The sequence below is a fragment of the Myodes glareolus genome, chromosome 4 (assembly GCF_982192425.1).
Source record: "Myodes glareolus chromosome 4, mMyoGla1.1, whole genome shotgun sequence".
In the NCBI taxonomy this organism is placed as follows: Eukaryota; Metazoa; Chordata; class Mammalia; order Rodentia; family Cricetidae; genus Myodes; species Myodes glareolus.
Genome location: NC_142029.1, coordinates 2,827,078 through 3,112,384, shown reverse-complemented (window position 1 = coordinate 3,112,384; position 285,307 = coordinate 2,827,078). Strand labels below are relative to the sequence as shown.

Here is a 285,307-nt window from a genome sequence, read left to right as displayed (position 1 = left end):
GTTAAGATAAGTCATAAGAACTAATAAGTAGCCTGACCTAATGGGCCAATCAGTTTATAACCTTATGGAGTCTTGTGTGTGATTTTCTTTGTTGCTTGCCGGCTGTTGGGGTACCGGGCGGGACGGAAACCCCAACAAGCCAGCCCTCATGCTACAGAAGAATGCAAATATATCCATATCTACTACCCTTCACAAAACTCAAGACCAAGTGGATCAAAGACTTCAATATAAATCCAATTACACTGAACCTGATAGAAGAGAAAGTAGAAAACATCTTTGAAGGCTTTGACACAGGAGATCACTTCCTGAATATAACCCCAGTAGCACAGTCACTAAGATCAACAGTTAATAAATGGGACCTCCTGAAACTAAAAAGCTTCTGTAAGGTAAAGGACAATGTCAATAGCACAAAATGGCAGCCTACAAAACAGGATAAGATATTCACCAACCCCACATATGACAGAGGGCTGATTTCTAAAACATAAAAAGAACTCAAGAAACTAGACATCAAAAAACCAAATAATACAATAAAAAATGGGGTACAGATCTAAACAGAGAATTCTCAACAGAAGAATCTGAAATGGCTGAGAAACACTGAAAGAAATGTTCAACATCCTTCATCATCAGGGAAATACAAATCAAAATAGCTCTGAGATTCTATCTTATGCTTGTCTGAATGGCTAAGATCAAAAACACAAGTAACAGCTCATGCTGAAGAGGATGCAGAGCTAGTTCCCAGCTAATATCCCTAGCAACAGTGGGTTTGCAGCCTGAACCGGCCATCCCCTGTGACCAGGCAAGACTTCCACGGGAGGGATTGGCACACCAACCCAGCTATATAACCTTCAAATCACAGTGTTTCCTGCCAGTGGGATGTGCTGGGAGAAGGGTGGCACAGAAACTGTGGGTGTCTGGTCCAGCCTGAGACCCAGGAGAGGGAGCCCACCCCTGACATTGCCTAGAGTGCCAGGACCCAGAGGCTGGGTGATCCAGAGACCAAACGGCTGCGGAGGAAAGAAACATCAATGTAGGATGCCTCACAACATTGTGCCGCACTCACAGACTGGTGCCCAGCCCCGTAGTCAAGAGAGAGGCTCCATCCAGGAACCGACGGAAACAGATGCAGAGACCCACAGCCAAACATTAGGCTGAGCTCGGGGAATCTTGCAGAAGAGGGGGAGGAGGGATTATAGGAGTCAGAGAGTCAAGGACATCACAAGAAAACCCACACAATCGACTAACCTGGCCCACAGAGGCTGAACCGACAACCAAGGAGCCTGCAAGGGACTGACCTAGGCATTCTGCACGTATGTTACAGTTACGTAGCTTGGTCCTCTCATGAGACACATAACAGTGGGAACAGGGGCTGTCTCTGACTCTTTTATTGGCTTTTGGGATCCTATTCATCATAAAATTTTAAAAATGTATGAACTCACAATCTGCATGCTTTTCTATTAATAATATTGGTGATAAACTTAGTAAACTTTTAGTAACCATAGGGATTTTTGAACAAGACTCTTTTTACCCCATCCCCCACCAAAACCCACGGAAAGGGATACCTATAAGGTGGCCTATGTGATGAGGGAGAATTATCTGTATTCTGTCAATCATATTTTAATAAAACGCTGATTGGCCAGGCAGGCAGTATAGGCGGGAAAGCCAGACAGGAAGTAGGGGTGGAGCAAAGAGACTGGGAGTATTCTGGAAGCAGAAGCTCTCTCTCAGCCACTCCTGTACAGACCACCGAAGAGGCAACATGTAAGCTGTCACAATGAGAAAGGTACGGAGCCATTATGGCTAACATAGATCAGAATAATGGGTTAAGATAAGTTATAAGAACTAATAAGTAGCCTGACCTAATGGGCCAATCAGTTTATAACCTTATGGAGTCCTGTGTGTAATTTTTCTTTGTTGCTTGCCGGCTGTTGGGGTACTGGGAGGGACGGAAACCCCAACAAGCCGGCCCTCATGTTACATATGGCGCCCAGACGTGGATAAATGAATCCACAGAAAGCCTGAGAAAGCTTGGGAAAGAATAGAGTAAAGTATGTTTTCTTGTAGCAGCAATTTTTCTAGGTCTGCTCTGCTTGCTAGAGGCAAGCAAATGCTCTCATCAAAAAGAGGTTTCCTGACTCAGCTTTAGCTGCAAAACTTTGTAGCTCATTAAGAGGTCCTGCCACGAAACACTTAAACGGTGTTGGTGAAAAACTGAATGCATGCTTTTCGGTTTTCAGCCATAGCAGGAAAAAAGCTGCGCTGTTTTAAAATGCCAGCTTTCTGGGCTGTCCTGCCAGGGCAATCTCTGACTCTTTCAGGCAGGCAGTCCGACTGAGTGTGGTCTGTGAGCAGAATGCTCCAGCTTACTTGCTATCAAGGACCTTGAAATGCCATAGAGTTGTGGCAACAAAAATGGCTACAGCCAGTACCTCCGCAGAGGCTGGAAAGCTAAGTATTTAGCTGTCAAAGCCACGGCTTTCCATATTGCTTTGTAAATTAAAGGCTCATGTGGTCAGAAAAAGAGAGATAAACAGTAAAGAGAGATTCAAAAATGAAGAAAACCTCTAACTGGTTTACAGTGTGTTAAAAATATATGCAGGCTAAAGGTTAACGTCATTACAAATAAAAAAGAAAGAAAGGGAGAAATAGGGTGTGGTGGTACACACCTTTAATCCCAATGCCTGGGAGGCAGAGGCATATTGACCTCTGTGACTTCAAGGGGCAGAGGTGGATTGACCTCTGTGACCTCAAGGTGTGGTAGTACACGCCTTTAATCCCAATGCCTGGGAGACAGAGACAGACAGATCTCTGAGTTCAAGGTGTGGTAGCAAACACCTTTAATCCCAGCACTGGGGAGGCAGAGACAGGAGGATCTCTGTGAGTTCAAGGACAGCCTGGTCTACAGAGTTATTCCAGGACAAAGATATATACAGAGAACCTGTCTCAAAAAAGCCAAAAGTTAAAAGTAAAAATAAAAGAAATAGAGGTTGAAATAAAGCCACATAAAGATGGAAAATACACAGAGAATCTTGATACTGTATGCTATTATGCTCTCTTTCAATTGTTTGAATGCTGAGGAAGGAGCAACAGCTGCTAAAAGACTTTTGTTTATAAATGCTGCTGAACTAACCCAAGATAGGAATTTTGAAAATACCTTGGCTTCAAAACTGAAGTCAAAAGGTATGCTACTTTGGAGAAGATATTTTGCTTTTGTTTCCACAGAAAACGAGAGGCTCTGGATTTATTCAGAGTTAAGAAAAATCACCTTTGACCAAGGGAGGCCACCTGAAAAATCTCCGACAGGAATAGATGGCCCAGATGTCTGAGTTTTTCATCCAGAACTGGTTCAAGGCGCTGCCTGAGATGATCAAGACTCACAGGATACTCCAGTCAGGACTTGATGATAACTCTAAATTTTCTTTAGGTCCCCATAAGATTATCAGCGCCCCCAACCAGCAGGAAGTAGCATGAAATACTACGCCCACATTCCCAACAAATGGATTATGGGTATTTTCCTTTGTTTAAAAAAAAAAAAGAGGGAAATGATGAGGGAGAATTATCTGTATTCTGTCAATCATATTTTAATAAAACGCTGATTGGCCAGGCAGGCAGTATAGGCGGGAAAGCCAGACAGGAAGTAGGGGTGGAGCAAAGAGACTGGGAGTATTCTGGAAGCAGAAGCTCTCTCTCAGCCACTCCTGTACAGACCACCGAAGAGGCAACATGTAAGCTGTCACAATGAGAAAGGTACGGAGCCATTATGGCTAACATAGATCAGAATAATGGGTTAAGATAAGTTATAAGAACTAATAAGTAGCCTGACCTAATGGGCCAATCAGTTTATAACCTTATGGAGTCCTGTGTGTAATTTTTCTTTGTTGCTTGCCGGCTGTTGGGGTACTGGGAGGGACAGAAACCCCAACAAGCCGGCCCTCATGTTACACCTATGCCACCTTTTATCTCAAGAGGGGAGAACATCACGGTCCCTACCAATGATCTTAGCTTCAGCTGAACACAGATCTTTTGTCTTTTCTACCAATTAGGCCAGGACCCAGGGCTGGTGAGGCCACTGAACACCCAAGGCGTAGATGCCACACAGTTATGAAGAGTGTCCAGAGACAAGGGGCTACACTGCACGAGGCTGTGCCTTCCTGCATGGATTACTATTTCTTCCAGCCCAGTGAAACTTACCCAGCCAGGGGCTGTTTTCCCTAAACAGTCAGAGGTGACTTGGTGACAGAGGGCAGCTGGGTGCTTGAATCCATTCCCAGCCAGAGGTGCGGAGAGTTACATTACCATCTTCCTTGTTCAGATGTAGATGGCAGAGAGAGAAGCAGAATTAGAGACAGAGGGGGAGACAGAGAGAAAAGAGCAGTTAAATGAATACACAGAAGACAGGTAGGCAGGCGGACCGGCAGGCAGACAGACAGGCAGACAGACAGACAGGCAGGCAGACGGACAGGCAGGCAGACAGGCAGGCAGGCAGACGGACAGGCAGGCAGACGGACAGGCAGGCAGACGGACAGGCAGACAGGCAGGCAGGCAGGCAGGCAGGCAGACAGGCAGGCAGACAGACAGACAGACAGACGGACAGGCAGACGGACAGGCAGATGGACAGGCAGATGGACAAGCAGGTACATTTGCTTATATTCCTTAAGGAAGACAAAAGCAGGTTATGTAACAGAAAACGTTATGCTTGAGGACGGAAACAAGCATCGTAGTTGTGGTTTCTATTGCTGTGCAAAAAAAAACCACAACCAAAGCAATTTGGGAAGCTTACTGTCTATCACAGAGGGGAGCCAAGGCAGGAACTCAAGGCTGGAATCTGCCATGGAGGGGCACTGCTTACTGGCTTGCTCCCCAAGGCTCACTCAGCCCGCTTTCTACAGAACCCAGGACCATCTTACAGGCTGGTCTGATGGAAGCATTTTCTCAGGTAAGATTCCCTCTTCTCTGATACGTCCAGATTTGCACCAAGTTGGCAGAAACCAAGCAATGTACGTGTGTGTGTGTGTGTGTGGTGTGTGTACATGTGTGTGCATGTGTGTGCATGTGTGTGTTGCCACAGCACACATGTGTACAAGTCAGACAGTAACTGTTGGAAGCTGGTTCTCTTCTTCTGTGTGGATTCTAGAAACCGAACTCAGGTTGTTAAGTTTGGCAAAAAAGTGTCTTTAATCGCTGAGCCGTCTAACAGGCTCCAGGTGGCTCTTTCTTGAACTGACTCACTAATCAAGCTGAGGAGGTGGGATGGGTGTGCCGAAATGTGCACATGGAGGTGAGAGGAAGACTTCAGGTGCCGGCTTTATCTCTGCCTTTGAGACGATGTCTCCCAACTGAGTCTGTAGCCAGTAGCCAGTGAGTCTGACAGCCACCTCGCCCCTCACATCAAAGGAGGACACACACCCAGCTTCTTGAGGGCAGGACCCAGGTCCTCACACGTACCATCAGGTGCTCTCACCCACTGAGCCATTCCTCCAACTGCCACATTGAAGTCGGCCAGCTGGACTGGGACTGAACGAGCATGTGATCAAACCGGAGTCTCTAAATGTGACTGACATGGGGGCTGACTGAGAAGCCATTGTCAATGGCACTGGGTCTTGTTTTGTCTGCATGTACTAGCTTTCTGGGATCCTAGTCTGTTTGGATGCTCACCTTCCTAGACCTGGAGGGAGAGGGGAGGAACTTGAACTTCCCACAGGGCAGGAAACCCTGACTGCTCTCAGGACTGGAAAGGAAGGAGGGGAGGGAGTTGGGGGGGAGGAGGAGAGGGAGTGGGGGAAATGGGAGGGTATGGGGAGGAGGGGAGGAAGTGGAAATTTTTATAAACAAATAAATAAATTAATAAAAAAAAACATAAAAACAATGAAGTCAATGCCTAAGTCTCTATGGAATTAGCAGCATCACAGAGCAGAGCATGAGAGAATGTGAAGCGTATTGAGTAGCTTGGTTGTGCATCCCTACATGAGACTGTCCCAGGTACAAATACACACACAAAGAATTACATTTGAAATTATATTAGTGTTACCATCCTAACCTAACATTCTAAAACAGTAAAATTACACCACATTAGAAACCAAGATGTTTAGCTTAAATTAAAAAAAAAAACTGACATAAATATGTAGTTAGAAATGCCACCACAAGCAGGTGACATATTTTTAAATAGGTGTTCACTGGCTTCGTCAATCAAAAAGACTGGAAACTATAGCCAACCAAAGCCCAAGGACAGCCCCTGCCAGACTCCTTGGAGAGACAGACTGCTCAGATCTAGAGACAAGACATTCAAGCCAAAACGACTGTCACATCACACAACAAGACGCAAGGACCACAGGAGTCAAGACGCAACACCCAGGAGGCAACTCACAGCCTTTAGAAGCAGAAGCTGTTCTGTGGTACTGACATGCCAAATCATAAAATCTGTGCAAGCATGAGAACACTCAAAGACGCAGCCTTTGGAGACCGCTAAGCAACCAACTCATTATTCTGCAAAACAGTAAACATAGGAACAAAGTGTTTACCCTGCCTTTGCTCCAGGAAAATGCACCAGATTGCTTCTCCAACAGAGGAACACTAGGAATAAAGACAAACGACAGGGCTTGGAGCCCAGCGGAGCCAGCGGAGCCCAGCGGAGCCCAGTGGAGCCCAGCTGAGTCCAGCGGAGCCCGAGCCCAGCAGAGCCAGCGTAGGCAGACAGCACTGAAGGCAGCTGAAGCCTCCATAGCTGGTGCAGATGGTGCTGGAAGCGCCCGGAGCCAGTGCTGCTCCACACATCAGAAAAGAGGCAGGTAAGTGACGACTGTCTCCTTTCCTGGGAGCAGTCCACTCCCTGGTGGAGCTTATCCTCCCCAGGAATCCAAACCTGTAAACACACAGCACAGGACACACACCATGTCAAAGAAGGCCCTGTCTTTATAGCGTTTGCTAGGTTCAACCAGCAAAATCCAGGTGGGCTAAAGTCCACAAAACTCTGAATCTTTTATACAAAAAAATCCATTATGGAGATGGAAAAAGATGTAAGGGGATCCTTAGGGCCAAGAGGAGTAAGTAGACCTATGAACCTGAGGCCAGAGGCTTGGTTAGATCCTAATTCAAAAACCTATCGAAGAGTCACATGTAAGACAATGAAGCAGCCGTGAGCCTGACGGGCCGGCGCTGATGATTTGACCCCCAGGAACCATGGTGGAAGTAGAGACTGGACTCCTGCAACTGTATTATGACCTCTACTTTCATGCTGAGTGTAGTAGCGCTTCATTTGTATTTTAATAAATAAAGCTTGCCTGAAGATTGGAGAGTAAAAGTCCTGCTGGTCAGCCTTACAGACCAGGCAGTGGTGACACACACCTTTAATCCCAGTAGCCACACTAGTTTGCCACAGAAACCAGGCGGTAGTGGTGCACGCCTTTAATCTCAGAACTAGAGAGAATTATAAACCTGGAGAAGACAGCTCACACACAGTCTCCTTCTGATATTCCTGGAGACAGGATCACCATTTCAGACTGAGGTTGAGGTAAGAGCCAGTGACTGGCTGCTTTGCTTTTCAGACCTTCATGTTGAACCCCAATTTCTCTCTCTAGTTTTTATTAATTGTGCTTCAGCTGAGGTGTGGAACTTCATCTATAGATATGATTATAGGCATATACACACACAAGTACATGCAAAAAAGACCTAAGTCAATACTGTTCTGAGACATGGTGAATCAGGAAGTAACTGAACAATGACGTGGAGTCAGGGTATTTTGCAGAGGGAAAGGAATGAACTTGAATCAATTATAATAGTTCTGTGTGTTCGACTGTTTCTGACAGGTATATATGGGGCCTAAATCATTCTGCCAAATTCATATTTGAAGCTTTTCATCAGACACATGTGCCTGAGTCTCTATCACTGTGGCTACTCCTAGTGCTGATTTCCAGTTCATCATCCCACTTGGAGACGCAATGATTTACTAGGGTTACTTGAGCAGCACGAGTATGTATGAAGAATTACAGACAGGAACAAGGGTAGCTCAAAAGCAATGGCATCACCAAAAAGCCCAGCCTAGCTGTGGACTTCGAAAAGCTGCCATCTTTGCATGGTGCAGGCTGTTCAACAGACTGGAGGGTCCCTCCCTTCAGCCATCCTTACTGCTTCTGTAACCTCGGGGATGGAGGAGCCTTGTGAGTCTGGTCAGTTTCAGGGACTCCTGAGACTTGTGAGTTGTTTACTTTCTGAATGTTAACCAGCCTGTCTCAAATCCCTGGAAATTGCTACAAAATATCCCCACCTTGCATGCACAAACAAGCACACCACATACAAATGTGCATACCATGCAGGCACACATATGCGAGAAAGTAACCAAGCATGTCCATGCAAAGCCCAAGGAACAAGGGTTACCCTGCAACACAGAGAACTACTAAACAGCTGCTATTCTGTTTCAGCCAAAGCATAGTTGGTTCCATTAGTAAAGGGACTGGGGTCCTAGACCTCATCTGATCATGACAGGGCACCCCAACACTATCCCCTGACAAAGCAGTGCCAACGAAGGCCTATGGAAAGCTGGGGCTTTTACCACAACTCTGCAACAACCAGGAACCCTTATCCAGCTGGGGCCCCCTACCCCAGCTGGGTCTCCTTTCCCCAGCTGGGTCCCCCTTATCCAGCTGGGTTCCCCTTCTCTAGCTGGGTTCCCCTTCTCTAGCTGGGTATTCCCTTCTCCAGCTCAGTCCCCTTTCTCCAGCTCAGTCCCCCTTCTCCAGCTCAGTCCCCTTTCCCCAGCTGGGTCTCCCTTATCCAGCTGGGTCCCCTTTCCCCAGCAGGGTCCCCCTTCTTCTGCTAGGTCCCTCTTTCCCAGCATGGTCCCCCTTCTTCTGTTAGGTCCCCCTTCTCTAGCTGGGTCCCCGTACCCAGCATTGCTGTCAGAGAACACTGGACAGGGATCCGAAGCCTGCTCACGTGCAGCAGTAGCAAACTTCCTCCCTTTCCATGTGACTGTCACCAAGAGGGGCAGAGTAGGAAGCCCACATCTGCATCCCCTTCTGTCAGTGATGCAAGTCCCATCCCCAGACACCAGCATTAGTGCAGGTCGTCTCCAGGAACCAGTTCCCTGCCAGTCAGGCAGGTGACACCAGAATTAGGCAGGTCATCACCAGGAACCAGTTCCCTACCAGCCAGGCGGGTACCCATCATAGAAGACAAAGTGCAAGCCTTTGCCTGTGCCATATGGGGTTCACTTGTCCCCCAAGTCAGGTATCAGTGACCTCAAATGCTCAACCCAGTAGTGAGGAGACAATGCCTCCTTCCTCCATGCTAGTGTGGTTTCAGATGGCCTACAAAAGTAGGACTTTAACTGTCATCAGAGTTTTATGAGATGCCACCCAAGACATTGTCTACATATTGATTTCCAATGCTCAAGATGAAAGCCCTGCTGTAAGTCAGCACAATATGGGAAAGTGTGGCTCCACCCAGCTGTGTACTTAGGGCTGCATTTCTGCCATGATGAGACGCCTCTTACAAAATGTCAATGCTGTCCCAGGAGATGGTTCAGTGGGTAGGCACTTGCCAGGAACTCAAGACCCACATCAGTCACTAGAACATACATGAAGGGGAGGACCAGATTCACACAGCTGCCTCTGACTTCCACACACACGCCATGGCACATGTGCACACACAATCACTTACACACAGTAATAAAGTTTAAAGAAAAGAAGAACGGGCCCTGCCTTTGCCATGATGCTTTGAGCTCACCTGATCTCAGAAGGCAGGCAATGGGGTACATGGTTGGTACTTGTGGGAGAGAAAGGACCAATACTAATTAGAAGTCAGCAATCACCCTTCTGCTACCCATTCGTTCATGTCTTTAGGAGACATGGAAACACAGTTACATAGCCTGGAACAATTAATGCATCTCATTGTCCTGACTTTGCAAAATATTACACAATAGTATACTGAGAGTTTAAAAATAAAAATTCTGCTAAAACCTTCAGCCTCTCTGACCACAGTCACACAGTAAAGTTACCAAGGGTGACTCTTTCTGTACAATGATGGGAGCATTTCATAACCTGGAAAACCGAATAGCAAACTTAGACACAGACTGACAAACTGCACTTGCTTGCAGCCATAGCCTCTGAGCAACACTGAACTGGAATCAAGGCAACGTGTGCTTGGCTCTGTGTTTAGACTTGCTGGTGTCAAGTGTCACCTCGACAGAGTCTAGAATTGCCTGGGAAACAGGGCTCCAGAAACAGGAAGGATTGAAAGAGCCCACCCACTGTGGGTGGCGCCAACCCTGGTCTGGATCCAGGTCTGTACAGATGGAGAAGGAACAGAGCAGCCTGGAGTCATCGCTCTCTGCTTCCTGGCTGTGGACGCTGTGAGCAGCGGCTTGGGGCCCCTAAGTCTGGCTTTCCCACCATGACTTACCGTACCCTTGACCATGAGCAAAAATGAACCCCTGTCCTTAACTGTGACTGCCAGAGAATTTTACCACAGCAACAGAAACTAAGGTCCCATGCAAGTATATTATTAATGAAACAATTCTAACTTCAGACATTGAAAATAAAACTAGACAGCATTTAATACAGTAGGACCATAGCCAACAGTGGGTTCCAATGGCCCCGTTCCACGATCCTCCATTGAGATCTCAAAGCTCTGTCTTGAGAGTGAGGGTGCCGCCCGGGGCAGAGGGCATTGCCTAGTATGTACGAGCACCTGGTTCCATGCCCAGCATAGAGTAGGTAAGTGGATGGATGATGGGTGGGTGGGTGGGTGGATGGATGAATGGGTGGATAGATGATGTGGGATTTCCCTCTGGATGCTGTGATTACCATTAATGAATAAAGAAACTGCTTTGGACCTATAGGAGGGCAGGACTTAGCTAGGCAGGAAAAACTAAGCTGAATGCTGGGAGGAAAAAGGGTGGAGGATGAGAACCTGTGGAATCCTTCCAGACTAATGTGGTTTAATGGACCAAGACCCCCTGAAAGGTCACCTTGAACACCCCTCAAAAAATTGCTTCACCCAAAAAACAACAGGAAGCAGTTTGGAGAAAAACTATGCCCATATTCTCAAATATTGTTTATAAATGTTTGTTTACATTTAAAGGGGGATATGCTATAGAGATTTGCACGGGTATGGATCTTGGTTTATTGATACAAACCTAAGGTCAATTTTGTTATACTGTATATATATATATATATATATATATATATATATATATATATATACTCAGCTCTTGATTTAGGTATTGTATTTGTTCAGCTCATTTAAAAATGTAATGTCATAGATAATCATCTATAATAGTCAAACTTGTAGTCGTGTTAGTTGGGTTTTCTAGATGTAAAAAGATGTATTTCAGATGAATAGGCATTCTTCAAACCTTTCAAAGACTATAAAATATGACATTTAAATGTTCTAAAAACTTAGGACATTTCATGACACTGAGACACATCTGCTCCTGGCAGTACTAATTACATCAAGAGGAAGATGGGCATCAAGGAGGCTCCTTATGGAGTTGGCTGACTATTTGGCAAGAAACTGCTCTTGCCTGGACTGTTGGATAAACTAGACATGCAAGATCCACAGAGAAATGACTGCTGAACTTGTCTAAAGGTGGGATGATCCTTCAGGGTTCCTGCTTCATGAAAGAGTCTGCCAGACATTCTGCAGGACACAGAAGAAAGTGACTGACAAACTGCCAATATAGGTGGAACTGTCTTTGAAATTTCCTGCTTCATGGAAAAGTCTTCTGGATACTATGGGCCAGTAGGCTGAAGATGGATGCCCCAATGGTACAGAAAAACTTTGGGTAACTGTCCAGGAAGTGAGATGTCTCTGTCAATTCTAGAGTTTTAGAAGTTGCTTATAATGTACTTCCTGTTTACTTAGGTAATATTATATCCTTCTGGAGTCTTTGATGGAGTTGAAGAATTTATAGTTATAATTATAGTTCTCCTTAGTTATGATAAAAGATAAAGTAGATATAAATATTGTAACTATAATTCTTGCATGATACCTGTTTTGTTTTTTGTAATTTTACAATGTTTAAGTTAAAACCTTCCTTTTTATTTAAACAGAAAAGGGGAGGTGATGTGGGATTTCCCTCTGTATGCTGTGATTACCATTAATGAATAAAGAAACTGCTGTGGACCTATAGGAGGGCAGAAGTTAGCTAGGCGGGAAAAACTAAGCTGAATGCTGAGAGGAAGAAGGGAGGAGTCAGAGAGAAGTCATGGAGCCACTGAAGATAGACGCTGATTGGAATCTTGCTGGTAAGCCACAGCCACGTGGCGATACACAGATTAATAGAAATGGGTTAAGTTAATATGTAAGAGTTAGCCAATAATAAGCTAGAGTTAATGGGTCAAACAGTGATTTAATTAAAACAGTTTTCTGTGTGATTATTTTGGTTCTGGACAGCAGGGATGAACAAGCGGCCTGCTGCTACAAAATGGATGGATGGATGGATGCATGGATGGATGGATGGATGGATGGATGGATGGATGGATGGATGGGTGGATGGATGGATGGATGGATGGGTGGGTGGATGGGTGGGTGGATGGCTGGGTGGATGGGTGGATGGATGGACAGATGGATGGACAGATGGATGATATGGGATTACCCTCTGTATGCTGTGAAAATGTTTTATTACCATTGGTTAACAAAAAAGCACAGAATAGAACAAGGTGGAAATTCCAAGCAGAGACAGAGGAGAAAAGAAGGTGGAGTCAGGGAGATGCCATGTAGCTGCCAAAGGAGATAGATGCCCACCCACCAGAACCTTACTGGGAAACCATGAGCCTCGTGGTAAAATACAAAGAATAATAGGAATGGGTTAATATAAGATATAAAAGTTATTTAATAAGAATCCCTAGCTAACAGGCCAAGCAGTGCTTTAATTAATAGTTTCTGTGTGATTATTTTGAGTCTGGGCTGCTGGCAAACAAAAGAGTAGCCTCTGCCTACAGATGGATGAATAATGGGTAGATGGGGAGGTGAGTGGATGGATGGATGACTCAGATTTTAAAGTGTGTTTCCCCATCCCTGGACCAGGCCTATAGATTGCTACTGGGAGCATTCTTTTTAAGAAGTTTGGAAACACTACACAACCAAGAACATGTATGCCTTGACTCACTGCTTTACAAATGTGTGCACAGGCATGGTCTTTTTTAACAACTGGCACCTCGCCGTACACATGCTTACACAGGCTTCTGAAATGTCAGGTTCAAATCACTCAGCAGACACAGAATCCACCTGCAGACACTGAGGCAGCAGGACTAAGTGCCTGCGTTCCCAACATGCCAGTCATAGAGGTGATGGTAGCACACACCACTCTTCAGAAGGGCAAGGACTGACATGTGGAGACAGGCTGGTATGGAGACACAGGCAGAACCACCGTGCAAACCGGAAACTGTTTTAAAGGTCATCAAGAGGCCCAACAGAGATGAAGTCAAAAACAGGGTCAGAAGACTTTAAGTGGGGACATGGGTTAGAGAGGAATGAACATGTCCAGAGGGGACAGAGACCGGGGGGGGGGTCCCCTTAAGGAGAACACAGCACACGGGAATGAGCCAGGCTGCACAGACACAGTGTGAACAGTGAACACAGCACACGGGAATGAGCCAGGCTGCACAGACGCAGTGTGAACAATGAACAGAGCACACGGGAATGAGCCGGGCTACACAGACGCAGTGTGAACAATGAACAGAGCACACGGGAAAGAGCCAGGCTGCACAGACGCAGTGTGAACAATGAACAGAGCACACGGGAATGAGCCAGGCTGCACAGACGCAGCGTGAACAATGAACACAGCACACAGGAATGAGCCGGGCTGCACAGACACAGTGTGAACAGTGAACACAGCACACGGGAATGAGCCAGGCTGCACAGACGCAGTGTGAACAATGAACAGAGCACACGGGAATGAGCCAGGCTGCACAGACGCAGCGTGAACAATGAACACAGCACACAGGAATGAGCCGGGCTGCACAGACACAGTGTGAACAGTGAACACAGCACACGGGAATGAGCCAGGCTGCACAGACGCAGTGTGAACAATGAACACAGCACACGGGAATGAGCTAGGCTGCACAGACGCAGCGTGAACAGAGCACACGGGTATGAGCCAGGCTGCACAGACGCAGCGTGAACAGAGCACACGGGAATGAGCCGGGCTGCACAGACGCAGTGTGAACAATGAACACAGCACACGGGAATGAGCCAGGCTGCACAGATGCAGCGTGAACAGAGCACACGGGAATGAGCCAGGCTGCACAGACGCAGTGTGAACAGAGCACACGGGAATGAGCCAGGCTGCACAGACACAGTGTGAACAGTGAACACAGCACACGGGAATGAGCCAGGCTGCACAGACGCAGTGTGAACAATGAACAGAGCACACGGGAATGAGCCGGGCTGCACAGACGCAGTGTGAACAATGAACAGAGCACACGGGAAAGAGCCAGGCTGCACAGACGCAGTGTGAACAATGAACAGAGCACACGGGAATGAGCTGGGCTGCACAGACGCAGCGTGAACAATGAACACAGCACACAGGAATGAGCCGGGCTGCACAGACACAGTGTGAACAGTGAACACAGCACACGGGAATGAGCCAGGCTGCACAGACACAGTGTGAACAATGAACACAGCACACGGGAATGAGCTAGGCTGCACAGACGCAGCGTGAACAGAGCACACGGGTATGAGCCAGGCTGCACAGACGCAGCGTGAACAGAGCACACGGGAATGAGCCGGGCTGCACAGACGCAGTGTGAACAATGAACACAGCACACGGGAATGAGCCAGGCTGCACAGACGCAGCGTGAACAGAGCACACGGGAATGAGAAGGCTGCACAGACGCAGTGTGAACAGAGCACACGGGAATGAGCCAGGCTGCACAGACGCAGCGTGAACAGAGCACACGGGAATGAGCCGGGCTGCACAGACGCAGTGTGAACAATGAACACAGCACACGGGAATGAGCCAGGCTGCACAGACGCAGCGTGAACAGAGCACACGGGAATGAGCCAGGCTGCACAGACGCAGTGTGAACAGAGCACACGGGAATGAGCCAGGCTGCACAGACGCAGCGTGAACAGAGCACACGGGAATGAGCCGGGCTGCACAGACGCAGTGTGAACAATGAACACAGCACACGGGAATGAGCCAGGCTGCACAGACGCAGCGTGAACAGAGCACACGGGAATGAGCCGGGCTGCACAGACGCAGCATGAACAGAGCACACGGGAATGAGCTAGGCTGCACAGACGCAGTGTGAACAGAGCACACGGGAATGAGCCGGGCTGCACAGACGCAGTGTGAACAATAAACACAGCACACGGGAATGAGCCAGGCTGCACAGACGCAGCATGAACAGAGCACACGGGAATGAGCCGGGCTGCACAGACGCAGTGTGAACAATGAACAGAGCACACGGGAATGAGCCAGGCTGCACAGACGCAGTGTGAACAGAGCACACGGGAATGAGCTAGGCTGCACAGACGCAGTGTGAACAATGAACAGAGCACACAGGAATGAGCCAGGCTGCACAGACGCAGCATGAACAATGAACAGAGCACACGGGAATGAGCCAGACTGCACAGACGCAGCGTGAACAGAGCACACAGGAATGAGCCGGGCTGCGCAGACGCAGTGTGAACAATGAACAGAGCACACGGGAATGAGCCGGGCTGCACAGACGCAGTGTGAACAATGAACAGAGCACACGGGAATGAGCCGGGCTACACAGACGCAGCGTGAACAATGAACAGAGCACACGGGAATGAGCCAGGCTGCACAGACGCAGCGTGAACAGAGCACAGAGCAGCACAGAGGACGCCCCAGGAGCTCTGCTATTTCTCCTCACTGAAACAAGATGGTAGAAGCCAATGCAGGTGTCTATTTAATCACCAAAAGCGGCCGCTTGCATCTTTGACTGAACGTTCTGAGGGACATGCAGGGTCTGCAAAGATCAGAAGGCCTTCTTGGTGTGACACCTGAGCCTAGAGGTTTGACATTTCACACTGAATGGACAGCCGTGGGGAGACTGCTGTTTCCAGCGGAGCTGAGCAGAGACACACCTTTTCTTGGATCAGCCGCTGCAGGTGAATCCCACAGGACAGCATGGCCGCGAACAGCGTCAGCATGTACTGCTGCACTTTGCAGATGGCAGAGGCCAGGGAGCCGATGACGGCATTGAGTCCCACCTTCTCGATGACGTTCTGGAAGGCTGTGGGAGACTGGCGTGTGATTCTGCACAGGGCCTGCAGGAAGACAAGCACAGATTCGTCACAGACTCTGCGGGTACCGGGCACCCTCACCCTACAGACGCCACATGACCCTGCTCAACAGAGCGGGCACAAACCCTGCCACTTTGTCACTGCGTTAGAGCCGTGAAGTCAAAAATGTGAGTGCGCGTGATCGGGACCCATGGCTGTCAGGGGTGTCCACGCTCAGGTCCAGAGAGTTTAACCAGGAATGAATGTCACGCCCACAAAGCCCCAAACTCTTCCAGGCCTGTTTTAAGAACTCGCCTCGTGAGCTGCTCCTCAGCATTTCTGCCGTTCCCATTAAATCCACCTCACTCAGGCACATCTCTTCAAACATGGCATCCCTGAACAACCTCCAAGGATGCTCTACGTTACCGATATCGCCGTTATCCTCAGGGAGTCCACGGTGGAGTGTCGGAACAAGTGCCACAGGACAGGCCCAACTTCCCCGGTGATGAAGCCCTGCGCCTGGGTAGAAAATGTTGTACAAACATTCTCGATAATCTTGGCAGCCATGTGATTGACAACACGCTCTTCCTGAAGAATGAACAAAGAGCAGAGAGAGTCAAAAAATGCCACTCCCCCAAGGAAAGGGTCTTCTTCACTGTGAGAAAATTGCATTTGTGGTTTCCTCAGAAGAACTCAGGATAACGTTCTGATCATTAGGAAGCTGCTTTAAAGAGCCACAGGTTCACCAGCAAACCTGGAGAACACGACCTCCGTGAACTTGGTGGGAAGCAGAGCACAGTTCTTCACCTGGTTTAAATAGAATCAAACAGGAAAATAATCCAGAAGTTAAGAAACACAATGCAGGGTGAAAAGCAGACAACTGGTCTACTGTAAAGAGCTATCAGAACAGCCCTCTGAGCACAGCCCCAGCTTGCAAGGGTCTGGGACAATCGGCCCGAGCACAGCACCACTCAAACACAGGATGGGACAGTCCTAGCAAAGATATGCCCACAAGGGTAACAAAATCACACCCAGATTAAAATGAACATCAGCCCACCAAACTGTTTTCAGGAAGCACAGACCTGCTTAAAGGGGCCAGGGGACCAGCTCAGCAGGTAAAGGTGTTCGCCACCAATCCTGAGTTGGATTCCTGGAACCCACATAGTGGAACATGAGACCAGTTCCCCCAAGTTGTCCTCTGACTGCTGAATGCACATCATAGCACATGGGTGTCCACGAGTGTGCACATATACCCAGTGAATGAATGAACCAATGAAAAGCATGAGTGCTTAAATGAATGCAAAGCTTCAACACTCAATGACAGGTCACTCACTGACTCTGACCGCTCCTTACATATTCCCAAGCAGAGAGCAGAATGCAGCCCTGCATGAAGAAACTCGAGGCTGGGGAGAGGGGCCAGGTGTCTTGAGAGTAAGAGGCCCTGATTGTCAGAACACGTGTAAAGAGCCAGGAGTGGCAGTGGGACTAGAATTCCACTGCTGGGGAGGTGGAGACAGGTGGGTCCCTGAGAGCAACTCTACAGCCAGGCCAGTGTACGGGGCAAGTTTCAGGTTCAAAATAAATAAATAAAAATGTGTGATGCTGGAGGAAGGATAGTTAAAGCTGTCCTCTGGCCACACACACACACACACACACACACACAATTCAATTATTAAAAACTAATAGATTTAGTGGAAAGATCTTCAGTGATTGTTACAATACAGCCTATATATTCAACTTGGAAGAAGAAAGACTAAGAAAAGAGTAGAAGATATAAAAATGACTCCAGCAAAAAAATCCAAAGATAATGTGATATTTCATATACTCTGGACAGGGCCGAAGAGATGTCTTAGTGGCTAAGAGAGGGTACTGATCTTTCAGAGAAACCAAGTTCTGTTCCCAACATCCATTCTGAGCAACTCACAACTTCCAGTAATTCCAGATCCAGGGAATACAATGCTCTCTGCTCTCTTCTTCTCTTCTGTCCTTCTTGGGCACTGCTCTCTCTCTCTCTCTCTCTCTCTCTCTCTCTCTCTCTCTCTCTCTCTCTCTCTCTCACACACACACACACACACACAAATAATTTTTAAAAATTTAAAAACAATATTGCAACAAAGGGTATGAGACTATGTTATTCTTGTTATTCTAGTCATCCTTGATGGACCTCACAAATCAGTACTCGTAAAAATGTAAATAATGCAACAGCTGGGAAAGGTCTTTGTAGGTGAGACACTCCTAAAAGCGCAGACAAGTACTATGCTACAGGAAAGCCCTGGAGGTTCAAGCCTGTGGAGGATCTTTCACTGACTGCTTCCATTCCATTGAACATTAAAAAAAAAACGATGCAGCGAGGAAATCCTGTGAAAGTGATGGAAGTAGAGACATTGTAGCAAGTATGCCGGCCTACTTAAAAAAAGAGCAGACTCACAGTGGAATAAACCACTCCGATGTAACAAACTCAGAAAGCTCTCCAGCGGAATTCATCACGCAGATCATTCATACAAGAGGACATGGGAGGTGTCTCAACCAGAGCTCCCCCCTTACATGACTTCAGAGAACTCATACTGGAAATAAATTTTGAAAGTGCAAAATCTTAAAGACGTTGCAGCTGGAAGGCCCATGTTAGGGACCACACAGGAAAGTCTGCTGGAGAAGGACAACAGATATGAAAGTTTCTAGGGTATCGACCCTAAGCAAATATGATTGTTAATTCCTCACTGTCAACTAACTGGGTTTAGAATCAACGAGGAAATACTTCCAGGAACAAGTCTGTGATGTCATGTCCAAAGACAATAACTATAGAAAGAAGTAATATTGCTCAAGTTGGCGATACCAACTATGATCTGAGACCTTAGGCTGAGTAAAAAAAAAAAAAAAAAGTTAAAAAAGGAAAAAATGGAAAGAAAAGAAAGTCAGAATTCTTCGTTCTCTGCTTCCTGCTGCACTGAGAAGTAAAGAATTGAGGAGTCCGAGCCACAAGTTCCCATCATTGTGGAACTGCCTGCCACCGTGCCTTCCCTGCTTTGTGGACTATATGCCCTCAAACCGCAAGGCAAAACCAACCCTTTCTCCCTCAGGCTTCACTGGCCAGGGGTCTATCATAGCCACAGAGGAGAGTAACGCAGCAAAGCACAAAAGAACTTAGTCTAAAATAAAACCAGTGTGCTAAATGTGGGAAACCCTTCAGCAGGCTCTCCCCCTTGTTGCGTTTATGAGAACTCACACAGGAGAGATCCTTCAAAAGCTAGCATGTGACAGACTACTCAGAGAATACTCGGGCCTCACGAAGCATGAAACTCTCCTAGAATCAGTACTGATTAGTGTAATAAATATGAAATGCTCAATAAGCAGATGGCTCAGTTTTCAGGAAACAAATATTTTCTAGAAAATTGTGAATTTAATAAATGTGGGAAATCCTTCAGTTAGAGCTGTCACCTTGTTGCTACAGTGGTAAGAACTTTACAGATGTGGCCCACTGTAGGAAGGAGAACTCACACGGAGGGACACATCCATGCAGGTGGCATGAATGTGGAGCAGCATATGCAGTGAGCACGGCTGTACCCTGTAGGCATGTGGTCTCGTCTTCAACATGGGAAAATCATGAGGAAAAACCATAACTGGGTTTGTTTAGAGATTTTTGTTTTACTGAACATTTGACAATACAGAAAAGAAAGCTATAAAGATATCAGTAAAAGTTTTCCTTGTTATTTAAAATAAATCTTCCTTTAGAAGAAATCTTTGGATAAAGAGGGGACATTTCCAGAAACCAGGTAGCCCTCACTCAACAGGAGAAGAGAGAAAGCTCTGAAGCCCTGTGACCCAGCATGGCTCCTCCGCTGAGGAGTGTGCTGTGGGGAGTGGAGCGCTTTCCCCAGGAGCTGGGTTAGATGCCTGTGCTGCAGTACAGGAGAAGCTTCTGCCCAGCATTCATTCTAACGAGAAATGCACTTGTTTTATCTAGATGGAGGATTGAATAGATGTCAGGACACATTCCAAGAATGAAGCTGTGTAGAGAAATCTGAGTGCTTGTGAGAAAACCCAAGAAAACAAGACAAGAGTTGAGTCTTATGACCTTAACTTCTTCAAACACAGAATTATTCTTGGAATATTGATGTGGGATGTCTTTCTGTGTCTGTGTTGCTTTTAGTGGTTGATAAATAAAGCTGTTTGGGCCTATGGCAGGGCAGAATAAAGCCAGGCAGGAAATCCGAACAGAGAAATCTCTCAGAGAGAGAGAGAGAGAGAGAGAGAGAGTAGGCGGAGTCAGGGAGATGCCATGTAGCTGACAAAGAAAAAAGACGCCAACTGCCAACCAGAACCTTACTGGTAGGCCAAAGCCTTGTGGTAATTCATGGATTATTAGAAATGGGATAATTTAAGATGTAAGGGTTAGCTAGAAATATGCATAAGCTATTGGCCAAACAGTGTTGTATTAATATAGTTTCTGTGTTGTTATTCGGGTCTGGGTGACCGAGAAATAAGCAGTCTCCTTCTACAAAATGGCGCAACAATGGGGGGCAACTACATCCACATAAAACCGGGGAGAGCTGGGAAGGAATTCTAGACACAAAACAGCAGAGTTTAGCACAGCTTCTTGGTTGCCGCATTTGGGAGGGGGGATGGGCTCTGCTTGCTAGCAGTGAGCAGGGACACCACAGCTCCTTTAAGAGAAGACTTCCTGGTTCATGCTAGTTGCACGAACAGCTCTGGCTCTTTTAGAAGGCCAAGCACTTGACTGGGGTTTGTGGGCAGCCTGCTGCAAGTTACTTGGTGGTAGCATGGACCAACTGCTTCTTAGAGTTGAGGTGATGAGGGCAGCTCCCACCTGGCAGTCCCAGAGCTGGCAGTAAAGGCACTTCCACCATATTGAAAGGCTGAGAAAGGCAGAGCCAGCATCCAGGGCCACTGTAACCAAGCTGCTTACCATTTTAAAAGTGTTCCTGGTCAGATAAGCAAAAATAAGACTCAGACAAAAATAAACCTCTGAACAGGTCACAGTATGTTTCAAAAATATATGTAGGCTTGGGAGAAAGAGAGTCCTAGATTAAAGGAGTAAAGATAACAAAATAAATATTAAAAAGTAATAGAGAAAAAATAAGCCATGTAAAGATGGAAAATACACAGAGAGTTTAGATTATGTATATTATTGTGTTTTCTTTGGATTTTTTTGACTGCAGAGAGACATTTGATTCTGGGGGCTGCTAAGCTAAACCAGCATAATGGTATCTTGACTTCAAAATTTGAGTCTAAGGATATGTTACTTTGGAAAAGAGGTTCTGCTTTTGTTTCCACAGAAGATGAGAACCTGTGGCTCCTTCCAGGCTAACATAGTTTGATGGAACAAGATCCTCTGAAAGTTCTTTGTGAACCCTAAAAATACTGTGCCCAACAAAAGCAGAAAGCAGTTTGAAGAAAATTATGCATATTTAACAAGGGGTGCTGGCATAACTGGATAGTAACGTGTAGAAGAATGAAAATAGATCCATATCTATCACCATGTACAAAACTCAAGTCCAAATGAATCAAAGACCTCAACCTAAAGCCAGCCACACTGAACCTCATAGAAGAGAAAGTGGGAAGTACACTTGAATGCATTGGCACAGGAGACCACCTCCTAAATATAATCCCAGTAGCACAGACACTGAGAGAAACAATTAATAAATGGGACCTCCTGAAACTGAAAAGCTTCTGTAAAGTAAAGGACATGGTCAACAAGACAAAACGACAGCCTACAGAATGGGAAAAGATCTTCACTAACCCCACATCAGACAGAGGACTGATCTCCAAAATATACAAAGAACTCAAGAAATTGGTCATCAAAATAACAAATGATCCAATAAAAAAAAATGGTGTACAGACCTAAACAGAGAACTCTCAACAGAGGAATCTAAAATGGCTGAAACATACTTAAGGAAATGCTCAACATTCTTAGCCATCAGAGAAATGCAAATAAAAACAACTCTGAGATTCCATCTTACACCTGTAAGAATGGCCAAGATCAAAAACACTGATGACAACTTATGCTGGAAAGGTTGTGGGGTAAAGGGAACACTTCTGCATTGCTGGTGGGAATGCAAGCTGGTACAACCCCTTTAGATATCAGTATGATGATTTCTCAGAAAATTAGGAAACAACCTTCCTCAAGACCCACCCAGCAATACCACTTTTGGGTATATGTCCAAAGGATGCTCAATCGTGCCACAAGGACATGTGCTCAACTATGTTCATAGCAGCTTTGTTTGTCGTAGTCAGAACCTGGAAACAACCTAAATGCCCCTCAATCAAAGAATGGGTAAGAAAAATGTGATACATTTACACAATGGAGTACTACACAGAAGAAAAAAATGACATCTTGAAATTTGCAGGCAAAAGGATCGATCTAGAAAACAGCAAATTTGAGTGAGGTAACCCAGATCCAGGAAGACAAATATCATACATACTCACTCATAAGTGGCTTTTAGACATAAAGCAAAGAAAACCAGCCTACAAATCACAATCCCAAGAACCTAGACAACAATGAGGATTCTAAGAGAGACAAACATGGATCTAATCTACATGGGAAGTAGAAAAAGACAAGATCTCCTGAGTAAATTGGGAGCATGGGGACCACAGGAGAGGGTTGAAGGGGAGGGGAGAGGCAGGGATGGGAGCAGATAAAAATGTATAGTTCAATAAAATCAAGAAAAATAAGCAAGTGTGTTACTAAAACACAAAACTTCATCCATATTTTGAAATTGTTAGTAATAATTTAGTGGTCAAATAGTATTCTTGTGGGGCTGGAGAGATGGCTTAGCGGTTAAGAGCATTGCCTGCTCTTCCAAAGGACCTGAGTTCAATTCTCAGCAACTACATGGTGGCTCACAACCATCTGTAATGAGATCTGATGCACTCCTCTGGCCTGTAGGTGTACATGCAGGCAGAAAACATAATATATTTTAAAAATCTTCAAAAAAAAAACTACAGGGCTATCAAATAGTATTCTCCATGTTGGTTTATCTGCAAAACTTGCACACAGAGATCAAAAGGCAAAAATAAGAAACAGAGGGCCCACTCTCTCACAGTCATGGAGTCATGGAGCTCACCTGTGATGCCCACGCCCACTCTCTCGTGGTCACGGAGTTCTCCCTTGTTACCTGCAATGCCCACGCCCATTCTCTCATGGTCACTGAGCTCTCCCTAGTGCCCTGTGATGCCCACATCCACTCTCTCATGGCCACGGAGTTCACCCCAGTGACCTGTGATGCCCACGCCCACTCTCTCGCGGCCATGGAGCCCACCCTAGTGACCTGCGATGCCCACACAAAGCCTGACTCCTAACACCTCTGGGAGTCCCCACCCCAAATGGCCAGTCTCAATGAGACCAGTGGCCACATATAATCTGCCCCTAATGACAGTGAATGCCACCCCTTATCTGTCCAAACAGAACTCCACACACACAGGACACATTTTTGTAGTAATTAATGTCTTTAGCCTTTTCTTTGGGTGGAACCATGTCAAACGGCATCGATAGAGGCCACCAACCTGCTAGGCCAGTTTCTAAGCACTCTGCTCGGTGACATGGGAGCTAGAGGACAATGGGTCACAGGGCGGCCATCTGTGCGGAGTTCGGGACAACAGCAACAAGCTCATCATGGGGCAGCTGGGCTCACAGAGGACTCTGCGCACATCTGCCTGCCGGGCTGCCCTGGAAAAACCTTGGACAGAGGCAGGGTAATTAACAGTGTCTTATAGAGCAGGGGTTCTCAACCTTCCTAATGCTGTGACCTCAATCCAGCTCCTCATGTTGTGGTGACCCCAACCATAAAATTATTCCGTTGCTACTTCATGACTTTTGCTACTGTTATAAATCATAATGTAAGTATATGATATGCAGGACTCCTGATATGCCACCCACAGGTTAACAACCACTGCTGTAGAAGATGGTCAGGCCACGCCATCCATATTTCCCATCATGTTCCCCAGCCCCCAGACAGGGTTTCTCTGTGTAGCCCTGGCTGTCCTGGAACTCACAGAGATTCACCTTCCTCTGCTTCCCGAGTGCTAGGTTTAAAGGCGTGCGTCACCATACCTGGCTTTCCCATCATCTTTTAAACAGGGTACTTAAACAAACAAGGATGCCAGCTTGCCCGGGTTATTTAAATTCAGGAGCAACACTGGGCTGACAAGCAAGCCCGGCTGCTGCAGGCTCCGCTCCTCGCCTGGAGGGCGGCTGCGGCTGCCAGGTCTGTGGAGAACAACAAAGGCTCCTTACCCCTTCCCGCAGGCACCTCATCAGCACAGTGTGCGCAGCCAAGGGCACAGCCCAGCAGTCCCTGGGGTGCTGGTTCTTCTCTTCCTGAAAAATGAAGGTCAGGGAAGACAGTGAAGATAGCGCCAAACATCTTCACCAACACACATCTGAAGCTGTCCAGGTCCTGGAGAAATCACCACTGGCTCCTGCCCCGGGGTCGCTTGCTGCCATGCACACACAGCACGTCTGCTTCTTATCTGGCATGGCGTGCTGAGCAGCCCATGTGCAGCCAGCTGTGTCCCCAGCCCACCGAGCAGCACCCATTATCTGGAGCACACGCAGCTGCTACCAGAGTGATCACGGTAAAAACCCAGGCTCCAGCAGCCCCAAGAGACAAGGCCGGGCCACTCACCTTGCACAGCCCTTAGACAAGGAGCAGGGAGAAGCAGAGGGAGGAAAGAAGGTTCTGGGAGGGTGACCGAGGTGACCCAGTCCATCTGCTCCCTGCCCTTGCTTCTTCTTCCACAGACCCCATCCCCAGTCACTGGGATCACTTGACCTACAATTCTCCACTCCTGTCAAAAGCCTGAAATGCCTTCCTTTCTGGCCATACTTTTGCCCTTACTGGGAAGTCCAAGGCTACAGGCAGCCGGTTATTGCTTTCTCCAGTAGTGGGGTTCCTGGAGGAGACACCATAGGTCAGAGTGCATGAGCAAAGCATCATCAGCACCCTACAGCACCTGGATCCCTCTCTCTGGCTTTTCCGCATCTCTGACCATCTCTATTTCTGTGTCTAACCTGTGACCCTCCTGCCACTTGGTGCGGCCTCCCCTCCTCAGGGAGATCTGTGAGAAAGAAATAACCTTGTCCACTCTGCACATGCCACACACACTGGGAAGCACGGCTCTACACAATGCCCAGTGTCCTGAGGAACAGCCCCCCACTCCCCACACACGCTGGGAATCTTCCCAGTGTGCTGAGGGACAGCTCCCTACTCCCCCACACACTGAGAATCTTCCCAGTGTGCTGAGGGACAGCCCCCTACTACCCCACACATGCTGGAATCTTCCCAATGTCCTGAGGGACAGCCCCCACTAACACCTTCATCTACTTTGGCTCAGGGCTTCATTCCCAGTCTGCCTTCTCCAAGCCCACGGGTCTCAGACAGCGGGTCCTCTATCACTCCTGGACACAGTATGTACCCCCTCCACTGAACCCTGTCTCCACCTCAGTAGGCTGACTGACTGCCTCTCCAGACACCCTCAGTTACACAGTGTGCTCTAGGCCCCTGGGCTCCAGGAGACGCCACCTTCTCCATCACCTCAGATCACCACCGTCTGCTGGCTTCTCAGTCTCCTCAGCCCACTCCACCTGACTCTGCACCCCACTCCAGGTAAGAATACATAGACAGACGGTGTGGTCACCAACCATGCTGTGGTGTGTGTCGTGTGTGGTGTGGGTCTATGTTCACAAACAGACAGGTGTGACAGCCAGAGGTTGACGTCGGCCATCTTTCCGAGTCTGCACTTCTACATTAAAGCAGCACCTCTCACTTGAATCCAGAGTCTACCGATCCAGCTAGCCTTGTGAGCCAGCTTGCCCTGGGAACCCCATCTCCCACCGATCCAGCTAGCCTTGTGAGCCAGCTTGCCCTGGGAACCCCGACTCACACCACACCCAGCTGGCCATTTCTCCATCTCCCCAGACCCAAGTTCCCAGTCTTTCATGTCACCATCCAGCGGGTTCTCCTTAGTCCCCTACTCCTAGACCTTCGAAACCTTAGCCCCAGCGAGGCTCCCTCTACTCAGAGACTCACTACTGCTCCTCCCTGGCTCATTCTCATGGAACCTGGAAACGCTTCTCTATCTGTTCCCTTCACTTAAACCAGAACGGAGCTAAGAGGCCATCATAACACCTTATGAGTTCTCTGTGCTCTTGGGGTGAGGCATCTATCTGGGCCACAGCGGTCTTCCATCACCCCATTCTGCAGCCTCCTCAGCCCTCCCTGCCCACCCTAGGGCCTGCACACACACACACACACACACACACACACACACACACATACACACATACACACATATATATATATATATTTCTTTACTCGTTTGTGTACTGGGGATTGATCCCAGGGTCCCACACGTGCTGGGCTCTATCCCCACCTGTCAACAAGACACCTAACTAACATGTACCAGAGCTGAGACTTCTGAATGGACATGCATCCACAACGAGGCAGAGCTGAAGAAAGAACAGAGACAGAAACAAATACGTGAGGGTAGAGACGGGGGTTACAAGGAAAGTCCAGGAGGGGAAGAGGCTGGAGAGGGTGCTGGCCACTCGGAAGCCAGGGAAGGCTGAATAGATCGTCTTGAGAGAGAAATACAGATGTCATGGGAAAAAATGCGTTCACAGGTACACAGGCATGGCAGGGCAAGGCGGGCACAGCAGGGCAAGGCGGGCACGGCAGGGCAAGGCAGGCTAGAGACAGGAAAGTTGGGGAAACAAAACTTAAAAAATACAGCGAGAAACCAGTCCAAACATACAAAGCTCAGAAGTGTGAGATGTGTCGGCTCACAACTATCTAAAGCCCACACGTGTGTCATGTGACCACTGACTTCAGTTGCATTTCCCCATCCTGCCATGGAAAGTTCCCATAGTCATGTACACCTCTGTATGGAGCAGTCTCATTTAAACGGGGGTTTTCTCACCATGGGAAAGCAACAACCTTAGTCCCCTCATTCTAAAATACCCTGAGACTTTCCTAAGCTAAAGAGGGGGTGGAGAAGGGAGGAGGGACAGGAGAGGACACCAGGATCCCAGGAGATCCATTCCCCAGAAGTAGACGGTATCTAAGGAGAGAGGGGAGGGGTGTCTGTGGGAGTCCACTGACCAGCCTCACCTGGGTGGCAACGAGGTAGATGAGCTGCCCGAGTGTGGGCAGGAGGCACTGCTTCAGCTTGCTGCTCCTGAAGTTCTCCCGGATTAGTTCTGTTAAAAGTGTGATCGCCTGTAATGGGAAAGGGTGTCACTTCAGGATGATGTCCTCTGCATTGTGGGAGCACGGGCTAACACGGCGCCTTTAAACAGCTGCACCAAAGTACAACTGAGAAGCAATAAACTGTGAATTCTTATTTTCTTTTGAGACACCCGCCACAGCACATGAGGAAGAGAGATGTGCTCAGGAGCTGGTTCTCTCCCTCCACTGCAGGTTCTGGGATCTAGCTCAGGTTGGGCCATCTTCCCAGCCCCTGTGAAGCCTGCAGTGAGACACATCCGGACAGTGTCTGTGACTGAGACACCCTCAGTTCCCAGCGTTTCTCCTGTTCCGTGGGTAATCCCAGACAACAGTCTTCTCTCAGCCACCCGTCTGTAGTCCTCAGTCTCTGAAGTTTACGTCCATGCAGCCGCATTCTGTGTATCTACTCCTTGTCTCTGGGATCCTGCATTTGAGATTTGACCATGTTGTTGTACATATCTATAGCTCATTTTTTCTCCTCTCACATAATACTCCATTACACGGATATGCTTCAATGCGTGTTTTATATCCGAAGTGCTTGTAGAAAGGAATCACGTGGTTGTGGTGTTTGCCCCAGTGTGAAGTCATTCCTCGGCCTTCTTTCTCGTCTTCACTGGTGGCCACTAAGTCCCCAACCCTCTGAAACTCTCAGTGCCCAGAAGTTTGTTATCTACAAAACTAGCCAACTGGTCACTAACAAACTAGCCTGAAGGATGGTGAAGGTACATGATTCTAAAGAAAAAGCTAACGATGGAAAAAGGAAGCTTGAAGTGTAGGGAGGAAAGCAAGAGAAAGCAGGCAAATGCAGACACAAAGTGGACAGGCTTCCCTTCTATTATATCTTTTCAATTATGTTTGATGGCTAAGGAAAAAATATAAAATTATATTTAGACAATAATATAAAAATGTAAACATTTAAAAGGGAGACATTTTCTAGACCATCCTTGAACTAATAAAATGATGATGCTAATGGACTCTGATAAGTTGGTATAAAAACTTAGGAGCAACTACTAAACAAAATCTGCACAAGAGAAGAATTCAGAAACACCACAGGAAGAAAGGTCAAAACGGAATCGCATGTTCTGCAAACGCCAAGGTAGTAAAAAGGAAACAAAGGAATTTAAGGCAAATGGGAAACAAAAATCAATTGTCATATACATGAGCAATATTTTAATAATTACATTAAATGTAAATGACATAAACACAACAATTAAAAGACAGAGTAGAATGAAAACAAAGCATGACCCAACTATAAGCTGAGTACAAGAAACGCACATAAAAGTTTGGTAAAACTGGTAGATGGGGGGCTGGAGAGATGGCTCAGCGGTTGAGAGCATTGCCTGCTCTTCCAAAGGTCCTGAGTTCAATTCCCAGTAACCACATGGTGGCTCACAACCATCTGAAATAAGGTCTGCTGCCCTCTTCTGGCCTGTAGGCATACACACAGAGAGAATATTGTATACATAGTAAATAAATAAATTTAAAAAAAAATGGTAGATGGACTGTAAAAGACGAGGAAAGCTGTAACAGTAGCAGCAGATGGAAATCAACAACAGCTGTACTGACAGCAGAGACGTCTGAGCAAACTAAAACCCTTCAGAGGCCAATGAAACCTTGCATGACAGTAAAGAAGCCAATTCAGCAAAAATATATGTACACACATATACATATATACATACATCATATACAAAGACTGCTTACATACATAAGGATACATGCACATACACATAAATATATCCTATACATCCATAGACTACATGCACACATACATATAAGCTATACATATATACACACATATGTTCATATATACATTGTAAACAGAGGTGTGCATGCACATATTGTATGTACATTCACATATGTACATACACATGTGCATATATACATACACACATCATGCACTAGACATGTACACACATAAATTTTCACATATATGCATATATATACATGCATATATTATGTACCAATGTATACATATGTTCAAATATATACATATACTCATATATCATATTCACAAACACACATATGCATATTCACACACATACATAGATGTGCATCATGAATACAGACATGAATGCACATATATGTTTAAATATATACATATGTGCATGTACATACCTACATGCATACATTATATACAGGCATGCATACACATGTTCATATATATTTACATATATGCACATGTATACGTAACATGCACACACGCGTGCACACACAGCAATCCTAAATGTGAATCCCCAGCTATAGAGCTTCAAACAATGTAAAGCAAACACAAGAAAACCCACACCCACAGTACTTCAAGGTCCACTCCTCTGGGTTCTCACAGAAGAACAAATGTGAGACTCCCGAATACACATGGGCTAGGGTGAGGGTGCAGAGAGGCTGGGGCTGTGTGTGACTACACAACAGTGTTTCAAGAACACAAGGAGGTCTCACCACAGACAGAGCTGATGACCATGGCTGGACAGAGATCTCACCACAGAGAGCGCTGATGGTCGAGGCTGGACAGAAAGGTAGCCACAAACAGCACCCAAGAGTGGGTCCTACCAACGTGACAAACCCACAGGGTGACTCAGAGTCGGTCAGCCTGGGAAACTGGACAGCCACAAGAAAAGCACAAGGGACCTCAGCCTCAGCCAACACCATGCACAGCTAACTTGATGGACCACCAGCTTAGACACAAACTGTCTAGAGAATGACCATGAGGTGAATTTCTCTGTCTAAGGCTAGTAAAGGCTGATCTAACATCGAAGGCATGGAGACACTGTGCCAAAAAGGATGAACAGCCAGCAAATTCAATACCACAGAAATCAGGGAAATGCAAACTAACCCACAAATGAGGCACTGCCGCACACCTATCAGAACAGCTAAAACACAACATCACAGAGGGAGAATCAGAACCAACGGGGGTGGTGAGAAGACACATCACTCACACCTTGACAGTGGGTGTGAATCAGGGAAAGAAGTCATGATGACAGAAGTTACAAAATAATCCCACACTAGTTCAGAATTATGTATAATAAGGGGTTGTTTATTTAGGGGAGACTCACAGATCACAGTCCTCTGCAGGAACAGGAAACAGGAACAGTCTCGCAGCAGGAAGCAAGAGCCAGAAACAAGAGAGTGAGCACATGTTCTACAGCTGCATTTATGGTATAAGAGACCACACCCAAGTGTGCTGGTGTCTTAAAGGCTATTGGCCAAAGGAGCTCCCATAGCAAACCACATCACCCACACCTAGACAATGGGATGTAAATTGGAGAGAAACCACATCACCCACACCTAGACAATGGGGTGTGAATTGGAGAGAAGCCACATCACCCACACCTTGACAGTGGGGTGTGAATTGGGGAGAAGCCACATCACCCACACCTTGACAGTGGGGTGTGAATTGGGGAGAAGCCACATCACCCACACCTTGACAGTGGGGTGTGAGTTGGGGAGAAGCCACATCACCCACACCTTGACAGTGGGGTGTGAATAGGACAGCCATGCTGCAAACCAGCTCAGTGTCTTTTAAAGTCAGGAGTGTGCACTGCAGCACACACGCACAGGCAGAAACAGGGCCAGTCTGTGCCGTATGTAAAACTCCACATCAAAAGCCAAAGTCTGAGGGTGCAGGACAGCAGCATGCCCTCTGCCTGGTCTGCAAAGTTGGCAGGTGCACACAGCGGCAGGTCCTCTGCCTGGCCTGCAAAAGTGGCGGGTGCAATCCCTAGCACTGAAAAGAAAAATTAAACTTGGCAATTGTTTCCCCTGAACAGTTACTCTAGAGACAGCATTTGTAAAGAAACCTGTTTCCAGCAACTCTGTCTGTAATTCTCAAGACTGGAGAGGACCCAGGTGTCTGTCACAGGGCTAACGGTGACACACAGTGTGGCGCGAGAGTGCAATGGAAGCTGCTTCAAAAAACAAAACAGGGAGCCAACTACTGATGCACAAGCATGCAGATAGGGCACAGCAATACTACACTGCAGGGGGAAAGCCAAAGACCACACACTGTTTGCTCTCTGAGCAGCACTCCCAAAGGGGCCAAACAGAGACACGGGGAAGAGGCTGGCGGAGGTAAAACGGGAGTGCACAAGCCACAGGGAAGACGGACAAAGTCGTAAGGATCTGGAGGGCCCTCAAAACACTGAGGCTGCTTTCCTGAGCACATCCCAAGGTACTACCACTGGGGGATGCCACTGGGAGTGCACCCAGCATCTGTGGAATTGCTGCATAAAAACCAGCAATAACCTTGAACTAACAGGCTGACTATAAAAAAATCAGACATCTTACAAGCAGATTTCAGGCTGGGTTTTCTGTTCCTGGTGCTAGCTGTTGGGGTTCGCAGTATCTCTCGGTTCTATAGAACCCACTGATGTCTGCAGAGGGGAGCGTCCTGGACATTAAGACCATTTTAATGCTGCGCACCCTTAAAGTCGTAAGCCCGAGGGACTTTAGCCCTGTAAACAGACACATAGAGGGGAGTTACACCAGCGACCCCATATCCCACCTAGAGTTAACATGAGTGGTGTTTAACAGATCTCTGCAATACCATAATATTGGTTTCCCATTTATCTTTACATTTTAAATAAATATTAATGTTAAAAAGAAAGGAAGGGGGTTGGAGAGGCGACTCCGTGGTTAAAAGCACTGGTAGCTCTTCCAGAGGACAGGGATTTGAATCCACAGGGTGGCTCACAACTGTCTTAATCCATCTCCCGGGGAATCTGTCTCCCTCTTGTGGCCTCCTCAGGCACTGTACACACATGGTGCACATGTACATTTAGAAATAAATGCCCATTCACATAAAATGCGATGAGCAGGTACCAGCATCTCTCGCCAAGGGAAGTGAGTTTACCTAGAGTGACTATTGGTGGCCCCACATCTTGACTCCATCCTTCTTCTCTGCCTTCTTCCTGGAAATCAGAGAGTCTAAACCTCTCCCCAGAGATGAGAAGAGACACTTGTTCTGTTGTGTGGGTCCTAAATCCTCTCTTCAGAGTCACTGCCATACTGTGTCTTTACTGCTGGGGCGTGATCTCTCCTCAGACCTCCCACACTATGTGCTGGCTGGCTATGGCACTGATAACCTTCATATTCCCCAGCAACCCATTTCAGCGCCTCTCCTGAACCCACAAGGAAGATGTTTCAATGCATATGCACGATAAAATAAACACAAAAGCACTTTGTCAACCGTGGAGTGCTGAACCTCACCACGCAGATGAAGAGATGGGTGATAACAAGATCCCTTTGCCCACTTCTGAGAGATGGCAAGAAAATATTCTAAATGTCTCCTACTGGGATTAGTGTATATTAGATAAGCGTGATATACTCACAACTGAGCTGGGGGAAAAAGAAAAAGAAAGGAAAGAAGGAAGGAAGGAAGGAAGGAAGGAAGGAAGGAAGGAAGGAAGGAAGGAAGGAAAGAAGGAAGGAAGATCAAAGACCAAAAAGAGACAGGAGAAAAAGGTGAGAGGAAATAAGAAACTTGGCCAACACACAGGCAGCCTTAACTCGGGAGAGCGGGTGGTGACTCTTGGTGACTTTGAAATGACTTTTGAAAAGGAACAAGAGACAAACCCCAGGCTTTGTCCTTAGTGTGCTATCACACAGACCATGAACATCAAGATGGGACCCCAAGGCTGTATGAATAAGAAATGGGTCAGTCTGCAAGAGAGAGGCAGAAACAGGACTCTGATGCTAAAGGAAGCAGTAAGAGAAATGTTTCCCCAGAGACGCCAACCGAGCAGGCGTCACCGAGCAGGCAGCACCGAGCAGGCATCAACGCAGCCGCATCCCACACTTAGAACCTCCCTCCCCCCAGGGACTGAGCCACAAGGGGTCGGCTAGGCTGTCCACCTCAAACACGACTTTGGGCTCCAGGGGTCAGAGTGATTGGACCCTCAGAGGCTCCCACAGCCTAGAGTGCACACTGCAGTCAACTGTGTCCAATGACATTAGGCAAGGGGGGTCAGGGTACTGAGCCGGGGCTCATTCTGCCCACACAGTGGGATTATGAACTTTCAGGTCAGCAGGTACCTGCGTCTAAAACCAGGTGAGCCCTGAGTTGTCTGGGAACTCCCTTAACAGAATTGTGCTGGGTGCCCAGAACTCTACCATGCTTCCAGGGTGAAGGAACATTGACCTGAAAGCTGAGACAGCCTGGAATTCTGAGATGTTCCAGAGTATGGTCTTCTCTTTCACCCTCTGAGCCACCCATGCCATGGTGTAGGGAACACCAGCCTCTGAGGGGCCGGGGCCCAGCCTTTTCCAGGCCAGAGAGGAAGTGGGGGACGCTGACAATGACCTTCATGGGTGCCTCTGTGTCAGGTACCCTGCTGTGCCCATCCAGAAGAACCCTGATCATCAACCACCAATCCATTTCACCATGTTGACGACACTCTGCTAACTGGACCTGGTGGGCAGGACCCTGGGTCACATGACAGACAGTAAGAGGCAGACCTTGAAAAAGTTCACGGTGTGTGGCACTCAAGAGACCCACATGGAACACAAGGTTGGAGAGGTGGCTCAGTGGTCACAAACCCTGCTGTGGTGTGGGAGAATTGTCTGTATTCTGTCAATCATATTTTAATAAAATGCTGATTGGCCAGGCAGGCAGTATAGGTGGGAAAGCCAGACAGGAAGTAGGGGTGGAGCAAAGAGACTGGGAGTATTCTGGAAGTAGAAACTCTCTCAGCATTCCTGCGCAGACCACCAAAGAGGCAACATGTAAGCTGTCACACTGAGAAAGGTACTGAGCCCATGTGGCTAACATAGATAAGGATAATGGGGTAATATATGTTATAAGAGTTAACAAGAAGCCTGACCTAATGGACCAATCAGTTTATAACCTTATGGAGTCCTGTGTGTAATTTCTCTTTGGGATTTGCCGGCTGTTGGGGTACCGGGCGGGACGGAAATCCCAACAAGCCGGCCCCTCATGTTACATATGGCGCCAACGTGGATAACTGAATCCACAGAAAGCTTGAGAAAGTTTGGGAAAGAATAGAGTAAAGCATGTTTTCTTGGTGGCAGCAATTTCTCGGGTCTGCTCTGCTTGCTAGAGGTAAGCAATGCTCTCATTTAAGAGAGGCTTCCTGACTCAGCTTTAGCTGCAAAACTTTGTAGCTCATTAAGAGGTCCTGCCGCGAAACACTTAAATGGTATTGATGAGAAGCTGAACGCATGCTTTTTGGTTTTCAGTCGTAGCAGGAAAAACGCTGCGCTGTTTTAAAATGCCAGTTTTCTGGGCCGTCCTGCCAGGGCAAACTCTGACTCTTTCAGGCAGGCAGTCCGACTGAGTGTGGTCTGTGAGCAGAATGCTGCAGCTTGCTTGCTGGCAAGGACCTTGAAACGCCATAGAGTTGTGGCAGTGAACACAGCTCTGTCTGGTACCTCAGCCTTGAGGCTGAAAAGCTAAGGAATGAGCTGGATCTAGCCATCAAAGCCACAGCTCTCCATATTGCTTAGTAAATTAAAGACTCATATGGTCAGAAAAAGAAAAATATACAGTAAAGAGAGATTCAAAGAGAAAGAAAACCTCTAAATGGTTTACAGTGTGTATATGCAGGCTAAAAGTTAAAGTTCTTAAAGTTAAAAGGAAAGAAAGAGAGTAGTTAAGTGTGGTGGTACACACCTTTAATCCCAATGCCTGGGAGGCAGAGGCATATTGACCTCTGTGACTTCAAGGGACAGAGGTAGAGATTGACCTCTGTGACTTCAAGGTGTGGTAGCACACGCCTTTAATCCCAATGCCTGGGAGACAGAGACAGACAGATCTCTGTGACTTCAAGGTGTGGTAGCATACACCTTTACCCAGCACTGGGGAGGCAGAGACAGAGGAATCTCTGTGAGTTCAAGGACAGCCTGGTCTACAGAGTTATTCCAGGACAAAGATATATACAGAGAACCTGTCTCAAAAAGCCAAAAGTTAAAAATAAAAATAAAAGAAATAGAGGTTAAAATAAAGCCACATAAAGATGGAAAATGCACAGAGAATCTTCATACTGTATGCTATTATGCTCTCTTTAAATTGTTTGATTGCTGAGGAAGGAGCAACAACTGCTAAAAGACTTTTGTTTATAAATGCTGCTGAACTAACCCAAGATAGGAATTTTGAAAATACCTTGGCTTCAAAACTGAAGTCAAAAGGTATGTTACTTTGGAGAAGAGATTTTGCTTTTGTTTCCACAGAAAACGAGAGACTCTGGATTTATTCAGAGTTAAGAATAATCACCTTTGACCAAGGAAGGCCACCTGAAAAATCTCCGATAGGAACAGATGGCCCAGATGACAGAGGTCTACATCCAGAACTGATTCAAGACTGCTGCCTGAGATGATCGAGACTCACAGGATACTCCAGTCATGACTTGATTATAACTTTAAATTTTCTTTAAGTCCCCATAAGATTATCAGCGCCCCCAACCAGCAGGAAGTAGCCTGAAATACTACGCCCACATTCCCAACAAAGGGACTATGGGTATTTTCCTATATTTAAAAAAAAAAAGAGGGAAATGGTGTGGGAGAATTGTCTGTATTCTGTCAATCATATTTTAATAAAATGCTGATTGGCCAGGCAGGCAGTATAGGCGGGAAAGCCAGACAGGAAGTAGGGGTGGAGCAAAGAGACTGGGAGTATTCTGGAAGTAGAAACTCTCTCAGCATTCCTGCGCAGACCACCAAAGAGGCAACATGTAAGCTGTCACACTGAGAAAGGTACTGAGCCCATGTGGCTAACATAGATAAGGATAATGGGGTAATATATGTTATAAGAGTTAACAAGAAGCCTGACCTAATGGACCAATCAGTTTATAACCTTATGGAGTCCTGTGTGTAATTTCTCTTTGGGATTTGCCGGCTGTTGGGGTACCGGGCGGGACGGAAATCCCAACAAGCCGGCCCCTCATGTTACACTGCTGCTCTTACCGAGGACCTAGACTTGGTCCTCAGCACCCACACCACATGGCTCGCAGCTGCCTGTAACTCCGGTCCCATGGGATCCGATGCCCTCGTTGGCCTGGGCAGGCAACCACATGCAGGTGGTGCACATGCAAACAGGGAGGTATACGCATACATGAAAACAAATAACACAAAATATATTAAAGGCACACACCTTTAATCCTAGTACCCACTGAGGCAAAGACAGGTGAATCTCTACGAGTTCAAGAACAATCTGGTTGCAAAGTGAGTTCCAGTACAGCCAGGGTTACACAGAGAAACCCTGTCTTGAAAAAGCAAATAATAGACAGACAGACAGACATTAGTTATTAGACTGCAGGCTGCCCTCCACAATAAAGGTGGTCCATCACTGGGTGAGGCCCTCTGGGTTTCTGGAGCCCCACCCTCTTGCTGATCATTGGTGAGCCTGCCATTTTGAGGGAACATGGCAGCAGCCCGTCATGTGCCACGCTACGGGAAATGACTTCTAACAACAGAGATGCTGTACGTGACCTGAGCAAAGTTCTAGCTGCCCGAGCCAGCCTGGCCTTGTCACTCTTCCTGCCACAGCCCTACTCCATCTGGAAGTCAGCAGCCAGCCGCACAACTCCAGAACAAACTGGAACACAACCACCTGCCATGCCCTGGCTGGTACTGTAACAAGGGGCAGGGTGCAGTACAGCGACCTTTGTACAACTGGATTGGTTGGAGGGTCCAGGACACAGCTTGCAAGCCATGGGCACGGGAACTGGGTTGATCCACGAACCAACTACAAACACTGCTTTTTAAGAACAATGTATTTACAAGACCGAGCCGACTGGAGTTCCTCGCTCCTGTCCACGCTGGGGCTCTCACGGTATCGCTGTCACTTCGTGCTCAGCTGCCTCCCCCACCGAAGGAACAGGACTGCTCACAGGGGCATCTGCACAATACAGCAGCATCCACGTAGTTCAGAAGGCTGCATTGCTGCAACCCCCCCCCAAAAAAAAATGGGAGCCCAGAAAAACAGTGGGGAAAGGAACCCCTGAGAACCACAACCTTGGGATTAGCACACCTATATTAGATGGAAGAGGACTGCGGGAAGAGCCGGGCCAGCTCTGGCTCGTGCCCAGTGGGTCAGAAGCTTGGAGCAAACCTGCGTTTTTATATCCTTAAACGGACGAACAATAAACAGAAACAGTATGGAGGCAGTTTTTCCCTGAGAGCACGGTTTAGAAACTTCGGTGCTCCACATGAGTGACCAACAGAGGGCGGACACAGTCAGCCGGGAGAGCTGGCCTTCATCAGGATCAGGGTTAGAAAACAAGGCCTGAGCTCACTCCAGCTGACCTGGCTACCGCCTCTGTTGAGAGCCTGACTAATGGAGAACGGGCCAGCCTGCGCCCCTGAGGGTCCATGAGGCCACCAGGAAGCAGGCTAGTGACATCAGGGTCCTCCGATGCTGGAGGGGACAGAATGGGTCAGACATCCCTGCTGACAGAACTTGGGCTAGGTCTACCTATCATCCTCCACCATGCACCTCACCCTGGGTTCCAACCCCACCCCCAGCGGCCCTCAGAGTCACTGCCCTGACAGATGTGTCCTGTGTATTCACCGCAGCTGACCAGTCTCACCTGACAATGCGTGGGAGGCTCTGGCTCACACTGCACAACATCCCCAAAGAATTAATGAAATATGTTATCGTTTGTTTCATGCTCTTTTGCTTTCAATAACTTTGTGTCCTATCCCAACCAGCTCACTGAAGTATCATTAACTAATTGAACACATTTTCAACAGAAAATAAACAAAAGCTTGTTTACCAGAAAAGTCCAAGGGCGAGCTCACTGAAATTAGCCGCACCGGGGCTGTAGGTGATGACACCCGAGCTCTCCAGCCGAGTCACCTCCAGGCCACATTCTACCCTGTCTTTCAATGTCTCCTCCTTGTTTGCTGGGGAGGGGGTTGTTAGAAGGTTTATATAACTACACTGCCATAAATAGAAAAACACACTTTTATAATTAGAATATTTACAATAATAAATGCTGCAAAGAAAAACCATAGAGGAAACCAGGTTCTAGTGTCAATAGGAAATGCAGGTGTCCCCAAAAGTGTGGCGCACGCCACTCCAGCCCCAGCCCCAGAAGCTGCATAAAGTGACGGCTAGGGACCCAAGCGCGGCCTGGGAGAACGGCTCAGAACTGAAGCTCACCCGCAGCTCCTGCAGAGCCTCGAGTGTGTTCCCAGCACCCAGCAATCCCAGCTTCAGAAGATCCAGGACCCTCGTCTAGCCTCCAGGACATCTGTCTGTACTCACACAGAGACACACAAATATGCATAAACAAAAATCCAGTCATATGAATCGTAACTACGAGTAAACTGAAATTATTTTCTTTAAAAATGACTCAGAAAGAAAGCGAGTGAGAAGAAGAAAGGAAAAAGGAGAGGAGAAAGAAACGGGGAGACGGAGGACGACCAAGTGCTCAAAGGCACGGAGAGCTGCCTCAGTTTACTGCACACTTTACTTTTATGTTTTGAAATTTTCCGGAGTAAGAAAACGTCCATGAAAGGGTTAACCTGCGCCACCGGTTCTCGGGCTTACAGGCCTATGTTCAGCATCCTAAAGCATCTACTGCCTTCCAGAGACCAAACACACGGACCACACACGAGGGCTCATCCTGAGAGCTCTTAACAGGAACAGTAATGGGCTCCAGACTGGTCAGCACGCTAAACAGCTCTACTCTTCAGAGAGAATTCGGTGACAGAGCCAAAGAAGAAGGCTTAGCCTTGGCCAGCGCCCTTCTGTAGAGTGATGAGGCCGGAGGAAGCCGAGCGAGCGGGTCAGAGTGAGTTTCACACAGACCAGACCTCAGGAGTTCTGACCCGAGGCCCACCGATGGCACCTCTGGAAGTCACACACCGGCAGCCAAGTCTGCTCGGGATTACGCCAATCTTGGTAACCCTCAAACGGAAAGCAATCAACACAACTGCCAGATTCTGAGCGGAAATGTCTAAACACTGTAAAATGTAACCAGTACCTGTGCCTGCTAATCCCCCAGAGCAGACTCCAGATTAAAGACAAACAGGCACGCACTACATTTTCCCCAGTGCTTGGCTGCCCCCTGGCGGCTTCTGGAATTAATACAGCCGACTACTTACAAAAAAGTATTTTAAAGTGCAAAAAAGGAAAAATTATATAAATTATAAATATAGAATACAGTCGGGTGTAATTTGCACGCCTTTAATCCCAGCACTCGGGAGGCAGAGACAGGTGGATCTCTGTGAGTTTGAGGCCAGCCTAGTCTACAAGAGCTAGTTCTAGGACTGCCAGGGCCGTTATACAAAGAAACCCTATCTGGGAAAACACACACGCACACTACCAGAAATGTGTACCTAGAGCTGTTTCAACACACTGTGTAAATTCCCCATTATTCAACAAAACTTAGTTCACTATGTGTGTGTTTACTTCAAAACTGTCCACCCAACAGCTAAACATACACTCTTTCTTCCTGTGGAATCCAGGGCCGTAGCCAAAAAGCCAAGCCTGTCTCTCCCCACGGATGGCTGATTAGCAAAACACAGATTTTCATCTTGCGGTGCCACAGCGGGTCAGGGCCCCTGAGCTTGGTAACCAGCTGGCGGCCGGCACCTGATGTTTCCAGGCTGTGGCGTTGTCTCAGTGTGTCCCAGTGACCAGACACAGAAAGAGTGCTTCCTTACCCGATAACACATTTGGAACTGAAGACAGTATTTTCAATTTCTGCCAAATAGAATATCCTATTGAAGTTGTGAAACATGGGAGCTGGGGAGGAGGCTCAGTTAGGGTGTGGACCTGAGCTCTGACCCACAGTACTGACATAAAGTCAAACATGGTCGTGCACATCTGTGACCCGAGTACTGAGGGTATGAAAGCAGGTGTGGGTGGGGACAAATCCCCAAGCTCCTGGCCAGCCGGTCCAGACCGTCAGTGAGACCCTGTCTGCAAGGACAGGTGGAGGAGTGATGGTGTGCACGGATACACACACACACACACACACACACACACACACTACACACAATAATAAAACAAATCATGGGTGAGGCTGAGAAGCAGGAAGTGAGAAAGAAACAAGAGGGTGTTTTCCACGTCCCTGCAACTCAGCCAATAAAACACAAGCACAAGCTGGGAAGGGAGACTGCAAAGGACAGAGACAGAACCTCACGGAAGTGGCCTGAGACAGCCTGGCGACAGAGTGACCCAGGAAGTGATGGGCACGGGCTCTCCATTGGCAACAGCAAGAGCAAGCACAGGTGTGGAGGAAAGAGAGAGGCGAGCCCGTCGCTAAGGTGACTGGCAGGTCCCAGGTGACTCCATAGGATTCCTTCAGTGAGGACCATCTGTCAGCCAATGGCACAGGGAGTCCTTGGCACGAGACTCCATGGGAATGGAGGAAGCTTCTCAGCTTCAGGGCTGACCTCTGCCCAGCTTCCCCAGTCATGCCATGAGGCCGCCCTCGTCGGGAACGGGGATGTGAAGAGGTGATGCCCCGTCCTCCCTCATGACTCTGTGTGTCCTCCTGAAGCCATGTGCTCCTCGAGGAGGACTGGGATTTGGGCGAGCATGTGAACAGCTGAGTCCCTGATGGAACCCTAAAACAAGATCTCCAGGGGAGCTGGCCCTGAGGACAAGAGCAGCCACAGCCCTGGGCACCTCTCAATACCTCCTCATGGTCACTTCATGGCATGTCCCGCTCACGTCCACGACGAGCGCCAACCACGAGTTTCACTCCAGCCCAGAGCTGCAGTTCATTATTGTTAGTGCTGCTGGTGCCTTATGGAGAGAGCAAGCCACGCTCCGTCTACTCTATTAGATGTGGGGTTGGTACAGGTAGCACACAGATACACATCCCTCCACACGTCACGCAGCACTGAGTCACAAGATAACAAACAGGGCTCTGGGAGACACAGCGGGTTTTCCGGAACCACCATGCTCATTCACATTCCCACCCACAGCCTGGGAAAGTCACTGTTCCCCGTGCCTTCCAACATTTATGTGGAGTTTGGAGTTTTGACAGGGGGACTACGTGACATGTCATTCTGGCTTCCGTTTGCAGGTCTATGATGATTCAGCATTGTGAACATTAAACACAGAATTCATACTGCTAGCTTCTGCTGCTTTCAGATGCTATCACAGTAATTTGGAAATCTGTCAAGGGCATCAAAGAGTAACGAGAAACAAGCCTGCATGCGTGTGTCTGGGTGAGTGACGGCTAGTCTGGTCAACTTAACTGGAGCTGCAGGCAGTTGGGACAAGCCCTGGGCAGGCCTGGAAGGGCTGTCTCGGTCAGGTCACCCATAGGAAGGCACACAGCACCTTCCCAGAAAGCCCAGACCTGAGGAGGTCCTCAGAAAAGCACTGTGCTTTGCCTGCCTGCTCCACATCTGGCCGGTTCATCTACCCTGTCACTGCTGTCGCCATCCTGAGCTGGCATCAGACTCCAGTTTCTTCGGCCTTCTAAAGAGGGCTGAAGACGGGTGTCTCTGCAGGAATCCTCCAGGCCCTCAGCACCAGACCAGGACTGATGGGACCTCCAGCCTGCGCGGAAGAAGCTGCCGGGCTCTCAGCTTCTCCAGAGTGTGGCCAGCCACTCCGAGGCAGCCCAGTCGGATACGTACAAGCCAGTTCAGCACTGCCCTCTCGACTCTTACTCAGTCCGCCCATCCTGGACACCCAGTTTCCCCAGTGATAATATGATGCAGTTCACCAACGTCCCCACCCTCTCACTGAACCTTCTCCAGCATTTTAGCAGATGGATCTCATTAGTCAGAAGCCACACCCATGATTTCATGGTTCATGAGCCCCCTAGGATCTCCTCTCTCATTTGGAATCAAATCCTGAGTCCCAGACAAACTCCACAACAAGTCTCTGCAGTGTAGCCCTGGACAGCTCACTGGCTGTGCCGTCCACCAGTCCCCACAGCCGGTTTTACCTACGCTCACATCCTGGCTCTTGAGCTTCTCCACTGCTGGCTCCTCACAGGAGTTGTTCATCCCGTGGGGCCCACTCATTCCTTCACAGCCCTCAGCCTCTCATTGGGTGACCCATCACTACAGGAAGTCCTCCTGACTGAATGATCCCCCTTGCAGCTTCAACACCACATCCCGGTTTCTGCCCTACAAATGTTCCACCAACCCCAAGTTCCAGTCTTTAGCCTTGAAGACCATGGTGATGTTCAGCTACTTGACTCTTGAGGACAAAGATCACTGCCAATCCGCAGAAGAGACAGAAGGGAGCCATCGACTCTGCCGAACTGGTGTAGAAACAATGGCAACTGTTTCCACACAGATCCAGAGTCACATACGTTTTTGGTTTGTTTTTTTTTCCTCTTTCAATTGTTTGAGACAGGGTCTTGGCTGAGTTGGAACGCCTATGTAGACCAGGTCTGCCTCTACTAGGATTAACATGTGCACCACCACACCTGCCAAAACCCTGTCTAATATCAGCGCTCAGTTTGGGCCCTAGGGGAGATCCCCAGCACAACCCTGGTTCCAAATGTCCTCAGTACATAAGGGACCCTCAAACCCTGGGCTCACCTGTCAGAGAGCCGCTGTCCTGGGACAAGGGGTAATACCAAATTCAGGGTGAAAACCCAGAAGAAACTGACTTAAATGTGAGCTGTGCTCTCAACCATCCCGCGGCCTCTGCGTCCAACCAGAGGCCGAATTCTCCATGAGGCTGAACTGTGGGTTAGAGCCCAGGGCTGGGAGGACCCCAAGGTCGGTGCCTTACAACAACCGCAGTTCCTCAAATTAAAATGAAATGAAAGTCAATGAAAGCTGCGTGCTATAAACCGCAAAACCAAAAGCGATCTTCTCTGCCACACATAACGTCATAAAGAAAGACATCACCTCGACAACCGGCGTGTTTTCCTGAAGTTCTGTGGTGTGTAAGGCCAGCAAGCCGATCACGCGAGCAACCTTGGACCGTCTGGAGAGAGAGAGAAAACACAGGCTCTGAAGTGTGGTCGGACACCAGTCACTACTGCTAGCCACCGTATGACGGGCAAGTGGGGCCGACAAGAGGGCTCAGTGGGTACTGGAGCTTGCCACCAAGTCTGATGGCCTGAGTTCAATCCTGGAACCCACATGGTAGGAGGAGAGAACCAGCCCTGAAGGGGGTCCTCTGACCTCCATGTGTGCACTGGAGCAAACACATAACCACTCCTTATCACACACACAGGGAATGTGAGTGGCAGTGTCAACGTTTAGACAGTTTGTAGCTTACAAAGCATAGAGATGGAAAACCTTACAATTAGAAGGTCATGAGCACTTTTCTGTTTTGCTTAATTTTCCCCTTTATTTTTATTTTATATGTAATCGTGTTTTGCTGTAAGTAGCACGTATGTGTACCATGTGCATGCAGTGCCCATGGAGGCCAGAAGGGGGCCTCTGGTCCCCTGGGACCGGTCTTCTGTGAAAGCTGCTGGCTCCTAACCGCAGCACCGCCCCGGCCTCTTTTCTTCTTTTGTCATAAACACTGGTTTCAAGGAGGTGGCTTCTGGTGTCCCACAGGAAAGGACATTGATAAAGTACTAAGCAGGGAGATTTGAAAACAGTAATGTAGAAAAGTCATGTTGATTAGAAAAAAAAATCACTGGGGGGAGAGGGCTGGAGAGATGGCTCAGAGGTTAAGAGCACTGGCTGCTCTTCCAGAGGTCCTGAGTTCAATTCCCAGCAACCACGTGGTGGCTCACAGCCATCTGTATGAGAACTGGTGCCCTCTTCTGGCCTGCAGGCACACATGGAAGGAATGTTGTATACATAATAAATAAATCTTTTAAAAAAAAGTAAATAAATAAATGAGGTAGGCTGAACAGATAAGTAAGTAAACAAATGAACAAAAAATTAAAAATACTTAAGAAGTGATCTGTCGATCATGGACATGGAGGGAAGGGGTGCCCTGGAAAGCAGGGATACGAGAAAGGATAAGGGCCGAGATGTCATCAAAGGGCACCGCATATGCATGAAATTGTGAAAGAATAATAAATTTTAAACCTTTCTCTCCTTGAAAACTGACATGGTGAAGAGTTAAGATCCACACTCCTTGTGTTTTGGTTTCTTAGGCAAGGCTTTGCAGGACTCAGACATGCAGCCAGGGCAGTCTGTGTCCACCTCCCACAGCAGAGCCGGCCCTGACAGGCCTCAACTCTTGCTGATTCTCCGAGCTGAGATCTCATCACATGGCCCCCAGGATGTCCTTGAACCCCCGATTCTCCCCCTCAGCTTCCTGAGGACTGCAGACTGTAGATCACTGCCGTGCCGGCTACTTCTGAGTGTCTTATACATCAAATGCCAAAAGCTGTAAACCACAATCAAGTAAGTCCCATAGATGAAAACGTACAAGAAACCCCCTCTCCTTGATGAGAGCTGACTAGGCACAGACCCCTCAGGAGCCTGCTGGGATGAAAGACAGGCTCACTTACCTGTGACAACCGTAAACTGAAAGGTTGGAAGTGGAGGAGAAACCCTTCTGACCCACAGATGACAACGCCAGATGCGGTGGTGTGCACACCTGTACCCCAGAACTATGGGGGCAGAGGCAGGACGACAGGAAATGGTCTCAGGTTGTCAAGAACATTAAAAACATGTGTGTTGTGGGGAGGACAGACACATAAAGTCACACCATGCCTGGCTAAGTCTGTGTTCCTCTATGTAGGACAAACTTGGAAAACTGAAAGCGGCACATGAGAGAGAACAAGAAGGCCCAGCGGAGGGCTGCCCACTGTCCAGCCTCAGCTTCATCCAATCAAAACTCCCGTGGCTGGGCAAAGTGGCACACACCTCTAACCCCAGCACTCAGGAAGACATAACGCTAGGAGTTCAAGGTCAGCCTGGGATACATAGTAAGACCCTGTCTCAAAAAATAAAAAAATAAAAAACAAACAATTAAAACACACTTTTTTTAGTAAATGAAATTCAATTTAAATAGTAAAAAAAAAAAAAGGTTTTTAAACAGTGCTTGGAAAGACCTGAACCATTTTCTGTTCAGCAGGGGGCGCTCCAGACTAAAAAAAAAAACTGATATCTGCCTAAGGGCAGCCTTTCCATGGCTGCAGAACGCTCAGCTATTACCCAGCATCCCAGTTCCAAGGAGAACAGCGGCGGCTGGGATACAAGAAAAATTTTCCTTCAAAGCCTTTTGCAAACTCTCATGGTTGCCCACATATTTCACCAGCATGGAGGAGTAACCAACCACCCTCGCACCTCTGCCGGCCACAGCAGCCACGCATTCCTTTCTGAGAGTCTCCAAGGTGCCAGCGACCAGATAATCACAACACCCCCAATGTGGACCAGACTCAGAAGCAGCAGCTCCGTCTTCTGGCCTCACGCATGTGGCCAAGGATGTACTGAGTGGGTAACACAACCCCCACAGCGAGGCTCAGCAGGAACTGTGATCTGCGCAGGGGCAGATCTGGGGTCCCCACCACACACTTCTGTACCCTACATAAACTCCTCAGAACAGCCCATCGTGTGACCATGTCCCACCAGCAAGGAGAGCCAGAGCCTGCACCATCCACAGAGAGAGAGCACTCTGTAGAACAGTCCCCTGGTTTCCATGACACCGTGGGGAAGCTCCTGCCCAGGAAGGAAAGGGAGAGACAGAAGCAGCACAGTCAAAAGGCGGGGCCAGAAAAGTGATGGCCGATAACACAGGGTGTCCGGCTCCGGACTGAGAAAACAAAGCAGCAGCCACTTCCACACCTCTCCTCGCTCATCTGTGAGCGACTCAGGATTGCCTCAGGTTCTCTTAGGATGACCAGACTGTGCTCATGGGAGCAACTATAAAACTCCCAAGAATAGGTTTTAAAATACGAATATTACTTACATATCCCAGTTTGGAGCTATTCGCAAATGCTGGATTAGCAACTGGAACTAGAATTAGAAAAAGAGAAACATCGAAATGTAAGTTTTATTCATCAGGGCATCCAAAGCAGTATCTGAATTAACAGGGAAATCTATACAGCTAGATGGGAACCACCCCAGGGAGGCAACTACAGATAGACGACAGACACACAAACGCAGCCACAGTGCCAGCAAGAAACATAAACCAACACTAAGACCAGGGCACTGGAGACAGGGCTCAGCAGTTGAAAAGCATGTTCTCCTTCAAAGAACCCATGTTCAATTCCCAGTATCCACACAGTGGCTCCAGGAGACCTGACACGCTCTTCTGGTCCCAAGAGCACCTGGTGTACACACACACACACACACACACACACACACACACACACACACACAAACATAACAAAAAAGTCTTTAAAAAATAAGAACAAGATGTTTGATTTGTCCTATTACTTAATACCCCTAACAATTGGCTTCCTGCCCCCAACAGACACCCACAACCCTCATACTGACTTAGGAGCAAAATAAACTGAAACTCTTCAGGCCAACCTTAGGGGCCCAAAAGAAAGCGCAACTGTGCAAACCCCAGGGTTACCCCCAGGAGAGCAGAAAGCGAGGCCTCTGAGGCCTGACATCCTTCTATACATCGGAAGCCCTGGTGTCTCTCCAGGGGACCCAGAGCAGGAGCCCAGGTCACTGGCATTCACAGTAGCATGAAGGGCCGCCTCCTGGACACAGACAGGTACAATGGCTCCCAATCAACACTAACAAAAATGGCAAGCTGAACACTACAAAGGCCACAGTCTGACAATATCTACACAGCTGCTTCAAGGAAGTGATTGAGGGTAATCTTCACAAACCTTCGATATCAATAAATCACCTTTTTTTCTTTGTAATTAAATCAAATTGTAATTGTAACCAACTGAACCTGATGACACAGGCCTACAATCCCAGCTACTTGGGAAGTTGAGGCAGAAGGAACATACGTGCAAGACCCGACTGGCTACAGAATGAATTCAAGTCAAGATAAGCACAGGACACTTGGACAGTAGCTCAGAATAAAAACTAGGACCAGGTGTGGTTCAGTGGTGGAGCCCTCGCCTCGCCTGTCTAAGGCCCTGGGTTTGATCCTCAGTACACCACAGAAACCAATGAACTGCTTCAGCCCGTGGTTTATTGTTCCTATTGACCCATGCTGTGCTCAGGCTAAGGAACCACACCACTACTGGACCCCAGGCCCCAAGCTCTCGCACTAGCGCCCCTGAAACACACAGGCCAACCGCAGGAGGCAGGTGGTCCCTGGGAGGCACCACCCCGCAGTACCTACCAGTGGGGACCGGAGCAGCCTGGTGGCCACATCCTTGTGAGCAGCCACCACGCACAGGTAGCACAGGAGGTTCAGCTTGGCTCGCGCCGCCCCTGCGCTCTTGTCGCTGGAGTCCATCTGGGAGCACACCTGCTGCAGGAAGGCATTCCAGTCCTGGTCCTTCAGGACCAGCAACTTATCCACTGCAGAACGACGGAAGCAGAGGCAGAGTGTGGGACGTGGAAAGGGCTGGGCAGACATCGTGTGAGACGCAGAAGAACCCAGAACTCAGAGCACACGAGGACAGAACACTACACGACAGTGTCGACCGCAAAGGCACCCAACCCCACCCTGAGGAGACACTCCACTTGATTGCCCTTCTCCACCCAGAGAGACTTCTTAACTATGTCAGTGAACAGCCAAACTAACAATTGGGAGGCAGAGGCAGGCAGATCTCTGTGAGTTCGAGACTAGCCTAATCTACAAAGCAAGTTCCAGGACAGGCTCCCAAAGTTTCAAAGAAACCCTGTCTTGAAAAATAAAAGCAAAAACAAAATAATAATAGTAACAACAACAATCTCTTTAGATGTGAGAGAGCTGGGGAGACGGCTGCCTTGTAAGCATGAGGCCACGAATATGATGCCAGAATCCGCATAAAAAAGTAGCGCTTGTAATCCTGTCACTCAGCAAGTGAAGACAGGAGGCTCCCTGGGGTCCACTGGCCGGCAGTCTCGCCTAATGGTGAGCTCCAGACCAATGAGGGACCTTGCCTCAAAAGAGGTGGCCAGCATGTGTAAGGATGACACTGGAGGCCATCCGTGGGCAGTCACACCCGTACCTGTGCATATGTAACCACACACACAGGATGTCCACACACATCTACACACATTTTTAGAAGCCTAATAGAATTACTGTTAAACACACCCAGGTCAGTAGGGTGGCAGGCACAACCTGGGACTCCAGTCTCTAGCTTCCCAAACAAACCAAAGACAAACACAGGATTCACATCTAAACACACCAATTTTGGCTGAGCTCTATCTATATAGACAGATTCATTTATAAAAGTTACAAATGTAGGGGAGATGGCTCAGAGGTTAAGAGCACTGGCTTCTTCTCCAGAGGTCCTGAGTTCAATTCCCAGTAGTGGTGACTTATTACCATCTAAAGTGAAACCTGGTGCTCTCTTCTGGCCTGCAGACAGAACACTGTATACATAATAAATAAATCTTTTTAAAAATTACAAACATTCTCTGGCTCTCAGAAGGACTGAGTGCCTCCCCGGGTTGTGCTAGCCACGCTATAATTCTGCTCCACGTTGGTCCTTCAAAACAGCCCTCCTTGGGGCTCGCTCTTGGTTGGCATCCATGGACCAGCCTGACCTGTACAAACTTTTAAGTTGGTTTCTTTAAGTCTGCGTCTATTTTGTTCACTGTGAACCTAGCCCCAATCACAGAGGGCACAGGGCACAGCAGAGAACTGGTGCAATAAAAAGATTAACCTGGGTACATCTAAATTTCTGAGGTTCCCTCCAGGTAAGACATTCATGGGCTGAAGGGAAGCAAACATCAGCTTTTATCAGGCTCTACTCAGACACCATCCCCACTGGGTGTGGTGAGTCGTGCCTCCCATAGGGGCAGCCACGCCCCAACAGGGTTCAGCCATGCCCCCATAGGAGCAGCTAAGCTGCCCACAAGTGTCCCCCACCCAGTCCTGCTCTCTACTGTCCTGATCCCTCAAACACAGTCCCCAGTTTGACTGTTGGCACTCACACAGCACCATGCATGACACACATCTCACTGGCAGAAGCCTCTCCGTCCACTCCGCAGGAAAATGGGCTCAGCGCCCAGGAGCCTCCCCACCACAAGAGGGCGCTGGCCCAGAGGAAAGTCAACAGCTGACAAAGGCATTTGTGGCTGACTTCTGCTGTGCAGGATGTGCCCAAAGCCTTGACAAGATTGATAAGACGGCAGCCAATTAGATCTTCTACACACACACACACACACACACACACACACACACACACACACACACGCACTCCATTTGCCAGTAAGTAATGTTCCCTTGTGTCTGCTTACAAATGTCAACGTTTTGAGAGCCTGAGGGCCTTACCAGAATAAGCCGGTAGGTGCAAGATTTTTGGATCAAACTTGATGGCAGGTTGTTTCATTATCTATGAAAATAACAGGAAAAACACTGTTGAGAAGCCTTTTAACTCAATAGTTGTCTCTGCAGCTACAGATCAACAAGGTCAAAAAGAAACGATAGGAAACTTAACTGGCCTCAAAAGGATCCAGGCCAGGTGTGGGGCACACCCAGTGTCCCCAGCCCAGGGAGTAGATTAGCCTGGGCTGCTGAGTGAGACCCTATCTTAAGCACCAGCAACAAAAAAGAATTCAACAGTGCCACGTAAGACTAAAAAGATGTAAATACATATGGCTTCTTTCCATTTCAACTAACATCTTCAGTAACACAGTCTCACAGAGCTCAACTGGCTAAGCTGCTCTCCCTAGAAATCAAGGCATCTGAAGTGTGTCTGCCGGATCCTGCCCTGAGGAGGTGCAAACTCATTAAACACGTGACCCTGCTGTCAGCTGAAATTCTAAATGGGAAAACAAGGCAAATATCTGTTAAACAATAAAATTCTTAATATTTAAGAATTCAAAACAGACAGGACAAAAGTTGTAGACAGATAGTTCATAGAAAGAAATTTCTTAAAAACAATAAAGAAACAAGTAGTTAGGCTGATGTAACATGAATAGGGTTAGTGGGAGGGGTGGAAATCGGACTAAAGTCTTGATGTGGTGTGGACAGGAGCAGTGGGAGCAGTGGAAGGTGGGCTGAGATCATGACATGGTGTGGACAGGAACAGTGGGAGCTGTAAGGTGGGCTGAGGTCTGGATGTGGCGTGGACAGGAGCAGTGGCAGCTGTGGAAGGTGGGCTGAGGTCTAGATGTGGCGTGGCCAGGGTCGGGGGAACAGTGGAAGGTGGGCTGAGGTCATGACGTGGCATGGACAGGGTCGGGGGAGGGGTGGAAATCGGACTGGGGTGTGAACGACCGTCAGGACTTGGCTGTATTTGAGGAGGAAGAGCCATTCCAGAAGACCTTAACACATAATAGTTTATCACAGGCTTCATTTGAGAAATGGCGTGGTGAAGAAATCCACGGCTGACTGTGGAAGTCTGGATCAGTGGGCTCTGAATTGCCCAAGTCTAACGTCTGCAGAACTCCATGCTGCCATCTTAAACCCTTACAGACAGACAACACTCTTGACAAATGATAAACGGACAGTCCTTCTCCTGTCGGCTGCTGTAATTCATGTTATTCCAGCCACAAGAAATCCTCAGATACATTTTAACTAAAACCACTCCACAGAACACCTGACCATCACTCAGCAAAGTGTTACAATCATGAAAACCTAATTACTCAGCAAAGTGTTACAATCATGAAAAGCTAAATGTCACCAGCCATGACAGACAGGGACAAACTGTAGGAGACAAGGAGGCTCAAGTGTGACAAAGGACATCAGAGACAGTAGATTAGTGGGAGCCTGTCAACCTGAGGGCCTCAGGTGACTCAGGCCGGGCAAAGTAACAGCAAGCAAGGCCTCCTTGAACCCTGAATCTTCTCCCTGATTCTAAATCTTGTTTTTAAAATATAGCTTAAAATGTTTTAGATAAAAATAGTTTAAGGTTGAACAGTGGTGGCACACGCCTTTAATCCCAACACTCTGGAGGCAGAGGCAGGCCAGCCTGCTCTACAGAGCAAGTTCCAGGATAGCCAGGGCTACACAGAGAAACCCTGTCTGTTTGTGTGTGTGGGGGGGGGTGTTAAAAAACTAATTCCTGCTTGCTGATGTTTCCCAGAAACCTTAAGTAAGGAAGTAAAGAAACGCACACCGTGGGATCCCAGGTTGCTCTAGAACCGTCATTACCCAGAATGCCTAGCAGAATCTGGGCTCTCTGGCAGACTCTGAGTCATGGAAAGAGTCCATTCTGGGAGCTGGTCATCTAAGACAAAGGCCACTGTCAGCACGCTTCATGTAAGAGCAGGGGAACTCACCACAAATGTGGGAAGACATTTTCAAAAAAAACAAAACTGGAAGAACAAACCAGAGCGGGAGGTAGAGGACGAGCGTGCGGGGCTGGAACCCTGTCACCCTCAGTAGCACACTGTGGACACAGGAGCAGGGTGCATGCCAGGAGCCGGGACCAGGGCCACAGTCTCCTCCAGCAGTCCCGACACCATGCAAGAGACTGGACCTGTGTGGCCTGCCTGCCCTTCCCAGTCAGTGAGCCCTGCTCAGCAGCCAGCGAGCCCTGCTCAGCCACACCCTCACAACCTGAGCATCGAGTGGGGCTCACTTTGTAAACACAGCTGGACTGAGAGCTGGGGTCCGGGGGTCAGTGGCTCTCCTCGGCATGTGACAGGCGTGACCAGCAGAGCAGGAGCAAGTGAAGGCAGTGCAGAGAGCCACCGTGTGCACGGGCACACAGGACAAGCAGACAAGGGACATGCAAGTGAAGAGACAGCAGAGGGCTGCCGACTGTCGCCATGGTGAGGCGGAGGACACACTGACCTCCCCTCCCCCGCCCTGCTCCCAAGTTTGCGCCCTCTCTGAACCTTGGGGTTGTCGATAATTGGAGTGGTCACAAGATCCGAGTCCGTGTAAATCAGCTCCCTCATCTGGAACTCCAGGGCCCCCTGGCTCAGATGCTCACGGGTTACCTAGAACATGGGCAAAAGTCACACTCTGCATTAATAACGGAGGTTGACAGGCCTGACACAGAGCAGGACGCCTGTGTCAAAGGACTTCAAGTGACACAGAGACAGCATCAGCCTGGCTATTTGTCACACAATCCTGAACTCTGTGTGTTGTTCCCATTTCACACAAGAAAACGTCGGAAATCAACTAGTCAGTCACACCAGCAGTTCTCACCACTGACTGTCAGTCACACCAGCAGTTCTCACCACTGACTGTCAGTCACACCAGCAGTTCTCACCACTGACTGTCAGTCACACCAGCAGTTCTCACCACTGACTGTCAGTCACACCAGCAGTTCTCACCACTGACTGTCAGTCACACCAGCAGTTCTCACCACTGACTGTCAGTCACACCAGCAGTTCTCACCACTGACTGTCAGTCACACCAGCAGTTCTCACCACTGACTGGTGAGTCACACCAATGGTTCTCACCACTGACTGGTCAGAACTGCACTGCAAACCTCCTGAACTGTGAAGTAAAGGCAACTTCACACTGTCTGGGGTTTGACTTAGTTTGTTTTTATGATAGGTTTTGCCCATCCTTTATCCACAAAACACACAGCTACTTCTGTCCTACTGAATATTCATGAAATTAAATTATAGTGACTTAAAAGTTCTGGCTGAAACATGTATATATCTTGGATTGTGTCTGTGGGGGCATGTACAGGCACGCACATGCACACACCACACTCACATACATGTGCGTGCACACATACAAACAATAATAAAGCAATTAATGACTATATGCTCTGTAATTCCATTTACATGACGTGTCCAGAACGGGCTGACTCAGGACAACCCATGGAGCAGGCGTGGGGTGAAGTGGAGGAGACAGAGGTCAACAGCAAACAGCTGCAGGGCTCCTTTGTAGGACAATAGTAAAGTTCTCAAATGGAGTGTGGTAAGGTTCAAGCAACCTGTGACTCCAGGAAAAGTCTATCAAACACCCACTCTAAACGGGTAAACTGCATTTCATGTCAATTATACCTCAAAATAAACACTGCTGAAAAAGAACCTCGAAGCAACTACCAGGGACTTGGCCACGGTCAATGTCATCATCACGGCAGGGTTCACATCAACGTATAATTATTTTTATGAGCTTCTGTAATGTACCATAAATCACAGGGCTGCTCACCTTGGACAAAGGAGAGGTCTGTGGCGAGCTGGCATCCTCACCTTCTCCAGGACTCAGCTCCACCATGGCGCTAGTCCTTGGAGTGGGCCGCGAGCTGGAAAACGGGACAGCTTTCCATCAGCGGCTGCAGACGTGATCCCTCCTCTCCCGCTCTCCTAGCGGGGCAATGGCATGAAGGTGGCAGGATTCCATACCTCTCACACAGGCACTCAGCACATAAAAAGCTGGAGGCCTAATTTGTGTTTAATGACTCTATAATTTTTGTAGCTGCTTCTTTTGACAAGCGTTATTATGTGTGGGGCCAGGTGCCACTCACTCGTGTGGAGCTCCCAGGGCGATTCTGCACGGCTGGTTCTCCCCAGCTCTGGCCTCTCCTCCCTGACTCAGGTCACACAGCCTGCTGAGCATCCCACCAGCCCTCTAACTGCCCTGCAGGTAACTTTCTGGGTAGCGAGCTACTTGTTTCTAGATTGCATGCAATATAGTCTTTTCTCTTTGCAATATTTGCCGCATGTTTAATGTTTCACCAGCATTTAATCATATTTAATAATGACTCTTAGGAGGACATTTTTGTGCATATGCACACACGTGTTTCCCCTCGTTGACTCCCAGACTCCCCTTCATGGTCAGGGTCCACTTACATAACCTCCTCAAACCCCAAGGATCACATTTCCTCCACCTACTATTTACTAAGTCACTAAGTGAGTTTCTAACAGAAAATATGCCAGAGGTTGCACATGGCTCTAAAAGAGACGATTTAAAGTATCTAAAATATAAATAAATTTAACGTATTTTACACTCAAATATACACAAAACAGATAAATAAATTTCAATATATTATTATAGCTTAAATAACATAAAACTCCTCCTGTATAAGGCTTTCTTTCCCTTTATGACACTGAGGATTGAACCTCAGACTTTGTGCATCCTAAGCAAGTGCTCTACCAGCAAGACAGAGACCTGTACACCAAAAAATCTTAAATCTCTTGAATGTTAGTGTTTTTCATATGCTGGCCCCTAATCATGTAAAGGTAAACTAAGCTATTGCTGTTGTTAATTTTTTGATGGTTATAAATACTGCTTGTGCCTCACATAAAATATATTTCAAGAAAGCCACACACCCAGGCTGTGGTGTCACTTGCTCAGCACGTGTGGTACCCAGCACGGATGGAAGGAAGGCAATGGGAAGACAGGATAGGAGGAAAGGAAGGAGGACAGAGGGGACTCGAAGGAGGAATAAATACAACCTGTCCTTCTTATAAAACCTTATCCAAATAAAAGGGCTGAACTTCTGAAATGTTAAATTCATTTTTATCAGAAAACAAAATTCTGAGAGAAAAGATTTTAATATTTACAAATACAAAAAGATAAGCAGCTTTTTAAAATTATGTGTATATGTGTGTCTATGCACATGAGTGCAGTGCCCAAGGAGGCCAGAAAAGGGCATCTGATCCCCTAGAGCTGGAGTTACAGATGGCTGTGAGTCCTGGGAACTGAACTTGAACCCCCTAGAAGAGCACTCTTAACCAGTGGTTCAGCTCTCCAGCCCTCAAATAAGCAATCTTTAAAATACATACAAAACCTAGATCCCACCGAGCAGTAGCTCACTGTGGAGGGAAAGTGGCAGTGGTACAAACAGGCCTCTGTCTCTAACAATCTGCCCGTAGGATGGCATGTGTCTTCTCGCAGCTGGTTTACATACCTGAGGAGGAATATGGATTCATTCAGCTGGCCCCCTGTGGTACTCTTGGGCCTCAGCTCAGTCGCGTTGTCTGTGACAGAGAGTAGAGTGTTATCCAGAAGGGACAGGCGTCACCATGAGCAGAGCATAACACAGAGCCATGAAAGGAAACAGATGAAGAGGCTGGGGCTCCAGACGGCCACAGCCGCTAGCCGCTCGAACCAAGCCTTACCTAGCCGGAAAGACTGGCTGAGCCGATGAGCTCCCTCCTGCCCTTTTGCCTGTCCGTTCTGAGGGCTCTGCGAAAGCTCGCTGGAATCATGCAGCCCAGAACATTCCATGACGTTTCTACTGTTTGACAAGGAGAAATCAACACAAACTCACTATTTACTCCCCAGGGTTTTGCAAATAGCACAGAACGGTCAGAGCATAACTGCACCGTGTGTGTGTGTGTGTGTGTGTCTTATCCTACGAAGTCACAGAACTGGGCAAGCACGACTTCCTAGTGGGCACCCACAGTGAGCCCTTTCGAGGCATCTAGACCTAGAGCCCTAAAAACCCTTTCTGGCACCACTCTTCAGCAGCAGCAGCAGACACCAGAGCCTGGAGCGCCACAGAACCAGCACTGGGTTTCCCTTCCTCCTCTTGATCTGGGGTCACAGTCAACAAGCCATGCCTAACTGTGAGAGAAGCTGGTCTGTGGATGTCCCGAGGAACGAAGTGGGGGGTTGCTGAGGCCGAGGAGGGCAGAGAAAGCCCCTCGTTTGCTCAAGTTTCCTTTGTCCCTATTCATCCTGCTGCCAGGTGACCCGGGAACTACCACTCGGGACAGCCCCCGCCTGATGGTCTGAAAGAGGAAGCCTTTGGCAGAGAACAGGACTCTGGGAACAGTAGGCACTCCCCCACACGCCATTTCTCCCTGCCCTTCTACCATTCCAAAGGCATCCAGCAAGACACACAAACTGTCCCACATCCCAAGGGCCAGAATATCAGGGTGGCTCCAAGTTTAAAGACCAGCTCTCCTGGTCAGTTGTCCTGACCAGCAACTGCAGGACAGGAGAGTATGACCACCTCATCCCACCTGGCATTCTTCCAGACTCAAAGATGGTGGCTCCACAAGCCCCAGCCAGAGTCGTCAAACCAAACAAACAAAGACTGAGTGCTCAGCCCAGAACCCGAGGAAGGAGGCCGGCTTCCATCATTGCCAACACGTGTGTGCCGCTGGAAGCCCTCACAAGGGCAGTACATCAGAAAAATAAACAAAAACGACACACAGGCTGAAGAGGGAGCGCAGTAGCGAGTGGGCACACTTCAGTTTCTTCCTTATTTAGAACATAGGGGAGGCTACCAACAGAGGAGTCTTAAGTCAGTCACAATCAACAGCCTTTGACAGCATTTTGAGGGTTTGTGTGTGTGTGTGTGTGTGTGTGTGTGTGTGTGTGTGTGTTGTCCAGTATTTATACCCTAGAGCTGCTGCGGAGGGACAGCACAGCAGGGGTGTTCTCGCTCCCTCTCCCCCTTCCCGCCCCATCCCACCACCTCTCCCCCCATCCCCCCCTCCTCTCTCACACACACATACACACACACACACACACACACACACACACACACACACTTTGGAGATGAAGAAGTAAAGGTCAGAAGTGTCCTGACTTTTTGACACCACCAGGCAAGGCCTGGAGCCCAGCTTGCTGACAGCACCTATGTTTCTCTAAGTCATGCCGACCCAGAAGGTGGAGCTCCAGCCCAGAGTAGAGGCCGGTGGGGAGCATGCGGTGGCAGCACACTGGGTCAGGCTCCAGCTTCTCCAGTGTGCAAATGGGCAAGGGAGGGGGATTGGCCACCATCAGGGAGCAAAGGGAGGTGTGGGGTGGGGTCAGTCCTGAGAGGTTTTATGATAACAATGACATGCCTGGGCGGGCACACTGGATGGCTATGGCCACACATGAACCACATCCTCACAGCTTTCAATCTCTTCACTTCAGGGTCACTTAGTGCACAGCCATGAGGGCTGGCAGAGAAGCCAAGTTCATCCCAGAGCCTCTACCCTCAGGCTGATATCTCCATTCTGTCACTTCCTGTCCCCATCACAGGACCATTAGGGGACGAAACGCTAGCGAGTCACACACTGGCTCTGAGTTTCCACACAGCAGTAGCCACGCCACCTCTACCCACACTTCATGACCACCTCACGGGATGGCACACTGTCTTGTGCTCAGAAGGCAGGCACTGGGTGCACCAAGCAAACCAGACTGTGACTGCCACATTAGACCCCTGATTAAAGAAAAAAACAGCAGAGAAAATACACAAAATGGGAGCTAGACCATTATGACTGAGCCCGTCCTGATGAGCCCTTAAACAAACAAATGTCAGTGCCATCGACCAGAGGGCAGAGTGGCGTCGAAGCAGGGCACACTACCTGAAGCTGCAGTCCTCAGAGGCCAGGTCGGCGTCCTCTCTCTGGAGGGCATCCTTCCAGAAGGCGTGCTGCAGGACTCCCTCCCATGACAGCCTTTAGGGAACAGGGCACGGCTCGTTAGGGGATCCAGCCCTGACCCAGTGTGACATCCTATCCGCCCCTCAATGTCACCTCTGGAGCTGCTTTATGTCACTCTTTAAAGAGGAAATAAATCCACCTTAATGGTTATAAAACAAAACTGAGAATTTGGAGTTTCCAGTTCAGAACTCTTAGAATCCACTGAGCCTAATACAAAAGGTTTTCCAACCAGTGTAGGAAGAGACTCCACCAGCAATTTGAAATTTTAAAGTAAATCACTAATTGTCAAATTACAGTTCTGTCCCCCATTGTTTTACTACATGAGCAAGCTTGTTTTAGCTGGTTGCTCAGGGATGCCGGGGAGCCTTCGGGAGGAGGGGCCCGACTGGCAGAAAGAAGGCCAAGGGGGTTGGCGGACAGGCCTAGGCATTTCATACCCTGGTCCCATTCCTCGTCTGCTCTCTGCTTCCTGACTGCGGACACAATGTGACCAGCTGCCTCACGCTCTGGCTGCTCTCCCCGTGCCACCATGAAAGCCTCTATCCCTTCCTCAACTGTGAGCCCAAATCAAGCTTTCTCCTTTACTTGATTTTCCAGGTGTCTATCGCTGTGGCAGACAGCATCTCGATGGAGCTGAGCCCATGACTGTCCCCGTGTGCACTGCACAGAGCTCAGTGGAAGGACACTCCCTCCAACATCCAAAGAACATAGCAAAGAGAGAGGGGAGCCTGGAGAGGAAGCAGAGGAACAGGAGGTGGAGGGGGGAGAGAGAGAGAGAGAGAGAGAGAGAGAGAGAGAGGTGCAGGTTGTATTCATTTGTGATCACTGCACAGGAGGCTCGGGAGAGACCGACCTGACAACCTGAGCCAGACATGGAAACCCTCATCTAAAAAAAAAAAAAAAAAAAAGAGGAAGAAAGAGGGGGGAGCAGGGAAGGACTAGGGGAAGCTCTGTTGGTGCCCACATAAAGGAGAGTGGGCCTCCACTTCTCACCCACACAGAGTGTCCGCACCTTTTCTGAGGATCCTTCTGCAGGAGTCCACTCAGCAGATTAACAAAATCTGAAGACGCTTTGGGGAAGGACGAGTCTGTGAACAGATAATTTTCCCAAAATGAAAAGGCAGTGAGAGGGGCCCGTGGACACCCACCTTACGTTGCTGTCCATCAGCAGCATCTAAAGCCTTCACACTGTTTAACAGATGGCACCGAACCCATAAACCACGGGACCGCCCGCAAGTCACAGAGGACCAGTGTGCAGAGCAGACACAGATCTTTGACCCGGATCAGGGCTGGTTGGCTGAACCTGACTCTCAGAAACACTCCTAACTCGGGCAGCTTTGCCCTGTGTCCCTTCTCTGGAAATTTTCAGCAGGGAAATAGCGATAATGGGCACCGTAACACGACACAGCTACCCCCGTTCTGAGGACCTCACGGGGGGCACGCACTGGGGCTGGGCACCCTTTCGTCGGGCATCAAGAACACACAGAATATGGCACTAAAGCCACAGTCTGAGGACAAGCTCTGTGCCATGAGCTGCCAGCTGCTTGGAAGAATTTGTATTCACCAATAGGAGAACCGAGAAATGCCCCATTTTTTTTTTCCTACTGAGAAGCAACCCTAAAATAATCACACAGGACAGGAACATGTACAAGTATACACGTGCGTGTACACACACACTCATGCATGCACAGACACCTTTAAATCTTTACACAAACTTCTTGTGTTAATTCGTGTTTTTAAATGAGGGAAGCTGTTAATATGGCTTGGTTTTCCTTTCAGTATCGAAAACAGAGAAGAAAAACTGTGCTGATTGAAGCAGCTGTCACATATAGCTTTGATGGCTGTGATTGGTGGACACAGCCTGGGTGAAGGTGGGCTTCCGGTCAGGTGAAAGTGGGCTTCCGGTCAGGGAAGGTGGTTAGCCGTGCTCACCTACCCTTTGGGACCGGCGGCAATGGGTCTTCATACAGAATCTTCTCAACTAATTCTGACATGGTTTCTGAGAAGAACGGGGGTTTGCCTGAAATCAAATAAACTTGCAGAATCAGTTTACCATTCACACCAATCCTGACCTTAACTGCAGGAACCCGACGGGAATTTACACCATCGTAAATCCAAGATTTACGTGATTTGTGGGGAAAGGCAATGCCTGGCTAGTACAACAGGTTATGTACTTCCATCCTTCTCAAATGCAAAATTAATTTCCCAAGTCCATGATCAAGTTCCCATAGGGTTAGCACCGTGATGGAGGGTCCTGCCAACCCCCAACACAGCAGAATCACCGGCTGGCAAGCCACAGTCAGACTTTCTGCTGCACTTCTCCCACGACCAGGCACACTTCCACAGTCAGACTTTCTGCTGCATTTCTCCCACGGCCAGGCACACTTGCACAGTCAGACTTTCTGCTGCACTTCTCCCACGGCCAGGCACACTTCCACAGTCAGACTTTCTGCTGCATTTCTCCCACGACCAGGCACACTTCCACAGTCAGACTTTCTGCTGCACTTCTCCCACGACCAGGCACACTTCCACAGTCAGACTTTCTGCTGCATTTCTCCCACGGCCAGGCACACTTGCACAGTCAGACTTTCTGCTGCATTTCTCCCACGGCCAGGCACACTTGCACAGTCAGACTTTCTGCTGCACTTCTCCCACGACCAGGCACACTTCTACAGTCAGACTTTCTGCTGCATTCCTCCCACGACCAGGCACACTTGCACGCTGCAGACAACTGTGAAGAATCGCTCCAGGTCGGGCTGCTCAAGAGTCTCCCTGAGTCAAGCAATTAAGTTGAAATTGTTTACACAAACATTGTCTAAAGCCAGTTTTGTGATACCTGCTAGGTCAGGCCCTTACGAACGACACACTAAACTCATAGTTTCTTCTTGGTTTTAGCATAGTTTTGATTTTATAATGAACCAAACACAAACCTGAGAACATTTCATAAAGCAGACAGCCCAAAGACCAGAGGTCACTGGTGACCGAAAAGTCGGTTCCCTTTATGATTTCTGGTGCCGCATATATTGGAGAGCCTGAAAACCAAAGACGAGAAAGAAGGGCTCAGCCAGCGATCCGAATTATTTCCAGCACGAAGAGCCCCTGAGATGGAAAGACAAGGAAATGTAGCACGCACCGTAAGGATAGAACCGCTGAGAGCTGGGGAGATGACCTGAGTTCAATCCCCCAGACCCACACAACAGAAGAGAACAGACTCCTTCAGGTGCCCTCTGACCTCCATTCACTGTGACACAGACATGTCCACATATCCACCTGTGTGTATGTGTGTGTGTGGTGTGTGTGCCTGTGTCTTCTGTCTGTGTGTGTCTGTGTATAGTGTTTGTGGTGTGTGTGTCTGTGTCTGTGTGTATATGTGTGTGTGGTATGTATGATGTCTGTGTGTGTCTGTATGCGTGTGTGCCTGTTTGTGTGTCTGTTTGAGTGTGTGGTGTGTGTGTGTGGTGTGCATGTGTCTTTTCTGTGAGTATCTGTGTGTGTGTTTGTGTTTATATGTGGTGCATGTGTATATGTGGTATGTGTGCATTTGAGTGTGGTGTATGATGTATATGTGTGTATGATATGTGTGTCTATGTGTGTGTGGTATGTGTGTATGTGTGTGTTTATATGTGGTGTGTGTGTGTGTATGTGGTACATGTGTGTGGTGTATATGTAGGTTCATATGTATTAAACACAAGCAGAAGCGAGATGCTGACTTGGCATTTGGTGACCTCCTTGGTCACTCTTCTCATTTTTGGGGGAGGGTCCCTCACTGAGCCTGGAAGTTACTGGTTTGATCAGACTGTCTGCTCAACCAGTCCCAGGGATCCTCCTGTCTCCGCTCCCCTGGACTGGGATTACAGATGTGTGCAGCCACACCAGGCTCTCTTCACATGGTTTTTCAGGGCTAAACTCAGGTCCTCCTGATTAGCCAGCAAGCACTCTACCCCTGAGCTACCCCAGCCACAAGCATAGTAACCCTGATGTCGCTGGCACGATCTCACCATAAAACCCTCCTGCTAAGAACACGCCCCAGAAGACCTGTCTGGAATGCAAAGATCAGCCCTCGACAGGGCTGAGGCCACTGAAGAAGTCACAGGGGTGTGCCAGGCACGTTCTGAGAGCTGACTGAGCTCTGCTCTGGTGGGTGTGACAAGAGGCCCCTCACTAGTGACACCGGCAGAGCCGCAGAGACACTTCAAGCCGAGGATGAAGCTACTTTGTCTCTGTCCAGAATTCCCTGCTGTGTTTCTCAACACACGTGTGAGTGGCAAAGCAGAAAGCCCACGCTGTCTCCTGAGCACAGGACTGCGATTATGACACCTGTGTGCCCGGCCCCTCACCTCTGACTCGGTTTCTCGTGCTTTTCCTCGGTGTGTTGTCCATGCTGTCACCACCTCCTTCTTCTGCCGCCACCACGGCAAAGAACTCCTCCAGACTCTCTCCTTCCACCTTTGCCAGGCAGAAATTGCTGAACTTCAGTGTTCCAGGCCCTTCCAAGAGTATCTAGAAAGGGGGGGACAACATCAGGGTCTTCAGAGACAGGTTGTGAGGGACCACTCCTGACAGCGCCCGGGGCACTGAAGCCTTCTTGCCTTGTCGTGGCTCAGAAAAATGCTGACATGCTATGCTTTTAAAAAGAAGTCAATTAACTACAGAAATAATCCTGAGAGTTGTGGCTTAAACAAAACTGAGGCACTGGCCCCCAAGAAAAGCCAGCCAACATGGCATTCTAGTAACAGCAGAATCAGAGCTGATACTGTCCACTCGCAGACACCCTTGGGCTGTGGGAAAGTTAAGAAGGTGGCTTTATGCAGATAAACGGTAAGATGGCCAGCACTCTGTGCCCTCCAGTTCTAAGTCCACAAAGTCAGACAGCTGTGAATCAGAATAACTGGGAGGGATTGTCTACTGCGCACAGGTGAGGTAAGGAGCCACTCCATCTGCTGTGCACAGGTGAGGTGAGGAGCCACTCCATCTGCTGTGCACAGGTGAGGTAAGGGGCCACTCCATCTGCTGTGCACAGGTGAGGTGAGGCAACCACACCACTTGATGTGCAGGCCTGGTGCATTGTGGGATGTGGGTATTGGACAGGGCTCAAGGCCAATCCCCAAGAACACACAAAGTGAGTGAGGGTCTGGAGATCCACCTGCCCCTGGAACTCTGCTTCTCATGCATACAGCAGAGAAGGCAGCGCTCTGCTTTTTCAGCTCTGGGGATTCATGGAAGTCTGGCAGATAAAGAGCTGGAACTGACTCGAGTTGGTCAACGCCCTGTGTGATCAGAAGTTGGCTAAGGATTGTTGAACCAGCCCAGGAAGCTGCATCATTTCCAGCCACATCATTGAAAATGCTGCTGGACGACAGTAATGGGGCTGGTGATCCTCTATTGAGAGCAGTTCAGAGTTGGCCCTAAGTCCCAGACACTAAAACTCCTAAAGGTGTCAGGTGGCCCACCACAGTGGCCTCAAACCTCACCATCAGCGTCCCCTGGAGAGCTGTTCAGACACAGACTGCCATCCAGCATGTCCTAACTCCACAGCTCCAAAGTTGTTTGAAACAGCAGTCACTGGTAACACACAGGCTAAGGGTGGGCCAGTGTTTCAATAAAACTTTATTGGCATAAACAGGAACCCTGCCTAACTCTCCCCAAACCTTGGTTTTCTATAGCAGTTCACACAACAGACCCTCCTGAAAAGGTCTGCAATAAACACCATGGAGCTCTAAATAAACCACAGCCTCAGTCCGTAGCCCACACCCCCGCACCTGCTTGCACACAGCGGTGAACGAAGAGGTTTTTTAAAGTAAGTAAAAACTGTGTCAGTTTTTTGTGGGTGGTGGGGTTGTTTGAGGTTGTTTTGTTTGTTTGTTTGTTTTGAGACAGGGTCTCAATCTATTGCCCAGGCAGTTCTGGAACTCATTACATACATCAGGTTAGCCTGAACTTATGACAATTCTCCTGCCCCGACCCTCAAGTGCTAGGCCAGCAGGCCGCTCCGAGTAACCACTTTGCTGCTGTTGTTTCACTTTGTTTTGTTTGTTTTTTGAGACAAGGTTTCTCTGTGTAGTCCTGGCTGTCATGGAACTTGCTCTGTAGACCAGGCTGGCCTCGAACTCACAGAGATCTGCCTGCCTCTGCCTCCCAAGTGCTGGGATTAAAGGTGTGCGCCACCACCACAAGAAGAGAAGCGGTATTTCTTAATATGTGGAAATTCTATAAAATTCAAATTTTGAAGTCTACAAACGACACCCACACATTAGCATACTGCCCTGGCTGTTTTCCGCACTGCAGTGACAGCTGAGTGGCTGCAGACCTGGGCTAAGTTTGTGAATATTTTCTTTCAGCCTCTGCTGCTTTGGTTCCCACCCTTCCTTTTTAGTTTCTTCTTCATACACAAATGTCTGGCACAGCAAAGCCACAAACTGAACACTCAGCTTTCACTTTGCTACACAAAGGACAAGAAACACTCAGGCCAGTGATGTGTGCAGCCCCTAAGCGTACGGCTTACACAACAGTGCTGGGTGCCCTGTCTTAACACGCTGCAAACATCACAGACAGAAAGGAAAGCCACAGAGTGAGGAGGACACTTGGGCAAGATCGCACATGGCTTCCAGAGTCAGCTGAGCAGGCTCACTGATCTTGAGGACAAACACCAAGGCTTCTGCTCATGGAAAACAAAGCCCTATCCATGCGGTCAGCAATAGTGCACAGTCAAGTGGCCACTGTCAAACCAATGGTGTGGCCAGAACTGGCATAAGCAGGATTTAAGGGCTAGGAGAGCATCATACAGGGCCCATTACTCACAAAGCGAGAAGTGAAAAATCAGAGACCTCTGCAGCAAAGGAGGAATCTGTCCCAAAAACTACGTAAATAGGCAATATACCTAGATACTACAGGTTTCCTTTATTTTATTGAGAAGGCCCTTGGAACTGAGGCATGAGGCATTAGGAAGTCAGAACTCAGAAGTTACCTTCCCAGGAGTAAGGTCACAAAAGAGGATGCCAAGCCTGTGGAGATGGTGCAGCCCCATGACCAGGTCCACCCCAAACTCTCTCACAACATCTTCTGGGAGGTTCTCGTCCTGAGCAATCACAGTTTCTAAAGAACCACCTATGAGAAATGAGCCCGGATCAGTCACATCGGCCATCCGTCATAGCCGCCCTCTGTCATGGCTGCCCCCACCCCTCAGCCCCGCCCCACCCCGCCATGGCTGCCCTCCGTCATGGCTGCCCTCCGTCATGGCCGCCCTCCAGCCAGCATTCTCACACGCCCACCTGTGCACAGCTCCACCACCATCCAGAGATGATTGCTGGTCTCGTACCATTCATGGAAGGTCACGATGTTCTTGTGTCTGATTTCGTGGGTGAGACGGACCTATAAAAACACACAGCGTTCACTCGGCATCTAAGTGGAAAAGCAGACCAAGTGTGGGGTTTATCTGCAGCCATCAGAGGTGCTGTCTCTCAAGGACAGCCACAGGGATAGGCTAATGACCTGCCACCTTAGGAATCATCACAAGTGTGCCAGTGCTAACTGCAAAGAACCTATTTACAGCAAATGAGTAAAAGTAACATCAAAATAGCCACCACTGCGGGAGGGGCCAGAGTTCTGTGATACTGTGATAACGTTAAGTCCCAATACATCCGGTGGAGTTTGGAAACATCATCATCTGAAGACAAACTTAGCGTGTTTATATCACCCACAAACCGGGCTCAGCCTCACCAGCCCTAAGCACACTCAGGCACAACGTCTACTTTGCAGTAAACTGCGTCATAGCTCACGTATGCACGCGGGTGTTCTGTAGACGTGATGGAATGAGAAAAGAAACAAAGTCTAGAATGTGCCCTGAACAGCCCCCTCCTCCCCACGACTGCACGGCCAATGAGAGCTGTGGACGTCACCTCTGCCTGGCCACGCAGGACAGACGACCCCAGACCTGCCTCGGCCGCCTGTGCTCCCCACCTGTCCACACAGCCTATCCCTTTAGTGCTGCCAAAGGTTCCCGGTGGCCAGCCTGACATCCGCTTCACCTGTGTTCACGGTAGGAGAAGCCATGGGTGGCCCAAGCCAACCCCGTGCCTAGCCGGGAAACGTTGCCTCGCCTCCAGTAGACAGCAGCAATAAATTACTAAAGATTACTGGCCCAGTCGGGCTGTGGTGGCTCTCACCTTTATTCCCAGCACTCAGGAGGGAGAAGCAGCCTGGACTACAGAGCGAGTTCTAGGACAGCCAGGGCTGTTCATCACTGCTGAGATTTCTTAGGAAACTTCCATAGGATTTTATTCAAGATGCCAATCCCAAGTAGACCTCCTCCCCCACCCCCAGCAAACTGCCAGGGCAGGCGACGCTGAAAGACCATGATATTTCAAGTTTCCACCCTAGCCTCAGATGCTCACCCAGACGCCATCCCTCCCTCTGCTCCTTCCTTACACAGCAGGCAATACGAGCAAGAGCTACCTTCTCCTCCCATCTTGAACACCCCAGCTCCAAAGTTGGTCTCCAATGAAGCCTTGCCTTGAAGGCCGTTCCCCATCAGCTGCACAGCTGAGTTCTCTCTTCGCCCTGCATCTCTTTCCCTGACACCCCAGGCCCAGGCTGCCATAGTCATCAGTCCTAGAGTTTTCTCCACCTCCACTAGGCATGCACTGCACTGCCTCAGCTGTGTCAATGTGCAGAATGAATCTTCTCCCAGCAAATCAGTTAACAGAAGCAGGGCAGAGCCTAGAATACCAGCTCCAAAGAATCCAGGGGCTGTAGTCAGTGGCCTCAGAAAGAGGGGAGAAGCCACTCAGAGTGTGGTTAGCCCACTGCCTCTCCACGTTCCGCATGCTGGGTGCTGTCTTCTGCTCTCCCCTGCTGGGTCTCCATCCATCCCTTTATATGCCCTTCGTGTTGTCATGAGAAACCCAGATCCCTTCCACCTTCCCTCACTCTGACCTAACATCAATAAGTACAGTGATGCTCAGCATTAAATCTCTGTTCCAAATGTGCTTCTAGACTAAACTAAAACCCCCAATCTTCCTTACAACCCACTGTGTAGACAATGGGCTCCCGGAAATCAGTGTCAGCCCTGCCCTTCTCTCGGGCTTTGTTCCCCTCTCAGTAACCGGCTTCTGGCCAAATGCCCAACAAAACCATTGCTTCTCCTCCAATTCTTATGTCCTAATAATATCCAAAACATTAGCTCTGCTTCACAAAGGGACCCAGGCTCTCTGCTTACACAACACTAAACCCACAAGATAATCTGGACTGTGAGGAGGGGGTGTCTGCAGACAGGGAGGGGAGCGCCCGGGAGGCTGTGCACAGGCCTTTGTTACCTGAATGGACACCATCGAGCAAAACCAACCTACATGGACAAAACCAAGAGCAGTGGGCTGTGAATGGCCTGTTTTGTCACCATGGGCAGAGAACCAGGAGTTAAAAGTGTACTCTGTGCCCTGTTAAACAGCCAGCAATCTGGGAAGCCGGAGCAGGTATTACCAAGCCCTTTCTTGTCCTTCAGATCAGGTGGTCTTACCTTCTGGCATCTTCCCCCCACACCCTGTGTGTGCAGTAGAAGACAACAGCACAGCCTGCATTCCTTCTCAGTCTCCATTTGGATGGTGTCCAGGTTTACAGTTAACTCAGAGCAACCTGCGGGCAGTGTGAGCAGATTCCTTCCCACAGAATGAAGTCTAACTGTGTTCCTATAATGTGGAATACACACTGGGCCAGCAAAAGGCCTCAGTGGACAAAGGTGCTTGCCACCAAACCTAATGACAGGAGTTCAATCCCTGGACCCACAACCCAAAAGTTGGTCTCTGACCTTGGCAGGAATGCTGTCATGAAAGGGGGTTGCATGCTGGAGTGTGTGTATGGAGGTCAGAGGAGTTGGTCATTTCCTTCCACCGTGTAGGTCCCAGGGACGGAGCTCAGGTTCATCAAGCTTGGTGGCAGGTGCTTCTCCACCTACCCATCTCACCAACGCTCAGATACCAACCCTTAAAGTAAATAGATCCCTTTGCACCAGAACCAAAAGAGCTGGCAACAACCTACACACACTCTTTGCTCAAGACTGATGGCACCATACAGAGATGGAGCCCTCATTCCAGGATGAAACACACTGAATGTGGATACAGCATGCCCAGTTGCTTCTGCCATCTATCCATCCACCCATTTATCCATCCATCCATCCATCCATCCATCCATCCATCTATCCACCTACCTACCTATGTACCTACCTATCCATCTATCCATCCATCCATCCATCCACCCATCTATCCATCTATCTATCCATTCATCTATCTATCCATTTATCCATCTACCTACCTACCTACCTGAGTGCTAGGGATGAAATCCAGGGCCTCACACATGGTAGGCAAGCATCCTACACCATTCCTTATTATTTGAGACTACACAGCCCAGGCTGGCCTTGAACTCTCAATCCTCCTCTCTGTCTCCAGACTATTGGGAATGCACACTCACATCACCTGGCATTCTGATGCCCCCAGGCAGGTGGAGACACCCAGGACCTACCCAGTTGGTTATTTCAGGCCGTTTGCACTTTTCAGTACAAAGAATGGCCACGAAATTGATTGTCCCCTTCCGACGTCCCTTATACACAATGGTCTTGCTTCCTCTGCCAATCTCCTCATACAGGATGAAGTTTTCCATGTCTGGGTAGGTTTCTCAGCTCTGGTAACGCAGCATCTATAGCTCCTGGAAGGTTAACAAATGATGGTAACAAACACAAGCACCAGAGTCGGCCAAGGAACACGGAAACGTTGCCGCCGATTCAGACGCCACTACCAGTGCCGGAGGAGAGTCGCTGTGATTTGGGTTGTCTGTTTTGTTCCTAAAAAAATGAAAAGAAAAGAAAAAACCCAAAATGTATTTATTTTTATTTTATGTGTAGGGTGTTTTGCCTGCGTTTATGTCTATACATCACATGCGTACTTGGTGTCCTATGAGGTTCAAGGGGGGCATCAGATCCCCTGTAACTGAAGTTACAGATGATTGTGAACCACTATGCGAGTTCTTGGAATCAAACCCAGGTCCTCTGGAAGAGCAGTCAGTGTTCTTAACCACTGAGCCAGTTCTCTAGTTTCTCCCAGACTCCTTTTTATTTTTCAGACAGGGTCTCCTATGCAGCCCTGGGTCTTAGGGTTGCTATTGCTATGGGGAAACACCATTGCTGCAGACTATCTGTTTAACTGTGCAAACCCTGTATCTCAGGGTTGCTATTGCTATGGGGAAACACCACTGCTGCAGAATATCTGTATAACTGTGCAAAGACGTGTTGCTGTTTACTTTGCCTGCCTAAGGCACCTGATTGATCTAATAAAAAGCTGAATGGCCAGTAGCAAGGGAGGAAGTGCAGATGGAACTTCCAGGAAGGGGAACTAAGCAGGAGGAGGAAATTAGGCTGGGGGAAGAAAGAAAAAGAGATGCCAGGAGTCAGTCAGACAGACACGGAGAAAGCAGAAAAGTAGGACATACAGAATGAAAGAAAGGTAAAAAAGCCCCAAGGAAAAACATAGATGACGAGAAACAGATTAAATTACTATGTTAAAAGAGCTAGTGGTATAAGTCTAAGCTAAGGTCGAGCATTCATGATTTATAATAAGTCTCTGTGTCTTTATTTGAGAGCTGGTTGGTGGCCTAAAGAAAAAATTCTGACTACACATCATGAGCAAAAGCAAACTGGGGAGGAAAGGGTTTATTTGGCTTACACTTCAGTATCACTGCTCATCACTGAAGGGAGTAAGGACAGGAACTCCTACAGGGCAGGAAACTGGAGGCAGGAGCTGATGCAGAGGCGATGGGGGCTGCTGTTTATCGGCTTCTCCTCATGGCTTGCTCAGCCTGCTTTCTTACAGAACCCAGGATCAGCAGCCCAGGGACACCTACAATTGCCTTCCCAGGGACACCTACAATTGCCTGTCTACACCCCGATCTTATGGACACATTTTCTCAATAAAGGTTCCTTCCTCTCCCGCGACTCTAGTCAGTGTTAAGTTGACATAGAACTAGCTAGCACACGTATGGATCCTTATTTTTCACCTTGTACAAGGTCAACCCTAAAACAGATCAAATACATTACTATATGAGCTGAAGCAGCAGCTGCTGGCAAAGTGCAGGGAGAGACTTTTACGGTACGAGCAGAGGGAAGGACATCTGGAAAGAACTCATGCTCGGGTAGAACCATGTGAACTAACAAATGACAGCAGTTGAAAACCTTCCTCGTGAAAAGAACCCCGTCAGAGTGAAGGCAGCTTACCAGGACGGTCTTTGCTATCAACACATCTCACATGAGATTAACAGACAGTTCACAAAAGAAGAAAGACAGATGGCTGATAAATAGACGAAAAGTGTTCAGCATCGTCAGTCTTCAGGGAAATGCAAATTCAAAGAACATTGAGATTCATCCCAGTCTGAAGAGCTGTCACCAGGGAACGCGGTGAGGGAGGAGATTGCAAAGAGGGAGTCTTGAGCAGAGAATGTCAGGCAAGAAAAAACGTTCTGGTTGGGTGGTGGTGGCGCACACCTTTAACCCCAGCACTCAAGAGGCAGAGGTAGGTGGATCTCTGCATTCCAGGCCAGCCTGGTCTACAAGTTCCAGGACAGCCAGTGGTACACAGAGAAATCCTGTCTCAAAAAACAAAATAGAAGGAGAAGGGGAGGAAGGGGAAGAGGGAGAAGAAGAAGAAAGAAAGGAGAAATGAAAGAGGAGGAGGAGAGGAAGAAGAGAAACAGAGAAGGAAGTAAGTTAGTTAGTTAGTTAGTTAGTTAGCTAGTTAGTTCTGGTCTATGAAGTGCACTTAGAGCTGGGCAAAGAGTCACTGATAGGCAGACAAGGGTCAAGCTCTTGTTTTTCACAGTAAGCCAGTGTGGTCATAGGACATCATTATGGAAGATTCTCAAGAAACAGACAGACCCACCTATGGTACAGCCATTTTACTCCTATGTGAACATATACACATGCACACGCAAGCACACATACATGCACGCACACTTGCACACACTAAAGAGGCTCAGGAAGCACACACAGGGTACTCTACATCTCTGTTTACCACAGCCCTGCTCTCAATAACCAAAATGTAGAATCAACCTAGACACCCATGGATGGATGAATGGACGAAGGAAATGTGTTCTACTTAGCAGTAAGGAAGAATGAAATGACATCATCCTCAGGAAGATGAACTGGATTCGCAGAGCCAGGGTGACCAACACCTGAATGCTTCCTCTCTTGGGTGGAATCTAGCTGTGAACATATACAGCATAGTATATAACCTATATTTAAACAAATACTCTATATAGCACACGGGAGTGGATGGGCACAATAGGGAAGAAAAGGTAGCCTAAGGCAAGGTGAGGTGAGGGCAAAGGGTAGCGAGAGGCAGGAAAGACACGATAACTCATGCTTTCTCTTACATGCAGAAAGTAGATTTAAACATAAATGCTGTGAAGGCACAAGAGGCCCCGTGAGGAGGAGGAGGAAGAGGATAAGCAGGAGAGGGTAGTGAGGGCAAATGTAGGCAAAACACAATGATATATGGACAGGAAATGTCATGATGAAGCCCATCACACTGTACTATAGCTTAAAATAGAATTAAAAAATAACATGGGGGGCTAAGAAGATAGCTCAACTGGTAAGTGCTTATTATACAAGTTTGGGGGCTTAAGTTCAAATCCTCACACACACACATAGAAACCCAGAGTGAATGCCGGAGCGAGTAATCTCAGTGTTGTTGGGGCAGAGACAGAAGGACCTGAGAGCTTACTGGCAGGCTAATCCAGTCTCAACAGCCAGTTTCTGGTTAGGGAGAGACCTATCTCAAGGCAAAAGGGCAGATAGTGACGGAAGAAGACACCTGCACACACGGGCACATGCACCAATACGCTCACATGCATGCACCACACGTGTGAGCATGTATGCATGCACACAAAAGTAGCCATGTCAAAATCGTATCAATGGACTGGAGAGAGGGCTCATCTGCTAAGAGTACATACTGCTCCTGCAGATGACCTGAGTTCTGTGCTCAGTTTCCACACTGTGTGGCTCACAACCACCTGAAACTCCAGTTCCAGGGGATCCATACTATTTTCTGGCTTCCACGGACACTCAGCAAACACGTGTGTGCATGCATACATACATGATAGATAGATGGACCTGACGAGCCTCTGAGTTTGGAGCTCTAACTTTATTCTGCTGACCCAACCGACCCTTCCTGAGACTAAAAGCTGCAGGCAGGGCCAGCAAAGCTCAGCAGGTACCCCTCCTTACATCATTTGAGACTGATCCTGAAGGATGGAATCCCCTTTCTCCCATCACCTGCCCCACAGGTCACAGGAAGCCTGAAGCATAGAGTGGGGCATTTTCCAACGCAACCACGGACATCAGGCTGGGAGCTCAGGATCACCACCACCAGAGTACACCATGGACATCAACCAAGCTGGAGGCTCACGACCATCACGACCAGCTTGGATTCCGGGCCATAAAGACCCACTGGGCTGAAGGAGGTGGCGACCGAACGTCCCATCTCAGGAGCAGAGAAGCACGAGAGGCCCTGCTCCCGCTGTCCCTGACCTGGAGGAAGTTGTCAAGCCTCTGCCGAGGATGAGGAGGATCAAGGGTGTAACGAGAGCTGGAGCCTCTGCTACCCACCCACCTGTAAGATGGTGGGGACCCGCGTCCCACGCCCTCTGCCTCTCCACAGTGCGGCCGCAGCCTGGACAGGGGGAACAGAGGCACCCAGCGACCAGACCAGCTTCCCAGGACGCGTGGATGCGGCCTCTGCGTCACCATAGCAACCTGCGAGACGCGGGAAAAGGAGCGGGGCCTTGATTGGCTGATCACTACCTACGCAGGACACGGAAGTGAGAAACTTTGCGCGCCCATCCCGCTACAGTAAGGACCTCACGTCCCCTATGGAATCCTCTCGCTAGCCTGAGGGGAGATTGGCAGCTGTGAAGAGACGAGACTAGTGAGCAGTTCTCAGATCTGAGCGCCGAGCATCCCTCGGTGTTTGTACACCGCCATCCCATCTCCATGACAACACGCAGACGACCGGAAGAGCTTCCGGTCCTATGGGCTGGGACCGGAAGTGAGCATTCTCGGACACACCTTCCCCCAACCCTAAAGCCAGAGTATCCTATCTAGAAAGATCTCAGGGCTAAGCAAGGAGGAAATGTGAGACTCACACTGCACCACGGCGGGAACCGTTGCAGTTTGCAGGCCCTCCCGTCTCCATGGCATCACGCAGGACGCCGGGAGGGACGCGCTGATTGGCTGAGCTTTCTCACGGCCGGAATTAACCGGAGATTGGCATACCTGCAGCTGGTGCCCTCCCCGCAGGCCTGGTGCTATCTCCAGGGGTGGGGTGGAGCCCACCGGTCGCTGGAGATAGCGTACCGAGGGCACGACCGATCGGCCTTCCAAGTCAGGGCGCGCAGTGGAGACTCCGATCCCGCCCGAGAAGGCAGCCTAGTCGTGTTGTTCCTGCCAACAAGCTGAACGCCCCGCAGATCTCGGTGGGACTTAGTCTTTCAATTCTGCCTGATCCCAGTGCATCACATCCTTATTTTGCTGCGTTTCCTCCTTAAACAGGGTTTCACCGTGTAGCCCAGGCTGGCCTCCAACTGGAGTCCTCAACACCCGCAATGCTGATAATAACCCGTAAGCGCCACCACACCTCAAACTTCCGTTCCAATGTGGGAGCAAGTTGGCCGTATCTGGCAACAAAGCTCAGTCCCGCTGATCCAGAATTCTACTTAGAGAATCCGGGGTGAGGTGGTGCCCAAGTTCCTTTCCTGAATTGGGAGAGTGTGCAAGATGGGATCAATGTCTACACCTTCCTCCCAAATTTCTAAGGATAAACCAAAGTATAATTGCAGCTCAACTCACTCTAGAGAACGAGTGAGTTTGTTAGGCTTACTTAAAGAGCCCATGGGCAAAGCAACCCCACTGGAAAGTCTAGTGGCGCTCCTCTTCCCCAGTCTTTGCCCCCCACCTCTGCCGTATATCTAGGCCCTCCCCAATATACCTGCTTCACTTGAAGGAGTGACCTGAAGTTCAGGTAAAGGTCCAGAGACCCGCATGTCCCCTCCTGTTGAGGATGCGATGGTCGCTGGCAAGCAGACAGCTCGGCTTATGGAGTTCAAGACAGTTCAAGACAGTTGTGTGTGTAAGAGTGTGTGCTGAGGCCAGATGTCAGCCTTAGGTGTATTCCTCGGAAGCTGTCCATCTTGGTTTTATGTTTGAGACAGGGTCTCTCACCAGCCCCTAGGGCTGGCAGGCCCTCAAGCCCTAGGGATCCACCTGAAAAGATATGGGTACCTTTTGGACCCTGCCAAGGCACGCCACTAAGCAGACACAGCACTTAGCTGAGTGCAAGAGGTTTGCTGCGGGGTGGGAAGAGGGAAAAAGCAATAGGTCACGGCAGAGTGGGGACACGAGAGGGGCAGGCAGACAGGAGATCAGAAAGACGAGAAACATGGTGACCCGTGATGACATAACTGCCTCTATAGAGGCAGGCTGCTGCAGCGACAGGAGCTAACACAACCTTCCCACTTTCACAGCCCTAGGATTACAAGCATGCGCCATAGTGTAGCTGTTTATGTGTTTGCTAGGGATTGAACTCAGGTCCTCACGCATGTGTGGCAAGCGCTTTACCAACTGAGTCATCGAACCAAACCCAAAAGGAACATTCTTACACGTCAGACTTGGCAAGCATCACTGTTTCTGTTTTTGCATCTGAGGATAAATTCCTTTGTGATGGGTGACATCAAAGGTTTGCCATGTCTCTGCGTTTAAGGAGTAGAATACAAAGGGTCCCACAGGCTCATGTTGAGGACTTTCTGTCCATCTGGTGTCACTTTTTATAGAAGTAGTGAAAACATTAAGAAAGTGGGGCCTGGTTGGAGGACGCAGGTCTTTGAGGCATCCCATCCTATGTGCCTTCTCATCTCCCTCTCTGAGCTTTCTGGCCACCACGAGGTAAACAGCCTGCACCACCAACCACTCCGGCCGATTTTCAACCTGGCTGGGAGCCAGAAGCAAACTGTGTATTGTGATGAGCTTCTTTCAAATTATGTCTCACAAGAGTCTGTCACAGTGGCGATTAAAACTAACGCCTTGTTTTTAAAATTCTTTTCAAGCTCAGGAATTTCCCCTTAAAGAATGGATGTATAAAGAGTGGATATATAAAGAGTGGATGTATAAAGAGTGGATATATAAAGAGTGGATGTATAAAGTGTGGATGTATAGCTTTCTGCTTTTTATTGTTTTCACTTCTGCGTTAGATTACTTAGTCCACCCGGAATTTAGAATATAACTGTATTACTCATAAGAATAATTAGGCAATTATGCTAGCAGTAAGATTGTCCCTCTCTTTAGGAATTTTTGATTATCTCCTTCATTATAGCTCCAAATTTTAATGTATGCATTGAAGTCTATTTCCAGGCTATTACATTTTCTCCACTGAGTTATTTTTGTACTTGTAGGAGAAAGTTCTTAATTTCAGCTTTAAATATTTATAATTAAAAAAGGAAGAAAAATTATCTACAGTGGTACCCTTAAATTTGGAGAGCTAAGTAAGAAGTATCGATTGAGCCCAAGAGTTAAGAAGTCAGCCAAAACAACATAGTAAGACCTTGTCTCAAATTATTTAAATTATCTGCAGAGGAGAGGCCTGGAATGACCATTAAGACATGAAGGGAAGGCAATGGCTGGGAAACCACGCTGAACCACTGCAGTGCTGAGCGGTGCTAACAGCCAGGCTGTGGGTGGAGAAGAACCTGTTGTGAAACGGTAATAGCAAACATCCTTTGCCTCTGAGAACGTAACGTTTCCAGGGAAAACAAAGTCTGACATGGAGACTACTGGGGTCATCCACGTTCAAACCATGTAAGCACTTGGACTTTTATGTTTACACTTCACTCTTTTGAGGACCCACTATCCAGCTCCAAATAAATACCCCAAGGCTTATTCTTTCTAATAAATACCTGGCCTTAGCTTGGCTTGTTTCTAGTTAGCTTTTCTTTTTCTTTTTTTTTCCAAGAAAAAATTACTTCCTTATGTACAGGATAACAGATACTTTAAAAAAGTTCAAAACACTTGAGTTTTATTGAAAATAATAAAATACAGAAAAAAAACCAGATGCCCATTTTTAAAACAAAATTGACACCATCTTCCAGAATGTTCTTAGTATGGTACCATTCTTGTCACTATTAAAGTTAGGGTCTATATCCAGAGGTAGCTAGCTTTTCTTTATTAACTCATCTACCTTCTGTCTCTGGGCTTTTATCTTTTTCTATTCTATATACCTCTCTTTATTTCCTACTCTGTGGCTCACTGCGTAGCAGGGTGGCTGACCCCTAATGTTCTCTCCTCCTTTTTTCATTTCTCCCCTCTTCTAACTCTTCTCCTCCTATTTATTCTCTCTGCCCACCAGCCCCACCTACCCTTGCTCCTGCCTAGCTATTGGCGGTTCATCTCTTTATTAAACCCTCAGGTGTTTTAGACAGACAAGGAATCACAGCTTCACAGAATTTAACAAATGTAACATAAAAGAATGCAGCACATTTTTGCATTATTAAACAAATGTTCCACAGAGTAAACAATGTAACACATCTTCAACTAATATTCCACAACACAGCCTGCCTGCAATTCCAGTCTTGGGATGTAGATGGGAATCCCAGAGCAAGTTAGCTACCAAGACTACCTGTATCCAAAGATTACAGATGGAAGAGCAATAGAAGACGGTTCCTGACATCCACCTCGAGATTTCACATACATGTGCACACACGTGCATGGTTGCCTGCACACACCTGTGTGCCCACAAACAAAGCAAATGTGCACAAATACCCTACCTGAAAATGGAAAGAAAACCCACCTATCTCAAAAAAAGAAAAAGAAAGAAATATTAAAATCTTCGCTTCTTTAGCCTTTCTGAAGTGGGACCATGTTGAGGGTATCAACAGCCCCGTCTTTGTGCAATAGATTATCAGTTCTCACCTCTCCACCAATGACAGCTCCTGCTCGTGAGCCCCTACAGATCCCTGCCCTTCCCTCAGACCTCCAACCTCTGTCCGTGTAGTCTCCTGCCGACCTCCATGAGATAAACTCCTTCAGGTTCTACACACAGGTAAGATCATGCAGTCCTGGAGTACAAGGATATTGACCAACTTGTCATCACCGGACCTGGGGCCACCGAAGGGCTGCCATGAAGGTGGTCCTACGGTTTTATGCATCTGCTCTTCCCACGACTCCCTTTGAGGAGCAGTTCTTGTCAGAAGGCTGTGGTAGACACCACGAGCTACAAGGTGCCCTTGAGAGTCGAGCTGCCAATCTACCAAGTGTACCGTATCATGCCTGTTCATGGTGCGCCATGCCATCCCTTCCACGGCCTTGAAGGCTCTAATAAATGGCCTGAGCAGGCTGTTCACCTGTGGTGTGCCTTCTCTCTGCACATGTCCATCCTTTTCTGCCTGCAGCTTCTCTCCATGGGAGCTCATTCTCTGTCACCAGGTGGCTGGAGAACAGCCCTGGGGAGATTACTGTGTGCCTTGCATGGTGATTTGTTAGAGCCAAGCAGGAGGGCTGGATTCTGAGAACAGAAGAAACAGGAGAGATGGTGGGGGGGTGTTGAAGACAAAAGAAAACCACTTCAGAGGAGGCATTAAGGAAGGAAGAGGGAGGGAGGGAAGGAAGAAGAAAGGAGAGAGGAGAAAGGAGGAAAGGAAGGAGGGAGGAAAGAAGAGAGGGGGAGAGAGGAGGAACGAAAGAGAGGGAGGAAGGAAGGAAAAAAGGAAGGAAGGAAGAAAGAAAGGAAGGAAGGAAGGAAATCTATTAGGACCATTACATTTTCTCCTCTTGTCTCTTTCTCCAGAGCCCTTGGTTTGTTTCTCTGGCACTTGTCAGATGAGTTGGGGAATGGAGAGAGATGGCTCTAGAGAGGCAGTGGGGGTAGTGAGGCATTTGTCTGTCAGGTTAGGGTTTTCTGAAGAGAGTGATCAATAGCACAGACAGCATGGAGGAGGTCTGGAGAGGGAAAAGCCTTCAGTTCCAACAGACAAAGCAGCGAGTGGGGACGGTCCCATGCATATAATTAATCAGTTACAAACAATAGGTGCTTAAGGTCAGGTGACCAATATTCACCGGTGACAAGGGGCAGAGGGAGAGATTTCCTCTTTGTGCTGCTGGACCACAGCAGGAGCTGCCCATCTGCAGACTCAAGGGTAGAGAAGCCACAGTGGGTGTGGTCAAGTCCGTGAGACAGAGGTCCCTGTTCTAAACTATGGTCTTGCTGTGTCTGTTGAAATGGATCACTGTGTATTAGATTAATGTGCATTCCAGGCTGGGCTGGAACTTGCTGTGCAGCACAGATGGACTAAACTCACAGAAGTCCTCTGGTTTGATCCTCCCAGGTGCTGCTATTACAGCTAACACTGCAACCTCTTGCATTTCTAGTATTTGGTCGATCAGCTGGTTGATTGGTTGGTTGGGGGGTTTTGCTTATGTGTCCATTAGTTTTGTTTTACAACAAGGTCTAGTATATCCCAGGCTGGCCTCAAACTTGCTATGTACGAAGTCCAGGCTGGTACTGAACGCCCCCCATCCCCCTCTGAAGTGCTGGACTGTAAGTATGAACTATCATGCAAGTTTTATATGGTGCTGCCATCAAACCCAGAACTCTTCATGGTGGACAAAACACTCTATCAGCTAAGCTGTATCTCCAACTCTTTGCTTGTTTTTTTTGTTTGTTTGTTTGGTTGTTGTTGTTATTGTTGTTGAGACAGAGCCTTACCCTGTAACTCAGGCAGGCCTGGAACTTACTGTATGACCTAGGCTCACCTCAAAATTGTGTCAATCCTCCTGCCTCCCATCTAAGGAGGCTGTGATTATGTTCTGAGCCACTGAGCCCTGGTAACTTGCTATACTGGATGTTTTTCCTGCTGAACGCAATTTCCTAAAAATAAATGAGAAAATCTGATAAAGATGACGTATTCTTAGCCAAATGCAAACTACCACATGGCCTCAAAACACAGATTGGGACATCAGAAGAAGGAAAAAACAAGCAGAGAAGAAAGGGGACCTTTGTGACCACTTGCCAGGTCCCCTGAGCTGCATCTGGATGACCATGGATATAGCAGGTCCTTAAAGGACTTGCTACAGTATGGAGACACCACAGTGCTTATGAAATAAACTGATGTCTGGGGTTGGAATTTGCTGCTGCACAGGGTTGGGAGAGAACTATCCAGACAGAGAGACCAAAGCAAACAGACATGCTAAGCCTCTGATGTGTACTTGAGTGTAATACAGGAGTCTTGATATTTTCTTATGCTTGAAATTCGTCATAATGAAATCATTTTTGCAGAGCAGTGGTGTGGCCCACCTTTAATTCCAGCACTCGAGAGGCAGGGGGATCTCTGTGAGATCAAGGCCAGCCTGGTCTACAGAACGAGTTCCAGGACAGCCATAGCTACACAGAGAAACCCTGTCTCGAAAAACCAACCAACCAAACAAACAAATAAAAAACCAATTTTTAAGCTATTAAAGATATAAGGGTGTAACTCAATAATAGAGTGTTTGTCTAGTATGCATTAGGCTAGAGGTGTGAACTACAGCACCGAAAACACGAACAAACACACACACAAACAAAAGCAACAACAACAACAATAACAAAATCTGCTGGATGTGGTGATGTTTATCTCAGGACACCGAAGGCTGAGCCACCTTCCCTAGACAGACAGCACTACGTTTGTCTGTCTAGCTGGGCACGTGTCGGGGTCGGGGGGTGATGGAGAGAAAGAATTCCTTTGGAAACGTATTTCCCCTGAGTCGAATCCTATCCCTCCTGTCCCCGTGGACACCCTGAGATCCATGAAATTTCTTGCACTAAAACAGTTTCTATTTGATTTTCCCGCAAACCCTAGCCGCTAACAGGGAGGTGACCAGCCTCCTGCTGGCCACGCATCCACATTCTCACCTTTGTTTCTCAGCCCTCCAGTTCTGCAATGTTGAGAGACTATCCATTTCTAGGAAAGAAACGGCCCTTGATTTATGTGACTATATGTTATAGTTTGCTTTCTAGTCAAGACTGATTTTTTTTAGATATCTTGACTATTATTTCACTAATTAGTCCTGCATAATTTATATCTCTCTAATCTTTTCACCGTGTTTTTATTATTAACTTTAAAATTTTAAATTATATTTAAGTTTCTATCTATGGATATTTTTCTTATATATATTTGTCTGTGTACCATTTGCATGCCCGGTGTCCACAGAGGCAGAAAAGGGAACTGGATCCCCTGGATCCCCAGCTGGCTGGGGTACAGACAGCTGTGTACTGCTCTGTGGAGGTTGTGAATTGAACACGGGTTCTCTGCAAGAGCAGTCAGTGTTCTCAACTGCTGAGCCAACTCTCGAGCTCTATTATTTCTTTAAGTGATTCTGTGAAGTCATGACCTTCATTTTGGCATTTTTACACATATTTGTCTTGAATGTTTTTATGTTTTTATTCCAAATGTCCTAGGCATCTGAGTGGAACTGCCTAAGACCTACTACAGGGGAATAAGAAGCACCAAATCCTTCCACCTGCCTGACCTGGCTAGCAACCCACTGCTATCCTGCATCTTAATCAACTCTAATTCGTCACAACTGTCTCCTATCAGTCAAGCTGTGCAGACAGTCAGAGGGCCCCAGAGCTGCAGAGAAGACCTGTGTCTTCTAGAGGCCCAGAGAAGGAGGCAGCAAGAACAGTGGGAAGGATTTCTGGAAGATGTTGGTGTTTCCAGAGATTCTTAGTTTTACTGGGGAAAGGGAAGAACAGAACACGTGCAGAGGGAAGACAAGTCCAGAGTAATGAGGTCACTGCTGCTGTAGCAATGCTGTCACTTTGTGTGTGTGTATATGTGTGTGTACATGTGTGCATGCAGGTGAGTGTGTGTGCATATGTGTGCTTGTGTATGTGTGCATGCACATGTGTGCATGTGTGTGGGACTTTGCTCATACTCTTTTTTAGTTTTTAGTTGGTTATTTTATTTTATTTATTTTTGAGACAGCATTTCTCTGGCAGTCCTGGAAATTGCTTTGTAGAACAGGCTGGCCTTGAACTCACAGAAATCCGCCTGCCTCTGCCTCCTGAGTGCTGGGATTAAAGGTGTATGTCACCACTGCCCAGCAGTTAATTTATTTTATTATTTTATGTGTATGGGTATTTTTGCCTACATGTATGTCTGTACACAACATGTGTTCCTGGTGCCCAAAGATGCAGGGGGTGGGTGTTAGATCCCCTGTTGGAGTCCTTGGCAGTCCTTGGCTCCAGGTTCTGCCATCAACAGTGTCCTCTTCCGTGAGGCAGATGTGCCTTGCTGCCTTACCACCTTCTGAAAGGCATGCACAGTCATCTCCACAGCTGGCAGGTCCCTTCCTTTCTACCGTGGTCATCATGCTCTGGTTCGGGGTCATTCAGGCTAAAGTAAACTGCATTCCCTAGTCGCATTGTCCCAATGCAGTCGCCTTCATCACTGTCCAGGGCTGTGCTGTGCAGGCTGATTCTTCTTGGCTTTTTTATTTCTGATGCTCTGGAGGCTGCTTCTCATTGACTGTTATATTCCTGAGTGCCAGCAAGAGAAATGGAAGGCTATTCATCTTGGGCCACCGCTTTCTTTGCTGAGAGTGATAAACTTAGAAACCCCAGGAGGAAGACTTTCTCCTTGCTGGTGCTGAACCCATGGAGGCTGGGGATCTGTTTGCTTCCACATTTCTCACAGCTCAGAGACAGTTGTCCCTGCCTCTCCTCACCTCCCTCCGGTGACGTGATCACAATGCCTCCCAGACCGCCTCACAGTTTCTGTTCCGACAGTCTCAAGCGTGAACTAGCAGAAGACCAAGCACTGGCCAGTTGCTGCCTCAGAACACGGGCTTTCTTCCATAATATCCCCGGAGTTGTTCAGAGGAAAAGTTTTTGGGGTGGAGACAAGGTCTCAGGTAGCCCTGTTGGCATCAAACTTGCCACAGAGTCAAGCATGTATTAATGTTTGCCCTGCAGAAAGGAATGGGCACCACACACAGGCAGTACTTGCAGAGGCTAGAAGAGGGCATTGGATGCCTGGTACTGGAGTTACGGACAGTTGTGAACCTGTGTGGGTCCAGGAAATCAAACCTGAGTCTTCTGAAAGAACAGCAAGTGCTCTTAACCACTCAGCCATCTCTCCAGTGAAAATGGCCCCCAAGGGAGTGGCACTTTTAGGAGTGTGGCCTTGTTGAAGTGGGTGTGGCCTTGTTGGAGGAAGTGTGTCACTGCGGGGGTGGGCCTTGAATTCTATGTTCAGACTGCTTCCAGTGTCACAAACCACTTCACATTGCCTTCTGATCCTGATCAAGATGTAGCCAGTACCGTGCATTTCTGCCTGCATGTCATCATGTTCCCCACTGTGATGATATTGAACGGAACCCCTGAACTGTACGCCAGCACCTCAGATAAATAGAGAGTTGCCATGGTCATGGTGTCTCTTCACAGCAACAGAAACCCTAAGATGCCAGCCCATTTTTAATTTTTGAAAACATTGTTTGTTGTGTCTGTGTATATGTGTATGTCTGTATGTGTGCACGTGTATGTCTGTATGTGTACATATGTGTGTGCATGTGCATGCATGTTTGTGTGCCTGTATGTATATATTTTGTTAAGAGTCCTTGTGTGTATGTGTATGTGTGTTTATTGTTCGTGTGTGCATGTATGGAGGTCAGAGGACAACTTCCTGGAACCGACTCTCTCTCTCTCCACTGTATGAGTTCCTGAGACTGGAATTCTCCACACTGTCGGACTTGGCAGCAAGTGCCCGCGTTAGCTGAGCCGTCTTGTCTCCCTCACTCTGTGAGCTCTCCAAGGCTTGTAAGCATCATTAGCTTCCTAGTCCTTTGAGCTTCCTTCCTTGCTCCACAAGGGGAGTTTCCAGTTATTAGGACACAGCTGCATACTAACCTTATCCAGTATGCACCATATGCAGACACACATGTGCCATGCAGAGGATTTCGTTATGGAATCTCATCACAATGTCCAGGCTGGTCCCTAACTACTAATGTCAAGTAACCCAAGTCCCAGTCTCTCCGGAGCTGAAGTCACAGCCCTGAGTTCTAAGCCCAGCTGCGTCCACTTCATCTCTTCAGCTGTCAGTCTGAGCAGTCTGAGCTGCTCTTCTGCCATGGCTATGAGTCAGGCACTGTTTCCGGTGCTGGGAATGAACCATGAAGAAACAAACAGGAATCCTAGTGGGTTTTTTGTTTTCCTCTGTCCTGCGGGGGGCCATCCTGTCCCGCAGGAATGAACGCCACCAAAAACGAGAATTTCTTCTCTGGTCACATCTTTATTTGGAGCATTCCCTTGAGGAAAATTGGGGGAAGGGACGATAGAGCAGGGACGAGAGAAAGCTTAGAGAGAGGAAGTAGGGTCCCGAGGCATCTGCTTTTAAACGGTGGAGCAGCTTGAACGCTGTCCTGATTGGTTAATGCCATTCTGCTGGTCTGAGCATGTGCAGGCAAGGGTGCAGGCAGGGTTGCTCAGCCCCACGTGGCTACCTCCAAACTGCAGGACCACCTGTGCCTCCAGGTGGCTCCCAACATCTCCCCCTAATTATTGTCTTTAAGAGCGATAAGGCAAAACTATTTTCCAATCTGGTCCCCACCTAGACGCAGCATGCCAAGGATATCTCTGCTCCCACCCATCTCCAAGGAGGGAGAAAGGCAGAATAGAGTCAGTCAGAAAATTGTTAAGAGATAAGAGGTTGCACAGGGTGTTGCTCAAGTCGATGGTGTGAAACAGCTGCTCTTGGCACCGCCCAGAAGGTCATCTCTGCTGTCTCCGCACGAATCTTCCACAGCAGGACACTCAGCATCCACTGGGTCGTCTTCTTTATCTCTCTGGTCGGTCTCGCTGGCATCCAGATGTATGTCAGCATTCCTAGAAAAACATAAACAAAACTCTCCTCCCAAATTAACATTTAAGAGTACTAAAAACTCTCAGTGTAAAAATTCAGCACAATCAGTACTGGAAGTAGGCTGGTTTTGAACTTAGAGATCTGCAGGTCTCTGCTTCAAAAAGCAAATCTTGTTTGCCTGTACCAGCAAAATTTTGAATTAAAAATTAAGTGTAAAGAATGCAAGAGAAATCCTTTCTCTGGGGGAAGCTGTCACTGGTAGTGTATTCCCCCTCTTATGTCTAAAAACCAAAGCAGTTGTCACTGGGAATTGAACTCAGGACCTTTGGAAGAGCAATCAGTGCTCTTAACCTCTGAGCCATCTCTCCAGCTCCCCTATTTAGATGGAAAAAACCTCTAGGTAACATTGTTTATCTCACCAGGTGCCTCAGGCAAAAGGTCCGCCTTTCTTTGTTACCTAGGATACGGTAACCAGGTAAACATGCCTTTATTATGATAATCACGACCAGTTTTTTAAGGGAGAATGGACGTTGCTCATCAATCTGGCTACTTCCTGCTGACAAAGGGACGTTGTTTAGGGGATAAATGTTTTTATCTGACTGAATTTTTGGCGACAAATGTTTTTATCTGACTAAATTCTTGGCGACCTTGACTGAGGGCGGCGGCAGCAGCGGACAGCAGCGGCTGCCACAGCTCCGCCTCTGAAGCCCATAATGGCGCGCTCCGCATGGCCCAAAGGCATGGCTCCGCCCCGGGCCGTGTGCGGGCTCGCCGTTTCACCTCAGGCAATGAACTCGCACCACCGGCTGTGAGCCTTTTCCAAGCTCCGGCGAGGGGGGGCATCCGCCCACCCGTGGAGGGGCTTCTCCTGCCCGGTCCGCCCGCGCGCAGAGCCCCGTTCTCTGGGAACTCACCTCCCCGCTCGCCCATGTTGCTATGGAAACACAGTTTTTCCGCAGAGCCGATTCAGCTCCTCTCTGCCTTCTATGGCGCCGCTGCTCACCACACAGCTTTCGCCTCAGTTAGGCGAGTCCGCTCAGGTGCTGAAAAAGTCCTCCAAAAACCATAGCCCCGCCAGAAGGCCGGGACATATAGCCTCTGATGTCACACGGACTTTAGCCTGCCCGCGACCTGGCTATTCGCAGGCCTCTGAGGACTCCAGCAAATTTCCCGCCAGCAACTGGTTAGCATGGCCATGCCTCCCGAACGAGCTAGCACTGGAGAGTGCAATTTTGCGTCTCCCTCCTGAGTAGCTGGGATTACAGGTGTGCACCACCGTGCCTGGCCCATTTCCGTGTTTTTAATCAGGCATTACCGCTCAAAGGCGGGCCGGCTGCCGCCAGCACTCTCAGCACGATCAAGCAGCTTGTCTTTCTCAGTCAAAAATTAAAGTTTTTTGTACGTGAGAGCCAGAGACTGAGCTCTCTTATCAAAATTAGGCGAAAATCACCTCCAAAAGCTCTGTGGCTCTTTAAGAACAGGGAAGGCAGTGATCAAGTTCGCCTCCCTACGAGACTGTTGCCTCCAAGTCTCTTATCAGCGAGTACGCAGGTGGACGGAGAGGGAGCGGAAGCCGCGGTCTCCCGTACCCCATCGTCCTCAAAGTCCCGCCTTAGTTACCTCGCCTTTTTTGCTGTTGTTTACATTCCTCCTGCACTGAACTTAAGGGATTTTTCTTCCCCGTTGCTTTCTGTACCTTCTTTTAGATACCTTAACTTTGATTTTTTTTTTTTGTATTTTTTTTTCTATTTAGGCCTATCCTTTGAAATTCCTTTTTACATTTCTTTTCCTCCCCTTTCTGGGGATTTTAACCGACGTCACTCACCGCTCCATGTTCTCAGAGTTCTGAAATTCAAGGCTCTCTGTGCTGGTGTCTGATCTTGGCTTTTTTTCCCGGGCTTTCTCAGGGTCCCCCGGCGTAGTTGTCAGGGTCCCTCAGCGTCCCGGGTTTCGGCACCAGTTGCGGGGGGCCATCCTGTCCCGCAGGAATGAACGCCACCAAAAACGAGAATTTCTTCTCTGGTCACATCTTTATTTGGAGCATTCCCTTGAGGAAAATTGGGGGAAGGGACGATAGAGCAGGGACGAGAGAAAGCTTAGAGAGAGGAAGTAGGGTCCCGAGGCATCTGCTTTTAAACGGTGGAGCAGCTTGAACGCTGTCCTGATTGGTTAATGCCATTCTGCTGGTCTGAGCATGTGCAGGCAAGGGTGCAGGCAGGGTTGCTCAGCCCCACGTGGCTACCTCCAAACTGCAGGACCACCTGTGCCTCCAGGTGGCTCCCAACACTGTCCTGTATTTCATCTTCCTTATTTCTCTCAGCATCCCCTTGAGTCCTGGGAAATGGGAGCTGAGGGATTAAAGACTCCGTGTTCCATATTGCATCTTGCCCTGAAGGTGTTCAGTAGAACAGAGTCCCAGGCGCTCAGAAGGATTTGGTACCCTAGGGTGGCTTCCACATCCCTGTCTCATTCTTTCCTAGTTTTTAATTTTCCAGCTCCTCTCCCTCCCCTCCTATGGGTTCACTCTCCTGAAGAAGCCACCTGTGTGTTAGCCACCTGGGAGCAAGTCCTTCTCCAGGGTTGCTTTGGGGCCCAGGCTAACACCGTGAGGACATCATTGAGTCATTGTCTGCATTTTGACCTCGGGGCCCAGGCTGTAATGCAGGTTTCTAACCAACATAGAGAAAATACTCTTTGTATTTCCCCGTAGTTACCGCCTCAGAACCTGGAAGATATCTATAAATGTGTTGGCTTCTTTTAAAACCAGGTCTTACTACGTAGCCCTGGCTGGCCCGGAACGATGTAGAACTAGAGCAGGGTGGGCTCCAACTCACGAAGATCTCCTGCCACTGCCGCCTGAGTGCCATAACGAACCCAAATGGGTTGGCTTTTATTTGATTCAACAGAAAGGAAGAGTCCAGTGGCTCCCTGGGCCCAATGGAAGCCAGAGACCTCTGCCTGATGTCCTGTAAAGATGAGATCTTTCAAAGCATTTACCATTTCTCCTACAGCAGGACAGGGGCTTGGGCACTTGCTGAGGGGCTCTGCCTGCCATCTGCTTCCTCCATGCTGGGAAAAGAAAGCCAGTTCCTTCTCATCAGGGACAGGACCCATGTGTCTGCACTCTGGTGCTGAGACTCAGACGTCAGGGCCCTGCTGATAGAACAAGGCCACAGACGAGGACTGGATGGAGTGACCGACCTCACAGTTCTGCCCAGATTGGCATCTCATGACTGTAGAAGTTGAATCCTTACAGCTAGTCAGGGTGCCAGCAGCACAGAGCAGCCGCAGTTAAGGGCTGACCACTAATTTGGTACATCTGCGGCTCTGTGCTGCTTTTCTGCCCGCGGTCGCCTGCAAATGAGAGGTGTCCAGACTTGTGACATGATGGCATCGTCTAAACCGCTTGTGCTCTGCCCAGTCAACTTACAAAAAATTAAATTGAAGAAAAAAAACCCCACAAAGATGCCTTGTGTTTTAAGAAAGGTCGGCTTTGTGTAGGCAACATCCAAGGTTGTCCTTGGTCACACATGACCTTAGGCAGGAAGCATGTATATAGCAGGTACCCTTGGTCACACATGACTGTTGGCAGGAGGCAGATGTACAGCAGGTACCCATTGTCACACGTGATTGTTGGCAGGAAACATGTATGTGGCAGGTACCCTTGGTCACATGTGACAGTTGGCAGGAGGAATATATGCAGCAGATACAAAGGGTTCAAAGATCACTGCTCCCCATCCAGTCCTAGTGTTGGACCCTAAAGTTCAATCACTGAGGAGGAGTCTTCCCAAGAGACCACTCTCACACGGCAGTTGGTGTAAAAGCAAGAGGATTTAATTCTGTCGCGACAGGGTCTTTCAGCATTCGAGAAGCTAAAAGACCCTGAATGACTGCCACGAGATACTTTTAAAGTAAAAAGCCATAGAAACGGGGGGCGGGGGACTTGGAGGTTGTTCTTTAACTATTAGGATTGGCTTATTCAAAGGGCTATTAACAATAATTGGTCTGAGCCAGGGCTAGAGGGCAGTTGCCAGATCAGGTGAGGTAAGAGGAAACATTTGAGGGTTACTTTGATTCCTTCCTAGGGACTGAGTCAAAATGTCTGTGGACATCTGTGGGTTATGTTGTCCCAATTCCAGGAGCGGAGCTCCATTTGGAGAACACTCACAAGGACTCAGGGAGATGGAAAGTCCCCAACATTCCAGTACATGCAGGTGCAGTTGTTAGGTTCGGGGGGGGGGAGCACTAAGGCTGAGAGGCCTCAGAGTTCTACACTAGGGGTTTTCTATTTTAATTTTTTAAATATATTTTGGTTATACTCCCCCTCAGCTCATCCAAGACCCCCCTCCCCAACCACCCCATTTCACATTTTTTCTCTGTCTTAAACGGAAGTAAGTGTGGAGAGTGAGGGCGGCACACCTTTAATCCCAGCACGTGGGAGGCAGAGGCAGGAGGACCTCTGTGAGTTCAAGGTCAGCCAGGTCTACAGAATGAGTTCTAGGACAGCCAAGAAGCCAAGGCGACACAGAGAAACCCTGAAGGTTCAGCTTTGTCGTGGCTAATTACTCCTGAATGAGGAACCACCATCCGAGAGCGGTTGATACCCCTGGTGACACTCCATTGGGAAAACCCATCTCCCCTTTGCCAGCAGGTACCAGTTACAGATAGCTTCTTGGTAGGAGGTGGGAGCCTGTGCTCACCTCTCTCACTCAGTGCTGGTCCTGTGCTTTCTGCCAGGCTCTGGGTTCACAAATGCAGCAGTCCCACTGTGCCTGGAAGACCGTTTCCTCCGTTTCCTCCAAGTCTTCCATCACCTCTGACTCTTACAATCTCTCCTCCCAGCACTGGGATTAAAGGCACTAGCCGCCTCTGCCGGGCTCCACCTTCTCTGTCACCTAAATCCTTGCGCCTTGAGGGGAAGGGTGTGACCCTGAAGTTCCATTCAGGACTGAGAGAGAGCTCCAAAAGCTCGAAAGCGGTCTCTGCTGCGTCTCACTCACTCTGCACACCGTCCAGTTGTCTTTGTTAGTTCCTGTCTACGGTAAGAAGCAGCCTCTCTCACAGGTGCTGAGCCAGACACTGTTCTAGATCCCAGTCAAGTGTAGTCGCTATGGGGTTTCTGGGGATCCTGGGATGACTGGGGAGTCAGGAATGGTTGAGGAGGGCAGTGAGGGAAACCTAGGAGAATCCTGGGTCTGCACCTCAAATGGCGGCCAAGTCCCAAGGGAACAGGGATGGGCTGGGGCAGATCTCAGTTCTTAAATTCCAGAACTGGAAGGCATTGGATCCGTCAGTTTTTCTTCAGATAATCTGACTGTACCCCTTTAAGATCCTCGCTGCTGGATGCGGCACCTTTCCTACTGAAAACTGGGTTTCGAAGCAGTTCAGTTTCAGAGTGATTGCTCCTAGACCCTGCAGGCCTGTCACATCCCTTGTCTGATAATTTTGTGTTTGTGTGATTGAAATTTTTATTGAGATAACTATACATTTACATTCTATCATAAAAAATAATGCTTTGCCACCTACGGTAGTGGCATATGTCTGTCACTGCAACCCTTGAGGTAGAGGCAGGAAGATCAGTTCAAGGTTAACTTCAACTCCACTGTGAGTTCGAGGCCAGTCTGGGATATAGGAGACGGTCTCAAAAACAAAACAAAACAAAACAAAACCAATGGACCACCCTCAAACCCAAAACTGGGCTGGGGAGATGACTCTCAGTGGCCAAGTATTGACTGTGTAAATGTAAGAACCTGAGCTCAGACTCCCAGCACTCAGATGAAAAGCCAGCCACGGCAGCACGTGATTGTCACTGCCAGGGGCCAGGGAGGACAGAGACAAGTTGATCCTTAAGGCTTGCTGGCCCGTCTAGCCTCATCAGTGGACCCCAGGTTCAGTGAGAGACCATGTCTCACAGACTAAGGTCCCACGGCTCAGGGAACACCACAGAAGAGGGAGCAGAAAGAACAGAAGACAGGGGACAGGAGGTTTGTGGAGTTCTATCTTCAGGATGACACGGCATGGCTGTCACACGCGTGAATTCACAGCAGCGCATGATCAAGCTGGACAGAAGTGGGCAGAGATGGGGTTCTCTCCAGGCCCCACCCCTTAATGAGGAGCCATTGGCAGCTGACAGCTGCTGGGGAAAGGCGATCAGTTCTTTTTTGAGGATGTAGCCGTATCCTTTGAGTCTCATGCTCCCGTGGGAGCTCCATACCCTTGTCCATATCAGCAGCACCAACTAGATTTACTGGGTTATTGAGAGAGAGAAAAAACAAAACAAAGACATGAAATAGCAAGGGGAATGTGTAGAGGTGGCCATGGAGGGAGCTGGAAGAGGGACACGGGGACATATCTGACCATATTTCATTGTTTACATGTATAAGATTCTCAAGAAGACAAAAAAGAATAAGGCAGAGAACAATGAAAGACACCTAATGTCAACCTCCGGCGTCCTCATGGGTGCATGAGCACACCCCACACATGTACACACATGTGCACACATATACATGTCCACACACATATCCACACACTGCTCACCTGTCTCAGCTCTTTTTTTTTCTCTGAGATGACGTTTCTCTGGGTAGCCCTGTCTATTCTGGAACTCACTCTGTAGACCAGGCTGGCCTTGAACTCAGGGATCCACCTGCCTCTGCCTCCCTAGTGCTGTGATTAAACGTATGAACCACCACGGTCTGCCATGGCTTTAGCTCTTAATTTATGTTTCTGAAAAGCCTGTTTATTTAAAAAGAACTTCAAAGCTATAAAAAAAAATACTCTAGGGCCCCTGAGACCCAGACTCACTGCTAATTTTTGGCCGTTCAGTTGATATTTCCCCATCCGGATGTCTTTTTCTTCCTGAATCCCTTGAAGGTGGGCAACCTTGATGACCTTCACTGCTTAACTACTAAGAATAAAGACAGTCTTGTCTGTGCACGCAGTAAATTTAACGTCGACCCAGTAGTTTAAGATCTACAGCCCAGATTCCAGTCAGCTGGAATGTTGTGAGCATCACCCAGCGCTCACTAGGGATCATTTAACCACAGTCAGTCAGCCCACCTGTTCCAGACAGGTCTCAAATCTTTCGCTTTGTTTTTTACGGCAGTGTGATTTTGGAACACAGCTCATCCCCCTTCCACAGATGTAGCTCATAAGGGGTATGCAGAAGCTTCTTTCTCCTGGAAATGCTGCAGAGACAGGGTCCTGAGGACCATGCCCACCTGTCTCACAGGTGGTCAAGGTGTCACCCAACTTTATTGTATAGTCATTATCTACCCCTGCACGCATGCACACACACACACACACACACACACACACACACACAATGTTGCAACTGAGAGTCTGGAGAAGTGGACTAGCTCAAGTGACAAATCTCTAGGGACAAATTGCACACACACACACACACACACACACACACACATACACACACACTCCCAGCATCCAAGATTTCGCCTGGACAATTTTCCTGTTTAGTTCCTATCTAGCCCTGAAACTTGGAGGGTCTGGAGGGGTCTGTTTCCTCCGCATCTTCGGTTCAGGTTGGAGTCGGCTCCAAGTCCCTTCAGTGTCCCCTGCGACCGGTTGGAAGAGACCACTGGCAACGAACTCGCGTGGGACTGGGTCGCGTTAAAACGTCTGCGTGTTATTTGCAATGAAAGCTTCTCGGAGGATTTCACTGTCCCCTGTCACCCACACCGGCTCCTTCACCCTTTGCTGGTGTCGCTCACACGGCCAAGGCCCCCTCCTGGGTTCCTAACTCCGTGCTTGACTCCGGAGTCGGTTCCCCAGGACCGCAGCGCTGGCAGTGGGGTCCCCAGCGGCCCTCGCGCGCGGGTCTGGACGCACGCTCCGGGATGCCGAGTGGGCCAGCGCTTTGGGGGTCCCGGGGCCTCTTCTGGCGGGGAGCGGGGAGCATCAGTTGCGCAGGTGGCGGCGGGGCGGGAGGGGCGGGGCCGGGCGGGGAGGGCCCGGCGCGCGTCGGGCGGTGACGGCAGCGCGAGGGGAGGCGCGAGGCCCGGCCGCGCGGAGCCATGGCGAAAGGCCGCGCTGCGGCGCCCGCTACACGGTCCCCGGCCCCGGCCCAGTCCCCGGCCGCGCCCCCGCCCGCCGCTCCGGGGCCCACTCGGCCCCCGCCCCCGCGCGCCCCCGGCCCGTGACACGCGCCGAAGGAGCCCCGGAGCGTCCCCGATCGCCGTGTACCCGCCCACGCCGAACCCCGCAGCCCCGGGAACGCGAGCCACGGGCGGCCGGGGCCGGGCCGAGCACAACGCGGAGCAGCGACACCGGCCCCGGGACCGCGCCCGCCGCGCCCGCCGCCCCAGCGCCTCCTGCGGGTAAGTCGCTCGTGCTCCATGCTCCGGGCCTGAGGCTGGGGAGGGGCCATGGCCCGACTGCTCCCCTGTGGCACCTGCAGGGCTGGGGATACCCGGGAAGGTGCCCTAAGGCCACCGCGTCCCGTTGTGCCGCGTGTACTCGGATTCCGGGCCCCGGCAGCCTAGGTGACAGTCGGGCGACCTTCAGAGAGCTTTGGGCTGGAGCGCGCGCAGCGCCCACATTTCCACTGGTCGCCTGAACTTCGTGTAAACGACATCGTGCGCCTAGGGACCCCCCCCTCCCTTCCATCCTGAGAGAAGGAGTTCACTTTGGGTCACTTTTTTGACTTTTATTTTACTATTCTCTGTCGTCTCCAAGGTCAGCTCCTTGCGGGTAAAAAGCCAAAGTCCTGAAATGTCTCATTGTTATTTAAGGGGCGATTTTAAAAAGTTCCCAGGCTGGGTGCTGGGTCCTAGGTGCCTCCCCCAACCCCTCGAGCCTCAGTTTTGGAACCAGTTGCCGCGCTTGCTCGGACAAGAGACTTACTGCCCGCTTTGAGCAGGAAGAATGAGTGCCGAGACCTCTGGGGGATTTTTGTTTCCTGAGTTGTTTCACCAAACTTTGAAACGGTGTGTAAGCGTTGACAGTATTGTCTGCAGCGTGTAGCCAGAACCTATGCTCTTTACAGCCTGGTCATTCTGGGCTAGGGGAGGTGGGAGGAAACCCTAAGGAAACAGGCTAGTTACAAGGTGTTTTCCATTTTCTGACCTACCAGAACGGTCTGGAGGATGGGGGCATCTTGAGCTCTGACCAGCCTCCAGCGACCCTGAGGGCGTGTGTGTGTGTGTGTGTGTGTGTGTGTGTGTGTGCACAAGTGCGCAGGTGCAGTGGGGCAGTCTCCTCGTTGGGGTGGAGATGACAGGTGGAGGTGGACCTGGGTGACGGACAGCTGCCTTCCCCTTTGGTCACACTCTAAAGACTGTAGCGACTGTGATCTCTGACCCGCAAGCGGAGAAGTAGTTGGTGATCAGAGCTGGGCCGGGGGAGTTTGCTGAACTGAATTAGAAAGCCCACTGGAGGCAGTAGGTTTGCCAAGGACTGGGTTGCTGTCGGCCACTTGGCAAGGCACCAGGCCCATTTCCGGTTTGATGCCCCAGGGACAGTTGGGGTCCGGTTTCCTGCGCAGAGCCGAGCTCTCCCCTTGGACTGTGTCTCCGCCCTGGTGAGGTAAGGACGTAGGTCTCAGAGAAGGGAAGCCGACATTCATAGCCTTGATTCTCCTTCTGCAGGCCGTGTGACCTTGGCCTGACAACCCTTTTACCTGGCTGTCCCCCAAACTCAACTGGACCCATGGGAGGAATAGAGTTGGTGTTACTTTACGGATGCTTGACTGTACTTGTAACTTGGTTGTACGAGCCTGTGCCAACAGAATCACACTTGGTAACTTTTTAGAAGAAGTCCTAATGTGAATATTTAAGAGATATTATAACAATTATAACTTTTATAGGTTTATGGTGTGTGGGGGTCAAGTCAGATACTGTAAAATGGGCTTTGAGAACGATACGGCCCATGATTCACACTGAAAGGGATTTCAGACTTTCAGTTTCTAAATGGCAGGACTTCGCCAATACCAGGCTGCCCCTAGTCTTGGTCACCTGCAGTCCTCTATCTTACTAGACGCTTCTGGCGTGAGCCGCTTGGGCTCCCTTTCCTGGTCCTCCTGTTCCTCAGACACAGAGCAGGTTATTGGCTTCTCTGCTCCTTGACTCTGGGTGTTTTAAAGAGGTCTGATTGTTCGGTTTCTCCAAGCATCTGATAAGAGAGTGGGGGTGGGCAAGGGGGTGGCCCCCTTTCCTACCAGGGTAGGTCCTTTTCTCTCCTTTAGGGCTCTAGGGGGCAAGGCTTGAAGGGTGAGACACTCAGTTAAATCACTGCAGACTGCAGACACACAGTCAGGCCTCTGGCTCATTATCTCATTTATTATTGTGTGTACGGCACTGTATGGAGGTCAGAGGTCAACCCCTTCCACCTTGCTGAGGGATCCCCAGATGGAGCCTGGTAAACTGAGACTCCATTACAGCGACTGGTCTCTCCACACTGAGTCTGTGCCCCACGTTGAGAGTGGACCCCATCTGTTGAGGCCTCTGTGGCGTGGGAGAGGAGCAAAGGATGCCCCTTTTCAGAGATGCTGGAGACTGGTCTCCACGGAAGGGGCCGCATGGGCCTGACTTGGCTTTGCAGTCTAGGGTTAGTGTCTGCTGGGTGGGAGGTTCTCTGATGAATGAGTGTCCTGGCTCCGCCCTTTTTCCTTTCTTTTGGAACAATGTTCCTTGATCCAGCTTGACCTCTTTGTAGGGGTACAAGTGAGGGTCGCTCTAAGTATGTGATGTACGTGAGAGCCGGCCCGTCTGTGGAGGCGGACAAGACTTGTGGTGCTGAGCTGCCTCCGGACGACGGGCTTTGTGATTTCTGAGTGGCTGTGTGGCACGGCTCTCGCGGAAGCTTGCTTCATTACGGAGCCACTACCAGTGCACCTGAGGTGGGACAGGGCGAGAGGGTGGATGGGTGGTGTCTGGGCTTCAGGCCAGCCAGAGCTCCCAGGCCACCTGTTCAGGAGGCCCCACCTTTCTGAGAAGCACGGTGCAGCCCTCTGGCTGACATGTTGCAGTGGCTTCTCAGGTGGCCGCTTACAGCTGGTAGCCTCAACATGTCAGACTGTAAAGTGGGTGATCTTGATGCTTGTAATTTAGACCTGTGGCCATCAGGGCTCTGGAAGCCGGCAGAGGGGCTGGGGGCTCAACCCCATCCTCTGATGCCCTCCTGAGTTAACGATTACTGTGATGGAGACCAGGATATAGGATTTATCTTTTGGGGGTATGAGTGGTACGAAGGTCTCCCCCATACAGGCCGGGCCGACAGCAAACTTGCTACGGAGCCAAAACTAATTTTGAACTGTTAATCACTCTGCCTCCACCTCCCCTGGGTGAGATAAGGCATATACCACCATACCATGTGGATTCCTCCTGTTTTGATTTTTGAGATTGCCCCTGTGTTGCTCTAAGCTAGACTTCAACTCCGAGGCTGTAGGGGGCCCGGCCTCAGGCTCCCCACTGCCAGGTCCGCAGGCCAGAGTTGCTGCACCCGGCTAGGACTGGTGTCTCATCCTGCTTCTCCTGATGTCCTGAAAGCTGTCTGATTTAGTAAGTTTCCCGTGTGCTCTGAGTGAGAGAGAGATGGCCCCTAAAGGCTCAGCTGGGACACTGAGTTCCCAGCTGGTGGGGCGGTTTGGGGAAGTTGGGAAGGTGCAGCCTCGCTGGAGGAAGTGTGTCACTGCAGGCAGGGGTTGGCTTTGTGTTCTACTTCCGGATCTTTCTGTGGGGTGCTTGTGGCTGAAAATGTGATGTCTCAGTTGGGTTCCCCCATCTCCCACGGTGCCTGCTGCCTGCCAGCACGCCTCCCTGCCGTGATGGGTTCTTAAGCCCAAATATACTCTTTGTTCCTTAAGTTGCCTTGACTGGTGTTTTCTCACAGCGGCAGAGGGTAAAGCGTGAACGTGCCCGGCTTGAGAGACTGGCTTATTTCTAGGCTCTCCTCTAGCTCAGACTGCATTCAAGAGCAGACGAGAATTCACCAGAGGGAGTGTGGTGCCACATTGAAAGCAGACACTGTGAATCTCTAGGGGCCATAGGTGTGTAAAAGTAGCCACCAAGATGCTAATGGCCTGGATTGCAAAGTTAGGCCATGCTGTGTGTATCCACCTCTCTCCAGCTTGGGCTCTCTCTGTTTCCTCTGTTCTCTCTCTCCCTTCTCTCTCTCTCTCTCTCTCTCTCTCTCTCTCTCATATCTCTTATCTCTCAACTCATCTCTCTTAAGAATGAGGAATTGAGCTGGGCGGTGGTGGCACACATCTTTAATCTCAGCATTCAGAAGCAGAGGCAGGTGCATCTCTGAGAACTCAAGGCCAGCCTGGTCTACAGAGTGAGTTCCAGGACAGCCAGGACTGTTGTACAGAGAAACCTTGTCCCAAAAAACCAGGGCAGGGGGTGGAAAGAATTAGGGACAGGAGTTCCCTACAGAACCCAGGCAGAAATGCCGTGTGTCTCCTGAGCCCATAAATTGTAGCACTGAGGAATCAGAGACAAATAGATCCCGGGGGCTCTCTGGTCAATCGGTCCAGCTTAATACTGAGCTCCAGGCTACTGAGAGACCCTGTGTCAAAACATGGGGCAGATGGTTCCACACACGGTTAGTTGGAGATAGCCCTGAATGTGTGGCTTTCATGATTTGACATTTGCTGAAAACCGCCCTTAGCGCACCTTCCGGCACCTCACTCCTGCCGCACTCTGCCTTTACACCAGGACTTTGGTACCTGATAGTTTGATCTCGATGCTGATTGACATAGCCACCGTCTACTGACGGGTTCACAGAAACAAGCTGATGGGGAATTCCACATTGCACTGTGGTGCTCCAAACTGACTTATGTCCACTAATATCACTACTAATTAGACTGGAAACACGAGATTCTAGTCTTTCTTTCACTTCCTCTGGATTTGGAGATCCCACCTACACAGCAGGAGCCGTGGTGGTCTCTGTAGGTTCCCTGTTGGCTGACAGAGTGAGTCCTTTAATTATGGAAATTAAGGCAGTTCCTTCTTATCCACAAAATATGCTGTGGGACTCAGTGGTTTTCATTGGTGAACATTCTGGGAGTTGTCAGGGTTTTATTTAATTTAAAAAATGATGTGTATTTGTGTGTCTCTCTGTGAACTTGCACTTGAGTGCAGGTGCCTGTGGCGGCCAGAAGAGGGCATCAGATTCCCTACAGCTGGAGTGACAGGAAGCTGTGGCCCCTTGATGTGGATTCTGGGATGAGTCCCGGGTCCTCCGTAAGAGCAACACTTTTTCTTAACTGCCGAGCCATCTCTCCAGTCCCGAGCATTGAAGTTTAGAAAACAGTACAACCCATCTGGCCTGGTACAGGCTTGTCTCCTTTTCTTGTGGATCCATAAGAAAATATTTCTAGTTTGGGATACGACCAAAGACAGGAAGTCTAGACAGTGCTGGAAGTGGATTGGCCTCACCCGAGTAAGGAGGCACTGCAGGTGCAGAGGCCCTCGTGGGCTCGCTTGTCTGAGGATCTCGGAGTAGGGAGCACAGGTTCCTCTAACCTGCAGGGTTGTCAGCTGTCCTCAGTGGGAGGAAAACACACACAGGCGTGACCGCAGAGGGCTGCTGTGTGTGCCACGGAGATCCAGAGCGCAGCCTGCATTGGAAGGGCAAGGAGCAGAAGGGGCAGCGTTGGTGAGAGGGATTTTCTCTGCTGTTTCTCTGTGAAGTTTGGTCCCTGTTGTCATGGCACAGGCCGAGGGCATCGAAGCCATCGTCATCACCATCATCACCATCGCTACCACCACATCATCATCATCACCAATATCACCATCACTACCACCACTATCATCATCACCAATATCACCATCACTACCACCACTATCATCATCATCACCAATATCACCATCACTACCACCACTATCATCATCATCACCAATATCACCATCACTACCACCACTATCATCATCATCACCAATATCACCATCACTACCACCACTATCATCATCATCACCAATATCACCATCACTACCACCACTATCATCATCATCACCAATATCACCATCACTACCACCACTATCATCATCATCACCAATGTCACCATCACTACCACCACTATCATCATCATCACCAATATCACCATCACTACCACCACTATCATCATCATCACCAATATCACCATCACTACCACCACTATCATCAATATCACCATCACTACCACCTCTATCATCATCTTCACCAATATCACCATAACTACCACCACTATCATCATCATCAATATCACCATCACTACCACCACATCATCATCATCACCAATATCACCATCACTACCACCACATCATCATCATCACCAATATCACCATCACTACCACCACATCATCATCATCACCAATATCACCATCACTACCACCACTATCATCATCATCACCAATATCACCATCACTACCACCACATCATCATCATCATCAATATCACCATCGCTACCACCACCACTGTCATCACTATCACTATCACCATTATTACCATCACTATTGATCACCACTGTCATTATCTTTATTGTTACCATTATCACTGTCACTATTATCACCACTGACTGTCATCATGGCCACCGTTATCAACCTCATCACTATTACCAACACCATTACCACCACCATCACCACCACCAAGTCAATCTGAAGCTTCTCTGATCTGCGGTATATCAGTGCTGCTGAATCTGCACCTGCATTTTAAACACCTTTCCTGTGCTGTGGACTGTGAAGTGGGAGGAGCCAAGAGAGAAGGGACCGACTGCCATTAGCAGCAGCCAGGAGAGCCCCAGAACAATGAGCCGGAAACACTCCCACCTACCTCAGCGGGGATCTGTGACATCAGCAAGATACATGCATGTACATACACACATGCTGCACATACACACGCATATACTTATATAAACATGCCTATACATATATGCACGTATACGTGTTCATATACACATGTGTGTATACATACAGACACATGCGTAGATATACACACAAAGATAGACTGTTGTTCTGTGATAGGGTCTCGTGTAGCCCAGACTGACTTCAAACTTATTGTGGAGCTGAGGATGACTGAACTTCTGATCCTCCTGCCTCCTCCTCCCAAGTGCTGAGATCATAGGTGACCAGCACCATGTCAGGCTTTATGCGGTACTGGGGATCAGATCCAGGGCTATGTGCATGCTGGGGGCACGTTCTGCCAGCTGAGCCCCAGCCCTGTGCCCTGTGCCCAGGCTGCTTGGGTTCTTGCGGACTCAACCGTCTGCCGAGTTGCGAGCTGGGTCACTGGCACATCCACTTGCCCACCTGTTTTGCTGTTAAGTGGATCTAAAGTTCCAGGTCACTTACACTGTGAGCAGAGGTGACAAGGGCGCAGTGGCAGGATGGCAGTTGTACGGGAAGCTAAGAAGATCCAGTGCCAGTGTGTGTCACCTCCTCTTGCCCGCTGCCATCCTTCTTGCCTTCCAAGCCGGCACAGAACCCCTCAGGCCCCAGGTTCCCCGTTGTGTCTGCCCAAAACCCTCAGTGTGAGATAACTGAAGATCTAAAGGTCTTTTTGTTTGTTTGGTTGTTTGGTTGGTTTTTCGAGACAGGGTCTCTGTAGCTTTGGAGCCTATCCTGGAACTCGTTCTGTAGACCAGGCTGGCCTCGAACTCTGCCTGTCTCTTCTTCCAAGTTCTGGGATCAAAGGTGTGCACCACCACTGCCTGGCTAGGTCTAAAGTTTTAGATTATCTACCTTTTATTTTATTTAAAAATACTGATGAAGTATATATTACATAAATATATCATTTTTACCACTTTCAGTGTGTAGTATTAAGTACATCTGTGTTGTGTGGAGACCATCACCTGCATTTCCAGAACCTTCTTCCTCGTCCCCATCTGAAATACCGCCATCTCTCCTTCTTCCCTTGATGACCACCCTTCCCCACCCTATCTCTCTGAACTTGACCACACTAGAACCTCCGTACAACAAGAATCGTCCTCGGCTTGTTTTGCCTGGCATAAGGATCTCGTTTGTTTGTTTTGTTCTGTTTTTATGTTGAAGCATGTGTTAAATTTCCTTTGTAAGGCTGAAAAGTATTTCATTCAGTGACAGACACCTGGGCTGTCCTGTTATTTGGCCTCTGGTGAACAAATAACCCACTCCCTGCATTCATTTCTGTGAGTATGTACCCAGAATTCCAGTTGGTGGATCGAGGAGAGAAACGGAGGCAGTTCTGTAAAAGAGTTTGTTAGGATGTGTGCCTTTTCCCTTTGCAGTGCTGGGGATGGAGCCCACCACCTCTCACAGGTCGAACCTGAACCACTCCGCAGTGACCTGTTCTGATTCTGAATACAGGGTTCTCGTGGCCAATAGGGCTCACCTATTAGATTGTGACTTTGAGTTGGGGCCTGGGGGGGATTGTGATCTTGTGATCTTGCTATCAAAGGTCATTCTCGATGGGTCCCCATACAGAGGCCTTTCTCTACCACCAAAACCCGGGGAGAAAATTGAGGCTGTGCTTTAAGTACAGGGGTGGGCAGATGTGTGTCGCTATGTGGATGGAATTGGTGAACTTTGTGCCAGAGGATTAAAAAGGCAAGCAAACTGAAAAGGAGGCGCATGGCCTATGATTCAGGGTACCCCTTAGTGGTTTTAGAGCAAAGGTGGGAAGGAGGAACAGGAGGGGATTGTTGCTGTGACTCACGGGGCTGTGTCTGTGAGCATGGTAGGTGGGGACGGATGTCCCAAGACAAGCAGAGAGAAAAGGAGTTTGCCAGGACAGCGGGCATTTTCATTCTGGCCTGGGATATGTTTTATCTTAATAGTTTTTAAGATTTATTTCTTCATTTTTGATTGTGTGTGTGTGGGGGGTATGGGTATGTGTATGCGAGTGCCGGTGTCTTTGGAGGGCAGAAGAGGATGCTGGATTTCCCTGGAGCTGAAGTTAGTGGAACTCGAGTCTTCTGCAAGAGCAGTAAATGCTGTCAATCACTGAGCCAGCTCTCCAGACCCGGGCTTGTTCTAAATGAGGTCCTGAATACTGTGGGCATCAGGCGGGCCTGCTTTGTGGGTACAGTGGGTGTTTTCATTCATTAGTTAATTTTTTTTCTTTTATAAAATCATTCATTCAAGCATGATCTTATGGAGCCCAGGCTGGCTTTGAATTCAGAGATCCGCCTGCCTCTGCCTCCTAAGTGCTGGGATTAAAGGTGTGCACCATCACGCCCACCTAAAATTTTGTTTTTAAATCTGGCTACGTAGTCCAGGCTGGCCTTGAACTCATGATCCAACCACCCATCTCCCAGCTTCCCGAATGCTGGCATCACAGGTGTGTGCCACCGTGACTATTTTAAAGCTTTCAGTCTACTGGTCTGAATAATGTATAGTGTGTTGGTGAGCCTTCCTTTCCTCTGTGGGGATTGGTACTTAGAGGGATTGAACCCAGCAACAAAACCCTCTCTTCTTTTTTCTGTTTGCTATGCTGGGGTCAAACCCAGAGTTTCATTCATGTTGTGCTAGTGTTTGGCCATTGTACCACACCTACAACCCCCACCACCCTTCCCACCTCCCGTCTCTCACCCCCTCCACACACACCCTGTTTCTGGTGTTGTACAACAGTTTCCTCAGTGTTTAAAACATTCCATCCTGTGGGAAGGCCCTTAATTAGGAAGGTAAACAACTCAAAATAGCTTCAGGAAGTCCCAGAAACGGACCAGACTCACTAGGCCCCTCCCTCCAAAAGTAAACAATGAAAATTGAGTGCCCCCTCAGGCTGGACAAAGCTGAGCTGCAAAGAAGACCCAGAGGCCTGACTTGCTGCTTGGAAACCTGCTGAGCTGCCTGGGAGAGGTTTACTAATTTGAGGCAGCTGGAGGGGATGCTCTCCAATCTGCCTAGCGGCCTGGGCAGCCTGAGGCCTGTGCAGGGTGCTCCAGGTCCCTAGCTTTGTGAACTGTCACCCAGGCTGGGGTGGGCTTTGGAGATGGACTGTCTGAATCACTTCTGTTCTTGTAAGTGACTCTTCGCCTGTATTGCTCTAAGTAACCCCAATAAATAAACTCGTGATTCCCAGACTGGACTTTGGTGGTACCCACACTGTAGTCTGTTGTGAGCTCCCTGTTTGGAAGGAGTACATGCGTGTTGCATCTTCCCAGGAAAGGTTTTTATCACACCCTGAAACTTTTTGACAGTTCCTGAATCTTTGCCTAGTGTGCTAACCTGAGAGAGCGATCAGGGATGGCATGAGTCAGTACCCACACCTGACTCCCAGGGGTGCTGTCCTCTGCCACACCCTGTCCAGAGTGCTGTCTGCCCTGGACGGCACCAATGCAAAAAGGCCTTGGCACCATCAGCCGTTGGTGTGGAGTGTCATTTTTGTTTACTTGACAACTTCCCTGTTTGAGCTTTGAGGAGAAAGGGTTAACTTTGCCATGGTCCCAAGACATTAGAAAAGTCCCTCTGGGCATGATGCTTGGATATGAACGATGACATTCCAAACATCTCCTGTGGGAAGCTTACTGCTTGTTGTTATGTATTTAAGGAAACAGCTTGCTGTTTGAGAAAACAAGCATGATGTTGTTATTATTGCGACGGCAGATGAAGGTCCCAAAGACATCACTGGGAAAACAGAACAACATACAAATTGTTAACCTTTGTCGTAAATGTGTTTGTGCCGTGTATGAGAGATAGGGGAGTCGTTTGTATTATAACGATCATTAAGCCGGGCATAATGGCCAAGCTGGCTTTGTCAGCTTGAGGCACACTGGAGCTCCTGGGAGAAGGAACCTCAGCTGAGGAATCCCTAACGTCAGATTGGCCTGTAAGAAGTCTGTGGGGCGGTTCCCTGACCAGCGATTGATGTGGGAGAGCCCAGCCGCCCATTACCAGCTGTTCGGTCCTGGGTGTTTTAAGAAAGCTTACTGAACAAGCCATGGAGAGCAAGCCCTACTTCTCCTGCCTCCAGGTTCCTGCCCCAGCTTCCCTCGGACTGTGGCCTGGAAGTGTGAGATGTGTGAACCTCCCCACACTGATTGTGTTCATGGTGTCTTTCATAGTGGCAGAGAAGCAGGAGGATTCACTCAAGTTTGACGCTAGCCTGGACTACACAGCAAGACCTTGTCTTAAAAAAAACAAAAACAAATATGAAGAAATATATAAATCAACCGAATGAGATAAAAAAGAACAGCAAAAGCATCAGCCACTAGGAAACCCATCAGTGTTTTCTAAGCTGATAACAGTGGGGCACTGGTCCTTATGCATCTCCTCAGCAGGAGCAGGTGCTTGCACCTACGCCATGGCAGCTTCACTCATGAGCACTGAAAACCCCAGAGAGCCTTCACAGGGGGCCTACAGGGCAAGTGTGTGGTGTGGCTACACAGTGGAGTATTACTCAACCATGCAAAGGAATGAGGCATGGATACATTCAGCAAACACCTGAATGCTGCACACAAAATGTTGAGCAAAAGAGGCCAGAGGTACAAGTCTGCTGGAGGATTTCAGAAGAGGAGACATAGTTTCATACTGACAGAGGCCAGAAACGTGGGTGTGTTACACAAAGCATCCAAAGCTGTACGGTAGTTCCAGTTGGTCTGTCAGCTCTCATGCGGGAACCCAGCAGGTTGTGAGATGGCCCAGTGCTAAGGTGCTTGCTGTGGAGCTTGAGGACCTGAGTTCTATCCCTGGCAATCACAGCGTGTCGGGAGAGCGCCAGCTCCTGAAATTGTCCTCTGACCCCATACATGTGCTGTGGCTGACAGGCTAGCACACATACGTGCACACACACACAGTCACACACACTCACATACACAGTCACACGCACATGCACAGTCTCACACAGTCTCAGATACACACACACACACACACGCACACACACACACACACTTTGATGGCTGGCCCCTAAGGCAGCTGCAATCCAATCTTCGGAGTGGGTCACGAAGCTCAAGTGTTTATTCTTCCTTCCCTGTTTTCCCAGGGCATTTTGCTCTTGTGACTCAGGGCACTTGCCTGGGGTCCAGATTCTAAATCAGAATGACAAAAGTCTCCGGAATTAAGATCAGGCTTTTTTTTTTTCCCTTTCATTTTTTTGAGTCAGGAATTGAACTTGGAGCTTCAAGCTAAACACACATCTGCCACTGAGCTATATCTTCAGCCCGGATAAGTGCTGCTTTTCATACAGTACTTTAAAGACCAAAACAAACAAACAAACAAAACAAACAACAACAACAACAAAAACCCCAAACAAACAAACAAAAAACCTCAGGAGAAGAAAAATTAAAAAAGCTTAATTCAGGACAGGATTGGCATTGTTGGTTTTCATTTGGCTCAGTTTCCAGTGTAGCCCAGTAGGAACTGAAGATGGAGCCAGGAGGAGTCTGTCAGACTCGAGAAAGGGCAGCTTGTCCTGGAAATGTGGCCTGAAAAGAGCAAAAAGGACAAGATTGGAAGGACAAGACCAAAGTAGCGGTGTTCGATGATCAGGCTGGTGGTGTCCTGCAAAGGACTCACCTGTGTTGGCTCTCGCGGCACGTTCTGTTCAGCGTGTTAAATATTCCACGGAAGGAGACTCAAGTGTGCAGAGTCTTTATGTTATTCCTTAAAGTGGTGTAAACAGATGTTTGTGGTGTAAAGACCCAGGCTCACCAGCCCCAGGCCAGAGCTCCTCTGCCCAGCTGTGTCCCCGGCCCTGCAATTATTGTCTTGACAGTGCGTTTTTTTCCTTTTAGTTTATTTGTTTGTTTCTTTCTCGTAAACTTGTGAGCTGCCGTGATGTTTAAATCAAAATATGAGCTTGTCGGTCCTTGAGCAACTCACGTACGGCTTAAACGGAGAGGGCGATGCTCCCGGCTTTTAGTGTGACGCGCTGTTTGGCGGCTAATCATTGCCCACCTTTTAGGCAGCTGTGTGATTGCTGTGGGTATAATTACCTGGTAAAGAGAGTGGAATCTGGCAATTTGCTAACCTTAAGACTGCATGTGTGCTATTGTGTGTCACGGAGTTTGGTATCGCAGAGGGCTCTTATTTGTCTTTCTCCAGTGCGTAAGCCCTGTGTGTGCAGGATGCCCATCTGGCAGTCAGGATGTGTTGCCCTAGAGTCAGCGCCTCTCTTCTGGTTGCCATGGAGACAACCTCAGCACCACTAGGCATCCCCTCCTGTGGCTTCCAGCCAGGGTTCCCCGGCCTGTGTCTAGGTGCAGTTTCTGAAAATGCGGGAAGGTCTTTCAAAGTGTAGTTTGTTTCCAGAGCAGACACCAGACAGGGTCAAACCTTCCAGCCTGTCCCCACGCTGCTGTTTGCCTCCCTGCCCCCTTCCATGGTCTGGAGTGCTTGTCCCCTAGCAATGCTCCCTGGTCTGTGGGAAATGAGCCCCGGGCTGCCCAGACCCAGTGGCAGGGGCTCCTGGAGGGACCAATTCACTGCCAGCAGCCCCGGGGACTTCCTGGCCTTTCTTAGTTAGTTAGGAATCCCCTCCCCCCTTCTTCCTCCCTCTGTTCTTTCTTTGTCTTTTCGTTTCTTTCAGTTGTATGTGCATGCCTTTGCTTGTGTGTGTTGGGAGGCGGGGCGGTCCCCGGCTGATGTCTGGTGTAGTGTTGATGTAGTCTAGGCAGACTTTTCCTTCCTTTCAGTCTTTAACTGGTAGAGAAAACAAACCTGAGCAAGACCCCTAGACTACTGTCTCTGTGTCTTCCTCGGTCTCTCTATTTTATAAATGACAATTTTTGCATTTATTTATTTTTTCGCGGGGGGGGGGGGTGGCGCTCTTGAGAGGTCTTGTGGGCTCCAGGGATCCAGCTCAGGTGATTAGCTTGGTGAATGCCTTTATCCGCTGAACCAGCTCAAGAACATGCTGTTTTGTTTTGTTTTTCGAGATAGGATTTCTCTGCCTGTCCTGGGCCTTGATTTGTAGCCCAGGCTGACCTTGAACTCTAGAGAACCGCCTGCCTCTGCCTCTCAAGTGGTGGGATTAAAGGCGTGCACCACCACCGCCCTGCCTTAATTTTTGAGACAGTCTCTCACTAAACCTGGGATACCCCTGTCTCTGTGGGTGCTGGGACTCAGACTCAGGGTCCTGATGCTTGTGGAGTGTGCACAGCACCCCCTCTCCCTCGTCACAGAACTTCCATTTCTTTACTAGTAGACGTGTATATAGTCATTTGTGTCCATTTGGAGCTTGTGACTATTACTTTGAGGAGTTGGCTATTTCAAGGGATTGGTCCCTTCTCCGGCCTAGCAGCACCCTCTTGACAGCAGTCAGCCCTGAAGCGCGGGCCCCATCTTTCCCGTACTGGCCTTCTGTCTAAGGCTGCTTCTGAGACTTGTTAGGTCTGAGCAGCGCTGCTCAGGAAGGCGGTGGGAGTGGCTTCTGGAAGGGAATAAAAGACTTAGTGGGGGAGAGCTAGGCTTTCCCCTCTCCGGAGGATCTGCAGGGGAAGGAGGCAGATACAGTCACGTGAGGTGAGCTCATTAGTCCTGGGACACCAGCTGTGCTATTCTTAGGGCCTTTAGAGTCCGGACAGATGTTCCTAGGCGAGGTTCCCGCCCTGCTCACTTCCCGCACAGGGCATAATACACTATGGAAAAGAGGGGTTCACACAAGGAGATAGATTTCCCGGGAAACAGTGATAATTTTTTACCGGACCTTTTCCTTTCCAGTGGTCTGTTTGTCTTTCTCCCACCTCTCCCCTCTCTGTTTTCTGTCTTTCCCTCTGTCCTTCTCCCTCTCCCCTCCTGGTTCTTTTTTGCCGGCCCCTCCCCCACTCCCCTTCTCCCCCTCCCCTTCTTCAGCCTCTCTTCCCCTTCGAGGCTCTTTTTATTTAACCCTATGTGGAACGTGGACGCTGTGAGACACCAAGTCTGCCCGTGCTGGATCAACTGTGAACCTCAGCCTTGCGTAGAAAGTGTCAGGTGTGCCTGGGAGGTCTGGGGTCATCCTGGGCTGGAGGTGTTGTTAACAGCAGCCTGATTTGAATTGCAGGCTGTCTTCCTGTCCTCATACTTGTGACAGTGGCAGACTGAGAAGTTAGCCTGGGGCCTGTGTGACATTAGCCAGCTGGTTACCTTTCCGGCTACTGTTGTCCTGGGTCCTACTGGTCACCTTCCTTGGAAGCTTCTAGGTGGACCCTCCCTCTCCCCTCACAGTGTCCCAACACAGGACAGTCACTGTCACACTGTCTGGGGACCATGATGTGACATAACCTGTGTACAATCTCTTCTAAGCACAGAATGGCACCAGCTTCTCCATAGGTGCCAGTTTCTCCATAGGCACCAGCTTCTCCGTAGACGCCAGCTTCTCCCTAGACACCAGCTTCTCTTAGGCACCAGTTTCTCCGTAGACATTCCCTAACGTTTATTTTAAAGTTCAGGAATTTTGCTCAGTTTAAATTTGTGACTGGCGGCACTTCCCGATCATACCCAGCGTTAGGAAGTGGTCTGTGCACAAACGGGTAGTGTTTCTGACTGACTGTGGTCACAGCTGAACGAGGGACGCTGCAAGGAGAATTTCAAAGAAAAGTCAGTATATCTGGTTTAGAAAAATACTTATGGATTTAAAAATATTGTTGAATTATTAAAAGAGATCAAAGACTGGGGGGATAAAAGTCCCAAACTTAACTGTGTGGTGAGATGAACAAATTCTGGACCCAGCAGCTGAACCCAGTAGTTCATTTCTTTTTAATTGGGGAGCGCATGTTTTCTTTGCTGACGTCGCCTGGGTCTGCATCACAGATTGTGAGGCCTCTGCGCACAGTTGCTGCCCCTCTTCTTACAACTCCGGGAGCCGTCAAGGGAGCCGGTCAGGAGCAGTGCCTGCTCTCCCCGCACCCATCGTACTGGCTTACCACTACCTGCAACCTCAGTTTCTGGGGATCTGACACCTCTTCTGGCTTACACACACACACACACACACACACACACACACACGCGGTACCTGTGCTGGCGTGCTGTCCCCCCAGAGTGTGGTGCTGGTAAATTGGGCCTTCGTTCATTTGCCTCTTGGTTTGTGTTTGTGCCAGAAGTGTGTGTTTTCCTTATTTCTTCTCTCCTCAGTGGGTATGAATCACCCATGGTTGGAGTCAGGGGATTCCTGGCAGAGTGGGGAGAGGGTGCTGGATGGTTTGAAGTGTGTGTGAGTGTTGAGGGTGGAGCCAGACAGCAGCTAGGAGAGCAGACAGAGCGCAGGCAGGCACAGGTGTTTCTAGGGAAGTCAGGGGCCAGCGGAGACTGAATAATAGGAGTGAACCTTGGGAAATGTGCAGGTTCCCAGGTTCCCAGGCCCAGCAAACAGCAAGTGCAGGACTGGGCAGGGTCACTGGCTGAGGCCTGGGGTTCCTGGAGAGGTGAAGTAGAGGTGGACGGACCTGGTGGTGGTCAGAGCAAATAGACACCTCACATCTCATCTGTGACCTGCCTGGTTAGGAGATGAGAAATTTAGACTATCCTCAGAATATGATAGGAAACTGCTCAGGGGAGCAGCATGGTCCCCATTGCTATGGAGAGCCAGGAGAGAGAGGTAAAACAGGCCGTAGGAGGAGGAGGAGCGAGGGTGGTGCTGGGGCTGTGGGGACTTGGCACCTGGCTGTGGACATGGAGAGTCTAGCATGAGGGTCATGTGCCTTCCTAGTGGAGTGTGTGGCATCAGAGCGTGTTTCCCTTTGGTGCCAGTGGTTTGACAGAGGGTGTTCTGTGCAATCGCCGATCAGGTATTTAGCAAAGACAGCTTGGTGACAGATGCATCTAAGAAGCACATGGTAGACTTGGAGCACAAGGAGAGCTGGGAACCCACCGTCCTTTTGTAGCTGAGCAGTTGGGTGTGGTAGTCACACTGTTAGATCCCAGCAGCACACTGGAGGTGAGCCAGGAGGATGGCAAAGGCCATCTGGGTCATAAAGAGAGTTCTAGGTTAGCTCAGGTCACACAACAGCCACATTATCCTGGTTGGCTCTCATTGTCAGCTAGTCCAGCCTAGCTGACATCTGGGAGGAAGGCCTCGGTGGTGGTCCACCTGGATCAGACTGGCCCGTGTTGGTTACTGATTGATGCCCGAGACCCAGCCCACTCTGGGTGGCACCGTTCCCAGGGCAGTGGCGTGACCAGAGGTGAGCCTGCTAATGTCCCTCCATGGCTCTCCTCATGATGGGCTGTGGCGTGCATAAACCACACAAGCTCTTTTCCCGCGTTGATTTTGGTCGGGGTGTTTTATCACAGCAACTGACTGAACCTAGAGCACAATCATACAAAAAAAAGTTTCTTGAAGGAAGCAGAAAAAAAAGCGTAGACTTCCTCCTTCCTTGCCGATCATGAGGTGACCGTTGACCAAAGCAGGATGAGGACAGAGAGCTACCCAGGGCATTAGCAGCGACAGCTGGTGTCAGCCGATCTAAGCTGAGAGCTTTCCAGAGATTCTTCGTGGCTCCGTGATGGTTTTTCATGTGTGCTGTGACTTTGCCAAGTTTGGGTACAGTGTCACATCTGAGCCTCTCCCTGGGGGCTGGGCCTGTTTAGCTTGCAGGCAGCCCTGAGTTTGATGCCCCAGCAACCACACATGCGGGGTGTGGTGGTGCAAGCACGTGACCCTGGCACTCAGGAAGTGGAGGCCTGAGAATTCCCAGTTCAAGGTCATTCTTGAGTAGTTGAGTTTGAGGCCCGACAAGATACAGGGGAGCCTGCCATGAAACAAAAAACAAAAACAAACAAAAAACCAGCCAGCAAACAAAACAACAACAACAAAACAACAAACAAAAAAGTTACTATATTAAAAATGATTCTGTAAAGTAGAACCCGGTTGCCTGAGGCAAGCTTCCACCTTCCTCATGGCTGCCTGAGGCAAGCCTCCGCCTTCCTCAGGGTACAGTGCCATTTTCCAGTAAGATCCAGTGGCCAGGGAGACTAGACAACTCAGCTCCGCTCGCTGGAAGCCTCTCATCCCCAGCGGGATGGAGATTCAGTTCTACCCTGCAAGGCTCCTTCTTGAGAGGCCTGGGAAGGAATGGGGGATAGGTAGGGTGGGGTGTGGGGGCCTTAGTGGTCGGGGAGCTCCATCTGCAGGCTCAAGGGATCGGAAAGGAATGACTGGCAGGTGCCCACTGGTGCTTCAGGAGGGAACTGGTTCTGCCTGTAGCTGAGTCGGGGGAGAGAAAAGCACACCACACACCATGCTTCCCTGTGGGACTGGTGGGGTTTTCACAGAGATGAGCTCATTGGGAAACCTAATGAGTTGTTACGCCTGGTTATTCCAGATTGTTCTGACTGTTCTGTTGTTTCCTAGACCGGGCCAGGGGTAGAGGAAGGGGATCCTGTTTTCTCTGTGCTGAAGTATTACCCTTTACCCTGTGATGTTTGTGCGGATTGTCATTTTTTTTAAATATGTGTGTTTTTGTTTGTTTGTTTATTGAGATAAGGTCTCGGTATATCTCTGAGACACTGAGACGTGGCCTAGAACTCACTATGTAGGGCAGACTGGACTCAGGATTAAAATTAAGGTGAAGTGACAGAGATCTGCCTGCCTCTGCCTCCTGAGTTCTGAAATTAAAAGCATGTGTCACCATGCCTGCCCACTTCTTCACCCTCCTTCCCTCCTGTCACCCTTTTTTTTTTTATTTATTTATTTTTTTTATTTTTTATTTTTTTAAAATATTTATTTTATTTATTATGTATACAATATTCTGTCTGTGTGTATGCCTGGTGGCCAGAAGAGGGCACCAGACTCCATTACAGATGGTTGTGAGCCACCATGTGGTTGCTGGGAATTGAACTCAGGACCTTTGGAAGAACAGGCAATGCTCTTAACCTCTGAGCCATCTCTCCAGCCCTCCTGTCACCCTTTGAATCCACATGTGGAACAGTCGGATAAGAGCTCTGCCATAACTGCCTTGCTGGGACCTCGCTTCTTCCTGTGGGTGTTCCGGTTTGCTTTTCTTGTCAGCCTGGCACAAACTAGAGCCACCTGGAAAGAGGGATTCTCCATTGTCTGATTGGCCTGCGGGCTTGTCTGTGAGAGGAGAGGGCACTGCCCACCGCGGCCATTCCTAGGCAGGTGGGCCTGGGCTGTGCACGAGCCTGAGAGGGAGCCAGCAAGCAGCATCCCTTCCTGCCCTGACTTTCTCCAATGCTGGACACATAAACTGAAATAAGTGCTTTTTCCATTCAGTTAGGCCAGACAGAAAGCACAAGGAACAGTTGGGAGCATCCAGAATCCTCTCAGCTAGTTCTTTCTAAACATCCAGTTCGTTGTTTGACAGAGTTACCCGCTGAGCAGGAGCAAGAAGAATTTTTCCACCTTCCCTCCCTGTCCCTTAGCCTTCCTCTCTCCACCCTTCTGCTCCTGCCCAGGCCTCACTAAGATTTTGCTCAAATAAACTTACGAGTATGACACGCTGAAAAGCATTCTTCCCAAACTCTAAAGAACTCTAGATCCCCTGTTTTCCTGATAACTGAATACACCCCAAATTACCGAGAAGAGTGCTGGACCTTTGCCTTGTGTGCTCAGTGTTAGGTGTGGTCTGTTTCAGTTCATATTTCTTCCTGGGGTGCCGCAGATACAGCTTCCTGGGCTGAGTGCCGGTCTAGAACCCCAGAGGCCTTGGTTTGATCCCCAGCACTGTGAAAGGGGATGGTGGGGCCACAAGATCCTTGGGGCTGTCTTCAGTGAGCTGGGACACCCCCCCCCCCATATACACACACACATCAGCCCGTCTCAGAGTGACAGAAGAAAACCAGCCCTCTCCTCTTTCTTCCTCCTGGGTTTTATTGTTCCCGAGACCATTCATCTGACATTTTATCTTGAACTGAAGGTGACAGCCTCTGCCTTTCTCAGGACGGAGAGCAGCCAGCAGTGAGTCTGGGCCCTGCTAGAGCCCCGGCTTTCCCAGCATTTTCCTTAGACACCGACAGCGGGATGTGTTTGCTCTGGAAATATTAGCTTACCCAGCTCCGGGGAAACAGGCTCGAGGTAATTAATGCAGCCTCATCGGTCCATCTCAGGCAGCTACAGGAAGGCTTTCCACAGGGCAGTGGGGCTCATTACCCAGACACCAGGCCCCGACCCTCTTCCTTGAGAGTGGTGTGAGCTGCAATTAGGGGCTTTGGGACAGGGCTAAGTGATCGCTGGACCATAAATAATGCAATCTACCCCATCTCCCACCAACTGTGGCAGACTGTGACTGCCGCCAACAGTGGCTTTGGAGTCGGGAAGCTGGGACCTCCAGTCTTAGGGGCAGAGAGGGTAGGCTGTGTGATCCCACGGAGTTCTTAGCCAGTGAGCCTCAGTATCTCCATCTACAGAACGAGGCTGTGTTCAGAGCAGTTAGATGGGGAGAAGTCAGAGTTTGTGCTCATTGGCAGCTCATAGTCCCTCCTGATCGCCCGGGTTTGCTGCCAGGCCCCGTTTGTGTCATGCGTGCCAGGGATGGAACGCAGGGCCTGTCAGAATAAACAGAGTTCTCCCAGTATATTTCATGCTTAGTGTATAAGTGTGAGTGTGGTCACCTGCATGGCACTTCACAAGCGTGGAAGTCAGAGGATGACATTTGGGTTTTTTTTTCTCCGTCTACTGTGTGTTCTGGGTTTGAACTCAGTTCATAAAATTTGTGTAGCAAGTCCCTTTACCTGATTAACCATGGGGCTGGTTCTGGCAACCTAGCCGACTCCTGCTCACCTCTGAGGACTGACCTGGAGTTGGATGAGGAAGCCCTCGCTGACCCCAGGTGACCTGTCGGTATCAGCATTTTGACAGAGGCTCAGCTGCTATTTTCGTCTGTGGCCACTTGAAGGCAAAGACCATGGTAAAAGGTGACACGGGGCAGCAGGGGACACCCAGGGGGCTGACCCAGCATCTAGCACTTCACTGGAAGGCCCATTCCTGCTCTTCTCACATGGAAGAGAGTTCATTACTCAAAAGCTTCTATGTTCTGTGAGGGTTGCTGTGACCGGCTCCTTTGCTCCAGGTTCTTAGCAGCAGCCGTGGTTCATGGTGGAGTCTGCGCTATGGTGGGGGGGGGCAGGGAAGGGGAGCAGAGTGGGCGGGAGGGGGCATTTAGTCAACACTTTCCCGTGACTTTTGTTTTCACAAGGCTCAATGTGTCTTCTCTTAGGTTTGAGTTATTCTTATTCTGCCCATTCCTCCATGGTGAATGGGAAAGCACATGTTAGGGAGTGGAAGCTGGCCCACCAGAACAGGCTTTCTCTGTGACTTTGCCATGAGTGGCCCCACATGTTCGTGAAGATTCGTTTGTTTATTGTGTGTGCACCTGTGTGCATGTGTGTGTTCACCTTTGTGTAAGTGTGTGTGCACCTGTGGTATGTGTTCACCTTTGTGTAAGTGTGTGTGCACCTGTGGTATGGTTCACCTGTGTGTAAGTGTGTGTACAGGCCGAAGGTCTCAACATTGGGTGTCTTCTCAACAACTTTAGTTCTCAACACTTTAGTGTTTAATATTTTTTTTATTTTTTATTTTTTACTTTTGTTTCTTTATGTATCTGTGGGGGTGTGTGCCACCATGCATGTTTTGGGAGTCAGTTCTCTCCTTCCACCATGTGGGTGTTGAGGACTGAATTCGGGTTGTCAGTTTGTTGGCAGGCATCTTGGATGTGGAGGTACCCTGCCACCATCACGCCACCCTACTTTTTGAGGCAGGGTCTCTCACTGAACCTGGAGCTCCCTGATTCAGCTAGACTGGCTCAGGTGACTCTCCTGTCCCCTCCTCTTCAGCAGCGTAATTACAGTTGTACACCCAGGCTTTTTATATGCGTTCTGGTGATCGAATTCAGGTCCTCATGTGTGTGTGTGTGTGTGTGTGTGTGTGTGTGCGTGTGCGCGTGCGTGTGTGTGGCACACATGTTCCTGATTGAGCTATCTCCCCAGACAACATCTGTGAAATTTTAGAAATGACTCTTGAGAGCCAGAGACCTGCCAGAGTAGACTGTGCACGGCAGTGCCTTTTAGCCTTCTAGGGAGTTCATGCCACACTCAAAGTGGCATCAGCTCCCAGCCATCGCGGGAGATATGGCTGTGGAATTCCAGACACGCACTGTTAGTACTTTGTGATACAAAACAAGCTGCTTTGAGAGTTTCAGGACTTGAGTGATGGATGGACTAGGATCTGGGTGACTGCCGCGGTCTCTGATGGCTGCATTTAGTCTCAGTGGACTTGATCTTCCCTTCTTTCTGGAAGCTGCAGGAGGTCAGGGCTGTCTGTCCTGAGCTCTCAGTGGTGTCTGGCGCCCATTATGTGTTGGGGTGGGATGGGGGTGCGTCTGGGCCCATGAGCAGATGCAGCTCTGACTCTGTTGTGCTTACTGTCCGGTTATGTAGGCTCAACGTTAAACACTTGTGCGGGTTCATCTGTGGCGGCACCACCACTGAGGTCTGTGCTCTTGGTTACCACGGGGTCCCACATAGCCCAGGCCGGCACCAAACTCACTGTGTAGTCCAGGATGATCTGAACTTCTGCTCCTCCAGCTCCTAAGTGTTGGGCTTTGCAGCGAACACACATGCCTGGTTTTACACACTTCTGGTTGTCCTAGCACCTTTTACTGAAAAGTCTTTTCCTTCATGTAAACCGTCTTAAAATAAGGGATGATTTTTAGTGGTCAGTGCAGCCCCATCGATCCGCACAGCGCTGGGGTAGCACACTCACTACCTGAAGGACGCTTCAGCTGTGTGGTAGGCACAGAGTCGGGCAGTGTGTGCATGCTAGCTTTGTTGTTCTTCATCAAGATTGATTTGCCTATTCTAATGCCTTACATTTCCAATTGAGTGTGTGTGCGTATATGTGTGCACACTTGAGTGTACAGGTGTTCATGTACTTGTGTTTTGAGGTCAGTCACCTTCAGGTGTTTTCCTGTTCAGATGCCACGGAGAATCTCTGACTGCCACGGAGGGTCTCTCACTGGCTTAGAGTCAGCTCGGTTAGGTGCCCAATGAGCTGCAGGGTCCTCCTGCCTCACCTCCATAGCTGTGGGATTACCAGCACACTCCACCGCTTTCCTGCTGTTCCTCTGAAAGGGTTGGCACGGCTTTTCCTGTCTCTTCTCTTTTCTCTCTCTCTTCCACTCTTTCATTCTCTCCTCTCTTCCCATTCCCTTTGTCTCAAATAAACCCCACACTCCACTACCCTAGCTTTCTTAAAAACGTGGTTTCAGGGATTGGATGAGCTCAGGCCCTTGTGTTTGCCAGGCATGGGCTTTGCTGACTAAGCCGCCCCGCAGCCCCCATTCCCACATGAACTCTGCAGACCCACTTTACAAGCCCCTGCGTGGCTGTCATCTTTCCGTCCCTTCCTCGGCTTAGCTGTGCTTTGATTTCTGTTGACAGTGGTCCTCGGACACGGAGACTCACACTTTCGCTGTGTTGGCTCTGTTCCTATTGAGGAATGGTATAAAGGGAATGGTTTCCTGAGTTTTGTTTTTGAAATGCCAAAATCTGGCCTTAAAAGCACAGCTGATTTGTTTCCTGCCACTGTGGTGAACTCTGCGTTTGCTCTAATAACTTTTTTGTGAGTTGCACAAGATTTCTCTTCCTCTTTTTTTTTTCTTTTTCTGCCCTATATGTGGAGAGAACACAGAGCCTTCCCCTTGTGAGTGTTGTATACTAAGCCACACCCAGCCCTTGGACTTATTTATTTTTATTTTATTTTTTAAAGATTTACTTATTTTTATGTGTATTGGTGTTTTGCCTGCTTGCATGTTGTGCACCATGTGCTTGCAGTACCTGTGCAGGCCAGAAGAGGGCATCAGAGCCCCTGACCTCCAGGTCATTCGGAAGAGCCCTCAGTGTTCTTAACTACCTGTCATCTCTTTAGATCCCTCACTTTTTGAGACAGAATCTCACTGTGTACCTCTGGCTGGCCTGGAACTCGCAGAGATCCACCTGCCTCTGCCTCCTGACCACTGGAAGCCTTGCCCAGCAGAGCCCTGAAAATTTGAGACAGGTTTCGTAAGTAGCCCTACTGGTCTGGAGGTTGCTCTGTAGCCAGGCTGGCCTACGCTTGCAGTCTTCCTGTCCTCCGCCTTCTGGCTGCGAGTGTGGTCGGCATGCACCATGGGCTTGTCTGCATAGTTGTGCCACCTACTTTTCTGGTCTGAGTGATGTTTGTTGTGGTTGTTGTTGTTTTGTGTAGTTGCTAGATTATGGCCAGAACCATGGTTGGATGCTGAGCTGATTAGGCAAGAGTGCAGACTTGTCTCATCTCTGATCTCAGGAGTAAAGAGCTGTTGACTGTGATGTCACAGATGCCCCGCTAAGGATGTGAAAGTGTGGCCTCCTACTCCAAATTCCTTATCTACTGACACAGTCTTGTACTTTTCGTTGCTGTAATTTTATTAGTGAGTTGTTTTTAAAGATTCATTCATTTATTTTATGTACATGCGTGCTCTGTCTTCATGCACCCAGAAGAGGAAATCAGACTCATTACAGATGGCTGTGAGCCACTGTGTGGGTGCTGGGAATTGAACTCAGGACCTCTGGAAGAACAGCCAGTGCTCTTAACCACTGAGCCATCTCTCCAGCCCTCATTGCTTGTTTTTGAAATATTATTTCTCAGGGCTTCCTTGACAGGAACATAGTTTTCCATTAAACCTACTCTTCATTTTCTTTTGGACCCTGAACCTTTAAAAATGAAGACAGACAGACGGACACACACACACACACACACACACCCCACACACTACCTTATTTTTGCTGGGGATCACACCAGGATACATTTCCAACTGGCTGGTCAGGGCTTGTCCCACGGTCTGAGGCTTGGTTCCATGTTAGGAACCACTGCAGCCAGACTTTAAATCCATTAGGAAGCCCCCTCTGTGTTGTCAGCCTGACTAAGAGCTCTCTCTAACCTCCCTTCCCCTTCAGGGAAGCACTAAACTGAGACCTGGAGAAAGTTTAGTTGTTGTGGGCAGCAGGCTGCCGCTTAGCAACCCTGGCAGGCATGCGGCCAGTCGACCGACCAGCTGCCTCAGGCAGTCTGCCCTGCTTGTCACTCTCCCCTCCCCCATCCCCTACTTCTTCCCCTGCCCTGGTCTCCCCCCACTTCTGTTCCTCTGGGCCTTCCCTCTTGCCTTCCTCAACCTCTGCATCCATTTCTCCTTTTCTCCCCTAGGCTCCTCTCCTTCCTCATCTTGGGAGCCTTTGTCTTTGTTATGACCCCTGTCCTGCGCGCGCGCGCGCGCGCACACACACACACACACACACACACACACACACACACACACAGCATGCTTAGCCCTGTGATTGTTTGGCTCCCTGCCTGTGCTTCTCTCTGAAGCCAGACTCCTGTTTGGGTTTTTGTCTTCTGGTGGAAGTACAAGGGATCCTTGTTTTCATGCTGGAAAGGTGGCCTGCAGGATTTGGCCTGTTAGGGTGACAGAGCCCCCTGTGGTTTGAAAGAGGACAGCAGTTTGGCCCGCTGAGAATGGTTGGTGTGTTCACAAAGAGCCGTCCCCCTGCCTTTCCACTTTTGGTTGGTGGGAGCACAACTTTTACTTTAAAAAATTATGATTGTTACTTTATTTTTGACAGTCACTCTAAGTAGCTGTGGCAGGCCTACTTACCTTAGCACAGGCTGGCCTACTTACCTTAGCAGCCTCAAGCTATGCTGCAGAAGATGACCTTGACCTTAGCCGTGTGCCTCCACCACCCAAATGCTGAGATTAAGCATCAGCAGGCCCAACCAGAGATACTCTTGAATGGGTCACAAATAAAGTATGGTAAGTGCCGCAGTTCAAGCTTTGAGATTTGGTCCTTGGTGCTGCTTCCCCGTGGGCTGGTCTGGGATAAGCAGGGGGGTCCACGGACCAGCTGCTTGTCTTCTCTTGCTGCAGGATGTCCTTAGCCAGGAAAGAAACCCTGGCCCTGGGCTGGTTTAAAGCTTTATCCTTAAAACAGAGAGTTTGGTGGTGCACACCCCCTAGTTCCAGCATACTAGAGAAAGACATCTTGTCCTTCATTGGCCCATGACAGGGCCTCTTACTGATCTAGAAGCTTGCTGTTTAGCTAGGTGACTGGAACCACCTTTTCCTGTCTCCCAATGCTGGGGCTGTAGACACAGGTAGTCATGGCCAATCTTTTTTTCTTTTTTTTCTTTCCCCGAGATAGGGTTTCTCTGTAGCCTTGGGGCCTGTCCTGGAACTCGCTTTGTAGACCAGGCTGACCTCGAACTCTCAGAGATCTACTTGCCTCTGCCTCCCGAGCGCTGGGATTAAAGGCAGACACCACCACCACCTAGCATGGCCAGCCTTTTTATGTAAGTGCTGGGCATCTGTACTCAGGGTCTCATGCTTGCAGGGCCAACTCTCCTACCGAGTGAACCATCTCCCCAGCCCTGCAGACTGTCAGTTTCTGAAAGCTCTTGCACATCCTCCCTAACTCCTTCCAGTCACCTCTTTGGGAGCAGTGTTTGCCCGCTCCTTGCTGGTTGCAGTCTCCTCCCCCTGAAGACATAAGGATAGTAACGTTTTGAAGTTGTCTTCTGTTATCTGTAATGTCTCTGGTTCTTGAGTTCCATCTTTCTGCTGTCTTGGGTGTCTATAAGCTCAAGGTTTCCCTAAATGTCTGATTGGCTTCCTGGGGATGTGCTGGGAGACACAACAGCAGAACTGGGCTGGTGGCTGGAGGCTGTGCCTTGACTAGATCGCTGGGGATTCTGGGAGTGGCTGGTAGTTATTTTATCTGAGACTGGTGAGTTCCCCTGAGGGAATGCCTCCTGTATCCTGTCTGCCTCTTTTGTGTTTGATTTGCAAAAGGGAGGGGGTGTGCAGGGAGTGGCGGCCCGGCCTCACGTGTCAAATATATAGATTTACATGTACCCTGTTAACAGTGTATTGTTAGGCCTGCCTTTTTATTTACTTTACTCGTTTATTTTTGTAGTGCGAGGGATCCAGCCCAGGACCGGGTGCTTGCTAAGCAAAAGCTCTTCAGAGTTGTGCCTCAGCCCCGCCCCCTCATCAACTCTGCCCGCCCCCTTCTGAGCTCGGCCCCCTGCCCCGCCCCTCCTCAGTCAAGCCCCGCCCCCTCTTCAACCCGGCACCCTGCCCCGCCCCTCCTCGACCAAGCCCCGCCTTTTAGGCTCTGTCCCGCCCCCTCCTCAGCCCGGCCCCCTGCCCCGCCCCTCCTCGGCCCTGCCCACGGTCCTGCCCCCAACCCTATTTCCTCTCTACCCCTTGCTGCTTTTGTGTCTTTTATGGCAGAACCCACAGACTCTGTTTCAGCTTCGTAACTCCAGTTTCTGCTGTACGGTTACTCGGAGGTTCGTGGAGGACAGGAGAACCCTCAGAAGCTGGGATGGTGGCGCTCTGTTATGTGGGCCTCAGGCCAGCCCTTCAGAGAGCCCGAGTTCTCCTCAGCACCTCCAAAGCGTGGGCTCCTTGTCCTGAAGGTCCTCCTCCTCCCAGGCGGCTTAGGCTTTGTCTCTTTTAGCTTTGTGTGGTTCAAAAGTGTGTCGAAGGTTTTCGTCTTCTCTCACAGGCTTTACTCCGTGGTTTGGTTTGGATTTTAGGTTTTGAAGACAGTTTCTCTGTGTAGCCCTGGCTGTCCTGGAACTGGCTCTGTACACCAGGCTGGCCTCCAACTCCGAGATCCCTCTGCCTCTGCAGGCACGCACCACCACTGCCCAGCTTACTCCTTGTTTTTAAATGCTTTTCTTACAGTCTCCTGAGAGTTACGTGAAGCTGAAGGGCCACCTGGCGGGCTTGTCTGTCTGTCTGTTTCTGTGCGTGCATGTGTGTGTGTGTATGGGACAGCCAGCCAGAGATCAGTGCGTGGTATCCCTCTATTGTTCTCCACCGGAACCTGGGGGCTCAGTAGTTTGACAAGGCCCTGGGATCGGTCCACCTCCACCCTCATAGAGCCAGGGTTACCAGCTTGTGCTTCTGCGTCCAGCCTTCTTCCCATGGGTGCTGTGGTTCTGGATCAGGGTCCCCACACCTGTGCGGCAAGCCGTTTACCCACTCAGTTTCTTTCTATATACAGAAGAGCTAACAAGGTTCGTTTAGCTAGGGTTATGGGAGCTGCCACCTTGTGCTTTTCTGGGTTGGCCACATGAGCCACAGGCCTTGGGCCCCACACACCCCTCCCCACCCATCCTAGCTCCTCATTGTGGGAGGACCCAATGACCTTGCTAAGTTAGCCTCTGTTAAAGCCAGGCTGTGTAGGTCTTTCTTTATTGTTTCTTTCAACAGTTCAGCAGGGAGATTCCTTTCTGTGCCCCAGGCAGGCAGGACGGCAGCCAGCTCAGGGGATCCCTTCTGTCTCACTTTTCACCAAGGCAGCCTTGGTATTACGCCTGTGCCAAAGTCGGGGGTTTGTCTGCAGCCTCGGCCCCACTTCTGCTGTTCCTTGATGGCGTTAGCCTACTTCTGCTATTGCACCGGTTTGAGTGGTCAATGTCTGTCCTGCACCTTCCTGGGCAGAACCGGCCAGCAAAGGCTCCTGCAGGCGCTCACTCAGTTGCCACTGCAGTTACGAGAAAGGACGGAAGATGTCGGCTGACCGGACAGACGGAGCAGAAGACCAGTGGAGGTCTGCTGTGCTCGGCTCCGCTCTCTGAACCTCCTGGCTGTCCCAGCATGTGTCACTGAGCTTGCTCTCTAGTAAAAGTCTCCCCTTCCTGACCCCATTCTCTTGGGATTATGGCTGCCCCATGCCTTTGCAACCTGATACGCAGAGCACGCCAGCTTCGGGTGGTGATTGTCACAACCCTGGAAGATGCAAGGTCCATCAGTGTAGTCCAGGTGTTGTAGGAGGCCGCTTGTCTGTTCCCGGCTGCTCAGCTCTGAAATAACCACACAGAAACTGTATTATTTGCAATACTGTTTGGCCAATAGCGTAAGTGTATTTCTGGCTAACTCTTAAATTAACCCATCTCCATTAATCTGTATCGCCATGAGACTGTGTGGCTTACTGGGTAAAGTTCTGGAGTCTGTCTCCAGCGGGTTTCCATGGCTTCTTTCTGGCTCCTCCTTCTTTATCCCAGCATTCAGCCTAGCTTTCCCCGCCTAGTTCTGTTCTGCCCTGCCACAGGCTCAGAGCAGTTCTTTATTAGTCAGTGGTAATCCACAGCATACAGAGGGTAATCCCACATCATCCAGGCACATGAGGTGTCAAGATGAGTAAAAATATCAGAACTGTCCCTCTGGGAAATGGGATGCAGTGAGGGGATGGTGTGTGGTGTGTGACTGCCGCTGAGCCACCATCCTCGGCACTGAGCACCTCAGCATCACCTCAGAGACCGCCAGGCTCTTAGGCTGGAGTGTGACTCAGTTGGTAGATTGCTTGCCTAGCATGTGTGAGGTCTTGGGTCCCGTCAGCATCTCCATATAAACCAGTTGTGGCGTCCGTGCCTGTAGTCCCGGCACTTGAGAAGTAGAGGTAGGAGGATCAGAAGTTGAAGGTTACCCTCAGCTACTTAGGAAGTTTGAGGCCAGCCTGATCTACATGAAAGACTGTGTCTCAAAAATAAACTAACACAAACCAAGTGTTTTGTCTTTACTCAGAGTTCTTGACCTGGGTCAAACTCAGCATCTTTGTTTCACAAGACTCCTGGTGCGTGTGTGTGCGTGTGTGTGTGTGTGTGTGTGTGTGTGTGTGTGTGTGTGTGTGTCCGGTGTCTACTTCTTGGGTCTTGGGTTTCAAGGTTTTGCAAGTGGGTGTAGTGTGGAGCTTCCAGGGTGAGGGGTTCCTCTGCCCAGGTCTGGAAGGAAAGGTGTGCCCCCCCCCCCAGGCCTCTCCAGGGCTATCCCTTCCCAACACTGGACAATCCCTCATGCCTTTGCTGGGAGCGGCCTCCCTCTGGTGTAGGACAGCAGTCCACTGGACTCACAACGTGGTTCCGTCCTTTTCTCCCTCCTTCCTTCCCTCCCTTCTTTCTTCCTCTCCCTCCTTTCCCTCCTTTTTTCCTATCCCCAGACTGACCTTGAAATCACTACAGAGCCCAGAATAAAGTTGAACTTCCCATTCTCATTATTCTGCTTCCGGAGCACTTGGAGGATTGACCTGTACCCTGCCTGGCACGTGAGCCAGTTTTGTGCATTGACTGGAGAAGGAATAGGGTCCCTGTGGAGGTGCCCCGGATGGCCGAGATCGTCTCCTGAGGTCCAGTCCAGGGATGAGCGCAGTGGAGCACTCTCACAGGAGAGGAGCACTCTCACAGGAGAGGACACTCCAGTTCTCAGTGCTGAGGGCAAGGGACCTGGGCCCAGAGGGAGGTGGGGCCACTCTCCTGACCGGTCATCATCCCGTGGTGTTTGGTGCTTCTGGCGACCCTGTGGGGAGAGGAGCCTCGGAGGCCACTCCACTGCCTGGATTCCCTGGCCCCACAAAGCTCAGGGCTGCTCTTTCACTGTTGGCACCGAGCCAGCAGATTCTTTCCTCTGAACAATGCCCGCCTCTCAGCATTCTTGTTCCCCCAGGCTATGCTCAGACAATGAGGGCCTTTCTTCTCTGGTACTGTCCGGCCGTGGGCCTTATGGGTGCTGTCTGCTTGATTTTATCTCGTGTTGACTGTTAGCATACTGTGATAGCCCGGCTGGGCTTTTCATTGTGGGGATAAAGGAAAACAATCAGTCTACCATCCCTAGGATGCACCCTGAGAGAATGCATGCCAGAGCCAGAGTGTGGGGTGGGATCGGTGGCGAGGTGTGTGTGTGTGTGTGTGTGTGTGTGTGTGTGTGTGTGTGTGTGTCCGGGAGCACATGCTGAGTGGTGTGCTCCTGTAGCAGTGGTGACAGCCAGCATTTATGGTCTGCTTGCTATGTGTGCGTCAGGTGCTGTGCCGAGAATGTTGGCATAATCAGCTGGCACTCGTGGAGCGGATTAGTTCTTAGCATGCCGCCCTTTGGCTGGCGAGTTGGGTCTGGCCCAACTGGCTCCCCTGCCTTGTCTGGTGTCCCAGCCTGGTAAACTGAGGCAAGAAAGGGCAGGTGCAAGCTGAATACCAAGAAACTTCCACTTAATTCTAGAATCACGGATAGACACAGGTGGGTGAGGAATAATCTGGACAGCGCTGTGGTTTGGATGTGGTTTGAGTGTGTCCCCAGGTCATGGTTCCCAGTGTGGTGATGTGAGGATCAATGGGGTGTTTAAGGGGCGTGGCCTGTGGAACGTGTGAAGGGACCCAGGAGCGGCCTGTGGGCCCCTTGAGCTCCCCTGAGAGGCACAACCAGGGGTTGCCCAACCTTGAACATGGAGCCTTGAGGACTGTAACCCTCAGACACCTCTTTACAAGCTGCCCAGCCATGTGTGTTTCATCATGGTGACCAAATGTGGACCCCTCGGGCCACCTGCCGCCTGAGCCTGGGGCTTCACACACCAGCTGCTACCATGCTTTTCATGTGAGTCCAGGGTATCAAACTGGACAGCCTCTCTCCAGCCTCCTTACTGTCTTTAAAGAAATAATTAAATGACTTTCTGCTCTTTATCCCTGCAGTGCTTCTTGGTAGGGCTGAAATGTTGGGGATGTTTTCTATATGGCAGGAATTCTATGCATCATGGAAAGTGGAAATGATGGGGTCATTTTATTCTCTTGCACAGACACAATCAGGTCAGCCAGAGGCCAATCAGCCTCAGGCTTGAGATTAATTATCGTCAGGAATATCTCTGGACATTTGTTAATAATACATCAGTGGGATGTGCCCAGAACCGGAGACACTTGGAAGTTTCTTCTTTAAATGATTATTCAGAAGGACACACTTATCCTCCTCTTCTTCCTCCTCTTCCCTCCTTTTCCTCCTTCCCTCCTCCTCCTTCTTCTCCTTCTCCTTCCCTCCTTCTCCTCTTCCTCCTCCTCCTCCTCCTTCTTCTTCTTCTTCTTTTTTTTTTTTTTGTGTGTGTCTGGTTCTGTGACTTTGCAGGCAAATAGTCTTGTGACTTCCCCAAGCACACAGAACATACCCCAGGGAAACTGTCCAGTGTCCCAGAGATGCTTCCTAGAGATGGAATCACAATATAAGACCCTGTAAGCTGATTTCTTTCTTAGCATGATTTTTCTCAAGGTTTGTCTATGTTGTAGTGTGTGTTGAGCCCTTTGGACCTTTTTATTACAGATGAATAATCCATTGTGTGTATAACATTAAATCTATTAACTGTTTCTCTTTGTCACTGTTGCTATGAACATTCAGAGATAAGCTATATGTGACGCATCTTCCTTCCTCTTGGAATGAGACCATCTGTGGGGTGACTTCATTCTGATTAGTGTCATGTTTTAGGATTTGATTTTGATTTTCCTGATGGGTAAAGAGGCTGGATGTCTATCCACCTACTTCTCTTTCTCCCCCACATCTCCCTTTCCCACTCTCCTTGACTTTGCTTCTTTCCCATTGTAGCCCAGGCTAGCCTGAGTGCTCCTGAGGCAGCCTCTTCAGGCCTGGGATTACAGGAGAGCACCCATCATCTGGGCTTTGAGCCTCTTTTCTTGTGCTTATTGACTCTGGAATTTGGATAAGTAGCTTTCAACATATTCTTCCTTTTAAATTCTTGAATGTGAACAAATTGCAATCTTTCTCCCTCTCATTGTCTTTAAGTTCTATTGAATAAGAATTAGTTGATACCAGATTATTTCACGTGGGTGAATATTAGAAATTACAAAGTTTGTTTATTTTATTTATTGACTTATTTATTTATTTATTTTTTTTGAAACAAGGTTTCTCTGTGTAACAGCCCTAGCTGTCCTGGAACTCATTCTGTAGACCAGGCTGGCTTCAAACTCACAGAGATCCACCTACCTCTGCCTCCTGAGTGCTGGGATTAAAGACAGATGCTACCACTGCCCGGCAGTGGTAGTTTAAAACATTGCTTTTGTTCTCATCATTCAGAAATCTAAGAAAAGAGTAAAAATTCCCATGTTTTTTGTTTTTTTGTTTTTATTTTGTTTTTTGTTTTTTTTTTTTTGTTGTTGTTTTTAAAGACAGAGTTTCTTGGTGTAGCTTTGTAGTCTGTCTTGGAAAAAATTCCCATGATTTAACATTGTCCTAAATACAACATTAATGTGCAGTCTTAAAAAACTGTGTGTTCTTGTGTGGGGGTACATGTGTGCGTGAGTTAGCGTGTGAAGTGTGAGGTTAGAGGACAACCTTGGAGGCCATTCCTTAAACACCCTCTGACCCAACTAACACACACACACATGCACGCACGCACACAAGCACACAAGCACTCCCCCACGCCCACAAAGGCAGGGTTTCTCACTGGCCTAGAACTCACCAAATGGGCCAGGCTGACTGACTACTGAGCTCAGGAATCCTCCTGTCTCCACTTCTGTCCCAGGATTGCTAGGTATGTACCACCACCACACCCTATTTTTTTTTTTTTAACATGGGTGTTCTCCATCTCCAGAGTATGGTGTTTTAAGTGTGTGCTGTGCTAAGATGCTGTATTGAAAAGTTGGAATTCACATTTGTAGCTTTTTTTTTTTCTAAGGTACCGGGGATGGAGCCCAGGGCCTCTCACTCGTTAGGCAGGCACCCAGTCTCCAAGTCACATCTCCAGCCCTTAAATTCATACACAGCCCTCGCCTGGCAGCGATGGTACACTGCTTTAGTCCCAGCAGAGGTGGTCAGATTTCTGTGTGTTGGATCCATGAGGCCAGCCTGGTCTACAGAGCTAGTTCTAGACAGTCAGGCTACACAAAGAAGCCCCGTCTCAAACAAACAAGCAACAACAACAAAAACCCCAAATCACAGCCCTTGCTCCACACCCCCACACTTCTGGATGGAGCCCTATCTTTTAATCCTTTTAACCACAGCCTTTCCATTTATAAACCAGCATTTTAAAAATAAACGCCGTGTGTGACACAGAGTAAGTGCTGGAACTGCCTCTCTGGTAGGAGCCAGTTTCGTGTGGATTTGAACCGATCTGTAACCTGAGTCCCATACAGCTGCTATTAATGGAGCACTGGGCCTGCTGAAGGGCACCTTCTGTCCACTGTGCCTGGCCAGGCTCTCAGCACCCTGGCAAGCCGCGCCCCCCAGATGGAAATAGGACAGTGAGGTGTCTAATTGACGGTGAGAACACCTGGGACCCCCACTGCTGCCTGGAGTCTCGAGAGAAATGGGATTTTCTTTTGTAAATATTGGTGGACATACTCGTCACACAGGTGACAGCAGGCACTGGTGCCTCCTGAGCGACTGACTGACTGCATGGCAGTGTCTCAGACACTGGCATCTCTCTTCTGCACACGCTTTCTTTCACTTATGCAAGGCAGTTTTTGTTCTACCCCTTGGCATCCTTTGCTGCCTGTTGGAGTGCAGGTTGAAGCGCATGCTTAGCCCAGGCCAGCCACACCTGTGCCATAGTTTTGGCTTGGAGTGTGGTGATGAGGCCAGGTGTCCTGAGGAAGGTCTCCCCTCCCCCTAGGTGGGAAGGCGATGGATGGAGATCCTCTCGCAGGACAGTGGGTGATGTCGTATCCACGAGAGGAACCTGCTGCAAGGGAAGGGAACGCAAGGGAGAGGTGAAGCTGGACTCTGGGACTGACTCCATGGCAGACCCTGTGTCTTCAGTCCATAAAGTAGCCTGTAACCGTGATGACCTGTAACTGACACTTCCCTGGGTGACGAGCCACCTCGCCCACTGTCGGGTGGTTTCTGTACTTTAAGTATGCAAATAAACCAGAAGATAACCAAAGGGAAAGCTCGTTTTACACGCCGTGAAGCGGAACACGATGTTCTGTGGGCTTTCTTTTAAGGCTGAGGTCCAGCTTCACCCTCTTCCCCGCCTCCCCAGAGCCGCCCTTTGCTCCTGATGGTTATGAGGCCACCTTTGCTCTCTCTGGCTTGGCTTCTGCCTCTGCCACAGGGGGCATTTGGTTGGAGAACTGGGCCAGTGTCCAGCTTTTGGACCTCTGTCCTCATCTTGAAAGTGTAGACCTTGTGCTTGTCCCCAGCTCTGTGAGAGGGAGTAGGGGTGTAGCTCTTTATGCCACGCTTGTCTTTTGTAGATATCCATGTGTGTGTGTGTGTGTGTGTGTGTGTGTGTGTATGTGTGTGCCTTATGAGTGCACAGCGTGTGCATGCAGTGCCCACAGAGCTCAGAAGAGAGCATCCATGACTGGATGTTCCAGGCAGTTGTAAGCAGCCATGTGGGTCTGAGAACCATTTAGGTCCTCTGCAGAGCATGAAGTTCTCTGAGCCCTGGAGCCATCTCCCCAGTCCCCATGTTTGTCTTTTTCATGGTGCCTGAGAACTGGGCAAAGTCAGAAACCACTTTGCCCTCAGCATGCAGCAGCTGAGGCATGAGACTCTTGGTTATGGCCTTGCTTATTTAAAAATTTTTTACATGTATTTATGTGTTTGTATGTATATGAATATATGCAATTGCATGTGTGCTAAGGTACGAGTGTGGAGGTCAGAGGGTAACTCTCCTTCCACCATGAGGGCTCCAGGAGACTGAGCCCCTGTAGTCTTGGTGGCAATTGTCCTGATTTGCATCTCGTTGGCCCCTTGCCTGTTGAGTCTGTTGTATTGTTCATGCCTTCTGCGTGTCTGGGGAAGAGGCTGCCTTTCTGTGCCTCCGATGGTTCCCACCCCTCTTCCCACCTGCATAAGGATTGAGTTAGCTGTTTCAAAAGATACAACTTGTCTTTACCCGTAGGATTTCTGGTGCTTCATAGATCCTAGGACAATCACGAGCAGTAGCCTGTTCCTGCCTGTTGACGTCTGTAGACCTCAGGTTTCCAGAAAACCGTCCGGGTGGGGCGTCGGGGTATGTGACGACTCGCGGGTAGTCACCCAACTCCGAAGGCTTGGTGTTCTCCAGAAAGGGGTGTGAGTGTTTCACAGAGTTTCTCTCTACACATGGTGGGAACAGTGACAGATTCTTACGCTGGTGTCACCCCGGGCTGCTACCTCCCTCCTCTGTGGAACTGGAGTCGGGATGATGCCCCCCCCCCATGCCATGGATTTGGGAACACACACACACACACACACACACACTTTTATAAGGAATATCTTTCTTTGAAATATGGCGTGGCTTGCACACTGTCAGCCCAGGAACTCAGGAGGTGGAGGCAGGAGCTCAGGAGCTCAGGCCGTCCTTGGCGACAGGGTGAGTTGACAGCCAGCCTGGGTTACATGAGACCCTGTCCCCAGATGAACAGACAGAATTCTGTTCTTAACCATCCCAAGAAACCAAGTTAAAAGACAGATGCCGGCAGAGGCTTTTGAAGAAATCCCGTTGACCGAGAACAAACAGGCATGCCCTACCTATGCAAGGCATTGTGTAAGTCTCAGTAAACTGCCGTGTTGGGGTGGGGGGGATAACTTCTGAGAAGAAAGGCAAAGACAGTAAGTGAATCGGCTGGAAGGCTGTGCCGGTTTAAACAGGTTAGTCCAGGTCCAAGATGTGCCTGTGGGATCTGAGAAGTGGAGAAGCGTTACCCCAGGGAGGAGGTGAGAATGGTAGGAAGGAAACCGGAGTCTTTCAAGCTTTAGTGTTTATTTTTACGTGTGTCTGTGCACACTGTGTACACTTGAGTGCAGTGCCCACGGACACCAGAAGAGGGCGTCAGATCCACCGGAGCTGCCGAGTGTGGGTGCTGGGACCTCAACTCAGGTCCTTGCCAAGGGTAGAGAACTCTCGTAACCTCAGAGCCACCGAAACACATCACAGTGTGAAGACGGTCACACCAGTGTCACATCTGCCTGTCGGTCCTTTGAGGGCCAGCCCATCATCTCCATTTCAGGGCTAAATACGCCGATCGCAGTGGATTTCCAGCCTTAGTGGATGGACCCTGTGAAAACTGGAATGGTCGCTTCAGGCTTGACAGCCGACCTGGAGTTTATTGGGTTTGTTAAACTCTTTATAGTGGTGTCATTCCAGTTTAATAGAAAATTCACAAGGAGAGAGTACAGAAAGTTCCCAAGGACCCTTGACCGAGCCTCCCCTAATGTTAACTTCTAGTGTAACCACTGACCTCATCTGTGAGAGCCATCAGCGTTCTTGCGCATGCGTACTAGAATGAGGCGGCCTCAGAGTGAGCAGCATTCCTGCGCACGCGTACTAGAGTGAGCCTGGCTCTTCAGCCCTTTCGAGGGCATCGGGTCCACCTGGGCCCACCTCTGTGCCCGGGAGAAATCGGGCAGTAAGCTGCTTGGGAGCCAGCGGTCTTAGCAGGAGATTCAAGGACAGTCTGCTGTCCGGAGAGCTCGGGGTCATGTGAACCCAGCGCCACTTGGACTTTATTTAGTGGGCGGTTGGCCTGAGATGCTTAATATAGACCTCGGCTATCGCGTGAGCATTCCGCTCTGCCCCAGCCGGGGACGAGAAGTTAGGAATGTGTGCCTCTGCTGGTGTTCTGCTATCATCTCGCTTGTTTGCCGTCTTCTTCGTGAACCAGACAACAAAAATGCCAGTTTGTCCATTTGACCGAGGAGCAGGCGATCCCTCTGTCTGCCGTCCTCACCCATTCACTCACCCCATTTCTCCATCCACTTATCCACGGTGCCAGATGCTTTTGTGTCTGCTTGACACAAGCTCGAGTCATCTGAGAGGAGGGAACCCCAGTAGAGAAAATGCCTCCATAAGACTGGCTCCAGGCAAGGAGACTGTAGGGCATTTCCCTGACTAGTGACCGAAGGGGAGGGCCCAGCCCACTGGGGGCTGGTGGTCCTGGGTTCTTTAAGAAAACAGGCTGAGCAAGCCATGGGAAATAAGCTGGTAAGTTCCTCTATGCCATATAGTCTGTGGCCTCTGCATCAGCTCCTGCCTCCAGGTTCCTGCCCTGCCCGGGTTTCTGTCCTGATTTCCTTCAGTGATGAGACAGCATAAGCCTGATAAACTCTTTCCAGTTGCTTTGGTCTTGGTGTTTCATCACAGCAACAACGAAACTAAGACACCCAGCCATCCAACACCTTAGTCTACCCACCTTCCCACCTTTAGCTCCCAGCCTCTACTCCTTTCTTTTGGAAAGAGCTTATTTTGCATTCAAGTGATGACCACCCTTGGCTCTCTGGAGAGAACTCCCACCCTTCCAGGACTTCTGTCTCGGTCCATCCAGAATGCAGCTCTCTGTGTGAAAGTGTGAGACAGCTGCTCCCTGCTGTGCCTGCTTGTCAGAGAGAAGCAAAGCTGCAGACATCAGAGCAGAGAAGGTTCCTGCTCATGGGTGTGGCTGTCTCTCAGCAGGACACAGCTGCTAGGATGTCCACTTGCCAGTGGTAGAAATAGATCTTCTGGAGTGAGGAGTAGATGCTGTGGTCCGTTCTCACTTAAGTTTCCCATTCTCTCGGTGACAGCTGGCGTGACAGAGAGACACCAGCACTATGCCCAAGGCTTTGGGCTCCATTTGGCTGAAAATAGGCTGAAATTAATATTATGAGGTGCGGTGGCTCAGTCTGTAACGTGCTTGCTGCTCAGATATGAGCACTGGAGTCCTTTCCCAACCCCACATAAACGGCTGAGCACAATGGCGCACGCTCATAATCCAGCACCAAGGAGCTGGAGACCGGCAGATGCCTGGGTTGCTGACCAGCTGGTCTGGCCTAGTCAGTGAGCCCAGATCCCTGCGAGGGAGACCTTGTCTCAGTACCCAGGGCGGAAAGCACGGGAAAAGACTTCTGATGTCGACCTCTGGTCTCCACACGTACACCCACACCACTCATCCACAAGAACACACACCCATGTGCACACACATATACATGCACACACACAGACAAAACATTTTTTTCTATCAGAGCCAACTTGAAGGAAAATAAAGTTTGCTCAGCAGTTTGAACAACAACAACAACAACAACAGAAATGTAACTGTGCATTTGGCATGGCTTGTTGTTCACGCGTGTTGTGCGACACGGCTGTGCCCCTGAGGACACTTGACCTTTGAGGAATGGCCCTCGGAGGTTTGTTTATGACGGTGCCACCTAGTTAGTTGTGAAACATGATTGTGTCCATGTTGTCTTTGTGGCTTTAAACAAGGTATCTTGCTGTTGAGAAAGTGCAGTCCAAAAGGTCTCCAACAAAAACTGCCCAGTCTGCTGCAAAATATAATTTTCCATAATGAAGGGTTTCATTTACGGGAAGGCGGTATCTGAAAGTCCCTTGTCCCTCGCCCCTTGCCCTGGACATGTGTTCTTCAAACTCTGTGGCTGGAGATAGGGGTGTGCACAGGGGGTGTACAATACACTTTCACCTCTGGACTCTCGACACTTATAACTACCTTGGGAGATGGCTGGCGTTGTTCCTTGATTGATAGAGTGAGTGTGGAGACAGGATCTCACGGTGTCAATCCTCCTGCCCCAGTGCCCCGGGTGCTGCCAGCTTCCCTGGTTTTTAGATCTGGAGGATGCATTTTATGATTAAGAAACTCGTCAAATCTACCAAGGCCACACTGGTGGTGGGAAGCTAAGTCATAACTGAGGTAGGGTTCTCCAGTGACCAGGGCTCGGCAAACTTACCCTTGAGCCAGATCTGTGCCACCCTCTGTTGTACATAAAGCTTACAGCAACACACCCACACCCTCTGCTGTTCTTGTCAGTGGCTGAGCAGACTGGCTGCCCACTCGAGTGTCTAAAGGGTTTTGAGAAGCAGCAAACCACTGTTTTTAGCAGCCAGGTTTTGGGGTCCCAGGGCCTAAGGAAGGCCCAGTGTGCCTTCTGGAGGGGCAGGGGGTGTTAGCAGCAATACCGTGGATCTTCTCACAGACAGGCCCATGAAACAGATGTATGGACTTGCTGGGTTGCCCAGATGAGGACTCTAGAATGTTCCTGACTGGAGTCTGAAGGGCTGAGCTGGGATTCCAGACCCATAGGCAGAGAGGAGCGTTGCTTGCCGATGAGGTCATCGTCCCGGGAAACAGGGCCTGGCAAAGGCGAACGGTTCCGCAGCTTGGGCAACACTTCCTAAAAAAGCAAAGCTTGAAGGTTTTGCGCTAGATTTTCTGGAAATGATCTAAGATGCATTAGGATAACACTGAGGGTGTGTTTCAAGGGTTAAACGCCTGGTGTTTCTGTATTTGAGTCTGGTTGGAGATGTGGAGGAGACAGGAGGTCTGAAAGACTGTGTCTTCTTCCCACAGCCCTGTTTGCTTTGAACATTCCTGACCCCATGGGCCTGAGGCTTTCCAGTAATTCACCGAGCATCTCCCTGTGGATTTTGTCTCCAACCGTTTCCAGTGTTTCCATGGTATTATTTGCCTACTTGGTAAAGGCCAGGGTCTCTGTAACAGTGGATGGGCAGCCCAGCCACCTTGGGGTGGATTATACAGTGTACATCGTGCCTTCAAGGGGATCAACCTGCTGCCCCTTTCTGGTGTCAGAAACTGTATTTTCTGCCTGCATTCTTTTTTTTTTTTTTTTGAGACAGGGTTTTTCTCTTTAATAGCCCAGGCTATCCTGGAGCTCTGTAGACCAGACTGGCCTTGAACTCACAGAAACCCTCCAGCCTCTGCCTCCTGAGTACTGGGATTAAAGGCATGCACCACCGTGTCCAGCTTCGGAATTCATTTCTTAAGGATTTGCTTACTCCTGCCCAAAACACCTCCCCTGCTTCTGCCTTCAACTAAGGCCCCGCTGCTGAAAAAAATAGAAAAAGAACAATCTGACTTTGTAAACAACACATTGACATTGTACATGCACACACAGTTTGTGAACGTATGAATCATGTGTACATTTAGGTCTTGTGCATATGTGTGTGCTGCCTGATCAGAACATGTATTCAGAGTGTGCCCACGAGTGCAGCACTGGCTCCTTGTCTCCACCAAACTCTAGTCTTCGAAGCTTATTTCCTGTAAAAATTTAGTGAGGACACGCAGCATGTCAGGTGTGTGAGAGTGTGGCTGGCGCTCCTTCCCAGAAGTCACCACTTTGGCGACTAAGTTGTTCTCTTGCTGTTTACGGTTTCAGGGTGGCATTTTGATTTTGAGATGATATGAAATGTTAATACGGTCCAAAGTCCAGAGTGTAGCGGAAGGTCTCAGAGGTGGCTCCGTACCCTCTCAGTTCTTCCTCCTGCCTCTGCCGCGGGTTGTTTTCCTGGCAGAGAGGACGACTTGCAGGAGCCAGTTCTCTGCTTCCACCCTGCGCTCCCAGGCTCGGCACCAGTGCATTTACACGCCGAACCCTCTCTCTGGCCCCAGAAGCCATCTTTTTTTATTTTAAGATTCACTTATTTATTTATTATGTATACATGTTGGCATAGATCTCATTATAGACGGTTGTGAGCCACCATGTGGTTGCTGGGAATTGAACTCAGATCCTTTGGAAGAGCAGCCAGTGCTCTTAACCTCTGAGCCCCAGCAGCCTTCTTTTTATGCTTACATTATTAACTTAGCAAAGATCCCAGAGACTTAAAATGTTCAGAGGGAAAAATATGACACAGTATTCACCAAATGTTTTTTTAGGTTTATTTATTTTATGTGCAGGAATGTTTTGGCTGCTCTGTGTATACCACGGTGTGCAGTGCCCACAGAAGCCAGAAGAGGGCACAAATCTGAAATCCAGTTTCAGACAATTCCACATTAATTGCCATGTGAGTGCTGGGAATCGAACCTGGGCCTTCTGCTAGAGCAGCAAGAGCTCTTGGCCTCTGAGCTGTCTCTTCAGCCCTCCTTAGACGGGTTCTTCTAGAGGGATCGTCAGTGGCTTTCGGTATTATGGTCTTCTAATGCATGGCATAGCGAATAGCGTGGTCTGTTGTTAAGAATGTTTTCCATCTGGGCTGGAGAGATGGCTCAGAGGTTAAAAGCACTGCCTGCTCTTCCAAAGGTCCTGCGTTCAATTTCCAGCAACCACATGGTGGCTCACAACCATCTGTAATGAGGTCTGGTGCCCTCTTCTGGCCTTAAGGCATTCATGCAGACAGAATATTGTATACTTAATAAATAAATAAATATTTAAAAAAAATAAAAAAAAGAACGTTTTCCATCAGACCTTCCCCAAAGCAGTGTGCCTTTCCCTCTCTGTGGAGTGGATGGGAGTGGGTTAAGTGGAGGGAGTGGAAGGAGGGGAGGGAGTGGGAACTTGGATTGGTATGTGTAATGGAAAAAGATAGTTTGTTTTCTTTTTTAAAAAAATAAAAAAGGAAGAAAAGAAAACATTTTCTACCTTATTTATTACTTATCTCGTTCTGCTTCTGGGTGTCTTACTTAGGCAGTAATGTGTAAGATCGTCTTTTCTTTCCTCTCTTCTACTGGTTACTGTTTATGAATGCAGGGATATGGATTTGGAGGCTTGCAGTGATGAGGTTTTTGTTTGTTTTTGCAGTGGTGTCTGCAGTTCTCGGACTGTGCTTCGGGGTCTCTGGACGGTTACTTCTGCTACTCCTTCTTTGCTTCTTATTTATTTATTAGTTGTTTAGTTTTTCTTTTTCAAGACATGGTCTCATATAGTCCAGGCTGACCCAGACTCACTCTTTAGCTGAGGATGACCTTGAACTCCTGATCTTCCTGCCTCCACCTCCCTAGTGTTGGTGTGAGCCACTGAGTCCCAGTACTGGGCGCGGACCTAGGGCCTCATTCCTGCCTGGCTACTGTGCTCCCATTAGGCCAACATCCCCAGCCCTAAGTTTTTCATTTTCAAAAGTTAGCAATTCATGAAGGGGGAGGAAGGGAGGGGGACAGAAGGGAGAGAGGGAGAGGGGAGAGGGAGAGAGGGAGAAGGAGAGTGAAGGGGAGAGGAAAAGAGTGAGGGAGGGGGGAGGGAGAGAGGGAAGCAGGGAAGCAGGGGTGGAGCATTCAAGTTTATAAAAACTGTGAGCAGCTGAGTATGGCTGTTATCCCCTTGAGCAGGGGCCAGAGTGGGGCTCCCTGCTGGTGCCAGGATCTTTCTCTTGCTTGGGGATGACTTAGTCCTCCTTGCTCGCCGCCCCTCTGCTCCTGCCATTATTTCTCCTGCCTTTCCTTGCGCACAGTTGTCTGTGCTGTGCCGGCCCAGACTGCACACCCTAAGGCAATCCTGCTGTCCTGGAAGTGTGGCTGAGGCCAGGCGGTTACTGTTTACTGTTCCCACCTCTTCCCTGACGCTGCTTACTGCAGTGGAAAAGGCCAGTCTTGCTGTCGGTGCCTTCTTCCTAGGGAATACAGGCTGCGCCCCAGCTCCCTGTTCCCTTGACTCCCAGAAGCTCTGTTTCCTGGGCATCTGTGCCAAGGAGGCTCAGGGCTTCCACTATGCATTCTCCAGAATCCCCCACTTCTGAGACTTCCCAGGGTCTGCTTTAGATCGCTTGCTGAAAGTGGCTGAAAAACCCTAAGTTGTTGGCTCCCATTCTTCCCAGATTCCTTTGATGGGAGCCCTGTAGACCCTTCCTCCTTTGCCATGGGACTGGATTAATTCCAGAATCTTCCTGCAGCCTGTGGAAGACCCTCTGGCTTCCCTGGGGTTCATTTAGAGCTGATAGATCAGGAGGATAAGCTCTCTCTCTCTCTCTCTCTCTCTCTCTCTCTCACACACACACACACACACACACACACACACACACACACACACACAGAGTACCCAGCAGGGAGCACTCACAGGGAACTTTGTGCAGTGGTTTGCCTATAAAACCACTGAGGTAAGGAGTCTGCTAAATGGTGAGGCTTATCTTACTGAAGTACCTCTCTGAGGGTCGGTGCGAGCCACACTGGGTTGCTCCTTCTCACTGTATCCAACACTGAAGTCATAACGGAGGGCAACTTGTGTTTCCATAGCTGCGGAATCTGTTTTGGAAAACAGCAGGCTGGGATTTTGCTGTAGTTCAGTCACATTGAGGGCCAATATGCGAATGGAATAGGAGTTTTAAAACAAACCCTCGGTCCCTTTGGGTACCTGTGTGGGAAACGCTCCCCTTCCCCCTCTGTTTTCAAGCCCTGTGTTGTACGGATTCATGTCAGGAGTTGACTGTGGAGGGCTTTTGCCTGATGTCATTCAAGCCTGTCACTCAGGAAGCCCCTCAGACATTTCCTGCTGTGACCGATGACACAGTGCTGGTGTGTGCACCATTGATGGCTGGGGTTGTGGTTGGCCTGTCATGCGGTGGGAAGGACAGGGAGGCTGGGGTGGCAGGGGCATAAAGAGTGAATCACTGGATGTCACATCACATGGAGTTTTCTGTGTTCCAGGCACTGAGGGCCTAATGGTGACCTAAACAGGCAGAGGCGAGCCTTTTAAACCCGTTCTTGGGCATCTAGTGCAGGCCTCTGAAGTCTGTATAGTCCCTGGTTGTAGGAAAATGCTTATTGAAATATCGCGGTCTCTCTTCCCCTCAGGCTGTCCTCTCCTTGTGGGGTTTGTCTCAGGGTAGCCACAGAGCTGTCATTTATGGAACACTTACTTTACTTACCTCACTCACTCCCCCTGCTGTCTGCTGTCATCATTGCCCTCGGTTGACTGGGAGGACCTAGGGTTGGGGGTTCGTTGGCTTTCCTGGGCAGCGCAGTATCAGTGCTCAATGGTGGGGGTTCGCGCCTGGGGAAATGCCTGTGTGGTCTTGTGCCCTTGGAGAGGAGCCCTGCTCACACCCAGGCTGCTGGAAAGGTGTGGGTGCGGTGGCCGTGGAAGGTGACTCAGCCGGGAGAGGAGAGAGCCGGATTGTGGTGTTGGAAGCTGGCCAAGAACCTAATAAGGAGGGGTCACGGAGGGCCGCGGGGTGGGGCTCTGTGGGTGGGGATGGTGGTGATGCAATTCTGCTGGGCAGATACAGGAACTGCTGAGCTGCGCTGTTCTAGTCTTACTTATTAAAAGTTAGCTCTTTGAGAGTTTCATGCAAACTGTTTGATCTGATTCACCCTCCCCCACCTCTTCCCAGATCGATCACCTCTTCCCAGCCCACCCAACTTGGTGTTCTTTAAAACAAAACGAACAATCCTTCAAGATCACTTTGTGCTGTCCAGCTGAGGTGTGTGGTCTTCCATTGTCACGCAGTCAACTTACCTGGGGCTGCACAGTTAGAGAAAACTGTCTCTCCCCTTCCCAGCAGCTAAGAGTTGCCAGTAGCTCCGTGGCTAGGGGTTGGGTGCTGTGCCCAGCACCCTCATTCATGCTGGGACGCTGACTGGCATGGATTTGCACGGGTTGCAACCCCCGTGAGTTCACGTGCACGTCTGCCTGCAGTAACCAGGCATCTACTTGTTGTCATCACTGCCTTTGGCCATCGCGTTCTTCTGGTCTCCTCTTCTGCAGTGATCCCTGAGCTGGGGTTTGGGGGGGGGCAGTATATATGTTCTCTTTGGGCTGAGCATGCCAGGATCTCCTATTCTCTGGGTAGCTGTGTCTCGCCGGATTAAACACTGTCTGTGCAAATGGAAGCTTCTCAGATGAGGTTGAGAGCCACAGTGACTTGAAAGGCCATCTAACTCAGACACAGCATGCCCTGCGCTGGGGAGCCCTGTGCTGGGGAGCCCTGTGCTGGGGAGCCCTTTGCTGGGGTGGCCTGTGCTGGGGAGCCCTGTGCTTGGGTGCCCTGTGCTGGGGAGCCCTGTGCTGAGGTGCCCTGTGCTGGGGTGGCCTGTGCTGGGGAGCCCTGTGCTGGGGAGGGAGCCCTGTGCCGGGGAGGGAGCCCTGCGCTGGGGTGCCCTGTGCTGGGGTGGCCTGTGCTGGGGTGCCCTGTGCTGGGGAGGGAGCCCTGCGCTGGGGAGGGAGCCCTGCGCTGGGGAGGAAGCCCTGTGCTGGGGAGGGAGCCCTGTGTTTTCACACCCAGCCATGCTCTGTATCTTCACTTAGTGACCGAGTTTCTCTGTTGCCCTTGGAAGGGACACGTGGGTGCGAGGGGCAATTGTGTTGAATGGACTGTGCCTTGTTTACTTGAAATCTGTAGTAGGTACTGTGTTTGCCTGACTTAAATAAATGTACGTGCATGCTAAGAGGAAAGTTGGGCTTGACATGTGATTCTGCTTTTTCTTAGAAAACAAGAAGATGTAGAATTACTGTTTAAAGTCTGTGAGATTTATTTACTTTACATAGATGAGTGTTTTCTTTGCTTGTTTGTCTGTGTGTCATGTGTGTCTGGTAACCTTGGAGACCAGAGTGGGGCATCAGATCACCTGGGGCTGGAGTTACAAACAGCTGTGGGCCACCATGTGGGTGCTGGGAATCGAACCTGGATCCTCTGGAAAAGCAGCCATGCTCTTTTTTTTAAAATTATTTATTTATTACGTGTACAATATTCTGTCTGTGTGTATGTCTGCAGGCCAGAAGAGGGCACCAGACCCCATTACAGATGGTTGTGAGCCACCATGTGGTTGCTGGGAAATGAACTCAGGACCTTTAGAAGAGCAGGCGATGCTCTTAACCTCTGAGCCATCTCTCCAGCCCATGCTCTTTCTTAATTGATGAGCCTTCAGACTTGGCCACCTGCATCTTGCCAGCCTGTGTATTCTTCTGCTAACTTCTTATCACTGAATTTGCTTTAACAAAGTTTTATATTGTGTACTTTTAGCTTTTTTGGTGTAAGGAGATCATAATTTCTCTGAATGCCCTTGACTTGAAATTGCCATCACCTGGCCTGGTTATGCACTTGAGAAAGCTGTTGTCCGTGTTTGGTTGTTCTTTATGTCGTCCCAGTGCATTCTGAAGAAATTCAAATCTATATACATAGTAAGGAGGATAGAATGGGGAACTTGTCAGTGTGTCCTCGATACGCCACACGTTGTGGTGTTAACAGTGATTTAAAAAAATTATTTACTGTGTATGTGTGCGTGCACGAGCGTGTGTATGTCTGTGTGTGTGTGCACATGCCCATAGCACTCCTGTGGAATACTCAGGACAACTTGGAAGAATCAGTTCTAGCCTTCCACCTTGTGGGTTCAAGAGATTAAGCTCAGGCCTTCAGCTTGTCAGCAAGCACCCACTGAGCCCCTTTGCCAGTCCTGGGTTGTAGAACCTCACTTAGGGCTGTGGCCAAATGCCTTCTGATCTCACTTTCCCCAGCAGCCACTAAAAAGAGCATGGGCATGTCGTCCTTCAGCTGCTGTGAGTTTAGGGTTGGCAGTGCCCCCACCTGGCAGAGCCCAGCCATGACATGATGCAAGCGTCCAGTACGCCCTTTCTGTTGGTGAGGCCCTGTGAGGTTTCTTTGAGAGTTGTGAGTACATTAAGGTCTGCATCATGGGCAGAGCCTCTCTGGTCCACTCCCAGCCTCATCATGTGTCCCTTTGGAGCTCCCGTAATCCTTTTGTCCCGGGATTTGAGGCTCAGCAGCCACTGTCCCTGGTTGAGCGAGGTTGATGACTAACTCAGGCCCATCTTGGGAGGACAGGTATGAGCCCTCCCCTCATGCCAACCTCTCTTAGATCTTGGCCTGCATTCTCTCCAGGGAACTCTGTCCAGTCCAAGCAATGGCACCTACAAGGTGGCTACAGTGCTCGCCAGCCAACGTCACTGGTCCCTTCTCAGGCAGAACTTTTCAGGGCAAGACCTTCCAGCCTGGTGTCTCGGGTGTTCCATGGGTACTTTTGGGGGTCTGGGGAGCAGGTTATCCCTCCTGCCATCCTCTTTCTCAAGATTACTTCTCCGATCCTGGTACGTGAAGGGTAAAGGTTGTGGCTTTCTGTGTACGGCCTGCAGTAGGGTCTGACGTATTATCACAGTGCTGGGCCTTTTACAGCCTCCCTCCTACTGCCTGCCAGGCTGGCCTTGTGCCCCTTGATTTGGCAGTATTAAATGTCCAAGGGCCACTGTTGACCCTGCGAGCCACCCCGTTGGCTAGGTGTGCAGGAGAAGCCCCTCCATTGGGTCCCTCAGCGTAGTCCCTGCTGCCTGTGCCAGCCCAGGAGTGCTGGCTTTTGAAGGTCAACAGCCAGGGTTTACCTCTCCTGCCCAGCTTGTAGGAGTCTGTCAGTGACACACGTCTGTCCCGGAGCCAGGTGAGTTTGCCTTACTCGGTGCTGGAAGGCGTGTGAAGGTTCCATTGCAGAGGAAAGAGGAGAGGCCAGCCGCCCCGGGCTCTGGCTGGATGGCCTCCTGCTGGAGAGGGAGTTATTTATAGTGGTTTGAAGAATCTGCTGCTGCAGCTGAAAGAGAGGTGGGACTTGTTACATAAGGCTGAGCGGTTCTGGGTCTGCTCTCATTTCCTCCCTTATTCTAGGAGACAGAGACGAAGGTCTTCTGGCTTCTCAGCGGCAACAGAATTATTTTTGGACATGGTGATTTAGTTATGTGACAGCGGCTCTCATTCATGAAACCTTGATGGATCAATGAAGTTGTCCATCCTGACTTAGCAGGCCTGTGCGTGTGCTGTGGGGAAATCGCTTCTGTGCTACACGAGGGTAGAGAGAAGAGCCAGGGTTGGGGTTAAACTAGGCCACAGTCATGTCCCTCATTGTGTTTGAGTTGTGGGAATTTTCTTCAAATGATGCTGATGGCTTTATTATTGGGGGGGGGGTAGACTCTTCAGAGGTAGAGAAGGGTATGGCTTTTGAATGGCTCTAAGGGCTGGGAGGGACTCGGCTTGTAAGATACAAGCCCTGCAAACCCAAGGACCTGAATCTGATCACCGAAACCATATAAAAGTGCTGGTTATGGTGGCGTGGAATTTACTCCCAACCGTGATAGGCTGGTGGATGAGCTCCGGGGCAGTGAGAGAGACTGTATGGCAGGGAGGTCCTGGTGTTTCCCTGGGATGTGTCTCAAATGGACACACAACCTCCACATGTGCGCTCACACGTGTACCCACACCCATACACTCACGTGTTCATGCACACACACTTGCATAATTTAAAAATAATTGCAGCCAAGCGGTGGTGGCCCACCCCTTTCACCCCAGCATTCTGGGGCAGAGGCAGGTGGATCACTGTGAATTTGAGGCCAGCCTGGCCTACAGAGCAAGTTCCAAGACAGAGCTACAGCGTGAAACCCTGTCTCAATAAAATAATAAACAAAATACATAGAAATAACTGCGCTGAGGTACTGGGGAGGCCAGAAGGTCAAGTTTCCACTGGCCACCATGAGGCCCTGAGTTCAGATCCCCAGGACCCGTGTGAGAGGCAGCCCAGTGGGCAGACAGGTGGATTCCTAGAGGCCAGCAGTCTAGCTGCATTAGTGAGCTCTAGGTACAGCGCGAGACCTACGGAGTAAGTGGCGTTAAGCCTGGTGGGGTGGTGCAGGCCTGTCATCTCAACACTTGGGAGGCTGAGGCAGGGGGAATTATGAATTCCAGGTCAACCTGAGCTATGGAGCAAGACACTGTCTCAAAGAACCGAAAGGAGACATTGATTTCATGTGTGCACATCTTCGGGGTGTTAGGGAGGGCAGGCACTCACTCGGGAGGACTGTTACAGATGACCGACTGTCCAAGTGCAAGGCCGTCCGAAGTTCTTCTGGCAGAACTTGTAACAGGGCACACTTGACCTCAGTTGTCTTACTCTGACCTTTGAGGGTCCAGGGACTCCCACAGCAGCCATAGGAAGCCGCAGGGACTGTCATTGAAATTTCATCTCTGTTTCTGTGACCACAGTGATACTTTGTCCCTTCCCTCACACTTCTGTGTGGGTATGTGTCAGGGGACCAGGAGGGCAACGGCAGGCAAGGCCTCCGCCTACCAGTCTAGGTCACCAGCTCCTCCCTTCTGTAGGCAGAATTTTGGTTGGTGTGTGTCACAGACTGGGCTCCAACTCATCCTCCTGCCTCAACTTCTCAAGGCTGGGATCTCAACCATGGCACCTGCCAACCGCTTTCAGAGGGAGCTGTCTGCTGTGGATCCTCCTCACATGCATGCCCTGCCAAGGTGTTGCTAGCCTAGGTGACAGAGCACAGGTCGGCTTTCACTGAAGAGAAATGCTCCCTAGCCCTGCACCTGCTGTGGCACGAGGTGAGCTGTGAACAAGGCCCTGACTCCAAGCCTTTCCGCGCCCTCCCACAGGAGGATGCTTCCACTGAAAGAGCTAACTTAAAACCTTGTCACCCTGCACGTAGCTTGGTTGCAGCCTGGTAGTGGGTCCTGGGTAGTGTGAGAGTCCAGGCAGTTGGTGACTTCTTGGTGGTTGTACTCTTTACCTCACCTGGCTGCCAGCCTGTGACTCACCTGTAGCTCCTGTTTCATTCCATGTTGAAGTCCCAGCTCCCCAGCCGCTTGTCCAGACCCCCAGTCACTTGTCCAGCCTCTCAGCCACTTGCCCAGCTATTTAAAGAGTCAGACTGAACTCATGGGAGTGCCAGGAAGGTCACAGAAGGTAAGAGAGTGACAACATGGACAACTGTGGGAGGTCCCAGGCCCCAAACGACTGCCCACCAACTGCCCACCAATGGTGTGGCTCCTGGAGCTGCACCTCCAGGCTGACTGGCAGGTGTGGACGCTGGGTCTTCATGGAGCTCCTTTGATCCTGCTGTGCAGGAATGTGGTTTTATAGATCCAGCGCAGAGGGGGCAGAGTGGTTGGTTGTGTAACCCGACTCTCCTTTAAGTACAGCACCGCTCAGTCGGAGCAGCAGCATATCTGAATCCATTCAAAGCGAGGCTCAACTTCTTGGCCTGTCCTTTGGGCTTCCTGAGCCCAGATTCTCCTGTAGAAAGCAGATGCTAATGTCACTTGTTGGCTGTGAGTGTTAAGCAAGGCCACACATCCTAGGCAGCTACTCATCTTCCGATTCCAGGCGTGCCAGGGCCGCCTGCACTTTAAAATAGCTAGCCTTGATACCTTCTCAACATGCGACCGTAGCCGTGCTGTACGGTGGCCTGTGCAGATTGCCCTGGGTGGAGGAGGAGGCAGCCCCAGGCCGCCCTCGGCAAGTCCCCTAGTTGGGTGCAGCAGGGAGAAACAACAGCATTGCCATGGTGGCTTGAAGAGTTTCCCTTCCCCCAGCAGCCTCTGCTGAGGTAAAGCCAGGTCCCTGACTGCTTAGCAGAAAGGAAATTTAGGATTTATTTTAGGAGTGAGGCAAAGAGTGAGCAGAGCTTTGTTTTTTTAAGTTTATTAAGTAGAGATAAGAGAGAGTGTGTGTTTCAAGGGGAAACTGAGACAGGATAGATGAGATGAGAGAGAAGAAAGGAGGGAGGGAGGAAGGAAGGGAGACCAGGGAGGCATGCTTAGGATAAAGATTTTATACACACACACACACACACACACACACACACACACGGCAGAATATCCTGCCGGCCGGCCTGGTGCCAGAGGGATAGCAAGTAAGTAACCTCCACTAGCCATGAACCCCTGCTGGGCCACACCTGGCCTAACTCTGGAGTCAGCACCCAGCCCCTAATCCATCCTTTGTGCTACAGACACCTTTTGTTGTCTTATGGGCATCTTGACTGAGAGTTTCCCATGGATACAAGGCTAATGCAAAACTTGGTTAGAGGAAACCCAGAACCGGGGTACCTCATGAATCAGGTATTTGCACTTGGCATTGTATTTTTGGAGCTTCATTCAGTTCCGTTTGAGATGGAAATCAACTAGCTAAAGTGTAAACATAGGGAAAAATAAAATTGCTGAAGGGCTAAGGGAAACCACTTCAGTCCACAGTGACCAAGCCCCCGCTCCCCACAGCTGCAAAGGCCAAATATGTTCATCCTCAAGGTGTCTCTGAGTCTTCATTTCACGGATCCGCGTGAACCCATGAACCTGCCCTGCGATACCCACGACATATATAAATGAATATATGAATATATAAATATATATGTAAATGACATAGGTGTGGGCTTCCCAAGAAAGCTGTATCTAGGTATCTTTACAGTGGTTATGTGTGTGTAGTGTATGTGTGTATGTGTGTGTTGTGTGTCTGTGTGTGTTAGTATATGTGTATATGTGTGTATGTTTATGTGTATATATCTCTGGGCATGTTCGTGTGTGTGTTAGTATGAGTATATGTGTGTATGTGTATATATCACTGGGAGTGTTCATGTGTGTGTATTTATATTGTTCAAGGGATCCAATTTGCAGCGAGATTTAAGATGAAGCCACGTTTGAGAGTGAAGTAAAACCCCACACGCTGCTTGCTTATTCCTCTTAAAGAATCTCCAGCTGTAAATGAGACCGGACGGTGGCTTTCTGGAGCGTGTTGTTTAGATTTAAGGGTGAGGGGAGTGCAAGCTCAGTTAAGCTCCAGGTCACAAATATGCGTGGCCCAAGTCAGCACAGCTTGTCCATGTAGTGTCCCTCCCTGTCTGAGGTGTCTTTGGGGAGACGCACATTATCTCTGGCAGTTTTGGCCTGTGCTGAAGTTTCCTGATCCAGGCAGCAGGAAGGGCAACCTAGATCCCAGGTGAGGGGCTTTCCCCTCCTGTGTCCCCTTCATACCCCGTTTCAATCCTGCTTCACAGGTGAGCTGGCCCTGGTGGGAAGCAAGTCCTCGCGTGTCCGCCCTCCACACGTACCTGCAGACTGACCGATCTTCCTGGGAGCTTGTTCCTCATGTAGAAAAGGTGTTGAAAACAGGCTTGGTGTGAGCTGACCTGCTGAGCTGCTTCCGTTTGCCCCCCGAGGGTCTGAGCCATCCCACACCTCAGGCCTATCATTCTCCAGGACCACCTCCAGTCATGCCTGCTGCTTGACAAGGGCAGATGGTGCCCCCAACATTGTAGAAGAGACCCCTCATGGCCCAGGGCAGTCGGAATGTGGCAGCAGATGGAGACTTGACATCTGTGAAGGTTAAGAGGGAAAGGCACCTAAAATCACAGGAAGTAGATGTGGGCCAGTGTCCTAGTTAGGGTTTCTATTGCAGTGAGGAGACACCAAGACCATGCGACTCTTCTAAAGGGAAACATTTAATGGAGGCTGCATTACAGTTCAGAGATTTGGCCCATTATTGTCATGGTGGGTGGCATGAAGACAGACAGGTGCTGGAGAAGGAGCTGAGAGTTCTGCATCTTGGTCTGCAGGCAACAGGAAGTGAACTGTATCCCACACTGGGCGCAGCTTGAGCACATGAGACCTCAGAGTCTGCCCCACAGTGACACACTTCCTCCAGCAAGGCCACCCCTACTCCAAGGCTACACCTCCTGATAGTGTCATTCCCTTTGGATCAAGCATTCAAACTCCTGAGTCTTTGGGGGCCATCCCTATTCAGACCACCATAGCTAGTAAACCAGAAGGGGTTTCCTGGAGAACAAACTTCATAGAACATTCTGGAAAAGTCAGGGACATTTATTCTCTTGCAGCCTCAGTCCCCTGATGTACACTCCTCCACACTCAGCACCCCTATACTCCCCTGGGGTGCATTCCTCCTCCTGGGGTGCCCTCCTCCCCCTGGTGTACCCTCCTCCCCCTGGCCACACCGAGTAGTGATGGTGGGCAGTCAAAGCCTCCACAGTGGCCAGCACCCCTATGTTTCCTATGAGCTCCCTAAGGACTGGTTGTGGCACAGGGTATGTCTGTGTGCTGGCAGAGAGCTGTTTGAGATGTAATTCTAGGGACAGACAAGAGTCTGAGTAGTAGTGAAGACGGTGGCCGATGTAGAGCTTGCTGCACGCTGGTCACAGCTCTGTCACCATCTGCTTCACGTATGAACTTGCTGTATGCCGGTCACAGCTCTGTCACCATCTGCTTCATGTCTCAGCTGTGGGCAAAGGCACTGGGCTCAGCCACCTGTGGAGACTCAGCCTGCGTCTCAGCCCGGAAGCTTAGCTCCCTCCTCTTCTGGTCTCCACGGTGCCAGAGGCTTTGCGTGTGTGCATGTGTGAACACGCTCCACATGTGTACGTGTGGAGGCCAGAGGTTGATGTCAGGTGCCAACCGGTTTCTTTCCACTTTATTTTTGGAGACAGTGTTTCTCACTGAACCTGGAGCTTGCCAGTTCTAAATGAGGTTGTCTGGCCGGTGATCCTCAAAGATTTACGCTTTTCTGATCCCCAAAGATTTACGCTTCTCGGCCTCCCCAGCACTAGGGTTATAGGTGCCATTGGGCTCCCATTTCACATGAGCACTGGGGAGAACTCTGGTCCTCTGAACCCACCGAGCTGTTTGCTCAGCCTCTGACTCCTTTTGGAATCCTGTTCGCTTACTTTTGCTTTTTGAGTTCTTAGCGATCTCGAGTCATTAGCAGAAGGCATGGTTTGAGTAGAGACGCTAACATCAGGGTCTCAGCAGACTCACACCTTGGGATGGACAGTCCCCCCTTTCCCCATGGTCCCTGGGCCTCCCCAGGACTCCTCCTGGGACTCTGTTCAAACTGGATGGGGACCACATGGGTCACTGAATGGACGAGGGAGCTCAATGGTTAAGTGCACTGGCTGCTCCTCCGTAGACCCAGGTTTGATTCCCAGCACTCACGCAGCCATTCCAGGGGACCCGGCACCTTCTCCTGGCCTCCTCCGGTTTCCGGTGCAAATGTGGAACACAGAGAGACATGCAGCTGAAACACCCATGCACATGAAAAAAATAATCTCACAGAAATTTGAAACGCCGCCGTGCTCTTCTGTGTTTTATTCCTTATAGTCTCTGCCTTCGTGGGTTTTTTTTTTTGATTTTTTTCTTCATTTTTTTTTGTTGTTGTTTGTTTTGTTTTGTTTTTGTTTTTTTCTGGAACTCATCTGAGGTGTGCCTCTTAACCTGTTTGCGGATCCCTCCAAGTTAATGAAGGTTCCAAGTCTGGATGCTCCCCACCTCTGTGAAGACATCACAGATATGTGCTGCTTGTTCTACTGATTACACCCAGTGTCCCTGCTCAGAGTCAGGACACAGGACACAGGGGAAGCCACCTCCTGCCTAGGACAGCCAGGGCAGCGCCAGCACTACTCACACCCAGAGGTTCCCATCCTAACACACTGGGCATGGCTGGCATCTAGTGGAGGACTTCCGGCCTGCCCACCTCAAGCCCCGGTACCCGGAAAGCTTGTGCTCCTCCGCTTCTGACCAGGTGTGACAGCGCAGTTGGGATTCACATGTCATCCCACAGAAGCACCGGGCTCCAGACTTCACTTGCTGTCGTTTCCTCCTGTGTGTAGAAGCATCTGTCTTCTCACTGTGGACTTCTTGTCCATTTAAATTCTGTTTACACGTGTGTGCCTGTGGGAGTTTATGTATGCCATGTGCATGTTGTGTGCCTGTGTGAGTTTATGTGTGCCATGTGCATGCAGTGCCTGGGGAAGCCATGTCAGGTCCCCTGGAGCTGGGTCACAGGAGGGCGTGGCCTGTGTCGGGAAGAGCAGTACACACTCTTAAGCCATGTATCGATCCTTTTTGAACCTTGGTGTGTATGTATGCATGTGCAGGTGTGTGTTCCACGGCCCAGGGGTAGAGGTTAAAGGTCAGGCCTGGATGTGCCACCTTCCATCTCACTAAAAATGACCGGACTGCAGATGTGAACTGCTGTGCCTGCCTTTTACATGCACGCTGGGGATTTGAACTCAGGTCCTTGAATGGCAAGCACTTCATCTGCTGACATCTCTCCAGGCACTAAAGTAGGTTTTGTAGACCTCATTCGTCACACTCCCATTGGACAGACGTTTTTGGCATGTATGTATTTGAGCGTGTATGCACACCTGAGATGCGTGTGGAGGGGGTGCGGGGAGGTGAGGGACCCTTACTGGATGGAGGACTAACTTCTCAGGGGCCCGCACTGTCCTGAGAGGGTATATGCAGGGCTGCTCTTGAAACAGAGGAATCTTGGGTGGTTTGTGTCATACACTGGCCTTTTTCCTGCAGTTGTCAGATCTCAGGGATGGTCCGAGCTGCCTGATGGGGCTGATGTTGGTGCAGTGGCCGCTGGAGAACTGGTCCCAGGTCATCCTTCCAAGGGTCTTAACCCATTGTCCTTGGCTCTCACAGGGAGCCTATGAATGGGCCTCCTGTGGTTTTTATATTTTTAGAAATAAGGTCTAGACTTACCAGGTTCTCAAAGGAGGCCACTCATCTCTCACCGTAGCTTAAGGTGGCCGCCAGACTCGAAGTCCTTCATTAAACTGTGTTTAGAAAAGTTCAGAGAACCATCTTGTCATATAGAACAGAATGCATAGATGACCGTATCACATAGCATCTTGAAGCAAGAGTTCAGAGAACCATCTTGTCAGTTACAGCTGAATGCACAGATAACCATATACACGGCATCCCATAGCAACAGTTCAGAGAACCATCTTGTCATATAGAGCAGAATGCAGATAACCATACCGCACGGCATCTCGTAGCAGCTTGCGTCTTCCTCAGAATGTACACTCGATGCTCTTCCCACCGTGACTTGGGACTTGCCCTAGCGTCTCCCTTTCAGGATGGCCGCCGTCCGCCTGGCTGAGGCAATTTGTTTCCTAGTACTGCCAAGGCTGAGTTGTATGCAGTGTACAAAGCCTGTGCTCCCTGTTGGTCTGGACTGGGGCTTGGTTAGCTCGTGAGCCGTCTCTACAGTGCTTATCACATCTGCCTTGATTCTAAAGATTTTGTCTGGATGCATTCACAGACCTCATGTAATGGTGTCCTCTCTGGATTGCTCCGCAGATTCTCAGTGAGCCACCACTACTGGTACACTGAACCACCCGGGGGCCATCTGCCCGACCGCTCCCGACCACGGCAGCGGGGCCCTCGATGGCAGTGGGCACCTCCCCTTGAAACCTGCCAAGCTGGACTCCACAGACCTGCACGACGACACCTCGGCCAGCTCCGCGCCCACCTCTGAGGCTTGCAGCCATGCAGTCCTAGCCTGCAGCCCGGGCATCCCCGAAGAGTACTACGTGAGCGAGGCTGCGGAAGATGCTCCCAGCTACAGAGGGTACCGGGATGCCTGCACCATCACCGGTACGCTGGGGCGGGAGGAGGGGCTTCTGTCATCAAGCCTGGGAAAGGGATGCAGCTCCAGGAACAGGTCTGGGAGTGTGTTGGTAACTATTCTGGTTGCTGTAACAGTAACTGACCAAAGCCGCTGGGGAGGGAAGGTTTGTTTTGACTCACAGTTTTAAGGATGCAGTCCACAGCGGTTCGGAAAGCTTAGATCAGAATTGTGAGGTAGCTGGTCATTTTGCATCCACAGTTGGTAGGGAGAGAAATGAATATCTGTGTTTAGTTCATCACTTTTTTCCTTTTTATCGGACCAGGATCCCAGTTCATGGGGTAGCGCTGCCCACATTCAGGTTTGGTTTTCCCACCTGAGTTAACCCCGTTGAGAAACCCCTGGCAGACTAACCAGAAGGTTGTCTCCTGGGTGACTCTGGAGTCTGCCAAGATGACAGTATGAACCAACCATTGCAGGGAGGCTTGGGCCGCCTGTCACAGAACTGTTACAGAGGCTGAGGGCACACGCACAGCCATTGTGGGTGCTCAGGGTAGTCGGGCCCTGTACTCTCCTCTCTGACTCTGCTTCTCCAGACATGCGTGGGTGTAATGGTGGCACGCACTGCCATTGCTGGATACAGAAGGGGCTCCACACTCTGTGTGTGCCTTGGTGCTCGCTCACACTGTCAGTGGAGTGTTTTCCAGGGTCCCAGGAGCAGGGAGCCCACTGAGGATGTCAGAGTGTGGATACTTTGTACTCTAGCTCCACACCCAGGAAACTGTGAGATAGGTCTTGGGGCCAGCTCCCCGACAAGGTCGAGAATGGACGTGGTCCCGTGGTGTGCACACAGCAAGCGACACTCTCATGGGAGGCTTGTCCTGGCTTTCATTTTGTCTTGTCTTGCTTTTTGCCCCCCTCCTCCACTTTCAAATAATGTCCAGGTTTCTTCATGTGTACACGCTAGCTTCCGGTAGATTCCTCTGCCCTAGGTTATCAGCTGAGTTACACACAGAACCTCCTGTGTGTTAGGAGTTGCCTGGCTCCTGAGGGGCACAAAGACCCCTGCGGCTTCTCGGTGCTTGTGTGTGCTCCACCTCGGTCCTGGGCTTCTGCACTCCTCTCCGGCCCCTCTGGTGTGGCACCTATGCTGCCCCCCCCCCCCGTGCCCCTAATCCCCCTCTCACTGTCTGCTCCCTGCAGGACACAGTGCCAGAAGCACCCCATGTGACACAATCCATCTCTCTCCTCAGTGCAAGAGCATGCTGGGAACTCCTTGGGAGAATCCCAATGAGACCTACAGGCCCATGCTCTTGTCTCTACAGGGCAGCTCAACTAGCTTACTCCAGTTCCTGTGAGAGCTAACTCTCGGAGGGAGGGGGGTTCACTCTATGAAGCTTCCGGAGGTTCCTTACCTTGCCTCTAAAGGCCACAAATAGGATTCCCCCTTGACTCCTTTGGTCCATCTGCTTCGTGTGTTCCCCACATGGGCCTCCTTGTGGGATCTCCTTTCAAGTCCTTGAGCGTAGTGGGGAGTGTTGTCCAGCTCTGAGCCCTGATTGCGTCCTGAGTGGGAAAGTGGCGTCTGGAGGAGCCCTGGGGTCCCTGCTCTTTAACACCCAGGAAGGGAAGCTGGCTGGGGAGACAGAGGGTCAGGAAGAAGTTGGCAGTACAGTTGGTACAGGGCACATGGGAGGACATTGAGTATCGTCCGCTCCATGCTTCGGAAGGAAAAAGATGAGGGAGACCAGAACACTTCCAAACACCCGAGCTGATTCCAGCGCTGACTCCGCCGTCAGAATCCTGGGAACTTCAGCCTGTCCAACCAGTTTCGTGTTCTTGAAGCGTGACGGCTGAGGGCAAAGAAATGGCAGAGAGAGATTACGGAGCTTCCAGCCCCATGGGATGTGGAAACCCGAGGTCCTTTGTTGGAATGCCTGTAGCGAGCCCCAGGGGACAACTGAGAGCCACAGTTCATGCCCGTGATGCCCAGCAGTGGCCCCATACATAGCGTGCCAATTCAGGCACCACGGTGCATTTGAGGAGCCGGGCACTCAGCCCCTGCCGTCCCTCCCTGCCAAATGAACGTCCTATCAAGCGGTCAGTGCAACAAAGACATAAAATACAAACGCATTCCCCGGAGACCTTGGATATGCCTGAGAGCGTTTTGCAGATTCTGAGGGCTTTGCCAAGCACAGCCCCGGGACACTGCCTGGCATCGTGCCTCCACCCTCGCTTCCCAGGGAGTCCTGAGAAGAACAGGGGCTTTCTGTTCTCCTCCACATTTTAGGCAAAACTGGCCGCCCGTCACCGTCACCCCACCCTGGAGGTGTCGCGCTGTGGGTGCGCCCTTTTCTGTTTGGGGTGGTTTTATAAGGGGAGGTGATAGAGTGCCTGGGCTGCTGGAGTTACGTAACAACCACCGCGCGTTCTGGGCAGTGCAGGATCTTCTGCTCTGCCCCAACAAGCAAACTCAGAAAACTGCTGAGGAGGGCACAGAGCTGTGGCCAAGCTTGCATGGAGGACCGCTCTTTCTCTGAGTCCTCTTTGGAGTTTGCGTCTGCCCATGGCATTGGCCTTTCAGCTCAGGCAGCCCTCCAGGGCCCAGCCTCTGCCAGGACTCTGCCACAAACTGGCTGGGACAAACTCATGTGGTAAGTGTGTGTATGTGCGTGTCCACTATAAATTTGCTTTGTGGCGTGGCCAGAAGAGAGGAAAGAGCAGGGGGACATGGCTTCACCCTTGCTCTGAGCTGTTAGTCAGGTGCTGTTGGCTTGAGGGATCACCAGGTTAAATGGTGGGCCAGTGGAGAGGAGGGGTTCCGGAAGCTACCTGTTCCCTCACCCCCTTTACTGTGTTCAAGGGAGACTGGCAATTCGAGCCAGGTGCAAGATGCAGGCCGTGTCTTTACTGGCCAGTAGGGTCTGTGCTATATCTGCCACCCTCTTCCTCCTTCTCCTCTTCCTCTCCCTCCTCCTTCTCTTCCTCTTTTTTTTTTTTTGGGGGGGGGGGCAGAGTTTCTCTGTGTAGTCCTGGAACTCACTCTGTAGACCAGGCTGGTTTCAAACTTGAGAAGATCCACCTGCCTCTCCCTCCCAGGTGCTGGGATTAAAGGCTGCACCACCAGTGCTGGCTTCCTCCTCTTTGCTCACGACTCGGAATCGTGTGTTCTAGACTGTGCTCTGCCACGGCTCCGTCCGAGCCCACCCTCCCGTTTCTAAGCTGTTTAATTTCCTGATAGAGACTCATAACACTCTTAGGCTGACCTTGAACTCACAGTAGCTCAAGCAGGCCCTGAATTTACATTACCCTGCCTCAGCCTCTACATTTCAGCAGTTTCTTAGAGCCCGGGCTCATGTCCTAGGTCATCACAGGATTTTTCAAATGTGAAGAACAGAGCCACTGAGCATTCTCCCCTCCTTCCCCCACATTCTTGTGTCTTCTCTACTGGAAGCTTGGCCCTGTGATTGTGGTCCCCACACCCCTGACAGAGCTTTAGGCTGGCCTGCTCTGGCTTGTTGCTTGCTGCGGCTTCTCACTTCCTGAATGGATCAGACTCAAGTCTGACAACAGGATGACCCATCGTGTTTCCTACCCCCACTCCAAATCCTACTGAATTCTAGGAAGGTGTGACCTCTTCTTGTCCCTTACCAACAGTTTCAAGTTTGTAGATCTTTAAATCATATTAAGCCTGGTGACCTATTAAAGGCCACACAGTCTTACTGATGCCAATACATGGAACCCTCAGATGCTTAGGACAAGCTTCTTACTGGGATGTCTGTTAATTTCTGGGGTTTCTCAGTAAGAAATGGTCCTGCTCACAGCCCAGAGGTGAGCATGGCTCTGTGTGTGAGAGCTTCTGGCATCTGTTCTGCCTGAAGGAGAGCACGCTTGGTCTGGGAGATGGCTTAGTCAGGAAAGGGCTTGCCATGCAGGCACCAGGGCGTGAGTTCGCTCCCTAGAACCCACATAAAAAACCAGATGTGATGGTGCATGCGTGTGTTCTCAGCACTGGGGAAGTAGAGACAGGAGTATCCCTGGGGCTTGCTGGCCAGCTCATCTAAATCAATTGGTGAGCCCCAGGCCAATGAGAGGCCCTGTCTCAAAAGCCAGCATGGGGAACAAAAGACACAAGCTGACATCTGGCCACATGGGAACATGTACATACATGTATGTATACACATGAACACATTAAAACAAAACAAAACAAAAGCCACAATCTGGGCCCCTACCCCGAAGCAGACACATAAGGAATTTGTCCCTTGTCACCAAACGTGGCATCTTCCCCCCTCAGACTCACTCAGGTAAAACATCATGGCCTTCCTGCACAGGTTGTTGATTGAGCTTGGGTACTGCTTAGTAATTCCAGAAGTTTAATTTTAATGCTTCCCTTTGAAAAGTTGTCATCTAAACGATACTTCCGTGGCCATGAATGAGAGGAAAGAATGGATAGTGGGATCTCTTGGGGACTCAACGAGAAGTCACAACCTTAGAATGGGGTGGGGTGGGGGGGTTTCTAAAGTCGTAAATTAGGCACCGTTTCTGCCCTTTCCCTTCGTGGATTGCCCTGGCCTAGCGGCGGTCAGGTTCTGCAGATGGAACAGATGACAGAAATCTCTCTGTGAGTCTCGTGCTGATTTCTGGATCTTTGCAAAGACTGGATACTGCTGTTCCAGGGCCACTGCCTCCTGTTCTGTCCCTCGGATGATGGACAAGGCACTGGCCACACAGGGTTTTTAATATAAAGACAATTTTTGATTTACATTTTTGTATTTCTGCATATATGTGTGTGAGCGCAGAGGCCAGGCTGCGGGGGTCCCGGCCTGCTGGGTCAGTTCTCGTCAGCCTGTGTGGGTCCCGGGGATTGAACTCAGGGAGTCAGTTCTCGTCAGCCTGTGTGGGTCCCGGGGATTGAACTCAGGGAGTCAGTTCTCGCCAGCCCCGTGTGGGTCCCGGGGATTGAACTCAGGGAGTCAGTTCTCGTCAGCCTGTGTGGGTCCCAGGGATTGAACTCGGGCTGTCAGGTTTGCAGCAGACACCTTCGTGCTCTGAGCCTGCTAGGTGACCCCAGATCAAATCCTTGACCTGTAACTAGGGCTGTAGCTCTCAGGTGCTCTTCATATTTGTATCTGCCTCCCAGCTGGTGTCAGTTCCTGGAGACAGGCTTCAATATAGTCAGTGACCTCATTAGCGTACCACCTGTTACAGCCTTCACCCACCTCCAGCCATCTGGGGAGACAAGCAAGCAAGAAGTTATAATGGAGGAGGGAAATTAAACTGAGAGTCGGGTGAGCCTGGACTTCAGCCCTGGCACCTGGTTCTTTCTGCTCCGCTGGGGTGTGCTGTTGGGGGCCTGTGCCTGGGATGGTGGGGGTGGCGGGGTGAGGGGTGGGACAGGGCGGTGGGGCAGAGGGAGATCAGGGTGCACCATGTCACAGGCGTGGGTGGCCCAGAGCAAGAGCAGGGAGACACTCCGTGTTTCTCTGTTGGAGCCTCAGAAGTCACTGGGTCACCTTCATATCCCAGTGACTCATGGGCCGGCCGAGGTGCAGTGTGGCTGGTGATGGGCATCACTCAGGCAGGCCAGGGTCACCAGGGCCTGCAGTCATCAGTCATACAGCGTGTCTCACATCCTCTCCGTACACAGATGAAGAGACTGAGGTGCAGAGAGTGTGAGCAAAGACGCACAGGTTCCTGGTGAAGCCCGGCTTTCGTCTGGGCCGGCTGCCTCGGGCTCTACTGTCTTCTCTACCCTGAGTGACCATGGGAAGAAGGTCGTGATGCATAGTGACCCCGTGCAGACGCACACAGAGCCCCAGGGGACCACAGGCCTCCCTTCACCAGCCACCGGGAGTCCCTGGATAACAAGGAGAGCCGCTTTCCCACCTCCTTGTCGTTGGATACTTTGGGCGTTCTCTTCAGTCTCTACAGTAACGTAGTAGACCATCCACTTCCACTGTAGCCAGTCTCTACGGAAATGGAGACCTGCTGCTTCTGCCATAGCCAGTCCCACTTTCTAGAGCTTGCCCTGAGGTACTTCACATAAAAAAGTGTGGAAAAGCAGAAAAAGGTTACAGCTAGGATTGAGTTCCCACCACAGCAGATATGTGACCCTCGAGCCCAGCGGTTCTCAACCTCTGGGTCACAGCCCCTTTGGCAAACCTCTGTCTCCAGAACTATTTACATTATGATTATTATGCCTGCATGTCTACCTGTGGGCCAGAAGAGAGCATCAGTTCTCACCGTAGAAGGTTGTGAGCCACCCTGTGGCTGGGGGAACTGAACTTGGGACCTCTGAAAGAGCAGCCAGTGCTCTTAACTTCTGAGCCATCTCTCCAGCCCATTATATTATGTTAATAACATAACAAAATTATGAAGTATCAACTAAAGTAATTTTATGGTTGGGATCCCCACAGCATGAGGAGCTGTGTTCAAAGGTCGCAGCGTTGGGAAGGTTGAGAACCACTGCTGTCGTCCCCTTTTCTCAGGACACCTCGTCACCTGTGCCTTGTTGTCTTTCCTGCTTGCGCTTGTCCCTGTTGGAGAGCATTTCCCACAAGCAAAGTCACGGCACAGTCTTTGTCAGTAGCCGGTTCTCGCTGTCTCCAGAGCCACCACTGACATCACTAGTTCCCCTCCATAGGCTGTGGTACTTCCGGCTTCACACATCCGTTCTCCAGTGCTGGGGAGATCCCTGCTTCCACCCAGCAATGTCCCTGCTGTCGAGCGGGACTGCCTGGAGTCGGACGTGAGTTTTGGTGGACTTCGACAGCATAGTCTTTTCTGTGTTGTGATCGTTCTGCCTCTAGCTCGCACAGTGGCTCCCTTCAGTTTTGTGATGGCGCACAACCCCTCTCCTTCTTTACTGTTGGCTTGTCGACCTGCTGAAGGCATTGAGTGAGCTCACATATACTCACACATACTGACTAGGAAGTGAGCTCACACATACAGACTAGGAAGTGAGCTCACACATACTGACTAGGAAGTGAGCTCACACATACTGACTAGGAAGTGAGCTCACATATACTCACACATACTGACTAGGAAGTGAGCTCACACATACGTACAGACTAGGAAGTGAGCTCACACATACTGACTAGGAAGTGAGCTCACACATACTGACTAGGAAGTGAGCTCACATATACTCACACATACTGACTAGGAAGTGAGCTCACACATACGTACAGACTAGGAAGTGAGCTCACACATACGGTACAGACTAGGAAGTGAGCTCACACATACTGACTAGGAAGTGAGCTCACACATACGTACAGACTAGGAAGTGAGCTCACACATACAGACTAGGAAGGTTTAGTGTGCAGTCAGCGCTCACGTAATGTGCTTCTTTTGTGTTACAGATCCTTGTTTAACCCGCTCACCCTCTCACTTCCTGTCTGTCTACTCACGTGTCTGCCGCCCCTTCATTGTCTTTCTGTCGTCTGTCTATCTGCCTGCCCTGCCCGTTTGTCCGTTTATCCGTGGGTCTGCTTGGCGTCGAGGAAACCCTAGTGACTGTTGCTGGCTGTGGGGAAGCTGAGGGCAGGCGAGGGAGGACAGGCAGAGCTGTCCAGACATGACCCTGCCGCTAGACCCCTTGGCAGGCCTTTCCCAGCTCCTGCTCCTGTGGGTACCGTAGCCTGGATCCCAAGACTAGCCACTTTGAGTTGTAAGTTGCAGAAGTGGCTTTGTCCTTCATCAGCACACCTGTCTGTGACACTGAGAACCGTGCTTAACCCCCAATAAGTACCGTTCTCTGCCCTCGGTTCCTCTCGCCCGCTGTGAGAAGTTGTTTTTCTGCGGGGGACAGCTGCTCTTCCTGGGGGTCCTGCTGAGAGCAGGCAGCTCAGGTTGTCGTTCCCTGAGAGGATTGGGCAGGGCCGAGGAGGGGCTGGGCGGGGCTGAGAGGAACCAGGGCGGACTGGGCGGGGGCAAGGAGGGGCTGGGCGGGGCTGAGGCGAGGATGGACTGAAGCTTCTTAAGGAAAGGATTTCTGTGATTTCCGCTCTGCTGTCCCCTCCCACCCCCCTCCCTTCAGTTCGCCTTGGCATTTGTTCGGCAATTACTCTGGCAAACTCCTCTGTGTCCCCCTGCCTTTTCAATGAGTGTGCAGACTGATCTTATTTCATACTGATTTTAAGGGTTCTGTGAGATCTTCGTCCGTTGTATGTGGGAGCTGCCGTGCATTCTCCCTGAGAAGCTGCCCCACCTCCTCTGGAAGCCAGCATTGCCACGGGAGGGGCTTCGCAGCCTTAGGAGCTCGGCCCTAAAGCTTAGGGCTCTGGGGCAGACCGGGTGGTTTAAAGTGATGTGGCTGTGGTCCTTACTGTCCACCCTATGCGGGTCCCTTCCTCTAGAGCAGTTACCGTGGTGGCATCCTTGGGGTTCCCCTGGCGCCTGTTCAGTGCCTGGCCCCTTGCAGATGTGTAGAGACGGGCAGCCAACACTAGTGAAGGTTTTATATTGGCCACTGCAGCAACAGCCGCACTGAGCCCCATGGCACTGTTTACAGAGGGCCCTGGGCAGCCCTTGTATCCAGCTCTTCCCTCCTCTCCCTCTCCCCTGCCTTCTCCTCCTTCCCACCCTTCCTGCCCCTCCTTCATCTTCCTCCTACTCCCCACCCCAATCATCTTTCCCACCTCCCTGGCCTCTCTGAGAAAATGCAGTCAGGCACAGCATCCTAGGGCTCTGAGCCCCACTTTCAAGGAGAGTTTGGGGACAGGAGCTCGTTGTTCTGTTTGTTGTTGCTGCTGTTGTTGTTATTGTCAGTTTGACACAAACTAGAGTCATCTGGGAAGAACCAGCCTTTGTTGAGCAATGCCTGCGTCAGCTTGGCCTGTGGACAAGTCTGGGGGCATTTTCATGATTACTGATTGACGAAGGAGGGTGCAGCTCGCCTCAGACAGTGTTACCCCTGGGCATATGATTCTGGATTGTTTATAAAGCAAACTGAACAAAACACAGCCAACAGCTAGGAGGGAGCACTCCTCCATGGTCTCCAGATTCCTGTCCTCACTTCCCTGCTGGACTGCAGTGTGGAAGTGTGAGCCACCGAATCCTGTCCTCCAGATTCCTGTCCTCACTCCCCTGCTGGACTGCAGTGTGGAAGGGGAGCCACTGAATCCTGTCCTCCAGACTCCTGTCCTCACTCCCCTGCTGGACTGCAGTGTGGAAGTGTGAGCCACCAAATCCTGTCCTGCAGGTCGCTTTTAAGTAGAGTTTTCTCACAGCAATAGGGAAGCAAATTCAAACAGGTTTCTCCGGACTTTTGGTTTTCGCCCCCTGGGAGCTCTGCAAATGCCCTGATGTGAGAGCCATCATCAGGCTGGACCCGCTGCCAACCAAGGCTGAGCAGATTGTCCAACCCTTGTCCTGGGAGAAACAGAGGTGGCGTTGGAGGCACAGTCTTATGATATGGAGGTTCAGATTTCAGAACTGGTCAGTGTGTGGCTGGCAGGAGGGCCAGGAACTGAGGTGGGGATTATTTGGTGGCAGGTGTGACAGGGTGGCCGCAGCCTGGCTGACTGACTGGTCCTCCATCACCGAGGAGGATGAGGAGATGCCAGGGAGCCCGGGATCTGGGTCCTTAACATGATGAGAGCCTCTAGCACATAAGACGTTCTGTGGACCAATGAGGCAGAGACCAAGGGAGCCGCTCAGGGCCACAGCCTGATTCTCGGGCTCAGTCCCAGCTTGACTGACCCAGGTGCCTCCATAGGAACCTGGGCAGACTAAGCTCCTAGGAGGAAGGGAAGGCAGGCAGGCTGATTTCTAATGCTTTCTGTAGTACTGGTGTGTGCTCTGTGAGTGAGCCATACCACCAGCCCAGGGTCCATGAGGATGGGTCCTTCCTGCATCGCCTCCCGCAAGCCTGAGCCTATGGAAAGACGGCTTTGCCAAGGCTGCCCACCTTGCAGACATCGCTTCTGATTTGTATTCCTTGACTCAGCATTAACAGCTGTCAGTGTATAAAGTGAGGACAGGACCCCTCCAAGGTGTGGAAGGGAAGGTTTTTGTCATAGATAGGAGGAGAATACAGCCAGAGGCATCTGGTAGAAGAATCCAGAACAGGGAGAGAAAGTATTGGACTGAGCGTGGCCAGCGGACTGGACGTGGCTGGGGGTGGAAGAGGAGGAGAGGACATGAGAGGGGCAAGGCAGAGGAAGACACAGGAGCCCGCGTGGCCTAGATGGCAGGGTTCTGTAGGGCTGAGAAGCTGCAGGAAGGGAAGGCTGTGAGCTGGAGAAGTTTAAGTGCAGGGGTCCAGGAGAGAAGAGCTGAGAGGAGCCAGGATGCCAGCATGAACTCTAACAGGTACTTGCAACGGAGGCCACTGTGTGCTTTGGCGCGTTGATAGGCGCCGCAAACAGACATTTGTCCCGAGTGTCTTTTGAACCTGACAGTTGGTAGGCTGGTTTTCTTTCTTTTGGGGGTTCGTGCACGGAGGAGACATGAATAGAGCCAAGCAGGCCTTGTAGCCAGGCTGGAAGTTTCCTGTTCTCACCTCCTTCCCAGGCCTGTGATTGGCAGTCAGGCTGCAGGATGGGAGGGCCCGGTGGGGCTGTGAGGGTGATGCTGCAGCGCCACCTAGTGGATCCAGGAAGCACTACAGCAGCATCCTGACCTCCCACACTCTGCTTCTCTAAGAAGGGCTCTGTTGGGAGGCAGTGACCATAGATGTGCAGAATGCAGGGAGCTTTCCTTACACCCCTTCTCGAATTGGCCTCCTGGACATTCCGGGTGCTGGAGCCCATACTGGAAGTCCTGGAAAGGACCTGGAAAGGTCCTGGAAAGGAGGGTGACAAAGTCAAGTGACCTCGTCTTTCTTGTTTACGTTCCCTGGGAAGGATGGTGGTGACCCTGGCTCCATCATGGCCCAGACTTTCCCTTGTCTATTGGTGGTGTGCTCTGCCTGTCTCTGAATTTCTGGATGTCACTGCAGAAGTGCTGACTGATGCCTTCCCTATCCCAGAGGCTCTGACATTTCTTCCGTGCTCATGGTGGTGATCAGTTTAGGATCTGTTCGCTCAGGACACCCTGGGTCACAGAAGCACACTTACCTGGGCCATTCACGATGTGTCATGTGTGGTGTGGTGCTTCCCTGCAGTGAGTGAGTACAGCCCAGCGGGTTAGGGAGCCGAGGGAAGCTGTGAACAGCACGCAGCCTGGATTCCTTCCTCAGGGACAGACACCTTCAAGCCCTTTCTTCTCTCAGCTCCGCTGGGCCAGAGAAGCTGGGAGAAATGAAGAGGACACAGCTTTGACAGCCTCGAGCCGGGGTTAGCAGAGGGCAAACATTTGAGGTGTGCAGCTCAAGTGCACGGTGCTACTGCTGCTCAGAGGCTGGGCTGGCAGGGCAGCGGGGCCGGCTGGCAGAGCAGGATGGATTCCCGGGTGGCGGTGGCTCGCACCCCCAGCCAGATGTGAAGGGCACATCTATAGCTGGCACCCATTCCTTTTCTTTATCCAAATGCCGGACAACAGTACTCTGACGGGGAGGAAGGGTTGGTTCTGGCTCACGGTTCGCGAGGTGCAGTCTGTTGCGGTCAGGAGGGCATGGCGGTGGTGCTGGAAGCACATGACTGGCTGTTCACATTCACTGGTTCAGGCCACCAGCTGGCTTTCTCCTGTTCCTGTTTATTGAGCCAGGACCCTTCCTGGTGGAATAGTGCTGCCTACATTCAGGGGGGATCATCCCCCCTGAGGTAATCTTTTCTGGAAACATCCTCACCGTAGGAAGGCCTCACTGATGCCCCAGGCTCTGCTAACCCAGTCAACCTGGCCAAATGAACCATCCCAGACCCCACACTTAACAAGAGGGAAATCTGTGTTGGAGCCAGATGAGGTTCTAGCCCCAGCCACTTGACTCCGAAGCCACAGTCACGTGCCTGGCGACAAGATGACCGAGCGCATCATCCTCAGCTGTGCCTCACCTGGCTCCCCACGCCCTCTGCAGAACCGTGACACAGGCATTTAGGAAGCTGCCTGGCATCGCATGCAGCTGGCCTGGGTGGCAGCGTGGCTTTCAGGGCGAGTCACCCTGATTTCTGTGGCCAGCACAGCTCTGTCCCAGGAATCTTGCTTTGGGGCTGGGAGTGCACCAAGCAGCCCTTGCAAGCTTTTTTTCCCTGGCTGTCTGTGTTGGAATTCTCACACAGGTACAGTTTATATCCAGACACTCCATGCATGGGATGTGTAGTATTGAGTACCTTTTAGTATGGTTTGGGATTGGGCCATCGCTTTCACGGTGTTAGGGCATTTTTAGTGTCCCCACAGAGAAACTACATAGCCTTTAGTCACCCCCAAATCTGCCCTGCAGGATGGCTGCATACTGCCTTTGTTCTAGGGCCTCTGAGTTCCTCAGCATCGTTCTGTTTGTTTGGTTTTGGAGACAGGGTTTCTCTGTGTAGCCAGCCCTGGCTGTCCTGGAACTCACTCTGTAGACCAGGCTGGCCTTGAACTCACAAAGAATCCTCTACCTCTGCCTCTGCCTCTGCCTCCCAAGTGCTTGGATTAAAGGCAGGCGCCATCACTACCCTCCGTCTGTATTGTTTTTAAGGCTGATGGCTCACTGTCTGCCTGGGCTGGCAGAGCTGAGCGGGGCTGTTGGGTGTGTGTGCATGGCTTTCTTGGCCCACAGAGTGACTATGGTGCTGAGCAGTGATTTCAAGGTTTGCCCCAGGGCTGGGGACGTGGGCTTAGTCACTGGCAGAGCATTGCAGTGAGGACAAGGACCTAAGTGTGGTCTCCAGACCCTAAAGCTGGGCATGTGACACACACTTGCTGTCTTGGTGCCGGGAAAGCAGAGACAGCAGTTTCCTGGGGTTCCTTGGTTAGCCAGCCTAGCCTGTTCGGGAGAGTTCCAGGTCAGCGAGAGACCCTGGCTCACAAAAGACAGATGACTCCTGCAGGATGACAGCTGAGGAGCCCTCTGGCCTCCACACGCATGCACATGCAGGAATGACAGCTGAGGAGTCCGCTGGCCTCCACACGCATGCGCACGCAGGAATGACAGCTGAGGAGTCCGCTGGCCTCCACACGCATGCACATGCAGGAATGACAGCTGAGGAGCCCTCTGGCCTCCACATGCATGCGCACGCAGGAATGACAGCTGAGGAGCCCGCTGGCCTCCACATGCATGCACACGCAGGAATGATAGCTGAGGAGTCCGCTGGCCTCCATACGCATGCGCCTTCCTCTGCCATGGTCTATGTTCTGAGGTTGCTTTGAAGCCGGACTTAAGTAACATAGACTCGGGTTACGGAGGTTCAGCTCACTCTATGGGTCTCTGTGTTTACAGCTTACACGATGTTGGGTGTGGGGGTGTCCTGCTGTGCAGGTGACCTCCTTTGCTGTTTTGAGAATACTGCCATGGTTCATTCAGCAGAGTGTAGTAAAAATGTAGGTAAACAGTGTAGAGATGAGGACACGGTGCTGCAGCTGCTCAGGGCTTTGTTCTAGTTATAAGATGAACGTCTCCAAATCTGGAATTCAGTTCTTTATCTCAGACTGCATACCCCTTGATGGTAGCTGACTTCCATTGTCCTCCCCATCAAGCTCACACTGGAGGAGAGGCCAGGAAAGGGTGTGGGGGGCCTGAACTCTGCCAGATGCCAGGAGGTTGTTTGTGGCAGGGTCTTCCGTAGCCCAGATTGGCCTCCAGCTCTCCATGCAGTGCAGAATGAGCTAGGTCCTGATTGCCCTTCCTCCACCTCCCAGGCTCTGGGACTGCAGGGACTTAGCACCACGGCCACCACATCCAGTGCATGGGTACCAGGGCCACTCCAGGTCTTCACACATGTTGGGCAGCCGTGCCCACTGAGCAGTCTCGGCCTGCTCATACATACAAGCTGTGGTTGTGCCACAGATGCCAGGTCTGGAGGATTCTGTCAGAGCCTCAGTGATTTAGGACGGGAATCTCGGCCTAAAGCCCCACATTATCACATTACCACCGTAAAGAGGGCTGGGGATGGTGAAGTGCCTCACAGATACTTGTCCTGTTTTGATCTGGGTTGCCAGGAAGCACAGTTCATATCTAGTTATTTAATGGCTATTAGCAAAAGTGAAATTAGATGGTTTTGAACAACAGCTTCACCTGGTACCACTTAATTTTCTCTGAAGTAAAAGAACCTGAAGGCTGGGAGATGGGCTGCCTAAGTGAGCAGACCTGGGTTCAACCCCGAGCACCCACATAAAACATCCAGGGGAGCCTGTAATCCTGGCTCTGAGGGCAGAGGCAAGCAGACCCTTGGAGAGTGCTGGCCAGTCAGGCTAGCTTAGCCTGCGGGGAGCCAGGGAAAAGGGAGAGGGTCTGTCTTAACCACGGCCTCCACCCTTAAGGTCACCATGTGTAATGAAGCTTTGAAAGCTCCCGCCATCCCCAGCAAGTCACAGTCTGTAGCCGTAGGCCACCACTCCTGCCATATTGGCTGAACGCAAGCCTCGTGGTCATGATTTGCTGTGGAGGTGGAAGTGGGTGGCCAAGAAGTCCTTCTGTGAGGTTCCTGGACTGACGGCAGAGTGCAGATTGCGCTGTTTGCTGCGCCACTGCGACCAGGGTTTAAAGCGTGACATAGCCTTCTGCATCCGCGTCTGTTCATCTCTCACATCACGACCTGTTCACGAAAATAGGAATGGTGCTTGCAAAGCATGATGGGTAAGTGGTGGAGGCCATTCATGGCTGGAGGCTGCTTTGGACCCTGGCTGGCACTTTGTATTCTGGCTATAATGTGGGAAAATTCTGGAATCTGGAAGCTCATATTTTATGAGGCAAAGGACAGACAAGGGATACAGCCTCTCCAGGCTGAGGTGCCAGAAGGTTCACAGCCACCACACCCTGGGGCACCAGGACACAGCACAAGACCCACCATGTTGGAGGTGACTGTGGGGCTCCTGGGTGGAGACTTTATCTGTGTGTATTGTGTAAGGGACTCCCAAAGACCCAGAGACCCTGGATATTTGGAAAAAGTTAAAGCCTTGATAGCCTCAAGGCTTTCCAGAGAGGAACAGGGCAGCAGGGTGGTGGTAGGGAGGAGACAGGGGCAGCGGGACTCCAGGAAGCAGGCTCACGCTTGGGAATCACAGAAGGGGCCTGAGCTCCCTCCACTCCTCAGGCCCACAATGGCAGACAGGCTCTAGAGCCCCACTTCCTCCAGCAAACAATCATTTAGGGAATTTGGGTGTCGGTCTCTCTGTAAACTACTTCTTGCTGACTGTTGGGCGAAGTTTCTTTGGGGGTTTTCACTGTGACATTTCAGGGGGTCTTGGTAAATCAAACCACATTAGCTTGAATGATTCCACAGGCTCTCATCTCCCATGGAAACAAAAGCAAAACCTCTTTTCCAAAGCAACATATCCTTAGACCTATATTTTAAAGTCAAAATACTTTTTTTTTTAGCAGTTCCCAGAATCAAATGTCTCTCTCTAGTCAAAAAATTAAACACAATAATACATATAATCCAAATTCTCTGTTCACATTCCATCCTTTTGTGGCTTATAAACTGACTATCCCCTGTCTCTTTAAAGCCTTCCTTAAACACACATAACACACATACCCATCTTTAATCCACCCTCACCGTTCCCGAGGGCGATCTCGCTGAGGGCCTCCACTTGTAAAACTATACCGGTTTCATTCCGTGCTCCACTCACTATGCGCTACGGGAGCTAGGCTGAAAATTTAAAATCATACACACACAGACAGAGACAGACCGACAGACGGAGCCATGGGATTGTCCTTGAGACAATCCCAAGAATGCCCCCTTTACTGTGCTCAGGGGCAGCTTACGTAGGTCTCTGGCCACACCCCAGCTCTCGGGATCTCTCAGCTGCAGACTCCTCAGAACCCGCTCCCCTGCCATCAGGGTCTCCTGCTCAGAGCAGCTGCAGGCTGCTCAGAGCAGAGGAAGATAAGTTGTTTACAAGAAATTCGGGGTTTGGGGGTCCTCAGTCCCCAACTGCGGGGTGATGTCAGGGAGGAGAAAGGCGCTCTCTGGGGCCAGGGTCAACTGCTTCCTGGCTGTGTGACCTGTGCTAGTGTATTCTGCTGTGTTGCAGGGGACAGCAAGAATCTTTACTCTCAGGGCTTTAGACGTGGCTCTGTGGTTAAGAGCACTGGCTGTTCTTCCAGAGGACCTGGGTTCAGTTCCCAGCACCCACATGGCAGCTCACCACCAGTTGTTCCAGGGGAGCTGACTCCCTTTTCTGCCTCCGTGGCACCAGGGATCCATGTGACACACTGAAGCATGATTATTAAAAACTCAGAGAGAGAAACTGGGGCTCAACTGATGATCTGAAAAGCAAAGCAGTCAGCCACTGGCTCTTACCTCTACCTCAGTCTGAAAATGACGATCCAGCCTCCAGGAATCTCAGAACGAGACTGTGTCTGAGAACTGTCTCTTCCCTTTTTATAATCCTCTCTAGGGCTGGGATTAAAGACATGCAACAAGTTTCTATAGCAACTAGTGTGGCTACTAGGGTTAAAGGTGTGTGTTACCACTGCCTGGTCTATAAGGCTGACCAGTGAGGCTGTTCTACTCTCTGATCTTCAGGCAAATTTTATTTATTAAAATACGATTGAAATGCCACTACAACACACACACAGTCAAAACACCCATACATATAAAATAAATAGTTTAAAAATTAAAGAAAGAATTTTGAGTCTTAGAACTGTTGTGGGATCCAGTGAGGCGATAGTGCAGGTGCACACAGTGGCGTTCTGTAAATGCTCGCACACAGCGGCATTCCATAAACGCTTGCACACAGCGGCATTCCATAAACGCTTGCACACAGCGACATTCCATAAATGCTTGCACACAGCGGCATTCCATAAACGCTTGCCCACAGCGTAATTCCATAAATGCTTGCGCACAGTAGCATTTTATAAACACTTACACACAGTGGCGTTCCATAAACGCTTGCACACAGTGGCATTCCATAAACGCTTGCACACAGTGGCATTCCATAAACGCTTGCACACAGTGGTATTCCATAAACGCTTGCACACAGTGGCATTCCATAAACGCTTGCACGCAGTGGCGTTCCATAAACGCTTGCACGCAGTGGCGTTTCAAAACACTTGCCACTGTTGTCATTGACCTTCTGGAAAGTATAGTTGATCCTCTATTGAATTCCTTCAGGCCCGTGAGATTCAGATGGTGTGAAGATGCTCTTGAGATGGGGAAGCTGGAGCAGAATTATGAGGGGAGTAATTGGGGGCTGGAGGTGCCTGGCATGCAGGGCCCCCAAATCCCACCCCAGTAACACAGTGGGGACTGGGGTGCCTGGCATGGAGGGACCCCAAATCCCACCCCAGTAACATGGGCAGGAAAATGATCAGTGTGAGCGTGCAGAGCTAAGCTTCACCACAATGGTGTTTATTGTTCCTGAAGAATGTGTGCAGTCTACAGATTGGACACTCGGATTTACAGAGTCATACGACATGGTAGCCAGAATGCGCACAGATAGGGCGGGCAACCTTCCTGTTGAAGCTGCAGCAGTTCCGGACACACGCAGAGAGCAGGGTCACAGGAAGGCTGTCTTCCAGAAGTCGGTGGGCGGTCCACACCAGGCACCTCTCTTCAAGTAGAGCCCCAAGGGACAGGACTTTCTTTAAATGTCTGTAAGATAGCAGCTATGTTAGCACAGGCCTGGTGTCTCAGCAGGCAGAGACAGGAGTCTCCGGAGTTCAGGGCTGCCTAGCATACATGATAACCTATGTAAAAACAGAACAGTACAGGGACTGGGTGTGGTGACCCACATTGATAATCTCAGCTGTGTAAAAGGCCGAGGTGGGACTATCAAGAATTCCAAATTGTTCTTTGGTGTGTAGCTGGTCCCAGCTCCCTTGTCACACGTGGGTCTCGTGGGCCCAGTGCGGCGCCAGTCCCGTCCTCGGTGGGAGGGAAGCTGTGATGAGTCTGTGAAGAGTCTAGAACTGGAAGGAAGGATGTGAGGTCCTTGGCTTCATGATGTTCTGTCTATGACAGAAAATGAGGATGTGGAAGGGAATGGATGGGCACCCGTGCAGAAGTCAAGGGCAGGGCCAGAAGAGCGAGCAAGCCCTTGTCTGTTTTGCTGGTGTTAAAGTGCAGAGATGACAAGTAGATCGATGGTGTGCCTGATTGACTGATCGGTAGATAATACATGGATAGAGAATGCTGGATTGACTGATGGGTAGATAATACATGGATAGAGAATGCCGGATTGACTGATCGGTAGGTAATACACGGATAGAGAATGCTGGATTGACTGATGGGTAGATAATACACAGATAGACGATGATGTGCCGGATTGACTGATCGGTAGATAATACACGGATAGAGAATGCCGGATTGACTGATCGGTAGATAATACACGGATAGAGAATGCTGGATTGACTGATCGGTAGATAATACACGGATAGAGAATGCTGGATTGACTGATGGGTAGATAATACACGGATAGAGAATGCCGGATTGACTGATCGGTAGATAATTCACGGATAGAGAATGCCGGATTGACTGATGGGTAGATAATACACGGATAGAGAATGCTGGATTGACTGATCGGTAGATAATACACGGATAGAGAATGCTGGATTGACTGATCGGTAGATAATACACGGATAGAGAATGCTGGATTGACTGATCGGTAGATAATACACGGATAGAGAATGCTGGATTGACTGATGGGTAGATAATACACGGATAGAGAATGCTGGATTGACTGATCGGTAGATAATTCACGGATAGAGAATGCCGGATTGACTGATCGGTAGATAATGGACGATAGCCCCAGAGGACCAAGACTGCAGAAGAGCCCAGTGTCTTGGGCCGATGCACCTGCCAACTCCACTACCTCACTCTGTCTCCCCAATTCTGTGACCAAAGTATGAGTCACTTACAATATAATCTGATGAAATAACCTTTGTTGGTGCTGTGGACTAACTGTGCTCCCAGTTAGATGGATGGATGAGTGGACGGACAGACAGACAGAGATAAATAAATGGATAAATAGATAATGGATTGATAGAGAGACAGCCAGGCAGATTAAAAAGCGTGGCAGTTCAAGCATGGTGGCACATGTCTTTAATCCCAGCACTTAGGAGGTAGAGGCAGGAGGATCTCTGTGAGTTCAAGGAGTCTACATATCGAGTTCCAAGCCAGCCAAGGCTACATAGTAAGACCACGTCTCAAAATAGACAGACAACAAACTGGCAGCTTTGTTGGGAAATGTGCTCTTATCCTACAGTGCCCTGGGAAATCCTGCTGCAGGCTGTTGTCAAACCTGTCTGGGCAGCAACCTGAGATTCCCCTCTCCCTCGGGCATTGCTCTTAGGTACCGTGGACTCTGTAGATGGTCTTGTCCTTGGCCACGTGGTGTGCTTTCTCGGCAGGTGATTTCACAATGTAGCCCAGCCCAGAAAGGAAAGCAGGGGGATGGGCTGCATTAGCCGCTTACAGCATGTCTGCTTTTTTAGACCACTTAGCGAAAGGCTTACTACTTCTGAGCTCATCTCTTTGTTTCATGACACTTGACCCAAGTGTCTTCCCATACATACCTCGGGAGTCATCAGTGAGCATCCTTCCCAGGGAGACAGGGTGGTACACAGGTGGTACACGGGTGGTGCACAGGTGTAGCCCAGCTGGTGTAGACTTAGCAGCCTTCTGCCTCAGTTTCCCAAGTGCTGGAACTCTAGATATACACCCTACACCCAGCCAGCAATGCATTCAAAATTCTTATAGTGATTCCCAGGGCCACTCTTATCCCTGCATAATTAAACCAAAAAATGTTAGAGAAATGTCCTCAAGTTTTTGCAGAATTCTTCGGAACCTTAACTTAGTATAGAACAATTTTTATCGGTTGGTGTAATTGGATTTAATGTGACAGCCCACTTCCACAAGCTTGCAGCCCGTGGCTGGAGTGCGTGCTTGCCCAACACACAGGAGTAACTGGGGTCAGTCTTTCACATGAACCAGACGTGATGGCCCACACCTGTTATCCCAGCATGTCAAGGTAGCAGCAGGAGTTCATGATCAGCTTTGACTGCATGGGGAATTCAAGGTTAGCTTGGACTACATAAGACACTGTCACACACAGACATGCACGCACGCACGCACATGCATACATCAAAAGTCCCTTTGTTTATAATGCACATAATCAGCTGGAATCTCAGACTTCGCCTTCCTGAGCCTTCGGACGCCTTCCTTTCCCGCAGCATCGCCTCTGCCTGCTGCTCTCTGAAGTGGGCCACCTCTCTTCTCTTAAAAAATGAACTTATACATGCATACACTTGTGTATGTACTATGTATTTCTTGTATGTGCGCATGTGTGCCTGTGCACTTGTGTGCTGTGCCTGTGAGTGGAGGTCAGAGGACACTGGGGGCAGCCAGGCTTCTCCTCCCACAGTGCGGGGTCTGGGGATTGAGTTCAGAGACAGGCTTGGCAGCAAGTGCATTTACCTTCTCCGGGCACTCCGGCTTCATTCCTCACCTGGCCCGTGACCAGAGCCTCTCCATCCCATACCTGGTGCACAGAAGAAGGGATACCCTCCTTCATGAGGGACTCCGCCCTCGGCCTCAGGGAGCAAAGGTTGAGGAATCCTAGCAGACCGGTCTCTATCGACTACTGTCCTGTCCATGTTTCCACACTTCCTGGTAGCTGGGGACAGGAGGTTCCAGGCTGGTGGCACTGAAGGCATGAGGCCACCGCTGAGCTTGCTCTGTGTGTAGCTCCATCGTCTGTCACAAACCGAGGTGCGTTCCTATGAGTTCTGTGAGCCATTCAGGCAGATTTGTCGAAGAACCCACAAAGTGGACTGTGGGGACCCAGGTTCACAGGCCCTCGGCCAGAAGCACAGATAGGACTCGGGGGCTGCTGCTTTCTGGAGGTGAGGGGGCATTTTGGGGACCACGCCTGTGATCTGTGGGAGCTAACGTCATCTCTAGGAGTGGAAACTTGAACTAAATCCAGGGTCCCAGGGTGATGTGGGCTGAGGCTTGCTTGCTTGTAGTGTGGGGAGGGACCCTGCTTGCCTGGGCCAGAAGGGGCTCCTGTGGGCCGTGTGTGTGTGTGTGTGTGTGTGTGTGTGTGTGTGTGTGTGTGTGTGCCAGTGAGCAGAGCTGTCTCCGTATCAGTGGGGTCACCTTTAGTTTTGATTTCAGATTCTCTCATAATTGGACAGAGCTAGGCTCCCTCAACGAACCAGACCCACATAGCTTAACTGGGTCTGACACGCTTATCAGGAGCCCACCGTCCTGAGTGTAGACTGCAGTGAAGATTTTAAGTAGATTATACACCGTGCTGCTGTCAAAGCCATTGTTATCTCGCACTTCCGTGGCCAGTGTGTGACTTCTTCATGTGCTCCCCGGCGCCTGGCATTTGCCTCGTGTGTGTGTGTGTGTGTGCAGGGGGTGAGGGGAGGAAGAGAGAGTTATAGTGTGTATTTGTGTATGTATGACGTAGTGTATATTTGTGTGTAATTGCATGTTTGTATGTGTGGGCACATGTGTGTATAGGTGCTCTTGCACATATGTGCACGTTCATGTGGAGGCCCCAGGTAGATGTAAGGTGTCATCCTCTGTTGCTCTTCCATCTTCTTTATTGAGGGAGGTCTCTCGGTCAAACCCAGAGCTCACTGATACTGCTAGTCTTACTAGCCAGCTTGCTCTGGGATCCCCTGCCTTCCTTTGCCCCTGAGCCTGAGGTCTCCCCACCCCTTATTTGCCATTGTATTCTAGCTATTCTATTTGTATATATAGTGTCTCATTATCATCTTTGAACAAGGATTTTTTTCAATTGTGTTAAGATACACACAACATTTGTCAATGAACACTTTTAAAGAATATCATTCTGTACTGCCCCCGCCCCCAACCTTAAACTGGCAGTTCTGAGGGTTGAACCTAAGGCCTCACGGATGCTAGGCAAACACTCTACCATTGAGCTACAGCCTCAACCCTTAATTTTGTGCCATTCGTGCCTTTAAAATGCTGCACACCCACCACTGCCTGGTTGCTGGACATTTTCATCACCCATAACCAGCCATGCATCACCTCTCACCTAGCGGCAGGATGGCATCCAGGGAAATGCATCAATAGCCGGTTGCATCGATGCATGGGCATTTCCAGGGCATGCTTGCCCACACTGAGGCAGCCATGTCACCAGCATGAGACCATCTGCTTTGCTCTGGGCATTTTGGAGGAGGCTTTCGTCAGGTCCCTCCTCCTTCCCTTTGCTCTGCTCTGTGGCACAACAAATTAGCATGCGCCGTGCCACACTCAGTTGCCCAAGGTCGACCTTTAGCCTCACACTGGAGAACCTGTTTCTAAATGTGACTGAGTGGGTGGACTGACGTCTCAGCTCAGTCGCTTGGCAGGGGTACGTATCTTAGGCCTCCTGAGTGAGGGCCTGTGTGTGGTGTGTGTGTGTGTGTGTGTGTGTGTGTGTGTGTGTATGTGTGTGTTGGAGGTGGGGGGCAGATCTGCACACCCAAACTAAGGCCACTGTTGTGGTGTGTGTGTGTGTGTGTGTGTGTGGTGTGTGTGTGTGTGTGTGTGTTGGAGGTGGGGGGCAGACCCGCACACCCAAACTGAGGCCACTGTTGTGGTGTGTGTGTGTGTGTGTGTGTGTGTGTGTGTTGGAGGTGGGGGGCAGATCCGCACACCCAAACTGAGGCCACTGTTGTGGTGTGTGTGTGTGTGTGTGTGTGTGTGTGTGTGTGTTGGAGGTGGGGGGCAGATCCGCACACCCAAACTGAGGCCACTGTTGTGGTGTGTGTGTGTGTGTGTGTGTGTTGGAGGTGGGGGGCAGATCCGCACACCCAAACTGAGGCCACTGTTGTGGTGTGTGTGTGTGTGTGTGTGTTGGAGGTGGGGGGCAGATCCGCACACCCAAACTGAGGCCACTGTTGTGGTATGTGTGTGTGTGTGTGTGTGTGTTGGAGGTGGGGGGCAGATCCGCACATCCAAACTGAGGCCACTGTTGTGGTGTGTGTGTGTGTGTGTGTGTGTGTGTGTGTGTGTGTGTGTGTGTGTGTGTTGGAGGTGGGGGGCAGATCCGCACACCCAAACTGAGGCCACTGTTGTGGTGTGTGTGTGTGTGTGTGTGTGTGTGTGTGTTGGAGGTGGGGGGCAGATCCGCACACCCAAACTGAGGCCACTGTTGTTGTTTTGAATACTGAGTTTGGGCGCTTCATGCTGCAGCCGTTCTAGAGAATTCTCCAGCATCATCTGTTTATCTACAGCCGAGCTTTGTTGGCCTTTACTACACGTCTGTCTATCCTGTGATCTGGCGACTTCTGGCTACTGAGAGCACAGAGTGCCTCAGACACGGAGTCCTGCCTTCTGTGGTAGCTGCTCGGCCCACAGCACGCCCAGCACCCTGGGGCTCTGAGGCCTTGCTCCCCCTTTTGTCCACTCTTGTTTCCTAGCCTACAGCATGTGCTTCTCAGTCTCCTGCACTTTCGGTGGTCCATTAGCGTCTGTGCTGTGCGCTCTGGCCACGGGTCCAGCAGAGCCTTGCAGACGCCACTCAGACGGCGTAGGAGCCAGTGTCTGGAAGGCTGTGCTCAAGGCCAGTGTTTGGCTACTGTTTTGCTGTGTGGTAGCACAGCCTTTCTGGGCTGTTTTCTGTCACTGACTGATGTGATCGAAACAGCAATGGCTCTGATAGCCCCTGTAATCTGTGGAGTCACCACGTCTGTGCTATAGAAGATACATGCCTGTGGCCTTAGTGTGTGATCCCGGGACCCCAGAGCCAGGCATGGGAGATGGTGTGTCCCAGGCTAACCTGTGCTATGTTACATAAGGAGGTCTGTCTTCACAACAGGCAAACATAAATGGTTGAGACAGAGTTCCCCAAAGAAGCTTAGGCAAGTTTCCAAAGGATCCCGAGATAAGAATGTTCTAGGTCATCAGATATCGATTGCAAAGTCACAGCACAGCAGTTCCTGCGCTGCATGGGTCGTGTGTGTCTTTGGGTCTGCATCCTTCATCCTGTTGTGTCAAGAAAGTGCAGTGGTTTCCAGGTCTGTGCAGGGGTGAGGAACCCAGTGGGGCCGGTCACAGTCGCTGCTGAGGGTGACAGGCCACGGAGAGGGCTGCTGCCTCTAGTTGGCTCCTCCTGGGACTGCACCTGGGGCCAGGCTGGCCAAAGGGAAACTTGGTGGGTAAGCAGTGGAGTGGGGAGGGGCTGGGAGGAAAGACCGGCACAGACAGGAGCCTGCAGTTTGGTCCTGTTTGATGGGTGGCTCTTTTCTTGGCCCTTGCTCGTCACTGTTAGTGTAGCCATGACGTGCTCCCAAGGCCTGCAGCGACATGCAGGGTGGCAGCTCCCGCATATGGAATGGTTTCATTTGGCCCTTGGAGACTTAAAATGTGTAAATTAGTCTAGCACTTAGAAATCAAGGGACTTGAGGGCTGGCGAGCTGGCTCATTGGGCACCCACCTGACACCAAGCCTGAGGACAAGTTTGATCACCATGACCCATGTGGTAGAGGGGATTCCCACACATGTGCACTGTGGCATGTATGTGATTATATTTATTTTGTATTAAAAAAACTCAGATCCGGAGTCTCAACAGAAGTCAGCATTTGGAGGACAGAGAAGGACTGTGGGTGGTGGCTGCCCCAGAGGCGCTCTGTAAGCCTGCGGCCTGTCTGGAGCTGCTCAGGGAGGTTTCTGGGGACAGAGAGCAACTTCCTCATGCTGCTGTTGTACAGATAGGGAAACCGAGTCCGGACAATGAAGATGAAGAGTGGATGGGGTTACAAGGCAGAGTGTGGACAGACCAGGGCTGGAGCCCCTTTCCCCAGACAGTTTTACCCACATCTACAGGATTACATAAAGCTGTTTTCCTGTAGTTATCCCTGTACCCCTAAGACCCCCTTCTCAGTCTTCCCACCTCCACCCGCCAGCTTTGTCCTTTACAGTGCAGGGTCTGGACAGCTCTCGTTGGAGTTTGTGTCACCTGTGCCTCTCCAGTGTAAGGATCTGCACAGAATCGAGGAGGAGAAAACGGGCGCAGACGCGTGGCATCGCCTCCCCGAGGCTCCCTTAACTCGTTTTGTGAGGTCGTCTCCAGTGGCATTGCTTCCTGCAGATGGCATGACGTCATCCTCCCTTATGACTGTGCATAGAAAGTGCACTTTCCGTGTCCAGTCCTCTGATACTGGGCAGCTGGGCTGGTCCCCTAGCTCAGCTATCGTGAATGGTGCCGCAGTTGACACTGGTGTGCGAGGGTCTCTGGGGTGTTCAGGAGTGGTCGAAGCTGGTCATATGGTGTGTGTGTGTGTGTGTGTGTGTGTGTGTGACCCCCGGACTGTATTCTTGAAGCCCTGCTATAGGCTGGCTGTCCAGCAGGTGGCAGTGTGGTACTGACTTCCTCCCCTTTGTTCTCCCTGATTTCTTCCTGCTCTCCTGACTTCCTGTTTTGCCCTCTTTTATCCCTTCCTTCCCTGATGCTTCCCCATGCCTGCAGATCTGTGGAGTGGTCAGAAGTGTTTGTGTACCTTGCCCCCGACAGCTGCGCAGCTGTCACCCTCAGTTCCTGCCTGGTACAGAAGCAGCGGGCCCCAAACCCTGGAGATGGACCCCTTCTCCTTCTGGGGGTGGCCACCTCAGAGCAGTTAGTGATGTGCCCTGCAGAGAAGGAGCTCCCCTTCCTGGAGAGCCTGACTTTTGCTTTGCTTTGTTTTGTTTTGTTTTTTGAGATGGGGTTTCTATGTGTAACAGGCCTGGCTGTTTTGAAAAATACTTTGTAGTTCAGGCTGGCCTTAAACTCACAGAGATCCGTCTGCCTCTGTCTCCCAAGTACTGGGATTAAAGGTGGGCGCCACCACTGCCCAGTTATAAGAACCTGACTTCCAAGTTTCTCTGAGTTTTAAATTTGAATGCTAATTTAGAACCATGGTCCCTGCTGTAAGAGAGAGGCACCTGGTAGGTCACCTCAGCACAGAGCAGATCCCTGGGTGGAGGGGCCTCCGTGAAGCCCCTATGGTTCTGAGTCCCTGGGAATGGAGAGACCCACCTCTGTAGACTGAGATTGCTGGGGTGCCCTGCACCCTTTTCTCTCTCAAGCAGCTCTGAGGGGTGCCTTTATCTTAGAAAGTGGGTCACTCTGGGCCTTAGGGCTTGGGGACACCCTTAGGACCCTGGTAGTAGATATCCAGGCAGCATAATGTCAGCATTTCCCTGAGATTCAGGGCACTTCCACTGCCCTGTGACACTCTCTTTTGTCGTAGACAGAGAGCTGGGAACCTCTTCAGCGATGGCTGCATCTCCCACATGTTGGAGCTGGCGCTTCATCCTGGGCCGACTGGTGGGTGATGAGGCCTGCCACACCAGCTGCCCTGGGTTCTCTTTGTTTATCTGAATACTTCCAAGCCTTTTCAGTTTTGAAGTGATGTCCTCTGGGCCTGGTTTGAGATAGGGCTGTGACTTGAGCCCTTTTTCCTGAGCAGCTTTTGGCTAATGGGGGAGGGGATACAGAGAAGCCCTGCCTGGAATTGTATAATTGTGTATGTGCTGAGTACTGTGGGAGCCTGGGGGAATCGGTCAGGCAGGACTTCGCAAGTATAAACTGACATTTGAGTGACATTATAAACTGACATTTAGTGACAGTCGTATGGGCAGTGAACATTCTAGAGGTGTCTAAAATAGCCGATTAAAAAAAGGTGCGTGTGTGTGCATGTGTGTGTGTGTGTGTGTGTGTGTGTGTGTGTGCGCGCGCGCATTAGTGTGCGTGTGTTGGGGTGGGAAACCCTGGCGAATGACAAGAGGTTGGCGTGTCTCACCTGAAGGGAAGCTAGAGAAAGCAGGGACTGAACTGGGAAGGGTGGTTCAGGTGTGGGCTCGGCTGCTTTCTTGGAGGCAGAGCTGTTTGTAGATCGTGTCCCGTAAGGCAGTCCGTCATGTGCTTCTCTCTTAAGTCCACATGGACAGTGCCATGTGAGCTCTTCTCATCCTGTCCAGGCACGCAGGGCAGCTGTGACCATGCCCTTGGCATTGCCTGTGTGGCTAAAGATGGCTAGCACCTGCACCTGGGCAGGTGGCAAAGACATAGCTTGGGAGTCTTGTCCATGTGCCTAACAATCCCTCCTTGGCCCATGGTGGAGCCCTCCGCCCGTCTCTTGGTGTGATGTCACGGGAAATCCCAGGTTTCATGCGTGTGCTTCCAGAGGTAGGCAGTGGTGGCGGAAGAATCTCCTGTTAGCTGCTGAGGCTTCTAGACTGGACCTGCCACCTGCTTAATCTCCTGACCTTGACTCCCAAGGTCATCCACGCTCCTGGGAATCTCAGCTTCCTCACCTATGAAGCTGAGCAAATAATACCTTGTCCTCACTTTCCAGGTAGGACAGTCTGCGCGTACCTGGCCGTGGGTGTCAAGTGTTGGCAACACTCCTGTGGATGTTTTCTGTGTCCCTCCATGCATGTATAGGTGCATGCGTGTGTGAAAATGTGTGTGGAGGCAGAGAAGAACCCTGGGTGTCATTCCTTGGACACCATTGTCCTGTTTGTTGAGGAAGGGTCTCTCAGTGGCCTAGAGGTCACCAAGCAGGCTAGGCTGGCTGGCCAGCAAGCCTCAAGGACTTGTTTCTGCCTCCCCGGTGCTGAAATCACAAGTGTGCACCCCTATACCCATCGATTGAACTGGGGTCTCCTCATGCATGCATGGCAGTCACTTTGCTGACTGAGCCAGCTCCTCCAGTCAGCACACCCATGTCCATTTCTGTAGTGTTCCCCAGAGCCTTTGACCCCCAGGGCAAGGAGAACTCTGGCTGCCCCCGCATGACTCTCCTGTGTCCTCATTTTCTGTGTTTTGAAGGCAACTGAAACCTTGCTTGTGTCTAAAAGGTTGGCCACATGACAGAAAGAGCAAATACCTGCTGCTGGAGAACGCATTTTGACCCAGTCCTGGAAGGACAGATCAAGTCCCGGTGACCGAGCAGCTGACAGCTCACAGTGTCGTGTTATTCTCAGAAGGGATTTCCACTTCCCACCCACCCCTGGCTCTGTTTCCTTCCCCACTGTCAATCATGGAGACACCAAAGGATGGCAGCTTGATGTAGGTGATCCTGTGGGAATGTGTGGTCCCCTGCCCGTCCTCCTGCACACAGGCTGCCCCTGCCTTTTGTGGGGCAGCTGTGCAGAGCTGGTTTGGTCAGCGCTCCGCTTAGCCAGAAGATGCCACTGACTGGCAGCAGCTGTCTTGATCCCGGGTCCCCTTCCTCATAGGTGTTTGTGCATTAGCTGAGTGGGGTCTCCCAGAGGGGGCAGTTGAGCCCTCGCGTCGTCGTGAGAAGAGGAGCCCCTCACTATGGGCCCATTGTGGATGGTGTTTCCCTGGGAGCTGAGAAGGAAGGGACGGTCCTTGTCTTGAAGGACAGTGGGCGGTCGCTCTCTGAGGGCAGTCACGGCTTCTGTTCTTGACGGCCCTTCCTAACCCTAGCCTTCCTTGGGACGCAGCAGGTCTGGTCTTGGCTTTGTGAGCTGAGATGTGGGATATGCTGGGCGAGACCAGCTCGTGTCAGGCAGAGAAGCCCCTGCCCCCAGATGTGGACATCCCCACTGCAGGGCTGAACTACAGCCCTTGAGCACCGTGACACCCCCACGGCCCTACTTTCCGGTCATTAACTCTTCTCTGCTTACTTCGGGAAACCACGCTGGCTCCCTGTCTAGGAATGTTCTGCAGTGAGACTGTACAAATTAAACTGAGGGGAATCTTGGGTGGGTGTGGGTAGCTGGGCTCCTGCTCAGAGTAGCAGTGTGTTTTCTTAAATGATTTCGCACCTTTTGGGGGTGCTGTAGGGCCACCTCATCTGATACAGAGGAACAGGATTTGGGTTCACCTGACCTGGCTGTACTGGCACCTGCCTCCTCACCCGTATCACTGTCTTCTGCCTTCCTGCCTTGGCTCATCTCCAGGGAGGAGGGGAGGTCCAGCTCTATCTGCTCTTCTCATGTGGGTCTCCAGCAAAGCCCTGTCCTGGCTCCTCCCTCCCACTCCTGCCACTGGTGCAAATCATTTCTCCTGAGAGTGTGGTCCAGAGCTGACTGGATCCCCCCACCCCCATCTTCCCTGCTTCAACATCTCCACTTCCCCATGTGGCAGGTGGTTCCATATTCCAGAGTGTTCTCTCACTCCTGCCCTTCCACCTGGAGCGCACTGGAAGATGAACAGGCCTTGTCCTCACCTTTATCCGGGTTCTCACGTTCCTCGACCGCCCACATCTGATTGGTTTTTCCCAGCTGAAGACTGATTGTTAGTCACCATCCTCTCTCTGTCCAGCGAGGTTGACTCTGACAAGACCCCTGCTGCAGCCTGGCAGGTTACTGTGGGAGGCTCCCTGCTAAGTGGGCTGAGCTCACGGCTGACACAGAATTCCGTCCTTGTGTGGAAGCGTGGGTAGAGAAGTCTGCAGGGTGCTGTGGTCTGTGTCCTCCTCGTTCTTTGTGTCACACGCCTGAGCTGCTGTTTAACTAATTAAAGACTGCTTGGGTGTGCTGTGTGGGAGGTTCACCGTGGAAACACACCTCCAGGTGTGTCTGTGAGGGTGTTTCCAGAGAGGTCTCACGGAAGTGGGGAAACCAGCCCTGGATGTAGGCTGCAATAATCCATTCACTGGGGACCAGTCCTGGGTGTGAGCAGCACCAGTCCACCCACCGGAGACCAACCCTGGGTGTGAGCGGCATTGGTCCATACGCTGGAGAGCAGCTCCAGATGTGGGTGACCCCAGTCCATCGCTGGACTCTCCTGAGCTGAGTGAAGGCAGAAAGTGAGCCTCGCTCCAGCGTTCTTCTTCTCTGCTCCCTTACTGGGGCTGCAGTGCCGCCAGCCACGCTGTGCACTTGCCACTACGTCTTCCCCGCCACAGTGGACTGCATCCCCTCAGACTGTGAACTAAAGTTAGCGTGACTCTTATCCGGTACTTCACAGCAGCAGGAAATGTGTCCCCCCCCCCATACTATTCTAGGCTTTGCTACATTCCCATATGAACACAGACCTGGAGCTGTGGGGTCCAGGGACGAGGACACCTGTGTGTGCAAGAGTGTCATCGCGTAGTCAGCTGTGCCTGGAGGATGAGCCACATGGGAGGGAGCACGGCTGTAGTGAGGACAGCACTGTGATGGTTGGGTTCGCCTGTGTCTCCTGGGCCTCTGGTATTCAGGATGGATGGGTGGGTGGGTGGAGGGAGTAGATAAGTGGATCGATAAGTCTCTGCCAGCCATGGTGGCGCATGCCTTTAATCCCAGCACTCGGGAGGCAGAGGCAGGCAGATTTCTGAGAGTTTGAGGCCAGCCTTGTCTACAGAATGAGTTCCAGGACAATCAGAGCTACACGGAGAAATCCTGTCTCAAAATCAAGACAAAACAAAAAATACAAGTTTTTGCTGACTCATAATAATTATGCATGTTTATGGGCATAGTATCACAGTTTAGTGTGTGCATATAGTGTACAGTGGTCCAGTCACACTGTTGGTTCATCCATCATTTTAAATATGCACCTTTTATTTCGTGGTATTGAGATCCTTCAAAATCCTCTTAACTGGTTATTTTGAAATGTACACTTAGTGGCTGTCAGTCACATTCACCATATGTACCGGACAGTTTTCTGTCAACTTGACACAAGCTAAAGTCATCTGAGAGGAGGGAACCTCGATTAAGAAAATGTCTCCATAAGATCAGGCTGTAGGCAGGCCCGTAGAGCCTTTTCTTTAGTGATTAGTGGGAGGGAGCACCTGCTGTGGATGGGGTCATCCCTGGGCAGGTGGTCTTGGGTTCTACAAGAAAGCAGGCTGAGCAAACCATGGGAAGAAAGTCAGTAAGCATCACCCCTCCATGTCCTCTGCATCAGCTTCAGCCTCCAGGTTCCTGCCCTGTATGAGTTCCTGCCTCACTGCTTTTGAAGACAAACTGTGATGTGGAACTGTGAGGGACATGAACCCTGTCTTCCTGAGGCTACTTTGGTCATGGTGTGCCATCCCCGCAGTGGTCACCCTGACTAGGACACCGTACTCGGCTGTACCATGTTCCAAGCTACGCTCAGTATCTGCCCGCACCCCTGTGCCCATTAGACATCTCCACCTCAGCCATTCTAGCCTTGAGAGTAGATTTCAAATTAGAAAAGACCCTGTGTGTCCTTGCCTGGGTTCTGCATGCTGCAGGTGGATGGCGAGACCTGAGCGACAGCACCTCAGTCTCTAAGGTCACGCTCATCCTCCGTCTTCCTCTCTCTAGATGTGTGCAACAGCACCAACCTTCCCGAAGTCGAGATCATCAGCCTGCTGGAGGAGCAGCTGCCCCATTACAAGCTAAGAGCCGACACCATCTACGGTTACGACCACGATGACTGGCTGCACACACCTCTCATTTCCCCAGACGCCAACATCGACCTCACAACCGAGCAGATTGAAGAGACCCTGAAATACTTCCGTAAGTAGCCGGCCCCTCTGTGAGCACAGCAGTGTGATGGCCCGTTCTTCCTTGCCAGGGCCCCAGGTCAGGTCTGCCATGAGTCCCTGTGTTCTGGGCCCGACATCTGTGGAAGGGTTGCCAAGGGGGGGTGTGGCCTTAGGAGTGGGTTAGCCATGTTAAGGGTCTTCTTGTTCAGGATGAGTAGCAGGGACCGAGCATTTTCGTTTGCACCATGCAGAATAACGAAACTATTCGCATCTCCCTTTTCTGTTTTTTTAAATAATTATTTGTTATATTCATTGTGCATTATTTTATGTGTGTGTTTGCCTGCCTGTCAGTATTTGCATAATGCTGCATGCAGTGTCTGAGAAGGCCAGAAGAGGGCGTTGTATGCTCTAGAACTGGAGTTACAGATGATTGTGAACTACCTTGTGGGTGCTAGGAATTGAACCTGGGTCCTCTATAAGAACAGTTAATGCTCTTGACTGCTGAGCCCTTTCTCCAGCCCCATCATTTCCCTTTATAAACTCCATTTAACAACAAATGTCACAAGGAAATGTAGGCAGCTTCCCTAGATTGACAAGCTAAGCTGGAATTCCATTCCAAGTAGTCAAACCATTGCAGCGTAAAGTTACGCCACTGGGTGGCAGAGTTGCTACCTGGATGACCTTACACTAAAGGAGGAGGAGGCCTCAGGGAGAGAGAGAAAGCGAGAGAGAGAGAGAGAGAGAGAGAGAGAGAGAGAGAGAGAGAGAGAGAGAGAGAGAACAGTGTGATGACACAGTACTGCTCACGGAGAGTAATGATTATAAAAGTTAATATTTAACATCGCTGATGCTTATTTGAGCGACAGCTGCTTTTCATTCCTTCTTCCTCTCTCCTCCTTCTCTTATTCCAAGGGTCTTGCACATGATAGGCACTAAGCAAGTGCTCTGCCAATTCACAGTGCTCCCAGTCTTTTTAAAAGGCAATCCTCCTGTCCTAGCCTCCCAAATGCTGAGAGTTTAGGAGGGCACCACCACACCAGCCAGTAAACGTCACTTTATTTTTCCCCCAGTAAGATGAATCCAGAACCTCTGCCATTGATTGCTCTACCCTCCCTCCCTGTAGTTCTGTCTGTAGAAACTCACATGTCCTGGGTCTGCAGAGATGGCCGAGCAGTTAGGAGAAAGCTGCTCTTCTAGGAGAGCCGAGCTCAGTTCCCAGCCCTGATGTTGGGCAGCTCACATCTGTCTGTAACTCCAGCTCCAGGAAGCCTGATGCTCTCTTCCGGCGTATGCAAGCACGGCACTCATCCACATGTCTACACGCAGGTCTACACACAGATACACGTGTGTGTCATTTACACATCTGTTTATTCTCATTTGTATACCCCATATGTCATCACGCTACCCCCTTTTAAAGGCATACCCCAGTCCTGCTTCCCTGGTGGTGACGTCACTGAGAGCCAGCCTGTGGCGCATCACTGGGCTTTCTGCGGTTGTTTGTCTCTAGCAGAGACCAGTCTTTCCAAATTCCAAATCGGAACTGAGAGCCTCTGCTTCAGGGCGTGTGCAGGACGACTCTTGGGTTCTTCTGTTGGAACTAATGACAGAGAAATTACGTTTGCATTGACCTGTGCGCTTATCCTTGGTGCAGCCCACACAGTGTCTTTTGAGCGTTGCTGATAACTGGTGTCAGTGAGAACAAAAATGGACTACTCCCAGCCTGGAGTGTCTCATGTGCCTCACAGTGGGTCAGACGTTCTGCGTGAGTCAGTCTGTTCAGCCAGACCTGCACCAGCAGGGAATGTGGATTGTGCGCGGGAAGCCAGGTCTCTTCCCTTCAGTGTTCTGTATGTTTTTTTCTGCTGTAGAAGTCCACAGTATAATTTGAAACAGTTATTTCTGAGAAAGTCTGTGGTGTGACTGGCTCTTCTGTCCGAGCCTTGCCGCTGTCTGCCATGGGAGGCTCCTGGTCCCTTCTCACTCGCATTGATTGGCCTTGGACATGCGCAGTGTAATTAGAGCGTCATTCACAGACCATGTCCCAGGACGGCCACAGGACCGACTCGTTGCATCCTATGAAACATCTACAGGCTGCCAAGGCTACTTCGATTGAGCACACAGTTCTGAAAGCCTTTTTATCAGGAGACTCAAATAGTGGACTCAAAAATGCATCTGCGTTTGTTTTTAGTTATATGTGTAAGAAACCTAAAGAAACCATGTTAGAGTCCTGGGTACTGCAGTGCATGAGACCACTGGAGGAGTTGAATGGGCACAGAGCAGATCTTAAAGCTGTTTATGGTGGGGTGTGTCCAAGTCTTGTTGATTGGTTCTTCTTGTGGATTCTCTGCTAGGTGACTCCTTGTTAAGTGTCTTACTCGATCTGGAGAGATGGCTCAGCAGTTAAGAGCACTTACTTTTCTTGCAGAGAACCTGAGTTCAGTCCCCAGCACCCACTTCAGGCGACTTACAACTGCTTCACAGGATGGGTGCCCTCTTCTGGACTCTGCAGGCACTGCACTCACATGTGCATATACCCACAAGTGCACAAACACATGTAAATTAAAAATTTAAAAAAATCCTTTTCTAAAAGGTATCTTAATTGAACAGCCAGGCATTGAATTTGAAATGCAAGACTTAAACTGAAGCCCTAGGAGCCCCAGATGATCTGTAATGAGAATTTAGGGTTTTGTGAATTTAGTTATTTCCATGAACTGAAATGTAGCATTACCCTGCACAGTCAGACTGGCAGGCAATGCAGTGTGCCAGCAGCAGGATCTGCAACCTCATTACTGTGGAGGTCAGAGATGCTGTGTGCTGCCCAGCAGTGGGCAGACACTGAAATGCTCTACCCGTCACTGGGTTCAGGTGTTGGGTATCTGTCCCAGTGCAGTGGACCGCGTTATGTGTTTCTTAGGCAGTTCTGGTGTTGTGGCTTTGGCTGTCTTTGCGTTTTAGTAACTGTGCAGACACAGCTGCTTCCCTTTGCACAGACAGACATGCAGGTGGTGTGTAGGGGCCTGCTCTGTCTGGTGTTCCAGTTTTTTTTATTTGTTTGTTTGTTTATTCTCTAGGCAGGGCTTCACTATGTAACCTGGCTGGTCCAGAACTCAAAGAGATCTGCTTGTCTCTGCCCCCTGAGTTCTGGGGTTAAAGGCATGAACCACCATGCCTGGCCCTGCTTTTGTGTGTGTGTGTGCGCGTATGGTATCTTACATTCATATGTGTATGTACATACGTGTATGTGCATGTAGAGGCCAGAGATTAGCGTTATCTTTGTCTATCTATCTCCAACATATGTTTATTTGGGTTTTTGTTGTTCCTGAGATAGGGTCTCACTATGTGTCGTGGTTTGGATGAAAATGGCCCCCATAGGCTCATAGGGAGGGGTACTATTAGAATGAGTGGCCTTTTTGGAGTAGGTGTGGTCTTGTTAGAGGAAGAGTGTCCCTGGGGGTGGTCTTTGAGGTCTCACTGTTTCTTCCTGCTGTCTGTGGATCCAGATGTAGAACTCTCAGCTACCTCTCCAGCTCTATGTCTGCCTGCGTGCCACCATGCTCCCTGCCATGATGATAATGGACTAAACTTCTGATCTGTAAGCCAGCCCCAATGAAATGTTTTCCTTTATAAGAGTTGCTATGGTCATAGTGTCTCTTCATAGCAATAGAAATTCTAAATAAGACACGGTGTCCCTGGCTGTCCTGGAACTCAATGAGATTCACCTGCCTCTGCCTCCAAAGTGCTGGAATTAAATGCGTGAGCCACCGTGCCCAGCCCGCCTTGCGTTTTGGGACAGGCTCTCTTGTGGCCCTTGGAGATCGTTGAGTCTGCTTGACATCATCCGGTCAAGGGGCCGCAGAGCGTCTCCTCTCTCTTTCACAGCGCTGGCATCGTCAGTGCATGCCAACATGCCCGGCTCACTCAGGCTTCCTGTTTGCCCAGCAGGCACTGTATTGACCGAGCCTTCATCCTGGCCCTGTTTGGGTTTTGTGTGTCTGTTTACACATCTGTAACCTAGGTGATAGCACTCAGCACAGTGAGTCACAGTGTCAGGCCACTTGTGCGCTGGCTGAGGAGCCCGTGTCCTCTGGTTCCCTCCTAGGTTTCCTGTGTAGGTGGCACTGTGTAGGGCAGTGTCCTCTGTTGCCGTGGAGTTGGGGGTGCAGGGCTCCCTAAGGTGAGAAACCAGAAGTGGGTAGTTACATCTTACTGTATGACCAGAGTAGATTCTTCCTGACTGTCATGTTCAGGGTTAGACTCCGCCCCTCGGGTTAGACTCCGCCCCCTCCTGCTGATGAGAGGGAAGTTTCCCCTTCTTCCTCTCTGAGACCTCCAGCACTACCCCAGCTAACTCTTAATGAATCTGAGAAATGGAGAGAATAACAACGGCTTACAAAGCATGTGCCCACGAGTATGGGGCTTGCGAAGTCAGATGGCTGAACAGGAAGTAAGAATGGCCCATGCTTAGCACTTCCTGTGTGCCGGGCCTTCTCACCCTCACTCCTGCTGTTCCTTATTCCATAGCTGAAAATCCTGGGGATTCCCCAAAGAGACACAGGAAAAAGGGACGCTGGCGTTCAAATATCAGTCACCTGGTTGTGTCCTGCTCGTTCTCAGAGCAGCCGAATGGGGAGGGAAACTCAAGGTTAACGCTCACCTGGCAAAACACAAAAGACAGAGCTCCATTCCCCCAGACTTCGGTGTCAGGATATGTTAAAACATGTTTATTTATAAATTATTCATTCAACAGAATTCATTTTCCATGGCTATGGTCACATAGCACGTGATACGTAGCCGGACACGGCTTCATGTCCTTGCTCTGTGTTGTGCAGCTGCCTCGTGTGGTCTGACGGTGTCCTGTGTGCAGTAGACCAGTCATGCGCCACTCAGCTAGCACCAGGCGGAAAGGTCACCATGTTTCTTGTTAGGTGGATATGCTCCAATGGGTCGCTTTCCCCTGGCCTCTTAGGTTAGCACACACTGATCCAAGAAGGAATTCTCTGTCACACCTGGGGTCTGCTGACCACCCGCCTCCGAGGTGACCTGGACAAGAGCAGGTCCCCAAACAAACAAGTTTCAGAGTGTCTGTTTTGCTTTCACTGGAAATAATCCTCCCGGTGACTATGTTCCCGGTAGGGCGGGCGTGGTGGCCCTTCCAGCGCTGAGCTCCTGCTGAGATTTTATTGGTGAAGGAGGTGGACACACCTCTGCTGTTTCGATCTTCTCCATGTCCTCAGTTAAGACTGTGACATGCTCAGGTTCAAGGTGGGTGGTGAGAACAGTGGCCTCCTCTCTGGGACATGTGTGGGGGCCTGCTCTGACGACCTGACTGCACCACCGTGATCTTCCAGTAGAGAGCGCATTGGCGCAGGCTGGGAGCATCAGCTAGCCCTGGGCTGGCTGGATGTGGGAACACAGGTCTGCTATGCTTCCATACTGTGGAACCTCACCTCCAGAGAGCTCTTACTGGGTAGGGTACCAGGGTGCTAATTAAATCTGAAGAGCCTTATTCAAAGAGTTCCCACTGGGAGTTTAATCTATTGTGCAATTAAATTGTTTGCAATGGTGGCTCCTCCTCCTTAATCACCTCCTGTTTTCAGTCCCCTCCATTTCCTCTTCCTTCTCCCCTTCCTCCTCCTCCCCATGTTCCTTTCATTCTCCTTTTTCTCAGCCTCTCCTCCCACACCTGCTCTGCCTCTTCAGAGCCTGGCTACTCCTTGAACCCACTGTAGCCCAGGCTGGCCTTGAACCTCAGTGTCCCCTGAGCTGGGACTCCAGGGCTGTGCACCACACCTGCCACACCTGTGCATCTGAGCTGGGACTCCAGGGCTGTGCACCACACCTGCCACACCTGTGCATCTGAGCAGGGACTCCAGGGCTGTGCACCACACCTGCCACACCTGTGCATCTGAGCTGGGACTCCAGGGCTGTGCACCACACCTGCCACACCTGTGCATCTGAGCAGGGACTCCAGGGCTGTGCACCACACCTGCTGCACGTGTGCATGTCATACTTAGACTTTGCAGTTCCCCTGGCAGGCTCTTCTCATCCTTTTTCAAAACTGAATATGAGTTATTATTTAAGTTTGTTTTAGGTTAGCACTTAAAAACGTCTAGGGTCTCCTCCTCCTCCCTCTCAACCACCATCAGATCCTCTAACGTCTAGTTATCAGGCCTAGCAGTAATGTATATATGAGCAGCCCCCCCCCCCGCCAGATTTGGAGTTTTCAGAAGTCTGAATATGCCCCAAGATTTCTTATGAGATGTCTGAGTCAGGAAGTCCTCATTTTACTGTTGTTGGTCCAGGTACCCGATACCCAGGAAGGATGCTTACAGGGGATAAAGACAGATGGTCTGGGAGTGTGACCGTCATTTCAGGATGTATGTGGGTACAGCTAACCAAGAATGCATGTGCACATGAGTGTGTACTCACATGTGCATGTACACACACACCTTGGGGAGTGGTCAGTGAAGAGGCTGATCTTACCCAGGCTGGGCTGGACAGGCAGGAAGGAAGGACAGACAAGAAGGTGGGGAGAGTGTATTGAGGATCGAAAGGGAAACAAGTTACCAAGGGATTTGCCAAAATGCACCATGACAATATCTTCCCGAATATCCTTGACTTCCTCCCATGAGAGCAGAGGGCCCTTTCTGCTGTTTTGCTCATAGGTGAAGACCTGGGGGGTTCAGGACCTGTGCCTTCCTTCTTGTAAACCTCCTCCCATTAGCAAGGCCTCTTCCCTGGGCCCACATTCCTCCATATTAGCTGGCTCAGATGTCTGTGGGAATGGAAGGTGGGGGCAGTGTGGGCCCGCCACCCTTACAGTCCTCACGGTGGCCACCCAGCTGTGGGCCTGGGTACTGGTGCTGGAAGAATTACTATTATTAGGGAGGTGGCTGAAAGCTGCTCTGCTCCATGTGAAGATGCCCGGCTGTCCTCAGACGCCTGGCCGTAGTTCTGGAGAGCGGGTTGCCCCCACTCGTGTCCCCACGTCTGTCATCTGATCAAACCAGGTTCCAGCAATGCGTCTTTCTCTCAAGAACAGCATGGTTGGCAAGCTGTTATGTGCAGATGGTTTTCTTGTGCTAATTCTGCAAGTTGGAGACAGCAGCCCCGGCTCGGGCGGGAAACCGAGGTGACAGCTCAGCCCCACTGCCACTCTTCCCAGGCTCCCACTGCTCAGCAGGGTTTGGACAGGAGTGGACTTGGGTCTCTTGAGCCTGTGTCTTGTGTGTGTTTGAAGTGACGGCAACAGCTGTGAGCTGCACTGGCCGCGGGCGTGAGATTTCTCTCCCAGACCTTCTGTGCTGACAGGCGGTGAGCTCAGACCCGCTTAGGCCTCTCACTGCTGCCAAGACGCGGTCTCTTCCCTACCTTTCCAGCAAGGGGGCTGATGCTATTGACAGCTGCTCAGAGACCCAGGCTCTGTGTTCTGCCTTTCTCTCTGCTTGCAGATGTTTCTATGAATGGCTGCTTCACCCTTGCCTTCCCTGGTGTCAGTGGGGTGGTCTGTGTCTGAAGTAAGAAGGAGCGGTTGTCAGCGAGCTGTTGCCTGCAGCCTGCCTTCTGCCATGAGGGCTCTCTGTCTGGCAGTGACATTTCAGCACTGAGGATTGGAGAGAGCTGGACCATTGTGCTGAGCGATGGGGAGCCCTCTCTCTTCTGCCTCAAGTCTCCTGGCTCCAGCTGGGTGTGGGCAAAGGTGGTCCTGCTGTCTAAGGGACGGAAGGTCCAAGTATCATTCTTCACTTGGCAACTCGTATTTTCTCACTTTTCCAGTAATTATTTTCTCTCTCTGTGTATGTGTGTGTGTTTACATGTGTATGTATATATGTTTACATATATGTTGCAACACTTGTGGTGTTGGGGAGGCTAAGAAGACAACTTTAGCCATCATTCCTCAGACTCCGTTCATGGTTTTTGTTTGGGACAGGATCTCTCATTGGCCTGGAACTCACCAAATATACTAGGCTAGCTGACCAGTGAGTCTCAGGATCTGCCTATATCTTTTCCCCAGGACTAGGCCACCACACCTGGCTTTAAAAGCATTTTCATGTGTTTGGGTGTTATACCTGCATGTATGTCTGTGCACCATGTGAATACTTGGTGCCCTTAGAGGCCAACAGAGGTCATCAGACCCCCTGGAATTGAAGTCACAGACATTTGTGAGCCACCATGTGAGTGCAGGGAATTGAACCAGATCCTCTGGGAGCCTCTGGCCAGCCCACACACCCTGCTTTTTAAACAGAGATTCTGGGGATCAAGTCCAGGTCCTCACTTTAAAAACCGAGTTACCACCCAGCCCATTTCCCCAGTCTTTATGGCTGATAAAGAAGTTCCCATCCCCCGGTAGCTGCATTAGCTCTCTAGCGCTGGCATGATGGCCACCCAGCTGGTGACATGCAGTCACTTCTGGTTCTGAAGGTCAGGAGCCCGGAGTCCAGGGGGCCGTGATTGCTCTTCCAGGATTCTCTAAGGAAACATACCATTCCACTGCTCCTGCCACCCTGGCCTTGGAGACACTGCTCCAGTCTGTCCTATGACTTGCCACTTTCTCTTTGAAGGACACCTGCCATTGGATTTGATCCCCTTTAATTTAGGATGATGTCATCTGGAGCATTAACTTAGACCCATAGCTTTCATTGGTAATTTTTGTCTTTTAAATCACATTTTCGCTGTCTTTCTCTCCCTGGGAGTGGGATGGGGGCTTATGAGGCCACAGCACACAAGTGGAAGTCAGAGGACACCAGTGCGAATCTGTCCTCTCCCTCCACCGTGTGTGTCCTGTGGACTGAACTCTGGGCTGTCTGGCTAAGTGGCAAGTGCTTTTCCCCACTGAACTGTCTTGATGGCCCAGGAGATCAGCCTTCACACGGGTCTTCAACCCTCAATCTGGTGTTCTCTGCAGGGAGACTGGATTTGTGTTTGTGCGCCTAAATGCCATGACATAGCCCACTATCCCAGCTTCAGCTCCATCATCCTGGGTCCTCATACCGTGTCTTGCTGTGACTGTTAACTGGGTCCTTTACACTTTGGCCTCAAGAGTTTACCCCACGCACCCCATGTGGGGCCGTCGGCTCTCCTCCAGAGCCTTCTGAGGCTCCGTCTCCTGCTGACCTGGGTCTGACCCTCCTCCGGTCTAGGTGTCATCCACACCCACAGTGCCAGGTCTTCGGTTTTTGGTACCCATGTCCTCATCCACATCCGGCTGGTGTATTCATAGCCACCCGGCACAGAGGCGCATTAGACAGTCTTCCAGAAGGTTGGGTGGCAGGAACGGAGCAGTGAGGTACACCTACCCAACTTCCTGAAATGGATTAAAATAGCTCTCTGTTAGTCTCCTGTCCTGTGTGTATCAGTTGGCATGTTCCCTGCTTGCCTTTTTCTGGATATTCTCTGTAGTGTCATGGCTCTCACGGATGCCACCTGTTCCCTTTAAAAATAATTAACTGTATTTTCCCTACAGTATTTAAATTGTCACAGTTTGGTCCAGTTCTTTTAAGTTGGCTTTGTCCATTCTCTCTTCCTGAGACGTTTGGGAGTAGCCTTTGCTTCCTCAGACTCTGGGCTTACAGACCCATCATGGTTCCTCCCTGCTCCAGGCTGTGAAGCCAGCAGCTCTGCAGGGAACCTGAGTGCTCCCTGATTCCAGCGTGGATACTGAAGTACCCATGTCCTGTTGTAGGGGAGGGGTGTCCTTGCCAGGCCTCACCATGGCAAAGCTGGGAGCAGTGTTTCTTATCAGTATCAACAAGTCGCAGCAAGGACATGGCAGGTGGCTCAGAGGTGACACGCTCTCTGCTCATGCATGAGGACCTCAATTAGAATCCTCAGAACCCAGATAAAATGCCAGGCAGCTGTGGCAGACCTGTGGCCCCAGTTCTCGGTAGGTGGAAACCAGGGATCCCTGGGGAGCAAACTGGCTGGCAAGGTTCTGGTTTTAATGAGAGACCCTGTCTCCATATATGTGAGGTGGAGAGTGACTGAGTAAGACGCCTGATATGACTTCTGACCTCCACATGCACTGGCACACATGGGTGCGTGTACCTGTGCACACCTGTGAACATGCATACACACACACACTGTATATACATACACATGCAATAAAGATGTCCCTTGTCCCCGTGCACACAGTAGGGTCTGAGTGTGAAGTGCGGCAGAAAGTGCCCACTTCCAGATTTTATTTTAGATGTGTGTTATATGACTGTTTGGTTTTGTCTGCGCATCATGTGCTGTATGTGGTGTCTGGGGAGGTCAGGGAATTGGAGTCCCTGTGACTGGAATTGCAGATGACTTTGAACCATTGAGTGGGTGCTGGAAACTGAATCTGGGGCCTCTGCAAGAGCAACCAGTGCCCTTGCGCCTTGGGCCGTCCCTTCAGCCCCTGTGCTGTGTTCTAATCTTTTAATCATCCTTGCAGAGACACAGATGGATCGTTTTCTCCTTCAGAGCCCATTGGCTGTGCTGCTCCCATTGGGAGGCCCTTCCCTTATGCTCACGGATGCATTCTTGTCTCTCTCCCCCACCCCATGTGTGCGTGTGCATGTTCCCTTTCTCTGTGTGGTATGGTATGCTAACGTGTGGGCGTGTGTGTATAGGTGCACAAACGTGTGTGCATGCATGTGGAGACCAGAGGTTGGCCTTGGTTGTCTTCTTTGATCAGACTCCGCTTTATTACTGAATCAGGGTCTGTGGTAGTTTGAATGTAATTGGCCCCCATAAGCTCATAGGGTGTGGCATTGTTAGGAGGTGCAGCTTTTTTGGAATAGGTGTGGTCTTGTTGGAGGAAGTGTGTCGGGGGTGGGCTTTGAGGTCTCCTTTGCTACACCTTCACTTAGCGTGACACTCAGACCACTTCCTGTTGCCTGTGGATCAAGATGTAGGACTCTCAACTCCTTCTCCAGCACCATGTCTGCCTGCTACCATGTCCCACCATGATGATAATGGTCTATACCTCTAAAGATGTAATCCACCCTAATTAAATGCTTTCCTTTGATGGGGAAGCTCAGCCAATCACATTCTGTTTAGGGTGTGTCCCCCTGGGGCCAAAGAAAACAGATAAAACATACAGGTCCACTTGCCTCTGCCTTTTTGTTCCCTGTGCTTCTGGATCGCTGGAACCCTGATTTTGTAAGTTCCCTTTCTTCTATTTATTAAAGCTGAATCTTTTATATTAAGCTAGTCTGGTTAATTTCTAACTACCAGTCGACCACGCCCATCATTCCTTTATAAGAGTTTCTGTGGTTATGATGTCTTTCACTGAGCCTGGAGCTGGTCTGTTTGGCTAGTCTAGATAGATCCCCATTCTCCATCTTCAGAGTGCTGGGGTTACAAGGGGACCACTTCATCTGATTTCAGCTGGGTGCTGGGAATCCAAGCTCTGGTCCTCATGTCTGCACAGTGGATCTCCACAACCCCCTTTCCCAGTCTTAAACATTGTAGTGGGTGTGTGCAAGTTGTGGTCAAAACCACCTTGCTTTGCTGCTTAGGGGTGTTTGCTGCCCCAGCCAGCCCATGACTTCCTCTCTGCTGCTGCAGTGTGTACCACGGATGCTCGTGCATGGTGCTTGGACTCCCATCTCCTCTCCCTGATCCTAGCTGAGGTTTGTACCTTTAGTTGTTCATGCTGAGCCATTTCCTTTCTATAAAACGTTAGTGATGAGGATGCTCTTAACTAGCATTTCTTGCTAACTTGTCTTGTCCTAAGTCCATGCTGATGTCAATCAGCTCAAGCCCCGCCCCATTCCTGGAGCAGGTACTGGCATCACCTCCATTTAACAGACGTCACTGGTGTTTCTAGCAAGGTCAGAGACATTGATCAAGGTGTGTGAACCAAACCTCCACCTGACCCTACCAGCCCAGGATCTTATCTGTGAAGTAATGCTGTCATTCACCCACTGATTAGCTTTTGTTTGTATATGTGACGGGGCATGGATAAATATTAGTGAAATTTATAGCACTGTAAGGCCCATTGCCCAGCTATAGTTGAAAGGTCTTGCAGCTTCACTGGAGATTTCTACGACACTCTAAGGAGCTTCTTTTTCTTGTTTCTCTTTATTTATCTGAATTCTTGTGCATGTGGTGCACATATATGCAACTGTACATTGTGCATGTGGTGTACATGCATACAACTGTACATCATGTGCATGTGGCGTACATGTATGCAACTGTACGCAGGTGCACGTGGCACACATGTATGCAGCTGTACATATGTGCATGTGGCACACATGTATACAACTGTATACACGTGTATGTGGCACATGCATGCGTCTGTGAGCATGTGCATGTGGCGCAGATGTATGCGGCTGTGTCCACCTTTGTTTCTGTGAGTCCAGAGATCAGCACTGGATCCTCCTTCTCTTGTTCTCTATTTTATTTTGGGGCTAGAGTTTCTCTCTGAACCTGACTTTGCCGTTTCAGGCAGATCAGAGACCAGCTATTTAGTGAGCACCCAGTGATCCCCCTATCTACCCCGTAGTGCTGTGGTTAGAGGCTTAGGGGCCATTTCCACTTTAAAAGCAAACCCACGGGTGCCGTGGGATCTGAACTCAGGTCCTCACTTTGCTCATGGAGCCGTCTTTCCACACCCTCTGGTTTTTGTTTTTTTCTTGGTTTTTCAAGACAGGGTTTCTCTGTGTAGCCCTGGCCATCCTGGGACTCACTCTGTAGACCAGGCTGGCCCTGAACTCAGAGAGACCTCCTGCCTCTGCCTCCTGAGTGCTGGGGTTAAAGGCGTATCTTTAATCTGTCTGGCTCCCCATACCCTCTTGATCTTTTACCACCACCCCCATTGCAGCTTCCCAAACTGATAGAATGAGATGATTTTGTTGGTTTTTAGGGAGTCTGTTAATGGCTCGTTTAATTATAAAGCCTGTCATCTTTTGTCAGAAGCTTTTTATTTATGTGAGAGTAGGTGAGGGTCGCCACATATACAATTGCTGTAGTGCTTAACTAAGGAACTGAGCATACCGGACGTTGGCATCCATGGGGTCTGGAACCAAGAGTGGTGGCACGGATAGTTAGTATAAATATGCTGTGATGATCTCCGAGTTCTACCCATTTTTGTACTTATTGTCCACATTGCAATTTGTATCTATGTGTATGTGCTTGTGTGAGTGTATGTATATCACATGTGCGCAAGTTCCCATGGGGGCCAGAGGAAGGCAGACAGACCCCTGGAGCTGGAGTCACAGGTGGTAGTGAGCTGCCTGGTGTGGGGACTGGGAACCAAACCCTATCCAGCCTCTCTAGAGAATTTTTAAAAAGCAATAAAATTTATTAAATATATTCACAGAATCTCTCAAATTTGGGTGTTAAAATGAAGATTTTCAATTTCAGAATTTCCATGAAAAAGCATTTGTTGTTTTGGGATAAGAAGTGGAGACATATTTAGAGGTCAGAGGATGGAGCTCCTGGCATTTATTAGGCCAGGGTGCTGCAGAATGTTCTGGAATGCCAAGGGCCATCTTCCATAAAAAATTCTGAGTGCTGGAAAAAAATTCGCTTCTGAGCTGGAGTTTAACCTACAGTCAGTGCAAGCATTGTGGCTCAGATGAAAGGGATCCTGGCAGTCGGAGGTCTGGGAGTAGCACAGGTCACAGTGAGTGAAGCCGCTTACAGCCTCCAATGTAACAGCTCTGCTCCTGCTTCCCCAGCAGAGTTGTAACAACTCAGGGCTGCTAGGGGGAGGTTTCCCTGGCGAAAGTGTTACAGCCCTGCTCTGCTCCATCTCAACTCCAGGGGAAGGTCTTCACCCAAACCTCATTCAAGAGCTGTATTGGGAGGGAAGAGCCCAGGAGAGTGGCTGCCTCTACCAGGGTGGGAGAAGAGCAGCCAACTGAACAGGTACAGGGCTTATGGAGGGCTTCTTAGGGGCGGAGCTTTTCCAGGGAGAAGAGGGATTGGTCAGTTTTCGCTGCTCAGGGATTGGTTAGTTTAGTTGGTCAGGGCAGAGATGGCTGATTTCAGGACCAAACTGTGTTTCTCTCACTGGCTTTTGTTTTTGTTTTTGTTTTGTTTTTTGTTTTTTTGACTCGAGTTTTTGGGACCAGGACATATTTCTTTCACTGGCTCTGATTCTGGGGCCAAAGTGTGTTCCTTTGGCACTGGTTTCAGAGTCAGGGTGCATTTCATTGGTTCTGGGCTTGGGGCTAAAGTATTTCTTTCACTTGCTCGGGTCTCAGAGCCAGGGTGGGTTTCTTTCACTGGCCCCTTTACACTCCAGTAAGTCTAAAAAGATCTGTCCCATTATCCAGTGTTTCATTTTTATAGTGAAACATTTTAAGCATGCCAAACATTTAGAGCTAAGCTCATTCACTGTCTTTTTCATGGATGCAAACCATTCCGTGCCCCTACGGAGTCTTGAAACCCCACTGCTTCACTCCTTCTGCAGGACATCCGCCTCCTGGTGGCTATTCTTGGTCGCACACCTAAGCGGCAGGCCCCTTGTAATGGCGGTCCCCTCTGCTTGTATGTTGCTACTTGGCTAGAAGTTTGAATAAAGACACAAGCATAAATAATACTGAATATGGGTGAACATGTTTTCATTCAAGTCTTCTTTGATTGGTGTTTGTAAGTTTTAAAATAAAAAAAAAGATAGGAAGGGCTGTTAAATATTTTAAATTAAGTCGAGGAAAGAAAACTAAAAGCAATCCTTTGCACCTTAAAAGGTGGCCGTTTTCAGATGCGGGAAAAACAACTCTCTGGAGAGACCCAGGCTTAGGCCCTGGAGCCTGGCCTCCCACCTGAAAGAGGGGTGGCGGCTCTAAGCTCCACCCACATTTTTCTCTTCTCCGCACCTCTGCTCCCAGCATCCTTGGAAGACATTTCCTTCATTTTTGTATCATTTTTCAGAGCTGGCCAGTTTCTATGACAACGGTTAGATTGAAAGCTGAGCAGCGAGCAGGTGGGGCGAGGCTTGAGGGAGCCAGCCGGTGGTGGTGTGTGTCTCTGACGTCACCCTCGGTGCATCGGGATAGGACGATCCCAGCTACTCCCTTTCAGGGCCGCTGTCCGGTGTGCTTCATCCGCTGGGCTTGCAGGGTCTCTCCACTGCTCTGCCAACAGCCTCCGCTCCCCATCCCCCGCCCCCGTAGAGTCTTCCTTGCCTTTGCCCCCTCGCCCATCCTGGCTCCAGACTATCATTAAGAATGCACAGCCAAATTCTGCGGTGTTTGGGGATGCTCTTCTGCCGGGTGTTCTGGAAGGGCCGGGAGGCATGGCAGCGTTTGACTTGACAATTCATGGCGCCGTGAAGTCCGTTCCTTCCTCTGCAAGAATACTGACTATGCAGAAATTCACTGACACGGATTATTATGAGCTGGATTGGTATTATGAAGAATGCTCAGACGGTAATTAAGGCCCCCGAGGGAGGGCAGCGGCATTGTATCTCTAGGAGTGGGGTGGGGGGTGCCGAGTCTTTCCCGGAGAGATGGGGGCACAGGAATTGGCATCGCCAGAAGGCACAGCAAACATGACAGAGGGGATGGCAGGTGGGCAGGGCTCACTCTTGACGATGGGTGTTTCTTGCTGTGCACAGTCATTTGCTCGGAATGGGGAGGTAAATGGGTTTTGGTGCGCTAGGTTCTGGGTTTGTAAGTGCAAGGCTGCCGTCGGATTGGATTCTGGGGTGTCTGTTGTGTATATAGTGAAAGTGTGTCCCCCTGTGCTCTACTCTGGCGGCTGGCCCAGGGCACTGGCGACTGGACGCTGTGCTCAGGAGGTCAACTGTAGATAAGCCTAGTAGAATCCTCCCTTTTCTAAGCTCAGACCTTGGGGCTGGGGTGTGGGGAGGCTGGGGGAAGGCAGAAACAGCTTCCCCAGCAGCAGGTGATTCAAATGAATGTCGCTGGCTGCATTCAGCACAGATGGGGCCTAGGAAACGACAGAAGGGGGCAAAGAGAGAAATCACCCTCTGGGGCCGGCTAGGTTTGTGTGGAGGGCGTGGCCCATTTGGGGGAGGCTGCTTGGTAGCTGAAGTGTGTGGCTGGACAGGTGTCAGCAGGTTTGAAGTACAGGGGAGACAATGTTGAGAGGCATTCTGGAGGGATTGCGAAGGGAGGGCCTTGCTGGGAGGCAATATTGTGGATTGTAAGGTCCTCTTGTCTTTAGTCTCTCCTTGCAAATGACCCTTAAGCCACAAGCCTTTACCAAAAGAGACAGTTGGTGTGTCCACTTTGGAATCTGTTCTTCAATAGTGAAGTCCTCTCAGGTCCCTCAAGCCCATCAGGAGGCAAGGTTGAGTGCTTACTAATTGACTCACAACTTTCTGATGGCTCCAGGCGGGACTACGTTTGATGTAACAGGCCAGGAGCTGGCCTAGTTAGTAAGCTAAGAGCTGTGTGATTATCTGCTGTCTTCTGACGCCGAGCTGTGGACTGCAACAGAGGCCAGGAGGCTTTCTTGGGCCATGCTCTGGAAAAGCATAGAGAAACTTTACCCTGTCCCCTGGCAGAGGGTGGAGCTGACACGTGGATCTGTCTGATCTGCAAAGCATTCTGGATAATGAGGAGAGTGAGGTGCCTGTAGTCTGCGGGGAAAGATGGATGTATTCTTTTCCTGACTATATATTTTTCTAAACATCAGGTTCTATCCTGTTACTACCCTGCAAGAGACAGTTTGGAGTTCTGCGTTTTGGAAGTCACCACTGACCCCTTCTAGTTTTCTTGATTTGTGGGTCACCAGATGTACCATGACTTCTAAGAATGCCGTTCATTTCGCCCCCCAGTGTCCCAATGGTTTAAAGAGCTTGGGTTCCAGTGATTGAGTTGGGTGTGTCCCTGATCCGTCCTAGGCGTTGGGGAGAAGGGCTGGTGTCTGGACTAGCTACTATGCTGCCCAGTCTTAGTGAAGCCAGCTGCTGGGTGCCTGTGGAGAGGCACAGGAGAGCCGTGTTTACCTGCTGTCCACCAGGACTTTCCTCAAGGTTCTCAGCAGAGTCTCTGGGCTCTAGGCATCCTGATGGGGTCCTTTCCAAGAGTAAGGGAAATAGAGGGGTTGGCTCACAACCCCAGGATCAATAAATATTGATTGCCAATTGATTGGCATTGGCGTCTGAGCATCTGGAGAGCCAAGATCTTTGACATTTTGACTTTGACTGTGCTGTCAGGTGAAGGGGAGGAGGTTGCTGGGACTGGAACAAAGTGGCATGGGCTTTATCCTATTTAAAGAGAGCAAAATAGACTGGAAGGGTCTGGGGCCTAGAAATTACCTGTTCAGGAACCCCACAAATGCTGATTATGGTTGTTTAACCATTTTCTTATTCCTTCTTCCTCTTGTATGTGTATGGGCATGCCAAGTGCCATATGCCAAGTGCCCTTGAGGAGGTCAAAGGGCAGTGTTGTGGAGTTGGTTCTCTCTCCTACCACGGTGTGGCTCCTAGGGGTTGAGTTCAGACTTGCACTCACGGCGCCGTCCCCTGGCCCTGCTGTGCTGTTTCTAATGAGTTGGGTGCTTCCTGGCTTCAGGCAGGTTTTTCCTTCTTTTGCATGACTTCTCTCACACAGAAAATCGTGAGACACTTGCTTTATCTGTTCTTATCATTTGGCCTTTGAGTCAATACTGAGGGAAGCTACAAGGAACTTTCCATGATAACAGCAAAAGCTACGTCAGTGTTCTGAACAAGACGCGGTCATTTTTTATGTCGGGGGTCCTGACTCACACCCGATGGGCAGATCCGCACTGTAGATAGGAAGATGCCGCTCGGGGCACCGGGGACACTTCTCTACAGGCCGGAACTCGGGGCCTGCTGTATTCTCCTGACCGCTGCGGTCCAGGAACATCTCTGCCAGTGCCGAGTTACGGTGACTGTCCCTTCCTCGGTTTCAGACCTGTTGGTTTTGCTCAGACACACAGTCAGATATTAAAGGGTGTGTCGGGGTTCCGGGCGGCAGCTTATCGTAGTTCGTTGCTTGGTGCCTTAGATGATTTGTCGCCATCCAGCACACATAGCTGAGCCACTGGAGAATCCATCCACGTGTACTCAGAATTTACAGTCCAACTCTGAGCCAGTCAGTCTAGTAACTTTACATCGGGTAAAGTCTTAATAGTACATATATATTTTTGTGACAGATTCTCCTGTAGCCCAGGCTAGCCTTAAGCTTGCTTTGTAGTCATGAAGACCTTGAACTTCTGATCCTCCTGCCTCCACCTTCAGAGGGCTAGGAGTGCAGTTTAAATGGCATAAGCAGAGTCCTTGGGGGAGACGGCCCTCAGAAGGGAACAAGCGACCCAGCCTAGAGGAGACAGGAGTCCTGTCTGTTCACACAGCCTCTGGGTCTCTCCCACTAGAGCGTTGTCACCGTGAGAATGAGGGAAACCCCTGGAGGCATGGAGGACATCACCTCTGTTGAGAGGGACAGACACGTGGGTAAAGGGTTAGTGTCTGGGGATTCCAGATGAACAACACGTCTGTAAATGCCAGCTTTGTCCAGAGAAGTACGGAGCAGCCACTGTTTGGTTCTGTGGAGGTGTTCTGTGCCTGTAAGTGCTTTCATAATTGAAAGTAAAGGAGCTTTTTTGTTTGTTTTGTTTTTAGGTAGGGTCTTGCGTGAGCCCACTTGAAGTAATCCTCCTGTTTCACTCTGCCAGGTGGACCCTGCCGGGTGCTGGGTTTGTGGACATGAGCCACCACACCCAGCCTGGGGGAAAGATTTTCAAACTTCGCTATCCTAAGTGTTTATTATGTATGCGTATGTGTAGATCGGTAGATAGGTGGGTGACTCAGACAGCGTTGCTAAAAATACCCTCAGTTTAAACCAGAAGACGGTGAGCAGCCGACGATGGGCACAGTCTCTTGAGTTTTCCTGGGTGTGTTAAGGGGGCCTTGGCTGTCGTTTGTCTCTTGGGCACAGCATCCTGCGCACCCAGTAGTCACGAGGTGAGTCACCAGGTGGGGAGGTCTCCCCATCCTGCTCCTCCCCACACTTTGAGTAACCGATCAGACACCCATGCTCACTCTCTTTAGAACTTAGTCAGTACACATGACTTGGTGATGTTTATTGAGATTAAATTTTTTTTTTCCCGAGTGTGTGTGTTTGAAATATAGTCTTGCTGGGTAACTGATGCTGGCCTTGAACTCAGTGCGATCCTCCTGTCTTAGCCTCCTAGGTGTCGGGGAATACAGGCGTGTGTGCCACCACACACGACTTTTGTTTTAAAAGCATTGCCTTTAAAGCTTGTATACATAATTTTTCAAAAAATTTGAAATTCTAATTTTGAAATCTGCCTGTGGTTTTCTGTGACATCTTTTCTGAACAACGCAATTTTCATGTGTTACAATGGAGCAGTCATTTTGAAGTCATTTGCAATGGAGCAGTCATTTTGAAGTTCTAAAAATTTAACCGAGGTACAACCTACCGCTAGTTAGAATTTTTAAATGAAATCATGATCCTCGTGGCTTCCTGCCTGGCACTCGCAAAGGCAGAAATTCCATGCGGCAGGCAGGCAGTCTCGTCAACGATGCAGAATCCTCACTCAGTCCCTCAGCCTGCACAGAGCGTTTCTGCTGCTCAGGCATCCCTCCTGGTTACCTGGCAGAGGGTCATAGCCAGGAAGAGGTCAGTAGGTATAGGTTGGGGAGGGGGCAGTCACAGTGCAGCTGGGAGAGGCTGAAGCCTGGAAGTTGCAAGATGGGATGCTCCAGGAGGCTGCTGTTGGCTGGGGCTGCCTCGGAGGGAATCTGATCCGACTGCCTGTGTCAGGGACTGTGGCCGACAGAGTCATGCAATGCAGAGGAACCACTGTCCAGGCACACCTAAGGAAGAAGTGTGCCTTCTTCCTTACGGCACCATTGCAAGCTGTTATGCTTTTGATTTTTCTCTTGTCTTGTTCTAGCAGTGAGAGAACTCTCTTTGGGTTTGTGGACACAGCTTGAAGAGGAATGTGGGGTTTATAAAACGCAGTGGAATGAGGAAAACAGGCGTCACTCGTTCCACCAAAGAAGTCAGGGTCTCTGCCTTCCCCAGTTCCCACGGTCCTTGGCCCAGCACATTCTCCTCAGATTCCTAAGCACACCCACAGGAAGTCCCTCAGCTCAGAGGTGTTGGGCAATGCTTCACCCGGGCAACTCCACCAGCGCCTTCCTGCAGACAGGTGTACCTACTTGAGGCGTGGCTGGTGTTTTCTCAGTTGCTACGAAACTTCCAGGAAGCTACCATTCCTATTCTTCTCGTGGGGGGAGAAAGGCCAAGAGTTTGCCTCACGGTTCATACTTTCCTTTCTGGCTTCCCTCTGTGCCAAGGGCATTTGGTAGGGCGCTGCCATTCCAACAGGTGCTCTGTGGGGCCCCTCCTCCAGGGTCCTGTGAGCCATCCTGTCCTTCGTTCTCTCAGTGATGCTGGGCGGGTGGCCCTGTGCACACCCGCCCACTCCTGCTGAGCCAGGGCATGTCTGCGACCCTGTCTGGAATCCAGCATGTGCCCCTTGGGCACGGGCACCGACGGCTCCTCTGGACAGGTGGCCAAAGGCTCTCCCAAGGACAGCCCCTTAGGACAATGTTTCAGACTTGGGGTGACTTCAACAATGTCCCTGAGAGATGTGGGAGGGGAAGAGGAATGTTTCGAATGCGACGGCCAGGATGACGAGAAGGCAGCAGCTGCTGAGCCGCTCGATGCCCTGGACATCCTGGAGGAGGGTAAATTCTATGTTCTGCTCCCGTCTCAGCCCTTTCCTGTTAGTGTTGGTCATGGATGTTACCGCATTCTTTTACTTGTCCAATAAGTTCTTAAAGGAGCAGGTATGCAAATGGCTTGCTGTCCAGGTGGGACACCGAGTAAAGCAGCACCGTGGGCTTCCTGGGACTTCTCGGCATCCCCAGAAACCATGGCTCTGGCCTTTTGTCCACCAGGGTCTGTAGGTGTCAGCATCCGCAGGCACTGTGGTATCCCGCCTTTGTGGCTTATGCTTTTGGTTTTGAAATCACCAGGTCTGGGTTGTTTGTCTCTGTGGATTCCGGCACTGGTTTAGCCAATCGGCTGCTGACCAAGTGGTCTTTAGTGAGTCCATGGGCTCGAGAGAATCGGTCATCCTACCAAGCAGAGTGTATTGAGCACTAATCACTCATTTGAAATGTAGATTTTATTCTCTCTTTTATTCACTGTGATAGTGGCCAAAGCTATCATAGGATTGTCCACCATCCTGCTTCAGCCTCCTGAATGCTGGGGTTATCAGAGTGTCACTGTACCCAGATGGGATTTTTTGTTTTTAACTTAGAAGTAATTCAGATATATCACAGGCTAGCATAGTAACTGCCTGACCCTGAGCTTTCTTGGGTGGGGAAGGCAGACTCGGTGAAGTATGCCCAAATATTGATGCACATTAACTCCAGTCTAAGAGAAATAGTTTTGGAAGTGAAACAGGTTGTTGAGCAATGACTACGCCCTTGAGCCTCTTGAGTGGCAGCCGTCAGAATGCCTTGGAATCTCAGGCTAAGTTCTCTTCTTTTGAAGTCGGTGTCCAGAAAGTACCATCACCGCATTACCCCGGAGAGCGCCACGTTCTTGATGGCAGAACAGGAAACGGGGCGAGCCAGAGAGAGTGAGAGCTGGAGCTTATCTGGTGTCTCGGGACAGTGGGTAGGGAAGGAGCGACAGGCGACAAGCGATGGGGATAGTGTGGGGGAGCAGTGACCGGATGACAAAGGTGGTAGGGTGGAGGATAAGGAGTGTGACAGGCTAAGATTGTGGGGTGGGGGAGGATCCACAGGAGGCAGGGATCGTGGGGTGGGGGAGGATCCACAGGAGGCAGGGATAGTGGGGTGGGGGGGGAAGATCGACAGGTGACAGGGATAGTGGGGGGGAAGGACTGACAGGAGGCAGGGATCGTGGGGTGGGGGGAGGATCCACAGGAGGCAGGGATCGTGGGGGGGGAGGATTGACAGGTGATAGGGATCGTGGGGTGGGGGAGGATTGACAGGTGACAGGGATCGTGGGGTGGGGGAAGGACTGACAGGAGGCAGGGATCGTGGGGTGGGGGGAGGAGTGACAGGCTTGTGTCTAGATTCTGATGGAGTAAACAGTTGTTGAGTCCCTAGGGATGATCTGAAGAAAGACACGGTCTGTGCTATGGAACTAGCTCCAACTCAGACATCACTGACTCCTTTTGCTGTCCTTTAAAGCCCGCTCCTCCAGTGTGCCCATGCCAGCATTACCTGTGAGCTGATGCAGAAGCCCAGGCACTGGTCAAGAATCAGTGACCCTGAATCTGCATTTTAACAAGATGTGAAGAGTTCTATGTACCTCAGGGAGTCAACTTCAAAGCACAAGAAGATGATTTTTCATCCAGTCATGAGCCATGTGGTTCTAAATCAAAGGGCATGTAGGACTCTGAGATGGTGTCATATGTCCTCAGAGTGGAGGACAGGTTCATGGAATACCTTACACACACACACACACGCGTACACATGCATACAGGCACACACACATGCATATATACACGTGTTCATGCACACATGCACATTAACACAGAGATACACATGCACACACATGCATTCAAATATAAATACACATTCACCTACAGAGACAGACATACACATGTATGTGTGCACATATGCACAGCTACCCGCAGTTTCTTTGTTTTGTTTTGTTTTTTTTGTTGTTTTTTTGTTTTTTGTTTTTCAAGACAGGGTTTCTCAGTGTAGCCTTGGCTGTCATGGACCTTGCTCTATAGACCAGGCTGACCTCAAACTCATAGAGATTCATGTGCCACCACTGCCCAGATGTTTTCGTTTCTTGAGACAGGGTGTCATTGTGTATCCCTGGCTATCATGGCAATCACTCTGTAGACCAGGCTAGGCTTGAACTCACAGAGATCCCCCTGCCTCTGCCTCCCATGTGGTGGGATTAAAGGAGTGTGACACCACACCCAACTTAAAAGATTTATTTTTGTTTTGGGGTTTCTTTCTCATTTTATGTGTGTGTCTGTGTGTGCAGTGCTCGTAGAAGTCAGAAAAGGATGTTAGATGCCCTGCAGCTGGAGTTACAGACAGCTGTGAACCACCGTGTGGGTACTGGGAACTCAGGCCCTCACAAGATTGGAAGCTCTCCTAATGCTGGAGCGTCCCTCCAGCCCTGTGTGGATTCTTATATTCAGCCCTTTCAACAACCCTGTAGGGTTAAGTGTGTTATAGTTTGCATCCATAGGTTTGTAGGTGGGCAGACAAACACCTGCCGAGGCACATGTGCATAGATAGTTCCACAAAGCAGAACAGCCCTCTGCTCCCACCTGTGCTGCTGACTGGCTGCTTCTCCAGGCCAGGCCTCTCCCAGGAGCTTCTACGGCCTGAGCATCCTACCCTGGACCTCACCCCTGCTGCTCAGAACTCAGGTGTGAGGCCAGCAGTCTGGGTGCTCTATGCACTGGTTGCTCACATGATGGGTGCTGTGTGCCTTAGCTCTTGGTTCCCTCCAAGCCACCTGTGGCTACAAGGCCCACTTTCTGACCTGGGCTGTTTAATCTTCAATGCAGAGGTCTGGTGTGCAGTGTGATATTTCAATGCATGCATATGAAATATGTTGATTAAATCATGGTAAAGAAAAAAAAGAGGTTGAGATAGATATTCCAATTTTGCAATCAAAACACAGGAGGCTCAACCAGGTTGGTCCTGTCATGGGGGTTCCCCAACTATAAACCTGGGGTGAGACTCCTGTTCTTTGGTCACAGCTCAGGTTGCCTGAGGGGCATGATCCACTCCTGCCCCTTCTTTGTAAGGTCCCAACGACAAACCAACGTTCATTTCCCCCAAGGTTCATCCTGGGGCTCCACTGAGGGTACTGAGGGCATAGATGAGGGCTTCTTGACAAAAGCATGGTGCCCCCGACACAGCTGCACGAGGTCTGCACACAGCACGGATGATGGCTCCTCACGACTGCATAGAAGGCGCCCCATTTCCCTGTCCTCCCCAGCCAGCTGAGACCCCATGGCTACCTGCAGTTAGGACGGAATTGCACACTAGTTAGAAGGAGGCCAGATTGTCAGGCGAGGGTCCCGCCACCCGCTCCCCCACCTCCTGTGCGGGAACATCCACAGCCAGCAAGCCCATCTGTGGTGATGTCTTGCTAACAGGCACAGCTGAACTCCTGAAGATGGAGTCTGTCTGTTGTCTGTCTTTCTGTCTGTGCTGCACCAGAGACCCCAGGGAGGCCAACCAAGCAGAGCCCTGTGAATCCTGCTACTCACCCAGATGCTTTCTCGTACGGTTCCAGGCCCTTCCAGATGCTTTCCTCAGATTGTCTCCTGACTCCCAGCCCATCTGGTAGAGGCCACTGTTGCTGTCCTCCTACGTCCTAGTGGGAAGGAGGACCAGGGCACCATAGCTCGGGCCACTGTGAAGCTGCAGCACACACAGTTGGTATACAGCGCTGCGTGACCTGCCCAAAGGCGCTGTTTGTTCTGCCAACACCCCATCCCATCCTCTCCTGGAATGACATCGAGCAGGGCTGAGCGGTGTGAAGGAACTGTTCACACCTCTCTGTGCTTGAGAGTCACACTGGTGTGAGGGAGGCTGGGGGAGAGCAGAGACCGCTGTATTGCTTGGCAGTCCCCATGGCTTTCTCAAGAAGGCGCCTGCAGAAGCCTGATGTCTTTGCCCCTTCTTGCCTGGCTGCTTCTCCAGGCCTGTCCCCAGGTGCAAAACGAGTTGTGAAAGTTTAGACAGGTGTCTTCCGGAACTGCTCAGGAGTCAGGATTTGGAACAAGCCCATGGAGTGGGCCAGAGTATCCTGAGAACTCAGACGAGCATGCAGCCATATTGACAAGCAGGAAGACATTCTCAAGAGAGGCTGCAGCTCTTCTTGTGGGTTGAGATTGCAGGCCCCAAGAAGTGGGGATTCCTCTGGAGTCGTGTGTGGGGATAAGGAAAGGGCCGAAGGTTGGTGCCAGCTGAGGATGGAGGCTGATAGCCTGTCGAACCCCCAGGGAGAGCGGCACCGACAGGGGTGACGGCTGGGACCGCGCCTTGACCCTGGGAGTGCAGCTGATCATGATCCTCCCTCCTGTTTACATCTCAACTTCATATCAGGGTCCTGAAGATGGATTCGGAGGTCACAGGACCCTTTGTTCTTCTCCCCAGTGTGGCGACGTTGAATAATGATCGGTTCTGGTTTTTGCTCTTCCTTGTTTGTCTACCAGACCTATCGAGAGCCTACAGCTGCACCTGGTATATCAAGTCTTCTAGGGCCCAGGCTTGGATACTTATAGCTCTGGTAACAATCAGGTTCAGGGGCCCTGAAGCCACAGCACATGCATCCCCCATCCTCACGGTGGCCACTGAGTCAGTGGTTAGGATCTGAACAGAGTGGGGAAGATGTGGTAGCCACACTGGAAGCCCAGAGCCCAGTGGAGCACCTTGAGCCAGCCCCCACGATAGCATCTGGGGCAGCATCTCCTGGCTAGCCAAGGCTTCCAGCCCCCATGACAGCATCCGGGGCAGCATCTACTGGTTAGCCCAGGCCTCCAGTTGGTGCCCAGGTGAAGCTTGGGAGGTGGTATAAAGTGAGCATGTTCTTCCAGTTCAGAGAGCCTCATGGGCTGCAGGAGGCTCATCCCCCATGGAGAACAAATGGTTCTGTGTGCAAAGCTGAGAAGACTTGAGTTCTGCTGGCTGTGGAATGTAACATTGTTTGAGCATCAGGACTCGGGTGCTTCTTGGACATCCCTGTGGAGTCACAAGTGGAAAAGTAACTGGCTTATCAGAACGATTGTGGGCACCAGCATCACCCCAAGGCCAGCCCTGTGTGGAGATCACCCAAGGTATCTGTAGTAAGATCCTTTGGCAGATCCACCCACTTCTGGGGTCCTAGTCCCTCCAAACTCCCGGTAGCATCTTTGCCTGACACTGCCTGTCTGCCAGCCACTCAGTGTTGTGCTAATGTGTGTGTGTCTTACCTTCTCAAGTAGGTCAAGAATTCCTTAAGGGGCCCATTTATTTGCTTAAAAGATAGTGCTCTCTGGCAGCTTGTGGGGAAGACAGATCAGGCCCCACCACCCCATAATAGTTCTGAAGACACTGGGGTGGGCTCTTCTTCTGGGATGGGTACCAGCTGCAGAGGAGAAGGTATGCACACACACTTGGCCAGTGGCAGGACCAGGGACCAGTCCTTCCCAGGAAAGAGCAAATTTGGTTATCTCCCTGCTAAATGTCTCAGCGATAAGCGGCCACTATAGGTCAACACTGAGCGTTCCAGTCTGGGGTGAGGCCTGTGATCACTGCACCGAGTGCAGAGTAATGCCCCACCTGTCCTTGAACTAGAAACTTGGCTTTGACTTGCTTCTGGGCTCTGTTTGCACTGTAGGTTTGTTCTGGTTAAAGGTGGACTGGTGTTTATAATGTGCCCACGTCACCCGTGGCATGTTGTCGGTCTCGGTAATAGCCAGCTCTTGTTTTCCTCTCTGCCGTGTGTGGTGTGTGTGTTTGTGTGTACACAGGTGAACATGCTTATATACTTGTGTACGTGGAGACCAGAAGTTGACTTCAAGTGTCTTTATCAATTGTTTCCATCTTATTTTTTGAGACAGGGTCTCTCTCTGAACCTGGGGCTCACTGATTTGCCTAGGCGATCTGCCCAGCAACACTCAGACACTCCCCAGCATGGGTGTTACCCAGCTTTCACCAGCTTCTGGGGGATCCAACTCAGATCCTCAAGCTTGTGTGGCAGGCACATTACTGACTGAGTCACCTCCCCAGCCCCTCTTTTCTGACTCTAATTACTTGCTTGGTACCCTCGGTCCCTTGACCTGCCGAGATTGGGGGAGCGAGTCAACAGAGTAGTTGTACCATTTCAGAGCTGATGACACTGGGGAGCGATCTTGACGTCACACACGCACTTGGTCACCACACAGACACGGCTAGTGTGTTGTGGATCACCGTTGTGGTGGCCCTGGCTCTAGATAGCTTCTGCCCATGCTGCTGTCCAAGGGACACAGCGTGCCTTTGCCTGGAAGCTCCTGTGGTATGGGGATGTCCACCGCCTCCTGCTTGCTGAGGTCACAGCCGCTCCCTGAAGCCCTCTTGAGAATGCGTCTTCCCTGCAGCCTTCCTTCCCATCTTCATTTTTCTGCCACGTTTGACTTGCACTTGTTTGCGGCTGCATGCTTGTTCTTCTGGGTGATGAGGTGTCTTCACTCTTCTCTGGAGCTCTGGGTGGGAACGGATGTTCTTCACAAGCAACAGGATCTTTCCAGTTTTCTCCTGGATATGACTCTGGTTCCAGCAAAGCAAGACCTCCTGTGGGTTCCTTTGCTGATGTTTCTGGATGGTTCCCTGCCTGGCAACAGCATTTAACCCCAGCAAGGCTTAATCAGGACTGAAGGAACAAAAGAATGCTTTTATATTACTATATTGCTATAGGGAAGTGGTAGGGAGACGGTGCGGTTTAGGGCCGTGTTTGCCTGTATTTGGTTACTGAAAATACTAAGGTGGAATTTGCATCCTGTAAAATCACCCATTGTTACGAGGCAGTTTCATAGTTTTTATAAATGCCCTGGATTGTGCAACCTTCATTCTAATTCACACTTAGACTTTCCACTCTTTACTCCCTAGTAAGAGCCCTCATGCCTGTTTACACTCAGTCTCGGGCCTAAGCAAATGCTAACACACTTCCTATATGAATAGAACCCTGAAACAAAGTAACGTTTGTGTCTTTTTTGGATTTTGAGGTTTAATTATGTTGTGGTCTGTATTCGTTCCATATTCCTTTTATGGCTCAACAATATTCAACTGTGTGGAAACTCCATACTTGTTCATTCGCCAGCTACTGTGTGTTGTTTCTACTTTTTGCTTGTAATGATTATTGTTGCCATGAATACGCATGTTCAAATTTAGGTAGAGACATGTCTTCATTTCCCACTGGTAGGCACTCAGGAAACTTGAATGACTATGGCCTTAGCTAGTCTAACTTCTCAGAGCCTTGGTTTCCCTGGCTGGCGATATGTTCAGCTCACTCACCCACTCACAGTACCCACGCAGAGATGCCCTTGTGGCCAATGGTTCTTTGCCAGATCTTTCTGGTATATTTCACAGAAGTGGGCATGAGAGGTGAGACATGGGTGTCAGATAGCCAGAGGGACTTCCTTCTTGCTGGGCTATGGAAAGAACAGGAAACAAATTCCCCAGTGGAGATGTGAGAGAAAGGCAGTTTTCCCAGAAGGAAATAATAGGGGTGGAGACCAGGGCAGGCCAAGGATGGCATCACCAGGTGCTCAGGTGAAGAGTGGGCATGAGTACCTGACCCTGAGGTGGGAAGAGTTGACTGCACCGGAATGGTCGGTCCTGGGTATTTCTGTGTATGGACGCTGCTTGTGGCAGACAGTGACAGAGCTGGGGACGTTTTAAAGCAGACCATGGACATGTTAAATCAAAGACATGCTGACAAACTTTACAGGACGCTTGTTTTGTGAGGCTTGGGAACTTGGTGTGTGTGGTGACTCAGCCAGGATTTGATGGAGCTGTAGGCCGAGGCCCACAGGTTCTGGGCCTCCACCCACCACCCGTATGAGCAGGGCAGACTGTGGGCTTTACTGTGCTTGCTTCCTGTAGATCAAGGGCTGCACCGTGGCAGAGAAGGGCAGAGGGGGCGAAGCCACCCACGGACGGACGGCTCTTGTTAACACACAGTTACCTGCTCTGCTTCTATGGGCACATTGGAACTTTCAGAGTACATGTCTGCTTTAAATGCATATTCAGGATGTCTCGGCTAAAACTTTTTTCTTACACTTACATATATGTGTGTGCGCACACACATATGCCTCAGCATGCACGTGCAGGTCAGGGACAACTTCCTGGAATTGGTTCTCTGCTTCCACCTGTGTCCTGGGGATTGAATTCAGTTCATCAGGCTTGGCAGTGAGCGGCTTTACCCATTGACCCGTCTTGCTGGCTGGCCTCCATGCCTTATAATACAAGTTAGAAAAGATGAAACTTATTTTTGTAAGAAGTGGATGATAAGGTATAAGTGACAGGAGGAGGAATTCCGGGAATGAAACCTGGCTATCAAAGCACACGTTGTCGAAAACCTGCTTTAATGGAGTGACTTGAAGGTAGGACAGAGTGCAGGCAGCTCCACGTGCAGATTGGACAGGCGGGGCTTGTCTAGCCTTCATTCATGGATATTGGCTGCGTGGTCTTTGAGTTATGTGGAAACAGCATTTTCTTGAGGGCTAGGAATATCTTTCTTGATATACACACCCACAAGCACACTCATACATATACACACATATATGCACATGTGTAAAATGCTCATTTATGTATTCATGCCAAAAATACATGAAGACACAGGATGCTGATGCTGGTGGGAGAGACATTTCCAGAGCCAGGCTGAGAAGCTATGCATTTATTCCACCAAATGGATGGAGTGAGGTCTCCAGCTCTAAGATGACCAATCAGGCCACAGTGTCAGCTTCTCAAGCTTGTTAATGTAATGTGTGACATGGTGGCGGGGTGCCTGGGGAGGGCAGGTGGGAGTTCCTCACTATCCCATCTCCGTGCACCCCCTCTCTGCTCCTGCTGCCCAGCACCCCAACTTTCTGCTGCCTGCTCTAGCCTTTGTCGGTCAGCACCAGTTTGCACCTCCTCTTTGTTCATCCCAGTCCTGCCAGCCTGTGTCTGACCCAGTGACCCCAACAGCCATTGCTTCCTTGCCTAGAACGGTCTGTGTCTAGGCCTCAGCCAAGGTCACTCCTGAGTTTCCTGCAAGTTAGATCTCGTCATCAAGTCCTGCCCACACAGATACGTGGGGTTTGGTGGGGAGCTGGGGCCTGCCAGCATGTATTCTCAAAATCATTTGGGAGAGGCTTAATTTTCATAAACTTACACATTGAGTTTTGGATCCAGGTGCCCCTCAGAACCCCAGCCTAGTCCTAGGTGTCCCTTGCTCTGGTCAGCCTGCCCAGGGCTAGTCCCAGGAAGAAAGCCTTGGTCCCTTCCAGCCTTGCAGAGTGGAATCTCCCAAAGACACTACAGCCCAGCCAGCTCCTTGGAAGGCATCTCTCTCGCTGGACCTCCCCTGCTCTGGGAGTGCGCTTAGAACCTCGCTCCACAGTGCCGCAACTCAGAACCTCGCTCCACAGTGCCGCGACCATCCCAAGACCATCGGTTTCGTTGGCAGCCTGTCTTGCTGCTGACCGGTGGGGATGGATTGCTCTTGCTGGCTGTGTCCCAGCTCTACCTCCTCAGCCTTATCTCAGTCTCCCCACGTAGGAGTCCATTTACTGTCGCCCAGGAAGGAGCCTGCTAGAAGAATCCAGCAGGTTTAGCACAGGTCACTGGGCTCGGTGTGCGCCTCACTCCCGGTCATTCCATACTGGGCTAAATGTTTTATAAACTCCAACCACGCACTGACGCTTTTCTGTGAAGACCCTCTAGTGGTTTCCTGTGGGTCCCTAAGTCCAGGATACTTAGCTTTTGGGGACAAATGGAAGCTAGACTCTCACTGTGTAGGCCTGGCTGACCTGTGTGCTGGGATCACAAGTGTGTGCTTCTGTGCCTGGATAACAATCCCAGCTCTTGGAAGGAGCTTGCACCCCTGGACTCCTCAAAACTGTCTGTCTCCAATGTCTCTCCTAAATTGGCCTATTTTTTGTGTGCCCCAAGCAGTTCATGAGGCTGGCACAGGATGATGGCGTCACTTAGAGTGGGTGGTCGTACAAAAGGCTGAGGATGTGTTCTTTGTGTCTAACTGGCTGTCTGGCGCAGGACGCAGTTAACGTCTTGGTTGGTATTTGGACCATAGTTTTCTTGTATTCATTATTATAGAGATTCATGGCTGCCCCTGTACCTTTTCTTTGGACACATTTTGGGGTGAAAATGCATTATTTAATAGCATGGTCTGAGTCCCTGCGAAGAGGGAACTTGGCCGAAGTTTCTGGTGTTCCCTGTGTAGAAAGTGAAACTTGAAAAGCCGAGGCGTTGTTCAGTCACCCTACAGTTTAAAGGTCAGTTCGTTCTTTCCTAGCTCCTCAGTCTTGATCCACCCCTCTTTTTTGAGGGGGAAGAGGGATCCTAAGACCCAGGGAACCTGGGGTTCCCTGCCCCCACCTTCTGTGAAGACCTCCCCCAAGGTCAGGATGGTCTCTGCTCCTTCGCACAGGTTCTGAACACCGCCCACCCCCAGCCTTGCCCTGTCCTTTATCATGCCCCTCTGTGCGTTTAGGAGCCAGGCTGGCCGAGGTTCAGCTCCTACAATACAGCCTCATTCTGTTTGGGCTGTGATGTCCACGATTTGGGCTCATTATTCTGTGCTGTTGGAGCGCGGAGAGAAGCTGGTTCTGGAAGCCAGGCTGCCTCGTCTCACTTCAGACCTAAGCATGCTTGGTGAAGTGTCCTCCAAGGCCCCTTGTCTGGGCATGTGTTGACCTCCCAGCTGTGTGATGGGGGGCGGAGGGGAGAGAAATGGTGAATAGCCCAAGAGTAGATGCCTTCTGTCATTGCAGACAGTCAGGAGGCAAGCCATTTCCAACAGGAGTGGCTGTCGTTGGTCCTGTGATGTAAAAATGCCTGCCCTACCACGGAACAAAGCCCTGGGAAGGTCTCGTGGAGAGAAAGGTCAATAGGAGCTCCAGCTGAGCGCCTCAGCGTCCTGCCTGTTTTCTGCTGGGTGCTGTAAGCACAGTTTGGCGATGCTATCTGCCGCGTACGCTCATACTTTGCCTTGGTGTACACTTAATAAACTCACCCGAGCAAAACCAAAGGACGACTACTGTAGATCCTTCTCCAGGCTGCACAACAGGCCCTCGCGGTGCCCTTGGAGTCCCGCTCTCCCTGGAGAAGTGCCACCTGCAGGGTTGCTGGGAAAGCGTCTGACTTTGTAGACACGGAGGTTAACTGCTGCCCTACTGGGTCCATCTCATGTTGACCTCTGCACCACCCAGCTGTGTGACGATTCTCTGGGCCTGGTTTTCTGATTCGTGCAGTGGTGTGAGGAGCCACCTCTCTGAACTACACTGAGGATTGCATGAGCTACACAGCCAGATGTGCTCAGGACCTGACCTCAGTGAGCATGCTCAGTAAAGGGCTGCAGAGCTGCCCGTGTCCGTCTGTGCTCCATGGTCCAATGTGGTCAGCATCTCACTGTACCCCGTAAAGATGCATTTTTGTTATTTGTTAATTAAGAAAAAGCTTGTTGCTGTTACTAATTTGTCTTAAAACTCAGCTCAGGTCCCATGTCCTTATATTAGCCAACTATATATTTCCTGAATAATATTTAATTATTTCCCTCACTAGTGTAGCAGTGCTATAGCTATTTTAGAATCATTTTTAAAGCACAAACGATTAAACCTGTGATCTGTTCAAATGTTGGCATTTTTGTGGTTGCTCTGTTTTTTTTTCTTTCTGTGTACTATTGTGTGTGTGTGTGTGTGTGTGTGTGTATTTCATACAGTCCTCGCTTAGAGCAGTCAGTGGCTTTTACTTGGGTAATTAGGCTCAGTCAGTGGCCCTGAGTCTTGTGGAATGTCCCTGGTGCCCCCAGTGTAAATGGGTGAGCTTTGGGACTGCCACGCTCTGGGCCTGTTCCTCTCCGTGGACCTCACAGCTGCTCAGGAGAAGCCATGCTAACGGCAGGCACAGCCTTCTTCACACAGAGACCGCTTGTCGACTTGAACTCCTGAACAGTCCAGAGCAGTCGGAGCTGGACTCCGTGGACGGCAAGTTAGAGTGGGTTTACCCCGCCCCCCACCGTTACACATCTCCCTGCCGGTTCCTTGCTGGCCAGCGTGAAGGCAAGGGGAAAGGGTCTGGAGCCAGGCACTGTCTGCGCCTCAGAAGGCGGAGGGATCTGGGGGGAAGGGCGACTGCGCTGAGAGGGTGAGGAGGACCTGGCTTCTGCTTCCAAGGTGCTGATGCCTCAGATTGAAAACCAGATTTCAGGCTCTCCTGAGCTAGGAAATCATTCCAGCAGATCAGGTTTCTCTGAGCTCATCTCTAGGATCAGGCTCTGCTTGCACTGCTAAAATATTTAGAGACTATTCAGTTCCAGCGAGCTTCCCCAGCAGGGCTCCAGGTGTGCGAGGCTTTGGGTCCCAGGTGCCTCTCACGAGCTATCGCTGGATGTGGGTCATGATGAAAGCTTCCACTCCTAATAGAACTCTTCCCAGGGTCTGTGTTACACACATCATATCACATCAGCATGAAGGTGTGTGTGTGCGTGTGTGTGTGTGTGGAGGGGTGCTTGTGGAGGCCAGAGATCAACTTCCAGTGTCCTCCATCTCTTCAGCACAGAATTACAAACTGATACCACTATGCTTGGATTTTTTTGTTTTGTTTGTTTGTTTGTTTTTCACATGGGTTCTGGGGGTCTAACCCGGACTCTTGTGTTTGCTACTTTATCAACCAAAAAGCTTCCAGTCCTAGGACACCCAAAGTGACAGGTTCAAAAAAAAAATTCTCATTGGTCCTAAATCCAAATGCAATCACTGTGCCCCATAGAGGAAAAGTCCTGGGCCTTCCTTGGTGTGCCCTGAGCCGTGAGTCCCTTGCCACTGAACTGAAGTGAAACAACACTAGACACGTTAGCAGACTAGAGCCTTCCTCCACCAGAAGGGGCCTGAGAAGGCACAGGCCTAACGTGGCTCCTGAGCAGCCTCTCATGCTGCAGTGAGCTGTGTGTGGAATGAAGTTGTGCTCTGTGTGCATGCATTCGTGTGTGGATAATGTGTGCATGCGTGTGCAGCAGCCATGATGGTCCTGTTTGGGAGGACTTGCAGAGGCTGGCACCCTACTGCTGCTGCTACAGAAACTGCATGCATGGCTTTAGAATCTAGGCCAGGCAGGGAGAAGGCTGCATGCGTCCCTGTAAACTTGTCGGCTTCAGACTGTGGCTTCTCAGACCTTCTCATAATTCACAGTTCAGGACAGTGTGGGTAGAATCTCTGATGTCTGACACCCCGACACGGTTGAGGGACCTTGGTCCCTGGACCACCTGTTGCCAGCTCTCCAACATTAGTGATCTCACTGCCCTTTCTGTTTCTTGCAGTTCTCTGCGCTGAAAGAGTTGGCCAGATGACTAAAACATACAATGACATAGATGCTGTCACGAGGCTTCTTGAGGAGGTGAGTGTCTGAGGGAAGGGGAAGGGCTGTTTAGTGGATTCTCGTGGGCTCCTTGTCTGTTTCAGGAAGGAATCTCCCATTGGGCCCTTGCAGGATACAATCTAATGGTTTTGTTTTGTCATTTATCTGTTTTGAGACAGGCTTTCACTACGTAGCCCTGGCCGGCCTGGAACTTGCTGTGTAGACCAGGCTGACCTAGAACTCATAGAGATCTACCTGCCTCTGCCTCTCGAGTGCTGGAGTTAAAGATGGCCACCGTCGTGCCCGGTAGCTCTATCTTTTCACTAGTGACTATGTGCCTAGGCCTTTGCAGCTGTTGATCTTGGGTACGTGTATTAGATTTGTTGATATTGTTCATAAAGAGAATCTTGTGAAACCAAGTCTGGCCTCTCACTTGCTGTGTAGCTGAGGTTGGTCTTGAACCCCTTGTACTCTGACCTCTGACCTCCTAGCCGAGATTACAGGAATTGCCATCACGGCCCAGCTGGTACTTTAGATTGGGTTGTCCAGCCTTCTGGCATTGCAGTATGACATTGCCATGCAGGTGTGTTAGCCCACATCCATAGCTACCCTGGGATGCGTAGTCAGTTGGCAGGCTGAAGCTTAGATACCCCTTTTAGATTTTCAGTGTTATGAATTTATGACACAAAAACACAATGCCATTTAAGTACTCGTTGGGTCACCCAGAGAGGAATTCGTCCTTAGCTGTGGCTTCTGAATGTAGTTTGTGCCTTTGCTTAGTTCGGCTGGTGGGGCAGAAGGCAGTGTCCTTGTGAAGCACAGAGCAGCAGGCATGTGATGACTGACTTTGGGAGGTCACTCTGGTCAGTCAGGCTGCACGCCCTGGAGAGACTGTGCTGCCCCCCGTTGGTCAGTGTTTGTTTTCATTTGGGAGTAGGGGCTGGCTGTGTATCGGCAGCCAGGGTGAACTGGGCTTGGGAAGAAGTATTGGTAATTTTTCCCCCTGCTGTGACCAAACCCGACTGAAACAGCTTGCGGGGGAGGGGCAAAGGCTCTAATTTGTGCTCAGCTTCAAGGAATCTCAGCGCAGCACGTCAGAGGAAGGTTTGGCTGAGAGGCTTCACCTGTGGAAGAGAGCAGGGGGTGGTTGTACATGGGGTGGCTAGAACCGAGGCCTAGATTACAGTCTTCAAAAGCCAAAAAGCCAGCTCTTAGTGACCTGCTGCCTCCGGTCAGGCCCCGCCTCCTCAGCTTGCCACAGCCTCCAAAAAAACGGCACCACCAGCTGGGGGATATGTGTTCAAAACACAAGAGCTGTGGGGATCTGCTGTCCAGGTCAGACCCTAACGGTGCCGCCTTTCAGCACTGGCCCTCACCACAGACCTGACCTTCGGTGGACGGCACCGTGACTGTCGCGGGCAGTGGTGGATGGGACTGAAACAGGCAGGTCCTGAAGTCACACGCCTGGCAGAATGGTGGATTCGGGCTCCTGCAACCCTCCTTATCCACCCCTCGTGTCTGTCTCTCTCTTGCCTTGTTTCTTCCTTTAGTGATAGTTCCTCTTACCCTGGAACACTTCTGTTCTGTTCTGTTCTGTTCTGAAGGAGGAGACAAGAACCCCTCAGCTCCACATCGGTGACATCAAGGTTAAGACTATGTGACAGTCCCTAGGGATGGCGTTTTCAGATGCTGGCTTCCTGCCTTCTGGGGACACCACAGTTGCCGCCGTCTGGTGGCTGGTGTGGGCCAGCGGCAGACCCACTTGGCTGCACATCAGATTTGGAAATGGCCTTACTGACCCCTCCCTGTGTGTTCCATTTCTCCAGCAGGGTCATTGTGGGGGACGTGTTTCTGACATCCGTCCCTAGCCCCAGGTATGCAGCCGCCAGATCTTTGCGGGTAATTCTCCATCTATAGCCTCATCTCTATTCTGGGCCTTGGTGGGGTTTGCCCTCACCCATTTCTAGGTCCCTGGCCCCTGCCACCATCCCACACTCTCCACGATTACCCCATTCCTGGCCCACGGAGTTTTGGGGTGGCATTCAGAGAGGCCCCACAGTTCACACTCTCAGTCCGCAGTGACTTGCTGTCGTTGGAGATGTTCCTCCCACCTTGAGATCCCGAGTGCTTCGTGGTGTTTCTCTTGATTTCTCATACTCTGCAGGCCTGCAGGACCTGCGAGATAGTCTGTGTGCCTGCTCTTGTGTTAGTCCTGTGACCTGTGACGGGTTAGAAACCGCCAGGGCAGAGCCGCTGCTGTGCGGTCTCACAGACCTGGGTGGGATGTCTGTCTCCTGTTGTACTGCTAGGAGAGACGCTTGACATGCAGCTCAGTTGTCCTCCTGCTGTTCTAGGAGCGACGCTTGACATGCAGCTCAGTTGTCCTCCTGTTGTTCTAGGAGAGACGCTTGACATGCAGCTCAGCTGTCCTCCTGTTGTTGCATTAATTCTTTTTATTGTTGTTATTTTATTTTATTACTTTTAAAAAATACCAATCCAAATTCCCACTTCCTCCCCTCCTCCCACTCCCTCTACACACCCTCCCACCCGCCCCCTCCAGTCCTAAGAGAGGAGAAGGCACCCTGCCCTGTGGGAAGTTCAAGGCCCTCCCCACTACATCCAGGCTGAGCAAATTATACATCCAAAGAGAATAGGATCCCCAAAAGTCAGTACATGGAATAGATAAATCCCAGTGCCACTGTCAGTGGCCCCTCAGTCTACCCCGACTGTCAGTCACATTCAGAGGGACTAGTTTGTTCCCATGCTCGTTCACTCCCAGTCCAGTTGGAGTTGGTGAGCTCCCATTAGCTCAGGCACACTGTCTCAGTGGGTGAACCCCTCATGGTCTTGACTTCCTTGCTCATACTCCCCCTCCTTCAGTTGGACCTTGGGAGCTCAGTCCAGTGCTCTGATGTGGGTCTCTGTCTCTGTTTCCATCTGTTGTTGGACGAAGGTTCTATGGTGATACTTAAGATAATCATCAGTCTGACTACAGGGCAAGGCCAGTTTAGGCACCCTCTCTATTGCTTAGGGTCTTAGCTGGGGTCATCCTTGTGGATTCCTGGGAATTTTTCTAGAGCCAGGTTTCTTGATAACCCCAAAATGGCTCCCTCAATCAAGACATCTCTTTCCTTGCTCTCATCTCTGTCCTTCCTCCATCTCAACCATCCCGTTCCCTCAATCTCTCCCCAACCCTCTACTCCCCGCCCCTATGCTTCCAAATTTTGTCAGGCAATCTTGTCTGCTTCCAATTTCCAGGAGGATCTATATATGTTTTTCTTTGGGTTCACCTTATTGCTTAGCTTCTCTAGGACTGCAAACTTTAGGCTCAGTGTCCTTTGTTTATGGCTATTATCCACAAATAAGTGAGTACATACCATATTCATATATTTGGGTCTTGGTTACCTCACTGAGGATAGTTTTCTAATTCCATCCATTTGCATGCAAAATTCAAGATGTCATTTTTTTTAACCGCTGAGTAGTACTCTAATGCGTAAATGTGCCACACTTTTTTTATCCATTCTTCCATTGAGGGGCATCTAGGTTGTTTCCATGTTCTGGCTATTACAAATAATGCTGCTATGAACATAGTTGAACAAATGCTTTTGTAGTATGATTGGGCATCTCTTGGGTATATTTTCAAGAGAGATATTGCTGGATCATGAGGTAGATTGATTCCCAATTTTCTGAGAAGCCGCCACACTGATTTCCAGAGTGGTTGCACAAGTTTGCATTCCCACCAGCAATGGATGAGTGTTCCCCTTATTCCACATCCTCTCCAGCATAGGCTATCATTGGTGTTTTTTATTTTAGCCATTCTGACAGGTATAAGATGGTATCTCAAAGTTGTTTTGATTTGCATTTCCCTGAAAGCTAAGGAAGTTGAACATGACCTTAAGTATCTTTTGGCGATTTGAAATTCTTCTGTTGAGAATTCTCCGTTTAGTTCAGTACCCCATTTTTTAATCGGATTGTTTAGAATTTTAGTGTCTAATTTCTTGAGTTCTTTATATATTCTGGAGGTCAGTCCTTTGATTGATGTAGGGTTGGTGAAGATCTTCTCCCATTCAGTAGGTTGCCTTTTTGTCGTATTGACAGTAATTCCACGGGTGCTCTTGACAGTAGATGCTGTTAGAGTGGATGGACCGGTCCCGAGATCCCAAAGCCTCCCCCCCCATAACCACTCCCTCCCGGATGGGACTTGGCTACTTTGCCTGTTGTCTCTGCTGTTCCTGAGGCTCTGGTAATGGCACCTGTTGATTGTTAGGAGTACGTTTCCACTTTCAGAGTCACCTGGGCTGCTGCCCTGCTTCCTCGGCATCTGTAGCCCAGAGATGTGGTACGTCCTTGGTTGTGGTGCATCCGAGGTCTGTGGGGTGTTGCCTGGGGTACTATTCTTCTCTCTGCTGTGACAGCCAAAGGCCCCTTCCAGAGGACCTGGTGTCTTGTCCTTCATGCAGAGGCCCTGTGAGAAGAACTTTCTTTTTGGCCAGGCTTGGTAGTGCAGGCCTGTGGTCTCAGCACTGGGAAGGCCCAGGTAGAGGAGGGTAAGGAGTTCAAGGTCATCCTCAGCTACCTAGTGAGTTTGAGGCTAGCCTGGGCTACAGGAAACTGTCTCAAGCAATTTTTTTAAAAAAGAATTCACTTTCCCTGGTTGATTTTCTGACTAAGCATGGCTGTATGAAGTATTTGAGTTGGAGGGAAGAATGTCGAATCTCACTGGAGCAGTTTCTCCCCTTGGCTCTCCGTAGTGCCTGCCTGCTTTAGTTTTGATGGGCATTCGTGTCTGCTCCTCTGTGTTTTATAAATAGCAACTGCCCCCTTTGTCCTTGCTCCTGATGAGACATCACAGGGAAGTCCCTGCCTTCCTCTGGACCTGGGCGTCTTAGAGTCTGACTGCCACTGCCAGTCATGTGACAGTCACCCCAGGCTGTTCCTGCTGGGCTCTGTGCCTCTGTTCAGGAATGCTGCTTTGCACACCTGACCTGCCGTATCCAGGGGTGCACAGGATTTGCCCAGGCTGTACAAGCACAGCTGCAAGCTGTGTGTCTGTCTGTGTGTGTGTCTGTGTTTTGTGTAAGTGTATGAGTTGGGGAAGCTCCTTACTGGAAGGAGATCCTGAAGCTTGTCCTGATTGGCTGTATTGGGAATGTCCCAGAATCATCTCCACCCCAGGGGCAGTACGCTTTCCAGTGGCCCGTAATTTTTCTTTTTATCCTAAAACTGGTGAATGAGATGAGTCACTGCGAAGCGTAGGAGTCAGCTAAGCCTGCAGGGAGAGTGCCAGCCAGCCACTGTGTGGTGCTAACCAGTGCCAGGGTCAGGTTGTGGGCTTTCAAACTACCTTGATTCATTTCTCAGAGAATAAAGGACTAGATTTTGACTGGCTTGTTCCAGGGCCTGCGTTAGCTATTTATAGTCTCCGGTTGTCACGGGGTTAAAGTCAAGCTCGTTCCCTGGCTGTTCTCTTGATTTTAGAACTGAATGTTTAGGAAGTGACTCCTTACCACACACACACACACACACACACCGCTACACACCCATGCACACACACTCACACACTCACCCTTACACACATGTGCATGCATATACCTTGCCCCGTACCTGTGATTCTCACAAGAAGCCTAAGTAGCCTGCTGCCTGGGTAAACCTCGGCAGAGCCAGGCATGACTGTGCAGGAGGAGGGGAATTCAAGGTTAGCCTGGGCTGCACACCCAGACCCTGTCTCTAAACAACAATAACAGACACCCCAAAACAAGCTAGACAAGAAAGACTGGAGACAGACTGCAGCTTCAGGTGTTCCTGTCACCCATGGGCCGTTCTCTGTCCTTGCTTTTCAGCCTGCAGACTACGTGCCCTGGGTAATTACTATACAGATTAGATTTCCAGTGTAGGCCTGTGATGGCTGCTCTCCTCAGGGCGGAGAACAAGAGGACAGAGGCCCTCAGGTGTGAGGTGTGGTCAGTGGGGCAAAGGGCTTCCTGTGTGAGCTCACTGCCCTCTTGTTCTCTGTCCTCATCTCTCCTAGGCGCCAGCCCTCTCTGTCCCTTGGGAAGCCTTGTCCTTCGTGTGTTCCAGTGCTCCTTACATTTCTGCCTACCGTGCTCCCTGCCCCAGTGCCTGTAGTGCTCCCTGCTTCACTGCCTGTAGTGCTCCCTGCCCCAGTGCCTGCCGTGCTCCTTTCATTGAGGATTCACATCTGTGCTTGTAGGAAGTTAGCAGCTTGGGTCGGGTGAGGGTGATGAGGAATGGGGTCACGAAGGGAGTATAAGGAGTTCTCGGCGCCCGCTGACCATCCGTCTGGACTGGGCAGTTGTCCTATCAGAGAATTCAGCAGGCCTGAGTGAGTGAGGACAAATGCAGAGCTGAGCCTCTCTGATTGCCTGGGCTGTCACTGTGACCCTTGGCCACGAGGAAGCCAGGCGGGGGAGCGCACAGGCGCTTCTGGCTCAGCTTCTATACACGTATGACCAAAGCCTGAGCGCAGAGTGGCACTTGAGCTAGGTGGGAGGCAGTTTGATAATTTTATTTTTGAGCTTGTTGTTTTTCATTTAAAGCAGTGTAAGAAGTCAGTTTGAATGCTCTGTTTTCAGTGAGAGGCTTAATTAGAGCTCATCCGAGTCCCAGAGGAGCAGGTCGCTCTAGGTCCCTCTTCTCTAACTGGGGCCTGCTCGTCTCAACACAGAGTTAGAAAGTTCACAAATAACCCCCTTTGTGATGAGCATTTTTGATTTTCCTTAATTTTTTTAAAAAAGACTTCCTTTTATGTGTATGTGTGTTGTGCCTGTCTGTGCACTGTACCTGGTGCCCACAGAGGCCAGAAGAGAGCGTTGGATCCCCTGGGACAGAAGTTCCCAAAGGTTGTGAGCAGCCATGTGAGTGCAGGGACCCGAACCCGGATCCTCTGGAAGAGCAGTCAGTGCTCTCAATGCATCCTGCTACATGAGCCCGTGTCAGAAAAGGGGACATCTCAAACTTCAAATTGTTCATTGCGTAAGGCCAGGTAACCCAGACCAATGAGTTGGGGAATTTGCAAAAGGCCAAGTCCCAGCTTATGGGAGAAGAGGACAAGACTTTCTCATGATCTAGAACTTTAAAATTGACTGATTTGCACCAAATCAGCACACCATCCACATTTGCCTTGCTCCACGCTGGCGTCCTTGTCTGTATAATGGTGTGCGAGAAACTGATCCATTTTCACTATTATCGCTTGAACCTTTATTATCTTATTTCCAATGAACAGGATATCAATCACAATTACTTTAGTGATTTCTCAGCTCACCCGTGGTTATGTAGTCTGAGGTTTGAACAAAACTAATCCTCCTGATTCTGGAGAAAACAAACATTCAGGCCACGAGGGTGGCTAGAGCCTTGTGTGGAGTCAGAGCCCCCAGCAGTCGCTGCTCCAGGCTGCCACTTGTGTGGTTCCATTTCCTAGAGCAAATGACAGGGTACTTGGCATAGACTGTGAAGTGCTGTGCTCTCCTAGAACGGCTTTCCTCTTACCAGCCTTCCATCGAGCCCATGCGGGTGAATCTCACGGAGATGGATTTGGAGTTGGCATCTGTCCCCACCTGGGACATCTTTCTTCCTGGAGAGACAGTCATGTCTTTGTGTGGTCTGCTCTGTCTGACTTTTGTCATGGTTGAGCTAGCAAAACACCTTGTTTTTAAACTCTGCCTCTGGAATATGACCAGCTGCTACAGATTCTCTGCACTTTGAAAATTCTTTTCTAAAAATAAAGTTAAATAAAATTCAAACAAGAAAGTGAAACAAGCAAAACAAACGCAATTGCATCTGAGTTCTTCACACGTTTCATTTCAGGGTCAGAGCGGAGACCGCAGTGTGTTCTAATGTGGTCCAGCCTGATGAGCGCTAAATAGGCCTGCCTTCCTACGTCAGCCCTTCACTCTATTCAGGACCATATCCACCCACCCACCCGTCCACCCATCCACCCTCCCGTCCATCCACCCATCCACCCACCCGTCCACCCATCCATCTATCCACCCGTCCATCCATCCACCCTCCTGTCCATCCATCCATCCACCCACCTGTCCACCCATCCACCCTCCTGTCTATCCACCCATCCACTTGTCCATCCACCCATCCACCTGTCCATCCATCCTTCCACCTGTCCATCCATCCATCCATCCATCCATCCATCCATCCATCCATCCATCTATCCACCCATCCACCTGTCCATCCACCCATCCACCTGTCCATCCATCCACCCTCCTGTCCATCCACCCATCCACCTGTCCATCCATCCATCCACCTGTCCATCCATCCTTCCTAGTCAGTGTCCTGGCTCTCAGGTGGGGACGTGCTATCAATGACTAAACAAACAATTTTTCCTTCCATGTCCTTGGTTTCCATCAACTCTTCCTGTACCCGTACGACTGAGGTCATCTTGATTAGGCACCAAATATCTGGATGGAGAGTTGTTAATTATCCCACAGTTTGGGGTACACCCATCTGACACTGAGCCCTGTTGGCTCCTCCAGGACGCACAGGGTTAAGTCCCCATTCTCCCTCTCATCCATCACAGAAAGAGCGGGATTTGGAGTTGGCCGCGCGAATCGGCCAGTCATTGTTGAAGAAGAACAAGACCCTAACTGAGAGGAACGAACTTCTGGAAGAGCAGGTGGAACACATTCGGGAGGAGGTGAGGACCCCAGCCTGGGAGTTGTCGGGGGCGGGGGGGAGCATATGTGCAGGCAGAGGAATGACTTAGTCCTCAGAGAGCCTGGACTCTAAGTGTGAACCCCCATGCTGGGAGGAAGCACACACAGCCCATAGAGCAAGCAGGCGAGGAGCTAGTGGCTCTTCCACCACTCACTCCTTACACTGATCCAACCATGTAAGTGTGAGATCCGTGCAACACCACAGCCTGCGGTTTCCATTGTACATACAACCATGTAAGTGTGAGAACAGTGCACACCACAGCATGCGGTTTCCATTGTACAAGCTCACGGTTTTCATCTTAACTCACGGCTGTCAGGGGAGAGGGAACAGACTGTCTTGGCACCCCAAAGGGAACCTACGGTCATGAGGTGTAGCATTATTAATAAAAATCCAGAGATAGACTTTGGGGTTCAGCCTGAAGATCAGAAAAGCAAAACTGGCTCTTACCTCCACCTCAGTCTAAAGTGGCGATCCTGCCTCCAGGAATCTCAGAGTGAGACTGTGTCTGAGAGCTGTCTCCTCCTGTCTTATATTCCTCTTTAGGGCTGGGATTGAAGGTGTGTACCACCACCACCTGGTTTCTATGGCAACTAGTGTGGCTACTGGGATTAAAGGTGTGTGTCACCACTGCCTGGCCTGTAAGGCTGACCAGTGGGGCTGTTTTACTCTCTGAACTTCAGGCCAGCTTTATTTATTGAAATACAAATGAAATGTCTCTACCAGGAGGAAGGAAACTCCTTTCCTGGAGTGAGGTATAGAGTGCGTGGGGACCGTCAGAGTCAGGTGGAGTTGAAGGGTCCGGGGCCTAGAGGCCAGCGTCCTCTGTGGCCCCTCTCCCCTCGGCCTGTTTTCCTCGCAGTAAGTTTTAGCCCTGAGGACTCTTCCTTCTCACCCTTTCTCTCTGTCCCCCTGTGACTTCCTCAGTGGGAAAGGGTGCTTTTCCATGACCCTACAGGGTAGTCAAGTCTTTTTTTCTTTTTCTCATTAAAGCCATTCCTAGGTTGAATTTACTGTTTTAAGTCAACCTGTAAGAAAGGGTCTCATCTCCAGCTTGCTGTCTGAGATGGTAATGCTGTAGTATTGGGGAAATGAAGGTGTTCTTGCCTTCTCTGGCCCAGGGGAATGGCTTCAGTTAGGGAAAAAGCACATGGACTAGGATGTCCTTCTGAGCAGAGGGACACGCCCACTGGCCTCCTTCCATGGCCATCTGTGTGAGACTCCCTCGGCCTGCATGAAGGATGTCCCATCCTGTAGGATGCAGATGTCCTGCTTCCCAGGCGAAACTCTGAATGAGCAAACTCTGAGGCCATGCTTCTCCTTGGAGAATTATTGAGTGATTCCTCTAGGTAGGAGAATCCTTATACAGTATATAATCCAAGTAGACCCTCCAGGAAGACAGAGTCCACTCCCTGTGTGGTGTAGGAAAGCTGGACCAAACCCCAAGCCGCACCAGAAAACAGACTTCCCATTCTCCTTCACGGCTCTGGTCCTGTGCTTATCAGTTTTGGGTGCGGGAAGGGCAGGAGAGAAGTTTCACAGTAGCCACTGCTTATCCGAAAGCCTTGAGCCCACACGAGCAACATTTGCAAAGCCCTTAGCAGTCAGCAGCTTGGCCTTCCTCCCGGCTCATTGTTTCCTCCCACACTCAGTTTCTGCCCGGTAACCGTCATGTGCAGAGCAGTGCCTGACCAGCTTGGCCAGGGACACTGTGAGGTGTGCTGGTCACACGGAGGAGCTGTGGTTTCCTAAGTGGCAGCCCACCTGGAGTGGGCACGTGCTCAGATCTGCTCTGAGATGGCATCTGACAAAGCCAGTGGCCTCTCTTGTTTGTATTACGGCTCATTGTTCTGGCCACTTGCCCAGCTGGTCATCTGGCCACTTCCAAAGCCAATAGACAGTCTCATCCCCACCCCAGTGATCATTCCAGAACCTTCTGCTCCTCTATCTGCTCTTCTAAATAAATATGACAAACATAGAGTTTCCCACCTAGACATCATTGATTAGGATTTTGTTAAATGGGGTCAAACTCAATGCCTTGAAATTTCAAGTAGCAAATCAGTCCCCATGTGGGGCGTCATCCCTCACCAGGAAGTGTCTGAGCACAGAAGGGACATTGCCACCTTCCAGAAAGCTTCAGCTGCTCTTTCCTGTCCACACAGGTGTCTCAGCTCCGACATGAGCTGTCAATGAAGGATGAGCTGCTCCAGTTCTACACCAGCGCGGCTGAGGAGAGCGAGCCCGAGTCCGTCTGCTCTACCCCGTAAGCCCCCTGTGGTTCCCCTCTGAAGGCCTCAGATGCAGCCTTCTCACGCTTCAGTGGGAGTCGCAGGGCAGAGAGCTCTGTCTCCTTCTTACAGGCTTCATTGCTGGCTTGTCAGAGCAGCCATGTGCCCAGCACACTCCTGAGAACAGGGTGGGCTAGCACAGAGATCCTGGAGCCTCCAATCCTTGGGACAGAAGGCCTGGGTGCTCCTCTGAGAGTCAGCAGACCCTCACATTGGGGAGCCCAGTAACCACTTTGGGGTCCCAGCTCTATTGTGACTCAGAAACCATGTCACTTCACCCTCTCTTCACTGTAGAATATAGCTGTTAAGAACGCTCAGGTCTCAGGGTTATGAGCACCGAGTTTCCACATGCAGCATACATAGAACGCTTACTTTTGGTTTTAATTTATTTATTTGTATACATTGTGGGATGACACAGACCATGACTTACGGCTTGCATGTGGAAGTCAGAGGACATTTTTCAGCAGTCAGTTTTCTCCTTCCGCCATGTTGGTCTTGGTCCTGGGCACTGAACTCCCCAAACCATCTCACCATCCTGTAAAACATCTCTTGTGAATATGTGTGCATCTTAAGAGTTACATGAACTCTCAGAATTGCATTGGTTAAATGAAGCCAACCCCACCCTACCCCACCGAGCTTCTACACCTTTGGGGTACCCCTTCCTGGTCTCCTCCCTGAGGGAGTGCACTTTTCTCCCAGACTGAAGAGGAACGAGTCATCCTCCTCCGTCCAGAACTATTTCCACCTGGACTCCCTTCAGAAGAAGCTGAAGGACCTCGAAGAGGAGAACGTTGTACTTCGGTCTGAGGTGACACACACCCCCTGCTGTTGCCCCCTTGGAAGGGTGGGGGTGTCTCTCTGGCAGCAGAAGTTGTGGTGGCAGTACCTGCCATCTGCACAATGTCCATCTGCACAACTCCTGCCTGAGCTTGTCCTCCCCAGCCAGGGGGTCCAGATGCAGGCTCGGCCGTGTCCTCCCCAGCCAGGGGGTCCAGATGCAGGCTCGGCCGTGTCCTCCCCAGCCAGGGGGTTCAGATGCAGGCTCTGCCGTGTCCTCCCCAGCCAGGGGGTCCAGATGCAGGCTCGGCCGTGTCCTCCCCAGCCAGGGGGTCCAGATGCAGGCTCTGCTGTGTCCTCCCCAGCCAGGGGGTCCAGATGCAGGCTTGGCCGTGTCCTCCCCAGCCAGGGGGTCCAGATGCAGGCTCGGCCGTGTCCTCCCCAGCCAGGGGGTCCAGATGCAGGCTCGGCCGTGTCCTACCCAGCCAGGGGGTCCAGATGCAGGCTAGGTCGTGTGTGAGTGTTGTTTCTGGGCTGGGTGAAGGCTGAGTGAAGACTGAGGAGTACAGGCCTTTTCTCATGGTGTCCCCAGGCTCCCATAGTAGAGCATGAGCAGGGGCCCGAAGGCTGGACTGACGCCAGCTGTTACATTACGAGGTCCATATTTGCTCCAGGAAGACCCTGTACCAGAACGTGGAGATGGGGTTTGACATTGAGAAAGGCTGAGCCGAGGCGGCCTGGGAACTTGGGCTTCTGAGTCTTTCCTGTAAGGAGAGGAAGGAGCTGTGCCAGGCACCATCTGTGTTGTTGCTGTTGCTATGGTTGTTGTAAATGCGGTCAGTCTTCACAGCAAGGCCAAGAGCTGGTTACTCTGAATCCCATTTGCACCAGGCTGCAGGGTGTTTGAAGATGCCAGGGTTAGTAGGTGACAAAGGCCGGATTTGTGCCCCTGGCTCGAAGCTCAGCTTCTTCTCCTCTAAAACCTCTGAGGAGACCAGATCTGCTGCTTTTTGTCTTACTTAGCATTGGGTTCGTTTGCAGGCCGGAGAGGACACTACCCTGTCCGCCAGGCCCTTGTCTGTCAGGTTGGAACCGTGAGCCTCCCTAAACTGGTTCCAGACTCCCCAGAGCTCCTCTGGAGGGGCAGGCCATCTCCACACACTGGAAAGAACTCCCTGTCTGAACCTTACAAGGAACTTTTGCATGACCTGGCCTTGTAGACCCCACAACTGCCAGCCCTTTATTTCTTACAAATGGGAATTGCGAGGCAGGATAACCAGTGAGGTCACCCCGTTTAGTCTGCTACCCCATGGCTCTGAATGCTGAGCCCATGCCTTTCAGCTGAAGTCTCCTGGCATCTGGCCCAGGGGACTGCCCCAGTCCGAGGCACCCAGCCCCTCTCTCCCAAGAGCTAGCTGAAGGACTCTGATCCAGGTGTGGATTTCTGATAGCCCGTGTCTGCCCACAGAATTTTCATGTCTGCCTGTGGCCCTAGCCCTTGGAGCCACCTGCGGCTAACTCCTTCACTGAGCATTTACATAGCCGGCTAGATCATTCTCTGTCCTTGTTTTCAGCCGGAGCAAACTATCTAGTGTGAATAGCTAGCTATGCGTGCTCTCTCTCTCTCTCTGTCTCTCTGTCTCTGTCTCTCTGTCTCTCTCTCTTTCTCTCTCGTGTGTGTGTGTGTGTCACATTTGTTTTGAGACAAGTTCTCAATACGTAGCTCTGACTGTCCTGCTGAACACATGCAAGCAAGCAGCAAACAGACCAACACACATGTCTTGGCTTTGCAGGGGAGCATTTGTGCTCACATTTATGTGCAGCGCCCTCTGGTGGCCTTGCAGGGGAGCGCTTGTGCTTTCCTCTCTGTGCGGCGCCCTCTGGTGGTCTGTAGCCTTCAGGTCTCTCCTTTGGGAACATTCCCATGACCTCGGCATCCTGGATGTGCGGTGGAGGCAGGCGCAGAGACATTGAAAGGGAGCATCCCAGAAACTAGGTTCACCCAGCTCTGTGCCTGGACCCAGTCCACCTGCCATCCTGATTGTGTGAACTGTTCCTTGACTGAGCTTCCTTCCACAGGCTTGTCAGCTGAAGACGGAAACCATCACCTATGAGGAGAAGGAGCAGCAGCTGGTGAACGACTGTGTGAAGGAGCTGAGTATGTCTACCCCTCCCGCCTCTCTCCTCTTCTCAGATGCTCCCGTCCCTGTTCCCACTAGCCTGTGTGGCAAGCTTTGCCCCATTTGTGAATCGAGAGCCATGCTCACAATGAAGAGGATATTTAATTTTAATGTGAACTTTGTATCGGAATATTGGAATTATTGATGCTCAGGTTAGGCCTAAATCAGTGGTTTGATTTGGAAGAAGGAAGGCCAGAGTTCTCAGCTTTGCTATTCAAATCAGTGATGTTCCCCATCCCTCTGGTATAAATTTCCAGGTAAGCTAAGAGAAAGGGCGTTTCGGTGAAATGAAACACAGTCCTTGTTCACTTATAGTAAAATGTTCGTAGTGGAACGTTGGAGTCCAGCCAAGTGCAGTGTGTGCCACTTCCAGCTCCCTTCCTGGGCCGGCCTGCCCTGCCCTGGGGACAGCCTCCATTAGAGTCAGCCCTTCTAGGAGGGCCAGCCCACGTGTAGCCCAAAGGAGCCACATCACCACTTGGAAAGATGCCCACTGTGACTCCCTTCACACCCATCTCTACCCCTCCCCGTTAAGAGTGTGTTCACTGCTCTGGGTGTGTGCTTCCAACACAGCCATACGCTCATCGTTCCTTTGTCATAGGGGACGCCAACGTCCAGATTGCGAGCATCTCAGAGGAGCTGGCCAAGAAGACGGAAGATGCCGCTCGCCAGCAGGAGGAGATCACGCACCTGCTGTCGCAGATCGTGGACCTACAGAAGAAGGCAAAAGCTGTAAGGCTTCTGTGTCCCTGGCTCATGACAGTGGCCAGGCTGAGATGGCGCTGGTGGCTACTGGAGAGGGTGGTTCCCTACCTGAGCCACGCCATCGGTTCTCCTGGCTTAGTGGGCTCCGAAGCCGACCCCACTGCCCCAATCAGCAGAGGCTTTCTGATCATTCTGATCTGTAAACTAGTAGCCTACATAAAGCAGTGCCTTCGATGTGTAGTCTTGGGCTCTATCTTACAAATCGTGGCGCCTGCTGTAGTTTTTACTCCTCCCGTCAGATGTGGTCCATGGGAGAACGGTGTGCCTGCCTAATTGATTGGTTTCCTGTGTGGAGCTTTGATAGGAAGGAGGAGAGGAAATGCCGCTGATGAGGAGAGAAAGAAGAAGAGACAGAAAGGAGAGGGGAGAGGACCAGCTCTGGAGGTGGGGGTTGGGCCATGGAGAGTAGATAAGCAAAGAAGAAAGATTTTGCCTTCAAAATTACATGAAAGGGGACCTGCTGCCAAGCTGACGACCAGAGAAAACCAACCCACATAAGTTGTCCCCTGACCTCCACACTGTAGGCACACACACACACACACACACACACACGCTCACACACGCTCACGTGCACTTCCCCCAATGAAAACATTTTATAAGGACAGTGTCTTTTTAAATCATATGAAAGGCGATGTTCTGCTCCAGGGTCAGGGGCACGCTCCTCTGTGGACAGGTGCCGAACTCATAGACAGGGCTGTTGGGACAGGTAACCAGGTGCCGAACTCACAGACAGGGCTGTTGGGACAGGTAACCAGGTGCCGAACTCACAGACAGGGCTGTTGGGACAGGTAACCAGGTGCCGAACTCACAGACAGGGCTGTTGACAGGTAACCAGGTGCCGAACCCTCACAGATAGGCTGTTGACAGGTAACCAGAGGGGAAAGCTGGGCTCCTCTGGTGTCCTGACAGAGGTGACTTGTCTTTACCATGTTTAGTGTGCGGTGGAAAATGAAGAGCTCGTCCAACACCTAGGCGCTGCCAAGGATGCCCAGCGGCAGCTCACAGCAGAGGTGGGTGCCCCTGCCTGCATGCTTTAGGGCCTCGGGTTCCAGTGAAGGCATATTCATTGCCCACAACAGGCCTACGCCATTCCCTTCATAGCAAACATTTTAATACCAAATTGGCATGGTACTGTTTTACCTGGGTTCTGTGCCTACTGCCTCTGGTGGGTCTTATAAGCACAAGGAGGCTGGATTCAGTGCCAGCTCAGGGCTTGGCATATTCTAGTTCCTGACAGACACCTAGTAGGTGAATAAAATCACCACAGACACGTGTAAAGAGCTGTTCAAAGATATGTCTTGAATGTGGGCATTGTGGTACATGCCTGCAATCCCAGTCCATGAGTGGTTGAGGCAGGAGGATTGCTATGAGTTTAGGCCAGCCTAGGCTACACAGTAAGCCCCTGTATCAAACAGAAATGAAAGATACAGCCAGAAACTAGGGTAACCGGTTTGCCCTTTTCCGGCTAGTGTCTATCCGCTTGCCCACTGTGAGATCTAGAAACCTTCCCTGGGTGAGAGGAAAAGCCAGCCTGTGGGTCCAGCCTGCTTTGCTGTGGTTCCATGAGGTGCCAGTTAGATGGCTGTGGGACTGGTGGGTGTCGCACCGGGTGCTCACCCTCTGCCTTGTCCTGCAGTTGCGGGAGCTGGAGGACAAATACGCAGAGTGCATGGAGATGCTTCACGAGGCGCAGGAGGAGCTGAAGAACCTGCGGAACAAGACGATGCCCAACACCACGTCCCGGCGCTACCACTCGCTGGGCCTGTTCCCCATGGTAAGTGGGTTCTCCCGTGCCCTCGACTATTGCCAGGGGCTTCGTGTCCCTTGCTGGCCACTGGGCATGCGTCTGTCCTGTTTGGACCTGGGCCTGTCCAGCTGGAGGCTTCCTAATTCCCTAGAACTGACCCTTTATTGTCTGTTCTGTCTACTCCTGCTGTTAAGGGATAATTTCCCTAATTCCCTAGGACTGGCCCTTTATAATTTTACGGGGACTTTGGTTTAGTTAGATGGAACTATGGCTGCTATTTCTGTGTCTACTGTTGTGCCCTGAAGCCCCTTCCCCGTGTCTCAAAGAGCCTGCACTTTTCCTGGTTCTTTGTGTGTGTATTAACCCTTCTCTTATTTCTTTAGTCCTGACTTACTCAATTTCAGGGCTGCAAAGGGAGCATGAAGGACAAAGGGCCTCTAGTTAGACCTCCTGTGGACACTGGGTCACACGAGGGTTGAGCCTCTTAGCCAGTTGTTTCCCTGTGACATCTGCTTGCAAGGAAGCAAGCTTGCCCATCCTGTCTTCTAGCAGACCGTAGCGTCTGGAAGGTGGGGCCGCGCATTAGCTGTGCCCCACAGTACTGTGCGTGCTCGCGCATGGCTGTGTAGAGCTGTATCATTCAGCAGGGCCTGCATGGTGGGTGACAGACAGATGGCTCGAGAACAGGCCTCCGAGAACGTCTGTATATTCAGGCTTTGTTCCAGTGGCCTGGCAGAAAAACAAATTCTCTCTGAGGCGAGAAGAGTCTTTTTTTTCTTTAATTTTTAAAATGTTTACTTATTGTCATTGTGTTTGTGTGTGATGGTGGGAGAGGCCGCATAGTATACGGTACATGTGTGGAGGTCAGAGGGTAACTCCGGAGTAGGTTCTCCTCTTCCACCTTGACATGGGTCCCAGGGGTTAACCCTAGCTTAGCCATCTCCCCGAGAGAGGGTTTAGGGAGGAAGCTCTTGCTGCAATACTTTCCTGGGAAGTCTGTTTCTGTTTACCCCAGACAGAGAGGGCAGGCCCAGCTCAGAGGACAGTTCTGCCAAGTCCAGCTCAGAGAACCAAGGGCTTTACTGGGTAACTCAGTGGAGCATGACTGGGGGCTTAAAACTGTCTTACAAAACCAGGGCCGGGGAGACGGCTCAGCATGTGCTAATACTGGCCGTGCAAGCCTGCTCAGCTGAGTCTGGTTCCGGAAACCACATGAAAACAGGACCTGGTGGTGTACGCCTGTTTCTGAATTCGTTGTTATGAGATGGGAGGTGGAGACGGGATAATGGGCTGGACATTTACAGGAAGTGGCAGGAGTGAGGACCCCCATCTCAACCAGGCAGAAGGGAAGAACTCACCCCCAAAAGCTGTCTTTTGACCGCAGCAGGTATACCATGGCACACGAGCACCTCCACGTATCCCTGTGTGTGTGCACGTGCACACAGATAAATATGATTTATAAAGAAGAGAAAATTAAACCATGACTCGAGGAAAGCTGAGTGGCGCACACGCGTCTCTGCTTCATCTGAGAGGAGCCTCAGCTTCCATGTTTGCAGACTGAGGCTCTTGGCAAGCCCAGGTGTTCAGGGTGTTTGTTTTGAAACAGTGCGGTGCTTGCATTAAAGGCGGTTAAAGCTGTCTAAAGGTCACAGTGTGCCTGCGTGTCTGGAGCTGAGCTCCCAGATCTGCCTCTTGCTCTCTGCCGTTCCAACAGTCACTAGGAGGTTTCACCAAGCAATGATTCTTTTGCCTTGTGGTGGGAGTTTTTCATCTGTAATCCGCGGATAGAATCTGGGGACCCATGAACATTGTTGGGGGAACTTTGCCTTCTGTTTTCATAAATCTTCCTCAGATTGGAGGGCTGGGGGGGCACGTGTGGGGTCACCCCTCTGAGTCCCCTGGGAAGTCTCAAGATCCAGCCTCTTCCAGATCCTAAAGCTCACGCCACCCCCCAAAGGGCAGCAGTGTCTTCAGAGAAACCTAGTAGGCGTTAAAGTATTGAGGTGCACATGTATAGAGGGTGGGGTTCAGTGGGGTCAGGAGTGGAGACTGGGCAGGGAGTCTTACAAAGAGGAAATACGGACTCTTCCTGGGAGCAGCAGGGCTGTGTCCTGAGCACGTGGTAAAGGTGGGCGTTGTGTTCAACTGGTGGGGTGAGGAGCTTCCAGAGAAAGACAGGGGTGGCAGCGTACGTGACTCAGTTCATGCAGGCAGGGACCTTCTCCAGCAGAGCCGGAGAGCCCTTGGCAGGTGGGTGCTTGCCTAGGACTAGGTCAGGGGTGCAGCCTTGGCCTCCTGGTGTCAGAATCCTGAGGGACCGGAATGCAGACCAGGTGGCCTGGAGGGCAGAAGCTTAGTGTGGCCCATGGGGCTCTGAGGCCACGGAGGGCCTTTCAGAAGCCTTGGAGATGTTTGAAGCTATGTTTGTTCCCACTGTTCTGAGCATACTTTCTGTGCCCCCAGGGGTTCCCCATCCTGCACTGTAGAACATTTTAGCTCGGTGGTTTGGCCAAGAGAGCCTGGAACTGACTGACTCTTAGACACACAGCTACGTGAGTGTTAGGGGCTGTTCGCTGTCACCCAAAGGTGCTGGGTGCTCAGGACCTGCTTTTGTCATGGCTTGGCAGATAAGGTGTTGGGTGCTCAGGACCTGCTTTTGTCATGGCTTGGCAGATTCTCTCTATAGAGAATACGTTTATAGCTTTGTCTTGTGTGGCAGGAAGTCTGGAGACTGCTGGACCCCCTGTTTCTTCTCTTGTTGCTCCTCTGGCCTCAGACCTCATGCAGAAATGGATGCCCTGCTCACTCGACTCATGTCTTCCGTCTTTTCCCAGGACTCCCTGGCTGCAGAGATCGAGGGAACTATGCGTAAGGAGCTGCAGCTGGAAGAGCCGGAGTCTCCAGACATCACGTATGGATGCATGACTTCTATATTTCAAGTTTTTACAAACTGACTCAGGACTGGTTCTGTTTGTAACCTAACATGTGTGGACCTTAGACACCACCAGCCACAACCGTGGTCCTTCCCTGTCGGGTTAAGGGAAAGGGAACAGCTGGTCTTTCTCTCTGCTCTTTTCTCGTGATAATGGCTTGGGCTATGGCTCAGCTGGTAGAGGACTTAGCTAGCATGCATGAAGCCCCAAATTCTGTCCCTAGCACCGTATAACCCTGCATGGTAAAGTGGAGGGAGGAGGCTCAGAAGTTCAAGGCCGTCTTTAACTACAGCCTGTGTGAGTGAGTCCCTGTTGCAAAAACAAAGCAAACCAACAGAAAATACGTGACGAGTTTCCGGGGGAGGGGGGTGCTGTGTTTCCTATCACTGCCAACCTTACCTTTCCCCTAATGGAAAACACTACTCTGAAGAAAGAAAAACATCACTGGTAATGGTGTGAGCCAGGCTTCTGTTTCCTTCTGGGAACTCCTGGGGTCTCTGCCCCTACAGCTCCCCTCCTAACTCCAGATTCAGGCTTGACCTCCCTGGACCATTTAGAAGGAATCTGGGGGCCATGTTTTCTCCCTCCCCAAACTCCTCAGGCAGAATTTATAAGAGACTGTGTGACTTTGGTTTGTGTGCGGTTCTCGCACTTCAGAGGAAGCAGCCAGTCCAGAAATGTGCCCACCCTTTGCTCCTTAAAAGGAGACACATTCAAATAAAACTGTAGGTTCTTAGAAATGGCAGTTTCTAAGAAGAGCCTTGTAGGGTATTTATCATCTCAAGGTAGAAACTTCAGACTAGTTTGAAGTTTTGCTTTTTCTTTTATGTGAATAGTTACCCATACTCATTGCAAATGTCTATGATCCAGAACTGCCCTCGTGGAGGTCGCATTCAGGTGTAGATCGGAAAGAAGCAAGTGTACCAAAGACAGAAGCAGCACTTCAGGACTGTTGTTTCTAGGGCAGGCTGGGTCTGTGATAGCCAGTGTCATTCGGGCTGGCTGAACCTAGTGCTGAGCTATACTAGAGTCTTTGGGTAGTGCATCTCCCTAGTCCATACTATGATGGAGGCGCCCACACCCTCAGAAACACGAGAAGCCCTCAGACAGCAGGCCACTCAGGCTCCCTGAGGTGTTCCTTTGGAGGTCTGTGGAGGTTCTTCCTGACATGATGCTCATGGCTGCCATGTTCTCCCCAGTCACCAGAAGCGTGTCTTTGAGACCGTGAGAAACATGAACCAAGTGGTCAAGCGGAGATCACTGACCCCTTCCCCTATGAACATCCCTGGCTCCAACCAGTCCTCCGCCATGAACTCCCTCCTGTCCAGCTGCGTCAGCACCCCCCGTTCCAGCTTCTACGGCAGCGATGTTGGCAACGTGGTCCTTGACAACAAGACCAACAGCATCCTCCTGGAAACTGAGGCAGCCGACCTGGGGTGAGCAGTGGGCTTTTCTCCTTCTGTTGCAGGGAGGGGAGAGGAGCGCCCCCATGAACAGAGGCTCAGCCACCATCAGAAAGAGGCGGGTGAGGGTTAGACTTCTCCACATCCCATTTTCCCCCTTATCTACAGCACTGGTGTTTTCTGAAGGGATATCTCAAGCTGATACCCAAAGTGTGCTTTTCTATAACACACTGAAAGGGGAAACTTACAAATATTTCCCATGAGTCATCACTGTGACCCCTTGGGAGCTTGGGTACTGGGAAGGAAGAGGAGGCCCCAGGCTCTCTGATTTGCTTCAGAAGGTGGGGTAAAGAGGGCCGTCAGCTGTGGGCTCCTTAGTCATGGTCAGTGTTCTCTTCACCCTAAAGCCCTGTAGAACCCAGCCCCCATCCCATCATCCGTTCTGTGCACCCTGGCCCTCTGACTTACTAAAACCGGTACTTTGGACCAGTTGAGCCTTACAGAGGGTTACCCAAGATCAGAGCTGGTTTCACTCAGAACTGAAAACCCAGGGCCTTTCATCTCAGAGTCCAAAGAGAGCCCCCTTGAATCAGTTCCCCCTGGCGCCCAGGAATAGCCACCTGCAAAAGGTCCTCCAAAACAACCAGGAGGGAGATGTTTATGAAAACACGTATTTGCTTATGTGCAAATTTTCAGTCCGTCCTGGTGCAACCATCTGTCTGTCTCTAAGAAAAGTCAGCTCAGACCCACAGGAGGAGCTCCTTCAGCTGTCTGCTCCTCATCCTGCTGGCCTGGCCTCCTTAGATCATCTCCTGTCCAAGCAGTGGCCTTGCCCTGGGATGGGGTGTCCTCGGTGCCCTTCGCTGGCCTTAGGTGCTTAGCCCCTGTCTTCTCCAGGAATGAGGAGCGCAATAAGAAGCCAGGCACCCCAGGCACCCCTGGCTCCCACGACCTGGAGACAGCACTCAGGCGGCTGTCCCTGCGCCGGGAGAACTACCTGTCTGAGCGGAGGTTCTTTGAGGAGGAGCAGGAGAGGAAGCTGCGGGAGCTGGCTGAGAAGGGCGAGCTGCACAGTGGATCCCTCACGCCCACCGAGAGCATCATGTCCCTGGGCACGCACTCACGCTTCTCTGAGTTCACGGGCTTCTCTGGCATGTCCTTCAGCAGTCGCTCCTACCTGCCTGAGAAGCTGCAGATCGTGAAGCCGCTCGAAGGTGACCACCAGGGGCCACGGCCCCTCTCTGTCCTCCTCTCTGACTCACTCTGGGCCCTGATTCACCACGGGAAAGCCGGCCTCCTCTGTCACACCTATTCGTTTTTCTTTCGAGATAGCCACCCACGCTGCTGGTTTGAGTTCCTCTGAGGTGGCCTCTGTTGTGGCTTGAATGGTGCACTCCTGGCGTGAACCCACCTGGAAATACCTCAGGTGTCCCGCAGGTCTCTCTTTGTCCTTAGTGCCTTAGGAGCCAAGCCTAGTGGCAGGTGTGCAGTATCCTTACCTTGATGGCTGCTGAGGCCATTTGTCCTCACTCTGGGTCAACCCAAAGGTCTGGGAAGGGGAGAAAAGAAACACTTTGGCGTCTCAGAACGTTCACTGTCAAACCCAGTGTTGTGAGCACCTCCCCCCAGCCACATGGAAGTGCTGTGTGTGTTCTCGTGTTCCGATTTGTGGCTTTCTGGAAGTGTATTCTCTGGTGGGCCAGGCCCCTATGCTCTGCAGTGTGAAGGCAGGAAGGAGATAGAGATGGAGGCTCGCCTGTGTAGACCCCAGTAAGCCCCTGTGCAGCGGCTGCACTCAGAAACTGAGTTCCTAGGAAACCCCATCGTTTTCTTCCTCCTTTTGTTGCTTTGGGTATCACAAATGTTTTCTCCGGCGTCCCATTGCCTTGTCGGGAGCCAAGTGTGCACTAGTTTTGCTGCCCCAAATCTTAGTCTGAAGCCCGTATGAGTCGGAAGACCTGCTTTACAGCCACGTATCACGTCTTTGATGTCAGTCAGATGTCTGCACATCTGCATTTTTCTCAGCTCTCATTGTCATCCCATCATCATAAAGCATGTCAGCCTTACAGAACAGGCATGTCAGCCTTACAGAACAGGCAGCCTGCAAGCCGTGGCCACGCTTAGGAAAGCCATGCAATGTGCCACGGTCCCTGTAGTTCCAAAGAAAGAGCCTGGGCTACTTCTTGTTTTTCACGTTAATAATTATGAACTAGTTGTGTAATAGACCCTTCCTAGCCTTCAGGGGCGGGGGCTCAGTCCTAGCCACCAGGGAAGGGGCGGCTCACTCCTTTTTAATTGCTTATTCAGTTGTGAGCTTGGTAATTGTTTTCTGACCTTCAATTATGTCTGATTTTCTTTCAATAAAACCTTCCATTTCTGCAATTTTATTTCTGCCTTTCTTTTCTTTTCTTCTTTTGTCTCTCAAAGTTCACTGGACCGTGACCATCACTCCCTGCTTCCCATACTAGGCTGTGTTTCATTGGGTCACCTATATGTTTTGGGTTCATTTTTCAAGTGTATTGCAGGATAAGATTTTGAATTTATTTTGACCAATTCATCTTTATTTCTTCTAACTTTGCGTCTTTGTTTTATGACAAAAGTAAGAAGAAACTCCACTCGTTTGTAAGATGAATTTCACGCGTGGTGTCCTGCTTCCCAGGAAGCTGACTTCCTACTATTAAAAAGTCATTGGCCTGTAACACACCCTGTGATACAGATCCTTTTGGCTTCCTTTTGTATTTCTCAGACTTCTTTCTTAGCTGTTAAGAAGTCTACTGGTATGTTCTTCCCTCCTTCCCCCCCACAATCAGTATTTGCATCCCTGTGTTTGCCCTAAGATGGGAGGTAGAGTAGTTGTTCCCAGTGACAGCCCCTGTCATGTGCTGGTTGACTTAGCCTCCTCTGGAGCCATCCCCCTGATCTGTACCGTGGGCAGATAGCTTTCAAACAAGAATATCCAACCTGTCCCAGATTCAGCCCCCTGGGTCTAAAGGGCCCAGTTACGCTGTTGACTCCTGGCCCATCATTACGCTGGGGTCATATTCTCACATGCGTTTCCGTTGGCCCAATGAGATGCCGATAGAATATCTTTGACCCCCAGCAGTCCAGATAAAGGCACCTGGGGTGAGGTCCCTGGAGACCATTGTCTGGGACCATTGTAGAAGCCAGTCAGTGTCCTCCATCTCCTTCTTCCTTTCCCATTTCAAGCATCTTGCCAGTAAAGAACAGAATATTCGAGATAGAAAGAGAAGTGTCTGTCTTAAGAAGACTGATGTGGGCATAGTCCTTCTCCTGTGCCCTGCCTGGCCCAGACTGTTCTCATGTGGGTGGGAGGAGTGTGGTAGTCTTAGCCGAAGTGAGCCAGGAAAAGTAGCTGATAGCACAATACTTTTCCTGCTTCCTGTGGACCAGGAAAGGAAGCCAGGCTGGAGAGTGAGACTGAGATACAGGAGCAGGAGAGGGAGAGGCAGCCTGTGCTTACCTCTGGGTAAGGTCAGCTTCATAGTGACTTTTAACTCTTTCCCTGTATCAAAGCAAAGATCTCCAGGCGATGGAGCCAGGAGGTGGGTGGATTCCTACAGAATGGCTTGGGGCCTGGCAGGGGGAGGAAGAAGTGAGCATTCTGCTGCTCAGGTGCTGGGCTCTTTGAATACCCAGAGCCTCAGAACCAGCCAGGAAGAGAAAGCGCTTCCGAGACCCACTGTTAACTAAAGCCACAGCTAAGGCTGAGACAGCTTCCTGGTCTGTGGAACTGAATGCACCTGTTCCGTGGTCATGGCCACATCTGGCCTTGCTGTTGGCTGGATTCACGAGGCTCATGGGGGGCCGTGTCTCTCTGCTGAGAGCTTCAGGGAGTGGATGCCAGACGCCTTCGTTTTAATCCCGGCTTAACACAACCTCTCCCTTTCCCCAGACTCACATCCTGATCTGTGAAACCGAGACAGCGGGGTGGGCCTAAAAACTCAAGGAGTTGGGTGTGTAGAGCCGCCGACACTCGGTATCAGATAAGGTGGATGCAGACATGGGGGATGCCCGAGTTGACCACAATGATGGCTTGTGCAGGGCTTTCATGGTGGGGACTGTCACAGGTGGCAGAAGGAGTGTCTAGCCCTCCTGCTGGGCCCACATTCCTGGCCGAGCATCCTCGTTCTGACTCATACACCACAGTTAAATCACTTAGCTTCAGGAACCTTCCATTCCCCCATTTGTACAGTGAGAACCCTTCCTGGAGAGTTTGAGGCATGCGTTGCTGTGTTTGCATGTAGAGCACGGTGAGTTTTTATTTGGTGTGGAGCAGTAAGCAGAGGCAGGAGTGGAGGCCTTAAGCTGTCTTTATTCAGTGAGCCGATGGTGGAGAAGACAATAGGTTAACCCACCAGAGCTCTGTCTTCCATCTCATCTCCAGCCAGCAAATCATACGGGGAGGAGAAACTAAGGCATCCAGTCATCCCATACTTAGTCTGGCCCCTCTGGTCGGAGTCAGCCTTGTCTCCGAGTTTCACGCTGCGGTGGTGTTTCCCTGTCGCTTGTGATATCCTTCCAACTTCCTCTCTGCGTAATGGAGGTCTTGCTTACACCACGGCCACCGCATCTTGAGTTCCTCCCAAGTCCCATTAGATTGTAGCTAGGTCAAAAAAACCCTTCTGATGTGTGCGTGCAGGGCTACTTACAATGGACCTTGCAGATAATACTACAATATAAAGATGGGATGTAACTTACCCCAGTGCTAGGAGGCAGAGGCCGGTGGACCTCTGAGTTAGAGGTCTGCTTGGTCTACGAAGTAAGTTCCAGGATAGCCAGACTACACAGAGAAATAAAAACAGACAAAAGAAGTCTACAGTATAGACTATAGACATGCTTCTGTTCCTGCCATCCTCTGTCAACATCATGCATGTAAATCACACATACACATGCCACACTGTCACATCTGACATGGGCTGGACTTACAAAACAGTGGCTCTTTGGAGCTTGGGATCCTACAGATCGTGTGTGCTCCTGGAACACGCGTTTCTCTTTATGGTCAGTGGTTTCCTTCCGATTCTCAGCAGATTGGGGCCTTGAGAATGGTTTTTGGGTCTCAACGCCAGACGCCATTTGAAGCTCAGTCTTCCGCTTGCAAGGGCCCAGAGCATCGCTGGAATGCTTAGCTCCACTAGATGGCGCTAGCATCCCTGTCTTCTCCCACAGTTGTGACCACTAAAATTAACTTGTATTTTGTTGCAAGCCAAGGACTTCTGAAGTCCTTTCAGGTATGAATATCGTTTTCTTTGTGTGCTTGTTTTGCTTTGTTTTCTTCCTTTTGTGCATAGAGAGAGTTATTTTTCACTCTGTTCAGAAGTCCCGAGTCTGTTATGGAGGATGCAATATGTATCCTTAAAACTGGTGTGGGCCGTGAAGGAGCCTTAAGGGTCTTAGGGCTCAAGGTGTCTTCTTTTCTTTGTCATTTTAAGTGGGATTGGAATTGTCCAGTTTCCAGAATCCTTCTAAGACCTCCATGACAAGTTGTCCCTGACCCAGGTATTTAGAAGCACAGAGGCCCAAGCTGCTCCTCACCCGCCCCAGCCACCTTTCTGTCTGGGATATCACGTAGCTCCTCGGCACCCAGGATTTCCAGACACTCCTGGCCTTGCACACCTTCTGGTAGAATGCCCGGGACACCTGGGGTCATCAGGGACGTTCTCTCTGGTGTTATTACAAACCTCACAGGCTGTCACCTGAGTCCTAGGGTCTGGTGTCACCTTGGGGATGGCTCCATAGTTTTAGGGCTCTGCGACTTCTTACTTGTCCTTGAATCCCTGCCCTTACTTACCTCCCTCCATGGCTTCTCCAGTCCCTTCTTTATAGCTTCGGTCTGCAGGCTTGTGCCCGAGTTAGCTATCCCATGGCTTCCTGGCCCATGGTTGTCCTCATGTGTTGTCAGCAGTTTCCTGTGGCTCTTGTCTGACCACTTTCACCCTCTTCTGTCCGAGGGGTGAGAGTGTGCTAAGTTTGCCATTGGGTGCTCTAACACGCTCTGTAACCAGGCGTCGTCAGAAACAGTATGGAGCATGTATTTTACTGTAGAAATCGCTGGTTCTTTTTAGTGGCATTCCCTCCTGGTACAGCAGGGGATAGCACTGCTGTCCACTTACAAGGGCCACGTCAACTCTCCTCCGGTCCCTCCCACAGTCCCATGCAAGCTCGGGTGGGAGGGTGGGAAGCACTTGCTGTAGTTGGCATCCTAACCCTCCCTTCTCCGCTTCTCCACCCCTCTCTTCATTTCTCCCCACAAGGTTCAGCCACGCTTCACCACTGGCAGCAATTAGCCCAACCTCATCTTGGGGGCATCCTAGACCCCCGTCCTGGTGTGGTCACCAAGGGCTTCCGGACGCTGGACGTTGACTTGGATGAAGTGTACTGCCTTAACGACTTTGAGGAAGACGATACAGGTGACCACATTTCTCTCACGGGCCTAGCTACCTCCACGCCAGTTCAGCACCCGGAGACCTCAGGTGAGAGGTCCCGAGCACGTGTGACTGTCTCAGGCAGCAGAAGTTACTCCAGCCAGCCTCAGGCTTCCCCAGAGGAGATGCAACAGCCGCCAGCGCCAGCGGGCCTGGAGGAGGAGGAGGAGGGGTCTGGTGAGGGCACCTCAATTAGTCCTGTAAACCTGACACCTGTACCGGAGACAGAGCTCTGGGCTTTGCTCTCCTCTGTCCCTGGCACCATCCGTAGCAACTCTGTGTCTGTAGCTTCCGCTCGTCTGTGTGGGTGATAGCAAAAAACCGTCCCATCGTCAGGCTCCGTGTTTTAAATAGAGACCAAGCCCTCCACTTTGTGACAGATGGGCGCCTCTGCCCATCTCGGAGGTGCAGGGCCCAGCAGGGCCCTGCGTGGGAGCGGGAGAGGCTGCTAAAAAGTGGGGTACGGTGCCCCAAGAACAGGTACTCCCAGGTTCTGTCGTGGCCGACCTGCCCTGACTCTGATAGGGGTCCCAGAGTGAGCAAGCCAAGCAGTTTTGGGGCATGCTGATAGTGAGAGGCAGTGGGCTGTGTGAAACTCGGACAGAAGCCCAGGGACTACTTAGATGGTGCCTAGTAAGTAGGTCCTGTCAGCTCTGTGACCTGGCTCAACTTCGGTGAAGGGTATTGCTACTTTCATGTATTCAAAATGGATTTTTTTTTAAAAAATAAGTGATTAGTGATACTCTTTAACCAGATACGCCCTAAGAGATGTCATTCAGCTCTTACAAAGAGGATGCTAGGTGCTTTGGCCAGCCCCTGTCCCACCACCAGGTACCAGCAATGACCTCGGGTGTACTGGGTGACCCACAAACCTCTTACACTGGAATGGGAAGTTTGTGCTCAGGGCTCCTAGAACCTCTGGGGCCTTGTGTAGTTACCCATATGCTAACCCGTATATTCCAATTACTTTGTCCTTGGACCTCCTAACTCATTGTCCGAGAAGACAAAGAACTCAGGGTTAAGTGAGTGACCCCAATGCCATCATCCTCATGACATCCCCAGGCCACTGAATGCAAAGAGAGGATATTTATCTTTCTGGTTCATAATTTTGATTTGTAGAAGCCACAACATTGCCATGAAATCCAAGGCAGGATGGAGCCAAGGTTTTGGTGGTGTCTCAGATAGCTGTGGTCAAGGAGGCGTGGCCTAGACCAGCTTTCTTTAAATGCCAGCTTTAGAGGCATCATCACAAAAATGTCTGTTCACCAAGTGCAGGGTATAGGGGAATGAGAGTCCCATCCTGTGAGAGCCGCACAGTTAGGTCTGGGGCGTGTACTTAAAACTCAAGCACTACAACTACCAGGAACCTGAGGTAGGAGGATCTCAAGTTCAAGGCCAGTCTGGGCTATATAGTACGGTTCTATTTCAACAATATAAAACCAAAGGACAGGACAGTAAGGTGCAGCCGAGTCTCCCTTTGTTGTCCACGCTGGGCCCCATGTGAGGGCAGGCAGCACCAGCGTCTGGCTAATGCCATGGCAAGAGGACAGGAGTTAGGCCACGTAGAGCCTTCCCAGAGCTGGGGTGCCCGTCCTGGAAAATGAACAATGCACCCCAGCTGTTTTGGGGGACGTTGTTCAGAAAGGAATAAAATCATTGCACCAAGAGCTGGGTGAGGTCAGAGGGTGAGAGTCTTGGTTATAAGGACTGGAGACCCAGCCTCTGTCCTTCTTGTGACAGTGGCCTTTCTGGCTTAATGCTCTACCCCTTGTTGAGTCTTCCAGTACATTCACCCAGCGACTTGATTTGAGGGTAGCCAGACACACACAGAGCAGAAACTATAGAAGGGTCAAGCTCAGGTGTGTGCCCCGAGCATAGCTAAGCAGTTCAGGAATGGTGTCCCCGCTTAGGGGCAAATTCTCTAGAGCTTATTTTCTTTGCGGAAGTTTCTTCTCTGGAAGCGCCCTGCAGAGGGGAAGGCAAGCCACCCTGCAGCGGGGAAGGCAGGCCACCCTGCAGAGGGGAAGGCAGGCCACCCTGCAGCGGGGAAGGCAGGCGTGCAGAGCCATGCAGAGCCATGACTTTCTCCACTGAGATGACAGGATCATTCCGCTGTCAGGCATGGGAGTGTGAGATTCTGTTCACCCCTCCAGTCAGGCAGGATACCCCAAATGATGCACAGTCGGGGCAGTGGTTAGAGGCTGATGGGTCTCCATAGGAGGACCTGGAGCTCCACAGTCTTGGGATCTGTGTCCCGCTGGCTCAGCACTGACCTCTGAGCTCCCAGTGCTGCTGTGTGCCTCAGAGGGCAGAAGGCAGTTGACAGTCTTCCTTACAATTGGTACCAGTGGGGTGAAGAGTGGCAAGACTCACCTAGTAGACATTTTTATTAGTGTAATTTTAATGTGTCTTTTGAAGCATCCTTTGATTCTTTTCCTTAATCCTGTGTCTTCAGAAGGCTGGTTCCATGTTGTTGTGTTGTAAATGATCTAGAAGATTAAAATGGACTGTTGAAAAAAACCTTTAGGTCATAGTTTTACTTCATTTTAATGATTGTTTGATGTCCTGAATTAACATAGGGAGCACATTTTTTTTTTTCAGGATAGACATCACCTGGTCCTACCAAGTACTCTTTTAATTTATGGTTGGGGACAACCTGCGTGAGGGAAAGGGTTAATTACGCCCACGTGGCAGCTGGCTGGGTGGCATGTGCTTCAAGATTAAGCTCGGATGGATTCTCCTGAGGATCCAGAGGGCGTGGGTAAAGGTGGAATTAGACCAACATCAGAGATGAAGTCACAAGTCGGTTTATCTGTCTGTCACTTGCATATATGGAGCTAGTACCCTGGGACTGGCTCATGCCTAATCCACCTGTGTCCCCACAGTGCACATGAGTCACAGTTGGGCCCCGAGATCCTGGCCTCAGTGTAGACCCTGAAAACCCCACCCATTCTAAACAGACCCCAGAAGTTCTCCCACACCTCAAGCCCCAGAACCACTGGAAGCAAAGAGGTCAGGACACAGCCTTTCTGCCACTTCCTTATCCAAAGCACAGGTCCAAGCTGTGCTTGGGAGTTTCTGTGGAGTGGAGGAACCAAAAGAATAGCCCACCGCAGAGAGGGAGAAGTCTGGCCATTGCAGCAGCCACAGAGCGGGTGCCCCCGGGAGCAAAGCCTCTCCCCGAGTCTGTGATGCACTCAGTCCCTCGGCTTTCCACAGGAGAGGGTCCACATAGCTCGTATGACAAAGATGGCCAGTGGGTCCGGAAGGGAAGGCCGGTACAGTTGGCTCAGAGGGAAGTGCCTTCCTTGTCCCCCGTGGGATGGAACATTTTCCCAGCCCTGGCTCTGCCTCCTTGAGTGCTGCTCACACCCACACGTCAGGACATGCTAAGAAAAAAACCGTCCTCGGCTCTTTCTAAGAGCGTTTGGTGAACTGAGAACAGGTCATCTGCAACCTGGAGGCAGAGCCGTGACTTAGGATGGAAGGGCCAGTTCCTCGAAAGTGGTCGGTGCAGGCTTGTCCCTGCCTACAGCTTACAGAGCAAAGCCAACTGCATCCAACCTCCACACTGCGGGAGTGCCTCCATTCCAGGGCACTGGCACTGCTGCGCGGCTTGCTGAGGCATCCTGGTAGCTTCGCTCACGTGGAGGGGCCTACATGAGCACTCAGGAATGTTCAGACAGAGGAGAATGGGAGACATACTGTCTAACCCGCCCACACAGCAAGGACCCTTTCTGGCCTCCTTGGATCAGCCCCAGAAGCAACGTGGGATCTGGCCTTGTTGATAGAAAAAGATCTGGAGGGAGTTTTGCATTTACCCCCTCGACAGTTTTACCATGTTGTAGAATTGTCCTTTCCTCCAGAAGATACCTCACAGCCACTGAAAAGCTCTCCCTGCCCTCTCTGCAGGATGTTGTGAAGTGGTTCATCTCCTAATTCAGACATTTTTGTGATGAAGCAGGCAGCAGTTTACTATGGTGAGAATAGAATCTTTAAGTTCACGAGTCAGTTGTATAGAATCAGAAAAAGAGCTTATGATTCTTTTCAGTCTCCGCAATGGAACCTTCCAGAAAACCTACCAGACTGGGGTGTAATGGATTGGGAGCCAGGGGCCTTCACAGAGCTACAGGACCAGACTAGGGTTGTGTAAAAGAAACTTTCAAGAAGCAGAGAAAACTGGAAACAAAGGGAAGCCAGAAGCTAAGAGCTTAGAAGCTTTTGCCAATAAAGTACAATTAATAGTTTAAAACCATTTTTATCTTGATAAGGTGGGGTCTTCTGTCATCCCAGCACTCGGGTGGCTGAGACAGGAGGATTATGAATTCAAAAGCTAGCTTATGCTACACAACTGGCCTGTATGTCAAGACAAGTTTTGCATAGTCTCATTTGAAACCAGTGTGGCAATGTCCCTGTATGGAGGAGAGCACAGGCTAATGATGCCACAGCCTCTGTTCCGTTTATATGAATGTCACAGTTGGGCACATGGCTTTAGACATGATCTCTCACAGACACTGTTCCATCAAACATATCCCTGCTCTGATGTTCACTTTCTTAGGAAGAACTCTAAAACAGTGCTTTTAGCTCATGAGAAGGAACCTTGGGTGGGGCAGCCTTGCCATCCTGGCCGGACAGTGTCGTTTCCAGCTGGGCTTCTGTAGAAACAAAATCAGGCTCATGTGCTTTGGGCTTGATGCAAGCCAGGCAGCCGGGCAGCTTTGAAGACAGCAGCTTTTACTTTCAGCAAGTTTGTTTGGTGGGAAAGGCACCTGGGTGCCACTGTGTGTGTGTGTGTGTGTGTGTGTGTGTGTGTGTGTGTGTGTGTGTGTGTGTGTGTGCGAGAGAGAGAGAGAGAGAGAGAGAGAGAGAGAGAGAGAGAGAGAGAGAGAAGGAGAAAGTTCTAGAAAATGCAGGTCTAAATCCCACGGCAGCAGCTTTACACCCACATGGTCAAGTCAAGAAAGTGGAGTGGGGGGGAGAAAGTGGGGTTCACTGCTTCTTTCCCCCTGGCTGCCTGCTTCCCACAGAGTGAGTATAAATGTGCAAAATTGGGGTCCCTTTTTCAAGATTCTCAGATACATTTGAAAAAAAAAGTTGTTGACATTTTAGAAGTTGTTTATGCTATCTTTAACAAACCCATCTTGGGTTGAAGATGTGGTTCGGAGGATAGAACTCTTGTTTAGCACGCAAGACGCCCTGGGTTCTGTCCCCAGCACTGTATAAACCAGGGGTCGGGTGCACACCTGTGATCCCAGCACTTGGTAGTAGAGTCAGAAGAATTGGAAGTTCAGGGTCATCCTAGACTATCTGGTGAGCTCCAGGCAGCCTGGGATACACGAGCCCCTGTCTCAAAACAAAACAGGGCAGAGCTGAGTGATGACCAGAGTTTCCCCTTCTCCAAGGTCTGACATAGCCCGGGTTTGTATCACAACAAGACTCTGGTTGCAGCAACAGGTTTTAGTGCCTTTGCATGTGCGCATTGGCTTCCAGGGTGTTGTTCAGAGAGGAAAATGGCTACTCCGGTGCACCCAGCTTGCCCTCCCCAGGGGATAGATTAAAGAAAGGGCTGAACGAAGCATAGTCCAGATGTGGCTGCCCACACGGGCAGAGTCCCAGTCATCTTGAAGTCCCTGCAGGGCCCCTGGTTCAGCAGAGCATCTGGCCATGGTTCTCAGTACTTTGAGCTATGGGAGTCAGCAGCCCTGGGTGGCTTCAGCACTCTGCAGGGCAACAGCCACCCTGGTTTATGTAGCATCACCCCCGCCCCAACCACCTAACCCTGTGCAGATGCAGGGCTGTATCAGGATGGTCCTACCATGGGTCCTAGCGGTAGGCAAGCAGTGCCTCCTTCCCAAGCAGAAGCACACAGGTCACAAGCAAGCAGGAGCAGAGCGGGCTAGCCTCAGCTTTTCCCAGCCCTCCAACACAGCTGGCCATGGGGGTGCTTGTCTGTGGCACACCCATCACCTGTAGTCTCTGACAACCAAGGTTTAGTTGATTTTAAACCTTACCAGTTTATTTATTTATTTAAATAACATTTTTTTTTCATTTATCTTACAATCCAACCAGTTTACCCTCTGTCCTCTCCTCCTGTCCCCTCCCCTTTCCCATCTACCATCTTCCCATCCACTCCTCCTCCATCCCCATTCAGAAAGGGACAGGCTTCCCATGGGCTTACACAAAGCATGGCACTTACCAGTTCTTGTATCAGCATCAAAACCTATAGCGAGAGACAACCTAAACATAAGGGTTAGGATTGTTAGATGAAAGGAAAATCCATTTCCGTATAAAATGTGGTCAGGTAACCAGAGTGGGCTGTCATCTTGGTGAGCACAAAGCCCAAATTAGCACAGGAATCCTCCGCTGAAAGGGCCTAGCTTCCTTAGCTGCTAGCAAGTAACCTGAGACAGTGCTTGCAACCCGCCAACGCCAGTCCTCTGTCCGTCCCCCATGGCGCTCGAAGCCCTCAGTCGGGCCGAGACACGAATAAGGACTTCACCGGGAAGTTGGAATAGTCACCCCAAGACAGCCCGCCCTTTGTACCCTCAACAGGAAGCCCGTGAGGTAAACCAGAATTTGAACTTGCGGTTGAGTTGGGTTTTGGTGTGCAGTGGTCTTGACAGCTCCAGTTTTGAACCCAAGCCCTGACTCTGACGAGCCTGTTTCCATGTCTAGCGTGTTCTCTCCCCAAAGCCAAGGATCAGGGCTCAATGTTTTGCTTGTCTGGGACAAACAGGAGGACTCCAGAAAGCCCTACGTGGGGAAACTCACTGTCTCTATGTTGTGCCCCAAGGAAGGGAGGTGCAGCTGCGTCCCGGCAGTCCATGGTGACAGCGCGAGCCCCAGCACCGGGTCATCCCAGTGGTATTGTGGGGGGGACGAACCTCTGGCTTGGCTCTTCAGATAATCAGTTTTTCCTGGCCTCCAGCGCTGTCCCTTGCTCCTGGGGAGTGGGGACGTGGATTTTTAGCAGCCTTCTCTTACTCCCAAACCCTTGTGGATGTGATGGGCTTTACTCCCAATGGCTCAGCTCTGTCTCTAAAACGTTCTTCTCGGAGACTGCACCCCTAGCGGGTGGGGAGGGGCAGGTCCACATTCTGACCATGTGTGCAAAGGGGCTACACGTATGATTTGATCCCGCCTTGCTGCCCACTGTCACTGTCTTAACGACCTGTGTTTCCTCTCCGTCTCTGTCTCCCTCCTCTCAGGCCTCCTGTTGTTTTTATTCCTGGACTTTGTCGCTGTCCAAGACTTGTGATTGTTCGGTTGCCTGCTCTCCATAGCTTGGTCCATTTTTGTTGGCGCTCTGTAGCATGTTCTCAGTTGCCTGAGCCCAGGATCCACTGCGCACGTCCAGTGCTAAACCCATTGTTTCACGAAGGCCATTTCTTTTTTTCTTTTTCTTTTCTTTTTTAAATTTTTTTTTAAATTTATGTGTGGTGGTGTTTTGCCTGCATGAGGGTGTCAGGTACCCTGGGACTGGAGCTACAGACAGCTGTGAGCTGCCATGTGGGTCTGGGAGTTGAACCCAGGACCTCTGGTAGAGCAGCCAGTGCTCTTAACTGCTGAGCCGTCTCTCCAGTCCCCACGAAGGGCATTTTCATGTCTCACTTGCTGTGCTTCCTTCTGTGCCTCCCACTAAAGCTCTGCCTGAGGTCCTGGTGCTGACTGCCACCCAGGTGTCACTGGGCCCTCGTGGACGCAGAGCTGGGTCACGCTGCCAACATTTGCCCTCTCAAACCATCATTGTGATTTTTGTTCTCTGGATTTGTCCCCCTGCCTCCAGTCTGTGTCTCCAAACCATTTCCACCTATTATTATTATTATTATTATTATTATGTTTGCTTCATTTGGTTTCTGGTTTTCTTTTAAGACACAGCCAGTTTTGTTTTTTTTTTTCCTTTTCAAATCCAAGAGAAAACTTGCCACAGAAGATGCTAGTAGTTTCACAGCCCTTGAGTTTCTTGGTCTCTGAAGTCTAGAGTCTTCCCAGGAGGCCTCTGGGGGCTGAGCTGCTGCAGGGCTGGCTGGGCAGTGGGGCGGGCGCTCATCTCATGACGCCATCATGCATGTGTTTTGATGCATACCCCCCCATACTTTTTTTTTTCTTTCCCCCTGATGTTCAAGTTATGAGTTAGGATGACCTTGACAATCATGATGTCTTTGGTAGATGCCTCCCTGTCCCTTCACTGGCTTCTGGTGCATGATCCTTACACACCCATGATCCTTACATGCCCATGATCCTTGCACGCCCACGATCCTTACACACCCATGATTTGCTTTGCTCCGACCTTGGTTGTCAGCTGCCCTAACAACAACGCTTAGAGAAGCCAGAGGAAAGCACTTTGTCTCGGATGGGAATCCTAGAGACCATGGGAAAGAAGCTGCCAGAGTAGGGGGCAGGGATGGGCGTGCCAGACCAGAGTGGGTTCTGGAAGTCCCTGACGTTGTTGTTGGGGCTGCTAAGGCCACTTCCTCCCATGACCATCGCAGGTGGACAGTAGTGGAGCCAGCTTCCCTGAGCCCTTTTTTGTGTGAGCAGAAAAGGGAGCTTTGTGAACCTTGCCCTGCTTCCCGGTACCCAGCTCCTCTCCCTGCCCACTCCACCCCTCCCTCTGGGCAGAGCGCTGGGCACCTACTTACCAATGAAAAGAAATACACAGCAAACAGTGCTGGAGGAAGCAGACCTGAGCCCTGAGGTGGAAAACTAGATGTGTCCATGAAGGCCCATTGGCCCTCCCCATCCTCTGGGAGCTGCATCCACTACTGGCCCAAGAACTCTGATGAGGAACCCTGTCTGGATTGGGCCGGAAGCTGGGATTCGATGCTCTGCAGACCAGTGCTCAAAAACATGGTTATTTTTGAGGGACCACCTTCAGTCCAGAACATCGGTGTCTCGACTTCCTCGCCCAGATCCAGTTCACAAGGTAGCTCCTTGCCTCTCCCACCTGTGGAGGGCCGTGCTGGATTTTAACTTTCGGCGTGGTTGGTTTGGATGCGAGGAATGTGTTTATTCTCCTTCCTTCCTCTCCTGATCTAGCGCACTACCCTGGGAAGTGCATGTCCCAGACCAACTCCACGTTCACCTTCACCACCTGCCGCATCCTGCACCCCTCAGATGAGCTCACGCGGGTCACGCCAAGGTAAGGGGTCATAGCTCTGGGGCAGGTGGGAGTGGGGCCGGTTGGGGAATGGCCTTTCTCACGAGGCGTGATGATGGAGTCAAGAGGTTCATTCGAAGGCCAACTCCAAGCCAGGTGTGGTGCCACACGCCTTTAATCCCAGTCTTCAGGAGACAGAGGCAGGTGGATCTCTTGTGAGTCCAAGGCCAGCCTGGTCTACTTAGTGAGTTCCAGGTCAGCCAGAAGTGTATGCTAAGACCCTGTCAAGGAAAAATAAGCCAGTTATCACACGGAGACCTGAGTTCAATCCCCATTACCTACGTGCTTGTGACCCGAGGTGGGTGGATCCCCGGGGTGCTTGATTAGGTCCTGGCCAGAGAGACCTACCCTGTGTCACACAAGGTAGAGGGTCCCTAAGGAACAGTACCTGACGTTGACCTCTGGCCTCTTTATGTACTCCTGTACCCACACCCATACATGCACACAAAATGACACACAGAGCCATGTCAGGCAGGCATAAGTGCTTGTAGCTGCCCATTCTGGGTCCCCTCTTTCTTTCTGAACCTTGTTTGTTCAAACCCAGAGCAGGGGGCCTGGGAAAGCCACCGTCACTGTCCTCAGTGTGGATTCTTAGGACTTTCCTGGCTGAAGCCAACATTCCCCCAGGCCCCGGGGATGAGCCGACATGCTTGTTGTCCCAAAGCTTGCCAGTGGAGCGTGGAGTTCTTTCACGGTAGAGTTACTGAGCTCTGTGGAAGCCCTCACCCACTCTGGAACAGACTCCAGGAAACACCGCAGCCAAACCCTAATGGCCAGCGTGAAAATCCTCTATGGTAGAGTCACATGCCTGCTCTGGCTTGTTTCCTTTGGCGCACCATCTGGAGAGATATTGGTCTGTCGGACTTGGTTTCAGCCCCATGGCTCCCCTCCCTGCCTTACAGGGAAACGGGAGAATGGTCTCCACAACACAGGAGAGTGACCCCCCCCCCCCCACACACACACACTCTTTCAGTGTGGCACAGTCTAACAAGATCACAGAGTTAATGGGTAGAGGCAGGGAGGGAGGCGAGATGGGCCAGATCAAAGAGAGCAAGCACCCCGAGGAGCCCCTTAAACTATGATGATTCTCCGCAGGTCTGGTGAGGATGACGACGAAGCAGCCATATGCCCCGTTGAACTGAGAGGAGATGTAGGGCAGAGAGTCTGAGCCCACGGGCAAGGCAGGGGGTGAGCACACGGCCAACGGAGCCTGCTCCTGCAGGGCCACGCCGAAGGAGCTGTGTGTGCAAGTGTGGCTGCCACTAACCCGGGGACAAAGGCTTCGATGTGTTTCTGTGGTTGTGCCGGGTTAACATGGCCTTGGCCATCATCACTTCTAACCCAGCTGAGTGTCGGCGCTAACGAAGGCCTAACCGAAGGTCTCACCCAATGGGATCCCTGGATTTCTGCTTTGTTTCTGTCTCCCTTGCTGCCCTGGGAGATGCTGGCTTCCAGGCCTGACTTTGTTTAGGAAAGGTTATTTTTAAAGTCACAGGATGTCTTCGGTGCAGCTAAGGAAGTAGATGTGTATTTCCGGCTGAAGCTATAGGCCTCAGAGTGCCCCCAAGTAGATCTTCCCCCAGAAGTCCCACGTGGTCACCCTGGGGACCAGAGAAGCCTTGGAAATACAGAGTAAGAGGGGGCTGATTGCCTGAGTCAGGAAGAAATGCAGTGGAGTAAAAACCCTAAAACCTTTCTGGGGATGGCTGTGCCAATAAACCTTCTAGCTAGAACATTCTCACCTTTTAGCAGCGATCAGCATTCGTAAAAACCTTCCCTGTGCCTTCTGCAAAACCCACCTCTTCAGCCCCAGGAGCTGCTGCAGTCTCTCCAAGTGCCTCCCACTTCCCAGAGTCCCCTCCTAAGCCAGTGTGAGATGACCTGTTTCGTGACTCCCACCCTGTGCCGTCAGCCGTAGGGAGACCACCACAGGTGGGGCTTCTGGCTCCTCTAGCTTGCGCTTGCCTTTGAGTTGTCTCTCTCTAGAGAGGAGGGCCCTTTCTCATCTTGCCAAGGACCTTCTCCAAATGGCCCCGGTCCTTCCCTTCCTCCAGCTGGTACCTGCCCAAGGTCCTGGGGCCTCCTGGGGAGAGGTTGCTGTGTCTAAGTCCTGGGGACTCCTCAGTTGGCCTGTTGCTGGTGAAGCTGGCCACTCCAGCTGAAGCCTAGAGCAGGCAGCCACCAACATGGGCACCACGAGGCAGGGGCAGCAGGTTGTCCTCTGTCCCCTGCCCACTTCCCTGCATCCTGGTGGCTCTCCCAGCTGGACGGCAGATGCTGTGGTCTCAAAGTCTCCAATCCACAGGCCTCGGTGAATGAGCATAGCTTCCTGTTATGGTCATTCAGCTGTCATTACAGAGCCTGGACAGATTGACCATGTGAGGTGTGGCTTTGTCTTCTGCCCTTGCCATGCTGCTATATCCCCAGGGGTTTGGGCAACAGGAAATGGGGCTAGAGCAGCAAGGGGCGGAGGGCGAGCTGTGCCGAGCTGTGCCAAGCCGTGCCGAGCCGTGCCGTGCCGTGCCGTGCCGTGCCGTGCCGTGCCGTGCCCGTTTCTCCTGTCCAGCAGCAAGCGAGCACTGGAAGCTCTGATTTGCATCTCAGGAAGATCAAGGCTCGCGGAAAGAACTGTTTGGGGTGCTTTAGTTGGTGAAGGGTCTGCTACCAGTCCTGACACAGTGGGGCCACTTTACCCATGGAATCAAATCCAGGACGGTCTACTTACTAGCCCAGTGCAACACTGAGTAAGCCAACAGCTGGCCTTGGAGCCGTGTCTTATCTACAGAGGAGACAGCACTAAGCACCTTCCAGGGATAAGCAAACGGGGCAGCTTCCTGTGAACTTGAAGCACAGTCTTGTGTAAGGCAGACCCCTTCCATAAGAAATGAGGAGCAGATGCAGACAGCACCTGAGGGCACAGGGTGCCTTCTCCTACCCCAGACTCCTGCACACACTGCAGGAGGCAGGGCCTCTGGTCCTCCTACAGGCGCCTGTGACCTTTCTGATGATTGACGAGCCCCTTTCTCTTTCAGCCTTAACTCAGCCCCAGCTCCGGCTTGTAGCAGCACTAGCCACTTGAAATCCACACCAGTGGCCACGCCATGCACCCCCCGGAGATTGAGCCTGGCCGAGTCCTTCACTAACATCCGCGAATCCACGACCACCATGAGCACGTCCCTGGGACTGGTGTGGCTACTGAAGGAACGAGGCATCTCCGCAGCTGTGTACGACCCCCAGAGTTGGGACAGAGCCGGCAGGGGCTCCCTCCTCTATTCCTATACCCCTAGGATGGCTGTGATCCCATCCACCCCGCCAAACTCCCCTATGCAGACACCCGTGGCCTCCCCGCCCTCCTTCGAGTTCAAGTGCACGAGTCCTCCCTACAACTTCCTGGCTTCCAAGCCGGCCAGCTCCATCCTGAGGGACGTGAGGGCAAAGAAACCGGTGAGGAGCAGCGAGAGCCAGACGGACGTGTCTGTCTCCAACCTTAACCTTGTGGACAAAGTCAGGAGGTTCGGGGTGGCCAGAGTGGTGAGCTCAGGACGCGCACATATCCCCACCTTGACTGAGGATCAGGCACCTCTCCTCTGTGGAGCCACAGGGCCAGCACAGGCTCTTGTTCCTGGGGGCCTGGTCCCCGAGGGCCTGCCTCTGGGGTGCCCCAGTGGCATCCGGCGGAATCGCAGCTTCCCCACCATGGTTGGGTCCAGTGTGCAGATGAGAGCCCCCGTGATCCTCACCTCGGGCATCTTGATGGGTGCTAAGCTCCCCAAACAGACTAGCTTGCGGTGAGGCCAGGGCCTGCTGCCCTCCAGGAGACCAGCGGTATCACCTCTCTCTGCTCCTCGCCTCCTGTCCCCCACGGAGCCCTGGCACCCTTTCTCCTCTGAGGTCTACTTCTCCTGAGCTAGACAAATCAACCTTGTGCCTCGTGGGGGGGTGGAGAGTAGAACTCCATACTGTGTGTCCACGGGCCTTGGGGACCTTGCATCTGCTCTTCCAATCTGCAGGAAGCGATAGCCCTACCAGGTGATACTCTCACGATGTCACCCGAGCTCACCCAGGGGAAGGTGGCGTCCTTTCTTCTTTACTCTTAAGAAGCACTGAGATTCCCAAGTGTGTTCTTATCCCATGGATAGGAATCTGGTGAATTCTGCATAAGACTGTCGGGTTGCACACCATAGCCGCCACGTGGCACAGGTCACAATGCATCCACATCCTGGGTGTCACTGGCCTCCCTGCCCACCTGTGCCAACCATCAGAGAGTTGCTCTTCTGCTTGTAGGTGGTCCAACTTCTTCCGCTCTGGTGGAATGTCCGTTCTCGGGATGGGACTCGAAGTCACCCTATGTTCTGTTATCAGCTGTCAGGCTCAGAACCTGACCTGAAAAGAATGTATTGACACTCCGATGCGCCATCAGGCAGCCCCTCTATGTTCTCTGTGACTGTTTTTTTTTTCCATTTTTAAAAATTTTATTAGCAGGGAAGTCTCAGTACTGACAATTTCTCTTGGTGGTTCTATGACGCCAGAATGCAAATGGCACACACACTAACTTGCTAATAACGTAGCTCATTTCTGGGACCCAGTGTTGCATGTATGACCAGTTATCACTGTAAACAGTAGGAACAAAGGGACAGGGGACAAGACTGTTAAATCTGTACACAGAGGAGGAGGCACCACATCCTGGGTCAGGGTTGGTCAGGTTTGATGACTGCTGGCCGCTCTCCACTCTGAAGAGAGCTCAGGCAGCATGTTTGAGCTCTGTAGTTGTTCAGTGGTTTCTTTTTGTTTGGTTGGTTTTGGTTTTTTGAGACAGGGTTTCTCTGTGTAGCCTTGGCTGTCTTGAACTCACTCTGTAGACCAGGCTGCCTTGAATTCAGAGATCCTACATCTGCCTCCCGAGTGCCGGAATTAAAGGCGTGCACCACGTTTTTTTTATCCTCTTGTTTGAAAACACGAATAAGTTTCTTCCCCAGCCCCCAAGCCCTTTGTCTCCTCATCCCGTTTCTGCCATAGGAAAAAAATTCAGAGGTGCTTATGAATGGAAGAAGCAAGAGGACTCGAGCGGCCTAGGCCTGTTGCTGTCACCCACTCGGTTACGGATGATTATTTATTATCTGTGTGTGCTATATTTTAATCAGATGCCTCCTCCCCTTCCAGCTCCAGCCAGAGAGAGAGAGAGAGAGAGAGAGAGAGAGAGTGTGTGTGTGTGTGAGAGAGAGAGAGAGAGAGAGAGAGAGCTCTCACCCCAGGCATCATATTTATTTACTTTTGTCTGAGTATGACTGTATGTCTGTGTGTCACATGATCACCTGTGACAAGCAATTGTCACATGGACCCTCCCCCCCCAGCAAAAGATGTGTTCTTGGATGGAGTGAGGGTCGCCTTATATCCACCGAGCATGCTTCGAGAAGGTCCCACTATTTCAAACACGGGAGTGCCGATCGTCCTCTCTGCTCTCCTGGCTGCTGTGGGTGTGCGGTCACTCCGAGCAGCTGACCTTTTCATTTGAATGTATCGTGAAGCAGTAGGCAGAGGAGCAAAGGAGAGTGACAAGCACACCTTTGGACGGACCATGTCATGTATGCAGAGGAACCACCCATCGGCACTGGCAACACCAGTGTGAAAACCGGCCCATTAGAGGTTATGATGCTTAGTGTAGTTAATAAACCGAAGATCAACATTAAGCAACCACTACCAAACAGTGTGTTGTAATGCATCAAAATCAACAACAAAATTTTATTCGCTAATGAATATCAATAAAACAAGCTCAAAGTCTGGAGACTATTGTCTTTCACTTAGCGTGTCTGTGTGAAGATGCGTGCCTGAATGTGGTTGCCCTTAGAGGCCAGGAGGGTAGTGGATCCCCTGGAGCTGGAGTCATGGGTGGTTGTGAGCTCCCTGACACGGGTGCTAGGAACCAAACTCGGGGCCTCTGCAGGAGCAGTGAACACTCTTTGCCTTGATTCGTAGCTTTTCACTCAGATTAACCTCTTGAAGAGTTGACCGTGTTTGGCTCTTTGGGGACAGCAAATGAAAAGCATACACTTCACACACTCCCTCCTCCCATCTTTTCCCCATAATTTCCCAGCCAGACCTTGCTGCGCTCTTCAGGACTGCCTGCTGCTCCATTGTGTGCACCTTGTGAACACACACATCCTTCCACAAGCCAGCCCCCTTAGTTGGTCACAGAGTTGATTCTCGTCTTTTACAATTAAAGCATAGTATGAACAAAACCCTTCCCTATAGGTGATTTCCCACGCTGGTGTGTACATCACGAAGAGAATCACCAGGTTGGTAGTGTCAAATTTCCTTGTATGGAGTTCTGCCAAAAAGACATAAGAACCAATCGAGGTGGAGGAAGAATGAGGAGGAAGGATTAACTAGGGAGGTAAACACTGGGGCGTCACGAGTGTCAGGGACACTGTGGAGAACATTTGGGGTGTGGCATCATGAGTGCTAGTCAGGGACACTGAGGGTTTGGCGTCATGAATGTCAGTTCACACTATTTGGTAGCACCGACCCTGGGGAAAGCCACTGTCTTTGAGGGTCTTTACCTCCTGAATCTGTAAGAAGGGACAGTAGACGCTCTGGGATTGGTTACCGGTGTTGGACAATGAGCTGGACAGTTTTATGGCAACTTGACACAAGCTAAAATTATCTGAAAGGAAGGAATCTTAATTGAGAAAATGGCTCCGTTAGATGGGTCTGTAGGGAAGCCTGTAGGGCATTTTCTTAATTGGTGATTGATGGGGGAGGGTCCAGCCTGTGGTAGATGGTGCCATCCCTGGGCTGGTGGTCCTGGGTTCTATAAGAAAGCAGACTGAGCAAGCCAAGAAGAGCAAGCCAGGAAGCAGCGCCCTCCACAGCTGATACATCAACTCCCGCCCCCAGGATCTTGCCCTGTTTGAGTTCCTGTCCTGACTCCCTTCAATGATGAACAGTGATATAGAAGTGTAAGCCACATAAACCATTTTTTCCCGAGCTTACTTTGTGGTCATGGTGTTTCATTGCAGCAATAGAAACCATAACTAAGACAGGCAATATCTTGGGTGCTGCTGAGAAACATCCCTGTTCTATTGGAGCTATCTGCCTAGAGAAGGTAGACGTACCCACAGAACAGGAGGGGCCCAGTTGTTGTGGGGATGACGTGAGGGCTGCTTTGGATTAGCAGTACCCAGAAGCCTCTCTTGGGAGGGAGAGGCTTTCTCATGTGAGATCTGAGGCAGGCAGGAACGTTTATTTGAGCAGAGGGAGCAGCTGGTGAGGGGCAGGGTGTGTTTGAGTAGTGACAGGAAACAGTTTAAGGTGGGGTGAACTTATTGTAGTTTGCACCTCAGGAGAATACAGTCTGTCCATCACAGAAGGGAAAGACAGTGGCAGGACCGTTGGCATTTGGTCTCATTATGCTGGCAGACAAGGAGACTGAGCTAGCAAGCCACAAGACCAGTCCCCAGGGACATACTTCCTCCAGCGAGGCATCCCCTGCTAAAGGCTACTTCACAACCTTCCCACAGAGAGCCACAAACTGGGGACCAAGTGTTCAAACACACAGACCAATGGGGGACATTTAACATAAAGCTCACATTTAAACCATACAGAGAATAACCATGGGGGGATGGCAGAGGCCCTGGTGCCACATAGGTACTTCCCTGGGCTCCCGTCTTCCCTCTCATTAAACACCAAGACACATACTGATGCAAGAAGAGGGGGGTCACTATCAGGGCCTCCAACTGTGGGACAGGAACCCCCTGTCACCTGCAGCCTGGAGGGAAAAGAAACGCTCATGGTAAGTCAGTGTGCTTTTTGGATAGCACAGGAACCCTCTGAATTGGGCCCACAAGTGTGTATTTAAAAAAAAGTAATTCTCAATCCTTTGAGAATTTCATATCATATATTTTAACCATTCATTGGCAACTCCATAACTTCTCCCACTCCCATCTCCCCACCTGTCCCAAATTCATGTTCTACCCCCAGCTGAGATTGTTCTACCTGAGGACAAATGACCCTGAAGAGGTCAATACCAGAATCGGGAAACAAAGACGTCAAGTTCTTGGTTTTTAGCTACGAGGAAAGAAAAGACTAAGCACATCGTTTGCTGTGCAACCAGACCGGGAGGGGGAAGCTTGCTGGGTCACTTTTCCCCATTTCTCTGCCAGTCCGTGCTTACCCCGTCCAACCCCCTCCTAGACTCACTAGCCAATCACCACGGCAGGAACTGAGCAGAGGTTCGTGGAGCAGACAAGGAAAGGAAGGGGTAGGAGAGGACCCAATATATATTACGCATTGGGTACTGATACACCTCATCTTTCCGGCAGTGTGAGGCCCAGGTTATGGGAAAAGCCGGGGTTGAATCTTAGGACAGATGGTCTAGTTTTACAGGGGCGGGTAAGGAGGATGTTCCACAGCCCCACACAGGACTCCACTGAGCAGTGGGGAAGGGGAGATGACAGCAGCTGAATCTCAACAAAAGCGTGTGCGGTCCCACGGAGACGTGAGGACTCAGTACCGTGTACTGCCCGGGAGCGGGAAGGCGGGTGTATTGCAGGCCTTGAGGATGAGATCAAAGAAAACAGTTACAAGCCTCCGACAGTACCGCACTCAGAACCTGGAACCATATGAAGGAAGGCTGGCAGAGGACGCGTCAATACGAATTCCCGGAAGCGTATAAGAGGGATTAATTTAAGAGAAAACGATGGGTATTTCTGAGCTCTTGGGGGCCATCATAGCCGAAGAGGAGTTTGCTTTCCTTGCCGGTAGAGGGCGCTCAGAGATAAAAGATGACCCGCGGGCACTGGCTCTGGAGACCAAGCACAAGATTGCTTTCCACTGAAAAGCAATTAAGGGCAGGCACCTGTTCTGCCTGGGTTCAAGGCTAGGGAAAGCGCCCAGCGAGAGGACTGGCCTCTCTTCAGCGGGCTTTCTCCCTTCCGCTCTTGCAAGGTTTTCTGAGCTCTCTCAGCCTCAGGCTGCCCTGGGGATCCAGATGACTTCTAATGCAGGGTGGGAGGGGGCAGCCGATGTGCTCATGAGTACAGCTAAGTGAGTCCCCTGCTTGGGGCATCACGAGGCCAGTGTAAACTCTCCAAGTGAACTTAGAAAAAGCACAACAGCAGAAAATAGCAGAGCGGCGTTCACTAGGGAGGAAACACGTCACACACCCTCCTGCCACACCTGGATCATCCAGAAATCATAATAAAATAGTTACAAAAATCCTATGTGTTATTAAGACATCACCCCACCTTGGACATGAGCCCACCTAAAGCCAGGCTTTAACTGTCAACTTGACAACACCTGGAATCACCTGGGAGGACAATCTCATTGAGGGATTGTCTAGTCTGGTTGTCCTATGTGCGTGCGTATGTGCATGCCTGCGTGCGTGCCTGTGTGCATGTGTGTGTGTGTGTGTGTGTGTGTGTGTGTGTGTGTTGTACGTGAAGAGGTGTTCTCTTAATTAAGCTGATCTATATGAAATGACCCACCCACTGTGGGCAGCACCTTTTCATTCCCTAAGCAGAGGCCCTGAACTGATTAAGAGTGGGGAAAATCATGCTGGCTGTAGGCACTCAGCCTACAGCCTCTACCTCAGCTGGGCGTCATTGAAGCCAGGTGGTCTCTTGCCTCAGCCACCGGCTCACTAGCGCTCTAGACCCTGCTGAGGTGTGGGTTTCCCTTGGCTCTTACCACAGGGTGTCGCTGTTGCCTTGCTGTTCCCTCAGATTAAAAGTTCCCACCTGGGAGGAGGACCGGAAGGGAAGCAACAGACATTTCAGTTTCAGCACGGGATGTTTATGTGGAGGTAAAACAATGGGGGGTTCTAAAAGGAGGCAAAGTACAGGAAGTTCACAATAGCTTCAGGAAGTCCCTGAAGCTGAACAGATTCACTAGACCCCCGCCCTCCCCAAGTATGTAAGTAGGAAAGACTGAAGAGGGGGTATCTCTGTGATCAAGCCAGGTTTATTAATAGGTACCAATTAATAAAGTACTCTCACAATAAAGACGGAAGCTGCAACACTGCTGCAGGCCCAACTGCTACACCGCCTCTGTTCCCGTTCCAGCCTCCTCATTTCCCAAAGACAGGGGGTGGGGGACCTCACCTCCTTGCTCCCAAAATAGGAGGGATGGGGGACCTCAAGCCGCGAGTGCTTGCTTCTTCCACCTCCCAAGAGAGTGTACACCTCTCCTCTCCCGATTTTATCCAGTCAATACCTCTGCAGAAGACCACGCCCATCGGGTCAAGCCTCCCCAATCCTCGATACCATTGGCTTATCATATCAAATTTCTACAATTCCAGAGAGTGCTGAAAGTCGCTGTCTGACAAGATTAGTTGGCTAGAAGAGGCTCAGGCCAACTGAGCCACCTAGAGAGGACACTCGCCAACCTGCTGAGTGGCCTGTGGGCTGTGCAGCATGCTCCAGGCTCCCAGCTTTTGGGAGCTGTCACCCCCATGCTGGGGTGGAGCTTTGGTGATGCAACTGCCATTGAGTCATTTATGCTTCTGTAACTGACCACAATAAAATCCACTGGTTCTCCAAGTTGGACTGCGGTGCTATTCCGTCTGTTCTTGGTTCCCTATCTGCTATCCGAGATGAGTGGACGATTGTTCATGTCTCTCCAGGAGCAGTGACATACAACAGCCACCACAACCCTCATTGCAGGAGTAACGTCCAGGCTGTGCATTCTCCTTGGGGCTCTAGGCTGTCCCTTCTCAAGACATCTGCATCTCCCGCGACATCTGCGTCTCCCGCGACATCTGCATCTCCCACGACATCTACATCTCCCACGACATCTGCATCTCCCACGACATCTGCATCTCCCACAACATCTGCATCTCCCACGACATCTGCATCTCCCACGACATCTGCATCTCCCACGACATCTGCATCTCCCACGACATCTGCATCTCCCACGACATCTGCTTCTCCCACGACATCTGCATCTCCCATGACATCTGCATCTCCCATGACATCTGCTTCTCCCACGACATCTGCATCTCCCATGACATCTGCAGCTCCCGTGACATCTCTATCTCCCATGACCCCTGCATCATCATCCATCTCAGTTTTAGCAACTCCTTACCTGTTCCTTTGCTCTCTGAGTCCCACAAAAGTAGGGTTCTGATTCCTGCCATTTTTTGCACTGTGCTATCCCAATGTTCCCCTTTCTTTGTCAATCTTGCAACACCCGTGTTCTCTAACTTGGGGAGTCTCTCAGCTCGCCTAGCATGCACGAGGTTCTAGGTTCAGTCCTCAGTAATAACCCACAATTCTCTATAGTCCCTCCTTTGAAATCAGAGCCTTGTTGTGGGTTATGATTTAATTTCTCCGCCACCCAGGTCACACTCACCCACCACGCACCACCTCAGGTGACCTGACCTCTTTCCTTGTTGGGGTAGGGCAGTTTTCATTTCAAAAAGACCCAAGCCATGTGTCCTTCCTAGCGTGACACAGATGCACAGGGAAGCAAGGAAGTGAGGACTGTTGGCTCAAGACCTGCTCAGACACAGAGGCTCTGGCTCACTTCAGCATTCTAGAGTGTGCCTGGACCACAGGCATCCCAGGAAACAGCTGCATTTTTTTGTTATTGTGCATGTGATATATACACAGGTTACATGTTGGAGCATGAGCATATGCCTATGGAGGCCAGAGGTCAATCTCAGATGCCATCATCTTCAGTCTCCACCTTGCACTTTGGTCCCTGATCTCTTTACTGACCCTAACACCCACCAGTTCTCTGCACCAACTGACCAGAGGACTATGGGATCTGCCCATCTCCATCCTTAGAGCACAGGGGTCACGGATTCAGGCCACCTCAGTTTTTATCCTGGTACGTGGACTTGAACTCTGGTCCTCGTGCTAATGCTGCAGGCACTGTACCCAGGGAGCCATGTTCTCAGACCAGTCGAGAGCATTTTAATAAATACATAGAAAAAATAAACAACAGCTTCAGAAGGTCCTAGTGCAGGTCAAAGATCGTGTCACCCACCTTCCAAATCCATGTTTGTTTCCCAGACAGAGTCAAACAATAACCACGTTGTCTGTCTGTGTGGCCAGAGAGGACTAGAAAGCCAGCTTGTTCTTTCAATAGCGGTAAATGAAACCTTTCTTCCTGGAAACAGAGAAATCCCCAGAGACTCAGAAGTCTTCACCTTCCTGGACTCAGCTGCAGGCTTGTTCAGGTAAAAGATGGTCTGAGGGACAGGAAGACTCCAGGGGAAGGTTGCATGTTTGCTCGTGTGTGGACATGGTGTGCATGTTCGCTTGTGTGGGCACGCATGTGTGTATCCATGCATGTGTGTGCACGTGTGCTTGCGTATATGTGTGCATGTGTGTGCATGCTTGCGTGTGTTCATGCATGTGTGTATCCATGCGTGTGTGCATGCGTGCTTGCATGTGTGCGTGCATGCTTGTGTGTGTGTGCATGTGGGAATCCTTCATCTCTTAGAAAATTAGATTAGACCCTGACAGTTTCTCTTACAGAATTCCTCTTTGCTCAAGTCCCAACCAGGTAATTAAGTTCCTGCTAGGTGCTTGTGACCAATGTGACAGTCAGGTGTACCCTCTTCCTTCTGTCAGCACAGAACAGGAGTTTGAGCATTTCAGACTTCTGTCCTGGCTTAGTTTCCTTTCTGGTGGGGTGAAAGACACCGTGACCAAAGCACCTTGGGGAGGAAGGGCTCTGTTTTTCTTTACAGCCCATCACTGAGGGAAACTGAGGCAGGAGCCTGGAGGCAGGGGCTGAAGCAGAGGTCATGGAGCAGACACCGCTTACTCGATTGCTCCCTGTGGCTTGCTTTGTCACCTTTTTCATCCAGATCAGCACTACCTGCGCAGGGGTAGCACCAACCACAGGGGGCCGGGACCTCCCACATCAACCAAGAAAGTGCCTCACAGACCAGTCTGGTCGTCGAGGGTCCCTCTTCTCAGGTGACTGTAGGATTATGTCAAGTTGATACCTGAAGCAGATTATGGCACAGCCCAATTTTGCCAGTTAGAGTTCTGAAATCATCACCTCTCCTCCCGCACCCTGACTCCTGGTGTCACCCCTTCGAAGAAGACTTTCTAGACGCCCCAGGTTGGGGTGACAGCTCCCTGTGGGGCAGGGAGTAGCACACAAAGTGAGGTGAAGGGGGGCGGCTGGCGAGCAGCAAACTCTCTACCCTGCTTTATGCTTTAAACACGAGATTCTATGTGCTCAACATAACTTAACATTTTCACTTTTTTGGAGTTGTTTTTCCTTTCACGTTTCCTCCGCTCAGATCTGGAAGGCAGAAGACACTGGTTCACTAATTAGGGGTAACCATGGTTACCAAGTTGCCTTCAAAATATCTTGAAGAGTTGTTTGGGTTTTTTCTTTTTCCCCTCTTGGTTTTAATTCTACAGAAAGCATTTTATTTGACAGCCATCTTTGTTTTCTTTCCAGTGATTGGATGATCTTCCCAAGTTCAGGGGTCTTTTAGCGATTATGTTAAAAGTTCGAAAATAAGATGAAAAAAATGACTCATTAAAAATATAATTCCATGTACAGAATTATCTTAAAATTTCAGTTGCTTGGATAACAGAGGGAGAGACCTATAGACCCCAACAGGGCCTCAACAGAGAACCATCAACAACCTAGGAAGTACGGGTAAGCATCCCCTCGGGGCGCTGTCTTCTTCTGCAGAAGGGCGGCCGGGTCCATTCCTTTGCATTGTAAGTTACAGAGCGTCACTGTGGGGTTGTGATTCACAACAGCAGTTACTGGATACTTCGCTGGTCACTGCCTTAATCAGTGCTCCAATTCTGTGAAGAGGCATTGTGACCACGGCAACTCTTACGAAGAAAACATTGCATTGGGGGCTGCTTTACAGTTTCAGAGGTTGAGTTGGCCATCCTCATGGTAGGGAGCACGGTGGCACACACAGGCAGACGCGGTAGCTGAGAGTTCTGCATCTGGAACTGGGCCTGGCGCGAGCTTTTGAAACCTCAAAGCCCATCCCCTAGTGACGTACTTCCTCCAACAAGGCCGCAGTCCACTCCTTGGGTGACTAAGCATTCACATACATGAGCCTATGGGAGCCGTTCCTATTCAAACTTCCACAGTTGCATTTCTCACGGCTGTAAGCAAATACCTACCAACAAGGATCTATTTGGTGGTGGTCTGTCACAGTGAAGAAAGCAAGGTGGTGGTGGGGGTGGGGTGGGGTGGGGTGGTGGTGGTGAGGCTTCCGGCCCTCATCTTGGTGGACTGAGAAGCTAAGGAGGAATGAAGTGTCTTGCCAGCATCCTCCTTTCCCCCTTTTATGCAGCCTGGAATCCCAGTCCATGTGCTGATATCACAACATTCAGGATGGGTCTCCCCGAGTTAGTATGCTCTGGAAACACACAAAGAAGAGCTTCCCTAAAACCCTAGGCACCTCTTTTATTGGTATCACTGTCATATGAGTTTGTTTCTAGATGATTTTGTATGTGTGCACAATGTTTACTGATTCTCACTCCCCCACCAAAGATTTTGGTGACTGTGGTCTTGGATAAGCCCTACCATTCCTTGGCTGGTCACTGGGGTATGTGCCGAAAAGGAGCCCAAGGATCCGTCTTCATTCTTCATAAGCAGAATGATGTATGCAAGGCCAAAAGAAGGTGTGTTGAAACTTGTGGAGACTTTACCAGGCTGGTAACCCACTACAGCAAAAGTATCAACATGTTCTAAGATGTTGACAATATTCAGGGCCTCGAAATGTAATGTTCACGTTGTTCAGGGTGCACACCGTGTACCCAGTGTACAAGGTACTGTGAGACGTTCAATTCTCCTTGGAAAAGACAATCAGTAGATGCTGCTGACCAGATTTCACAGATGCCAGAACTCTTGGGGCCTTTAAAGAACTTTAAAGTGACTGAATGAGTAAATGTACCCTTCATGTTGATGCATGCATGTGTGTATGTGTCTGTGTGTGTACATGTGTATGAGTGTGTGTTGAGTATGTGACTGTGTATGCAGTATATGTGAGTGTGTGTATGTGTCTGTGTATGTACATGTCTGTGTATATATGTGTCCATCTGTGTGTGTATGTGTGTGTGCGTGTGTGTGTGTCCATCTCTGTGTGTGTGTCTATGTGTGTGTGTCTGTTGCTGAGGATGGAACCCAGGGCCTTACACATGCTAGACAAATGCTTTGTCCCTTAGCTACATCTCTGGCTTACTCTTTACTTTTTATTTTGAGACACAGTACTGCTAAGTTGCCTTGAGCTCACCATCCTCCTGTTTCAGCCTCCCAAGTAGCCAGGATTTTAGACCCGTGCCAGCAGCTACTGGACAGTTCCACATCTTTAACACTGAGTAAGCCCCTTAAAAAAACACCAGTGAATTCTTTTTCTTCCTATGATAGTGTCAATACTTTGAGCTTTAGAAAATCAGTAGAAAAAATATTAATCTATTTGCTTATTGTGTTGGGGTGTGCAAATGGTGTAAAGTCTGTGGAGATTAGACCATGAGAGCCGGTTCTCTCTATGCACTGTGAGCCCCAGAGATGGAATTTGCATCATCTGATTAGGTGGTAAGCAACCTTACTCTTCTGAGCCATCCCATTGGCTCCTTTCTGGGTTTGACTGGAGCAAAAGAAATGAGGCTGAGCATGTCATGGGGGAGGGGAGGGTGCACTCTGGAGTGTAAGGGGAGGGTGCACTCTGGAGTGGAAGTGTAAGGGGAGCGTGCACTCTGGAATGTAAGGGGAAGGGGAGGGTGCACTCTGGAGTGGAAGGAGAGGGTGCACTCTGAAATGCTCTGTCACCCTACCACGTCCCTCATGCATGATATCAGCTCTCTAGGTAGCCCCCTTCCAACTTCCTGGGCTTGGTTGGGAGGACTTGATCACATCCCTGTGTGTGTTTTACTTTTCTGATAAAATTGCTTCTCAAGTCGATCCATAAACTTAGTGGATGTGACCCTGAGAACTTTTTGCTGACAAATCCATTATACAAATATTTAGTGAGTCCAGACACTATGATAAGGGATGGGAATTAAATAAAACAGACAAAAAAATCCCTGCTCTTATGAGACTGGTACCCTAGTAGGCAAGATGAAGCAAGCAATCAATTAATGTACAGTGTAATCCTGAGGGGGAAGGAAGCAGAACAGAAGGAAGCACGGGGCGGGGGGAGGCTGTGTATAGAGGATAATCTGAGCTGAGGTAGGGCTGAAGGATCTGGAAGGTCCTGCCATGCTTTGTGTGTGTGGGGGGGGGGGGTGAGCCAAAGACAAGTCCTGAGGTGGGACTGAGGGCAGTGTTGGGGGGGATGATGAAGAGGGCAGGGAGGAGGGGGAGGGGCGGGTAAGAGATGGCTGGAATGGAGACAATACTGCCCGGGAGAGGTGCTCTGTTCGGTGGGCTCAGGAAGTGGTTGGGGATCTAGGGCAGACGCTGTAACCCCAGGCAGAAGAAAGTCGCAGCAAATCTTTTTCACATTCAATAACAAAAAAATGTGCAGAACCTAGAGCCCAGGGGAAATTAGTGAGGCCACAGCTCTCTCTTTGCTTGGCTTCTGCTGTATTTACCTCCAGGACGAGCAATAACTTGAAGGTACCAGGAAAAGATATTGAATGTACAGAGAAACAAAGGCGAGGGAGTAAGAATCTTTCCTTTGGCACTTGTTATGTCTGGTCTTATCAGTTTATGAGATTTAGAACCACCATTTAGAGAGACAACTCTGGGTATGTCTGTGAGGGTAGGTTTGGAAATATTTAACTGAGGAGAGAAGATTCACCCTAACTGTTAGTGACATCACCCAGCAGACTGGGCCCCTGAACTGAATGGAAAGTACAAAGCAAACTGAAGAGTGGTCTTCCTCCCTCTCTGCTTCCTGTCTATGGATGCAGGGTTCTCAGTCAGCTTCTGCTGTTACCGCCATGGCCGCTCCACCCATGAGACTGGGTCCTCAAACTGGGGGAGAAGCAGTCAATAGAATGAGGCCCCTCTCTGGTGCCTCGCCCATGTGTTTGGTGCTTGGCACCTGCCTTAAAGTCCATAATCTCTGTCGTTCTTTAGACCCTACTGATGTGTCTATAAAAACATAAGGGAACATATCCTAAAATCAACTGATTGCTGATCTGGGGCAGATTACTCCAAGTATTGGCTTTGTTGTTCTTATTGACACAGGAGCCACCTGTGAGTCCCTTCCCAGGCCACAGTTCCTGACAGACTCCATTGTCCTCTGAGATGACCGCACTTCCTCAATGAATGAGTTATACAACATCACTGAGATGTCTTGGTCTTACAGCTCCAAGAGTCATGTGTGGCTTTATCTTTCAAAACTTAGTGTTCACATGTGGGGCGATTCAAAAGGCATTAATTCAGATCAGTTTTCCATTCACTATGTATTGTGGGCTTTGTGTTCAATTCTGAGTCCTTCATCCACCCCCACGACTCACACATTTGCACACTGGGTGTGATCTCATCCCACCCCACCCCCATGCTTGGTGGGTGCTAGAAACATAGACCTACACATATTTCTGAATGAATTATGGTACGTTAGTTACCGTTCCCCTCTCTGTGACCAAAGCAACTTCAGGGAGAGAGGATTTATTGTGGCTCGTGGTTTAAAGGAGCACAGTCCTTCACGGTGAGAAATAGATGCTGGCGGCGAGAGCATCAGGAAGTAGAAGTGGTGCTCTACTAGCTTTCTCCTTTGATTTAGTTTGTGATCCCAGCCCATGAGATAGTGCTCCCTGTGTTTAGTTAATGGTGCTCCCTCTTTAGTTAACCTTCTCTGGAAGTGACCTTGCAGACATTCCGCGTCTCCAAGTGATTTCAAATTCGATCAAGTTACCAATAAAGACAGACTTCCCGTGAAGCACATGGGAATTGGAGGCTTAATCTATGAGGCAGTATCAGAGAGCAAATTGTTGGGACTGAATGAGGTGGGAACCCTGGGAGGTGACAGTGTATTGTGTTATCCGGTTGGGTCTTAATTGTATTCTGAATTCTAACTTCTGCTCAGGTTAAAGATTGCTCCCAGCGTGTCTTCCTGGGGTCACCAGAAGAGCTTTCTCTGAGTCCCTTTTCTACCACTGAAGGAACAGAGTATCCCAGTGAGCCGTGGGGGACTGGGTGGGTCTGCTGAGATATGGCACAGATGGGGGCCTCAGTCAGGAGATCTGGGAAGCTGCGTTGTGGGTGGCCGTTCCTTGATCACCTCTGGATGTCTCTGATGCCCACAGAGAATGATCGGATCAGCTCCTGTGCTGGATGACAGGAGTCCCCCAGCATGTCCTCTGATTGACAGCACTGTGACAGGGTTCCCAGCATGCCCTCTGATTGACAGCACTGTGACAGGGTTCCCAGCATGCTGTCTGATTGACAGCACTGTGACAGCCCCCCAACAAGACCTCTGAATGACAGCACTGTGATGGGCCCCCCAGCATGCCCTCTGATTGACAGCACTGTGACAGCCCCCCCCAGCATGCCCTCTGATTGACAGCACTGTGATGGGCCCCCCAGCATGCCCTCTGATTGACAGCACTGTGACAGCCCCCCAGCATGCCCTCTGATTGACAGCACTGTGACAGCCCCCCCCAGCATGCCCTCTGATTGACAGCACTGTGACAGCCCCCCAGCATGCCCTCTGATTGACAGCACTGTGACAGCCCCCCCCAGCATGCCCTCTGATTGACAGCACTGTGATGGGCCCCCCAGCATGCCCTCTGATTGACAGCACTGTGACAGCCCCCCAGCATGCCCTCTGATTGACAGCACTGTGACAGCCCCCCCAGCATGCCCTCTGATTGACAGCACTGTGATGGGCCCCCCAGCATGCCCTCTGATTGACAGCACTGTGACAGCCCCCCCAGCATGCCCTCTGATTGACAGCACTGTGACAGCCCCCCCAGCATGCCCTCTGATTGACAGCACTGTGACAGCCCCCCAGCATGCCCTCTGAATGACAACACTGTGATGGGCCCCCCAGCATGCCCTCTGATTGACAGCACTGTGACAGCCCCCCCCCAGCATGCCCTCTGATTGACAGCACTGTGACAGCCCCCCCCAGCATGCCCTCTGATTGACAACACTGTGATGGGCCCCCCAGCATGCCCTCTGATTGACAGCACTGTGACAGCCCCCCAGCATGCCCTCTGATTGACAGCACTGTGACAGCCCCCCCAGCATGCCCTCTGATTGACAGCACTGTGACAGCCCCCCCAGCATGCCCTCTGATTGACAGCCCCCCCCAGCATGCCCTCTGATTGACAGCACTGTGACAGCCCCCCAGCATGCCCTCTGATTGACAGCACTGTGACAGCCCCCCCCAGCATGCCCTCTGATTGACAGCACTGTAACAGCCCCCCCCAGCATGCCCTCTGATTGACAGCACTGTGATGGGCCCCGCAGCATGCCCTCTGATTGACAGCCCCCCCCCAGCATGCCCTCTGATTGACAGCACTGTGACAGCCCCCCCCCAGCATGCCCTCTGATTGACAGCACTGTAACAGCCCCCCCCCAGCATGCCCTCTGATTGACAGCACTGTGATGGGCCCCGCAGCATGCCCTCTGATTGACAGCACTGTGACAGCCCCCCCCAGCATGCCCTCTGATTGACAGCACTGTGACAGCCCCCCCAGCATGCCCTCTGATTGACAGCACTGTGACAGCCCCCCCAGCATGCCCTCTGATTGACAGCACTGTGACAGCCCCCCCAGCATGCCCTCTGATTGACAGCACTGTGACAGCCCCCCAGCATGCCCTCTGATTGACAGCACTGTGATGGGCCCCCCAGCATGCCCTCTGATTGACAGCACTGTGATGGGCCCCCCCAGCATGCCCTCTGATTGACAGCACTGTGACAGCCCCCCAGCATGCCCTCTGATTGACAGCACTGTGACAGGGCCCAGGGAAAGCTGTCACTGGGTAACTGCTTCCTCTAGATTAAATATTCCCTCCTCAAGGGGAGAGAAGAGACTCTTCAGTGAAGCCGCCTACAGGTTGTGCAGGGATGCAGCTTTCATGAGTTGGGGTGTGCTTTTTGGCCTGACTCACCTGTGCCTCCATCAGTAACCCTAATAAACCCTCCAAGCTAGGTGTTGATGGAAGCATCTTTTTTTTTTTTTTTTTTTTTTTTGCCAATCGGTGCCCCCTCTACCTGGGGCAGAACAGAAATAGATTCCCCAGGATGAAGACATCGACTCTGTGCTCCTTCAGTGAATGTCCAGGAATGGCTGGGGCCAGCAGCACCAGCAGCACCTGGCTGCTTGCACTGGAGCTCAGATTTTCTGAGTTGAAACACGTGGTTTCCCATGATTCCCTGCACTCCATAGTTTGAGGGGGTATTGGGTAATGGAGTCCTCCTTATCTAGGTGCATCAGCCTTCAAGTCTGGGACTCACTTTCTGGGGCACTAGGGTCAGTCGCTTCACCTCTCGGGGCTCATCTCCTTGTCTGTAGAGGACAAACTGTGGCCATCACTGCCCTGTAACTTATTAAAGGTTGAGAGAACCCTAAAGAAATCTTGTGGTGGGATAGCCTGGAAGAAGAGATTGGGGACTGGTGTAGCCAGGGCTAGGCCCTAGGGCTGAGTCCAAGAGCCCTTTCACAAGCCTCCTTGGTGGGAGGACAGCTCCATACCCTACACTCAGGTCCCAAGCCCCTTCTGGGACCATCTACTGCAAGGATTCGCCTGTGACACCCTGTACCAATCTCCCCTCCTGTCCATCCTGCAGACCCTCACCGGACACAATGAGTAAGTGGCAGAAGGAACTCTTTAATAGCATAGCAACATTAGGTTTGGGAGTCACTGGAGGAAACACTGCCTTCCAACCATCGGCGGGGCTGAGGCGTGTGGCCAGATTGCACACTCTTAACAGACAGATTTCACATTGGGAACTTAATAAATAGATACTCAAAGTGTCGGACAGCAGGGGCAAGGGGTTGTGTGCGTGACTGTTTTCTCATTCCAGCTCCTCCGAGCAGGACTGAGAAGCTGGCCCACTAGGACGGGTATTCATAGTCCTCAGCGCTGCGCCGGCCAAAATCCATCCAGCCCGTGTAGTCCCGGTCACTTATCCTGTGGCTGGGGTCCAGGTTCTGCAGCGACTTAAGAACAGACATGCGGCCAGAAGGAGCTGCGGGTAGAAAAGAGGAAGAAGACAAGGGCTATCGATCTGAAAGTATGGCTAAAGCAGGGGGAAAGCCAGTGTGTGTGTGTGTGTGTGTGTGTGTGTGTGTGTTCAGTGTACATACACACATATATATACATACATATATATATATACACATATATATATATATATGCATATGGACACCTGCGTCTTCCTTAATCTCTTCGCCCTATCATTGAGACGGAGCCTCTACTGCACCTGGAGCTCACTGCTGGCTGACCAGCAAGCCTTAGGGATCCTCCTGTGTCTGCATCCCCAGCACTGGGATTGTGGGCACACTGCACACCCAGTTTTTCCACGTGGGTTCTTGGGGGTCTTTCTGCTTGTGCAGCGAGCATTGACTGTCAGAGCCATCCCACCAGGTCTTCTCATAGGCGTTATATAGCTGCTGCGAGGCCAGGAACAAACAGAGGAGGAGGAACCCCTGTGTGAGGGTTTAGATGGGTTGGCTTCTCCCTGCCTTGTTCAGCCTAGGAGCTGTCCAGGTTTTCCTACCCAAAACATCACTCCATCGCACTCCCGACGCTCATCAGAAACCATGAAAAGATCTTCCCAGAATGCACTACTTCTAAATGTCGTGACTTAATGTCCCAGCATACTTAGCTCATCGGGAGCTTTCTGGGACTACAGCACCATGCTGCAAAAATAAGATTTTTAGAAATGAAATCAAGGAACCAGGGAAATAAATGACTCAGCGGGTAAATTGCTTGCTGCATAAACCTTACAACCCAAGTTCAGATTCCCAGAATCCACACTGGACCAACTAATGCATGTCCTGAAATGGGAGGCGGAGACAGGAAAGTCTCTCAGACGCTCATGGGCCAGGCAGCCTGGAGTATGAAGTGCGATGACAGACCACAAAAAGAACCCCGCCTAAAACTAGGTAGAAGGTAAGGATGGGCCAGCACCTGAGGTTGTCTTCTGACTTCCACTGTACACACACACACACACAATACACACACACACACACACAATACACACGCACACATAATACACACACACAATACACACGCACACATAAACACACACACACACACACAATACACACACGTGCTCCCCACATAAGTTTTTTTTGTTTTTGTTTTTGTTTTTTAGAACAAGGACAAGTCAGATGCTCGGTGGGTAAATATGACTTTTGCCAAGCTTGGCAATGTGACTTTGAACCCCTGGACCCACACAGTGAAAGAAGAGAGTGTTGTTGTCCTCTGAACTCTACAGGCCTCCCATGGCATGCTCCCTCATAAATAAATGTCAAAAAAATGAAATCAAGTTCTCTTTCTACATGAATATGCTTCCAAATTATTCATTTGAAAGCTCCAGTCTTTTAAATATAATAATAACCAGAAAAATATACCCCTGTTGGATTAAAATACTGGCATCTTGGTAACATTCATAGAAACTGAGTGAAAAGTCAGAAAAAAAGTAAAATTTAAACCAGCCATTTGGACCAAACCACAGCATTGTAACCTGCAGCAGGGTCCAGCCTGTGGCAACTGTGTGATCTGGGCAGGAAGGGGTGCGGTGACATGAGTTCCTTCCTCTGTGGGCAGATGACACGGTCCAGCCCACAAATGGTGGACAGTGGCCTCCTGGATTTGGAATCAGTGTAGCTCCTTCTATGGCGACTAAGGGTAAAGAGAGGCCCCTGGGGAGCCCTCTGCTCTGGGACCACGGTGTTCCCACCTTCGGGAAGTTTGCAGGCGGCTTCCCTGCCAGCTCCTGCCCCAGGCTAGCACAGCCAGAAGGAGGATTACTTGGCCCATGCTCCAGTAAGCAACGCTAATGAGACCCCTTGGTAGAAGATGGGTTGGTTGGGAAGAGGACTAGGAGCGAGGGCAGTGGGGTGAGTGTGATCTGACTGTGCTCTAGATGCATTAGATGTCATAATGAAACTCACCATTATGGCATAATTAATACATATTAGTAAAACGTTTTTTAAGTGGCACCACAGAGGCAGTTTCCCTGACTTACTGCATAATGAATTTAACCAGCTAAACTTAAAAGAGAAATCATCGTGATGAATAGCCACCCATGTTTCATCGCTCTGACCCCATGTCTTCCCAGTTTGGGAACTGAGCCCCACTCGCTGCCTGCGTTCTTTGGGTAGACAGTCCTAGCTTGTGCTGAGCAGGCCTGGCTGCTTCAGTACCCAGCTTCTCTCAGGTAGAACAAACATAGTCAGCAATATATGCAGCCCAGTTCCCTGTGCCATCACATGAAAATACAGCTCATCCTACAGCCGGTTCGGGGATCAGTGTCCACTGTGAGGGCTGGACACAACCCATGCTTCTATCAAGCCAGCTGTCTGGCCAGTGGCTGGGCATTTAACCAGTCGTGGGAGCTGTGTTAGGAACTGGCCTCGGCTCTCGCATCCCACACAGATCTGTCATCAGACTTGGCGATATCACACTCCATCTGTCCCCAGCACTACACCGTGAAGGGACTTAGAACCAAGTCATGGGCCAAGACAAAAGGATCTGGCTTTTTCCAACCCTTACACCTGGAGCAGACAGGTGAGCTGGGAAGTCGAATGTCCTCCAGACCTCAGTGGAAGTCAGATGGGTATATATTCACCCTGCTGCCTCCTAGAAGAGCCAACACGTGCTCAGACGTTACTTGCTCTCTTTAGCATGGACTTCCATAAATGAAAAATGAGTGAGACACCTGCTGTACAGAACGGTTTTAAGGTCTGAGGGAGACCACATGGAGACAGCGTCTGAAGCTAAGGCTGTTGATGCTGCCCCACTTTCTGCTGGAACACACTTCTTCCTGGACCACTGATGCCTCGCCTGCCTCCCCAGGAATACGCTTCCTCGAGGACCCCTGAGGGCCCTGCGGACAAATCCTAAGGATAAACTTTGTTTCATTTTATATTTTAGTGTCTTTTAAATACAAGATCTCACATAGCCCGGACTAGCCTCAAACTTGCTGCACAGCAGAGTCTAGCCTTGAACTGATCTGCCCCCCTCCTGAGTGCTAAGATTACAGGTGTGCACCGCCACACCCGGTGCCATATTGTGCCAGGGTTGGTCTCAGGACTGTGTGCATTCTAGGCCAGTCTACCAGCTAAAACCAAACCCACCCCAACCACTCAAGAAGTATCTTGTGTAGAATCTTTTTATTTATTTATTTGATACAGGGTTTCTCTGTGTATCTCTGGTTGTCCTGGTGTCCTGGAACTCATTCTGTAGACCAGTCTGGCCTCGAACTAACAGAGATCTGCCTGCCTCTGCATCCCTAAGTACTGGGAATAGAATCTTTGAGAATAATATGCATTAGCAGGAAAACAGCCTAGAGATGGCTGTGGGATGAGCTCCTACAAAGGAAGAAAAGTAAGAAATCTCTTGATGCTTCTGAAGTCCCCCAGTCTCTGAAGTCCCCCAGTCTCAACTTCATGTGGATCTCTAGGAGACTCAACAAGCTCCCCAGTTTCCCCTCACTAGTCAAGCCCAATGCCCTGGGCTGCTCAAATGCATACAGGATAAATTGGGTAAGTGAGCTCTACAGAAAGTGTGCCCAGCTCCTGACTCCAGCTCTACTGGTCCAGTTTGACACACCCCAGCCAGAGATCACCATTCACCTCCCTGCCTGCAGATCAAGTCAGAGATGAAGGCTGTCTTGGTGCCAGCCATGACTCCTAGGTTGGGAGGGGATCTGGGCCGCTCTGTCCCCATCTGAAGACGAGAGATTCAGGCACAGGAAAGGAACCCTTAACTGGCAAGTAGCAATCATCCACGGGGTTCGTGGGGGAAAGTCTTCCAATGCAGAGAAGCCTTGTGGTGGTCAGCATCGCGGCCACCTTCCTGGCAGCTACAGAAATATAAGATATAGCTTTCCCTGTGTGGCCGTCCTGACTGGACAGCCAAGGGACCTCTGACTGCTCCTGGCCCTTTGACCCTTTCCTCCTACTGTGTAGTCGGTGTGTGTGTGTGTGTGTGTGTGTGTGTGTGTGTGTATGTGTACACAACGCCATCCTCTTTTCTCGGATCTCAGGCTTTCTCAGCACCAGACTCACTTCCTGCAGAGGGGTTCCAAGGGTCAGTGTCTGGTTGGTCCCCAATCCTGTTGCAGATACAGCCGAGAAGATATAGCCCTCCACCCATCTCCTCTCTTGGGTGCTGCAAACACCACCTGCCAACAGCACAGTGCAGTGCAGCGTACCTCAGGGAAGGAAGTGAAAATCTTGCTGTTGTGTGTCCCCTGCTTCCTTCCCCGGCAGGTGCTTTGGGGGGATCAGAATTGAAAGCCTGGAGTCGCAGCTGCAGCGTGGTGGAGAGCGGATATCCTTACCTTTGCGGGCCTGCTGGATGTATCGCGCTATCAGTGCGCCCAGGCGCGCTCGGGGCTCGCCGTCGGTCCTGAGGACAGCCGCCCTCAGCTGCCTTCGGGGAGCCTCCTCCGCCCGCTGCACCGCGGAGTCCACGGCTTCTGCCGGAGCCACTGGCTGCGTCAGGGCGCCCGCGACCAGGACTGCCATCAGCACGCACAGACACACGCCGCTCTTCATGGCTGTGGGGAGCGGAGACGAGGAGCGTGAACCAAAGGCTGACCTCGGCGGGCTCCAGACGAAAGTCCCGCACACCGAAGTCCGCCGAGGTGGAAGGCGGGGGCTGCAACTGCGCCAAACTGGCTCATGCCCTAGAGCTAGCCAAGTGCAGTCTCTAGCTGCGCCCTGGCCACCGCGCGCCTCGGGACACTTCTGCCAGGCTTTTGTGTCATTCGCATCCAGGGCCCAGGAATCCCGCAGAGACCCGATTTTCTGCTCGGTTCAGGAGTAGTACCTCCTGCTTTCCTCAAGTTAGAGCCTTTGTAGCTCATTTCTCTACTAACCAGAAAAGCACAGAGCGAGTGTGTGTGTGTGTGTGTGTGTGTGTGTGTGTGTGTGAGAGAGAGAGAGAGAGAGAGAGAGGGAGGCGGGGGTGAGGGGTGAGGGATGGGGAGTGGGGGGTGGGATACTCCTGGAGAGAAATGCAGGAGATTAAAAGCTGTCTCTACAGAAATGAACCGGACAACAATGGGAGGTACCGTTTAAAGTACGGGCGCATAAATAGAAGCTGTGTTTTTAATGGAGGTTTCTAGGCGTTTATACAGGAATGAACAAAAAGTCACTATGCAAAACAAAACCCAGAAATCTGCACCCAGTCTTGAGTTGTGACCAAAACCCCACATTTGAGAACTGAGCTGATGGGACCTGCATCACAACGATGTATTTCTATTCCCAAAGCCTTATTTTTTTTTCTCTGCAGCGTTTAGAAAATGGGTATGTCTTAAAACCTCTTGCTATTTTTCTTTTAAATGATTGCAAAGTGATCCGAACATCATTGGAACCCTAAGACATGACTATCCCAGACTTGTCATGAAAAGAGACCACACAGAGGAACAAGTCTCGCAGCGTACCCACCCAGATGCATTTTAGAATCCAGCGCCGTTATTTCTGACTTCAGGAAATCTCCCCAGCTGTCAAAGGAGGGAAGGCACAGAAAACAGAAAGACGATACCGCAAGGGTGCAAAGCTACGGGCCAATATTTTTCACACTACTGATTCTTGGATCGGGCAGCAGAGATGCCAACTTACCTTTGACGGGGAATCAGCTGCCTTGGCGGCTTCCAGCAGAGCAGGCTGCGGTCCAGCCAAGTTCAGGGCAGGCGGGAGGGCGGCTGCCTCTTAAATAGCCCCGCCCGGGCGCGCAGCCAGTCATCTGTTTACCCAGTGCTGACGCAGTCCAGCAGGACACGTGCTCAGAAGACGGCCCCTGGAGCGACCACCTATGGCAGTGGCCCGGAGAGAAGGGAAGCGGCTCGGATAGCCCCTCCCAGACTGGGTACCTCGTAGGGGATCTCCTTATCTAAAGAACTTCCTTCCCACCTGTCCAGCGCTTCCCCAGTCTCTTCAGGCAGGCCGTCCCCTCCTGAGTGGGAAACAGTTTATCTGGAATAGAGAAGGTGACCATGTTCAGTGAGCTTTGGGAATCAAGTGATCCTTCAAGGAAACTGGGGGACCTACACAGGCTTAGGTGTCAACAAACATAATTCTGGTATGTTTTCTGGGACCACCTTCGGGCCTGAGTGGGCTCCCACGCGTGAGAGAGGGGATTTGGGCTCTCAGTTTCTCGGAACCCAATCTCAGTTGGTGTCCTGAGTCTGTTTTCACACAATTGCAAAATTTGGGTATACTACCTGACTTCACGCGAAAGAAGCCCCTGGGAAAAGGCTCTGATTTCTTCCCAGGACGCCTTGCCTACCTGGCCACATCGGTTGCTGCTCCTGGTCGCCAAGTGGCGCCAGAGAGTTTCTTAGGCACCCCCAAGCTCTGGCCGGCTGAGCCATCCTGGCTTGGTTTGCACCTTTTCAGGGAGTTCGTGATCGCCCTTTTCAGGCCGGTCCCTCTAGAGTTACAGGCGGCTCAGCTGGTGATGAGGGTCTTGGCTGGGATAAGGAGTCTCACCGATCAAGAGGGAAGGGAGGCGCCCAATGGTGTAGCGCAGAGACCTCCCAGCCCCCCGTACAGTGATCTTCTGCACCCCGAAGTGCTAGAGTTTGCTGAGTCCCTCCGCCCCATTTCACAGAAAAGAACTCGGACTGGGGACCTAAGTAGCTCCACACCAGGCCCGTCATTGCTATCCTGTAACTTGGGGTCACCAGCCAGCCATGCCCAACCCGGCCCTCACCCCTCCCTTCCGGGAGAAAGGTTTGGAAACACTTTCTGAATAGAAAATGTACCCAGCCCTGGAGCCCTCCTGCTGAGGAGACCATGGGAATGCAGGCGCAGGGGAATCGGGTCCCTGGTGGTGGCTCTAGGGGGTCTCTAAAATCCAGAAGAAACATGTTCTAAACAACAGATTAAACGCTGTGGATTGATCTTCCCCACAGGCGGCTCACGTCAGAGCCTTTTCCCAGGAACCAAGCACATCTAGAAAACAAGATGACAAAGGGCTGTCCACTCCGGCCTGATTCTACCTGTGCTTTCCTTGGCCTGTGGACTGAGACACAGACATTTAGCTGACTCCTTCCCTCCATTCCTTCCCTCAGGATTTAGGAACCATGCCCAGTCCCAGGGGATGCAGTGTAACCAAGATCTGACAAAATAAATGCCCAAGAAAATAAACACCTCTGGGGTCTGGGGTCTGGGGGGTGGGCGCTGAGGGCTAGAGGGTCGCTCGATTCCTAAAGTGCTTGCCTTGGAAGTGTAGGGACCTGAGTTCAATCCTCACTAAAAGCCAAGGAAGGGAGGAGTTATACCAGGAGCACACCCGGAGCTCAGTGACCAGCTAGTCTAGCCAACTGGTGAGTTCTGGGTTTAGTGAGAGTCTGTCTTTAACCATTCAAGGTGGAGCATAAAGGAGACATCTGGTGTGAACCTCTGGCTCGCACATCTGTATACACGTGTGAACCTCTGGCCTGCACATCTGTACACACATGTGACCCTCTGGCCCACACATCTGCATACACATGTGACCCTCTGACCCGCACATCTGTATACACATGTGACCCTCTGGCCCACATATCTGTATGCACATGTGACCCTCTGGTCTGCACATCTGTATACACATGTGACCCTCTGGCCTGCACATCTGTATACACGTGTGAACCTCTGGTCTGCACATCTGTACACCCAGGTTCACACATACAAACATGTACACCACATGTGACATGCACACCCGATGACTTTGAAGGAGTCTGATATTGGGAGCAACCCTGGAGCCAAGGTTGAAGTGGATAATCTGAGAAAAAATGTTCTTACCAGGTCAGGGAAAGATTGAGATAAGGGTTCTTGGGTCTGGTAGTGACATGGAAGGGTTCTGTAAAGTTTTTCTGGTCTGATAAGCCTTTCCACTGACTCAATAATCCAAATCAGACTAAATCAAACTAAATTAGAAAAGACCCAGGTTTAAAGGATGCCCCCACACACACCAGCCCTCCTGGAAAACACGGAGAAAGGGAAGGAGAACCAGGGAGACCACATGTTGATTCTCTAGGGGCAGTTTAAATAGCCTGTGGGAGTGGTCTTGACTGTTTGGTGGGCTTTCTCAAAGGTGGAATTTGGACTGAGGCATCTCCCAGGGGAGGGAGCTTAAAATGAAGCTTTCCACACAACATTCCAAAATGGGTGCTGGGGTCCTGGGGTGATGCTTCCAACCAAACAGTTCCTAGGGCACAGATGGGAGACCAGGACATTTTAGGAGGACAGGAGGTGGGAGGGCGATGAGGAATGAAGGCAGGCTTGTATTTAGTCTACCATACCTTAGTGGTATGTGCTGTGAGCTACCATGAAATGCAGCAGACACTACAGAAGTCCTAACTGCCTGTGACAGAACGGAGAATAGAGCAGCAGACATGGAACTTCCAGTCACGTGACTTCTAGTCACGAACACAGCCTCTTGCTCTTGAAGACACCCAGGGATAACTTGTTTGATCCAGAAGGTCAGGGTCTAGAGACAAGGGTGTGTGGATGTGTATGACTGACGTAGGGCACTCAGGAGGAAGGCTCACCAACTGGTGTGTGTGTAAGGTAGGGGTGGGTGATGAACCCAGGCTGTAGATGGACAGCAAGGAGGATCCAATCCATTCAAGGAACAATGAATGGGGTAAACACCAGGAGGAGCCTGTGAACAAGTTCTGGGTGAGCGGTACATTTCACCAAGCCCTCTGCCCAGGTGAGCTGACTGCCTATAAGAACTTCAGTGATTGCGTCACGGGTACAGCTCCCCATTATGACTTTCCTTGAGCCATCATTCAGAGCCCTAGTCATGGCCGTTTCTTCGCCCACTCTGCAGCTGACCTGATGTCCTTGTGACTAGGAGAAAGAAACATTTGAACTATGTTAACAGACCCCTAGCTGCCACCAACCGAAAGGCTAAGAATTTCATCAGGCCGGGTCTGAGGCCTGTGCAGAAACCTCTGCTTCGCTGGAAGCTGTCTCCTGATGCTCTCACCAATGCACTTGAAGTGATTTATGTTTTTTTTTAAATTTTGCTTCTATTATCTGAATTTGCAGTCCCTATACCACGGTCATGGTTACTCATCTTTTCTCCAGAATAAACTACCGCTTATCCCCTTGAGGAGAGAATTGTGGTTTATATCCACAGGTGGCCAGACAACACGGCACAGATGGGTTGGTGGTGGCTACTGTGCTGGGGCCCTGGAAAGGCCGACATTTAATTATTTGCTTATGTCCTTGAGGGACGGAGAGAGCTGGGGTATACATCATCTTCAGCCTGCCCCCTCTGAGAGTGGTTCCTGGTGTATCCATGATCCAGCTGGGTATGCAGAGCACAGGATCTCCAGCTCTTCTGAGAGAGCTATGGCTGCGGACAACTAGGAGCCGGGCACAGGCATTGCCATGCTGAGGTCAGAGGGGCATCCATAGGACGGAGACAGAGGGGCATCCACGGAACAGGAACAGCGGGGTATCCACGGAACGGGGACAGAAGGGCATCCACGGGACAGGGCCAGAGGGGCATCCACGAGACAGGGCCAGAGGGGCATCCACCAGACGGGGACAACGAGGCATCCACGGGACAGGACCAGAGGGGCATCCATGGGACAGGACCAGAGGGGCACATCCATAGGACAGGAACAGCGGGGCATCCACAGGACGGAGCCAGAGGGGCATCCATGGGACAGGGCCAGAGGGGCACATTCACAGGACGGGGACAGAGGGGCATCCACGGGACAGGGACAGAACAGTCTCACTACCTGGTCACCATGAACTCAGCACTTATTAGATTAATGCCCCACCATAGTGTTTAATGTACAAAAGATGCTCAAAAAATAGTTAATAGAACTTTGCACCACACCCGATCCCTCACTCACATTCAGCTGAGCACAAGCAGCAATGATGCTTGAACACATGGCTGCTCTTGACTGTGGACGAGCTGACCGGCTTCAAGCTCCTGCCTTAACTTCCCTTCCATAATGGACCATGGCACGGAGCTGCAAGCCAAATAAACCCCTCCCCCCAGTCACTTGTTAGGCTGTGTTATCACAGCAACAGAACAGAACTGGAACAGTGGCCGCCCAGGGGAAGGCTTGTGCTGGGTGGCTGTTTGATGACCAGTCGGTCCTGTGCACCAGGTGAGCCGTTCGTCCGTCTCACTGGCTGGATTTACACAGCATGTGCTGTAAACTGGAAGCTGCATGCTGACCCAGTCCCCACATGCCCGAGCTTACTGTTGGGATGAAATCTTAGTCTGGGATTACTGGATTCAAGAGGATATAGGTTTTCAATGCTGACAGCCATTGCCAAAACACCCTCGTACCCTTTCTCGCTCATTAATGCTTTGCTCAGCCAAGCTGGTGCCCGAGATCCAGCGCTCAGAGTCACGGAAGCTCACTGGCGGGGCAGACAGGATTTAACCTGGGGTTTTATCCCTTTCTGTGTGAATTCTCACAGTCTGTGGCAGGAGAGGCAAGGACGGGCAACACCTTTCTGTGTGGCTGGTAATGTTTTGGGGAATTTGTGGGGAAAAGCACACCCACAAAAACAAACAAAGCAAGGACAGATGGAACCTAAAGGAACAACGATTTAGGTTTTCTTGTCTTGGTGTGCACATACGCACACATGGCATAGTGTTTGGACGGTGGGAATTTCACAGTAAAGTATACCTTTGTTTGGATTGTCAAGGCTGAAAGGTTTGGGTCTGAAGGGGACACTCAGACAGAATGTCCTTGTGAGTAGGACATTTATTAAAGAGTTATTAATACCACAGACAGACAACAGCAGGGCAGGGGCTCTGAGGAGAGCTTGGGACCCAGTGCAGAATAAGGATTTTTAGTTACAGGTTTCTGTAACTAAAGGAAGTGGGGGGGGGGCTCGAGGCCAGGACGGCTTGAGCCAGGCTGTCTCTACTCATAGGTGGTGGGGTGTCTCCATTTTTGGAACAAACACTTGGCTGTGAAGATGTGGGGAAGTGAGGAAGAGGTGTTCCCATTTGTGCTGGTTTGAATAAGAATGATCCCCATAGTCATATATATTTGAGTGCTTGGTCACCTTAGGAAGTGGCACTATTCGAAAGTGTTAGGAATTTTACTAACACGAGCTCTCTGCTGACGCAAAAAAAAAAAAAAAAAAATCCCAATTAAACCAAATCACAACAAGCCAAATTAAAAAATATCCAGGTTTAATGGGATTTCTGCGCCTCGAAACTGGGAAGCCACAAATGCGACCGGGGCGGGGTGGGGGGGGGGAGTTGGGGGGAGGGGACACTTTCAGGGGAAGCAGTTTAAATAGACTGGGGAGTGGTCAAGGTTTTGGCGGGCTGTCTTGACACTCCTCCGGGGAGGGGTCAAGGCTTGGTGGGCACAGGGACGGGGCCTCTCCTCTATCGCCCAGAGACTGGGACTTACAGATTACAAGAATTACAAGGATTATGAGGTGTGGCCTTGCTGGAGGAAGTGTGTCAGAAGGGGTGGACTTTGAGGTTTCAAAGCCCATGTCAGGCTCAGTCTCTTTCTCTGTCTGTAGATCATGAGGTAGCTCTTAGGTATGCTCCAACACCCGCCTGGGTGCTGCCGTGTTCCACGCCATGATGACAATGGACTGAACCGCTGGAACGTGAGCCAGCCCCCAATTAAACACTCTCTTTTATAAGAGTTGCCTTGGTCTGGGTGTCTCCAAGTCACAGCCATGAAACAGTGACTAAGACGCCACTCAGATGTCCCAGAAGCTGGAAGCCTCAGCCTATAAACTTCCTTAAGGAAGTGAAAATTAAGTAAGTGTGTCTTCCATTCTAGAACCTGGGCACCTGGGGAATGTGTTAGAGCGGCTGAGTCTCGCTGGTAGGGGATTTGCCATCGATTTTTACAGCACCAGAGAAAGACCACGGCAGGTGGGCGTGGTCTGATTAGGCCCTAGTCCTACACCTAGCAACCCAGGCTGCTCTTTAGGGCAGCACTGAACCTGCTTTGAGCACCACACACTGCTACAGGCCGGAGCCAGAGAGGGATTTGCGCATGTCTGCAGTACTTACCTCTCACGGCTGCACCACTGACAGTGGAGGAAGGGTTCACCAGCTGGTGGGGATGGCGGAAGCGTCCTGGCTCCAGATGGGTGAGGCGCTCTTGGCTGCCGTGCCCAGGGCTGCCAAGGACTTGCAGAGGAGTGAGAGAATGTTTTTTGTCTGCCAGATTGTGTTTCTTACGTAAGGGCTTAGAGCTTGGAGTCAAAAGGAAAAAAAGAAACTCAATCTTTGAACAAGAGTCTTGTTTTTATAGTTTTGGCCCTGCCTTAGTTTGCCAAACAGACCCTAAGACTGAGGGCTGGAATCAGGATTCTAGGGAGCTTTACTGAGGATCTAGCGGGGATGGGTGTTGGCAGGGAAGATGATACTCTAAAGGGAGACACAGGCCCCTCTTTGGCTGTTAAACTTTGATATAATGGACCCCAAGAAATCCGAATATTCCCAGAGTCTCATACTGAGAGAATTAGGGCAACCTGAATCCATGTTCCAAAGTCGTGATCACTCATGAGATGAGAACTCTGTTATCATTGACAAGAAACGGTGAGCCTTGGGGGTGAGAGAATTTGCATTTCAGCCACTTTCCCAAGTTCCGTCATCTGAACAAAGCCTGATGTCAAAACAACGCTCAGGGGCTGGAGAAGAGCTCAGAAGGTCTTGGGAAGGCCTCAGGTTTACAAACGCATCCCAGGGTTCCCAGTTACTCATTCTGCATTTGGACTTTCTTGAGGCAAACGAAGAGGGGACACTACACAAAGCCCCTCAAGTCCACTAACACTCCCCATTCTCTGACTATCTCAGGCTCCTGGTGGACAGCCCTGTGTATAATAAGGTACTAATTTTAAATCGAAATTGCGGATGCGAAGAGCAGAAGTGAGAGAGCAGCCCCTCCTTGGCACGCCTCATCCCCGCAAGAGGAGCCAGGCTGCTAGAGACGCATGTGCCGCGCCACAGCAGAGAAGATCCAGGGCCAGGAGGAGGCGAGTTCGCAGCCGGAGCCCTGGGATTTACAGGCAGTCTGCCTGCCTCGAGAGGACGCAGATGGGCCCAAAGGATCCTGAGAGAAGGTGCTGCTGGCTTCAGAGATGCGCTTACATTTCTTTCTCCACCCATGAATGTTTGCTGCCAGCCTTTGGAAAGAACCTCAGCACACTGTGAGTGGGGGGAGCTGCCTTCCACATGCAGACATGCTTCAGTACTCTGGAGCCTATGGGTGACCTAGCACAGCTCTCCCCTGCAGGTCGGCCCAACTTCCGTGACCTCATGACTCTCTGCCCATGCTCTCTTTGTTTGGAGGAGCTTGCTGTGACTCACAGAGGGAAATTCCAAGGGTGGGGAATTGATTCCTCTTCCCTACCCCCAGAACTGCCCTCCACCAGTGCCTGATGAGACTTGAGGTACAGTGTTCCACCTCCCACCCCACCCCCATTTCCTCCATGGGGGTGACCCAAGGCCACACTGTAGGCTGGTCTTGAACTCTGAAGAGAAATGTCCTTCCTAGGCTAATGTGCTTGAACACTTGGTCCCCAGCTAGTGGCATGTTAGAAAAATTAAACTGAAAAGCAGGTTAGTTTGGTTTTTGTTGTTTTCTTGTTTTTAGGCAGGATCTGATGTAATCCAGGCTGGCCTCAAATTTAACATGTAAGAGAACACACCGACACTCTTATGGGAAGTCTGTATTGGTGGTCAGCAACTGCACGGGGAATTTGCCCAAGTCATTCAGCCCTGGGTCCCACTGTCCTTTGTCTTTTAGACACAAAAATCACATCATGGTTAACCACCCCAGTTAATAAGAGCAGTTAGTGAGAAGCCAAATTACAGAAACCAAAAGGCAAGGCTAATACATGTAGTGGCTTTCTTGGATCCTGGAACTATGGACAAGGTCTTTGATGGATTAGGCCCTGTTTTCATTTTGGCAGGTGTTGGGGCCTGAGTGCTGGGTTAAGGTCAGAATGGTGTCTCTAAAACCATCAGATGTGCTAGCTGACATCCTCAGCTCTGACCAGCTTTAAGGAGACTGGATCACTTCTGTATGTTGATGTGGGATTCCCCTCTGTATGCTGTGAATATCATTGGTTAATAAAGGAACTGCTCTGGGCCTATAGCAGAGCTATAGGGGAACAGAGCTAGGCGGGGAAAACTAAAAGGAATGCTGGGAGAAAGGAGGCAGAGTTAGAGAGAACCCATGTAGCCCCGACAGAGCCAGACACTGGAACTTTAGCTGGTAAGCCACAACCACATGGCCATACACAGATTAATGGAGATTGGTTAAATTAATATGCAAGAGTTAGTCAATAAGAAGCTAAGACTAATGTGCCAGGCAGTGATTTAAATAATACAGTTTCTGTGTGATTATTTCAGGGCTCATCAGCCAGGAACCAACAAGCAGCCTTCTTCAGCAGTATGTTTTCAGGGCTGAGAGTCAGGAGATGCGACATCATGGCCAGTGTGGCTCCCACAAGACCCAGCCTAGGGTTCTGGAATTGCCCTGGTCTTGGTTTTAAGAGAGCTCAGAATGGTATCTTCTCCCTTTATTCTGGCAGTGCAGACATA

The 285,307-nt window shown here is 50.4% G+C and overlaps 3 protein-coding genes, 3 long non-coding RNA genes and 1 pseudogene across 29 annotated transcripts in view; 1 reads left to right on the top strand and 6 right to left on the bottom strand.

Annotated features, from left to right (window-relative positions):
* Window positions 1–72,600, bottom strand: part of Ulk4 (unc-51 like kinase 4) — a 296,222-nt gene extending 223,622 nt beyond the window's left edge. For 2 of the 5 annotated variants that reach the window (XM_087905136.1, XM_087905137.1), the window contains exons 1-21: window positions 72,239–72,600; window positions 68,103–68,421; window positions 64,862–64,961; window positions 64,558–64,697; window positions 61,931–62,093; window positions 60,524–60,625; window positions 59,530–59,613; window positions 58,606–58,681; window positions 57,516–57,608; window positions 55,329–55,447; window positions 55,118–55,187; window positions 53,416–53,509; window positions 52,140–52,244; window positions 49,627–49,687; window positions 47,539–47,720; window positions 46,195–46,241; window positions 43,218–43,296; window positions 27,315–27,422; window positions 24,440–24,523; window positions 16,615–16,776; window positions 16,051–16,233 (exon numbers count right to left, since the gene is read on the bottom strand). In XM_087905136.1, coding sequence (XP_087761262.1) covers window positions 16,051–16,233; window positions 16,615–16,776; window positions 24,440–24,523; window positions 27,315–27,422; window positions 43,218–43,296; window positions 46,195–46,241; window positions 47,539–47,720; window positions 49,627–49,687; window positions 52,140–52,244; window positions 53,416–53,509; window positions 55,118–55,187; window positions 55,329–55,447; window positions 57,516–57,608; window positions 58,606–58,681; window positions 59,530–59,613; window positions 60,524–60,625; window positions 61,931–62,093; window positions 64,558–64,697; window positions 64,862–64,961; window positions 68,103–68,240 — 2,190 coding nt within the window. In that variant the 5' untranslated portion in view covers window positions 68,241–68,421; window positions 72,239–72,600. The remainder of the gene's footprint in view (window positions 1–16,050; window positions 16,234–16,614; window positions 16,777–24,439; window positions 24,524–27,314; window positions 27,423–43,217; window positions 43,297–46,194; window positions 46,242–47,538; window positions 47,721–49,626; window positions 49,688–52,139; window positions 52,245–53,415; window positions 53,510–55,117; window positions 55,188–55,328; window positions 55,448–57,515; window positions 57,609–58,605; window positions 58,682–59,529; window positions 59,614–60,523; window positions 60,626–61,930; window positions 62,094–64,557; window positions 64,698–64,861; window positions 64,962–68,102; window positions 68,422–72,238) is intronic. The other 3 variants (XM_087905134.1, XM_087905133.1, XM_087905135.1) reach the window with 3 other exon arrangements.
* An 11,680-nt stretch (window positions 72,601–84,280) lies between these two features.
* Window positions 84,281–84,470, bottom strand: LOC148122188 (Nuclear RNase P; annotated as a pseudogene).
* A 43,344-nt stretch (window positions 84,471–127,814) lies between these two features.
* LOC146894535 (uncharacterized) lies at window positions 127,815–128,559 on the bottom strand. Its single transcript, XR_015001705.2, has 2 exons — window positions 128,313–128,559; window positions 127,815–128,170 (listed from the first exon to the last, which is right to left on the bottom strand). It is a non-coding gene; the product is annotated as an uncharacterized LOC146894535 (long non-coding RNA).
* Window positions 128,560–147,675: 19,116 nt separating this feature from the next.
* On the top strand, window positions 147,676–255,458 carry Trak1 (trafficking kinesin protein 1). 16 transcript variants are annotated; one of them, XM_048423095.3, is made up of 17 exons: window positions 150,414–150,583; window positions 179,138–179,332; window positions 213,261–213,337; window positions 221,847–221,963; window positions 224,143–224,243; window positions 224,968–225,076; window positions 227,125–227,203; window positions 227,827–227,957; window positions 228,926–229,000; window positions 229,627–229,764; window positions 232,572–232,648; window positions 233,870–234,106; window positions 234,971–235,287; window positions 240,346–240,564; window positions 249,556–249,658; window positions 250,772–250,864; window positions 252,709–252,847. In XM_048423095.3, the coding sequence occupies exons 1-16, from the start codon at window positions 150,496–150,498 to the stop codon at window positions 250,842–250,844; spliced, it is 2,136 nt and encodes a 711-aa protein (XP_048279052.1). In that variant the 5' UTR covers window positions 150,414–150,495; the 3' UTR covers window positions 250,845–250,864; window positions 252,709–252,847. The 16 variants fall into 16 exon arrangements, with proteins under 16 accessions (XP_048279049.1, XP_048279036.1, XP_048279043.1 ...); XM_048423092.3 differs by lacking the exons at window positions 150,414–150,583; window positions 250,772–250,864 and adding an exon at window positions 147,676–147,958 and having other exon boundaries at window positions 240,346–240,693; window positions 252,709–255,458; XM_048423079.3 differs by lacking the exon at window positions 250,772–250,864 and having other exon boundaries at window positions 150,407–150,583; window positions 240,346–240,693; window positions 252,709–255,458.
* Window positions 152,650–155,799, bottom strand: LOC125393051 (uncharacterized). 4 transcript variants are annotated; one of them, XR_015001708.2, is made up of 3 exons: window positions 155,677–155,799; window positions 153,816–154,813; window positions 152,650–153,682 (listed from the first exon to the last, which is right to left on the bottom strand). It is a non-coding gene; the product is annotated as an uncharacterized LOC125393051 (long non-coding RNA). The 4 variants fall into 4 exon arrangements; XR_015001709.2 differs by having other exon boundaries at window positions 152,650–153,965; window positions 154,431–154,813; XR_015001706.2 differs by having other exon boundaries at window positions 152,650–154,813.
* LOC125393050 (uncharacterized) lies at window positions 165,278–170,134 on the bottom strand. The gene is made up of 4 exons (XR_007229688.3): window positions 169,962–170,134; window positions 168,365–168,643; window positions 167,464–167,671; window positions 165,278–165,541 (listed from the first exon to the last, which is right to left on the bottom strand). It is a non-coding gene; the product is annotated as an uncharacterized LOC125393050 (long non-coding RNA).
* A 14,922-nt stretch (window positions 255,459–270,380) lies between the features above and the next one.
* Window positions 270,381–276,549, bottom strand: Cck (cholecystokinin). 2 transcript variants are annotated; one of them, XM_085689061.2, is made up of 4 exons: window positions 276,373–276,549; window positions 276,199–276,254; window positions 275,088–275,306; window positions 270,381–270,761 (listed from the first exon to the last, which is right to left on the bottom strand). In XM_085689061.2, the coding sequence occupies exons 2-4, from the start codon at window positions 276,206–276,208 to the stop codon at window positions 270,628–270,630; spliced, it is 363 nt and encodes a 120-aa protein (XP_085545187.1). In that variant the 5' UTR covers window positions 276,209–276,254; window positions 276,373–276,549; the 3' UTR covers window positions 270,381–270,627. The 2 variants fall into 2 exon arrangements, with proteins under 2 accessions (XP_085545187.1, XP_048280060.1); XM_048424103.3 differs by lacking the exon at window positions 276,199–276,254 and having other exon boundaries at window positions 276,373–276,535.
* Window positions 276,550–285,307: the final 8,758 nt, after the last annotated feature.

Excerpts from the sequence above, each read along its gene's own strand:
- Trak1 (XM_048423079.3), top strand. The coding sequence starts at position 150,496 with ATGGCATTGGCCTTTCAGCTCAGGCAGCCCTCCAGGGCCCAGCCTCTG. Across the intron at positions 227,958-228,925 it reads TACAGAAGAAGGCAAAAGCT|TGTGCGGTGGAAAATGAAGA; the intron begins GTAAGGCTTCTG and ends TACCATGTTTAG. Across the intron at positions 249,659-252,708 it reads CTCACGCGGGTCACGCCAAG|CCTTAACTCAGCCCCAGCTC; the intron begins GTAAGGGGTCAT and ends TTTCTCTTTCAG.
- Cck (XM_085689061.2), bottom strand. Across the intron at positions 270,762-275,087 it reads CATCCAGCAGGCCCGCAAAG|CTCCTTCTGGCCGCATGTCT; the intron begins GTAAGGATATCC and ends TTCTACCCGCAG.